The sequence below is a fragment of the Heterocephalus glaber genome, unplaced genomic scaffold, assembly GCF_053883595.1.
Source record: "Heterocephalus glaber isolate CG9 unplaced genomic scaffold, H.glaber_assembly_v1.0 deba00001457, whole genome shotgun sequence".
NCBI classification, from domain to species: Eukaryota; Metazoa; Chordata; class Mammalia; order Rodentia; family Bathyergidae; genus Heterocephalus; species Heterocephalus glaber.
The window spans coordinates 36,251,750-36,540,107 of NW_028258305.1; the positions used below are offsets into that span (position 1 = coordinate 36,251,750).

At 37.1% G+C, this 288,358-nt stretch overlaps 2 protein-coding genes, 1 non-coding gene and 3 pseudogenes across 10 annotated transcripts; 5 read left to right on the forward strand and 1 right to left on the reverse strand.

The window, feature by feature from the left end:
* The first annotated feature begins 314 nt into the window (after positions 1–314).
* On the forward strand, positions 315–12,597 carry Dpy30 (dpy-30 histone methyltransferase complex regulatory subunit). Of its 4 annotated transcripts, none has more exons than XM_021253700.2 (6): positions 315–654; positions 854–923; positions 1,015–1,062; positions 8,907–9,049; positions 10,436–10,566; positions 12,249–12,597. In XM_021253700.2, the coding sequence occupies exons 2-5, from the start codon at positions 888–890 to the stop codon at positions 10,515–10,517; spliced, it is 309 nt and encodes a 102-aa protein (XP_021109359.1). In that variant the 5' UTR covers positions 315–654; positions 854–887; the 3' UTR covers positions 10,518–10,566; positions 12,249–12,597. The 4 variants fall into 4 exon arrangements, with proteins under 4 accessions (XP_021109359.1, XP_012925613.1, XP_087072624.1 ...); XM_013070159.3 differs by having other exon boundaries at positions 327–615; XM_087216498.1 differs by lacking the exon at positions 10,436–10,566 and having other exon boundaries at positions 366–654.
* Positions 12,598–12,647: 50 nt separating this feature from the next.
* On the forward strand, positions 12,648–141,212 carry Memo1 (mediator of cell motility 1). Of its 5 annotated transcripts, XM_087216495.1 has the most exons (12): positions 12,670–12,872; positions 12,974–13,043; positions 15,421–19,945; positions 20,552–20,629; positions 67,092–67,173; positions 73,236–73,304; positions 82,704–82,816; positions 85,597–85,708; positions 104,442–104,584; positions 113,497–113,573; positions 128,728–128,832; positions 130,438–130,628. In XM_087216495.1, exons 3-12 carry the CDS (start codon positions 19,624–19,626, stop codon positions 130,600–130,602), a joined length of 1,266 nt encoding a protein of 421 aa, XP_087072621.1. In that variant the 5' UTR covers positions 12,670–12,872; positions 12,974–13,043; positions 15,421–19,623; the 3' UTR covers positions 130,603–130,628. The 5 variants fall into 5 exon arrangements, 4 of the variants coding, with proteins under 4 accessions (XP_021109357.2, XP_087072621.1, XP_087072622.1 ...); XR_015453203.1 differs by lacking the exon at positions 130,438–130,628 and adding an exon at positions 110,178–110,477 and having other exon boundaries at positions 12,648–13,043; positions 128,728–128,831; XM_021253698.2 differs by having other exon boundaries at positions 12,648–13,043.
* Positions 48,462–48,568, reverse strand: LOC147827032 (U6 spliceosomal RNA). The gene has a single exon (XR_015453306.1). It is a non-coding gene; the product is annotated as a U6 spliceosomal RNA (small nuclear RNA).
* A 79,605-nt stretch (positions 141,213–220,817) lies between the features above and the next one.
* Positions 220,818–221,729, forward strand: LOC101702962 (arginine-fifty homeobox pseudogene; annotated as a pseudogene).
* A 42,765-nt stretch (positions 221,730–264,494) lies between these two features.
* LOC101702598 (pre-mRNA-processing factor 17-like) lies at positions 264,495–268,359 on the forward strand (annotated as a pseudogene).
* A 3,685-nt stretch (positions 268,360–272,044) lies between these two features.
* On the forward strand, positions 272,045–278,917 carry LOC110348014 (sialomucin core protein 24 pseudogene; annotated as a pseudogene).
* The last annotated feature ends 9,441 nt before the right edge of the window (positions 278,918–288,358 follow it).

Sequence of the window (288,358 nt, forward strand, 5' to 3'; positions counted from 1 at the left end):
TTGAAGAAAAACTGTCTAGGAAAGCCCCAAACACAGCTTCTTCCCCCGCCTTTGAGTTTACTTATTTATTTAATATTTTTTGAGATAGGGTCTCGCTATGCAGTACAGGCTGGTCTTGAACATCTATCTTTCTGCCTCAGCCTTCCGAGTGCTGGGATTACAGGCGCCCGCGCCGCCTTTGACTTTAAATGAAACAAAAACACTGACATTCTGTAATAGATCTTTCAGCTTGGACCCAGCCTGGATCTGGATTCAGCTGGTAAGAATCGTCCAGCGAGTTAGGCGGCGTCAATTCCTCCGGGACCGTGGCTCTCAGGCCCCTCAAGGCGGGGCCGAACCCTCGAGAGCTGGGCCAGTCACTGCCTCTCCAGCCGTGGGGAGGCGCTCGCCCTGGGTCGCAGCCTCCGGGTCCAGACCTTGGCCCGGACACGCCGAAAACAGCTCAGACCCTCACAGACTTGGATTCTGGTGACCGAATCTACCGATCCGAGCCCGCTGGGAAGCTCTGCGCAGGCGCGACAATCGAGCGACATCCGTCACTTACGGCCGGAGTGGTTCGTGCCGGGAGTCGGTGGCGCGGTGCTGGGCTCTTGAGAACAGACAGCTTGGGCTCGGGTAAAGAGCAATCTTCCCTCCTTTTCCCAGTTATTCTAGGTACTTGGGACCCCCGCAGAGCTCCTTGACCCGATGCAGGCGCCCAGTCATTTACTGTCCCATCATGCTCCTCTGCTGCTCCGGGTGCTCCCGCGCCCAGGCGGGGGTGAGGGGCGGGGTCGAGGCTGGGCTGGACTGTGTCCTGGCGTCTTCCTGTTGGAATCTCCCGTGTAACTCGTGGTTCTTTTTGTTTTCCAAGACTAGTATCCGGGGACTGATTTTCCGGGTCCACCATGGAGCCAGAGCAGATGCTGGAGGGACAGGCGCAGGTACCAGGAGGCCCTGGATTTAGGGTGGCGGTGTACGGGGAGGCTGCGAGAAACAGTTTGAAATCTCTGTGACTCGTGTTTTGTTTTCTAGGTTGCAGAGAATCCTCATTCTGAGTACGGTTTGACAGACAACGTTGAGGTAACTTGCTTGATTTCTTTTTGTTTTGTTTTGTTTTGAGACAGGGCCTCACGTGTAGTCCAGGCTGGCCTTGAACTCGTGGTGATCTTTCTGCCTCAGCCAGCTGAGTGCTGGGATTGCTGGCGTGCGCCACCATGCCCCGCTATTCGCCGTATTTCTATGCCATATCTGTCCATCTCTTGAGGGCTAGAGAAAATTTGGAATTCTTTTTCACGAGATTACTTTGCTCCAGAGAAAGCTTTGCTATCATGAGCCCAATAGTATCAAATTAAAGGTAGCTTTTTTTTTTTTTTTTTTTTTAAGGTAGCTCGTTTTACTAGCGGTACTAATACTTGTTTAGAAATTAGAGGTACTTTGTAATTGAATGAATAACTACTGGAACAAGTGAATTAACCACAACTATATGTGACTGGTTAAGTGAATTAACCACAACTAAGTGGGATTGGTTAAGAAAATACTATATAGGCTTTGTGAAGATTTATATTTTTTATTTAAGAAAAGATACATGAATGATTAAATTTGGACAAATGAAGACAAGAGTATTTCCAAACAGATTTATAATAGTAACATGCAATATCTCTTCATCTCTTTTGCTGTGTGTCTTGACACACTAGCAATCTGCATGCATTTTCAATCCCATAAGGCTCGAAGAAGTTAAGTAACTTGTCCAAGGTCACTGGGAAGTAAGTGGAGAACGTTTTCAACTTAGGCAGGTTGACTTTTTTTGCAAAAGGTTCAAGCCATATTGCTAATCTTTGTGTATGAGTGTGTGGTGCTGGGTATCAAGCCCTGGGCCTCATGCATACTAGTGGAAAAGCACTTTGCCATTGAGGTACATCCCTAGCCTTATACCGCTGATCTTAATGAATTCCTAGAGTTCACTGGTGTGACTATTTTTTGCCTATAGAATTGCTAGCAGTGTTTATTGGTTTTATACCAGTATTAAAGAGAAAAATCCTTTTTTTCCATAGTGTTCTTGTAATAGAATTGCTAATCTGAATCAGGCGAATATACTCTACTTGTGTTGTAGTTCCTTAGACTTATTTTTAGGCATCAGCACAGTGTTCATGGTGCCTGTGTATACAAAGCCATGATACTTTAGTGATATCCAAATGCTGTATACCAAATCACTGGATCTTCCTTTGTATTTGGAGAAAAAAATGAAAGTAAAGTTGTTTAATATGTCCTTTGGTGATTGGTTTTGCTTCTTGATTTTTTTTTTTTTTGTAGTATTGGGGATTGAACTCAGGGCCTTTGCACTGATCTAAATCCCCAGCCCCTTTTTTTTTTCGGTACGGGGATCAAACTCAGGACCTTGTGCTTGCAAAGTGCAATTGCCACTGAGCTAAATCCCCGGCCCTCCAGCCCTCTTTTGATTTTATTTTTGAGTCAGGATCTTGCTAAGTTTCTCAGTTGTCCAGATTGGGCTCAAACTTGTGATCCTGCCTCAGACTCTCAACCCCCCTTAATGAATTAAGAGTGATAGTAAAATAGTAACTGTGGTTTTTGTTTGAAAGTTTTTGATCTTAGCCAAAAGGCCGAGAACTGATGTTTGAAAGTTTTTGGTTGGCCAAAAATAGTTAACAACTCCATGTTAGTCTTCTCATTCATCTTACTATTGCCCCCACCCCCCAATATTGGGGATCGAGCTTAAGACCATGCACTTGGGAGGCAGGTGTGGCACCACTGAGCAGTATTTCTAATTTCCTTGACCCTATTTCTAATTTTGTGTGATTTTTTTGTTTGTTTGTTTTTTGGTACCGGGGATCGAACTCAGGACCTTGTGCTTGCCAGGCAGGTGCAGTGGCACTGAGGAACTTCCCCAGCCCTGTGTGTGATATTTGAAAGACTGGAAACCACTCTTCTACAGTTGCTACTGCTGCCACTTTCTCCTCTTTTGATTACATTTATTTTCTTTATAAGCTTATTATAAATTTATTTTTCAAGTGTTTGCTTTAGTGTTTATAGTATTCAAATTTAACTTATCATAATTTACCTTCAAGTAATATTATATCTTTTATCTATAATATATGATTTTTAAAAAAAATGGTGCTGGAATTTGAAATAAGAGCCTGCATACAACGCGAGCACTGTATTGCTGAACTACATCTTAGCCTAGTATATGAATTTGTATCTTATAGCAATATTCTAGCTAGATAGCAATATTCCATTTTTATCCTCTCTTGGACTTTTCTATTTAGTATATATTTTACTTTTGCATTTATTATGTTATAATTATTTTTTCCTTAAAAAGTCAGTTGTCTTAGCTAGGTGTCCTGGTGCACACCTGTAGTCCTAGCACTTACTTTTGAGGCTGAGGCAGAAGGATCAAACAATAAAAAAGAGGAGAATTTTACTTTTATATCATTTCTGGGGCTCTTTATTCTTTTGTGTAGATCTAGATTCCTAGATTCTTTTGTGTAGATCTAGACTTCCTGTAGTTATTTGCTTAAAGGAATTCAAGATTTCTTGTGGTGCTGGATGTGGTGGCACATGCCTATAATCTCAGCATTCTGGAGTATGACATGGGGGAATCTTTTCTCTTGGTGCCTTATTTTCTTTTTATCACAGGTCCCTCCCCTCCCCTCCCCTCTCTCCTCCCCCTCCTCTCTCCCCCTTTCCCCCTTTTCCCTTCTCTTCTTCCGGGATGATACTAGGGATTGAACCCAGGACCTTGTGCATGTTAAGCAAGTGCTTTATCATCATTGAGGTACATCCTCAGACCCATTCATTCATATATATATATATATATATATATATATGTGTGTGTGTGTGTGTGTGTATATATGTACATATACATACATATGGAGAGAGAGGGAGAGAGAGAGACATAGACAGATAGGCAGACAGACAAGGTCTCCTACTGCGACAGACTCCTGAATAGTTGGGATTACAGACATACGCCACTGTGCTACCACTGCCTAGTTTTATCATAGTTTTTAAGTAATTTTGATTATTTTTTAGGGGGGAGTTGTTGGGAATTGAATCCAGGGCCTGATGCACGCTAAGCACATGCTCTACCACTGAGCTATACACCTGTTGGACACTTCTGTATTTTTTTACACATTCTTAAATTTTGTTCTAGGACAGCTCCGTAAAAACAGTTTGATCCTTTTTTGTTTGTTGGCTTTTGGTACTGGGGATCGAACTGGGGACCTTGTGCTTCCCAGGCAGGCACTGGAACCACTGAGCTAAATCCCCAGACCCCAGTTTGATCCTTTTAATGGTTGCTTTAACTGTTGTTAGTGGTGCCTGAGCATCCTTTAGGCCTAGTTTCTTTTAAGTGTTTACCCAGTGTTCCATGTATTTGAGGTTTTCCCACTCTGGCTTATAGTCAAGAAAACTCTCCAGCTTGTTTAAGCTCCATGATTGTTCCTCCTGCTGCTTCCGAGTGGTTCTTTTCCTAGTCTCAGGGGAGGTTATATTTACCTGAAGTCGGGAAGGCAGTCTCTTTAGTCTCTCTCTGTGTGATTCTCCTCTCCATGCAGTGTTCTCCTTTCTGGTGCTCTGCACTGCAAATTCTAGTTGTCTTGATTGCCCAGAATTTTCTTTTTTCTTTCTTTCTTTTTTTTTTTTTTTGGTGCTGGGGATCGAACTCGGGACCTTGCGCTTTCGAGGCAGGTGCCAGAACCACTGAGCTCAATCCCTGGCCCTGCCCAGAATTTTTAATTCTGTCTTCTCAACTCAGTCTAATTAGGCTAAGCTCAAGTTTTCTCTCAGAGTCTGCATTCTATAAATTCTTTAGAACACAGTAAACTGGAGCAGTCATAGAACTCATGTCAGTCCCCTCCCTCTTTTGTGGTTATTGTATAATACAGGTTTTAATTATAGATCTCACTATGTAGTCCAGGGTGGCCTTAAACTTACGATGTAACCCAGCTGGCATCAAACTTGTGGCAGTTCTCCTGCCTCAGCCTCCCAAGTGCTGGGATTACAGGTGTGCACCACCATGGCTGGCCTTTTTAAAAGACACGTCTATCTTCAGATAAATTAATTCTAATACTGCAACCATGCTCAGCAATATTAGGTAATGTTTGGGCTGGGGATTTAGCTCAGTGGTTTTGCTGCCTGCCTTGCAAGCACAAGGTCCTGAGTTCAATCCCCAGTACGAAAAAAAATTAGGTAATGTTTGAATGAAATAAATGAGAAGATTTAGTTAAAGAATTTATTATAGGATATTATTCTTATTGGAGGCATTATAATTCATGAAACTAGTTTTCCTTCTGCACAAATTCTGTGACAGAAAGATAGAACTGTTTTTAGAAAATACACTAAGGGTTTGGTAGTCGCCTCATTTTATTTATTTATTATGATTAAGCTGAAGTTTTTTGAACATTGTAGATTCTGGTTTAAAATGGAAGAAAACTCATTCAAACCAATAATGTCAGTTTTCAGAAAGACCAAATTATATAATATTTTCTCTAATGGAAAGATAAATTTTACAGAGCTCAATTAGAATTTCAGAAATGATGGAGGGGCCGGGGATTTAGCTCAGTGGTTTCGCCGCCTGCTCCGCAAGTGCAAGGACCCGAGTTCGATCCCCGGCACCAAAAAAAAAAAAGAAATGATGGAATGCTATGGGTGTTATCTGTTGAGGTTTATTGATGAACAATAAATTTCTCAATCCATGGTTAAATAGCTATTTTACAGATTAATTGAAAAAACAGGTTCCAGAATTAGGTTAAAAGAAGCATAAGAGAAATTGTGTGATATAATTATGAGATGTTGTCTTTCTTTCTTTTTTGTGTGTGTTTTTTTGTTTGTTTGTTTGTTTGTTTGGGTTCTTTGAGACAGGGTCTTGCTGTGAGTTTAGGCTGCCTTTGAATTCACTATATACCTCAGGCTGGCCTTGAAGTTGGAACTTGGCAGCTAAACAAGTACGAATCACCACACCAGGCTGGGATGTTGTCTTTGGAAACCTTGGTATATTTGTTATGGATAACAAAACTTTTTTCTTCTACTTTTACAAGATAAAGTTAGATCTAGAAAAATATTTTTTTCTTTGTTGACTCTTTTATATCCACTTTAAGTATGATTGAATGGAGGTATTCTTAAAAATATTGTTTTGAAGCTGGGCCTGGTGGCACATCCCTGTATTCCTGACACTCAGGAGGCTATTGCATAGTGAGATTCTGTCTAACCCCCTCCCCCCTTAAAAAACCCAGTCATCAAACAAATGAGAAAGGAATACTGTTTTGAGCTCCACAAGGTGGCACATGCCTGTAATGCCAGCTACTTGGGAGGCTGAGGCAGGAGGATTGCAAGTTGAAGTCCAGTCTGGGCAGCTTAGTGAGATCTCGTCTCAAAAAACAGAAAAAGGCCCGGGATTTAGCTCAGTGGTTCTGGTGCCTACTGTGCAAGTGCAAAGTCCCGAGTTTGATCCCCGGTACCAAAAACAAACAAACAAACAGAAAAAGGCACATACAGTTTTGTTTTTTTTTTTTTTTTTTTTGGTACCAGGGATCGAACTCAGGCCCTTAGGCTTTCGAGGCAGGTGCCGGAACCACTGAGCTAAATCCTGGGCCCAGTTTTGTCTTTTAAGAGGTGTTTATTTCTTTATTGTTTTTTTTTTTTTTTTGAGACAGGGTCTCTCTTTGTAGTTTAGGCTGGCCTTGAACTCGCTGTGTGGCCCATGCTGGACTCAATTACAGGTGTGAGCCACCATGCCTGGCCCAAGAGATATCTATTTCAAAAATGGTAGCTTTCCTTTTTTTTAATTTTTAAAATAAATTTTATTTTATCCCATTCCCGCCTCAACCTCCCTCCCCTCCCTATGTACAGAAGGTTTGTTTTCATTTTTTCCTATTTTCACTTTTTTTCTTGTCCTTTCCTTCCTTTCTCCCTCCCACCTCCCTTGTTCCCCTTCCCATTTGAACACTTTATTCCCATTTCCCAACATCCGTTATACATCTCAGTCCTTATTTCCACTTCTGATTTCTCACACCAGAGAAACAGTATGGTATTTAAGCATGTGTGTCTGGTTTAAAAAATGGTAGATTTTTTGGTTTGTTTTTTGTTTTTTGGTACCGGGGATCAAACTTGGGACCTTGTGCTTGCGAGGCAGGTGACGGAACCACTGAGCTAAATCCCTGGCCTGGTAGATTTCTAAAAGGGCAAAATTTTTAGTAGTTTTTGATATTCTAGATGTCAGCGAAAATGTATGAAGGCCTCTAGCTTTGGAAGTTGTTAAATAGTATACAGTGGTACCTCGGTTCATGAATGCTTTTATTTGCAAACAGACTAAATGGTTTGCAAACAGAGACATTACATTTTGTCTTTGTTTGTAAACTGCATCAGGTGACAAACACAGCCGTGGGCATATTTCCCACATAAACATAAACGTGGCCATCTTTTCCCAGTAGGACAAATTAAGTTCATCAAATGAGACACTGCTGTAATTTGTCGGTCCCCAAATTTTATTCATTTAAATTACATTCACTTCTTTTTTCTTTTTTTTTTTTTTTGGCACCGGTGATCGAACTCAGGACCTTGTGCTTGTGAGGTAGGCGCAGGCACTACTGAGCCAAATCCCTGGCCCACATTCACTTTTTTTGTTGTGTTTGTTTTTTGTGGTACTGGGGATTGAACCTAGAGCCTTTGTACTGAGCTACATCCCCAGTCCTTTTCCTTACTTTTCATTTTGAGACAGGGTCTCACCAAGTCCCTAAATTGCTCAGGCTGGGCTCAGACCTGTGCTTCTCTTGCCTCAGTCTCCCAGTCTCCCAGAGTGCTGTGATTACTGGCTGCCTACCAGCCTAGCCTATTCTCTTTTGAAAATCATGGATGTATTTCTTTAAAAAAGAAGCAAATGGAAAAGCATTCTCATTGTTCTACAGAGTAACCATAAAAATAGAAACAATGATAATGCGTATTAGCTAGATTTTGACAGTATGAGCCTGTGAGACCACAGCCTGTCTTCTCTGTTAATAAGGGAGTTTAAACCAACTGGTGGGGAACACCTGCAATCCCAGCCCTATGGGAAACTGAGGCAGCAGGGTCACAAAGTTCAGCCTAGCCTGGGCAATTTAGTGAGACCCTGTTTGAAAATAAAAAAATAAAAAAGGGTTGGCGATGTGGCTCAGTGCAAGGGCCCAAGGCTCAATCCCTAGAGCTGTTTAAAAAAAAAAAAAAAGTTCAGCCCATCCAGGTGGCACAAACCTATAATCCCAACATTTGGGAGGTTAAGGTAGGAGAGTCAAGAGTTCCAGGCCTGCCTGGGCCACGCAGTGAATTCAAGGTCAGCCTCCACTACATAGTGAGACCCTGTCTGAAAAATTAAAATAAAAAACAAGAAAATGCTGGGGGTGTAGCTCAGTGGTAGAGTGCCTGTGAGTTTCATCTCCAGTGCTGAAAAAAATAAAAAAGGGAGTTTAGCAAGTGCTACAGAAGTATGAAAGACATACTAACATCAAACAGACTTTGTCCTTGATATTATCTATAATAAAAGAATTAGAAAAGAACTAGCTTTCTTGTTGATTTTTAGTGCTATTTAATGTCATGTCCATCGTTTTGGAAAACACTGTAAGACAGTATTCTCATAAAAAAAAGGAAAAAGAAGAAGGGCTGTATTTACTCCTAAAAGGGAGAAGAAATGGGAGACAGTAGCATTTAGAGATGCGACATTTAAAGGTAATATGATGTCTTTGGAGAGAAGAGTCTTAAATGAAATTTAGAGATAGGTCTGAATTTCTTTTGGCAGAGATGTTTGCAGTTTCTACTCATTGATTTGTAGTCATTGATTTGGAGATTCTAGTCATTGTTCTGTTAGTATCATTCATTTTATTTAACACTCAAAATAATCTAGTTATTTGGAATATTCATGCACTGTGTTTTGAATTCACTAGAGGATAGTAGAAAATGAGAAGATTAATGCAGAAAAGTCATCAAAACAGAAGGTGGATCTACAGTCTTTGCCAACTCGTGCCTACCTGGATCAGACAGTTGTGCCTATCTTGTTACAGGGACTTGCTGTGCTCGCAAAGGAAAGGTAAGGTCATAGAGTCTGCAAAGGGTAGCAGCAGAGGAAGAAAAGACTTCCTCAAGGGAAATACCCTTAGTTTTTTATTATAGTTTCATAATTTATGGCTATTAAATTTCTTAAAAAGAAGTCAGGCATGATCTCAATTCATATATTTTCATTTCTTCTAGCAGTCTTGGATCATATGCATACTTGTATGGTGTGCATGTGATTTTGTATCTTCTTTTTACTTTTTTTTTTGGTACTGGGGATCCAACTTGGGACCTTGCGCTTGCGAGGCAGGCGGTGGAACCACTGAGCTCAATCCCTGGCCCCTGTATCTTCTTTTTTACTTAATGACGTAAAATTTTTCTGTATGGATCGATTTCCTTCATGATCATAATTTAAATTGCAATAGTACCATAATTAACCTAGCTATGTTCTCTGTTACTGAAGATCTAGGTTCAATTTCCTTTGTTACTGTAGATCAGTAGACTTTCATGTCTCTTTTGGCTTTGTTTACTGTTTTTAAACATTTTTTTATTTTTCATTTTTTCTTGTACTGAGAATTGAACTCAGGACCTTGCGCTTGCCAGGCAAGAGTGGCACCCCTGAGCTACATGCCTGGCCCTTTGTTTACTTTTTTTTTCTTCCAGTATTGGGAATTGAACTCAGAACCTTGTGTTTGCCAGGCAGGCCCCGAGCCGCTGAGCTAAATACCCAGCCCCTTTCTGTTTACTTTTTTTTTTGGTACCGGGGATCGTTCGGAACTTGGGACCTTGTGCTTATGATGCAGGCAGCAGAACCAGTGAGCTAAATCCCTGGCTGTTTACTTTTTTAAAAAAAATTCTAAAGAGTTGTTTTACTAGTTCAAAGGATATTATTTTTATAGTATTGAACATATATCGTATTTCTAGCCTAATGCTTGTTAAAATTCTTCTAGTCACTGTAGTCTCAACAATGTTGTAAACTTTTTTGCCAAGTTTTAATTTATATTTCTTCATTAGTACAGTTATTAACTAATTTTGAGCAGTAATTCTCATCGAGATTTTTTTGTGTAAGCAAATACAATGAGGAAATTTGTTTGGTAAATTAGTTAACATTTGTTACATGCATATTTTTTATTTGAAGGACAGTAATAACTCGTAGCAAATGACATAACTGGGTAAAAAACTTGAACATTACATCACATAGTAAGAGGAAGTCATGAAGAAACTTCATAGACTTAAAATAGCTGTATTAATTTATGTAAAAACTATGTATGAAGTCTGGGAGTGTAAGTCAGTATTAGAGTATGTGGTAAGCATGCACAAGGCCTAGGTTCAGTCCTTTGCAACACCCATCCCAATTGATTAACAAAGAGGAAGCAATAAATATTTGTTGTTTTTTTTTTCTGGTACTGGGCATCGAACTCAGGACCTTGTGCTTGCGAGTTAGGCGCGGTGCCACTGAGCTACATCCCCGGCCCTTGGTTTTGATTGTTATATTTGTACAGTAAGATTTGTGACTGTGAAATACATCTTGATTCTACCACTGAGAATTAAAATGTGAGTGTCCTTTTTTTTTTCTGTTCTTATATAGGAGTCTAGCCAGGCATGGTGCCACACAAGTGTAATCCCAGCACTCTGGGGGCTGAGGCAGGGGATTGCCATGAGTTTGAGGCTGGCCTGGGTTACATAGTGAGTTCAAGGCCAGCCTGAATTACATGATGAGACCCTGCCTCAAAAAAAAAAAAAAAAAAAGAAAAGAAAAAGCCAGTATGTTATAAATTCTAAATACTACTTTTAACTGTTAGAAGAAAAAATTCAAAAAAATTTTAAGTAACAAGCTATTTGTAAATAAAACTTTTTAATAAAGTGTCCTCGCAAAATAATTCATTAAATTAATCGTAAACGTTATGTAAAAAATGTTGACTGTATGTAGGCAGCCCAAAAGGTTGTTTAAAGTGCAAAGGAAATGTTTTGAGATCACTGTAAATTAATGTCCAATATGTCCTTTCATAGTAGAATTTAAAACAGGTATTTCCCCTAATTTCATCTTTGGACTTGTTTTCTCAGCAAGAATAACTTCTATAAAAATGATAAATATGAAATAATACCTCAATATTATAAATATGCTCAACTCCTCAGGTATGCTGTGTAGTTGCAGTATTAGAATGAATTTGAATTTTTTTCTCGAACTCAGGACCTTGTACTTGACAGGCAGGCACGGCGCCACTGAGCTAAATCCTCGTCCCTTAAATTTTTTTTTTGAGACAGGGTCTCACTATCCAGTTCAGGCTGGCCTTGAAGTTATTATGCTCATTATGTGGCCTAAAACTCACAGAGATCCTCTGCCTCAGCCTCTGGAGTGTTGGGATTACAGGTGTGTACCACCATGCCCGGCAGGATTAATTTAAGTTATTTGAAGATAGAAGTGTCTTTCAAAAAAGAAATGTAAGCCGGATAATCCCAGCACTGGCTGAGGCCAGAGGAGTGCTGTGAGCTAGAGGCCAGTTTGAGCTAAATACAGTTGAAGGCCAGCCTGAAATACATAGTGAGACCTTGTCTCAAAAAACAAAAGAAAGCTGGGCATAGTGGCCCATGCTTGTAATCTCAGCACTTGGGAGGCTGAGGCAGGAGGATCTCTGCCAGTTTGAGGCCAGGCCTGGGCTACATAGTGAGTTCAAGGCCAGCCTGTACTACAAAGTGAGACCTTGCCTCAAAAAACCAAGTAGAAGACAAAAATAATAGAACTTGTTTAAATCAGTGTTGATTCTTTTGATTATTCACGTGAGTTTTTCAGCTGTATGTTGTGGTAATGCTGCAGCCATTGTCTTAAATGGTTTTTGTTGTGTATAATACCTATACAGAGAGTTACATTCATAGGTAGGAACTTCATAAGCAACATATTTATGTACTGTATATTCAGATCAAGAAGCCAAATACAATCCTGTAGCATCCCATTAGTCTCTCTTGTGACCCCTCTACCATTATTTTCCCTGGAGCAGTCCATTGTTAGTGTTCTTGTTCTTCAGAATCATGTTCATAACTAGTTTCAAGGCATAAAAAATTTGTCTTTTTAAAACTATATTGGTTGGTTGTCTGTCTCATTTACCATCTATACTACAAATGACCTTTGACTGTAAAATCAAAATTAAAAAGATGTGCTTTCTCTGTGAAATAATACACTTAAATTAACACATTTAAAAATACATGTTTCTAAACTTTGGATTTCTTTTCCCTTACAGACCACCAAATCCCATTGAATTTCTAGCATCTTATCTTTTAAAAAACAAGGCACAATTTGAAGATCGAAACTGACTTACTGGAAGAACAGAAAAGTTTGGTTGCTACTGTAGATTTATATGATTAACAGGCAACTTTAATTGCCATAATTTTTTCTCCTTTTTGGAATTATAAGAACCTTCAGGACAAAAAAAATTATTTCTGGAATTGCTGAAGAGAACATATTTCCCCCTATTTTGATTTAATTGCCATACTTATTTAATGAGCAATTTCTGTGTAGTTTTTTTTCTCAGATTGTCTTTAACTTTGTTTTTAAAATGACCTTCAAAATAAATTGTCAAAATGCCAGTATTTCAGAGTAGTTTTTGTTTGGTATGAAAAATACTTTGTTTGCTTAAATTGTTATTATGAATTGCTTCTTGTTCTGAATGCTACAGAGTTTTACAGCAGAGTGAAAATATAACAGAATCAAGTATAATATAAAAAACTTAGCCAATTTTTCCCAGCATGTCATGGACCTTTCTGAGGGTGGCTTGTGGGCATCTTCAGTGTCTAACAAGTCTCACTGGTGTTTCTAATGTACAGTAATGTTGGGGTTTGGAAAAAAGTACTGCCTAGAGAATACAGTATCCTTCAATGCCTTGGGGTAATGATGTACAAATAGCCATCGTTTATTGCAGTCCTACTTGTCAGCCATTACACTGTTTTCTTTAACACAGCAAAATAGTTATTCCCATTTTGCAGATGAGGAAACATACTTGGAGAGGTTAAGTGACTTGTTCAAGAAAACATTACTGGTAAGTGCTTAAGTGGGAATTCATCCCAGTTGTTTTTCTTTTTTGCTTGAGACAGGGTCTTGCTATATAGTTCAGGCTGTCCTTGGCTGGCCTCAAACTCGAGGCAATCCTCCTGCTTCAGGCTGCCTGGCATTTCATCCCAGGCCTATGAATGTGTTGCTGATAGCTAGCGAGAAGTACTTGTGTCACTTAATGTAATTAAGTCTCTTTGCAATAAAGATTAGTAGCTGAGGGCTGGGGATCTAGCTCAGTGGTTCCACTGCCTGCCTTGCAAGCGCAAGGACTGGTGTTCGATCCCCGGGACCAAAAAAAAAAAAGATTAGTAGCTGGTGGGTGTTTTTGTATTCCTGTTGTCCCCTGTGAAGAAATTAAGATAGCTTACTGAGTCTGAAAATAGAGAAAATTGTCTGAAGAGAGTGAGGAAAAACATTCACCAGATAAGTGGTTCTCAAATTGGAGTGATGTATTTAGCCCCTCCCCACTATCCCCTGGGATATTCGGTGATCTGGACACATTTTCGTTTTCACAACTGGAGTGAGGTGGGATTCTACTGGCATATAGTGGGTAGAGGCCAGGGATGTGCTAAATATCTTAAAAGACACAAGATAACCAGTGTGCCCATCCACTTCCCCCCTAATCTTCCAGTTCAGGGTATCATTAGTATCAAAATTGGGAAACTCTGCATTGCAAATATATTTAATTCATGTGCCTCAAAGAAAAAATGTGAAGACCTTTGCAGAGTTAGAAATTTAATGTTGATGATGCATGTGTTACAGTTCTCTTTAATATAGGGAACACTTAGTAGAAATACTATTTTGATTCACATATGCAGATCTTTGTAGTTATGTAGTAAAATCCTGTTTAAGTAGGAAATATTGATATAGTCCACTTACACATAGTTATCACAAATACTAATTTTATCAAATTTATTTTGGCTACTTGGCTGATTCATTAGTTAATCCACTGAAGGGTTTTTAGCGGTATTTTAACATTTGAGTTAATTGTATAATTTCTAGTTACAGCATCCAATAATGTACACGCTAGGGAAGTGCTCTGCCACTGAGCTACATCCTCAGAGGCCAGAGTGCTATCTTTTTTTGCCAGCTATTCACATAAGAGCTACTTGATGGAACTTTTCAAATATTAGTATGAACAATAGTGTATAAATATCAAAATAAATATTGATATCTTGCTTAAAGCGTGGAGACCATGAGTCAGTTGGGATGGGGCCTGGATTTATGACTTTGTGATTTTGATTGAAAACTCTAGTCTGATGCATATGGTTTTGGAAATGTAAGTATGTAGTGCTCTGCCTAATGCTTCATTACTGTTAGTGTTATATTGAATTATCTTCAAGATAGGGCTTAAAATTCTCAATTTTGAATTTGCTACTTTTTCCAGTAAGAGCTGAGCGTAGGTACATCTTCTGCCAACAGTTGACACGCTCCTTAGTATTTACTATGCCAGGGACCCTGGGAAATACTTTGTCATTTCATCTTCAACCCTGTGTGGTAGACTTCATTAAAAAGTTTTATACCCACTTTATTTATTAAAATATTATTGGTATGTTAAAATATTATGTATGATTTACATGTAAAAAGCTGTATATAGTATTTACAAGCTGGTGAGTTTCAGAATAGGTATATACTAGTGAAACTATAACCACTATCAAGGCCATAAATAAATGTATTTGTATTCATCACCTCTCAAAGTTGGAAGTAGATTTCTTTTATTTTTGTGGTAATGGGGATTAAACCCAAGGCATCATACATGCTAAGTACACTCACTATCAGTGAACTACACCTGAAAGCCAGAGGTAGGTTTAATTTCGATATATCATTTTTAGATAAGGAAACATTTAGATTTGCTTAACTTGCTCAAGGTTACAGAGGACTGAGTTTGGGCCAGTGAGTCAAACCTAGTTTAATACTATTACTTCTCAGGTATGCCTATGATTTTTCTTTGGAGGAAAAGCAACCTGGACTACATAGTGAGCTCAAGGCCAGCCTCAACTGCATAGTAAGACCCTGTCTCAAAAGAAAAAAAAAAGAAAGAAAATCTAGTAATATCTTGATTTCTGTTTTTTCTTTGGAAGTGGGTTCTTTGATTAGAAGTCTGTATTATCTTCCATAAACCATATCAATAATGTATGATCTCTGACTTTGTTTCAAAGATTTTGGAAGATTTTACACATGTAGTTTGTAGAATGTTATATTTATTTTTTCTCCAGTCTTCATCTTGTCTGTATCTAATTTGTTTTTACTGAGTCCACAGCTTTCAGACTAACCTGTACAAACACCTTGTCTTAATCCTTTTGGGCTGCTATAACAAAGAAACGTAGACTGAGTGGCTTATAAAAAACAATTATTTCTTACAGTTCTGGAGGCTGGGAAACCCAAGATCAAGATAGTCTGGTGAAGACTTGATCTGCAGTGGTGTACAGATGGCACACAGAGCTGTGTTCTCATGTGGTAAAAAGGACAAGCTTGCTATCTGGGGTCTCTTATAAGGGCATTAATCCCATTTGTGAAATGACCTAATCACCTCTGAAAGTCCCCATATTTCTAATGTCATCATTAGATCTGGTGATCAGGAGTTCAGCATGAAATGTTTTGGGACCACAACATTCAGAGCATAGCAATCCTTTTGGATTATGTTTATATTTCATTCATTTATGTGGTAGTTAATCATGTGATGGCAGTATCTAGTACAGTTGGTAGAAATAAGTTGCAGAACATGATTGATCCTCATTAGGCATGCATACCACTTGGAAGGACAGTGCAAATGTATAAGTTTCTTAAAATTGAGTGTAGTCTACCAGCTTCAAGGGTTTAGTTTATGGTTGGCAATACTCAATGTATTATACTGAGGGAAGGGAGAATATCACTTCTTCCAGTAGGTTGGTTACATAGAAGTTGGTTTAAAAGCTTCTATAATTTGGTAGGGAGTATTTTATGTGTACCCAGCAACGGTAGTATATAAACAATTCCTATCTGTTGACCACTTAATGGAGAAAATATTGTTTAGTAAACAAATGCAAAAATAGAATAAAATTGCCTCTATTCTCTAAGGGTGAGTTGTTTCTTTTGTGTGTGAGTTCTTGAATTCTGTTGACGGTTAGGTTAGTGAGAGGACCAGTAGGGTAAATCAGGAATAAATTCCTAGAGGAAATAGACACCATGAATAGAAAAAAAGAAAAAAAGTTTGGTTAGAAAGAGATCATCTGTAATTCTGATGAGGTTATAGAGGAAGAATACTGAACCTTGTGTAAATCTCATTTATGAGGTACAGTGAGATTTTAAGATTAATAGCTTCTCTTAGAAACATGACTAAATACTTGTAGGAACAGAATAAAACATTTTACCCAGATATTTTCCTGGACTAGATTCAAAAAAGACATTACCAAGTTGAAAGACTGACACATACTATCAAACAGTAGAAATAAAACAAAAACTTTTAAGTGTAACAATTTACTTGTTAAAAACTCTCTAAATGTAAATTAACAAAGAAGAAAAGTAATATGATAATGAAAAATAGGCCACTGGAGATTAAAAAGGGCAGTTGGTAATGAATGATTGTCTCTTTAAAAAACTTGTCAGCTTTTAAAAAAGATATCTTTTATCTTGTTTATTTCACTTCTGGGAAACCTAAATAAATATGAAAAAAGTTTTATGTACAACATTTCATTTCAGTACATTGGAAATGCATACATTTTCATCATAAAGAAATCACTTAATAGCCAGGGATTTAGCTCAGTGGTTTTGTCGCCTGCTGTGCAAGCGCAAGGACCCGAGTTCTATCCCCGGTACCAAAAAAAAAAAAAGAAATCACTTAATATATGAAGTACTTAGTCAAGTGTCAGCTATACAGTATTTAATAAATGTCACTTAAGTTTTGTTCCTACAGTAGAAAGGAGCAAAGTTGACTGATTTTAGGTTAGCACTAGTTTTTTTTTGGTACTGGGGATCAAACTTGGGACCTTGCACTTTCGAGGCATGTGGCAGGTGGCGGCACCACTGAGCTAAATTCCCACCCCTTAGAGCACTAGTTTTAATTGAAATCAAAATAGCGTCTCTATGCTGAACTCTTAAATCTCGATTTGTTCAAAACATTGTGGTTTCATTGTAGAATGTTTTTCTTATCCATAGGGCTTTCAGTGGTATAGGGCTCCTAAGGCTGTCAACTGTGGATAAGTAAAATCTAAATAGTCAATTTAATATTGCTGTGTAGGTTCAAAAACAAGCCTGAAGATGTAAATAAATTAGGTATGTTTTGGTATAGGTGGTAGTATACTTTACACATTCTACATTTTGAAGCTTTTTGTATACCAGTACAGTATATTATATCACCTTATTCTTTTTTTTGTTTGTTTGTTTGTTTTGAGGCAGGGTCTCGCTTTGTAGTTCTGGCTGGTCCTGAACTCACTGTGTAGCCCAGGCTGGCCTCGAATTCACCATGTGTATCACCTTATTCTTTTAACAGGGGCATACGTATATCCTCCTAATTGAATGAATCTTATATTGATGGGTGTTGTGATTATTTTTTTTTTTCAGTTTTTTGCTAGTGTAGGCTGCTGTGGTGAATATCAGACATATTGTTTTTTTATTTTTAAAATTCTTTTGTTGGTACATTTTAGGTATACAATACCTTTACATTTATTATTGGGTGCTTGTACCCGTACATGATGTATCTTGGTTCTTATTTTTTTCCCCATTACCTGTGTGCCCTTCACCCCCTCCACCCTCAGACATACTGTTTTAGAAGACATGTGGATTAATGTTGGGTTCTGGGCCTTGTAATTCCTTATTTCTTGAGGGATTTCATAAGGACTCTATGAATGAAGATTTCATCCTTCTACTACAATGTTTATAAAATGTCATACTCAAATCACAGCTGGATACAATAAAAATTGTTGATAATAACATGAGAATTGTACAAGACAGCCAAATAAGCTTCTCCTGGAATACAGAGTATTTTGCATTATATAAATCTTTCTTAATTTAGGGGAGGTGGGTAAGTGAATGGTTTCAATTTATTTCTTTCAAGAATCTATGCTTGAATAAGACAGGAAGTAATGGGTAGAATATGTTAAGCGCATTCTGCAGATTAACAGAAGATCCTCTAACCTTTCATTTCCTTTGGCATTGTGGCCTTTGCAGAAGATTATTAAGAAAGAGTTTGGCTGAGCATGTAACAGGGAAGGAAAATAATTTTGAGTACAATTAGTAGTTTGGAATGAAATCTAGGATTGTTGCTAAGGAGCAGGGGATAATAAATATACAGTATATAAAGAACAGCTTGTAAACTGTTTTCATATACTTTAATGATTCTCACAGCAAGGATGTGTGATATTACTGCTATTTGTATTTGCCAGATGAGAAAATGAAGGCTTGAAATGTGAAGTTTTTTTTGTCCATTCTATATCCCCCTATAGAAACAAAATAAAAAATAATTAACCACAAGAGTCGTCACCATATCAGTGCTTGCAATTTACAATGAAAAGTTTACCTTTTCATTAGTTAGCCTGAATTTTGGAAAGAGTACCATGGCATTAGAGCTGCAGTCCTTTTCTGTTCCAGAAGTGGCTTTGGCTATTAGGTACTGTAACTCCATTTTTTTCCTCCTGCTTATTATTTTGTCAGGTTAGTGGTGGAGAGGGTAAAATTCGAGTTATGAAACATATACAATCAGTGGACATTTTAGTCTTAATAACTGAAGAAAAAGGTGTGAAAGTCAGAAGTGTTACAGTTATACTTGGCTTTAGTGTATCACTTAAGGGCCCACTAAAGGGTTTAACTCAGTTGTTGGAAAATCTGGGCTCTAAAGCTAGAAAAGGTGGGAGAAGGAACGGAATTATGCCTTAAAAAGTCTTAGAGAAGTACAGTGCATTAGAATGGCATTAGGGAAACCTAATCTTGGAATCTTAGCCAGTCATGTACTTTGGACTCTTACCAGGGAAGTTTAGTATGAAACTAGGATAAAAATAGTTTATGGTTTTTACAGCCCTAAATGTTTTATTTATTTTTGAAGATATGCAACTTTCTCTCTCATCTGTTTTGGACAATGATGCACTTCACAACAGTAACACTTCTTGGAGGTCCAAGGTTCTCTGGGGCGATTCTACCACATTTATAGGCCCCCCCCCCCATTTACCACTAAGCTGCACCCCCAGCCTTTTTGTTTAAATTTTGAGACATGGTCTCACTAAGTTGCCCAGTCTGGTCTCTTGCTTTCATCCTCCAGAGTAGCTAGGATTCCCGGCCTAAGCTACCACGCCCAGCTAAAGGAATTCTTTGTTACTGACACGGGGAGTACTGGCATATCTAAGACATAAGTGAAGGGTGACACACTTGTATGCCCACCTTGCAGGCCTTTTACATTAACTCTTACAGTCCTAGGTACAGTGCTTGAGTGTTATCCCCATTTTACAGTTGGGAATTACTGAGGCTAGCTCTATTGCGCTTTAGTTAGGAAGACAAGGCATGCACCTACATAAATGTAACATGAAACAAACGTTTACAGTGGTAAAGGTGACGCTGAGAAGCAAAAACTTCACTTGCATGGTCGCGGCCACACTACCATGTGCCCGCTTGTACAAGCGAACTTCCCGGCGGCGCGGCCGCAGACGCGCACACCTAGGGGAAGCCGTGAGGGTGCGAGCCCAGCGAGGACGCGCAACGACCGGGAAAGGCCGGACTTGGGCAGAGGCGCGGCTGCGTGCTCCGGGAAGGGAGCAGGCTGGGCGAAGGGGCTGCCTCGCGGCTGCGTCCTGCCGCCCGCGCCCAGCCCCCAGCTTCTGCTGGCGCTAAAGCCTGGAGAGCGGAGCGCGCACGTTCGGCTCCTCGGCGGGCCCCGCAGCGGTGCTGGGCATGCTCAGTGGGCCGGACCCGTGAGAGTGGCGAGTAAGGCGGCGTCCGCGGCTCTGGGGTTGCCTTCCCCGGTTCAGGCCCCGGCCCTGGGCTTTGTGCGCGCGGAGCTGAGGCTGCCGTGCCTCCTCGCGGGGAGGCCCGACCCCGGAAGCTGTGCGGCCTGTCCGTGTCCGCTGATAGCCTCGCCGCGCGGCGGGAGGTGCCGCGGGGCGGGGCCAGCGGGCGGCAGAGGCCCCGCCGGGGTGGGGGCGGGGCGGGGTGGGTGCGGGGAGCCCCGCGGGGCGGGGGCGGGGCGGGCGCGGAGTCACGGGGTGGGGTCACCAGCGGAGGCTGGGAGGCTCGGGCGGCCGGCCGGGCGGGGAGGGGTCCGTGGGGGCGGCTCGGCGGATCCAGCCCCGGCTGGGAGCAGCGGCGACTCCGGGCCGGGCCAGGCTTTCGGCTCGGGTGAGGCCGCCGCGGGCCCCGTCTTCCGGCGGCCACCGGAGTTTATGGTGATTGTTGCTGCCACCGCCCCGGCTGCCATCTCCTTCTCCTGGGCCGCCTCCTCCTCTTCTTCCTCCTCCTCCTGGGCCGGGCCGCTCCCGCCGCTGCCGCCGCCTCCTCCTCCGCCTCCTCCTCATTCATCCTCGTGCACCATAGGCGGCACAGGCACCAAGATGTCCAACCGAGTGGTCTGCCGGGAAGCCAGTCACGCCGGGAGCTGGTATACAGCCTCAGGTAGGGCCCCAGGCCGCCCCGCCGGCCGAGGTCTGCAGCCCGGCCCGCGGGCGGGACCGGGGCGTGGACCGCGTGGGGAGGGAGCTGGCCGGCTGCTGTGCCGCCCCCACCCGGGCGCAGGACGGGCTCCGGCCGAGTCCACTTGTGGCCTGCCCGGCTCGCGGGCCCGGCCGGCCACTGTCCTGGAAAGGTTGGAGCCTCCGCGCCGCCCGGAGCCCGAGAGGAAGTCTCTCGAGTCCCCGGCACTTGGGGGACTGGCCGCGTCTCCCCTCTCCGCCGCGGTGCTCTGCGTCCCGCGAGGACCGGAGGGCAGTACTTTCTCACGTTAGCCAGTAGACTGGAGGTCTCCGCCCGCGAGAACTGTCAGGGAATTTGTCGCTTTGTATGGAAGAAGTACTGCCAGGCAGGGACTTGGGTGTCCTCCCAGTTCTTTTGTCAGTGTTTGCATTGTTACTGTCATTCAGGGGCAGCTGGAGACGGCATCAGCACTTTTCCTGAGTGGCCTCTCCAGTCTCTCTTGTCGCTCAGCACCAAGCAGGTACTGGAGCTACCTAGTGAATTAGTTCAGGTTTTGAACGAATTTTGTCATGTCTACTACCTAAAGACCTTTTAGAGTTTGTTTGTTTTTTTAAATATAAGAAAGTGTGGGCGCTTATCTTTTAATAAAACTTTGTTATAATGACTTTTCTGGGATCACATTTTTGGTATGTTAACAATGAAGGTTCCTCTGTGATTCCTGATCGTCTTCATTGATTTGGTGTGGGGTTATTAATATCTAGAGCTAATTTCTTAATATGAGTCGGATTATGTTTCTCTTAGCAAAAGGTTGGATTGGACAATGGCATGGTTTTTGAGAAAACAAAGATTAGAAGAAAAATTCTTTTCTCGGAAGTTGTTAAACCAGCTTACTAGTAATACATGAACCTTCCTAACATTTGCTGTAGGATACAAAAGAATTGTGATGTCTGGATTTGCAACTACTGCTAACAGGTAGCTGTCGTTTTGGATTAAGCAAATATGGCATTTTATGGTTACAGTGGCTTTCCTTCATGGTCCTAAAGTGTACTCCATAAACAATCAGGTCTTACAGCCTGAGAATGTCAATTCAGCTCTTCTTGTTCAATGTATGGAGAAACATGTAGAGAATCCAAGAACTAAGCCGGCGGTGGTAGAACAGGAATTGAAAACTGGGAGTCCTTGGCTCCTGGGTTTGTCTTCTAATCAGTTATTAATATCAATGAATAATAATGCCCTTTCTAGATTGTAAACAAGCTTTTTCTCCAGTGTGTTGAAAATTAGAGTAAAAAAGTCTGTTTTCAGCTTATTTTTTAATTTTTTTGTGGTACTGGAGATTGAACTCAGGGCCTGGCTAATGTAGGCAAATGTTCTGTCACTGAGCTCTATTTACAGCTGAAGTGTTTTAAAGTTTTGTTATAGTTTGTCTTGGAATGTGGGCAAGTATTCTGAGGAATTTTTATAGATTCTTGAACATTCTTTGGGTAGTAAAATTGGTAATAGCTCACACTTTGGACTTAAATTTCAGTATATGTTCGTAAATATAAGATTAGCTTTAGCTCAGAAAATCCTGTGATTATAGTTATTTATCAACAGTGAACTAAGATGGATTATTGCCTTAAAACTTTTATGTAATATTAAGAATTCTAAAAAAAAAAAGGAATTCTTGTATTGTTAAGTAATGAATGCACTCAGTAATGCCATTTTGGCACTGTGAACTGTCTTACAGAAGAACCTTATTACTAAAATTCAGACTGTGACTTTTTGGGGGTGTACACTTGAAAGAGTTTTTGTTTTATTTTGTTTATTTATTTATTTATTTTTTGAGACGAGGTCTCATTATGTAGTTCAGGTTGGGCTTAAACTCACTATGTAGACCAGGCTGGTCTCAAAGTCACTGTAGTCTCCCTGCCTCAGCCTCCCAAGTGCTGGGACTACATGTGCACCACCATGCCTGGCTTGTAAGAGCTTTTAAACTTGAGTAATAGTTGAAGAATTTAAGGGGAAATTTAAAGCAATGTCACTGTAAAAGCTTCTTTGTATTTCAAAAATATATGAAGTAAAAAAAAAAAAAAGTAAGCCAGGTGCTGTGGCTCATGCCTGTAATGCCAGCACAGGGTCGGTGTGTGTGTGTGTGTGTGTGTGTGTGTGTAAGGCAGGAGGATGGAAAGTTTGAGCCCAGCATGGGCAATTTAATAAGACCCTGTCTCAAAACAAAACAAAAAACCAAACCTATAATTAAGTGAACTTTGGATTGGTCTAGTAACTAATCCTAAAAATGTGAAGAATAGGAAAGACGTGTTTGTGGACTGTCATTCTTTGTTTCTTGCAGTGTTCAAGTTGTGTCCATAGAATTAAAGTGTTCAACTATTGAGAGAAATAAGATTGAAACCCTATTTACTTTTAGATATCTAGCTATTTGAGAAAAAAGTGTGTACATATATGCACACATACTATTTTATTTACTGCCCCTTGTATGCTACATTCATCAATAGACAGTAGTATAAATTGTTGCCTCCCCATAAGGAATATAGATAAATTGAATTAGATAAATTGAGATAGTGCTCTTTAGGAGTTTTGAGAAAGGTGAAATCAGTTTAAAGTAGGATTTGAATTGTGCTTTGAAGGAAGGGTGTTTTGGTAAGTTTGGACCTGGGGAAGGAACTGGTTTGAGAAATTTCACAAAGACATATAGGGAAATATAAGTAATTCAATTTAGTAAGAGTGGAAGGTTCTGATGTATATGGTTCATGAGCCTAGACTAGTAGGTTGGAACTAGAGTATAGATACCATGGATGCTAGGCGTCATAGGGATTGGATTTACTCATTGGGCAGAGAGGAACAATGGAGATTTTAGAGTAGGGAACTAATAACTGTGCAAGTAGCATTTTAGGAAAATTAATCTCATAAGAAGGTTAATCTTCACTTTACCTGTGCCTAGCAGGGATCAGCAAACTGTGGCTCACATACCAAATCCAGCTTATGGCATTTTATTTTGTCATTTTAAATGGTTCCCTAGCTAAGTATAGGTTTAATTTTTAAAGGATTGTTTAAAGAACAAAGAAAAACAGATGTAATAGAGACCATATGTAGAACATAAAGCCTGAACTATTTATTATTTGGCTCTTTATAGAAAAAGTTTTCTGACCTCTAGTGTAGATTAGTAATTCTAAGATTGTGACGAGTAGTAGACTGTACCTGTAGTCTGTTTTCTTAAGATTTGGTGTAGCTTCCATTATTTCAGGTCCTTTATTGTTTTTTGTCAGAACATTTACAACTGTCTCCTAACCAGACTACTACCCCCCCCCCCCCCCCCCCCCCCCCGCAGTGCTGGGAATTGAACCTAGGCCTCTGAGCATGTTAGGCAAGCCCTTTACACTAGTCCTGCCTCTTTCTTTCTTTTTTCTTTTTTTCGGTACTGGGGATTGAACTTGGGACCTTGGCTTGTGAAGCTGGTGGCAGAACCACTGAGCTAAATCCCCAGCCCTTCCTTTTTTTATTTTAAGGCAGAGTCTTGCTGTGTTGTCCAGGCTGGACTTGACATCCTCCATCCTCAGCCTTCTGAGTAGCTGGGATTACAGGCATGGGCTGCTGAGCCTGGCTTATAACCAGACTTCTTTCTGCCAGCTTTATCTTCTGTGCATTGCTGTCTGAATAATCTATTGATTGAATATTCTTTTGATCATTTCTGCCCTGTTCCATCTTGCCTTTTGTATAAACTCTGTCCTTTCATAACTTGATATCTTCCTGTCTCTGAATGGCTTCCCCCACCCCATTCCAGTTCTTGATTTCACTAACCTTAAGCAACATCTGGCAGGTGTTCGTTTTTTCTTTAAATGTATCATTCTGTTTCTTACTGCCTTCTGTTTGCTCAGGCTGTTCCCTCTGTTGACAAGCTCTTTGCCAAGGTAATTCCTGTTCATCTTTTTTTTTTTTGGTACTGGTGATCAAACTCAGGACCTTGTGCTTGCAAGGCAGGCGCCGAAACCACTGAGCTAAATCCCTGGCCCGTCCTGTTCATCTTTTAAAGACTTACGTGTTACAGGGAGTCTAAGAAACTGAACCCTGATGACTTGCCTCCCCCACACTGTTTGATATTCCTTTATGAGCCTGTAATACCCTGTGTATATCTCTATACATTTCCCTTACTATCTGTATATGTGAATTCCTAGAAGCTGGGGACTGTGTTATACTCATTTTTTATACCCTAAATACTCAGCATAGTTTTGAACATAACAGTATTTAAATAAATAAATGTTAAAAGTGCTTGGTATGTATAGTAGTAGATAATTAATGAGGATCAGTGTTGGTAGCATATGCACAAAGATATTGATGTTTAACTCCTGAGGAGCAGTGGGGATGTAGGGCAAGGATGGCGAACCTTTTAAAGGTTTCAGTAATAAACAGCCCTCTGGGGCATGCATATGTGCCATAGGCTCACCACCACAGAGGTAGCTAGATCTACTGTCAGTCAAGTCTCAGCGTAGTATGGGTGGTAGGAAAGGACTAGAACACCTAATACACCCATTTGGGGCCCATTTGTTTATTTATTTGACACTTTTTTTTCTTTTTGGTACCAGGCATTGAACTCAGGACCTTGTGCTTGCCAGGCAGGCACAGTGCCACTGAGCTACATCCCTGGCCCAGGGGCCCATTTAATGTAAAATCTTAAAAATGTACGATATGCAGATAGAAACGTGTATAGCTAGGTGAATTTTTACAAAATAAACACATTCATGTGATCAGCACTCAGCCCAAGACATTTATTAGCACCAGAACTCCACCTCTCTCTCAAGTTTCTTATAGAAAACTTTTGTCTGTTTTTGAATTCTGTGTAAGTGAAATCATTTACATATTCTTTGAGTTTCCTTTGTGTACTCATTTGTGAGATTAATCCATGTTATGCTGTTAATCCAGGTTGTTCATTCTCATGCTATATTCTGTTGTGTGAATATACCACAGTTTAATTCTATTCCTGCTTTTTTTCTTGTTTTAAATTTTGAGACAGGGTCTTGCTTTGTAGTTCAGGCTGGCTGGGAATTTGCTACGTAGCTCAATCTGGCCTTGAACTCATGGTAATCCTCCTGCTTCAGCCTCCCCAGTGCTGGAATTATAGGTGTTAGCCACCACACCCAGCTTGCCCTTTTTTCGGTTGGGCTGTTTGCTTTTTTCATATTGAGTTGTAATGTTTTTATATGTGCTAATGTTTTTTTATATAACCTATAAGGTTATTCGTTTTAGAGAAGTTGAGTTTATCAAATGGCTAGTGTTTTTTTTTTGAGACAGGGTCTCTTGTTGTAATACAGGCTGGCCTTGAACTTCTTGAGTAGCCCAGGCTGGCCTCAAACTCAGGCTGTCCATGGCCTGGGGATTTAGCTCAGTGGTTCCAGCACCTGCCTCGCAAGTGCAAGGTCCTGAGTTCGAGAGTTCGATTCCCAGCACAGAAAAAAAACAAAACAAAACAAAACAAAAAAAACCTCAGGCTGTCCTCCTGTCTCAGCCTCTGAGAGTGCTGGGATTACAGGCATGCACCACCATGCCTGGCTGTAGTTTTTTTTTGTAATGACATCTCTACTTAGCTCAATGAATGAAGTTACTTTCCTTTTTTTTTCCGTAAGAGCTCTGTCTTTCTACCTTTCATATTTAGATATCTGATTAATCTCAGCAGCATTACATTACATTTTAAAAAGTAAACATAGGTGTAGAAAATATATGCAAATCCAGAGCTTTTATACATAGGGGAGGGGGTTGGGGGGATGGGATAAAATAAAATAAACTTTATTAAAAAAATTAAAAAAGAAAATATATGCAAATCAGGTGTACACTATGGTGAATATTCACACTTAATATACCTTACGTAACCAGTTCTGAGATTAAGAAATAGAACATTTTCCGAATCCCAGAAGGACGCATTACATTTCAGTGTTTTCTGAAATAATGTGTAATTGTCTGTTTTACAAGTGAATACTTAATATGGAGGATTGCTTTTTTCTCTCGGAAAATCGGTAATGCATCTCATAATTGATAGTGTCATGGAATTGAGGATTTATCAAAGTCTAAAGATTTCAAAGAACATTTTTGAAGTGTTTATATGCTATATATCTTTTTTGGGGGGGTTGTGTTTTGCGACAGGGTCTCACTATGTACTTCAGGAGGGCCTTCCAACTCACTGTGTATAGCCGAGGCTCGCCTTGAACTTATGGTGATCCTCCTGCCTCAGCCTCCCAAGTGCTGGGATTACAACTGTGCACCACCATGCCTGGCTGATAGATATCTTAAATGCAGGTTTTCTCTTTATGTGGTTTATGTTGTTTTCCTTCAGTCTGCTGAATTTTTTTTGAGGTACAAGGGATTGAACTTAGGGCAGGTTAACCACTGAGCCATATCCCTGGCCCTTTTTATTTTTAATTTTGAGACAGGGTCTTAGGCTAGCTGAGAACTTGAAATCCTCCTGGCTCAGCCTCCTGAGTAGCTGAGGTTACAGTTGTTTGCCACTGCTGTTTCTTAACATATTTAATAAAATTATATCAGGGTTCTGTACTTGGGTAACCACTACTTAATTTTTTTTGGCATGTACTTTGAGTTTTAGAGTGTAAAAGTAAAATATATTGATGTGTGAGATATTTTGATTAATAAAATGTTCTTTGAACTGATTATATAATTTTATTTATTATTTATATATATTTAATTAAATTAAATTTTTTTTTTTGGTACCGGGATCGAACTCAGAACCTTGCACTTGTGAGGCAAGTGGTGGCACATTGAGCTAAATCCCTGGCCCAATATATATTTAATTTTAAAGTGAATTCTTTCAGGTTATTAAATATGGTTTTCCTTTTTTTTTTTTGTGGTACCAGGGATTGAACTCAGGACCTTGCTCTTGTGAGGCAGGCAAGGAACCACTGAACTAAATCCCCAGCCCTAAATACGGTTTTCTATATGCTGATTTTTCTTTGCATTTTATCCTGTTATTTTACCTTGGAGAAAGGCAAGAAGGAAAAGACAGATTCAGTAGACTAACTGTTGATGCTACTTGTTTACTGCTAGTTCTCATTTTCCTTCTTGTCCTTCACATACAATCTGTAGGTCAAAATCAGGTCCTTCTTGCCTCCATCATGTGTGTGTGGTCTACTTTTTGAGTTTTGTCCATTTGAAGAAGATGAAAATGGCAAAAAATAAAAATGTTTTTCATTAAATGTATTCTGTAGGTACATTTTATACAAATGTATATAACAGTGATGGTGAACATTTTGGAGTTTTCGGTGATACAGACAGCTGCGGCATACATGCCATAGGTTTGCCACCACTGCTATGTAATGGCTGATCTTCAAAAGAATGCTACAGTGTGGCTATTATCACCATTTATGTATGTGGAAATAATGACTCAAGAGGTTGAGTAACTTCTTTAAGGTATGACAAGTAAGTGGAAGAGCCAGTCTGACTCTAAAACTAGAGTTTAGTATTATGGGCAGGGAAGTATGGTGAGATGCTGCCCAAATGCAGAAATTTTTCTGTCTTATTTCAGATTTTTCCCTAAACTACCGTGTGAACATTTAACTTGTACATATCATTTATTGCTTATAAAGCATTTTATTGAATAGTTTTGATTTTTGTAATAATCCTATGATTAGGTATAGAGTAAGACAAGCAGGACTTTGATCCAGCCCTATCCTGTCATTTTATAGATGAGAAACTAAGACTTGGAGGAGGGTTCATTGCCTGAGGCATAGTACTAGTAAATGGTATAGCTAAGATTTTAAAGTTTGGACTTCTTGTAACTGAAGCAAGAATAAAGAGAATAAGAAGGTTTGTTCTTTTCTTTTTTTCTTACGGCACTGGGGATTGGATCGAGTTTTCACACTGAGCTACATGCCCAGTCCTTTTAAATTATTTATTTATTTTTTTGGGGTACCGGGGCTCAAACTCAGGACCTTGCGCTTACAAGGCAGGTGGCGGAACCACTGAGCTGAATCCCTGGCCCTAGCCCTTTTTTATTTTGACACAGGGTCTTGATAAGTCACCCAGGCTAGTCTCAAACTTGCAATCCTCCTGCCTCAGCCTCCCAGAATGATGGGATTATAGGTATGTGCCACCCTGTGCAGCAAAAGGGAGAAGTTCAAGCTATGTGGAATCAATAAGCATCTTTATAATTGTCATGTGAATGTCTTGGATTATAAAATAAAAAAGCATAACGAAAACACAAGTATTGAATGGTATTAATATAATAAGAGTGTTATTCTTTTTATTTAAAAGTAAACTGGTATATTTTAATTAGACTAGTCTTAGAGGTTGAATTGGGCCTAATAAGCTTGGCACTTTTGAGGAGGCTTTATTTAACATTAAGTGATTCAATAATGAACAAATTGACTTTTACTTTATGAAATGTACTGCTTTAGGGATTAGAGGTGTATGACAGACATTCCCAGGGTTTACATTCTAACTGGGGGAGACAGACAATAAATGAAGTAAATAGGTAAAATATAGTGTAATATGCTAGATGGAGGAAAGTGCTGTGGAGAATAACTAAGCAGGGCTGGCATACAGGGAATACTACGGGCTGGGGTGGTAATGTGGTAGAGGTTGCAATATTAAATATCATGGAAAGGGAAGACTTCACTAAGATTATATTTGAGTGAAGAATTGAATTAGATGAAAGAATAAAAAGTCTTGCAGATTATCTGGGAATGGATAGTTTTAGGTAAGGGAGTATAGCGGGTTCATAGATTCTCAGGGTGGAAGGGACATAGAGTGTTTGAGGAACAGCAAGGAGATGAAACTTGTATCTGGATGGAGTAGTGTGATGAGTCAGGTGGCTAGAGCGTCGGCACACATGGCTGTGGTCAGATGATATTAAGTCTTAGGCACTGAGTGACCTTTGACCTGAGGGAGATAGTCATTGGAAGGTTTTATAGATTTTATAGTCACTTGGCTGTTGTGTGAAGAGTAGACTAAGGTTGAGAAGAGGTAAAGGCAGTGCCAAATGTAGAACCAGGGAGACCAGGTAGGAGGAAAGCAATCCAAGTGACAGATGATAGTGATACTAGTGGAGATGGGAGAAATGGTTGGTTTCTGGATATATTTTGAAGGTAGAGCTGAGGGAATCTGTTGATATACTTGAAATGGAATAAGAGAGAAAGAGAGGAGTCACAGATACCTCTTAAGTTTGTTCCTTGAGGAGTTGTAGGGATGGAGTTACTGTTATCTGAAATAGGAAAGACTTTAAGAGGCACAAATTTGGAGGGGGAAAGTTAGGAACTAAATTTTGGTTTGTTTACTACATAATTCAGTGGATATGTGAGTCTGGAGTTTAGGGGAAAGGTCTAAAATGGAGAGATAAAATTAGGAATTATGATGTAGATGATAAAGCCATGTGTTTGGGTGAAGTCACCATGGGAGTAAGATTAGTTAGATAAAAAGATGACTTCAGTGATGAGGCTTAGCACATTTCTCACATGAAGAGATTGGGGAATTATTCTTTTTTTTTTTTTTTTTTTTGGTACTGGGGATTGAACTCGGGACCTTGTGCTTGCGAGGCAGCCTCAGAACCACTGAGCTAAATCCCCGGCCCGAGTTTGGGGAATTAGAGATACTATAAAGAGAAAGATTAAGTATCTCATTTCAACACAGTTCATATAGATTTTGGGCATTTTTCTTTGACAAAACATATGTAAGTTTTGCCACCCTGGTCTTATCCCTGCACTGCCCTCCCCTCCCTTCCCTTCTTTCCTTATTTTCTCCTTTCTTTCTTCCTTTCTCCCTTCCCTCTCTTTCCCTCCCCTCCTCTCTCCTCCTCTTCTTTCTCTCTCTCTGTCTCTGTCTCTGTCTCTTTTTGAGACAGAATCTTTTCACGATCGATAACTGCATTCTTGTCTTCTATGTCTGATATTCTGTCCTCTTATTGGGTTATTCTGCTGCTTATACTTTCAATGGAATTTTTAATCTCCTGAATATCTGTTTGAATCTCTTTCATGAATTCCATTTCTTTCCTATGTTGGGTGTTCATGGTTTCCATTATTTTTCTAAGCTGCTCTATTTTTTCACAGCTCTAGAGTCACTCACCATGTCTTTCATTATGGTCACGATCTCTGTAGTTATCTGAGAAACTATTTCTTTTCTTTTTTTTTTTGGTACTGGGGATCCAACTCGTGACCTTGCGCTTTTGAGGCAGGCGTCAGAACCACTGAGCTAAATCCCTGACCCTAAGGAACTATTTCTGATTTGATTTTTTTCTAGAGCCTCATTCATCCGCTTTGTTACTTCCACTGTTACCATTTCAGAGAGCCTAGGTGGGTTTTGAATTGCTCCACCTCATTGCCCCCTGGGTTTGCCTTTGGTGAGCTGGAAGTTTGGGGTTGCATCTTGCTTAAATATTTTTTCATTTTCTTTCTTTCTTTTTTTTTTTTTTAGTTTAATTCCTGGGTTGATGCTTGTAAATTGTTTATGGAAAATGGCTTTATTGCTAGTATTTAGAACCCTTAGGAAATGACTCTTCTCATAGATGTCTTCCAGGTATAAGCTGGCTTTTGGGTTTTGAGTCTTTTGCAAGATCCTACCTTTTCAATTCATTGGGAATGAGAAGTTGCTGCCTACTTAGCCTAGCACTTGGTTCTTTGGCACTGGCCTATAGTATTGTTTATGACCCTTAGGCAATCAAAGTCTTGGCATACCAGAAAGGACAACTGATTAGAACAATATTGTCACCTTGGCTAAAATAGTACAGTCAGCAATAACAGTAGCATCAAACACAGTCAAAACATGTCAAACTGTGATAACTATTAGTTTGCCACCTTTAACTGTATGAACTAGATTCATGGTTTATAACAAAACTGTACAGAAAATCTATACAGAAAACTGTATATAGTACATATACCCTCAGTATGATGATTTTACCCTCGGGAGAAAATTTTTAAAATGTTGGGGAAAAAGTACAGAAAAAGAAGGGGAAGAGATAAAAAAGCAAAGTTGGAGAAAAAAGGAAGATTACATAAACTTTGGGAAACTGGTAAAGAAGATGTATGTAGGAAAGAGAAGCAATAAAAACAAGAACAACAGAACAACAAAACTAGAAACAACAAAACAACAATTAACAAAAAAAACAAAAATGAGAGAAAAGGAAAAAAAATAAGAAAAAATAAAGTTCACTTCAAAGCATGTCTCAGCTGTCACTGGTAGACAAAGGAGGCAGACAGAGTTCATATCTGTGTTGAGTAATCCCAACAAGCCAGCCTTAGATTTACGGCAGGGTAGTGGGTAATCCAGCAGGCCTGTACCTTTACTTCTGAAGCTCAGGCTGTTTTTTGACTGTGAGGCTGGAACCCATTTTGTTCAGCTTGCAATACTCTGCCTCCTGCTGGCCCAAACTTGACTCCTTGCCCTCTTGCAGACTTAAACTCTGTTCTGCCTCACCCTGACACTGGGAGCTGCTAGGTGGAGGCAGCCCGAAGCTGCTGTGAGATCTGAGCTCAGTTGGCCTCTCTCCAAGATGGCTACTGGCCAGTTGCCCTCTACTGGGGGACGTCTGAACCTAAATGACACCAGCCACTGCAGACTGCTGCATCTACTGCTCTGTTCCACTGGTGTGTTTCTCTATGGAGGCCTCTTGAGTTGCCACTAGTTGCCATGTGTCTGCAGGTTTGAGCCACCCCTCTTAGGCTGAAAGCAGGGGCTCAGGGAGAAAGCACCACTTGCCAACCTCCTTTGTTGACATCTCTCTCTTCACGCTCCCAGTGGGCTTCAATTTGCATTTCAGATCCTTACTGGGTTCGCGGGGAATCCACTTCGTTCTCTTCCTCATGTTGCTATATTCCAGCGTCTGGACAGCAAATCTTGGAGAGACTGTTTCTCTGCTGTTCACCACTCCACCATCTTCCCAGAAATCTGCCCTTGAGACAAGATATTACGGTGTAGTCCAGGATAGCCTTGAACTTGCTAGGTATATGTATGCTGGGTTTGAATTTGTGATTTCCCCTGCCTCATCCTCCAGAGAATTGGGATTATAGTTCTGTGCCGTAGCATCTGGCTTTGGCCATTTCTTCTGTCACTGCCAGAACTTGTTACTTGTTGCCAGTTTCCTGTATTTTTCACAGAGGCAAAGATCTTTTGAAAGTACAGGTCAGATTAATACTCTTCTCAGAGTGCCCCGTCATAGTCAGAATCATGTTCAAGCTTCTTATTAAGATACAAAATCTCATGTGCTATGATTTCTGCTTAACTTTTTTTTTTTTGGTACCAGGGATTGAACTCAGTACCTTACACTTGTGAGGCAGGCGTGGTGCCACTGAACTAAATCCCGGGCCCTCTCTGCTTAACTTTTTGATTTAATCTCCTCCCACTTTTCCTTTCAGTTTTGCTATTCCACTAAACTGGGTCCTTGCTTTTCTCCAAATATGTTAAGCTTATTCTTGCTTTAGGACATTTTCCATCTACTATATAAAATTGACAAATCCTAGCTGGTGGACAGAAAAGAAAATTTTTATAGGTTCTCATATTCTGATAGACACGCTTAGGAGGTAGGGAGAAATATTAAAGATGTGCAAGTAGCTTTTTCCAAAGTGTTCTGAGAAACAATAGCACTTTTGCATGAAGGATTTATGGTCAAATAAGTTTAGGAAATGTTACATCTGTTTTTCTTCCTGGCCCTTAGCAACTCAAAATAGACTTGTGTTAAGGCTCATTCCATGGTCTATTTTGGTGAATATTTCCCATGTTCATTTGGAAATAGTGTGTGCTTTCTTTAATTGTATGCTGGAATGCTCTGTAAATGTTTAAGTTGGATTATTGTATTTAAATCTATGTTCTTGTTGATTTGCATTTTATTATTTCTATTAGTTCCTAAGAGCAGCGTTGAAATTTCTAACTGTAATTGTGGGTTTGTCTGGTTTTCTTTTAGTTTTATTGATTCATTGCTTCATGTATTTTTTTGGGTTCTTTTGTTTGTTTGTTTGTTTTGGTACCCGGGATCAAACTTGGGTCCTTGTGCTTGCGAGGCAAACGGTGGAACCACTGAGCTAAATCCCCAGCTCTGGTTTTGTTTTTTGAGACTGGGCTACATGGCGAGACTCTGTCTGGTTTTGTTTTTTGGAAGCCCAGCTGGCTTCCAACTCACAGTGACCCTCCTGCCTCAGCTTCCTGAGTGTGCTGGGATTGCAGGTGTGCACCACCACACCCTGCCGTCTTCATACTGTCTCCCTGTGTTCCGTGTCCCCTGTCCCTCCTAGAGGCCGTTTTTGCTAACTTGAGTGTCTGTGCAGTGTTTATGCACATCCAAGAGAGTGTGAGCACACGCACCATTGCTTCTTTCCCAGCGCTCAGTAGCATTTGTGTCATTTCGCCTGTTGGAACTTAGCAAGTATATTGATTGAAGACCTTGTCACATTATAACATAGAGAGTAATTCTGCCTATGACCCTTTTTTCCTTCCTTATTGTTCTTCAAGTGAGGTGATCCAGAGGTGCATAGCTAAATAAAATGTAATTTGATTTCTAGCAGTTATTTTCAAAACTTTTCAGGCTCCGAATCTCTTTATACCTTTCAAAATTACTGACAACTCTAAAGAGGTTTTGTTTTTGTCAGCTATATCTATCAGTAGCTGTCCAGTTTAGAAATAAACTGAGAAAGTTAAAAGAACTTTTTTTTTTCTGAGAGGATCTCACTATTTAGTCTTGGCTGGCTTTGAACTGGTGATACTTTTGCGTCAGCCTCCGAGATGACAGGATAGTGCTGAGGTTACAGTCTACCATTCTGGGCAAAATGTTTACTTTTAATTCATATAAAAGTAACACTAGAGCCAGGTGTGGTGGTGCATGTCTGTAATCCCTGTGGTCTGAGAGGCTAAGGCAGGAAGAATAAAAGTTTGAGCTTAACCTGGGCAATTTATTTTTACTTTTAATTCATTTCAAATTAACAGTAGAAGCTGGACATGGTGGCATATGCCTAAAGCCCAGCACTTGGGATGCTGAGGTAAGAGGATCACCATGAGTTCCAGGCCATCCTGAACTATATAGTAAGACCCTGTCTCAAAAAACAAACAAAATAAAACAAAACAAATTAACAGTAGAAGTAGGTCTGGGAGGCTATGGTGGGAACAATGTAAATTTAAGCCTAACCTGGGTAATGTAGTGATTTAGTGAAACTTTGTTTCAGGGGGGAAAAAAACAAAAGGGCTGGGGATGTAGCTCAGTGTGAAGGCCCTGGGTTCAGTCCCTGTACTGGGGGGGGGGCGATAGACTGGGGTTATAGGTGATAAAATGAATGCTTAGCATACAGGAGGCCTGTGGATTGGTTCCTCAGCAGCAGAAAGCCAGCCAGCCAACCAGCCAACCAACAAAAAAATAAATTAATTGTCTATTAAAATAAGTGACATTTTTAATGAAAATAATTGTCTTCCCAGATAAGGATTACGAGAACGGTGGCATTTATTACATTTTGCAAATATCTTTAAATGTTCTAGCTTAATAGAAAACAGCTGAATTCTTATGTCTGGTACTGCATTCACTGCTTTGTGACATTGTTTCGCTTGAAGCATTTTAAGACAATCTGGCCTATACAGATACAAATTTGAAAAAGGGCAGAATGTTTTAATAGACTTTTCAGATATTGTAGATATCTTTTGCCCCACTGAAACGAAACAGGTGATGGTTTCCTATTTCTAATTGTTTTTATTAGGATATAGCTAACATGTATTAAGTTGCACAGGGTTTAGTACACCTGTGAATCTGTCAACACAATCTAGATGGTATATACCTAAACATAGTTTCTTAAAGATTGATTACAGTGTAGAATTTGAAACCATAGCAGGGAATTTTTTTTTTTTTTTTGGTACCGGAGATTGAACTCAGGATCTTGCGCTTGCGAGGCAGGTGGTGGAACCACTGAGCTAAATCCCCGGCCCTAATGAAGTTTTAATTCTCTTTTTTTCCTACAAGTTGGTCTGTCCTTTACTTTGGATCTTTTATCTATGCAAGATTTTTTAAATACCATGCATTAGTCATTTGGGAAATATTTGTTCCTTGGGTTATGCAGATATACCAAATGTTTACACATTACATTATGCATTATCAAAGAATCACACCATTTTCCTCAAAAAAGTCTTTTTGGTTTGGGAAGCTGTTAAACCCATAGTGGTAAAAACAGGGTGCACAAAATTCTAATTTTTTCAAAGTTTGAATTTTATAATTAGTAAGAAATATTGTTGGTTGTTGTCCCTTCTCTCCTGCTGGCTTTTGTTTTGTTTTGTTTTGTTTTTGAGACAGGCTCATTATGTAGATCGGGCTGGTCTTGAGCTTGGTGTGAACCTTTTGCCTCAGGCCTCTGAATGTTGGGATTACACGTATGGGCCATTACACCTGATTTAGTTGTTTTTCTTGATGTGACAGGCTCACTGTTCATTTTCGAGGAAATAGTTGCCAAATACCCAAGATTGAGTAACCGGTATTTGTCAGTTATTTTGTTCTTTGAGGAAAAATTACATTCCATAAAAAGGTGGTCAGTTCATTTTGCATCTCAGTCTTATGAATCCTTTTCCTTGAGGTATCCATTTCAGTGTGGAGAACATGAAAAAGTTGGATTTTAAGAATTAAAAGGATTGAGATTTATTGTGTAATATTTATAGTTATATCAAGGGCATTCTTAAGTGAAATTGGCTTTGTTTTAATTTTGGTAAGTGTGTAGTGGTGAAGAATGTAGTGACTACTGCTGTAGTTTGTTAACTCTGCTAATAAGTCACTGATTGTGCCCAAAGTAATTTTTCCCCCTTTTAGAGACAGGATCTTGCTATGTAGTTCAGGTTGGCTTTGAATTCACTGTGTTGCCCAGGCTGGTTCTCCTGCCTCAGCCTCCTGAGTACTATAGGCATATGCTATCAAGCCTGGCAATAAATACTTTTGACACTCTAATTCAAACAATAACAACTTAAATTTAAGAAACCTTCAAAGAAGCACTAGCACTTTTTTTTTTTTTTGGTACCGGGAATCGAACTCGGGACCTTGGCGCTAATGAGGCAGGTGGTGGAACCACTGAGCTAAATCCCCGGCCCTAGCACATTTTTATTTCAGGTTATTTCAACATGCTTCACTCCTTGCCTGACAGCCATTTTACTCCCTGTTCTTCCTCCCTAGACATGTTTAGTTTATTTATTGAGTATCTCTTTCTCTAATGTATATATGCACCGTGAGAACGTAGGCTGATAACCATTATATCCTCTAAGCCAGAAACAGCCCTGGTACTAAATACCATAGGCATTTTGCCAATTTTGTTAAATAAATTTATTATAAGTTGATGAATGAGTGAAAAGAATGTATGGAAGAAAATGATTTTGGTTATTCAAGGTAATGAGTAGAGCCTTGAAGTGCTGGGCCTGTGAGAGGAAGGTGGGAAATGGGAGTCCTGGGGCCCAGCGCAGGGAGGGAAGCCTTCTGTGGCTGGGCCAAGCACCCCCATTGGCTCCAGGGCCAGAGGAAGAAGAGTACAAGGTGGGAGAGTGGTGGAGTCTGCCACCTACAGTGCACAAGAGGAAAGCAGGCAAGAAGGCCCCTGGTGCTGATCCCTCTGCGGAGAGGTGATGGACGGCGTGAGCAGAGCCAGCCCCCTGCCCAAGGGCACCACAGATGGCAGCTGAATAGGGAGGAGGGGACCTAAAGTCCACCTTGCTGGAGTGCACACCGTGCCACCTTACCTGGCCCTCTCTGCCATTCACGACAAAAGCATGGTCAGGAAGACACCACAGTTAGAAAAGATGATGTTCAGGAAAACCAAGCCGACTCCTTTACAGCCCTGCAGAGAAAGCACCTAGATTTGCCAGAAGTGATGGAGATGGTGGTGTCCTGGACATTGTTAGGGTGGCTGGAGGAGAAGGCTGAAGAGCCTGTTTCCTTCTGTGCAGGGAGCAGGAGTGGCTGTAGCAGAAGGCGCATGAGCTGAGGCTCAAGATGCTCCTCGGTCAGAGGAGCCAGGAGCTGGCAGAGGGCCTGGACGCCCAGATGGAGGCACCACGTCCCTTCGAGGTGGTGGCCAGGCTCTTCCAGGAGGGGTATGGGATGCTGGCCATGGTCCTGGACACCACCCAGCGAGAGCTGCCCTTGAGGGCTATCCACCAGCTCCTCGTTGCCCTGCTGGCCAAGCCGACGACCACCCACCGTCTGCTGGCAGAGCTGGGCACCAGTGTTGCCTAGGAGGATGGGCAGGTGCCGGCTCTGCTGGGTGAGCTCAGGGATGCAACCCTGCGCAAGGATCACGCACTGAGGAGGTGTAGGGCGCCAGGACCACCCTCCACTGGTACTTCAGTCTCAGTGGAGGTGCAGCGGGGCACTCAGGGACAGCTGAGGTGCAGTCTCCTTGGAGACACCCAGCCACATGTGGTGAGGCCCTCCTTCACACTGTGGTGCTTCTCAGCTAGGGAGGGCTTTGTGCTGACTTGAGTATGACGTGGGGGCACTGGAGCACTTTACCGCTGCTTAGCAGTGTGGCTGTTTTTGTCTCTTATTTAAAAAAAGAAAAAAAAAGAATGAATAAAGGTAATAATTATATTTATGAATAAATACTTTATATAAATATTTTGTTCTATTAATAGGGATTTTGGCATATAAAATCACCTATGGAATATGAAGTTTTCGTTAACAAATGAATAATGATTCTAAACAGTTGTTAGGACCAGTGTAGTAGAAAACAGCACTAATTTCTTTTTAAAAATTTTTTTGCAGTACTCAGTGACCTGTAGGTTTAGTGAGGAGGTTGGTGATATTGGCCCTTATTCTAAAAACTGTGATTTCTGTGCTAGTTATGTTTCTGTTAGTAGCCTTTTTATTTTGGAATAATTTTAGATTTAGTGAAAAGTTGCAAGGAGTTTATATTTATCTCTTACTCTGTTTCCCTTAATGTTTACATCTTTTTTTTGTTTTGTTTTTTGGTACCAGGGATCGAACTAGGGACCTTGCTTACATTACTGCCAGGGCCCGTGTGGTTGAAGGGTCCACAGAGTGAGAAATCTGGGTGGAAGATTAAGAAAAAACAAAGACCAAGAGATGCAAAAGAAAAAAGTTGGGGCCAGGTGGAGCCTTCTTCCTGATGGGAGAAAAGGTCTGGCTGGCAACTGCAGCGTGTTTCTGTATAGTGTAGACCTAAGGGAAGTGCAGGGGGAGGTCAAAGGGGAAGCCTGTGATTGGAACAGGGACAGCAGCTAGGGTCTGCAGGACATCATGCTTGATGGTTCTCTGGTGAATGCACGGAAAGAAAGATAGTCCTCTTCTTGGCCAGGCCTTGCTTCACCATGCCCTCTTGTTGCCTCTTTTCCTCCTGAGGGGCCCTGCCTCATCCGAAGGAGGAAGCGAACAAGATGCATGTTCCTCGTTCCATGCCGGGCCCTGGTCATCTGTGGGAGGAGGCGAGAGGGCCTGGCCATAGTGATCTACAGCGCAGCACCATGACAAATTTGTTAAAAACTAAAAATAATTGGTCAATACTGGCAATTCCAGACTGTTTGATTTCACCACTATTTATACTGATATCTTTTTTTCTATTATAGAATCCAATCCAGGGTACCACATTACATTTCTTTCTTTCTTTTTTTTTTTTTTTTGGTACCGGGGGTCGAACCACATTACATTTCATAATCCTGTCTTTAGTCTACTCTGATCTGGTTTTGTTTTTTTGTCTCCCAGAGAGTTGTGAGGTATTTTATAGACTGTTCTTCAGTTTGAGTTTTTTTTTCTCTCTCTCTCATGATTATACTGGGATTATGGGTTTAGGAGATGAATACCACAGATGTGAAATGTTTTCATCAAATGTTGGGGGTACATGATATAAACAATGAGGTTAAACCTGATCATTTGTTTAAGGTTGGTAGTGTTTGTCAGGTTTCTCTGTAGTAAAATTACTATGTTTTCATTTCCATATTCTGTTCTTTGTATATGAGTCATTGAAGTTCAGCCCACACTTTTGTGGGAGGAAATACCTACATATATTATTTGAGTTCTTCACTAGGGAAGATTTGTTCCTACTTCTCACTTATTTATTCAATCATTTATTCATTTGGATATATAGGAACAAAAATCTGTATAGGAACAAATATCTATATATAAACATAAACTATATATAAACATCTACATATAAACAAATATGTATAAATATAAAATATAAAAATATAAATGTCTATATAAACAAATATCTATATAGGAATAAAAATATGTAGGAGCAAATGTATGTAGGAATATATATATACATATATATATGTAGTGTTTGTGTACTGTATATTTTCTGCTTCACAAAGTAATCCAATCCCACACTATTTTGTTGCGCAAATTTTTCTACCTTTAGCCATTAGGAACATTTTCATTTTGATTTTTGCATCCTCTTTACTTGCCTCTTTTGATTTTTAATACTTCTTGATGTGTACAAGATGCTCCAGTCTTGTCTTGTGTTTCACTGCTCTGTCTGTAGAATGTACCATTTTTCCTAGGAGTCTTGCTTTCTTTATAGGGAAATGTTATTTAGAAACTAAGATCTTAGCACTGGCTGTTTATAGCTACTTGGTGTCACTGCTTCTAAGCCCTGACAGTGAAAAGTTACTTATTTATACTAACTCATTTCTTTGTTCATTTATATATTAGAAACGAGTTTCTACTCATTTCTCCAATTCTGATCCCCTTATGTATTTGTGACTTCCTTCTACACTAAGAAACCTTGTTCTCATCTACCATGCACTGTTCCTTTATACATGTAAAGCAGGCTTAGAATTGTTGACCCATACCATTGTGTGAAACAGATTTACCAACTAGAATATAGGTTTATGTATAGTTTCTTGTGTCTTTAGCCTTACAATTTTGTTTTTTCACAGTTAAGTAACTTTGGAAAGATACTGACCTTTATAGCTGACTCCCCCCCTTAGAATTTTTTATTTGTAGTACAGTTAGACTTGATATGTCATCATCTGTATTCATTCTGGAATATCCTGACATTATAAAATTTTTGTTTGTTTAGCTTGTACTTATTTAAGTTCAGTTTTTAAAATGATTTTCGCTCTTTGGGTACAAACTTTTATTTAAATAGAAGGTCTGTTTATTTTAAAAAATTACATGTGATATCTTTGAGATGTCTCAGTATCTATTTGTAACCATCTGTCTCTTTCCACCTTCTGATTTGTTGTGTTCATCTATTTGGTTTTTGGACAACATATTTATTACAGTCAAGTTAAGTCTCATATTGAATTCTCTGGAACTTTATTTGGAATAAAATGTGTGAGTTTCGCATGTAGGTATAGGCATTAATTTTGTTAATGTAGATGCTGTTGCTTTTTGGTTCTTGTTTGTGGCTTTATCGGGCCAAAAATTTGAAGTTTCAGTACAAAATTGATAGATATCACAATATTTTATAAAATTATGCCAAATGTGGCAAGAAAGAACATCTGTTTGGTGATTTTTTTTTTTTTTTTTTGGTACCGGGGATCAAAGTCGGGACCTTGCGCTTGCGAGGCGGGCGCCAGAACCACTGAGCTAAATTCCTGGCCCTGGTGATTATTTTTAACATCTGGAAAAGTGGCTTTTACCACTAATAAGTTGGTATATTATACAATTATAAGACAAAGAGACAGGTTTAGGTTACTTTAGGTAATGAAGATTTATTATGGGAATGTAAGGGACACAGATCTCAACTGCTGCATACCAGTGAGTTAGGAAGAGAGTATGGTTGAAATGGGCAGTCATTTAGGAAATCAGGGAGTTCAAGGTACCTTTTACTGCGATGGTTCTCAGCTGTGTTAAGTAGTCTGTGGAGCCCTATATCAGATCTGTCAAATCATTAAACTTCTCTAGAAATAGTGATTCAGGGCTTGTGTATTTTTTCTGAAGCTCTATTTAGATGAGTCTCATGAATGCTTTTACTCTAGTGCCTTGGCATTAGTTGATAGGAGGTATGCTGCTTCATAGGGCTATTGACTTAATTTAAAAATGTGTGAGGGAGATAAATGGGATGGAAAGTCAGACACTGAAGATTAGTTTATCTTGTCACCATGTCTGTTTTGTGAAGAACTTTTTGGTTATTGAGGTTACTTACTGCCTGCTGGCCAGCCTGTGAATTGGCTCTCCTGGTGTTCAGTCTTTCCTGATCTACTCAGCATTTATTATGGTTTATATTATTATTTTTTTGATACCAGGGATTAAACTCAGGTCCTCGCGCCTGTGGGGCAGGTGGCGGAACCACTGAGCTAAATCGCCGGCCCACTATGGTTTATATTATTGTAGTAGTTGCTTCTGCTTCTCTCTATCCTCCTCCCTCTCTTCCTCTCTCTTTTCACTCTTCTCCCTCTATCCCTCCTCCTCTCCCTTACCCACCCACCTGGTTCTCCCTCTTCCTCTCCCCCCCTTCTCTCCCTCCCTCTCTCTCTCCCTCTCTCTCCCTCTCCCTCTCTTTCCCTCCCTTCCTGTCCCACCCTTTAGGGAATTGAAACGGCCTCACACAAGCCACGGAAGCGCTTTACCATTGAGCCACACCCCCAGCCTTTGCCCCTGCATTTGGTTATGTGTAAGAAATAGATTTTCATTTAATTTTGGATGGAAATTACTGACTGATCCATAGACAGTTAAGGCAGTTATTTCGAGCAAGAGAGCCTAGCCACAAAGAATGACCTATCCCAGAGCAAGGTGTTAGAAGTAGAGAATTGATAAGCAACATTCCACAATCAAAAGAATGCACAAAGAGGGGTGGGTTTACTGAATAACCAAGGAGAATTTATTTTGGCAGTTGAGCAGATTGTACCCCTCTGATCTCAGACAGTGAGAAAAAGGGGAAAGGACCTTGTAAGGTAGGGAAATAAAAGCCATAGCTTGTTTGAATCAGGTGTACCTGCCTCTAGACAGACAGCTGTTTTTGCAGAATCACCATTAGTTTCGCTACTGCTGTACTTCATGTCTCTGAGTCTATAATTTTGGTGTCTGGACAGTGGGCTTTTACTATGGTTCACAGGTAATGCAGAAAGGACTAAGGAAATAATTACAGTAGATAGGTATCAGAAGTGGCCCCTTTGTGGCAATAGAAGTGGCACAGAGAATAAAAAAAAAGAATAGAACTTAATTCATATATTAAAAATGCTTATAATGAAACAAATGTTGAGTGAAGAGCCTTGATTTAAAAATCAAAAAAAGTTCTCAAGGGCCAGGAATTTGGCTCAGTGGTTTCACTGCCTACTGTGCAAGCGCAAGGACCCAAGTTCGATCCCTGATACCAAAAAAAAAAAAAAATCAAAAAAAGTTCTTAAAGTATTAAAAATATTACATTGTTAATGACTTGACGTTAATATCTTTTATCCATCAGTTTCCCCTTTGTTTTTGGAGACAGGGTCCCACTATATAGTTTAGACTGGCTTTGAACTCTCTGTGAGGCCATGGTTTGGCCACAAACTCATGGAGATCCTCCTGACTCAGCCTTCCAAGTGCTGGGATTACAAGCATGTGCCACCATGCCTGGCTCTCTCATTCTTTTAATATTTAAAAGTATTGTTTTGGGGCTGGGGATATAGCTTAGTGGTAAGAGTGCATATTAATTTGGAGACCCTGGGCACTACAAAAACAAAAAACCCCTGTGTTTAGACAATTTTTCTTTTTCTTTTTTTTTTCAGTGCTGGTGATTGAGGCCAGGGGCTCATTCATTCTGGGAAGTGCTCTACCACTGAGCTACATGCCCAGCCTTTTTTGTTTGTATGTATGTATGTATGTATGTATGTATGTATGTATGTATGTATGTATGTATTTGTGAAACAAGGTCTCCCTAAGGTCCCTGGAACTGGCCTTGAACTACCTTAGCCTGCAGAGTAGCTGGGATTTCAGGTATGTCCCATTGTACCCAGTTAAGACGGTATCTGTTTTGGACATAAGATACAATCCATCCACTAGTTTTGTCCATCATGTAGTGTATCAATAAATGATTGTTTCCTCATATCAGTTAATCAAGAAGTATTTACTAAGTACATGGTAGTATTTCACTAAGAATTTGGAAAAGTAGGAAATAAGTACCATGAGCCCTCATGAAGTTAGGATGAGCTAAGAGTTGGAGGTTTATTCCATATTCGTCTTTCAGTTGTGACTTGGCTGGCAATCATCAGCTACAGCAGTGGCCTGGCGTTCTAATACCACAGTGTCTTAGCTTGCTCTTTGTTTTTGAAATTCAGGTGGTTTTTTTTAATGGTTTACTACTAAAGTTGACGTTTAACATCAATTTCAAGGTTCATCAAGGTTGTAATATGTTACTTCATTCCTTTTTATAGCTGAATTGATACTGTGTTGTATGCATAAACCAAGTATTGTTTATCCATTCACCTGCTGATAGATGTTTCAGAGGATTCTTTTCACTTTTTGACATTTGTAAATAGTGCTGCTATGAATGTTTATTTGTAAGTATCTGTTTTCAAGTCTTTAGGATGCATACCTAGGATTAGGTAATGAATCATTGGTGATTCTGTTAATCATTGAGGTTTTGAATCATTGGTGATTCTGTTAACTTCTTTAGGAAACACCAGACTGTTTCCTGTAGTGTCACAGTCACTGTCCTTACCTCTGGGGCAAATACCTGATACTTGCACCTTAAGGCAGGAGAGGTTTATTTGGCTCATGTTGTACAAGTTTCAGTCCATGTTTGGCACACTAGAATATAGAAACTGGGCCTGGGGAAAGGAAAGCTGTTCACCTCATGGTGGCCAGGAAGCAGAGAGAAAAGGAGGAGCCAGGGAAGGAGATGTACCCTTCTGGGTTGTGCCCTGGTGACTTACCGCTTCTAAACCAGGCCCCACCTGCTAAAATCACATTTACCCATAGAGCTTCTATGATTCAGTCACCTATGGGCACATGAAACTCTTGGGGGACATTTAGATGTAGACTGTAAAATACAGTGGCTACATCATTTTATGGTCTCACGAACAACATATAAGGGTTCTAGTCTCTATATGCTAGCTATCATTTGTTGTTATTTTTTAGTAGTCATTCTAGAATGTGTGAAATGGTAACTCATTCTGTTTTGATTTGCATTTCCCTGTTCACTAAAGACATTGAGCCATAGTTTCATGTGCTTATTGGCCATTTGTATCTCTTTGGGAAAAATGTCTATTTAAGTCATATGGCTATTTTTAAATTGGATTGTCTTTTTGTTGAGTTGTAAGAGTTTTGTATATAATTTGGGTACTGATTTCCTGTGAGATTATATGAATTGCAAATATTTCTCCCATTCCACAGGTTGTTGTCTTTTTTTGGTTAATATCCTTTGAGGCACAAAGGTTGTTAATTTGTTTTTATTTGTTTTTTTGAGACAGGGTCTTGCTGTGTAGTTCATGCTGACCTTGAACTCATAGTGATCCTCTTGCCTCAGCCAAGTGCTGAGATTACTGACACGTGCTACTACACCTGATTAATTTTAATGAAGTACAGTTTTATCTGTTTTTGTTGTTTCTGCTGCATGTGCTTTTATTGTTATATCTAGAAACTATTGCCAGATCCAAGATTAAAAAGGTTTGCTCTTTGTTTTCTTCTGAGAATTTTATACTTTTAGCTCTTATATTTAGGTTGTTTATCTGTTTTGAATTTTTCTTAATATGGTATAGACTGAAACTTCATTTTTTGCCTGTGGATATTGACCTGTTTCAGCACCATTTGTTAGAGACTTATTCTTTGCTCACTGAGTGTTTAAATCAACTGAATAAATTTAGATTTATCTTGAATTCTCAGTTGTATTTCATTAATCTGTCTCTGTCCTATACAAATGCTACACTGTTTCAATTATTGCTTTGTAATGTTTTAAAATTAGGAAGTATGAATTCTCTACTGTTGTTCTTTTTCAAGATTTATTTAGGGGCCCTTGCAATTTCATAGGAATTTGAAGACTGAATTTGAGCACTGGCTCATTCATATCTGCAGAATAGGCTGTTGGGCTTTTATTTTATTTTTTATATTTTAACCAGACTGGTATTAGAACCTAGGGCATTGCACACTGAGCTACATTCTTAGCCCATTTGTTTGGATTTTTAGCAGGGATTGCATTGGATCTGTATCATTTTGAGAAGTATTACCATTTTATCAATAGTAAGTCTTTCAATTGATAATCTTATTTGTTTAGGTCTTTATTTCAACACTGTCTTGTGGTTGTTAGTGTGCAAGTCTTTCATTATCTTGGTTAAATTTATTGTGAAACATAATATTTTGATTTTAGCACATTTGGAGTTTTTTCTTCAATTTCTTTTGGATTGTTTTTTCTAATAAATAGAGATAAAACTGATTTCTCTTGTATCTTGTGTCCTACACCATTGCTGAATTCCTTTCTTAGCTTTATTTTATTTTACTTTTTGAGACAGGGTCTCACTATGTAATTCAGGCTGACCTTGACCTCACGGCAGTCATCCTGCCTCAGCCTCCTGAGTGCTGGCCTTACAGGCGTGTGCCACCATGCTTGGTTGATCTTAAGATTTAGCTAACATGAATTGTGCTGCTATAAGCAGTGTGCATGTATCACTGTAATATGATATTTTTAACTGTTTTGGTAAGATACCTAGAAGCGCTATAACTGGGTCAAATAGAATTTGTAGTTTTAGTATTTTGAGGAATCTCCATACTGGTTTCCATAGTGGTTGTACTAGTTTACATTTCCACCAACAATAAAGAAGGGTACCTTTTTTCCTGCAGCCTCACCAGCCTTTGCTATTATTTGATTTCATTTCTTCTCTTTCTCTTTTTTTTTTTCTATTATTTGATTTTTGAATGATTGCCATTCCTTCTGGGGAAAAATGAAATCTGTGTTATTTTAATTTGTATTTCTCTAAAGGCCAGTGATACTGATCATTTCTTCATGTATTTATTGGTCATTTGTACTTCTTCTGTGAAATATGTATTCATTTCTCTTGCCCATGCTAGATACTAGTTCTCTGAAGAATAGCTGGTGAAAAGTTTTTCCCATTGTGTAGTTTTCTTTTCACTCTGTTGGTTGTTTCTTTTGCTGTGCAGAAGCCTTTTTTTTTTTTTTTTTTGGTATCAGGGATTGAACTTGGGACCTTGAGCTTGCAAGGCAGGCAGTGGAACCACTGAGCTAAATCCCTGGCCCCTAGAAGCTTTTTTTTTTTTTTTTTTTTTTAAAGGGGAAGGGGTTTATTTGGCTTACAGTTTGTAGAGGCTTCAGTCCATAATCAGCCAACTCCAAGGGAGGGATGACAACAGGCATGGCAGAACAGAAACAACACGCCACACACAAGGTAGCAAAGGTAACAAGAGTTAACTGCATCTCCCTCCCTGCCCCTTTTATTTTATTCAGACTACTTAGGGTAGGTAGCACTCACACCCATAATCCTAGTGTCCTTGAGCCTAGCATTGCATCATGAATCAATTCCAGCTTCACAAACTCTAGATCAGTCCTATGACCACATGAGGCTTTGGGGGGACATCTAGACCCAAGCCATAACATTCTGCCCCTGGCCCCCCAAAGACACCTGTACATTCCTTTACACAAAAAGCATTTAGTCCGTCTCTAAGAGTTGCCAAAGTCTTAACAGTTTCAGCATTGCTGAAAAGTTCAAATCCCAGGATTTAAGGCAAACTCTTTAACTGCAGGCCCCTATACAAATGAAAAGAAAGTTAAACATTTCCAACAATGGCTCAAGATAGACATTACCATTCCAAAAGGTACAAACTGGAGGATACAAAGGCATGGGACCAAAGTAAGCCCAAAATCTCGTAGGGGAAACACTAAATCCCACAGTTCCATTTCCAGCATCTGAGGCAATCTGTGGCAAGATGTGAACTCCAAAGGGCTTGGGTGGCTCCGCCCCTGTGGTACTTCTGGTGGTTGTAGCTCCCATGGCTTTTCTCTTGGGCTGGCTCTGCTCCCTCCTTGGCAGCTTTCCTCAGAAGATCCGTGCTCCTGGCTTCCCCAAATTTCTGGGGTCTCCAGTGCACCTTCGGCTTCATACTCACAGCTTCACACACTGCCCTCTCGGGGGCATCCTGCCTGGCCTCCCAGGCCTTCTTCTGAGATCTGAGTGGAAGCCTTCGTGACCCCACAACTCTTGCATTCTGGATGTGCCTAAAACCAGCACCACGTGGATGATGCCAGCTGGAGCACACCTTCCCTCTGTCTTGGCTGTAGGGGTCGAGTGCCTGGATTGCTGAGCGCTCTGAACCCAGTCCTGAGGAACAAATCCTCTAGGCTGCCACCATTTTGGAACAGCTTCCCTAGGCTGCCATTTTGCAAGAATTTCCCTAGGCCACCACCATTCTGGAACATGGTGTGGCTGTCACCATTTTGGAACCTGGTGCTCTGGGGCTTTTTTCTCAAAGGAAATTCCTTCACCTTTATAACTCTCAGGCTGCAAAGTGTGGAGTCCTGCTGCTTCTGTGATGCTGTCAAACCATCTTTTCTATTTTCCTGTTCCTTTTTAGTAATCAAGATCTGTTCTGCTCTATCTTTGCAGTCCACAGCTTTACTGGAGCTTCCTTTCTGGTCCAACTCAAAATGTTTTAAATCATTCTGCTGGGCTTTTTGCTCCTGATTCTCAACACAGATCTGGCTAAAAGTCCCCAACAGTAGCCATGCCACTGCCTCAATATTTGACTGCCTTGAAATTTATTCTGCAAGATTAATTAGTCCACCACCCTTAATCTCAGGCAAAGTCTCTAGACATGAACAAAATGCAGACAAACTTTCTGCCAAGCCATAACACACATCATCTGGAGTCCAACAGCCATTACAGGCCTACTTCCTAGCAGAAACCTTCCCACCCTGATATTTATAAGCTTTCTGGTCTTCTGATCTCTGACCAGAATCTCCCATACAGGATAGCCTAAGGCATGCCAGCCCTACTTGAAAATATGGAACACTTCACAAATTTGCATGTCATCCTTGGCCGGGGGCCATGCTAATCTTCTCTGTATCTTTCTAATTTTAATATATGTGCTGCCGAAGCGAGCACCCCTAGAAGCTTTTTAATTTGAATCCTATTGATCTCACTTATTGGTTCTTGGTATTTCCTGTGGAACTGGGGTTCTGTTCAGAAAGTCCTTGTGTACACCTGTGACTTCAAGAGTTTCATGTGTTTGATCTTCCAGCAGTTGAAGTGTTTTTTTTAATATTTAGTTCTTTGATTCAGTTTGATTTTAGTTTAGTACATGGTGAGAAATATGGACTGTTGAGACACAGTGGTGGCAGACCAATGGCTTGTGAGAATCATCAGGCTATGTCATTGAAAGCTCTAAAAGGTTTGCCATCACTACTCTAGAGTCAGTCTTCTGAATGTGGACAACCAGTTTTCTCAACACCATTTATTAAAGAGGTTATCTTTCCTCCAGTGTATGTTTTTGGCCCATTTGTCAAAAAATGGAATAGTTCAATGTGCTTGGGGTTGTTTCTGGATCCTCTATTCTATTTCATTGAACCTCATGTCTTTTTGTGTCAGTACCAGGCTATTTTTATCCCACCAACTTTGTCATATAACTTCAAATCCAAGATTGTGAGGCCTCTTGGTTTGTTCTTGTTGCCCAGGATTGCTTTTGCTATTCTGGGTCTCTTCTGGTTTCATATGAAATTTAGGATTGTTTTTTCTAGTTATATGAAGAATGCTCTTGGTATTTTATTGGAATTGTATTAAATCTGTGTATCAGTTTGCAACATAAACATCCAAAAAGGAATTAATATCCACTATATATCAGGAATTCTCAAAGGTCTGTATGTCAATTTGGAAAGTATGGTCGTATTGTCTGTATTGGTTTTCCCTATCCAGGAACAGGAGCTATCTTTCCATTTTCTCATAATCCTCTTCAGTTTCCTTTCTCAAAGTGCGTTACTTTTCATTGTAGAGGTCTTTCACTTCCTTGGTTATGTTAAATCCTAAGTATATATTTAATTTTTCATGGTGCTATTGTGAATGGTATTTTTTCCCTTGATTTATTTCTCTGTGGGTTCCTTATTAGTATACAGGAATGTTACTGATTTCTGTGTGTTGTTCTGTGTGTATCTGTGTGTTGTATTGTTCTGTGTGTATCTTGCTACACTACTGAATTAGGCTATTATTTCTAAGAGTCTTGCAGTAGATTCTTTTGGGGGAGGGTCTTCTATGTAGAGGATTGTGTCATCTGCAAATAATGACAATTTGACTTCTTCCTTTCCTTTCCTATATATATTCCTTTTATTTCTCTTTCTAGCCTAATTGTTGCTAGTATTTTTTTTTTTTTTTTTTTGGTACCGGGGATCGAACTCAGGTCCTTCCGCTTGCAAGGCAGGCGGCGGAACCACTGAGCTAAATCCCCGGCCCTGTTGCTAGTGTTTCAAGTACTATGTTGAACAGAAGTGGTGATAGTAGACATTCTTGTTATGTTCTCATTTTAGAGGGAAAACTTTTAGTTTTCTTTTTTGGTACCGGGGATCAAACTTGAGACCTTGTGCTTGCGAGGCAGGCGGTGGAACCACTGAGCTAAATCCCCGGCCCAGCTTTCAGTTTTTCTTCATTTAATATGTTGTTGGCAGTAGGTTTGTTATAAATGATTTTTACCTAATTGAGATAAAGTCCTTCTCTACCTAATTTCTTCAGTGTTTTTATTGTGAAAAGAAGTTGGATTCTGTCATAGACTTTTTCTACAGCCATTGAGATGATCACATGATTTTTGTCTGCTTCTCTTTATGTGATGTAGTACATTTATTGCTTTGTGCATTTTGAATTATCCTTGCATCCCTGGGATGATGCCTGCTTGGTCATGATGTATGATCTTTTTTTTTTTTTTTTTGGTACTGGGGATCAAACTCGGGACCCTGTGCTTGCGAGGCAGGCGCCGGAACCACTGAGCTAAATCCCCAGCCCGATGTGTGATCTTTTTGATGATCCGTTGGATTGAGGATTTTTGCATCAGTAGTCATTAAAGATATTGGTGTGTAATTCTCTTTTTTTGGTTGCATCTTTGTGTTATTTTGGAATTAGGGTAATGATACTTTCCAGGAATGATTTTTAAGTCTCCTTTGCGTTCAGACTCATTAAAAAGCTTCAGCACTATTGATGTTAGAACTTCCCTGAGGTTTTTTGTAGAATTCATTACTAAATCCACCTAGACTTGGGCTTTTCTTAGTTGATAGGTTTTTTTAAAAAAAATTATTGCTTAAGTTTCATTGTTTGTTACTGTATAATTCAGGGCTTAAAAAAAACCTGTTGGTTCAGTTTTACTAATTCTTATGTATCCAGGGATATATCCATTTCTTTTGAATTGTCCAGTTTATTGGTGTACTGTTTATGAAGTAGATGTTAATAATAATATATATATACATATATATATATTTTTTGGTACCAGGAATCAAACTCAGGACCTTGCGCTTGTCAGACAGCACGGCGCCACTGAGCTAAATCCCTGGCCCTGTTAAATAATAATTTTGATATTGGCAGGGTCTGTTGTGATTTTACCTTTTTAATTTCTAGTTGATTTGGGTTTTTCTCTCCCTTTTTGATTATATTGGCTAAAGGTTTGTCTATTTTGTATGTTCTTTCAATAAACCAACTTCCTGCCAGGGATGTAGCTCAGTGGCACAGGGCCTGCCTGGCAAGCACGAGGTCCTGAGTTCAATCACTGGTACCAAAAAAAAAAAAATCAACTAAAATTTACTAGAAATGTTTGCTTGCCTTGTAGAACACTTGCAGAACAAGTTACTTGCAATACAAGGTTTTACTGTATTTTTTTTCTTTTTTTTTTTTTTAATACCGGGGATCAAACTCGGGTCCTTGCGTTTGCGCAGCAGGCGTTGAAACCACTAAGCTAAATCTCTGGCCCTTACTGTATTTTTTTCAAGTGGCATTGTGAGGTCAGGATTTAAAAGATACTCAGATGGTTCCATGTTTAGCCAGTTAGGAGTCCCTTTAAAGTTGGTTCTGAATTCTTTTGAGAATAATCCTATTAATCTGATAACTTTCTTTCATCCTGGTATATTATTATGCGTTCTTTAGAGAAACAGAATCAAAAGGGTGTGCATGTATGTGTGTGAAAACACAGAGAAACACACACGTGCGCGCACGCACACACACACACACACACACACACACACACACACGGGCCAGGGACAAAATATATCCTTTGAATGTTTGCCCCCAATGACTCGTTTACAAAATTTCTACCACTTCTCAATAGCCCATTCAGCTATGACTCCATTATTAGATTAATGGATTCATGAGGTAATAGGAGCTAGTCATCTTCCAAAGGGCCACCTTTGCATTGGGTGTGGTCCCCTGCTGCACTGGGGAGCAAGAGTTCAACACATTAGCCTTGAGCGGGTTGGGAAGGGTTCATATCCCAGCCGTAACACCTAGGAAGGGACACTTTCCAGTTTGAATGTGAAGGCAGGAAAAATTTGATGTTCTACCTAAAATAGGCAATTGGGCAGGAGGGGGTCAACCTTTATTCTCTGTTCCTGCCTTCAACAATTGTGGATGAGGTCCACCCACATTAGAGAGGCAAAGTGCTTGACTCATTCAACTCATTCAGATGTTAATCTCTTCCAGAAATACCCTCACGGTAATGCTTGACCAAATGTCTGAGGACCCTGTGACCCAGTCAAAATTGATACATAAAATTAACTGGTACCTCTGGTATAAGATGTTCTGAGCTTGTTTTGTACAGTTCCTGTACCACATATGGGACTCACCATTTTTCATTGATTTTTTTTTTTTTTTCTTTTTGGTACCAGGGATTGAACTCAGGTCCTTGTGTTTACGAGGCAGGTGGCAGTGGAACCACTGAGTCAAGTCCCTGGCCCGGAATTTTGATCTTAAATAAATACGTAAATAAATTCTTAGAAATATTTTTGTCAGTTAATGCCTTCTGATGGTTATTTTGATGATCAAAACATTGAGATTAGTAATTTTTAAAGCTATTCTTCAGAGTGATTGATTTTGGATTTTCATTAGGAAAAGTAATTTAAGAGTCATGAAATTGGCTTATGTTTTATATAGTTACATCTTTTTTCACTTTGGGAAAGATTCTTAATGGCCTATGTTTACATGTTGATATTTCTTTGTTTCTTTTTTTTTGTGGGTTTTTTTTTTTTTTTTTGTACCGGGGATCAACTCAGGACTTTGCTCTTGCAAGGCAGGCGTGGTGCCACTGAGCTCCCCAGCCCTTTTTTGTGTTTTTGAGACAAGGTCTCACTATGTAGTTGAGGCTGGCCTTGAACTCATTATGTAGTCCAGGCTGGCCTTGAACTTGTTGTAGCAATCTTCCTGCCTCAGCCTTGACCTTGCAGCAGTCTTCCTGAGTGCTGGGATTATAGGCACCTGCCACCACGCCTGGCTTAGTTTCTGATAAAATTTGAGAGAAATACAAAATGAAAGGTGACAGTACAGACCTACCTGGTAAAATGCTTATATATGTTTATAATTCTTTTTTTAAAAGCATAAATACAAATAATTCTACCTCTTAGCATATTTCAATAACTTAGACTTACTGATATGATTGAGTTTACCATATTGAATTTCACAAAATAAATTGAGGCTCGGATCTGGTTAATAGGAAAGCTAGACTGGACCCTGAGTCACTTGCCTTTTAGATTAGTGTGATTTAGCGGGAGAATCCCAGTTCCAAATAAGACCAACATGGCCCAGACTTTTGGCATTGCCATTCATTAGCTTTATTCCTTTGAGGAAAGTTCATATTTTTATTTATTTGTAAGCTAGAGATGATATCATAAGGTTATTATGAGTTATCCATGATAATATGTGTGTGTGTGTGTGTGTGTGATGCATGCAATGCATGCTAAACACATGTTCTACCATTGAGCTAGAACCCCAGCCCCTATAAAACTATTTGAAAAAACCCAGTGATGTACCTGAGTCATTCTACGTAAACTATAAAGTTTGAGTTTTCTTGTCTTCCCACTCTCAGTCTTTTCTGGCATATTGTTGCCACCTTCTTGAATCAAACATTAGGTATACATAAATTAGCTGAAAATGGTATATGCTTTTGTTGTATTGGTTATCTTGTACATAGTATTTGCTTAGCACACTTTTTCCTTAGTAGAATAAAAAGTTGATACTTTTGAGATTTTCTGCATGACACTTACTGAACTTTAAATTGAAATTTTGCTTTGCTTTTCATCCTGAAATTCTTTTTTGGTACCCGGGATCAAACTCAGGACCTTGCGCATGCGAGGCAGGCAGTAGAACCACTGAGCTAAATCCCCGGCCCCTGAAGTTCTTTATGTAAAGTAAATTTGCTATTCCAATTTACTGTAATTATTGAATATTGAACATGTATGTATGTGTGTATGCATGCATGTATTTATGCTGTGGCTGATTTTGTTGATGTTCAGGGCATTGTACATGCCTCTGAACTATATCCCTAGCCCCACAAATATTTTAAATTATATTTTGTGTGTCATAATGATCCAGTGTACTTGTGTTCATACTTGTGTCCTGCTGCAGTAAACAGGTTTAGAAAGGCCAAAATTAATAGATGTTTAGAAGTTGCTTTTGATGTTCTTAGATGAAAGCTGTGCTACCATACCAAATGCTAGTATTTTTAATTACATGCTCCTGTTTCTTTCTATGTGTCTGTCTCTCTCTGTCTCTGTCTCTCTAGTGTTAGGGATTGAACCCAGTGGCTTGCTCATGCTTGGCAAGTGCTCGACCACTGGGCTACACCCCCAACCCCTACACTCTCCTTTAAAACATGAAATACTGGTTTGAGTTTTGTAGAGTGAGCTGTAGGATTATTAGCCTTTATGTTTTAATGTGAATATGTACAAAAAAATCTTAGAAACTGTTTATCTTTCAAAAAATGCACTTTCAAATATAGGTTATTTGTTACCTATTTGGCTACAGTTTCAGAAACATGTTACTGAATATTGACTTTCATATGAAATTAATAAATGGCTTTTTTTTGTTGTGAGGTATAAAACATGATTACTAATGTCTAAGGTTGTATTTTATAAGGTTAATGAATTGTATTTGAGGTGTTGTGGACTTCAAATTGGGAGACTCAGATATGAAAAAGGCAGGGTTTTTTGTTTGTTTGCTTTGTTTTTTGGTACCGGGGATTGAACTTGGGTCCTTGCGCTTGCACAGCAGACGGTGAAACCACAGAGCTAAATCCCTGGCCCGAAAAAGGCAGTTTTAATTGGCTTCATTTTCTTCCTGAAGTAGTTTCATTTTCTTTCTCGGTTTTCTTATAACTCAGTTTGTCTGTAGCTACTTGTAAATTCAGCTTTTTAAAAAAAAAAATTTATTTATTTTTTCTTTGTAAATTCAGCTTTTACCTGCAGCCACCAAAAAGCGAAATCTGTTCACTGCCATTTTCTCTCTTCTCATTGTGCTCATTTGATACCAAACATAAATTCTGTTAACATTCTTAAAGATCTCATCTCTTTACCTCCTTTGTACTGTACTTTCCCTTTATCTCCTGAGTGGCAGCTCTTTTTCTCCCTCATTGGCTCATGTTCTACATTGTCTCTGTATCAAGACTGTTTTAACATTTGTGCTGTCATCAACAGTCCATTCACCTTCAGAAGGGTCTTTATTTATTTTCCTCACTTTACAACTCAGATTACTCTGATATCTATGTTTGAGTCTTTGATCTAAACTTAAGGCTCTCACCCCCCCCCCCATTAAGTTTATTGGTACATTTTAGGTATAAAATACATTTACACACATCATTGGGCTCTTGTACCATTACATGAGTATCTTGGTTCTCATTTTCTTTCCCCTTCCCCTGCCCTCCCTTCACCCCCTCCACCCTTCCCTATTTGCAAAGATTTTGTTTCCATTTTTTTCCTTTTCTCATATTTTTTCTTTTCACTTCTTTCCTTTCCCCTACCCTTCCCACTTCCCCTGCTCCTTTAGACCCTTACTTCCTATTACATAATATCAATTATACATTTTTAAAATTAAAATATCAAGACCTAGGAGACATTACCACAGATTTTACAGAATTTAAAAGGATATAGAAAGCATATTTCAAAAATGTTTTGAAATAAATTTGACAACTTCTAAGAAGTACCTTGGAAGACAAATTAATGAAACTAACTCTGGAGGATATATAAAATTTGAATAGCACCTATTAAAGAAAGTATATTCCTAGCTTGAAAACCTACCTATATGACAACAATAGGCTCGTATACATTTGAACTGATAAATTATATCAAACATTTAAAGCAGAAAAAAAAAAAGGAACACTTCTCCCCTCATTTTAGGAAATCAACATTGTGCTAATCCTAAAACTGGATAAAGATAATAGAAGAAAAAAGTATGAACATAGATAAAATTTGTTTCACAAAACAAACTATTAGAAGTCAGATCTGGCAGTATGTAGAAAGTGGTTTTATTATAGGGATGGCAGTGTTGGTTCAGCATTGGAAGATCCACCCCCCAAAAGTCATCATTTTAACAGAGGAAAGGAAAAAGCCATATGATCCTGTCACTAGTTGGAGAAAAAATATTGGACTAAATTCCACGGCTGTTCATGGTAAAAGCTATCAGGAGAGTAGAAGTAGAACAGAACCTTCTCAACAGATAAGACATGTACTCCATACTTCCAGCGAGAACGCCTTACGTCAATGGAGAAGATACAATGCTTTCTCCTTAAAGTGGGAAACAAGGGCAGATAATCCCTACTCTTCATCTGTCCATTAAACTTTGAAACCTAGGCCCAAAACAAAATAGTCTGGCAATAAAATGACACAATTAGGATAGGATTGGCAAGGTAGAAGCAAAATCTTTATATGTAGATGAAATGATCATCTACAGAGAAAATACTGAGAAATCTCTAGGAGCCCCTAGAACTTGTATTTGAATTTAGCAGGATTAGAAAACACAAGGTATATATAAAAATTCAGGTCTGTATATACTTGCTATAAATGAAGAATTGGATATTGAAATTTAAAAGTCATGTAGGAATGCAAAGGACCTAGGAAAGTAAAAAGAAAAAGAAAAAAAAAGGGTTGGAAGACATTTAGTACGTAATTTTAAGACTTCTTCTAAAGCTGCAGTAATCAAGGCAGTGTTGGTGTAAGGAAAGACATACAGATCATTGGAATAAAACAGAATGTAGAAATAGAAACACACATATATGGTCCACTGAGTTTTGAAAGATTATTTAACATGAACATTTTATAGAATATAAACTCAATTCAGGAGCCGAGGAAAAGATAGTGTTTTCAGCAAATGGCAGTAGAACACCTGGTATCTGTATATAAAAAATTAGCCTCAACCCTTTATTTCCATACATGAAAATAACTTGAAGGGATCTATGAACCTAAATATGAAAGCCTAAAAGTATAAAACTTTAAAAGAAATTAGAAGGGAAAAATGTTTATGAATTTAGGATAGGCAAGAACTACGTAGGATACAAAAACCATGATGTATAAAAGAAAAAAATTGATAAATGAAATTCCATTAAAATTTAGAACTTTAAATGACATTGCTAAAATGAAAAGTAGTCCTTAAATTGACCGTATTTACATATGTGCATATAACCGATGACCAGAATATATAAAGAACTCTTACAGCTTATTCATAGACAACCGAATTAAAAAGTAGACACAGGAAGATGATAGCCAGTACAGCACAAGGAAAGGTGTGCAATTCTAGAATCAGAAAAATACTAATCAGTACAATAACAAGATTGAATTATACACTCATTAGGGAGATGAAGTTAAAAGCCTTGTCATGACTTTTTCTTTTTGTTGGATTCTCCCCCTTTGCGTTTAATTTGTCACGCCCAATAGATTCATTCTGCTGGGCTTCCTGGGGTCCTGGGGTTGTGATCCTCATTGTCTTTTCTTAGGATAGTGTCTAAAATTTTTTGGAGTGCTGGTTTGGTATTCATGAAGTTCCTAAGGTGCTCTTTATCATGAAAGTATCTTACTTCTCCATCAATTTTGAAAGATAGTTTTGCAGGGTGCCTCAGTCTGGGTTGGAGGCTGTTTTTCTTTAGGGCTTGAAATCCATCACTCCAAGCTCTTCTTGCCTTGAGGGTTTGCGTTGAGAAGTCTGCTGTGATTCTGATGGGCTTTCCTTTCTATGTGATTTGTTTCTTTTCTCTCACTGCTTGTAGAATTTTGTTCTTCTGTTGCATTTCTGGAATCCTAACTATTATATGCCAATGTGTAGATTTTTTTGGATCAAGGCTAGTTGGAGACCTATATGCCTCACTTATCTGTATGTCAAGTGCTTTTCCTCTCCTTGGGAGGTTTTCTGCCATCACTTCTGTGAACAGTTTTTTTTTATGTCATCTGCACTCTCTCCTCTTTCTTCATTGACTCCAATCAGTCTTATGTTATTCTTCTTTGCATCGTCTAGTAGCTGCTGGATTGATTTCTCATGGTCCCTTACAATTTTAAAGCAGTTTTTCTTTTCCTGGTCACTAATAACAATCTTATCTTCTGTATCTGAAATTCTGTCCTCATATTGGTTCATTCTGCTGTGTAGACTTTCGATGGAGTTTTTTAATCTCCTAGAAATCTTTTTGTATCTGTTTTATGGATTCTATTTGTTTCCTATGTTGGGATTCCATCATGTTCCTCGGATCCTCTATTTTTTTATATGTGTCCTCGCTAGATTTATTAATCATGTCTTGCACTGTGAGCACAATCTTTGCTGTTATCTGAGAAATTATTTCTGATTTCCTTTTTCCCAGATCCTCTTTTGTTGCCAGTTCAGAGTCCAGGTGGTTGAGTATCAGAGTGTTCCATCTCATTTCCCTTTGGGGTTGCTGTAGGTGATCTGGAAGTCTGTTTTTGAGGCTTGTTTACATGTCTTCTCAATTCCCTGGGGGTCGTGGTGGTGGTGGTGGTGGTGGTGATGCTTCTGGAGCTGCGAAGCTCACCTTCTCTGGCCTACGACTGTGGAATGGCGGTGGGGCAAGGTTGTCACCTTTTATTAGCTGGACATCTTTATTTGATAGTGTTGTTATTTCTTGTAACTTTCAGTTTGTCTAAATTAAAAGTTTTTATCTTAGAAATTTTATGGTTTTCCTTAATATTGTTTTTGGTGCTGATACTATCATTCATCTAGCCCCCTATTGTATTTTTATGAATGAATGTGTTTCTAGAGACAGGGCCTATTATGTTGTCCACATTTACCTTGAATTCTTGGGCCTCAAGTGATCCTCCTGCCTCAACTTCCCAAGTAGCTGAGTACAGGTATCTAGCTATTAGCCTTCAATTTTTGTTAACACTGACTTTTTTTGTGTGTGTAGTGCTAGGGATTGAATTCATACAGTGCTGTATCACCAAGCTATATTCCAAGCTGTTTCTTTTCTTTTCTTTTCTTTTTTTGGTACCAGGGATTGAACTTGGTCCTTGCACTTGCAGGGCAGGCGGGGAACCACTGAGCTAAATCCCAGGCCCTAAGCAACTTGTGTTTTAGCAAGTGCATGAGAAATACTACTTTGTGTTGCAAGTTATTTATCATAGTCCTGCTTCTTTCCAATAAGGCAGACTTGTTTTATTTTCTCAACAATTATGTTTTAGGATTTTGTATGAAATTATCTAGATTAACTAGTTCCAACTGGTTGATTTTAACCCAAAGAAAGAGAAAAAAGAAGCATGCTAGCTAAAATTGAAAGAAAATGTTGAATCTTTTTTAGATCTGCATTAAAGAAGTATTATGAATCCAACTTTAAGCATTTGTATTACTTGTATTATCCAGATTCATCTCTCTCCCCCAGATCATTTGGCCTTGTGTCTGAAAGTGAACATGTTGTATTTTCTTGAAGCCTCTATTTAAATTGTAAAGAGGAACATGGAGGACTGTGGAGGGGTTTTGAAATAAACATGAATATTTTCCCTGTACAACATTCTTATTAATTTTTAGACTAAAACAAGATTTAAAAATAATTTTCAACTTGAGCATCACTTATTTTCTAAGAATCTGGGTTTATTTTCGTTTGTTGTCAAGGTTGAGAGACAATGATAGAAGTGAGAGGCCAAAACACTGTTGAAAATAAACTTATGTAAATTTTAAGAAACTGGAGGTCCTTCATGGGTTAAAAATAGTTTGAAGGTTAAACTCATGATTATTTATTCCTAATTTTAACTTACGTGGTTTATATTAATTACAGTGAAAAATCCTCGTCACACATCTTCAAGAGTCTGTTAGTTATATTTATTGTATATAGTGAAAACAAACTCCTTTTAGGTAGTCAGCCTCATATTTTAGTGTTACATAAAGTCACATGGAGAGCTTATTAATTCCTGATGCCATCCCCACAGATCACGATGATACAGCAGTGGTGTCATACCTGGGGTATCTTGAATAAACTCATCCAGGTGATTCTGGTCTATGGACCACCTCGTGACTATTAAGAGGAGTAAGAATTATGATTTCTAAAGGGATAAATCATATACCATAAGATAAAAACCTCAATGGCAAGTGTATATAAAAATCTTCAGCAGTCCTGCGCACAGTGGTGTGTGCTTGTAATCCTACTTGGGAGGCTGAGGCAGGAGGATTGCCAGTTTGAAGCCAGCTTGGCCAACTTAGTGAGACCCTGCCTCACAAAGAGCAGGGGATGTAGCTCTGTGGTAGAGTGCTTGCCTATGATGAGCAAGCCCTTGAGTTCAATCTGTAGCAAAACATAACACAACACAACACAGCACAACAAAATAGCCTGAAACAAGCAGCACCATAACACAACATAGTAGGCTTGGTTTTGAACTTGACTTGCCTTCTATAAGACTAATTAATAGTAGTAGTCCTTCCTTTCCTATTAGTAAGGCATAACTTCTTGTTGGCAAGAGGATTCAACAATGTTGATATTGCATGGTCCAAGTAGAAAATAAATATCTTAGAAGTCAAAATTCCTTTTTCTTTTTTTGTGTGGGGGATTGAACTCAGGACCTTGTGCTTATGAGGCAGGCACAGCACCACTGAGCTAAATCCCCGGCCCTAAAATTTCCCTTTTTAAAAAATTCCTTTTTATTAGAAATTAAAATTGCCTTGATGCGAAAGTCAGAATATTTATCTTAAAAGTCAAATATTATTGAGGAGTAATACATTAGATTTTAATTTTCATCAAGTGAGGACAAGGGCTGAAATGGGTTAATCCTTTAAAATATTTTGAAGAGAGTGGTAAAATTATGGTAAAGCAGGCATTGTTATTCATGGTGCGTGAGTATAAGTGGATGCGATTTTAGATGACATTTTAAATATATAAAATTCCGATCACTATGTCCAATAAAGACATAGTGATTTACATAGTAATTCTGTTTCTGAGAAACTCACAAGGAAATAATTGTAAATATGGAAAAAGCTTTATATTGTTAGTAATATTTAAAGAAGCAGTGATCCATTCATACAGTGAAATATTCAGCAGTAAAATATCATTGAAGAGTTTAATGTAGGAAGACGTTTATGGCATGTTTTAAGTATGAAAGTAGACCCAAAAAATTATGTATAATTTTAAAGATGGGGTAAAAATTTAGAAAATGTTAAATTTGGTGATTTGTAATTACAGGATTGTGGTTTCTGCCTTTCCCAACTCCTTACCCTCCATAGTTTCTATACTGAAAGTGTAGGGTTTTTTTGTTTTTGTTTGTTTGTTTGTTTTGAGACAGCATCCTGCTGTGTAGTCCAGGGTAGCCCTGAACTCACTATGTAGCTGAGTTGAACTCATAGAGATCTTGCTGCCTCAGCCTTCCAAGTGTTGGGATTACAGTTGCTCTCCACTACACCTGGCTCTGAATGTGTTTTTCTATTGAAATGAAAGTAAATGATGGGCTGGGGATTTACCTCAGTGGTTCCGCCGCCTGCTTTGCAAGCACAAGGTCCTGAGTTCAATCCCTGGCACCAAAAAAAAAAAGTAAATGAAAATTATTACTTTAATTTTTAAAATACTTTAGATAAGGTACTGTAACTAGAAATTATTGAGGGATTTAATGACATAATTTGACAGGAGTAAGAAATTGTTTAACAGTAAAATGAGGTGGATATAAAAGACCCAAATTAATGGACTATACATGGATCATTGCTAAACCTATTTTCAGATGACAGTTTTGTAAATGATCTGGAGAAAGAAGTACACTGTGATCCTCCAAATCTGTAGCTCTTTTAGGTGTGAAATTCCAGTAGAATTGGTACTCACTATATGAAAAATTTGAGATACTGAAAGCAGGAAGAAAGATGGAAATGACTTCCAGTTGGCCAAATCAGAGAGCTTGTTGTTGCACATTAACGTTAAATACTCTTCCTTGGGTGGTTAATTGTTCCATGTGGTAATATTCTGAACTATAAAGTTTAGTCAAAAATGTAAATGAATTACTAAAATATTTAAGTGAATGGAAAACAAAGAATCCAAGATAGGGGCCAGGGATTTGGCTCAGTGGTTTTGTTGCCTGCTGGTCAAGTGCAAGGACCCAAGTTCGATCCCCGTACCAAAAAAAAAAGAATCCAAGATAATTGAATTTGGTGTGATCTTTGAGGTTTACATTAAGATTAGGAGTGTTTTTTTACAGCAAATTAAAAAAAATTTTTATTTGCTAAGGTATTGCTGTGAATGAATTGTGGGTCAGACTTAGTATGACAGGTCTTACATTCTTGTGTTCCCTAGGATGTTACACCAAGTGCTTGTTGTTACATGAAGAGTCCTGTCATGGATAATAAAAACCAAACAAGCATCCCTTGAGATGTTCCTAAAAACAAGATAATAGTTTTGTAAATAGTATGGCAATAAATTCTAAGTATATAATCATAGTCAGACATCAGTAATGAAAGGATTTGGGGGAGAACTGCTGAAGTGTTGTTTGGAGGGTGCTGGAGATCCAACCCAGAAGCCTGGTACATGCTAAGCATACATGTGCTCTACCACTAAGCTCATCCCTAGCCTCATTTCCTTCATTCATTTATTGGTGCTGGGAATTGAACTTGGCTACATCCTTAGATCCTATTTATTTCTAAGATTAGGTATTTGTAATTGGTAAGGCTTCTCAGAAAACCTTTTTTTTTTTTGCAGTACTGGGGATCGAACTCAGGACCTTGGGCTTGCAAGGCAGGCGTGGTGTCATTGAGCTAAAGCCCAGGCCCCAGGAATACTTTTTGTTGTAAGTGAGAAACAGTGGTTCCCAAATACTGGTCTTTGCGTTTTTACTGTTCTGCATTGAGTGATGGAATGTTTTTTTTTTGGTACCGGGGATCAAACTCAGGTCCTTGCGCTTGCAAGGCAGGAAGCGGAACCACTGAGCTAAATCTCTGGCCCCTGTTCTGCATTGAAATAAAAAATAGCAAAACATTGTAGTGAGTGAGGTTTTCATAGTGCTACTATATTTCATAACTTTTTCTTGAGTTAATGAGATTAGATAAGATTTCTTGGTAAGTGTTCTTAAATTTAAAATTTTAAGATAAACTCCAATCATTTAATCACTGAATCAGTCTTTTTTTCTTTTTTAAGTCTTTAAAAACTTTGGACACTTTCAGATAATGCTATCCATTTTAAACTTGATTTTTTTTGAGTGTAATTAAGTGTGTACAGAAAGAGTTCCAGTTCAGTAGAGACTCAATCTCAGTGGATATTAGTGAAATACAAATTTAAAAAATACTCTTTTTACCCATCACGTGGGCAGAAATTAAAAATTCTGATCGTTTCAAATGTTGGTAACTCATTTTAGAGAAATAGAATTAACCAAGATCTACTCTTCCTAGAAAGTATCTCTTCAAAAGGATAAGAGAAAGTAAACAGTTTATTATTTGAATAAGCATTAAATCAGAATGAGATGTGCATCACAAGCAATCTGCTAAAAGAGGCAAAGACCAAAAGAGAGTTCACTCTTATGTATAGTGAAGCAGACACAACTCCTTATATTACATGTTCTCAAGAGAAAGAATAAATAGTACAGTACTCAAGCAGATTGGATAGCAACATTTGTCACACATAGCTCATCTCATAGTCACTTGATAATTGAGATGACCTTTTGTGTTAGCTAATTGGAAGGGAAGAATAAACTAATCCTTATGACAGGAAATTTTGCAACTTGAAGCTGGATGGCCTGCTGTTTAGGTTGCTGGTTAGGTCTTCCCACAGAAACTGGGATATAGGAGGTGCCATCTCCTGTGATGTTTTAGAGAGAGAACTGACTAGGTCCTGGGTTGCTGGCTAGAGGCTTATTTAGCTTTTAAAAAGTTCAAAAGACCTCTAACGGCCCAAGAAAGAATTTACAGCTGTTCAAAAGAAAATCCTCTAAGAAAAGAGATGGAAAGTATACAAGTAGAATTAAATCTGTTTTGGCTGGGGATTTAGCTCAGTGGTGCCGCACCTGCCTCCCACGTGCAAGGTCCTGAGTTTGATTCCCAGTATGGGGGCGGGTGGTGGTGGAGGGCAGAATTAAATCTGTTTTTAGTTTTTATTTGCCTGTACACTGAAGGATAAATTGATCCAGCTGCTCTCAAGGGCAAATTAGCAATGCTGTAGAGTTAAAGATGTGCACATTCTATAATTTAGTACTTATATTTCTAGCAGGATCCTAGAGAAATTCTTAACATATGTTTATATGATACTTGAAGCATTGTCTGTTAACAGTGAAATATTGGAAACAACCAAAATGTCTGTGAACAGGCATTTGAATTTTGGTATATTCATACAGTATCATACTATGCAGCATTGAAAATGAATGACCTAGTATTACTATATCAGTTTTAATAATTTTCAGAAACACTGTTGAATTCTAAAGCAAGCTGCAGACATGTGTATTTACAGTATATTTATTTTGTAACATGTTTGTATTTTAACATTTAAAAACATACAGAATAATACCACATATTATTTTTGGATACATACGTGGTATAAGAATAATGAAATGATAAAGACCAAAGTCAGAAAGTGATAACCTCTGAGGAGAGAGGTGTATAAATGGGGTCACTAAGGGTCTTACTCTGTAGTTCAGGCTGACCTGAGATTCACTGCATAGTCCAGGCTGGCCTAGAATTTGTGATCTTGTCTCTTCTTAAATGCTGGGATTATAGGTCTGTGCCACCATACCAGACTTATTTCTTAAAAAGTAAGGTATTACATAAATAAGGTAGAATAGGTACTTATTATATAATTATCTAGATTCTTATGTAATGTTTCATATTTAGTGATTAAACATTTAAAATGAAAGCCAGACATATGCAGTGACTTGGTGTAGTCCTAGCTACTTGGGATCCTGGGGGAAGAAGATTGATAATATTTCCTGTGCTATTGGAGTCCTATTCGGGAAGCCTTTGCTTGTGCCTATGACTGCAAGTGATTTATATATCTCAGTTTCAAAGTTTCAAGTCTTGTATCTAGTTCTTGGATCCATGTTTGAATTGCTTTTTGTACAGAATGAGAGATAGGGTTCTAGTTTCAGTCTTCCCAGCACCATTTGGTGAAGAGGCTGTCTGCCTTCCTTCCTTTTCTTTTTTTTTTTTGGTACTGGGGATCGAACTTGGGACCATGTGCTTGTGAGGCAGGCGGTGGAACCACTGAGCTAAATCCCCGGCCCAAGTGTTTTGAAATCTTCATTGTAGAGATGTTTTACCTCTTTGGTTGGGTGATTCCTAGGTATTTTATTTTATTGGGTTTTTTTTTTGATGCTGCTGTGAGTGGAATAGATTTCCTTCTCAGCTAGTTCATTATCAGTGTATAGAAAAGCTTTTAATTTTTTTTGGTACCGGGGATCGAACTCGGGTCCTTGTGCTTGTGCAGCAGGCAGCAAAACCACTGAGCTAAATCCCCAGCTAATTTTTTTAAAATGTTGATATTTATCCTGTTATTTTGCTGAACGTATTTATCACCTCTAAAACTTCTTATGGAGTGTTCAGGGTCATCTAAGTATAGGATATATTGTCTGTAAAGAGGAATTTGACCTCTCCCTTTCCTGTTTGTATCCCTTTTATTTCTTTCTCTTCCCTAACTGCTATAGCTAAAATTTCAAGTACTGTGTTGAACAAGAGTTGTGAGAGTGAACACATGTTGTCTTGTTTCTGACTAAAAGCACAGTGCTTTCAGTTTTCCCCACTGTGTTTAGTATGATGTTGGTGTTTGGTTTGTGATAGGAGCAAGGACAATTTGCTGGTACAGAAGGTAAAGCAGAACAAGTAAGAGGTGAGAAGATGAAGTATTTCTCGTTTGAATTGAGGATGGCTAGCACCCAGGTTTGCTTAGGATGAAGTTTTCCAGGATGCAGATTTTCAGTGCTAATATTGGAGAAGTCCTTGGCATACAAGAAAAGTTGGCTATACTGCATCTTATTCTTTTTCCTTTATAAGATGAAAAAATGATTATTTCTCAGAAGTGAAAAAGAGGTGATGGTGGTATTTAAAGTGTAAGGTGAGTAGCTTACATGCATGGTGGTTGGTGCATGTCTATAGTCCCGACATTTGGGAGGCTAAGGCAGGAGGATCGCAGCCTGAGTTACATAGTGAGACCCTGTCAAAACAAAAAAACAAAACCCCACAAAACAAAACAAAGAATAAACCCAAAATGATGAAAGGACTAGCTGTAATTCTGTACCTTAAAGAGGAGTAAGCAAATTCATTAAGTTAATATGATTTCTGAGTATAACTGGTGTTCTGCTAAAATTTTTGGTTATAATTTGAAAGGTTATATGGTTGATGTTTTTCATTTTCAGGTGTTCAGGTAGGGATACTATGTTAATTAGAAAGTTGATTTTAAACTGTGTTTCGATTTGATGGAGGGAGAGAGGAGCAGAGGAGTGAAGCCCCAGACAAGGGAGTAGTTACGGTGATGGATTAACATTTCTAAAGCTTTTTGAGATTTTAAGAGAGTACAGTAGAAAATGTAGTATCTGAGAGTGAACTGTGAAGATGGGTGAAGACAGTAAGATACTTGAAATTGAGATTTTTGAGATGATGTAGTTATTGATTATTTGATCATGGGAGCAGGAATTGGAGAGGGATGGAAATGATAGAATGTGGGAGTTGTTTCTATGAATGTCATTTCAGTGGTCAAGTTGAGGCAAGTTTTGGTGCTTTTATACATACTTATTTCCTCTTTTGTACTTAAAGTGTTCTGCTTTCTGTTCTGTTTTGTTTACATACAGAACAGAATCACAGTGTGAATCACATTGTTTTTGGTCTGGAAGGAAGACAATTGTAAACAGTAAATGGATACAAAGGAATTTTGCTTAATCAGTGCTCAGCCTTATTCTATGGCTTGGTAGAGACCCTGTAGTTGGTAAGCTCAAACATTAGTATCCAGTGCTGTGGTGGCACATGCCAGTAATCCCAGCACTCAGGAGGCTGAGGCAGGAGGATTGCTCTGAGTTCGAGGCCAGCCTGGGCTACATAGTGAGTTCAAGGCCAGCCTGAACTAATAGCCGAGACCAACAACAAAAACTTAAAAAAACCCAAACAAACATTAGCATCCAAATTGATGATCTCACTACACTGAGCTATTTTAGTATTGCAGAGGTTCAGTGAGGGCTTTGTATCATGTGCAGTTATCTGCAGTACATTGGTTTACTGGCTCCAATTTTGTTCTTTGTTTTTTTTATAGGGCCGCAGCTGAATGCACAGCTAGAAGGTTGGCTTTCACAAGTACAATCTACAAAAAGACCTGCTAGAGCCATTATTGCACCGTAAGTTTTAAGTGTCTTCACCAAAAAATCGTTTTTTATTAGTAAATTATTAATTGTTCACCAGTAAATTATTTATCATAACAAAAAGATGAGTATAAGTTGAACTTAAAAAACTAAATGCTATATTGAGCTGAAGAACTTAATTTTCGCAGTTCATGTGCTTTTCACTTAAAGCAGTAGGCTTCATGATTTCCTCAAATGTAGTAATTTGAAGTTAATTTTGGTAGTATTTTGATCAGCTTTCTTCTTTTTTTCTGGTACAGGGGATTGAACCGTGGGTCCTTCTGCTTGCAAGGCAGGTGGCAGAACCACTGAGCTAAATCCTGGGCCTTTTGATCAGCTTTCTCATTACCAGTACAAAATTTCAGTACCTGAACTTAAAGAAGGAGAGGTGTATTTTAGCTCAGCTTTAGAGGTTTTGGATCCCTTCAGGGAAGGAATGTTATGGTTGGAAAGGCATGGTAGAGTAAAGCTTCTCACTTCTTGGTAGCTGGAAATAGAGTACATACAGGGGAAGAAGGTCAGTGTGATATTGATATACACCCTCCAAAGATATGCCCTCACTGACCTACCTCCTGCATCTGGCCCCCACCTCCAATAGCATATTCAGCTGTGAATGACAGTGGATTGGTTGGCTGATGAGTATAATGTCCCCATGATCCAATCCCATCTGCATGAGTCTCTTAATCCAGTTAAATTGACAGTTAAAATTAAGCAGCACAGGTAACAACACTGACTTTTAAGCAAGGGGTTGTTTATATTAGGTAAACTTCATGAATTTATTTAAAAAGATTGACTTTAAACCCCCACCCCCACCCCGTTTTTTTTTTTTTTTTTGCAGTGCTAGGGATGGAACCCATGGTCTTGTGCATGCTAAACAAGTGCTTTACCACTGGGATATATCCCTAGCCCCAGATAATTTTTAACTTACAGTTAATATGGTACAGCATTAAGTAGCACCCAGCTTTTTGGAGAGGGGTAGATTTTAATTCAGAAAACCAGATTATTTCTGCAGTAAATATGGGGATGAAGACTTTTATTTTTTGGTACCAGGGATCAAACTTAGGACCTAGGGCTGGCAAGGCAGGCGCTGGAACCACTAAGCTAAATCCCCGGCCCCTAAGACATTTCTTATGACATTGATTTCAGATCTTTTGGATAAATACCCAGAAGTGAGAGTGCTGAGTCTGTTCCATTCTTGTATTGTTTCAATCATAGCTTGATTGTAGTTCAACTAAAATTGTCACAGAGTGATAATGAATTGGCTATGTTGAATTTACAACAGAGTATTGCATTCATGTATATATGTATGTGCATACTATTTTTTTTCCCTGCAGAATCAGTTTCAAATATTTGCCAACATACTGTCAGCCACATACTAATAAGTAAGCACTAAGAGAAGTGGTTCCTAGACGCATGTACCTAAAATGAATCAAGAAAGAAAAATGAGGTCAGGAAACAAAGTAATTTACAGGTGATAGGAGAACTGACTATTGAAACCAGAGTATAAACAGAAAGAGCAGTATTGAAAGAAAATAAGAGGCATAGTACATTGAAGACCAAGAAGACAGAGAAAGAAGTGAGGTAGTTGTAGGGTATTTGGTCTGTGTCAGTGGTGGTGAACCTAGGGCATGTGTCCTACAGCGAGCTGTTTGTATCATTGAAAGCTCTAAAGAGTTTGCCTTCACTAGTCTATTTCAACTAATTTAACTTCTTCTTGGGTCTTAGAATTCTACTGTAATAGTCTGCTGATTACTGCTAGTTACTAGAAAGGATTACCGAAAACTCATTGTTATTAGTGCTAAGTCCACAACTTCAAGTAAACCTGAAATGTGTCCAAGTTTGTCTTTCAGACCAAAAAAAATTTTTTTTCCCTTATAACTGCAGTTTGTTGGGTTTTTTTCAGTTTTTTTTTGTTAGTATATGTTTGTCTAACATAATGATTATACTCCTTATAGGCAGTTGGTGCAGGTACATAATACATTTCAGCTCCTTTTTTCATCCCCTTTCCCTCCTTTCCCTTCCTCCTACCTCCATCTCTTGATTCCCTTTCCATTTGAAAAAAATCTTATCTCCCTGCTTCCTCTTATCTCTTTTGTTTTTATTTTTTAATTAAAACATTTTTTTTGTTACCGGGGATCGAACTCAGGACCTTCCACTTGCGAGGCAGGCGGTGGCACCACTGAGCTAAATCCCCGGCCTTCTTTTGTTTTTATTTATATTTTGGATTTCTCATATAAGAGAAACCATGCAGTGTTTAAGCTTGTGTGTCTAACATATATTTCATTTAACATTATGGTCTCAAGGTGCATTCATTTTCCTATAAATGACTTGGGTTTATCCTTTATTGCAGAGTAGTACTCCATTGTATATAAATACCACATTTTCTTTATCCGTTCATCTGTTGAACATACAGGCAGCTTGCAAGATTTAACTATTATGAATTGTGTCCCTGTAAACTTGGGTATGCATGTATCCCTGTAATACAATGTCTTTAACTCTTTTGGGAAGCTACCTAGAAGGAGAATAGCTGGGTCAAATGGAATTTCTAAGTTTAGTTTTTTTGGTACTGGGGATGAAACTTGGCACTCTGCACTTGCAAGGCAGGCGCCAGAACCACTGAGCTAAATCCCCATCCCCCTAGTTTTAGTTTTTTTGGGAATCTCTGTACTTATTTCCATAGTAGTTGTACTAGTTTACATTCCCACTCACATCGTAGTAGGGTTTCTTTTTCCTTGCAGCCTATAGCATTTGTTATTATTTGATTTCTTTTTTTTTTTTTTTTGGTACCAGGGATCGAACTCGGATCCTTGTGCTTGCAATATTATTTGATTTCTTGATAGCCATTCTTTCTAGAGTAAGGTGGAATCTTAGTGTTCTTTTAATTTGCATCTCTAATGGCCAGTGATGTTGAACATTTTTTCATGTGTTTAGTGACCATTTGTACTACTTCTGAGTTATTGTGTCTTAGAGAATTCCATCTTAGTTAAATATGACTGGAGACCTCTTTCTGTTTCTAGTTGTTGGCGTATCTTCTTAGATTAGGAAAGTGTTCAGCCATAAATTTTTTTTCAGCCATAAATATTAAAAAGTGACTGGATCTTAAAAATTTCTATTATTCATAAATTGTGTCTCTCTTTTTTTTTTTGGTACCTGGGATTGAACTCGCGACCTTGTGCTTTTGAGGCCGGAACCACTGAACTTAATCCCCGGCCCCGGATTGTGTCTCTTGATAGCAAGATTTATTTTTGTTCATTCTCTTCTTTTTGCTCCCCTGATTGAATAATATCAAATATTCTGTGTTTCTGCTCATTAATCCTATCTTTAGACTGATGAGCCTGATTTATTTATTTTTCTGATTTATTTACATTTGTAGTACTTAGGCCTCTTACTTTCTCCGCCAATGAGCTACATTTCCAGCCCATTTTAAATTTGTATTATATTCTGTCTTAGCTCCTTTCTCATCACTGAAACTCAATCCCCAACACCCTTTTCAACTCTGAGGAGGAAAGGTTTATTTTGGTTCATTTTTTAGTCAAGTGGCTCCAAGGAAGGGTTGCATAGCACTGGGGCATGCCAGAGGAGAAACAGCTCATGGCATGGCTGGCAGGATGCAGAGAGAGAGAGACAGGTCAAAGAAGATACTCCGTTAGTCCATTGTTGAGTTTCACGTCCTCGTGACCTAATCACCTCACCAAAGCCCCACCTATAAGTGTAAGAAACTTTGGATGGGGCCGGAGATTTAGCTCAGTGGGTCCGGCACCTGCCTTGCAAGCGCAAGGTCCCGAGTTCAATCCCTGGTACCAAAAAAAAAAAAAAAGAAACTTTGGGTGGGGGACATTTAGATGTACACCATAACATTCTGCCCTGACCCCCAAAAGGCTCATGTGCATCTCTTTATGCAAAATACATTTAGTCCATATCTTAAGAGTTGCCAAAATTCTAATACTTTTCAGCATCGCTGAAAAATCCAAGTCAGATGTTTCCCCTGAGATTTAAGGCAAGCTCTTTTCTGTGAACTCCTGTAAAAATCAAAAAGAAAGTTAAACAGTTTCAATATACAAAGGCACAGTGTAAATATTCTCATTCTAAAAAGGAGAATTGGGGAATAGAAAGGAATAAGATCAAAGCAAGACTGAAACCCAGCAGGAGTAAATATTAAAGCCTATAGTTCCAGGTTCAGCACCCTGAGTAAATTATGGTGAGATGTGAACTCCAAGGGGCTTGGGTGGCCCTTCTGTGCTGCTGCTGGTTGTTGTAGTCCTCTTGGCCTACCTCTTGGTCTGGCTTTGCTCACTGCTTGTGACTTTCCTCAGACATTTCACATACCTGGCTTCTCCAGCTTTCTGGAGTCTCCACTGCACTTTAGACTTCATACTCAGAGCTTCATCCACTGCTCTTTCAGGACATACTGCCTGGCCTAGTCCTTCTGAAATTTGCTTGGAAGCCTTCCTTACCCACAAATCTTGTATTCTGCAGCACCACAAAGATGATGCAAAGGTCTGCTGCCAGCCTACTGGAGCAGCAGCCTAAGCCTTTTTGCATCTTACTGGTGATTACAGAGGCAGAGTATCTGGCTGGCTGAGGACTCTAAAAAGAATCCCCTGGGAATCAATTCCCTAGGTAGCCCTTTCCAACAGCATGCCCTGGGGCTTTTTTCTTAAAGCACTATCTTTTCTCTTTGCAATTTTAAGCCTGTAAATGATGAGGCTTTGTTGGTTCCTCACCTTTCCAAAGGCATTTTTTCCTGTTGCCCATTCCAAAAGACTTGGCTTTTTAAAATGCTAATCATTTTAGCAACACAGCTCTCCTCTGCTCTATCTTTGCAGGCCCCAACTTTACCAGAGGTTCCTTTCTGGCCAGACTCAAATTTTTTAAAATCATTAAGCTGTGGCTTTTGCTCTTGATTCTCAGGAGACAGTTGGCTAAAAGCCCCCAGCAGTACTCATGCCACAACCACAACATTAGAATGCCTTGAAATTTCCTCTGCCAGATTACTTAGTTCACTACTCCTAATCTCAGTCTCCCTAGAAATCTCAAGAGAGGAGCAGTATGTATACAAATTTTCTGCTGGAGCATAATAGATGATCTGGAGTCCAACTGCCAATGAAGTCTTTGTTCCCAGCTGAAAACCCCTGAGCCTAGCCTTTTTGGACTGGTTTTTCTTTTTTTTTTTTTTAAATCAACATTTTGGTTTTCTGAGTTCCTGCCAGAATCTCCCATCAAGCTTGGTTTAGAGCATTCTAGGGCTGCTTCTGCAGCTGGCATCTTCAAACTTTTCAGGTAGTCACAGCAACAGCCTCACTTCTCTGGTATCAAAATCTGTCTTAGTTGCTTTGTCTTGCTGAGACTCAATACTTGGACACCCATAAGTTAAAGGAAGAAAGGTTTAATTTGGCTTATATGGTTTGTAGTGGTTTCGATCCATAGTCAGTTGTCTTCAAGGCAGGGCTTCATGGCAGTGGAGCAAGGCAGAAGAGAGACAGCTCCTGACATGATTGCAAGATACAGAGAACAGCCAGGTGTCATAGCACACATCTACAATCCTAGCACACAGGAGGCAGAGGCAGGGGGATTGCCACAAGTTTGAGGCTATCCTGGGTTACATAGTACATTCAAGGCCAGCCTGAATTATGTAGTGAGACCCTGTCTCAAAAAAGAAAGATGCAGTGCCAGGGATTTGGCTCAGTGGCACTGTGCCTGGCTCATGCTCAAGGTCCTGAGTTTGATCTGTGGTGGTGGGCGGGGCGCAGAAAAAAGAAAGATGCGGAGAATAATACTTTTAAAGTTTAAAATTGGAACATAGTATAGAACAATTGTGTGTTCTTTATATTGATGTTAATATATGTACCAATTTTGATATGTTTATTATAGTTACTTTATTTCTTTCTAAAAGTTTTTTTTTCTTTTGGTACTGGGGATTGTTGAACTCAGGACCTTGCACTTGTGAGGCAAGTGCAGCACCACTGAGCTACATCCCCGGCCCCTCTTAAAAATTTTTTATCAGAATATCTTGATTTTGAAAGTGATGATTAAATGAAAAAATTATTCTTGTTTTGTAGCCATGCAGGATATACATACTGTGGGTCTTGTGCTGCCCATGCTTACAAACAAGTAGATCCATCTATTACGTAAGTAATGTATTAAGTTTTAAGTTGGAGAAATGTGGGAATTATATAATAATTGCTTTATTATAGCAGTAATTTGTCATTCTTATTGTTATTATGTATTGAATTATAAGTTTAACCTTATTAATTTTAGTACGCTTTACACAGTAGGAACAAGATTAATTTTCTTTGAATATTTAGCTTTTGCTTTCACTTCAGTAAATTGTTTCATTCTGAATCACTTAGAAGGTTAAATATTTCAGTTTTTTATTTTTCTTTGAAAATCTGGAGATCAGTATTTTAAGAAAAATGCAAAGCCCTAATTATTACAAGTAAATTATATTTAAAAATTGTGATTTCTGAAAGGATAATTTTTCATTACGGTACTTGAAATATTTTAGAGTTAGACAGTGACTTTAATAGTGTTTTAAGTATATTAGCTTGTAATATTTCAGGGATAGCTTTGAAATTAGCTCTTTGTGTGTGGAGGGGTTAATGGGGAGGCAGCCCCCCTCCCCGACCCCATCCTTTGTTTGTTTTGAGACAGGGTCTTGCTAAGTCACTAAATTGCCCAGGCTAGGCTTGAACTTGCAATCTTCTGAAATTAGCTTTTAAAAAATATTTTCTGGGCCGGAGATTTAGCTCAGTGGTTCCGTTGCCTGCCCCGAAAGCTTAAGGTCCTAAGTTCGATCCCCGGTACCGGAAAAAAGAAAAAATTTTCTGAGAAATTAAGATGGACTAAGTATTACATTACTTGAAAATAAGCTTGTGAATTTTCAAATGCTCCTGCTCTAGATAGCCTCCCCAATTTTTTTTGGAATAAAATTTGTCTAAATAGTTAATTTACTTTATATGAACCAGCATTAGGCTCCCATTTGTAATGTCAGATATACATACTGTGAATAGATAAAATGATCATCTTCTATCAGATGTACATTGTTAGGTAAACCTGTACTGGTAGAGAACTAACATAGTCAATGAAAATAAGTCACTCACAGCAGCTGTAAGTTTGAAAAAAATCACCCATAACCCACTCGTTTGCCTTTGAATAAGTTGTTCAAATTAAAGGAAAGAATCCTTGCTTTTAAATTTTATGTTAATATTCTCTTCATATTATGCCATACTTCTGTTGAAAACTAATAAATAAAATAGCATTGTCAAGTGTTGAAGTTTTGATTAGTGCTGCCTCATGCATGATATTTTTGGGAAGTGTCATCTTATTACCTGTTTAATATACAACCTAAAGTATTTTATGAGTAAGAGGATATAGAAATTAAATTGAAAAAAATTTTAGAAGATTCTTTGATTTGAACTGAAGTAATAAGCCAGCTGTAATCAAGATTGGTTTAAATAACAGCTTTTCCATATCTTTCTCTGTGGAAGAATTTTGATAATGTCATTTACTAGAGGTATTCCCACAGAATTAGATTTGGATTAGTAATACATAAAGTAGCATGGAGTCCATCTTGTTAGAAGTGTAAAATATGAGGTAAGTAAATTGATGCAAAGGAAAAAAGAATGGGGGAGGAAAAAGGAAATAGTAAAGACTAATGAAGAATTAAGTAGAAGACAAGTGATATAAATGGAAACTGATAAGGGGTGATATGTGATCAAATAATTTATGTAATTAGTACATAACAACTGAACCCTAGATAAATAAATTTGAAGGTCTGAGTGTAAAAACAATAACTGACAATCTAATGGAGTCTTTTGAAAGTGGCCCTCTGTGGACTGCAGTGTCCTAATAGTCTTTTGGGAAGTTTGAAAACTATAGAGAAAAAATGAGGGTTGATCCAAGACAGAAGTTTCAGTTCTGTGCGACTGGTTTGCATGCTTACTTTGTACAGTAATCTATTTTCTCCATGTTAGTCAGCACCCTCTTTTAATAACGTAAGTGATATCTTGTTAGTTTTCAGAATTTAAAAGTAGTGGGCCACAGGACAGGCATGATGGTGCATGTCTGTAATCTGAGCACCCAGGAGGCTAAGCAGGTGGATTACTGGGAATTCAAGGCCAGGCTGGGATACATAGTAAGTTCAAGGCCAGCCTGGACTATATAGTGAGAAGTTTTCTCAAAACAAAACAAAACAACAGTGGGGCACAGATATGATTTTAAAAAGATTATAAAAGATTAAAGTTTTCCAGAATTTGTTAGAATATTGGCTAACAATTTTCTCTGTACTTAAACATCATACATCAAAACACCATACATCAAAATACCAGGTAGATGAATGTACTGGGAAAGAATTTAAATCATAGGTAATTTGGAACTCTTTATATCTTGACTGCTTATGAGATATTGTTGGAGAAATTATAAAAAGTGATAACTTTTAATTAAAAGACAGATTAAATTACATCCAGATTACTCATGTGTCATAATATAATCAATTAAGAGAACTGGAAAAATGTTTGCCAAAAACTGACAAATAATTAATATTGATAGGAATGCTGGTGCACACTTGTAATCCAAACACCCTGGGAAGCTGAGGCAGGGCAAGCTAGGGAGACCCTGTCTCAAAATAAAAAATAAAAAAGGGCTGGGGATGTAGCTCATTAGGAAGGCCCTGAGTTCAATACCTGATACTGGAAAAAAAACCCAAAAGGTTCTGAGCCTCTATTCTATTAAGCTCCCAAATAGAAAAAGTTAAATGCATTAATTATGCATAATGCAGATTGTGTTTTAATTGCCCAAATTTCTAATAGTGAATTGATTAATGGGTTTACTCAGTAGAATATTATATAGTTATTAAAATGATTGTTACAAGACTTTATGGTAACGTAGAAAATACAGCAAGTAGTGAGAGCAGTACATAAAATTGTGCAAAATCGAAAAGTGTGTACTATATGAGGTGAAATTTATTATAACAAGACTGAAAAGAAATTGTGGAATGATGACAGTAGTTATGTGTGGGTGGTAGTTTATGTATTTTTATATGAAAAATGGTTTATTTTTATGGTGAAAATTTATAAAATATAAAAGTGTATGTACAGAATTGATTACAAGTTGAAGGGACCAGTCTTAAACTGACAGAATGGGTTTTTGATTTTTAATATGATTGGTCAGGGGCTAACAAGGTTTTTGTTTTCATAGTAACCATTAGGGTCTATAATTTAATGTAGAGGGTAAGGGGGTTGTAAGGTGATAACCAAGCTTGTTTGCAAACCAGCTTGTTTATTAAACCTGCAAAGAGTTGGTAACAGAGGATTTCAAGTCCTGATTTCTGAGAGAACTAGATGATAAATTAAAGCATATTTATTTTGTTTCTCTTGTTTTTGGTACCAGGGATTGAACTCGGGTCCTTGTGCTTGCGCAGCAGGCAGTGAAACCCCTGAGCTAAATCCCTGGCCCAAAGCATATTTATTTTAAAATGTTTATTAAATGACTACTACGAGCCGGGTTCTGTGGTAGTGCTGGAGATGTGGTGATAGTAACACAGGCAGGATTCCAGTGCTGTGATGTTTATAAACTGGTGGCTTAGATTGACCTTAAGTGCATATAATAACAAAACAATATCTAATTGAAATTAATTGGATTAAAGAACTGAGTATAAAATATCGTTGTTCTTGAACATCTTGGTTTCAGGAACCCTTTCAACTTTAAATCATCAAAAATACCAGATGTAGATTATATCTGTTGTTTAATGGATTAGAAATTAAAATCATTTTGTTAATTTAATAATAATTTAATAATAAAATCAGGGGTTAACTAATAACTGTCTTGAAAATGAGAAATGAGTACATTTTCAAATACAATAATAAGAGTGGGAAAACTGGCATTATTTTATTTTTTATTTATTTATTTTGGTACCAGGGATCGAACTCGGGTCCTTGCGCTTGCGCAGCAGGCGGCAAAACCACTGAGCTAAATCCCCGGCCCATATTTTATATTTGTTACAAAATGTAAAAGTGCTTTTCACTTCTATAAAAATAATTAAATCTACTTTTAATGTTTGGCATAATAGAAGACAGCTGTGTTCTCATATCTGCTTCTGTGAGTCAGTTGATTTTGTTGAGGTATAGGAAGAAAAACCAAAATCATTTAGATAATGTATTTTGAAAAGGGAGTGGACTAGTTTAATCACCTTTTCTGATAACTGTGGATGTTTTTCTTTGGTACTATACCAAAACTCACTGAGTGATAATTTCTTAAAGACTGGTTACAATGTGAAAGCTGAAGTTATAGCAATGAAGTTTTGTACTTTTTAATCAGTATTTACTTTACAGTATAAACAGATCTTTTACTCCTATGTGATTTTATAACATCATATGTGGATCATTTAGAAAATATTTATACATTTGAGTTATGTAGATCTTTCAAATAAATGATGACATTCCATTACACAATATCAAATCATATTTGTTGGTATCAGCACAAATTTTTAAGAGATATATATTTAATTATCAATTAGCTGTCAAGCTTACAATGACAGAAATTTTTTAAAACTATTTTCACCTGACAGCTACAATTTTATCATTGGCAACAAATATGTCAGTTTTTCTTTGAAGTGACAGGTTCACTTTGTTCAGTTTTGATAAAATTTCTATCAAATATCCCAATTTGAATAGTCATAATTTGTCTAGTTATTTTTTGAAAAATTATGTCCCACGAAAAGTGTCTAGTTCAGTTCACGAGTCATAATCACACATGATTTTTTTGTGAGATACACCTGCATATGCAGAAGGACTTTATGCATTTATCACCACAGATTGAATGCATTTTTGTCATTTAGAGTACCAAGATGCATTTTCAAGGCTCAAGACTTTTTTTGTTGTTTTTGGGTACTGGGGATCGAACTCAGGACCTTGCGCTTGAGAGACAGGCGGCAGCACCACTAAGCTAAATCCCCAGCCCTCAAGACTTTTTAATAAAATTAAAGTTGACCTTAAAAAAAGCTGTAAATAAAGGGAAACAAAACTAATACATGTTGGTTTTATTACCTTGGTCATTTTTCTAATATACCAAAAATTTTACATACCCTCATTTTTTCACCTGAAGTGCAAACACTAATACAAGTGTAAAAAACAGGTAACTTATTTGCATTATTCTGAAAGTAGTTTTAATTTTGTGTACGGCTTTAAATGAATCTTAAGGAATACCAGGAGTTACAGTTTATACTTTGACAACTGCTATGGTAGACCTTAAGAGGGTGATTTGATTTAAATTATGAGGAACATTGGAGAAGGCATCTCTGAGAAACTGATTTTTTAAGCCAGGCTAGCTAAGTACAGGGAACCGTACCATGTGCAAAGTAGATTGTTAATATCATCAAGGAACTGTAGAAAACCAGTATAAATATAGAGGCTAATAATAGGGGGTGGAGGGAAGAGTAACACAAAGAAGGTACCAATTCATGTGAGACTTTAAAACCTATTTTATGCATTTTAGATTTTATCCCATGACCGTGAAATACCACGAAAGGCTTTAATAAAAAAAGGAAGGTGAAATGAGGTGATTTATGTCCAAAAAGTTCACTTGACTGTTTAGGGAATTTAAAAATGGAACATTTAATTAAGTTCTTTTCTATATTGATGATTGTAAAATCTTTTCCTGACCACTACTAAAAATCTTATGAAAAACCAAAAATTCAGGATTTATATTTATTTAGAATTCAGTACTTATTTAGAAACTTGACTTTAATTCATAGTTTTCTTTTTTTTTTTTTTAATTCATAGTTTTCAAAGAGCTTTGCAGGACAGAAAAAGAAAGCAAAGGAAGAATCTTTTCTTGGATCCATATGACATTTTACTGGAACATACGTGTTTATTGGAACATATATGTTCGAATAGTTGAATAAGTAGTTGAAGAAAGTTTTTGTTGTTTTTGTAAATTTAATTTTATTGGTACATTTTAGGTATACAATATAATGCCATTCATCATTGGAAATTTGCACCTTTACATAATCTCTCTTGGTTCTTATTTTTTCCCCATTCTCCTGCCCTCTCTTGAACCCCTCCATCCCTCTGAAGAAACGTTTTTAAGTATATGATATTCAGCAGTTATATATTAGGTATATTAGATTCTACTGGTGACAAATGTGAATTCTCAAGCTATTATATGTAAACTACATTTATTTCTAGGACAATGCTTATAATCCCTCTCCTATTATTTCATGTAAAGGTTTCTTTTACTTATGTATATAGCAACAGTCATGCTAATAGTGAAAAGTGTTCCTTTAAAGATAAAGCACATTGTAGTTAGAGAGAGGGAAAATGACATTGTATCTATTGCACATATTGCTCATATTCCTGTGGCCTTGGCGTTTATGGATCTAGCAATCTAGTAAAAATACAAAATATATGAACTTTAATGTATCCCGAATTTTTATTTTGTTAGCATTTATCTAAAAGGGATGTATTTTGAGATTATCAATGGCTTAACATTCCCTCCCTTTTCCTTTTTAGAGGTCTCTGGCTGTTTTTGTTTTGTTTTTGGGTATTCAGGTATCACTTTTTAAATTTAATTTAACTTTATTTTTTAACAGTACTGGGGATTGAGCCTAGGGGCACTCTGCTACTGAGCTATATCCCAGCCCTTTTTAATTTCACTTTTTAAATTTTGAGACAGCATGTAGCTAGGTTGCCAGGGTGGATTCACTCTGGCAATGCTGCCTCAGCCTCCAAGGAACTGGGATTACAGGCATACCATATAGTGCCTGGCTGGGTACATCACTTTTAAAGATTTTATATAGATGGGACTTAAACTTGTTTTTTTCTCATTATCTCTTTAAATGCAATGTGTAACCTCACTATGTTGGCCATGGGTCAGTTTCCACTAAATTGGAAAGAATCTCTTGGGAAAGCAGATTGGTAGGGACCCTTCCCATCATTGTAGCTTGGGTTTTACAAAAATAGAAGCCAGGAAAGTAATCAGGTATCAGAGGAATTATTTAGGCTTCCAGCAGACCACCATTGTTTAATTTGGGAGCAGTACTCATCTTTCAACCACTGTTATATCCTTATTACTTAAGAAATTTATCTGTGCCATGGGAGTCTAGATTGACATTTAAAAATATCATTTCATATTTAATCTACTATATTTCTTAGATTTTTTGGGTAGTGTTCTGGTTTTAAATATTAGGCCCTTTTGTCTATGCATAGAAGTTCATTTTTGTATCAGAAAAATACTGCCCTGGGCTGGGCTGAAGCTATCATCCCTACCTTAGCCTCCTGAGTAGTAGGGCCTCCAGACTTATGCCACTGTATTCTGCCCTACTTACTTAGTTCTTAGTTCATATCTTGCTTGGCATTTAGTCAAGAGTCCTAAACATTTCTCAGTTACCATTATGTATGTATTAGACTTTAATTTCTTGATGGGGGGCTTTCTGAGACAGGGTCTCCCTATGCAGTTCAGCCTGGTTTTAACTTACCACGTAGCCCAGGCTGACCTCAACATTGCAATCCTTTTGCCTCCTGAGTGCTGGGGTTACCCTTGTGGGCCACACTCCTGGCTAGATTTTGTCAATTTCATATATATATATATATATATATATGCTGTTAAGATGAGAACAGAATAGTGTCTCTTGGTTCTGTTCATTTAAGAATCTATAGATTTGTTCTTTTTTCTGAAATGGTTTTTCAATTGGTGATAGAGGTGGTGACAAGAAGTGATGATTACAGTGCTAATGACATGGGAAGGAAAGGAGTAGAAGAAACCAGACCAAAAAAGACCTGAGAATGAAATCTAACATTGTTTGTTATGTGTGATCTCTTGAGATTTTACAACTCTAAACTGTGAATCACTGATCCACACTTTTTAATCTTCTCTTTTCCTCCGCAGCATAGGATTAACATGTAACAAACAGTATATTAATTTTCTTGTCATAGTAATAGAATTTTTTTTTTGGGTACTGGGGATCGAACTCGGGTCCTTGCGCTTGCGCAGCAGGCAGCAAAACCACTGAGCTAAATCCCCAGCCCCATAGTAATAGAATTTTATCAAAATAAATACAATTTGATCCCGGTAGCAAAAAAACCCAAAAAAGCCCAAAACAAAAAACAAAATAAATACATTGCTAGAGCATACATTCCTTGGCTTGCAAATTTTTGATGTCAAAGACTGGCTTATTTCTTAATCTTTATTCATTAATTGAGCAATGAGTAGTACTTAATTTTTAGATACATAGCCTATCATACATTCTCTTCTTACAGTTATACTTTTTGAGTCTAAGTTTTTTTGTTTGTGTGTAGTGGGGGAAGATTGGGTTGTATGAATCTTAGAGAGCAAAGAAAATGGATAGCTTTGGAATTTAGATTATAAGCCTGGTTTGCATGTTTCAGATAAAATGAAAGGAAGTTAATTTTCCTCTTAATGTCAGGATAAAGGAATTAGAAAGATTTAAGCTACAGTGTAGCCCAGTTCTTAAGATAGACTACAGGGCAAATCACACATAATCAAGTGTCTTTGTTTCTGAGAATGACATCTGCTCGAGTGAGAATAGAACAAGCTTATTAGCAGAATTCTTATCAACATGCTGCTTTCTTTCTCTGTCATGGGAGAAATGTGGAAATAATTTTATCAGGATATTTAAAAATAGTATTTGTATGGATTTTTAGAATTTTATACCACTATTCTAGTATTAAAATTGTGGTGGACCTTAGGAGGTATTAGGATTTTGAGACTTTTAATAGCTGAAATGTTCAAAATTCAGTTACTGAAACAGCTATTGAAAATCTGTCTTAGCTATTATGAATACAGAAATGATTTTATGCACAATAGATTGGTTTACTGTAAAAATCAGTAGCTGATGTTTCAAAGTATTGAGCATGATTCTTTAAAAAGCCTTTTTTTTTTGGTACTGGGGATTGAACTTTCAAGGCAGACGGTGGAACCACTGAGCTAAATCCCCAGCCCCAAAAGCCTTCTAACAAAGACATGAATAAGGAATTGAACTTAAAATAACTGAGGAGTAAATCATTAGAATAGTAGTTTGTTAGGGCTGCCATAACAAAATACCATGGGCTGGGTGACTCAAAGGACAGAAATTTATTTTCTCAGTGTTTAGAAGCTGAGTTCAGTATTAAGGTGCTGGTGGGGTTGGTTTCTCTGAGGCTTTCCTTTGGCTTGTAGATGGTTGCCTCTTGCTGCCTTTTCAGATGATTGTCAAGCTGTTCTGGAGCACCCCTGGTGTTTTACATAAGAACATCAGTCATATTGATTAGGACCCTATCTTGGTGACCTCATTGAAACTTAAGCTTTTAAAGACCTTGTCTATATGTCAGGTTATGTAGTCAAGAATTGGGAGTTGGGACTGTAACACATGAATTTTGGGAGAACACAGTTCAGCCCTTATGTTAACAGTAGGTAATGAAAGCAGTCAAGAAAGAAAACATTTTTAAAATTACTTATTTTTTCCCTTTTATTTAATAAGGGTTACATAGAAGTGCAATCGTTCTCTGTTTTTTTTGTTGTTGTATGTCTCCTAGCCGGAGAATTTTTATCCTTGGTCCTTCGCATCACGTGCCCCTCTCTCGATGTGCACTCTCCAGTGTGGATATATACAGGACACCTCTGTATGACCTGCGTATTGATCAGAAGAGTAAGTATGCTGCAACCTTACAGCTTGCACATTGCTATGTTCTTTCAGTAGGAATTATAATTTAATTTAAGACAAATAAAAGTGTCTTAAGTTATATCTCAATTTTTAAAATAAATTTTGTTGTAACTAATCTGCATTAAATGAAAACAATGAAAAGAATCTTCCATATCCCTAAAAGATAACTAGTGTTTTCCTGCTAGCTATAAAAATCTGTCATTTCCACTTGTCTCCAGACTGTAGTGGTTAAATTTGTGTGTACTAATGGTACCTTAAGAGGAGAAATGAATATCCACACCAGTTTGATGAAAGATCCTGGCTATGTTAATTTACTTCTGTGTATATCACTTTTCTCACTGTAAATGGCTAATGATGATAATACCTTTATTTCCTCTGTATGACTTTTATGGAAAAAAAATGAGCCTGTAGTCGTGCTATAGACTAGGTGCTATAGAAGTCTCTCTCTGTTGCCTCTCCCTCCCCTCCTTTCCCCTCCCTTCCCTTCCTTTTCCTTTTCTCCCCTCTACTCCTTCCTTCATTTTTCTTTCTTACCTTTATTTATTTATTTATTTTTGCCCTTCTCTTTCTTGAGTTAAACCTGGAGCTTTGAACTGAGCTACCCCTACAGCTCTTTTTTATTTTGAGTCAGGTCTAAGTTGCTAAGTTGCCCAGGCTGGGCTTGAATTTGTAATCCTCCTGCCTCAGCCTCCCAGAGTGCTGGGATTACAGACATGGATCACCATGCCCTGCTTATGTTTTGTGTATGGCTATTATTTTCATTTTTTTTTCATCATAGGGTTGTAGAAGTCCAATTTTTGTTTTGTTTTTCTTACACAATAGTTGTAAAACCTTTTGATCTTATTAAAGTATTGTTGGGGGTAGAGAGGGAATAAACTTAAAAATACAGAACAGTATAGAGCAGTGGTGGTGAACCTATGGCACACGTGCTGCATCGGGTTGTTTGTGTCATTGAAAGCTCTAAAAGGTTTGTCATCACTGGTATAGAGAATGGTCTGTCAAATACTGATGTACTTATCATCCACAGTTTACCCAGAGCTTTCCCTCATCTTGAACTCAGTTTACCTCACCAAACTAACTACTTTCCTGAACTTGGTGATGTATCCTTCAGTTCATTTTATTATGTGTTAAGTATGTTAGAGATGCTATTATTGTTTGAATTAATTCTGCAGCAGTATCTTCTATAGAATGAAAGATTCAATTACAAAAAAATCACTAGCTTTTTTTTGGAGGGGTGGGTACCAGGGATAGAACTCAGGACCTTGTGCTTGCCAGGCAGGCGTGGTGCCTCTGAGCTACATCCCTGGCTCTCTTTTTTTATTTTAAGACTCAATTTCCATAATTTGAATATTTGAGTATCATAGCGTATTAACAATTTGTTGTTAGAATGTATTTTATTAATGAAGTTGGAGTTTTACTAACTTTACACCTTGAGATGGTTTTAGGGAATATACTCTCCTTTTAAAAGCTTGTTGGACCATTCAGAAAATTGTAGTTTTGGATAGCCTGAAAGTGAAGAAATGGATATTTTTAACCAAGGATAATTTTATTAAAAAGAGGTTATATCACCATTTCTTTCTTTCTTTGATAAGCCTATTTAATTAAAATAATCTTATGTTTTTTATGTGCCAAATTTCATCTTTTCTTGCTCTACAATACTCATTTAAAAAAGTTTATCAGAAAGATCTGAACTACTAGGTCATTTTGAATTGACATGGTACCGAGGGGAATTTATGATCTGTTAAAAGTTAAACATTTTTTAAAAATTTCTTTTTATTTTTTGAGACAGGATCTCACTATGTAGTCCAGGTTGGCCTTGAACTTTTCTCTGTAACCCAGGCTAACCTTGAACTACTAGTGATCCTCTTGCCTCAGTCTCCCAAGTACTAGGATTACAGGTGTGTGCTGCTGCGCCCAACTGCATTTATGTTTGATCCATGCCACAAGGTTAATTTCAAGGAAAATGTCATTCTAAGTAGGACTTTTCTGTTTTTCATATGGTAGAAACCTGAAGTCTGGAATAATATCACAAATATTATTAAAAAACAAAGCAAAACCAAAGACTACTATTAACCTCCTTTGTAAATTGGCCAGTGGCTTTTCCATATTTTGGTAGGCATTCTAATTAGCTGTGCTCTTGCTAGTGTGTACTGATTAAAGTAAAAGAAAAACCTAGGGGCTGGGGATTTAGCCCAGTGGTTTCGCCGCCTGCTGCACAAGCGCAAGGACCCAAGTTCAATCCCCGGTACCAAAAGAAAAAAAAAAAACAATGATGATGGTACATCCTTTGGGCCGGGGATTTAGCTCAGTGGTTCTGGCACCTGCCTCGTAAGTGCAAGGACCTGAGTTCGATCCCTGGTACCAAAAAAAAACAAAAAAAACCCACCTAGATCTGGATGTGACTATAAAATCATGAAAGGAACTGATTAAAATTATAAATTATCCTTTTATAATTATGTAACATATATAAATGGTGAATAAGTCTTTACATGTATTTATTGTTTTACCTGATAAATAAAAATTAGCCTCCCTCCTTCATTAAAAATGAGAAGAGTTGGGTCGGGGATTTAGCTCAGTGGTTCCGCTGCCTGCCTCGCAAGCGAAGGACCCGAGTTCGATCCCCGGTACCAAAAAAAAAAAAAAGAGGAGTAATATTGCTTATATCTCTCGCCAGAGCATTGTAATTTTGTGTTACTGGATGGCATCTCACAGGAAAAAGACATACATTGATATATTTGTTTTAATATGTTTTGAAAACTCTCTAGTTTATGGAGAGCTATGGAAGACAGGAATGTTTGAACGTATGTCTCTGCAGACAGATGAAGATGAACACAGTATTGAAATGCATTTGCCTTATACAGCTAAAGCCATGGAAAGGTATGTTGATTTGATGTAAGAAATCTCAGAGAAGTCATAGATATTGATTTCTGTGGAATTATTTTACGTAGGGTAAGATGATGATTAGGGTAAGGAGATTAAAATTGTTTTATTTTGAAATGAAATTAAAATTTGAGAATTTTAATTTTAAAATTAAAAATTTTAATTGCTTAAATATATATTCAAGTTGATTTTAAATACTTAGCCTATAAAGATTGAACAGAGGAATTAATTTTTTTAGGTGGAAATATGAAAAAACCCTATGTGTGTGTGCTTGTGTTTGTGTGTATCTTGGTTTGCTTAGCATTTTATTCTTTAGACATTTCTGTATCACAGAGTAATTGCTACATTCTTTTGTGTTGCAGTGCTACAATTAATCATAAAATTTAATACTTGGAAATAATTTTGGAGGCTGTTTATTTCAACCTTATACAACATACATAGATCTCTTATTGTGCTTGACAGATACTTGACGGCTCATTTTGTAACTAACTAGTAAAGATCTCCCTATGGGAGGGTGTTCAATAGACTTAGACGAGAGTAGGGATGGGGACAGTGTCTGCTTTGCTTTCCATTATATACCCTAGGGCCTAGCACTTTGCCCAGCATATAATCATTTATTTTGGTAAAATGAAAAAGATTTTTTAAAGTATTTTCTTATTTTAGTATAGCATTTGAACTAGAAAGTATTCTCCAAGTCACATTTCTTTAAGGTTTTTTTTGTCATTTCCTTAATATGTACTTAGTATTTCATATAGTTTGATGCGTTCTGAATATGGTGAGATTATCCCTTCAGTGGATCTCTTCTTTATATTCTCTTAATGTGGGCATCGCAGGTTCTCATATATTAATGAACTCTAAAATCACATTGACATTTTTTATGCAGATATGGCTTACTTACTATTGGCTCGTATATTTATGATCAGCTAAAAATTAGGGTCTTTTTTAGTATTAAGATGGACTATTTTCTCCTCTTGGAATTTTGTGTGGTGGATATCTTTTTAACCCTAAACGTGTATGACTTCTTATTTCTGTTTAATTATTTTCTTGTCAGTATAGTCCATTGTTCTAGTCTTTTTGGATGTTTACATTCAAAGTATTATTTATTTTTCTTAGCTTTTTGTTATTAACATTTGTTCAAAATGACCATGAGGAGTTACATAAATTTTAAGAAATTTCCAACAATCAGTGTAATATTAAAATACAATTTTAGGTTATCTTTTAATAATTCTGTTTCTGCACAAATTGTGAATCCATATGTATTTCTTGTGGTATCATAAAAACTGCATTCTTTTTTGTTTGTTTGTTTGTTTTGAGACAGAATCTTGCTATGTAGTTCAGACTGGCCTTGAACACACTGTAGCCCAGGCTGGCCTTGAATTGCCGGTGAGCCACCTGCCTCAGCCTCCTGAGTGCTGGGATTACTGGTGTGCGCCATCATGCCTGGCCTGAACTTCTCATTCTCTTCATCCACTAAAGGTTATAGAAAATTTTTATTTGCTGAAATGTTTGCCTATTTTATCATAAAAAAATAAAATTTAGACTTAATAAATTGTAGTACAATAGAGCCAATAAACTGACAACAATATACTAAGAAGATTCTAACAAAATAACATTTTTATTGTTACTTCAAAAGTAAAATATGTGAACTATTAGGAAAATAAAAACTTGGAACACCCAAACATAAGTCATCTTCATAATTCTCCCACTTTTATTTTTTGTGCATTACTGGCAGTTAAACCCAGGGCCTTGTGTATGCTAGACAAGTGTTCTACCGTTAAGCTATTTCTTGTGCCCCTTTCCTTTCCTTTTTAAAAATTTGAGATAGGTCTCACTAAGTTGCTTAGGATGACCTCTAACTTGTGATCCTCTTGCCTTTAGCTTTCCAAATAACTGGGATTGCAGTTGTGTGCCACCACACTTGGTCCTCTACTTTTAAATAGTGTTAAACTGCTCCTATAGTACATTGGGATCTTTAATACTACTACTCTTAGATAACACCTAGTAAATATTTGTTGTATTTACCACCTGTATCAGTTATATATTACAAATTACTCCAAAATTTAGTGTCTTAAAATCACAACTGTTTTATTGTTTACAATTTTTGGGTCAGGAATTGGGGCAGTGAGTACCATGCTCAGGTCTCCAAGATTTTGAGAAACATGGTTCAGATGGGGTGAAGGGTCCAAAATGACCTCACTTGTCTGCCTAAAGCCTTAGGACTGGCATTTAGTTGATAACTCCCTGTTTCCTGTCCAGGTGACATACTTGTTTATCAATGATCTTGTCTTTCTTCCTGGGCACCTCTAGGAAGGTAGCCTTTACCTGGTGAGAGCAAAACAAGAAGTAAGAGCAAAAGCAGAAGTTTCTAGGCCTTGTATAGATCTGAAACTGTATAGCACCATTTCCACCAAATTCTTTCATTTTTGTTGTTTTTGTTTCTTTTATTTTTGTTTTTGTTCTTTTTTGTACTGGGGGGATCAAACCCAGAAACTTGCCCTTGCCAGGCAGGCGTGGTGCCACTGAGCTAAATCCCCGGCCCTTCTGTTTCATTTTTTAAGACAAGGTCTTGCCATGTAGTTCAGGCTGATCTTGAACTCACTATGTAGCTCAGGCTGTTCTTGAGCTCATGGCAATCCTCCCAGCCTTCCGAGTGCTGGGATTACAGGTGTGTGCCACCATGCCTAGCCAAATTCTGTTTTTAAAAGCAAGTAAAATTGCTGTGTCAGCCATGATTTTAGGGAGGGAGAAATAGATTACTCCTCTGGAGGGTAGAAGTAGTACGTGTGTACAGGAATAGGAGGAAATGTTGGCAGCTGTCTTTGTAAATGTTTTGACAGTTTTATCTCTGTTGGACAATTCATGTCTTTCTGAAACACTACTCTTACTTTGGACCCCAAGTTAGGGCTCTGTAAGTTTCTTTAGAAAACCTTTTGCCTACCTACGAGGGCTGCATAAGTACTGCATTAAATCTTTCTGAGGTCTTAACAAAGATTAAAGATCCATTCTTTATTTGATAATTATGAGTCTGTTTTACTGGCAGTGTTCTGGCTTCGACCTTTGTCCTCATGCTGTCCTCTTTAATAGTCTTTTGCTGTCTGGAGAGGCTAGTGATAATAAACATTTATTTTATTTTATTTTATCTTTTGGTACCGGGGATCAAACTCAGGACCTTGTGCTTATGAGGCAGGTGGCAAATAAACATTTATTTTTTAATAAATGTTCTTGGTTAGAAGTATTTCCTTTACTCTTCGCTTGCAAGTTAGACAGCTTTTTCTTTAGCTTATGTTTTTCACTTTGTACCTTTTCATACTTAGTTGTGAAGAAGCTACTGATACTTCAAGTATTATGCTTGGAAATGTTGGCAAGAGCCACAGGTTCATTAGGTATATATTTAATCTTCTAAGTTATTTCATGTGACAGTTTTGCTCATTTTTCTGCCATAATATAATGTGGTCCCCCTCCCTCCCGCCTCCTCCAGCACTGTAGTTTCCATAGTCTCCTTCGTGCCCTTTCAGACTTCACTTTCCTGAGTCCCAAAAGCCAGTGTTGACATGTTTTAAGTTTCTCTTACAGAAGCACCCCATTTCCAGGTAGTAGGGTCTTTTGTTGTTGTTGTTTTTGATTTTTGAGAGAGGGTCTTGCTGTGTAGTTTAGGCTGGCCTTGGACTCACTACATATAGCCCAGGCTGGCCTCAAACTCGCACCGATCCTCCTACCTCAGCCTACAGAGTACTTGGATTACAGGTGTGCACCACCATACTTGGCATACAGATACAGGTTTTTAATCTATCTGTTATAGCATAACAAGTCTCTTCAATGTACTTTTTTTTTTCTTCATGATTTTGTGGGTTAGTAGTGGCCACCTGTCCTTATTTTATATGCCATCAGTTGAGGTAGGGTGATGCTGCCCTCACTTCCTGTCTGGGATTATGGTGCTCGTTGTCTTTTGAAGCACTTCAGTTTTCATCTTGATTCTCCTCTCTCTCTGCTTGTCACTCACCCTTCAGGGCCTGTCTCTCCACATGGCCTCTCTTCAACAGGATAGCCTTGGACTGCCTTACATAGCAGTTGAGGGTAGCAATTGGACAAAAGAAGAAATTTCCAGCTCTTTAATATCTATGTCCAGAACTGGCATAGTATCACTTATGACATATTCTACTGGTCAAAGCAATCAGCAAGACCAAATTCCAGGTCAGGGAGAAATGAACTCTTACCTTTGATGAGAGGAATGATGTTTGAGTGCTTTGAGGTAAGAATTTTGGTTGATTGTATTTGCAGATGCTGAAGTTAAATAGCTCATTGAATGCTGTATAAGTCTGTCTCCTTTCCATGGTAGCTCCCTAGTTTGTTCTCTGCCTGCAGCAGCTAGTCTATACTTAATTCTCTGTGCCCAGAATGCTTCTTGGGCAGAAGCACTTTAGTCATTCATTGTTGAATGCAGTAGTGACTATCTTCCCATTTTTAATACTTTTTCCCCTAATTTAGGGTCAGCTTTTTTAAACACTGCTTTTCATATCATGAAATATTTATGTATAATTTTTATTCATTTTACTGGCTGTACATAAGTGTTACTAGTATATATTTATATACTACTTTTTAAAATCAGTTTTTAACAAAGGCTGGGGATTTAGCTCAGTGGTTCCGCCACCTGCCTCACAAGCACAAGGTCCCAAGTTCGATCCCCAGTAGCCCCCCCCAAAAAAGAAATTCAGTTTTTAACGTGTAACTTCAAAACATTCCTGTGGCTTTTTACTGTAGTATTTATGATTTTTATAAAGTAAGTATGTAAGCTGTTATGTATAATTCTGCTATTTTAAGTAGATTTTTTAAAAATTATATTTATTAGAGCTTTCTAAAACATAGTATAAAAGAAGAAACATAAAATGACTCATCCTGTTTCTCAGTTACCTCATTTGACATTTAAAAAATATGTGCACATTGAAAATGTGAATATAATCAAGAAGTACAAAGTGAATAGTGAATGTCTTACTGTTTGCACTAAACCAGTACTGTCACTGAAAATTGTTAAAATACATTAACATGTTTATTCATGTATAAATTTGTATATACATGTAGCATTTATACATGTTTATTTGAATTAAAACATTGTGAGGTCATGTCTTACATATTTTCTGTTCGTTTTTTTCCATACACTGTCTTTTTTTTGGCGGGGGGGGGGGGATCGAACTGGGGACCTCGCGCTTTCGAGACAGGCGGTGGAACCACTGAGCTAAATCCCTGGCCTTGTATTTTTTTGATTTTGTTTTGTTTTGAGTCAGGGTCTTGCCATGTAATTCAGGCTGGTCTTAAACTCATGGCAGTCCTCCTGCCTCAACCGAGTGTTTGGATTACAGGTATGTGACACCATACCTGGCTTCCATATGCTATATTATCTTTCATATTGAAATTTATAATTTTTATTATTACATATAATTGCATTTGAGGAAGGTTAAGTTAGAATACGTAGAAAGTATATCTTGAAAAAGTTTAACACTTAAAATTAACAGCATCAGATGACAGCTTTTCTGCGCAGTTTATTTTGATCATTTATCTTTTCCCCCTTTTCTGTTATTCTAATTCAGTATTTTACAGCTTAAAAGTTTTTTTCTGGGTACACCGTGTTTATATGTTTTAAAATTAAAAAAAATTTTTTGAGTACATGTTTGCAATACATAATAATTAGATTCATTGTAGAGAATTGGTATATATACATAGCACATCTTTTTTCTTTTTTGCCAGCATCAGATTTATTTTTAAGTCTTTATTAGTTAATTTATCATAAACACAAATTAACAGCCAGAGTAACAGACCAAAAAACATAAAACACATAAAACAATTATACTAAATCAAGGTATACTTTTAGATCATTGGGCATGTTGCAGTTTTAAGTTTTACAAGTGTGCACAGTGAAATTTACTCTTTTCATACAACAGTTATTTTGCCTGTTTCACCACTTTTTTACCAGAAAAGTGTGCAGAAGTAATAGGATGCTTTTAGTAACTTCGAAAATATTTTGTTGAAAAATATGGCACTTTAAAACTGTTCATATGCACTGTAAAATGTTAATATAATTTTGTTACTGCCAGTATTTTGGAACATGGGCAACTTGAGAGCATAGTACAGTATACAGTGTTTAGTTTTGTTCTATTCCTTGCTTGCATTGGTTGTATTCAGTTTTAAAAATGTGTCATGGAAAGCCAGATAGTTGCCCAGGCCTGTAATCCCAGTTACTTGGGAGGCTGAGATAAGAGGATGGCAAGTTTGAGGTGAGACCTTGTCTCAAAATTAAAAATTAAGCCAGGAGTGGTAGCACACACGCCTGTAATCCTAGCACTTGGAAGGCCGAGGCAGGCCGATTGCCACAAGTTCAAGATCAGCCTGGAATACATAGTGACCTTAAGATGAGCCTGAAAACAAAAAAACAAAAACAAATAAGCTCCCCCAATTTAAAAAGTGCTGAGGATACAGTTCAGTGCCCCTAGGTTTGATTCCCAGTATTGAAAGGGGAAACAAACAACAAATCATGGAGCTAGCATCTTGGTGCACACCTATAATTGCAACAGTTTGGGAGACTGAGTTAGGAGTATCAAAAGCTTGAACCCAGCCTGGGCACTTTCTCAAGACCCTGTCTCAAAATAAAAACTTAAAAGGGATGAGGAGAGCCTGGATAGATAGCACAGTGTGAAGTGCTTAGTTATCAAAGAAATGTTGTTACATAATTATTCAGATAATGAATCTTAAGTCTTCTTTTATGTTTATACATATTGTTCCCCCAGTTCATAGCTGCATTGAGATGCTTTAGTATGGTATTAAATATTACCTTTGTTTGGTTTTTTTTTTCAGTACTAGGGGACTGAATCCAGTGCCATGTGCATGCCAGACAAAAAGCTCTGCAACTGAGCTCTATCACCAGCCCTTTAAATACTAGTCTTTAATAAATGGTTTTTCCTATTAGTGTCTTGTATTACTATGGTGCTATGTTGCAATGGGTGAGCCAGTTGGTGAGTGGTGTTGTTACATTTTTATTAACTGAAGTCCATAGTTTAGAGTAACTAAATTATGAGAGTATCCAACTCTGTGTTGGATAGTTGTTTTGTTTTTGCCAAATGACTGCCATGTATCTGTGGTAATGTACCATACAGAATAGTTTCACTGACCTATAAATTTTCTATACTTCACCTCTTTATCCCTCTCCTTATCTCTGCACCTCTAGTGTCCATGGATCTTTATACTATGTCTATAATTTTGCCTTTTTTGAGTATATCCTTTTTTTGAGAGGGGAGGTATAGCAGATTGAGCCTGGGGCAAGACACATGCTAAGCAAATTTTTACCTTTTTTTGAATGCTGGAATCATTTCATGTAGCCTTTCCAAATTTGCTCTTTCCCTTTCCTCTCCTCTCATTTTTCAGCTTTACTGGGGATTGAACTGGCCTTCTCACTGAGCTACATATCCATTCCTTGTTTGTTTGTTTAACTTTATTTTGAGATAGTGTTTCACTAAGTTGCCCAGGCTGGGCTTGAACTTGTGATCATCTTGCCTCAGACTCCCACTGTGCATTTTTTTTCTTCAAAGTTTCAGGGATCAAACCCAGGCCTTAGTGCTTGCTAGGCAAGTACGTTACCACTAAACTACATACCAAGCCCATTTCCAGATTGGCCACTTTCTCTTTACAATATGCTTTCAATATTTCCTCATGTCTTTTTATGGCTTGATTGCTTATTTCTTTGTCATTGAATAGTATTTCGTTTTATGGATGTCATAGTTTGCTTATCCATTCACCTTTTGAAGGATCATTGCTATGTTGAATTCTACTATATGTTACCTTTTTCTATTGCCCTTCTGTTTTTTTTTTTTAATCTTCCACTTTTTATTCCTTCTCTGGTTTTAATTGTGCATTGTTTTTGACGACAATTTTTTTTGTCTTACATGTTAATTACCTATATGTTTCAAACTTTTTCAGTCATTGCCCTGGAGTTTGCAGCATATATTTTCAACTGATTTACAACTTTGAAATAATACTACCTATACTGCTTCAGGAGTATTTTCTAATTCTCTTACCTGTCTCTTATAAGTTTACTATCTTTTATTTCACTTATCTACAAGTTATAATCATTAAATACATTGTCACTACTATTACTCTGAGCAAGTCACTATTAGATCAGTTAAGGCAAAGTGGGCTGGGGCTTTAGCTCAGTGATTCCACTGCCTGCCAAGGACCCGAGTTCGATCCCCAGTACCAAAAAAAAAAAAAGAAAAAAAAAAGGCAAATTAAATGAAATAAATAAGACTTATTTTGCCTTTATTACTTGTCTAACATACTTGCCTTCTGTATGTACATCTAGTTTTCTGACCTTTATGCTCTATGAAGGACTGCAAGGCAGATTTAATACCTAAATTGACAAATTCAGTTCTTGTTAGAAGCAGAAAGGCTTTACATCTCCTTCACGTGTGTGTGTGTATGTGTGTGTGTGTATGTGTATGTGTGTGAGAGAGAATCTGGAGCTTGGACCCAGGGCTTTGCACATGCTAGCTACATCATCCTGTGTTGAAAACACTAGTTCTGAGTTATATCCCCGACCCTTTTTTATTTTGAGACAGGGCCTCACTAAGTTGCCCAGGCTGGCCTCAAATTTAGAATCCTCCTACCTTAGCCTCCTGAGTAATTAGTATTATGAGTGTGTACCACTGTGCTCGACTTTGAGCTAAATCCCTGGCCTTCTTTTTCCTTCACTTTCAAAGGATAATTTTATTGGGTACAGAATTCCATGTTGTTAATTTTTTTATTTCAACATTTTTTATCACTTGTTGTTTGCATGATTTCTGAAGAAAAGTCTGATGTAGTCCTTAGCCATGATTCTCTAAAGATAAGACATTTTTTCCTTTGAATTTTGTGTGTGTGTGTGTGTGTGTGTGTGTGTGTGCATTGCTTGTTTTGTGGTACATAATAGGGATTAACCCCAGGGTCCTACCAAGTGCTAGTCAAGTGCTCTAGCACTGATCTGCATCTCCAGCCCTTATTTTCTATTATTTTGTGATAGGGTCTTGCAAAATTGCCCAAGCTTGTCTCAGACTTGTTCCTCCTTGCCTCATGCCCTTCCACCTTGTCACCCCTATAGCTGGGATTATAGGTGTGTGCCACCATACTGGCAGCTCCTGTGGCTTCTTTTATTTGTCTTTAATCTTCTACAGTTTGCATATAATATGCTCAGGTGTAGGTTTTAGTATTTATTTTTCTTGATGTTTTCTGAGCTTCCTAGATTTGTGATTTTGTGTCTGTCATAACAAGAACTTCTCAACAATTACTACTTGAAATATTTATGTTCTTTTCTCTCCTTTTGATACTACCAGAAGGTTTATGATTGCCCCATAGTTCTTGGATATTTTGATACATATTTTCTCATTTTTCCTCTCTTTCTAGTTTAGAAAATTCCTGTTAATAGTTTTTCAACTCACTAATTCTTTGACCATATCCACTCTACTGATGAGCTCATCAAAGACATTCTTTGTTTATATTACAATGTTTCTGATCCATGTTTTTTTTTTCTGATTCTTCCTTAAAGTTTCCATCTTTCTGCTTGTATTACTTGTTTTTGTATGTTGTCCGCTTTTCTCATTAGAGTACCTAGGATATTAATAATAGTTATTTTAAATTCCTGATCTATCATTTCTAAAATCTTTCATGTATTTGGGTCTAGTTCTGAAGTTTTCTTTGTCTCTTCAGACTGTGTATTTTGTTTTTGGCATGACTTGTAACTTTTTTTTTTGGTACCGGGTATCAAACTCAGGACCTTGCGTTTGTGAGGCATGTGTGGTGCCACTGAGCTAAATCCCCAGCCCATAACTTTTTGTTGAAAGTGAAACATGTAACAATAATATGATTCAGAATGTAATACCTAACAGTTGAAGAATTTAAGGGAATGTGAGAGGAAAGAATGTAGTCGAGGTAGGAAAACACAAAGAAGGCTTCAAAGGGGAGATGGTGTCTGTATGGTTTTTGAAGATAGTACAGTTTTCACAGAATGAGACATAAGGAGAGAGTAGTATAAATATGAAGTACAGCAGTAGGAAAAACCACTGGCTTATTTTAAGAGGAGAACACTGGTATAGCTTGTGGGAATTGGAAAAGCTTGGTTAATATTTGAAGTCTGTGAATGTTATGTTTGGTTTGCGTAGTTAAAATTTTTTTCATATATATGCTTATAGTTGGATATTGCTCCTACCACTTTTTGTTATTTTATACCATAACCACTTTTTCACACAAGTGATAGCAGCTTGAGAGTGGAGGCATTTGAGTAGGTAACAAAGAATAAGAGAAGTAGCATTAGAAAGTTGGAAAGTAGATTGTAATTAGATCATGGAAGCTGTTGAATGCCATTTTAAGATACTTGTATTTATTCTATTGTTGGTAAATTACTCTTAGATGGTATGGTGGCAGTATGAGAGCTGGATTAGAGTTAAAAGAGATTGCCAGTAATAATTCAGTGACAAAGTCATGGGGGCTTTGAACTATAGGAGTGGAGGATTGGAAAGCAATCTGAGTACACATGAGAGACAGTTTAGAATCAGCAGGATTCTACATAGAATAATATGAATGTAGAAACAAAAACGTTTCTCTCTTGGATAGTAAGATGAAGTAAAGTGAATGCAAGGATTAAGGTCTTATAGTATAGCCATTATCAGAGATGATAAAAGCCAGAAATAGGGGCTGGGGATTTAGCTCAGTGGTTCCACCACCTGCCTCGTAGGTGCAAGGTCCCAAGTTCAATCCCCGGTACCAAAAACAAAAAACAAAAACAAAAACAAAAAAAGCCAGAAATAGATATGAGCTTAAGAAAGCAGGGAATTGGAAATACCGACTTGTTTGTAAAAAAAAAAAACTAGAATTCCTTTATGATTCTGCCAACAAACTTTGTCAGCTTGATTGAATTGTTTGCTTTATAATAGCTTCAGATAGTTGAGTTTCTAAAATAGTATGTGTAGTATCTCTTGTACCTGAAGTATGCCCTTCTGTTGAAAACTTTTTTTGGCAATATTCCTACTTGGATTAAAATTTAGAAAGGTAATAATTTGTAAGATTAATTTTGAGAATCTTATTAGATTCACTTTACTGATCAAACAGTAAAAATTTGTATTGACTTAAATGTTAATGTTAGTTAATTCATTGATAGCTAGCTCAAGATTCTCCTTTCCCCTTGTGCCTACATAGTTCTTTTGCTCTACCTGATGTTTAATTTATTTTTTTTTCTAGTACTGGGGATCAAACTCAGGACCTTGCACTTGCGAGGCAGCTGCTGTGCTACTGAACTAAATCCCCCGCCCCAGAGCATTCTGTTTTTGTTTTATTGAGACAGGGTCCTATTTTGTACTTAAGGCTGACCTTGAACTGTGTAACCCAGGCTGGACTTGAAGTCTTGCCACCATATGTGGCTTAGAGTATTCTGTATAAACTCTTTATGCATATCCTTTTGGTTAAAGGTTAATTTGATTGAGAGGAAAAAATGAGAGAAATTCTTCTTTGTATGGTTCCCTAAAACTTTACAGTTATGATTCTTTATATCACTTTGCTTTTAACACCGTTTTGAAGGTTCCATGACCACCCTTACGTTTGGTAACTCTCCATAAGGACTCACAGGTCACTGAAATGTGGTCTCATGGCTATGGTTTATTAGAATGGTCTGATACACAGCAGGGCCAGCAAGGGAAAAAGAGATCAGACAGAACATGGAGGAATTCAGCTTCAGCTTTCTAGTGTTCTGTCCCCCATAGAGTGAGTTGCATAGAAAGGACACAGAGGGCTGGGGATTTAGCTCAGAGGCACCGTGGGTGCGCCTGCCTCACAAGCGCAAGGTAGTGAGTTCGATCACTGGTACCAAAAAAAAAAAAGGGACACAGAGTTCTGCCAGGGAATCTGAGGTCACATGCAGAAGCCAAATGTGTTATTGGGAGCAGTCGTGTAGCACTTCACCTAGGTAGCTAGCCACAGCGACCGTAACTCCAGATTCTCAAAGGGAGTATGTTTGCCATGAAACAGTCACATTGTTTATAAACAATTTTGGCAGGCTGGCATAACAGAATTAAGGTACTCATGTGGGCGAAACAGCCTCACCAAATAAATATTCTAAAAGCAATGCTTCCAGATGCTATCCAAGAACTAGTTTACAGACAACTTCTTCTCAAGATTACAGCATCAGACCTGCAATATTAACTCTTCTGTAAAACTCCCATTCATCTTCTCCATTCCCAGGTTATCATAGTGCCATTCCCAATCTCTAGGTTTTTGGCTCTCTTCAGTATCCTTATCCTTATTGTAGCTTAGATTTGTATTAGATCTTTTTTGTTTGTTTGTTGTGTTTTTGAGGGCAGGGTCTTCCTTTGTAGTTCAGGCTGACCCTAATTTCACTATGTAGCCCAGGCTGGCCTCAAACTCAAAGCGATCCTCCTGCCTCAGGAGTGCTGGGATTACAGGTGTGTACCACCATGCCTGCCTCTGTATTATATCTTAAGATTTTACTTTACTCTGATTATGGCCTCAGCGAAGGTCCTGAATATTTGAAGTGGTGAGAGAAAAGTAAGATCTGCTGTTGTAAAGTCTTTAAGAAAATGGAATAGCTTAACTTCAGTACTAAGAGAGATTGTCTGCATCTGCCCAGTTTAATGATAGGCACAAGAGCAGTGCCATTTTCAAATATGTTCTTGTTCTATGACTTTTATATTCATGGTTATTTGTGTGTTTCTGCATAGGTTTTACTGTTAATTTTTTCTTTTGTTGCACACAGGGGGTCTCACTGTGTAGTTCAGGTTGGCCTTGAACTCATTATGTCACCCAGGCTGGCCTCCAACTCAGTGATTCTCCTGCCTCAGCCTTCTGAGTGCTGGAATTACAGGCATGTACTGCCACACCTGATGAGTTAAATCTTATTTGTTGTCATTTATTGAGAATTTAGAGAAAATGTAGTATTTATGTTTTTAAGTTTCTCTTTTTCCTATATGGTATCGTATCTCTTTTTGAATGTTCCCTATCCATCAGTGGGAGAACATTTTTCAGCAGTATAACGTGAAGGAACTCGAATAATAGGTAAAAATTCTTTGTTGGTGGTAATGGAACAGTTTAAGTTTTTATGAGTATGAAGGATACACAGTAGGTATCAGGATATTTCAGAAGATTAGAATGTATTTTTATGAAATATTTTTTATATTTACATGTATATGTTTTGTCCCCTTCATCTTTCTACAAATGTTTTTAACTAAAAGGGGAGAAGAAAATAAGTCTTGGCAATGTTACTTGGCAGTAACCTTGGCACCTTAGCGGTGATGATAATGTCTCTCCTGACTGGCTAACTGTAGCTGTCTTTGTTATACTTTTGGGCTTTTTTGGTACTGGGGATCAAACTTGGGACCTTGCACTTGCAAGGCAGGCGCCAGAACCATTGAGCTAAATCCCCGGCCCTGTCTTTGTTATAATTTAATTCTGCCAATATTGACAAGCTCAGAGCTTCCTCTAGACTCTTTGGGAAGTTGGAAGAATTCTCATATTCATCAATGTTGTTCAGTGTAGAGATACTCGAATTAGTGGTGGAGGAAGACTAAGCATGTAATATTTCCTCTAATCTAAAATACCATTTATTTTTCTCATTTTAAATTGAGCATTAAGGAAATGAAATGCAGTATTGTAACTTTGCCAATACTTCTATCTATAGGCCTGTTGACATTTTTATCTTAAGCAAAAATTTTTTCTCCAAGAAAGGCAGAATTATAATTTTTTTTTCTAATAGATTGAGTTGGTGTAGTATATTCTTGCTTATCAAAAATACTGTTGTAGCTTTGGGATTTTGAATTGATGAATATTCATGATGTTGGAAAAGCATGACACGCTGTACAAATTCAGTCACACAAAATGGCATGTTGTGTATGTACACATGGGACCTAGAAGGACACATCCAACTAAGTTGCTTATGACTGCAAATGACTTTGATCTTTGCTTCTTGTGTTTTTGTTTTCTGTAATGCACATATTAACTTTTAAAAAGTAAAGCTTATATTTAAAACTAAAAAATACCATTAATTTTAAGGTTTCAATTATTTTTATACCCCTAATTAAAAACAACTATCAGCTAAATTATGTTTTCTTATCAATTGGAATATAGTTTGAGCACATTTTTACCCTAGAATTAGAAGTTTTATGTTGAGTATTTTCATACTGTATACTGGTGAAAGCATTGGTGATACAGTGTTTTCGTTTTTAAAAAGAGTGCTCCATTATTGGTTCTGAGATTTCAACTCTTTAGTCAATAACATATCTTGGATATGCACAATTTCTGCAACCCGGTTTAAGCTATAGGATAGAAAAAGAAGAGATAAAATGTTCCTCTTCATTACTAAAATGCTCACAAGAGCCCTTGTGGTAAGTGTTATTAATTTGACTTACACATGACAAAATTGAGGCTTAGGTAGTAATCCGGTGCAGTTGACATAGTTTGTAAGTGGCAAAGATGAATTTTCCTTTCCTCTTTTTCTTTCTTAATAGTGTTATTGAGGTATGATTTACACGCTGTAAAATTCACTAGTGTAAGTGTCTTTCTTACGCACTGCGACACAATACTCAGCACCCACAAATTAAAGGAGGACAGGTTTATTTTGGCTCACAGTTTGTCAGTTCATAGTTGGCTGGCTCCAAGACAGGGTGGCATGGCAGAGGGGCCTGGCAGAAAATAGCTTATGACATGTCATGCAGGAAGCAGAGAGAGATCAGGGGAGGAGGGAAGGAGCCCCCTTTCAGGCCACGTCCCCAGTGACCTACCTTCTCCAACCAGGCTTCTCCTCCCAGCATCACAGTCCTGTCTATATACTTCAGTGGATCATGTCCCCGTGAGCCAAAAACTTTCCAGAAGTACCACCTGTGAGTGTGTGCTGCTTTGGGGGGACATCCAAATATAGACCATAACAGTAAGTGTTCAACTCAGTGATTTTTAAAGTAAATTTATAGAGTTGGGCAGCTGTTTTCACAGTCTAGTTTTAGAACATTTTCATTACCCCCCCAAAAAAATTGGTATCTATTTAATGTTAATCCCTGTTCCCTACTCTCGACTTCCGGTTGGGGTATGATCTGCTTTCTGTCTTTAGGTTTGCATTTTCAGGAAGTTTCATATAAATTTAGTCATATAATACTTTCTAACAGTATTTGTCAAACTAACAGTTTGACAAAATGACTGCATAATGGTTCTGTTTTGTCTGCATCCCAGCTGATAGCTGTTTCTGTCAGTGTTTTTGACTATAACCATTCTCATAGCTATGTAGTGTAATTCTTTGGCCTTGTATGATACATCTTTTTATTTTCCTATTGAAGAGCAAAAAATTTTTAATTTGGATTAATTCAGTTATTTTTTTAATGTGTGAGTTCTGCTTTTGGTCTCATGTTTAGAAGTTTTACTTTTCCACTTCTCAAATTTCCACTTAAAAGTTTGCAGTTTTTAAATTAATAGTCCATATTTACTTCTTAAACATAACTTCCTTCAGTTCTTTGAAAATATTTGAATATTTGGAAGTTTTTGTCTGCTAAATCCAAGATCAAGTTTTATTCAGATACAACTTTTATTCAGATACTACTTCTTTTTCTCTGTCAGTATTGGTCACAGTTTGCTGTTTGTTTGTTTGGCTTATAAAGTTTTTGTTGTTGTTGTTGAACTGAACATTTTACATAGTATACTGTATTTCATAGTATCTCTGCATTCTGAATTTATTCATTTTTTTCCCCTGGAGAGTCTTGCTATGTAGTCCAGGTTGGCATTGGATGGCTATCCTTCTGCCTCAGTCTCCTGAGTGTTGGGATTATGGTCATGTGCCACACCCCGGCACTCCTCAGCTTCTTTGAAATTTGTATTTTTATTTTTACTCTGCCTTTTTGAGTTTGTACCAATGATTGCAGAGTTGAGTGCCTAATGAATGATTGGTTGGTTGTAGGTTGTATACACTTTCAGCCAGTAGATGTATACCTTCTGTTGTGGATTATATGTGCTTCGGGAATCACATTCAAAGTTCTCTACATTTTTGTTTGCCTCTTTTCCTTTCTATTGGGCTGTATTATATCTCCTTACGTGTGCATGTAGGTGGTGTTTTGCTTTTGTTTTTGTTTTTCGATGATGCTGGTGAATGCTCGGCAGGTGCTGTACTACTGAACTACACCCCTATGCCTTCAGGCAGATTTTCTTATCAACCCAGGGATGTGTCACAAGCTTGCTCTTCTCTCAGGTTTGCAGATTCCCCTTACCATTTTCTCAGCTTTCCAGTTAGCTGGCATTTTATAGTTCTCTTGGGGCTGTTGGAGTCTTGTACATATGTGCATCCTTCTCGTCAACTAGAGTTGTGTGGATGGCACAGGCTGTTTTCTCAGGATTTGTAGAGAAATTGTAAGTCTTTCTATGGCTGTCCCTTTTCCAGCATCTCCTTACTCAGTTTCTACCTAGTCCTACGATTTATGTTTCGCTCCAATGGCTTCAGGCTTAAAAGAATTGCATATTTTTCTTTTTTAAATTTGCTGCGAGTTTCCTCCTCTGGCCTCCAAGTCAAAGCCATCCCCCTTTTGGCAGTGAAGCTGCTGGTTTTCAATCACTTTGATGGAATTTCCACAATTGTGGAGCCTAGGGTAGGTGATGAAGCCTGGTAAGATGCAAGATTTCTACCATTCTTAGCAAGAAGTTCTGTTGTTTGACATGACTAAACTCTTGTTTTCTTCCTTTGATTGAGTTAAAAGCACAAAAATGGTTGTTTTTGGTGGTTTTATCCAGCTTTATATTTGTTTTCTCAAGGTAAATTTTGTATTTCCCTGGGAAGCCCAACTTCAGAACTTGGATTTCAAAACCTAGGAATATTAGATTTTGGTTCCAAATATGTTTTTTTTTTTTTTTCCTAATTCGTGCTTTGTGGGGATAGAGAATGAGTGAGTTGTTTTGTTTTAAGAAAAGATGACAAAAAGGGTTGATTTAAGCCTTAGGTTTCTACAGAGATAAGACTTTTACCTCTATATAAGCACATATTGAAGTCACTTGGAGATTTGGTGGCTCTTGTGGAGAGTGGATTTGCTGTTTCTTTAGTTCAAGTCAGCTATTGTTGATAAAACACCCTTCCTCTAGTATTCTTCACATAATAGCAGTTTTATGAAATAGGTTTTGTACGTGTGATCATTTTACAGATAAGGAAATACTTTCTCAGAGTCACGTTAGACCCATATTTTTAAGCTGTGTCTGGTAGGGATGATACTTGAACCCATTTCTTCTGGCTTCTATTTGTTCTTTATACTCTAGGTTACTGTTTTCCTACCATATCATAATTAGTGGCAGATTTTTCCATGATCTTAGTTTATTTATTTATGTAAGTAGTTCTTGAGGTTAGAATAATTCATGACAATCCTCCTGAATTTTTTAGTTCAGCTGAAATTCTTTTCTTTCAATTGATAATGACCCTTAACTAAACGAAGAGTTCTTATTTGTTGTAGGCAGTTATTTAGCAAATTAGCAAGAGTTAGCGAATGAGATATCCCATGGCAGCTTCCTCTGCCAGCTTCCTTTTTTTTTCTTACTCCATAGATGCAGATTCTGCCCAAGAAGCCCCTGCATTGCAGAGGGACTGGAGATCTGTATGTTCTGTTTATTTCGCAGTTGACAAGGGTAAGGGGGTCTTTTTATGGGGGAGGTGCTTGGGTGCCCTGAATTTAGCTTTATGTAGTTTAGCCAAACTTTGTTTTGGGATTACTTAAATTTAGTGTTAAAACAACTTCTTTTATGAGTTGTTTGTCTGATATCAATTGTCAGATTATCATATTAAATAGCATTTATTATACTTTTTTAAAAGTCCTGTTCTGAACAAATCAGACAAATAAGATTCATGCTTCTAAAATTCTAAATGTAGGATCATTTAGAATATTAATACTGTTGAATTTATGTAAGTAAATTTTCACAATAAGAAATTTTAAAGGTTTTGAATAAGCATAGCATATCATATTCTTTATTAATCTGCTTTTTTCCTTTTCCATAAATCTATCAATCTATAGAGTTTATAAAAAAGGGACTTGTGTGGGTATATCATAAATATTGTGGATGAGGATGGTCTCTTTTTCTTGCTACTAGAAATCAATATTTCTTGAATTCTTTGTTTACCCTGGATGCCAATGAAATTTGAGTTTTATCTTCAGCCTGACTTATATCTCATCAGTAGATAAGTGTAAAAGTGCAGTTGATGAATCTTATGGGAGCCAAGATTAAGTTTTGTAGCTCTTACCTGACAGGTTATAGAACAAGTACCAGAAATGGCAGTATTTATAGTAAGATATAATTAAAATAGGTGAGGAAGAGTTTAATGCTCTTTTAAAGTCACAGAAGGATTGGGCTGGTGATTGTACCCTGGTGGGTAGGTGAGAAGACTCGAGTTCATGATGGATTTAGGTTTTCATTTTTGAAGCTATTATTATAACTGTAAATAACTTTGTTTACCTAAAGTAACATATATTTCTGTAATTTGAATAGATACTTTCAGTATTCTGTCCTTCTCATATCTTTAAATCATCTTCTTTCAACATTTAATTTCTAGATTTAAAGAATTCAGCAATAATATTTTGTATATTATCATTACCACTGTTAATAAATATTCCACTTTCCAGTGTCAGTACATTTGGAAAACTACTTTTATTCTTAAACATCTTAAATGACCTTTTTTTTTCTTTTTCCTGTTTTCTTTAAGCCATAAGGATGAGTTTACCATTATTCCTGTACTGGTTGGAGCTCTGAGTGAGTCAAAAGAACAGGAATTCGGAAAACTCTTCAGTAAATATCTAGCGGATCCTAGTAATCTCTTTGTGGTTTCTTCTGATTTCTGCCATTGGGGTAAGTTCTAGATTTTAACATATCATGGTAGATATTATATATGTGTGTCATTCTAAGCTCTAATTTTCAGTTCTTTATCACTCTCTTGGAAAGTTTCACTTTTAAAGGCTGCAGTGTTTAACAGTGAATAAAAAAGATTTTTGGTCATTTTAAAAGGGTCAGATGATAGTAGTGGAATATGGGCACATTTCCAAAGGCGACTGGTATAATTGGATTCACATTGTGAGGGCATCCTTGCTTTACTTATGTTAGTAGGAGTTGAGACCTTTGAATCCCATTTCCACCTATGTGTGTATGGTAGATTCTCTGAAGTTTTAGTGAGTAGAACAAATACTCTTCTTTAGAATGTAGAAGAGTTCTGTGTGCTATGATGGTCTTTTCCAGATTTCTTTTTTTTGTAATTAGTCTTTCTTTTGGTGCTTAATTTTTGCCCACAATTGCCTTCATCTTAAAGCTACCCGCCAAAGATTGTAATATGTTGGTTATTAGCACTGTGGTCTTCCTTGGCAATGCTTTATAGTGGTAAAGACTCTTATGTGATTTTTATGATTATTGTGAATTATAAAAGTAAGGCTACTTCACCATGAATGGATTATGAAGGAAGTGAGACATTTGTGGATTCTTCTTTTAGTAAACTTTATTTTCATGTTCTTTGGATGCTGTTTGCTCTCATTTATCCATTACTGTTCCAGAATATATCTAGATTTCTTTCATCTTAGGACATTTCTTGGACTCATTTATTTACTGGTTTAAGGATGCCAATATCTATTCACTCATCAGATACTACTTTAATTATATGAAAATATAAAACATAAGACCATAATTTTTAAGGAAGAATGCTAGAAGCCCAGAGAAACATCCTCTATAAGATATAAGGAACCCTGACTTTTTACATGTCTTGCCTTTTGATGGCCAGAATTGATTCAACATATTTATGGCTTGGTTAGGTCTTCTCTTGCATCCTTCTCTGAATGGCCTTCTTAAAGTTCAGATCTCAGTTCAAGAGAACTATCTTTCTTGATGGTACAGGTGTTTGTGTGTGTGTGTGTGTGTGTGTGTGTGTGTGTGTGTGTGTGTGTGGCAGTGTTTCTCAACTAGTGATGATTTTCCTGTTAGAAGATATTTGAAAATGCCTGGAAACATTTTTATCATCACAACTAGCATGGGTTTGAGGGGTGGTGATGCTACTGGTATCAAATGAGTAGAGTCCAGGGAAGCTGCTAAATAAACATTGTATAATGCACAGGACAAAATGCACCCCTTTTCCCCTAGTCAGGGAAATGCCTAGCCTGAGATGTCAATTGTGCTAAGTTTGGGAGACCCAGATTTAGGGTGTGCAGGTTCCTAAACTTCCTTGTGAAACTCCTATAGAAGCTCTCAGGATTTTTAAATAACTGGTTCCAGTGGCTAGTTGATAGTTCTGCATTTAGCAGAAGTGATTTTTTTTTATTGATATAAATATTAGATCTGAGGGCCTAGATAAAAAATTTCTTTCTTGGGAATTGAAAAATGTAATGATAGTCTTAAGAACAAATTATCAAATACCATTACTGAAAAAGGGCCACTTTTCTTGGTATTGTAAATTTGTGTTGGTAACAAGGCATATTCATATGTTTGGGATTTTTTTTTTTTTTTGTGACATGGTCTCCCTATGTAGTTCAGTCTGGCTTTGAACTCACTGTGTTGCTGTGACTGGTGTCAAACTCATTGTAATCCTTCTGCCTCAGCCTCCCAACTACCAAGTGATAAATAAGATTGCAGGTGTGCACCACCACACTCATCTGGAAATCAAAATTTTTGAAGCAAGTGCCCTGTTACTTTTCATTTTGAAGGCTCTTATGAATGACTTGATTTAAATAATTAGTTTTTCTGATACTGTTTTTCAGAATCTGGGCTCTTTTTCTAAGTGGGCAACATGTACAAGTGCAACATAAATCTATATAAAACATGGAAACATTCCTTTTACTTCATTAATTAGAATTCTAAAGCAAACAAACCTTAGTCCACTCTTCTGGATAACTATGATTTTTGAGAGAGAAAAATAATTTTTTTTACATTCTACCTAGATTTGTTTTTTTTTTTTGGTACCGGGGATCGAACTCTGGTCCTTGTGTTTTTGCAGCAGGCGGCAAAACTACCGAGCTAAATCCCCGGCCTCATTCTACCTAGATTTTCAGAAATTCATTTAAGCCATTTTATCTCTTGATTTCTTGAAATTTTTGGTCTTTAAACTGTAAGATAGGGTTTCCAGGTGATAACTTCAAGAAAAGAACTCGAAATTATCAAAGCTTGATAAACATTAATTACAAGAATTCTCTAGAAACTAAAGTGTTTATATTTACATTTGGTGGTTAAGTAATAGAGCTTTTCCAAATGTTTAGTTGGAGGCACTATCCCTAACAGTACTCATTGTTTTACTTTATACATATGCAAACAATTATGCTAATTATTATTTCTCAGATATTTGACAGTGTCTGGGGGTTTGTGCGAGGTGTAACATGAATAATATTCCAAAATTGCTAGTGTCCTTGCCTCACTGATACCATAGTATATATTCTTGTAAAGTAAGGTAATTTTGTGTTTTGCATGCTTATTGAAGTTAATATGAACCCTTGGCCAGCTATGGGTTAAGCTCTCTTAGGAATTAAGTTTCATGTTTCTCAAATGTATACTATAGTAGTGTTTGTTATCCTAAATTAGTGAGTGTGGTGTATTACTGCCTCAAAAATTTAGTTGCTTCTCATGAAGAGCATACTTAGTGATTGTTTTCCTATTTTAAACCTACTGTACAAGTTGATTTTTATCATGTGAAAGCAGGCATAACTCTGAATTCTAAAGAATTTCTCAGGAACGATTCATTTCCTCAAGTATACAGATATATTCAAGGTTCATTGAGTTAGGCTTTTAACACACTGCAATGCCAAATAGCTGATTTTTGAAGAAAAAAACCACTTATTTGACACATTATTCTGATGTATACAGTGAAAGTTTCTTTTTGTTGAGCAGTATTATTTTAGGCTAGTTGACAGTGATTTCAGTTTTCATTTTTAGTTATTCTCTCTCTCTTTTTTTTTTTTTTGGTTACTGGAGATCGAACTCGGGTCCTTGCGCTTGCACAGCAGACGACGAAACCTCTGAGCTAAATCCCCGGCCCTTTTAGTAATTCTCTTTATAGTTAGTTGGTCCAGCTTTGCTAAAAAAATGAAAACTTAGTGATGGAGACCATTGGGATCTAATGTGTAAACTGGAAATATTTTTCCTTGTTGATCTTACTTGGCAGACAGTGTCCATTGTAAAGAGGACTTTTTATATATGTTTTACTTTATAGATGTTTGCTTTTCGAACCCTATTTAGATTTTATTTAGATTTGAAAAAGAGACATTGGAGGATAAAAATAGAAAGATGAAAATACTGTTTACTTTTTGAGTTAGACCAAGGCAAGGGAGAGATAGGAACCTGGATTCTGTTATTACCCCTTCTTTCTGTCCTGTCGTTTATGCTCCCCAAAATGAAATCTTGCATTTTATTTCCTGCCTTTTATCTCATGGTCAGTCTTCTTCTTCTTTTTTTTTTTTTTTTTTGGTACTGGGGATCGAACTTGGGACCTTGCGCTTGCGAGGCAGGCAGAGGAACCACTGAGCTAGATCCCCGGCCCAAATGATCAGTCTTATACATATGAAAATGCATTATTTAGTACCATAGGATGATATATCTCATTCTAACGGTCCTACCTCATTTCTCCTTTATTGCTAGTAGGAGGAACTGGAGTAAGTACAAGACATTCGCTGTACTTAACCAAGTTCTTTGTTTGTTTTGTTTTGTTTTTTGAGACAGGGTCTTGTATGTAGTCCGAGGTGGCCTTGAACTCACTATATAGCCTAGGTTGGCCTTGAATTCCTTGTGATCCTCCTGCCTCAGCTTCCTGAGTACTGGGATTACAGGTGTTCACTACGATGCCTGGCATTTTAGCAAGTTCTTTATTCTATAGAATATTTTGAAGCTATTTTAATTTTTCTAATTAGTAAAATTTTCATTCTTTTTTTTGGGAAGTGGAGTGATGGTACTGGAGATTGAACTCGGCCTTTGTGCTGCGTATATCCTCAGCCTTTTAATATTTTATTTTGAGACAATATGTCAGTTGCCCAGTCTGGGCTTGAATTTGCTATCTTCTGCCTCAGCTTGCCAGAGTGTGGGCTTATAGACAATGAACCATTATGCCCTGCTTCTATATGTATTGCTAATATTTATGTTTTCATTTTCTGAAATACTAATTTCCAAATTTAGATTATTGAGTTTTTTATTGACATGAACTTTTAATGAGTCTTGGAGTGAAATTGGATCTAACAGAATTGATTCTTTAAAACTGGAGTCATGCTTTTATTTGATTGGCCTTTTATGAAGATTTTGCAAATCAGTTCAAATAAACTTGGTAAATATTTGTGATATCTTATTTTGTTAAAATACATAGTTTGCTGAGATTCCCCACAATTTTTAATTTATTTAGGTTTTTATAATTTGTTTTATAAATATATGCCACTTTATCCTCTAAATATTTATATATTTATTCAGATTTTTCATATATTAATGATTATTAATACTTTTAGTTTTGAGGTACACGTGTTACTATTTTCAAATATTTAAATTGATATGAATATAAGTTAGCTAATTCATAAAATATATCTTATCCAAGCCTTCATATTTGTTTTCTCAAATATTTGTACATACTGGTTTCACAAATTCAGGGTTTTTTTATCTTTTGCAGAATTAAAATAGGGCTAGTACTTTTACATTTGGTTTTTCTCTTTTTTTTTGGTACCAGGGATTGAACTAAGGTCCTTGCGCTTGTGAGGCAGGTGGGGGAACCACTGAGCTAAATCCCCAGCCCCTAATACTTTTACATTATAACTAGGACTTCAGAATGAAAGAACCATAGCATTTAGTTTTCAAAAGTGATTACCTTTAGCAGGGTGTGGTGATGCATGCCTGTAATCCCAGCACTCAGGAGGCTAGGGCAGGAGGATTTCCTCTAGTTCGAGGCCAGCCTGGGCTACGTAACAAGACCCTGCCCCCCCCCCCCAGTTACCTTATTTGATACTACTTAGATATTTCCTTTATGAAATACAGTTTTCTTTTGTTGTCATTTCATTTATAAATGTCCTCAGTCCTTATTATAGAATTGCCTAATCTCAAAAGATTTTTGTGAGGCTGACCTCAAAATACTTGAAAATGGCTTTAACAAGTAAACAAAGTGAATAAATGTACAATACAATTTTTATTGGACTTAACATCTGAAAGTCTGTGTCATCTTTTGGGGGCTTTATAAATAGATCAACTTTCCAACATCATCATTTATTTCTGCAGTCCAGGGCATAGCTTAATATTGAGGTGTTTTATAATTTTTACTTTTTGTTTCAAGGTAGTTAAAAAGTAGTGTTGGTTCTTGTACCATTCATTGTTGTTTGTCCTCATTAGTTGAGTGTTGTGTGTTAAACAGACATCCCTGGAGCTTACTCCACACTCTGTGAATCCACTCATTAATCACCAGTCACCTTTGGAGATGGGAAAATTACTTACCTGTATTTCTTTTTCTCAGAAAGCGTGCTCTGGAATGGATTCACAAATGAGCTACCCTCCTTCCCTCAAAGAGTAAGGTTTCTGCTTTACAGGATTTTTTTCTTGGGTTATTTTTCCTCTCATCTTTTGAATTTGAAAAGAACTGAGGGAAGGCACCTGAAGAAACTACTGACATACTCACTAGGGGAGTTCCAAAGCTTGTGCTGCCCCTAGGGGCAGTGTCAATGGCTCTTAAAGCTAGAAAGCTCATACTTGGAGTTGAAACAGGGGCTCAAAGAATCCATTTTCCCAGTGTACCTTCTGAAAGGATAAGTTTCAGGTAAGTAATTTTCTCTTACTATGTGATATGTTTTATTCATACTTATAAAAGTACACAAGTCCGGTTCTCCAGGTACAGAGGCAACTGTATTTGCTCACAGTTTAGATTCATAATTTCCCTGAAGGTCAGAAATATAAAATCTTGTAGAATAAAATATATTTGCTTATGAGATACATGAAGTCATAATTTATTTTAAATGAACAATAATTAAAGTTGCATTATGATCAGTGCTGGCATTTCCTTCATTAATGAATACAGTATTGAGAAATTTAATTTTTTAAATATGAAACAAAAATATCTTTTGAACTCAATTTCTAGGCAGTGATCAAGGGGGCCTGTGCACATGCGTGTGCACTTACAGAATAAGCACATACATGTGTATATAACATACATACAGGCTAAGATGATGGCAGGTATTTATGTACGTAAAATTAGTTTCTGGCCTTATGTATATACGCGGGTATACCTATTTTATATATATCAGAATATCTTAAGTATCTGGATAACTTTTAAAAAATTACAAGACAGGGCTGGGGATTTAGCTCAGTGGTTCTGTCACTTGCCTTGCAAGCGCAAGGACCCGAGTTCGATCTCTGGTACCCCAAAAAAAAAAAATTACAAGACAGTATGAGATATTATAAGTAAAATATTCAGTGTAGTAGCTGTATGTAGTATGGTTTTGATTTCTTAGTGGATATAGTCTTTAAAGCTGTTCAAATATTTATGCTCAGTTTGTCAGCTACTAAATGTGAAGTGATTATAAAAAGTAAAAAGTAGGACAGCAAAATAGTAAACATTTGATCAAATTGATTTCCTGTGTATTTTGACATTCTCATTAAATCATGTTGAATCAGTATTTTCAGATACTTCAAACATTCCATGTATATTTCCTTCAGAAGTAATTTTTAAGTGATTGAAAATTGCTCATATAAACAGTAGCACTTGAAAATTTTGTTAAACTGTTCACTTACTATCCAGGCAGTGTTGCCATTTGACACAACAGGTCTGAACTAGGAAGTAAGGAGAAAACATTTTGAGTACCAAATGGCTTTCGCAAAGTATATGCATTTTTCTTTGTATCTGGAAATAGCAGTTTTCAGTTAGGACAGTTATGTTCCGGTCATAAAGCTTATTGACAGTAGCTAAAACGAGCAGCTATTTCCAAAAGCTAGGAAAAAGAGAATCTATTAGTATAAACCTGAGTTATGAAATATATTTCTTGGTTTCCTCCAAGGATATGGTTCTTTCTATAGTGACAGTAGAGCAGTATGTTCTTCCCTAAGATAATCATTTGTTAATTTGTTTCATAAAACATATTGGGCATTTTATCAAAAAGACACTTTGAAACAGAAGTAAAAGTTTAGCACCAATGAATGAATCTACTAGTAAGTTATTGTGACTAAACTTTAGATTTGGCCTTGAGTGGCCTTCTGACAACCATCCAGTAAGCAGGAAAAGTGGGATCAATTTTATAGTTCTTGATATCAGGTAATTCCTACTAGTATATATAGTACATACATCCTTCAAAGAAAAACAAAGCTATACCTGACTTTAAAATATGAAAGAAATATCTGGTGGATTATTTAATATAGCAGCTGTTGAGTGACAAATGATCAGTTATTTTTAAGAATATCTAGTTTGTAGATTGTAGTAGATCTCACAACTATAACAACATGCAGTAGTCTTTATTGGTACATTCAGAAAACATATTCTTTCACAGGGTGTTACTCCATTGTAGGATATCATCAGTTAAAAGAGATAATACTGATTTTAATAATGGCTTTTGGGAAATTAATAACTGCTACATTGAATAATAGTATATAAATAGTATATATTAATGTATGTGAAAATTAAGGAAATACATGTTTTAGTAAGGTAAATATTTATCAGAGATGATTAACATCAACCAGTGAATGAAATGTTACATTCTATGATTGTGTTTTTGAAAAAAGACATCAAAGTGGGTTTTATAATTTTGCACTACCTGTTATTTATGATAGTATTTTTAGTAAGATGAACAGAAAACTTAAAAATTTCAATTATCCAGTCAGAGAGACTCAGTTTTTCAGAAGTGAGGCTATTTGGATATACTAATAGTGCTTTTAAACATGAATCATAAGATCATGTGTGTACACAATTGATATATCTAATACCATTACAAAATTCATTTTGGTGAATCTTTAAAGATAGAAGAAATGAAAGGAATTGCTGAAAGGTAGATTTAGGTGAATCTGAAATACATCATAGCCAATTAAACTGTTATATTATTAACTTGATTGTCAGACATATAGTAGGAAACAATTTATTTTCTGAACCTTTGTTTTCTGTCTCTTTTTAAAGTTTCTTCCATTTTACCCTCTCTGTTCTTTGGAGAACAGCTAAACATTGAATGTTCTGTGCTTGTATTCTTACTGAGATTTTTATGTCAGGGTAGGACTATTTATTATATTCATCCTTTTGTGTATCTTGTTTAAGGCACTTGTATTGATCCTTTTCCGTATAGTGCAAAATTGATATACTTTTTTTTTTCATTGAGGCCATAAAACTCCTCACATAAGCCGCAGGTATTGCTGACCTAGATGTTTTTTTCTGCAGTAGAGATCATATCTTTGAATTTGCACAATACGAACTAAACTTTCATTGATTTGTTACACTGAGATAGTTTTCTTAAACTATATTTTTTGGGTTTATTTTCCATGATAGATTGATACAGTGTTTAACAATGCTTCTAACTTTTAAGCTGTTTGTTTCCTTAATCTTGTATTATTGGTGACTTTAAGGTTCCTACAATTTGAAAAAGTTTTTAACATTGTGAATCATCGATGATAATATTATTCTTTATTACTTTCCCAAATACGCCTTTTATTTTTATATATGAGGGCTTTTGGGAATGATTCTCTCGGAGGCTTTAAGCTGTGCTTTGCCTTTCATGAGAACTGAAATTATTTGGTAAGCGCCTGCTTTCTTTTTAGCTTCTAATTTTTCCCTATTTTATTTTGTACATGATATTTGTTTCAAGGTCAAAGGTTCCGTTACAGTTACTATGATGAATCCCAGGGGGAGATTTATAGATCCATTGAACATCTAGATAAAATGGTAAGTCTTTCAGGTGTGGGGTTTTAATGCTGTAAGACTTTTTTTAAATTTCAGATTAGTGATTCAAGATTTTATGTGCTAAAATATATATAGACTAACAGTTCTTGCCCTCTTTAATTAAAAGTACAAAATGCCTTGTGTCCTCACATGAATATTGACTGTAAGAATAATCCCTGTTTTAGTAGAAATTTCCTTCATCATTTTATTTAATGAGAATACCAGAAATAATTAGATACAGATTTTAATTCCCTTTTGGAGAAGTGTCTTAGCTTTAGATATAGATTTTAATCCCCTTTTGGAGAAGTGTCTTAGCTAATGCCATTATTTGTTGTTAACGTGTATTAACCATAGCATATGATGGGATACCTAGACTGTAATTTCTGTTTGATGGATACCCAAAGTAACTTGTTTTGACTCTTTCTGAACTATTTTGTTGTTTCTTACAATTCATTAAATAACTTAGTGTATTTTTAGGTTTGGTTTGGCAGTAGGCCACATACTTTTTGAAACAATCTTGAAGATTTTATGAACTAGTGGTAGAAAATATATGGAGACATGAAGTGTAAATAAGTTGTAAATATTTAAACATTTGATTGAAAGCCTTTCTTTTTTCAGTTACCACTTTTTTCCTTCTGAAAATAGTGAATATAGTTTTAGGATGATAAAATATGGAAATTCCAGTATACGTAAAATTTAGTAACTTAAATTTTGTTTGCCACACTAAAGGAATTTATATAAATACTTTATAAAATTCCGAGTGTGTTTAGAAGTATATTTGACTTTTTTCCTCAGATAATTTTAAATATAAATAAATTAGAATCAGTGGTGTATTTCTATAAAATCTACAAGTCAAATTGATACATATAAAATTATATTTTTGTTTTGATTCTCATTTCTCATTGATTCTAGGCGTGTTAAGACTTGAGCTTTAAGTTTCAATGGCCTGTAAACCAGAAAAGGTGAAGAAAGCAAAATTTATAAATCCAAATAATTTTTCTCTTCTTTTGTCCTTTTTTCCTATAAATTCTTTCTGAATTATTTTATTTTTTAACCATTTGGATTTTACCTAAATGGGATTTTAATTTATTACTTTTAAATATGTAATTAAAAAAAAATTGTATTTTTATCTAACGTAGGAGCACAGTAGTTATTGAACCTACTTTTACTTTTTCTTAAAGTACTATGGCCATTGTTTTTAATTGTTTAAATCAACTCATAAACAGAATATTAAGTATAGTAGGACTGGGCTGGGCATGGTAGCGCATGCCTGTAATCCCAACATGTGGGAAGCTGAGGCAGGAGGATCGCTGAGAGTTCAAGTCTAGCCAGGGCTGCAAAGTGAGACCCTGTCTTACCCACAGTCCAAATATAGTAGGACTATCACTAATTTGGTATATGACCTTTAACAGATCATTTTAGTTCTCTGGTTCTCAGCTTCTCATCTGTAAGAACAGATGAGCTACTTGGGCTAGTCTCAGAATTATTTTTACAGTCCATCTGCCTATAAATCTGTGGTCTGTTCAAATCAACTTTATGCATATATTTTAGCACAAGATTATTTAGTCTAACATAGCTAAAATATTTTAGTAAAGAATTTAGATCTGAATTTACAGAAAGTATATGTAGTATGTATTTTTATTTTATTTTTTAAATTTATTTATTTTTTTTGGTACCAGGGATTGAACTCGGGTCCTTGCCCCTGCATGGCAGGCGGCGAAACCACTGAGCTAAATCCCCGGCTGTAGTATATTTTATTGAAGATAAATATAATACAGATTTTGCTATCTAGGACATTTTATTATATTTAAAGCTATCTTCATTGTTTATTTATTTTTGGTACTGGGAATTGAACTCAGGGACTTGTGCTTGCCAGGCAGATGCTGCACAGCTGAGCTGCATTCCCAGCCCTTCATTGTTATTTTAAATGTTGCCTAATTTGTTGTTTGATTCCCCGCCCCACCCCGCCCCAGGTACTGGGGATCGAACTCAAGACCTTGCACTTGGGAAGCAGGTGGTGGAACCAATGAGCTAAATCCCTGTCCCTAAATGTTGCCTAGTTTGTAGGAGACCAGCTTGACATTCCTGGCCCTTCATTGTTACTTTAAGTCTAGTTGTTGCCTAATATGTAGGAGACCAGCTTGAAATCCTGCTAAGCAAACTATACAATATTGAATTGGCTTTTGATTAAAATTATGTATCTGTCCTAGGCCTATGTGACTTGCTAGAAGAGCCTTCGGCTGGCATACGGAAAAAGAATTCCCTGTGCCAGCTGTCACAATTGAGATTTCAGCAATCAGTGAGATTGAAGGTCTCTGATGACAAATGACAAATAACACTGCAGCTGGTGATTTATGACTCTTGTGCACCCATTCTCCCACATCAAATGTTAGCTAAAGATAACACAGCTGTCTCATTAATTATGACCTGTCCTTCGCAGGAATGCATCGTTCTCCCCTTTTTTTTTTTGGTACTGGGGATCGAACTCGGAACCTTGCACTTGGGAGGCAGCCAGTGGAACCACTGAGTTAAATCCCCGGCCCTCATTCTCCCTTTTGACAAGCCTGGCTCTCATCAGTTCCTTGGTCTGCTGTTCCCTGCATCTGCCTTTACCCCCCCTGCTATGTTGTACGATCAATAACTACTGACAGAACCAGAGCTCAGGGTCTTAGCTAAGAAGAGCTAAGATCAGGTCCCATCCCCTCATTTATGCAAACCTTTGTCTTGTATTATTATTCTTTCACTCTCCACTGTACCCTCAGTTAGGTGGTTGGGCAGCCCCCAATACAAATACCTTTAGAATTTTGTTTGGATTTTACTATATTTGTGTTGGGTTCATTGCAGTTGATTAGGTTCTTTTTGACTTTGTGTTCGAGTCCAGTTGTTTTCAGGCTTAGTTTTCAGTTGCGTTAGAAAACTTTTCTGATTCTGTCATTGATTTTCTTCATAAAGTAAATGCTTAATGATTGTCTACCAAATGTCTGGTACTGTCTGAAGTGTTGAAATACTAAAAAGAGAAAACATGATCTCTTAATGAAACTTAAGTTCATTGGTCTGAAAGACTTATAAAGAAGCCTGTATAATGGGCTGGAGATTTATCCCAGTGGTTCTGCCGCCTGCCTCGCAAGCACAAGGTCCCGAGTTTGATCCTGGTACCAGGAAAAAAAAAAAAGACCTTATAAGATAGAGATATAAGAACTATTTGGGAGATAGAATGCAAAAGATTTTCAGTAATTGATTAGCTACCTTATGTCAAGAAACGGCAATAATCTGATTTTTGAGTTCCGTGCTTACATACATGCTGCTGTTCACTCATAAAGTGAATGGGAGGGTACAGGTCTAAGGAGAAAGATGAGTTCAATTTTAGACATGGTTTTTGTCTTACATTTAGAACTGTGCTTGCTAGTCACATACATTTACTGAACACTTGAAGTGTGGATAAAGTGACTTGAGATGTGCTATAACTGTTAGAAAAAGTGGAAAGAAAGGATATTAATGCCATTGTCAAAAAGAGTAATGTAAGTATCCAGAGAGAATATAGAGTAGGAAAAAAGGGGAGTTAGGTCACAGGAACATACCTGGCATCAAGTAGGTGAGGAGATAAAGAAGCACCAGTAAAGAATACTGCTTAAGGAGGACCAAGAAGTAGTGATAATACAGAAAAAGGAGAGATTTTAACAAAGACAAGAAGATTGTCAAATGCTGTGATGAATTAAGAACCTTCTTAGAGCAATTTCAGGAGAATAATTTACAGTTACAATGAAGAGGTAAAGACCAAATGCCAAAAATTGTTCTCTACTATTTAGATTTGTAAGAGAAGAGCAATATTTGAGTGTTTGTACTGGTTTGGTGGATGAGATATAGGAAAGCATAGTGAAAGGAAGCCTTTTTTATAGATGGTAACAGTTCATTTCAAAATTCTGAATAATGTTAATCTCTGCTTTAGACCTCTCAGAGAAATTTGAGTTTCAAAATGATGTCATCTATATGATTCCTATTTCTACCTGGCCTACTTCTTTGAATTTTATTCAGGTAGGACGGAATATCTAGGGACTGGGGTGTAACTCACGGGTAGTGCACTAGTTTACATGCACAAGGCAGTGGATCCAATCCCCAGCACTACAAAATGGAGAAGAAGAAGAAGAAGAAAGAAACATGCAAAAAAATAAAGAAGGAGGAAGACTATGTAGAAGGAGGATGGCTATATACATGTGAAATATAAAATATCTGCCAGTTGTGGTGCCGCACACAAGTAATCCCAGCACTGGGACACAGAGACAGGAGGATCACTGTGAGTTCGAGGCCAGCTTGGACTACAAAGTGAGACCCTGTCTGAGAAAAACAAACAAAAAACCCCCCCGAAATATTTATGGAGCCAGTCATGGTGGTGCACTCCTGTAATCTCAGCACTCTGGGAAGTGGAAGCAGGAAAACTGCAAGTTGAAGCCCAGGCTGGGCTGCTCAGTGACTTAGCAAAACATTGTCTCAAAATAAAAAGTAAAAAGGGCTGGGGATATAGCTCAGTGCAAAGGCCTTGGGTTCAATTCCCAGAAAAACATACATACATGTGTGCACACGCACACACATGCACACACACTGGAATGCATGTAAAGTTTTTAATCTTAAGAATAATTCCACCCAGGACTATCCTCTCAAACTCCATACTACTGGCTGCTTGCTTGCTGTTTTCATTGGGATGTCTTATAAACAGCTCAAACTAAACATACTGAGAGTTGAATTGATTTTCTTCTGACAAAAACCTGTTCTACTTACACTTTTCCAATTCAGTTGATGGTGGCTTGCAGTTTCTTAACTGGTCTTTTTGGACCTGCTCTTACTGTCTTTTGTATTAAGGAGCTGAAAAGTAGGAAAGCAAAAGTGATCCTTACAAAAGCTAAATAAAATTATGTCATTCTTCAGCCCCAAACTCCGTATAATATTGCTTCATTTCCATCAGAGCAAAACTAGAGTCTTTGTAATGTGTGACCTGTGAGGATCAACATGATTTGCATCCCCACTTTCTCTTACCCTTACCTTTTATTCACTTTGCCGAGGAGACCAATCTCCCTGCTGTTTTTTGATAATGCAGTGCATGTCTGGCTTGGGGCTTCTTTGCCTTTTGTGCACTTGACTGTCTCAGTCACCTCAAGTCTTTGCTTAACTCTTTATTTTCCCAGTAGGGCCTCTTAGCACACTGCTTTTCTTTTTGGGGGGGGTAATGGGATTGAACTCAGGACCTTGCGATTGTGAGGTAGGTAGTGGGACCACTGAGCTAAATCCCTGGCTCTGCACTGTTTACTTTTGCATCCTATGACGTACCCTTCAAGTATTCTCAGTCCACTTTTCCTGTTCCACATTTTCTTAAGTACTAAATAATTTATTTACAGTTTTGTCAGTCAGGGTTTTTTTTTTGGTACCGGGGATCAAACTCAGGACCTTGCTCTTGTGAGGCAGGAGCAGCTCCACAGAGCTAAAACCCTGGCCCTAGTCAGGGTTTTTGTTTTGTTCACTAATGTATCCAAAGGGCCTGAGTACACTGCTGGAGAATTATATTTTAGATGAATGGATTAATGAAAATAATCTTCCTAGACATAGTTAAGAAATGAACAGCTGGCCGGAGATGTATCTCAGTGTCACTGCACCTGCCTTGCAAGTGCAAGGTCCTGAGTTTGATCCCCAGTATTGAAAAAAACAAAAGATGAACAGTCTACTATAATATAGAAAGTGAAATAAAAGGAAAGCAACTTAAGCCAGGGATGGTGGTGCATGCCTGTAACCCCAGTACTCTGGAGGCTGAATCCCTGTGAGTTTGAGGCCAGCCTGAACTAGATACTGAGACCCTGTCACAAACAGTGGGGTAAAAAAAAAAAGAAAGTAGTTTACAATAAATCAATATGTATTTTACAATGCAGTTACCCAAACACAACCATATTAGAAGCCACGGTAAAATTGTTAAATGCTTATGGATTGTATCATTAGTACAGCAGCAATAAACACAGACTTACACAGGTATATTTGTTACATTACTATGCGGCATTGCTGGTGACTTGATTTTCCAAAATGGTGAATAATCTCATGTAAATGAAATGAGTACTGTAGTCTTTACTAACTTTACATAATGATTCCATTCCTGAGAAATCCACTGTATAATAAAACCATACAGAAATTTTTTTCAATTGGTATATAAATGGAAGTGAGGTGCAAGTAATTAGAAACAGGTATTTTACCTAACAGACAGCTCAGTCTTATAGATAACAATTCTTTCTGTATGTAACTGTCCTGTGTCAGCATCCCTAGAATCCCACTGAATCCAAATAGTATCTCTTAACTATTGGCACAAAATAAGTGTGGAATTTTTCAGCCTAGTCCTTAGATGAAGGGTTGTGCTTTCACTTTACCTAACTTTTTCTTCTCAGTACCTACTACTGTGTGACTTTTTTATTTGTTGTTTTATTTGGTGGCTACCTCTTCCCTCTTAGATTATAAGCTTCATAAGAACATTAACTATTTTATTTTATATCCCCACAGCCACCCCTTCTCCCTCCCCCTCCCTGCTAGGTGATCCAGGTGAGAAATGATAATTTAGTGAGTGACTAAGTGATAGTGGAAGAGAGGAACCGAAGTGGTTATATCCTGTATATTTACGAGAAAAAATGTTGGTAGTACTTGAAGATAGAATGGATTGTTGTATTGAAGGATATATGGAAGATGATTCCTAGATTCCTCCTGGTTATGCTGCTGGTTGGGTGGTTCTATTCGTTTAGGTCAGAAGCACAAGAAGAGAGGACCAGATTTTTTGAGGGGCAGGGAGATCATAAATTCTCTTAGGGACACATTATGTTTGCTGTTGCCATTATGACATCCAAGTGGAGAAATAATCAAATAGGCATTTGGATTTTCCATTTTGCTGTTTTTGAGTTTTTATAGCCCCAGGCACTGGTAGGGATATGGCATTGAATAAGCAGACCGTAATGTCATAGAACTTTTATTTTGATGGGAGGAAATATGTTGTCTTTTAAAAGGATAACAAAATATATATAATAGTCTTCTGTGAGCAATGTGAGATCTGTTTCAGAAACTCTAGTAGTTACCTGAAATCTCAGTATCACTATATTAATATATATGAACATACAAGTCTATATTCATATATATTAATAATGATTTTTTCTATTTGTACATGCCTGTGATAAAGTTTAATTTATAAATTAAGCAGAGTAAGAAGTAAAAGTTGTGTGTATATATATATATTTTGGGGAGGGGGTACCGGGGATCAAACTCAGGAACCTTGTGCTTGCCAGGCAGGCTCTGTGCTGCTGAGCTAAATCCCCAGCCCTATTTATATAATTTTTAATTTAATATATTTTGACTGTCATTGACTTGTGCCTAACTGGAAAGCAAACCTGCAAATAAAGGAAATGGCAGTAAATTTCATTTAATAATGTTATAAGAAAATGTTAAAAGATTTTGAAATAGTAAATGATTTGAGGCATCTTTAGAATGAGTGGTTGAAAGACCTCTGTGGAGGAACATTAAAGTGAGATCTAAATGCTAAGAAGAAGCAAACTTAGTAAAGATCTTAAGGAACAACATTCTAGACAGAAGGAACTAAGATAGGATAGATATTCCTGTATTAGAAGAAAAAAAAAGCCAGGGTTATATGAGTTTAGAGGAAGGGTGGGGACAAATAGTAAAAGAGGAATCGGGTAGTGTGGGGCTTTATAATTCAGAGTAGGAAATTTAAGTACAAGTATGGAGATATAACATGATAATAAAAGTCACTCTGGTAATTATATGGAAAATGAATTCCACAGGAAGATCAGGAGTAGCAACACTGGGCCATTGGTAATACTTTAGAAAACAGATAATAATTTGTACTGGAGTGGAGTAGAGTTGATCATTTCAGAAATAAGAATCAGTGGCTAAGCTAATAGTCATCTATATTGGTTTGGAGCTCAGAGAGTCAGGAAGTTCTCAATATGTTGATGGTAGTTAAAGCCAGGCCAGAGATGCAGTTGCATAAGTAGTGATCCTCAACTCTGCCATCATAGCTGAAATTACCTAGAGAGCTTTTTCAAAATAGAATTTGTCCATACCATTCCTGAAGATCCCTTTTCAGTCCTGTAGAGACAGAGTCCCAGTGTCTTTTTCTATAATTTAGTTTTATAGGTAAGTTTAAACTGGCCTACTATGGCCCTTGATCTGTTGAAGTAGAACAGTATTTCCTAATCATCTTTACTTTCCTTGTTTCCCATTCAGCCCTTGAAAACATTTTTGTGTACTTTTAATTAGGCAAACCAGGCAACACTTAATTTTCCAAATGTAAGAATTTGTAAGTCATTGAAATTGATGCTTGTAGCCCAACAGAGATTTTTTTTTTTGTATTAAATTCTTTTATTGGTACATTGTAGGTATCCAACACGATTACATTTCTCATTGGGAATTGTACCTTTATATAATGCATCTTGGTTCTTATTTTTTCCCCATTCCTAGCCCTCCCTTCACGCCCTCCACCCTTCCCTATTTACAAAGACTTTATTTCCATTTTTTCCATTTCTCATCATTTTTTCCTTTCCCTTCTTTCCTTTCCCCTGCCCCTCCCACTACCCCTACCCCTTTAGACCTTTTCTTCCTATTTTACATTATCGATTATTCATTCTAATCATTGGTACATTTTAGGTATACAATATAATGACATTCATCATTGGAAATTTGCACCTTTACATGGTCTCTCTTGGTTCTTAGTTTTCACCCTTGCCCAGCCCTCCCTTCAACCCCTCCAGTCCTCCCTATTTACAAAGATTTTGTTCCTATTTTTCCATTTTCTCATATTAATCCCATTCCCTTCTATCCTTTCCCCTAGCCCTCCCACTTCCTTCCCCTTTGCCCCTTTTCTTCCTATTTCACATGACCTATTATACATTTAGTCCTTATTTACACTTTCAGTTTCTCACACCAGAGAAACTATTTGGTATTTATACATGTGTGTCCTATTTATTTCACTTAAGAGTATTGCCTCAGTGTGCATCCGCTTAGCTATAAATGTCTCTAATTTCTCATTTTTTATGGCTGAGTAGTACTCCATTTTATAAAAAAACCACATTTTCTTTATCCAGTCTCCAGTTGATGGCCATTTGGGCTGTTTCAGAGATTTTTTTTCTTATAAATTAATTGCTCGTGCTCTGAAGTCACTGAATATATCACCCTTTGGAATTTTGAAATTGTGGTTACATTTACGTACTTTAATGATCTTTGTTAGTCTGTTATACAAACATCCATATTTACCAGTTCTTTTTGAACTCTTATTTCTGTCTTGACTGGTAGTTTACATTAAGGGGACTGTCTGTGTTTGTCTTCAGTACATGGTGAACAAGATAGTGGGACCTTGGTTTCCTTCCTTGAAGCAGAACAAAAAGAGTAGCATGTACTCATTGGCATGATTCTTACAATTTCTTTTGAAATTGTTGCCTTTTCTGCCTAGCTTAGAAATTTTTGTTAATTAAGAGAATAAGCTGTGTATTATTAAGAATCAGCTCAGGTTGACCTTTTAAGTCTGTATCTGAATTATTTTTCTTTAGATGTTCAAAATTACCAGTCTTATTTTTACATGTTTTTATTTAAATAGCCTTGGATATAATTTCAGAGTAAATACTGGGTATTTGTTTCATATTAATGTGTTGAATTTAACCATTGACATCTGAGTATTATTTTTTTGTGGTCCATCTGTTGAAATATTTTATATATAGAATTTATTAATATTTGCATACAGGATTTGTTTAGAGAGAATTTTTAAATGGCTCATAAGTGTGTTCTGTTCTTACATTAGCATACTGTTAATTCAGCTTATAAGTCAGTTCTGGGAATTACAGTTTATCTATCAAAATAATAATGGTTAGCTAGAGACATAAACTTACATGTATATATACATATATACATACATCTAAACTTATATCTGTGTGCTGACTGATAAGTGTTGTCTTAACCACTTAACAGTTTACTCTCACTGGAGCAGCACATTTGTTTAGGAGCCATTTCAACCAGTCGATTCTTGTATTAAATACTCGATAAAATTGTTTTTATATTTCCTTTATATTATAAAAATTAACAAAAAATATGCAATTTTTGGCCATCCTGTATTTAAATAATTGAACTGATAGTTAACTGATTTCTATAACAAGATAGTATACATTTACATATTCTTTTTCTAAGAGGATATTTTATGTTATAAATAAAAATATAGTTAACTTACAAAGCAATATCTTAGTTCTGCCCATGCAAGTACTAACCAGGAGGCCCAACCTTGCTTAGCTTCCGAGACCAGATGAGATCGGACACGTTCAGGATGGTATGGTTGTAGACCAATATCTTAGTTCCTACATAATTTTCCAGTGGAAATAAAGTTGGATCGTTCCTGGTATAAGTATTAAACAAAATATTAGCAATTCTGTATTGCAGTACCAGTTGAACATTCTTAATCTGAAAATATAAAACATGAAATGTTCCAAAATGTAAACAGTTTTGATCACTGGCATGATGCCACAAGTGAAAAATTCTGCACCTGATCTTATGTGATGGGTTACAGTAAAAATGCAGCACATTAAAAGAAGTGTATAAAATTATCTTCTGGCTCTAGGTGTAAGGTGTATATGAGACATAAATGAATTTCATGTTTAAATTTGTCCATGTTTAGATCTCATCCCCAAGATAGCTTAATATATATTTTAAAATCTGAAAACTCCAAAATTAGAAATAGTTGTGATGCCAAGCATTTTAAAAGTTTAATAGAGTAAAAAAATTATTTTGAACTATGAAGTTTAGATTATATCTGTTCAACATTAGTGTAGGTTCTGGTACTTTTTTCATTAGAAAAATCTGAATGTAGTTATTAAAATGCTAAGAAAAAAAACCATGTCTAAGCTCCAAGAGCTAAAGAAAAATAGCATCTTATTGAAAAATGTGTATATTGCTCTAACATTTGGATATCTTGGAAGTTAATTATGCCAAAAAACACAAAAAAATAGCTATAGGAAAACAGTGTATCTTCTAAATATAGTTGAGAAAAAATAAGCAACTGTTATACAAGAGATGTAGATTCAGAAAATCATGTAATGTATTATTTCTGAACCTTTTTATTAATTAGTACTTTTGCAGTTTCAGTAATTACAGTGACAAAAGCAGAATGTGTATTTTAAGATATTGATTTTGTGAATTCCAGATTCCTTGAAATAATAGCCATACTCTACATATTTTTTAACATATGAGCATATGTTATTTTGACTATCACTGTTTTGGTGTACACCCATACTGTATTACAGACCTTAGCAAATTATAATTTGATAGGGAGAATCTGAAAATGTCATTATAGTCATACAACATTTCCTTTCCACATTTATTAGTCACCTTCATTTAATTTGAATGTCAGCTAGTTTTCTTCCTTCTTATTGTTCAGAAAGGAAAATTATATTTGCCAAATCATACTTCATTCTCTTAAATTTATGCCAGTACCGTTGGTAGGTTTTATAGCATTACCTGTGAGCTAGCTATTTATTAGTACATTGCCTATTAGTACTACTATCTTTATAATAGTTTTTTTCCATTAATTTTTTTCTTCCATTTTATCTTGATGCCTCTTTAAGAAACTAGAATATTTCCTCTTCCCTAAATTTGCCTGTTCAGTTTAGCATTGACACTTGGGATTTGACATTGCAAGCTTTTACCCATTACTTTTAAGAGAGTTAGGAAAATGATAAATTATTCTTCCTCACCACCAAATTTAGGGAATTAGCTTTCATTCTGCAGATTTCTTGCTCAGACTGCTAAATTCTACACTCTTGATGGGTAGGCTGTTGGTGTTTTATGTCTGCTTTGTGAATTAGAGCTGAATGGGTACTAACCCATTTCACTGCTCTTTCTGTATTAGATTTGTGTGAACAATTAAGCTTTCAGTATATTAGACTCCAGGATGCTTTCAGATGCTGGGTCTTAAACTCACTGATCATACTTTTAAGTATATCTAAGAATACAAAAGTTAAGAGGACATATTAAGGGACAGACTTTCCTTTTTATCTTAGAAGTTTGGTAATAGCATTCAACTAGCTTTCCTCTCCTCTTGATATTTTGGTAGTAGTAACTTCATAGTTTTTTTTGCATCAAACAAATTTATATAAAAACTTATTTGCCAGTATTCTGTATTACTTAATGGATGTCACATTTTTCACTTTTGTCATCTTTGCTTTTTTGTGTACTTTGTGAATTTTCCAATCGTAGGGGACCTCCCATGAGAAAACTCTTAATCCCACTATGCCTTCTTTATAAAAAGGCATACATAGTGAATCATCATCACATTTGTCAGAGATTTGAGTATAATGGAATTGCTTCTTGCCACAATAGATCCAGAATTAAAATTTTTAACACATTTAATCCCTCAACTACCATCATCTTGATTTTGTATTTTTCTTGTAATTTAACCAGTTGATTTCATTTTGAACTCTTTTTAGTTAGTACCTTCTCTACATTTATAACTTGTCATTATCTTTCTATAGAAGAGTTTCTTGGCTAGTAACCTGGGATTCATTGTCTTTTCCCAGTGTAGTCATTAGTTTTCTTTTTCTTCTCTTTAAATTCCTATCAGTATATAAATGTGTTAAGTTTATTCCACTTGTGATTGATGATTTTAATATTAAAATGTGTGTTGGAAATTCAGTGTCATATAATTTATTAAAGAATGAATTCTATTTAAGGTAAGCTGTCCTAGATTTCATTCAAGCACTGAAAGTTTTCTTAAATATGTATCCCTGTTGTAGCTACATGAGTGTTCAAAGAATCGTTACTATGACTCTTGTTACACTATTATAATGTATAAGAGTAGTGTATAAGAAAGATCTTACGATTAGGATCTTTTCATGCCCTGGTTTTTCATCTTTAGGGTAGTTATAACTTAATTATCCATGTTTGTAAAGGATTTATAATTCATCTCTGTATTACTACTTCTTGATTTAGAAGTATATTATGTACTTTTCTTTTTACCAGAATTATAATAATTGTTTATCTTTGATTTGACTTTGTTAGTTGTATTTTTCTAACGTTGGGAAATTGTTTTCCATCCCTGATTGTTGGGAAAACTAACAGCATTAAAATCTGATTGTAGGGCCTGGGATTTAGCTCAGTGGTTTTGTCGCCTGCTGTGCAAGAGCAAGGACCCGAGTTCGATCTCCGGCACCAAAAACAAAACAAAATCTGATTGTAGACAGATCTGAAATGGGGCACAAAATTCAGTTGATAAATGATTCGGATATATTTTGTGGGAAAATTGATAGTTTATGAAGGGTATGAATATTCTGAATTAAAGTGTCTTTATAAAAATTAAAATTTGAAGCTCTCACTGCAAAATTTGCATGTTAGCTACTGATTACTGTCATTTTTCAGATGACTTTATTTATGGCTGTCCCGATTACTTTTTGTGCTTTTATGCTGTTTATTTTGTTAAAACATGTACAGTAACATTTGAAAATCATGCAGAATGTACCAAATAAGTCTCATATGAGTTAGACCACCATTTACATGTCTCCCAGAGGATCTTAACCCAATTTATTGAACACACATTTGTCTGACCTGAATAAAAAAATAATGTAGGACAATTGATAAACAAGATAGTTGAAATCCGTGATTTATTTGTCTGAGTGAGTGAAAGTTTAATTGTATGTATCATTGAATTATATTAATGAATAGTGATGAATTATAAATACATTATCTGAATGTATTTGGAGAGTATAGAATGTATGCGGTGTGAAAAAAAATACAGTGAATGTTTTAAATTCAAAAAAACTTATTGCAGGGCCTGGGATTTAGCTCAGTGGTTCCGCTGCCTGCCTTACAAGTGCAAGGTCCCAAGTTTGATCCCCGGTACCAAAAAAAAAACAACAAAAAAATCAAGCAACAACACCAAAAACAAAAACCCAAAAAAACTTATTGCAGTAAAAGCCACATTGCCATTATTCCCAAAATACTCCCTCTTGCTTTGAACTCTCTTATCCACAGAAAGCTCTTGGCACTTTCTGAAGCAGTTCTGGAAGTCTTCTTTTGTAAGTGCCTTTAGTTATGCTGTTGTGGCTGCCTCAATGTCCTGAATCAGTTCAAAATGTTTACGTTTCATGGTCATTCTGACTTTGGGAAGAGCTAGAAGTGACACAGTGCCAGAGCTGGTTGAATAAGGTGGATGAGGATACACTGGAATGTTTCGGACAGAAATTGGCATAAACAGTAAATGAAATAAGATTTTAAAATATGGTTAATGTTAAAAACTTTATTACAGTAAATGACACATTGCTGTTTATTTCCCTTGGTAGACCCAAAATACTCCCTCTGAACATACTTAGTCCATTGTTCTTGGCAATGTGTCTTCCGCTGTCATTTTTTTAAAAATTTAAATATTTGCTGTATTTTTTCAGTCACCCTGTAGTGTAGACAGATTTTCAAGTTATATTATTTTTTAAAATTTTGAATTAAAATCTTATAAATGAAGCATTCTGGCTTAAAAAATAAAGAGATAAAAAGCTTTCCTTTTCAAAACTGATTCATGAAAGACCTGTGGTACTTAAAATCCTCATCATTGTTTTGTGAATTTTAAATCAATCAAAATATGTTAAATAGTTTTTAGTTTGTGGTATTTTCTTTTTATCAGATATGTAGATAACTGCTGATAATTGAAAATACACTGATATTTAAGTATATGTTATGGAAATAGTTAAATTACTTTAACTTTTGGTTTCTCATTATCAGTAACAGGAAGAACATGATTTGGGTAAAACAGTTATGAATCAAATTTAGTGTTAGATTTTATGTGAAATTTCATAGGAGGTTTGCTTTTGTAAATATTCTTTATATTAAAATACAAAATTATAAAGAATATAAAATTATAAAATGTGACGATTATAAGCTAAATGATAGCTGATGATGGTGATGTAGAAAGATATCTGGAGGTTCTAATAAGAAAATAAACTAGAATTAAAAGTTTGCTGTCAGGGATTTGACTATAATGAGATTACTTTTCATGAATGAGTTTGATATTTCATAAGTAATATATTTTCTTTGTGAGCTGTAAGAATTTTTTAAAACATAATTAGGAAAAAATAAATTTTGTCATTTCTCTTTTTTTTTTTAGGGTATGAGTATTATAGAACAATTAGATCCTGTATCCTTTAGCAATTACTTGAAGAAATACCATAATACTATATGTGGAAGACATCCCATTGGGGTGCTATTAAATGTGAGTATTCTTAGGAAGCTTTGACTTTTAACATTTGATCCTGTCGTATTTCAACAAATTTTATCATTGTGATATGTTACTATTATTGGTTTATGTCCAAAATGTTGTTTCTTCTTGGGACCTTTAACATAATTACAGATTTCTGTTGTTTTGGTGATTTTCAGTAAATTTATCACTAGGATACAGGCTAGTACTTTTTGTTAAATATAGAAAATTATTTAGGATAGAGAATCATATTTTCTCTTTACTCTCAGTCGATATTCTGGTATAGTCCTTCTGAATATAAGTCAAAGTGACCTCTCAAGAAATTCATTTTAGGCCGGGGATTTAGCTCAGTGCTGCCCAAGTGCAAAGACCCGAGTTCGATCTCCGGTACCAAAAAAAAAAAAGAAATTCATTTAAAAAAATGAACATTCACCCAGTGTGAGTTTCACAAAAAACTGCTTCTAAGAAATATTAATAGAGATCCTAGTGGAAACTTCTAGAGTTAAGCATATTCTGTCTCTCCAAAAATTACTGTTGCGGGGTGTGGTGGTATACACCTGTAATCCCAGCACTCAGAGGCTTAGACGGGAGGGTTGCTGTGAGTTGGAGGCAGCCTGGGCCACATAGCAAGACTACAATATTAAAGGAAAAGCTCTGGTATGTTTTTAAATCAATAGACTTTGTATATATATGTATGTATATATGTCTATATATGTGTATATATATGTACGTGTGTATTTCTTGTTTTGGGGTATGTGTTTATCTTTGTTTTTGTGTATGTGTATGTTTAATACCCATTGGAACTAAGTCTCTATGTTAAAAACAGTTTGGAAAACATTATACCACAGGCTTTTGCATTGTTAAAACAATTAAATTTTTTAGTGTTCTAGACTCTACAAACAAAAAAGAAAGCTCCTGCTCTTGAACTTTAGATGTTCATAATTTAACAAGACAGTTGATATGTATATTTTCTCTTTAGAACAAAAATGGTAATATTCATTTAAAGAATGGGAAGAGGCAGATGTTTTGATTAGCTAGATTTTAGAAAGACATAATAATATTAATTTTCCCCAATACATAAAACATTATAGATTTTTCTGAAGAAAAATGGAATACTCTTTAAGAATGAAAAGAAAAAAATGTACTCAGGATGTTACAGTGGACTCATTTATTTGGAAAGGCAGAGAAATAAATGGAAAAGGTAATTGAGTCCAGAATAGTCGAGGGTAGGATGTTGAAGACCAGTTTTCTCATTATGTCATTTGAAAGATAGTATATTGTAGATTTTTAGGAAGGTTTTTTTCTTTTAACCAGAATGGATTGGCTGAAAGAAAAGCTTGATGGGCTTTAAACTAATTCCTGAAACAAGTTAGCATAAATGGGTGCAATTTCCTAAAGTCTGAATTGAATGAAATAAAAGTTTTATGAAATAAATGATTAGCTAGTTTACAATTAGAGTAAAAATCCTGGCATACCTTTTAGATGTGGAACTCAAATTATATACATTTTAAATTTAGTCACAGATCAGAGATTCAAATATACTAAGAAGTGGCCATGATTTGGTTGAAAAAATTGAGAGAAATTATTATGGACAAAACAAAGCAGTTTTGTTAATTACAGGGAGTGAGTTCTTTGAAAGAACGAAGTAAGGATCTCCCTGACTCCCCACGTATTACAAGACAAAAGAGAAATTCAAGAGACAAAGAGAAAGAATTCTTCACCTTTGCTGTGAAATGGGCAAAGTCAAACTGCCAGCATGGTCACAGTGCTCACTTGTTTCTGTGATGTCTGTCATAACCAAGTTTTTCTTTTTCTAGGCTATCACAGAGCTCCAGAAGAATGGAATGAATATGAGCTTTTCCTTTTTGAATTATGCCCAGTCAAGCCAGTGTAGAAACTGGCAAGACAGCTCAGTGAGTTATGCAGCTGGAGCACTCACGGTCCACTGAAGCTCCGGATCCTCAGGGATGCCACCTGCACATACTCATACTCTGTCCAGGGTCCCAGCCTAGCCTTTACCAAGACACTGGTTCTGGCTTTGGGGGGATTCTGAAACCTCAAACTAATAGAACTTTCTTCTCTTCTTTTCTAGTAGGTGTAGTCCTCCTTAATTTCAACTCATTATAAAATGCTTTATAGTTTTGGGTGGTGGAAGGAAGGTTGGGATCAAAAATATTTTGATTAAAAAAGACAACGTTGTAAAGGCCCAGTTGTGGCAGTTTTTTGAAAGTAACTTGTAAAGCATTTACCATATCCTAAATTTGCACTCTTTGCAGACTTGTGCACATATATTCCGCTTTCAGAATAGTTTTGCAAATTGTACACAAACAAAAAAAGGGTGGAAGCTTTTTAATAAAGAAATTGCATTTATAAATGATCTGTATTAGAATATAATAAATCTGAAGTTATAGACAATTACTACCCGTGTTGTACAACAGATACCTTCTATTTTAGTTGCTAATAAAGGGCTACACAACTCAAAATAGTCTGATTTAAACTTATTGCTCTGTGGTATATTTGAAAATTGTTTTTTATTAATTCCATCTCAGAATTTTTATTAAAAATGGTAAGCTTCAGCTCTTATGTAAAAATATATTAGGATGTATTTTATATTTTACATATTTATCTGATATTTTTTAGTTACAGAAATTACAATAATAATTTTAACGTTAACTTTTTAAATTACATTTATTTGCCTTTTTGTGTGTGACATCCCTTCATGTCATTACTATATTTTAATAGAATATGAATTCAAGATTTGTAAAAGAACATAGATGTTTTCTTCAAAGATGTTTGATAGTCTGCAAATGAGGAAATACTGAAGAGTATTCTTAGTGTTTTTCAAATCATTGCAGACCATGTACTCTGTGCTTTTTTGGTGCTCTAAGCAATTTGACTCTTCTAATTGAATTTTTAGGAAGAAATCATTAGTAACAACAACAACAACAACAACAACAAAAACTCCTGGGTTTCTTCCAGTTCTACAGTTTTTCTGTCAGGATATTTGGTGCGGCTCTTCCAACTAAAATAATGGTATGGTGTTGTATTATTTCTTTCTTTAACATTGCCCAATTCTGGTCACTTTGGCCAAAAAAAAAAAAAAAAAAAAAAAATTCAATCCATTAATTATTTAGCCAACACACATTTTCTCTGTTATACTGATTTTACCATAACACTGGGAGGGGAATCTATCTGACATTGGAAAATGTTTATATCTTCAGTGTTAAGCCAGAATAGCACAATTTTTAGATGCCTTGCACCAATTTTATTTAAAGATTTGCATTTCTTTTTTTATTAAATACTGTATCAACTTTCTATACTCAAGAATGTGGTAAATTAATATTACCATTTGGATTCACAATTGCTTCCGTGTGTGTGTGTGTGTGTGCGTGCATGTGTGTGTGTGTGTCTGTGTGTGAATTATACTTTTTTACAATAGTGGCTTATTTCTCATTATTTAATGTACTTTTGAGTAGTATTCCTTTATTAAGACAGGCTAAAAATATAGATTGGCTAGAATTAATTTTTAAAATAGTCTTTTCTGATTAAAAACCCATCACATGAGTATTATGGAAAATTTGGAAAATACTGAAAATTATAAAGATCAAAAATCTCACTGCAAAGAAATAACATTGTTAATATTTTCTGTATTTCTTTTTGGTCTTTGTTATATATACCTGTATGTATGTGTGTATATGTGTGTAATAACAAAATTAATATATCAACCATATAGTTGTATACCCTGTTTTTTTTTAATAACCTAATATCATAAGCTCCTACCCATGACATTGAAAATGTGACTTGATTCCTAATATTGTTGTATGGTATGAAAATATTGTAATTTAACTAGTTGTCTCTTTGGACATTTCTGATATTGCACAGTTTTATAATGAAATGGACTTCCTTAAATGTATGTAAAATTTGAACTCTGTGTTAGACTTGTTCTCTAGGATATGGTCATGGAAATGGAATAAGTGGTTTGCATGGTGAGAATTTCTTAAACTCTTCCCAAATGACCCTTATGAATAATTGTACCAAATGAGGAATGTTAAGTACCTGTCATACTGCCTCTTTATGTGCATCCTGTCTTTAATCTTTGACAATTTGTTAAGCAGCTAATTGGGTTTTTTTTTATCTTTTAAAATAAGAGTTGCTTTCTAATTGATCATTTATTGTCCTTCTGTAATTTCATAATTGACTTATTTTTAAAAAAGACAAGGCTTTCCTAGGTTGATTGGACTGTAGTCCTAGGAATATGTTGTACTACACTATTAAAACTAGAATATTTCAAGATCACCCTTTCATACTATATGGACATGTCTTTTGGTAGAAAGAATTTCACACTGAGACTTGAGCTTAAATGTTTCAAGTCAGATTGAAAGTATCATCTGAACATGGAGGTGGTGTCTGAAATACTTTCTAGTTTCAAAGTGAGTTTTTAAAAAATAGTTTAAGTGGTGAGTTTTTAAAAAATAGATTCTGGTGTTGCTTATAATTATCTACATGATTAAATTAGACTAGAGGTATTTTATTTCTACTCTGTGCATGCAAATCAAAATCTTGCTATTTAACAGAAAAAGGAAGTTATTAATTCGCTTTATTTAATGGAGTTGATATTATGTGAATTGTTCAAGTTAAGCTTTCCTATTTTAAATGCCTTTAAGTTTTATATTTGAAATCTAAAATAGGAAAATTTATGTAGTCTATAAAGTTGCTTCTTTATTATGTTCTTTTGAGCTATTTGCTGCAACTTTTTTTTTTACTTTAATTTACACAAGCAGAATATTACTGGATTCTTCACTGTTCCTTTAGTGAGTTCTTGAGAAATGTATAATAAAGATTAGCTCAGTGAGCAGGTAAGTGAGCAGGTAAGTGTGTGCTCTGTTGTAGGTGAGCAACAAGTCTTTATACAGAATAGACTAAAGAACTAGTCAGATAGGCTAGTGTTTATATTTGCATATTCCAATAAGAATGATTGGTTTCCTAATCTTCTTATTGGTTATTGGTAAAGATCTCAAATTTTGCTTTGGTAGCAAATAGTTTTTCCCCTAGATTAGGGGTTGGGGAATGTTTTCTGTGAAGGCCCAAATAGTATACATTTTGGACTTCATAGTCCATATGATTTCTAGTCTAAACTCTTCTTTGCCATTGTAGCCCAAAGACAGGCATAGACAATGTGTAATCAATGTGAATATGTTTTTATAAAACTTTTTTACACAAGGATGGTACACTGGATTTGATCTGCAGGCTGTAATTTGCTGCCTCTTGTCCTAGATGGTGTAGTTTACTTGTAGTTCAACATTTGCTAAACTTAATCTAAACTACAAGTAGTTGTAAGTTTCTCCCATTCCAACCCACTCTTAGTTTCATGTAATATAATTGGTTGGTTTGAGTACTATTTATGATCATAAATTTAAGTAGGAAGCAAGGAAAAGTAGGAACTCTTAGGAATTAGTGTTAAAATATCATAGTCCTTTTATTTGCTGAAGCATGTTGAGTTTACATTGCTTCCATAAATGAATCAAAAGGAGTGATCAATGGAGGTTGATTGGTTGCTGTAAATTCTATTTATTACTACTACTACTACTACTACCTTTTGGCGCTGGTGATTGAACCTAGGACCTTGTGCATACTAAGTCCATGTAGTGCCACTGAGCTGGATCCCAGCTTGTTACAAATTCTTTAAATTATTCTCAGTGCTTGGCTACCTAGATGATAACAAGCTTTACTTGAGTATTTTATAATAGACCAATATTTTTAAAAATATGAAACATGAGGCTTTATTTTGGTATACAGAGACTTTTGGAAAAATAACCACCATCTTCTGTCACCATCATTTAATTTCAAAAATGATCCCCCAGATATTAAGGAAGTATTTAAACTTAGTTATTGATGGTGGAACCTCAGAATACTTGGTTTTAGTCAGAACATTTAAAAATAAAGTTCTTTTTCCTAATATAAAATTTAAGTTGATCTTTGAATAAGTAGCTAGTTTCTGGACAGAGGTACTTCAGTCAAAAGATAACCGTATTAGTAGCTGAAAAAGTTACTGTGTTGAGAGAGCTTGCTGTTTTTGTACCTATTGGTATCAAAATATTAGTAGGGGAACAAGTTGCACCTGACAGGTAAGAATTTTTCCTGTCACTTTTTAAATTATTCCAACACATGTCTGCAAAACAACTGAGTAGCATGCCATGCTGTCATCAGTGACCATGCCGTACATTTTATAAAGGCTCCCTCAGGCAATGCTGATAAGAGACCATTCCTTCCTTCATGTTGCTGTTGTGGATGGATATTTTTTTTGCCCATGCTGCCTTCATGAGTTCATTAATACTATGTGAAGAACTGGAGTGTTTTAGATTTGCCCTTTATTCCATGGTTCTCTTGGTAACTTCAGAGTTGTTTGTACCTATGATGTATTATATTACTCTGTGTGTGTGTGTGTGTGTGTGTGTGTGTGTGTTTGTGTGTGTGTATGGGGGTGGGCACACCTGTTTAATTCTGTACATGCACATTTGTTTAATTCTAACATAAGGCTTTTGCCATTAGCCTATAAAAATGGGGAGGGGAGCCAGTTCTTCTGATTTGAAAGCTATAATATAATACAGTTAGTTTTTCTTATAAGTTGTAAATTACGTTTAGATGCACATTTCATATTACAAAGTAAGGTTTGACTTTATTTGATACAGTTATATTTTTCCTTATCCTAATAATTGAAACCAAAGAATATAAATGCAATTATTTAAAAGCTATTGGAGACCAAGTGTATTCAGCTATAATAAGGACCTGAGTTCTGATCTTTAAATTTGACAATGTAAACTTCTGGAAAATACATAAATTTTTCTGAAGATGATACCCTGAATTATTTACTGAATGTGATGTTATATAATTTAAGTAAATAGTACTAAAACAAATTGAAAGCTAAAGAATATGAAGTCATATTGTGACTGAGTTTTGTGGTTACTAAAAATTAAGTACTTAAACTGTAAAATCAGACTGAATAAAAGTATTTTTACTAATTCATAAATGTAATTTTTCTGAGATTTTTTCTATTTCAAATTTATTCATTTGAATCTAGTACACAATAGACTTCAATAGTGTTTGCTCAATTTTAGTGAATTGAATTTTGAGATGAGGACAAAAGATAATTTTCATTAAAGTATTTTCAGAAATGCCAGAAAAACATAAACCTTTTCATTAGAAGCACCTTTTAATTGGCTTTTTTTCCATTTTCAGTTAATTGTGAAAATCAACCTCACAAATTTAAAAGAAGGTCAAAGTTTAATGTAATGCCAAATGAAATGGATGGTAATCTAAAGTGACTTGGAATATTTAAAATCATTGTCTTGTGCTTTTGAGCCAATATTTTAGCAGTGTCCTATAGTATTTACCATTACCTAATGGTGTTGCAGAAACTTTGAAAGTTAATTAAAATGTGCTTTAGTGGGGCTGGGAATTTAGCTCAGTGGTTCTGCCGCCTGCCTCACAAATGCAAAGACCCGAGTTCGGTCCCTGCTACCAAAAAAAAAAATGTGCTTTAGTTGCATGCCCAATAACATTTCCAGTCAGTTCTTATATAGAAAGACACTGTCAGGTGCTAGAAGCACTGGAATGGAATCCATTTTCAGCATTGCAGGTGAGTTATGGCTTCTTTGCTGGGGGACAAAAATCACTTTCCTTTTCTGTTTCTTTATTAATGTGAATTAGAATTCCAAATAATAAGATTTTTATGACCCTTTCCACCTTTGACTTTTTATGACAACATAAAATCAACTTATTTAACATTGTAGTTTAAAAATATTTTACGTCTTTTTTTTATTAATCTCAGCAATAACAGTCCAGACTTTATTATTATCTTAATTTTACTGTCAGAGTATCTGAGACAGATACAAATTACATTCTTAACTTTGTATAGCTAGGTACTATCAGAGCTTGAACAAGAATTCAGTTATTCTGATTTTTATTTCTGAAGATTTCAGTGCTGAACCATACTCTACATTTTGTTTTTGGTGCTGGCTGTTTATGATAACCTATTGAATTAAAAAGGTAGTGGGTTTTTTTTCCAAGTTCAGTTAAAATGGAAATTATGAAAATGTATTTTGATTAATTCAAGTAAATACATTTTTGTGTGTATCAGTTTTGGTAACTTTGCAGACTTCTGTTTTCTCTGTTAGGGTTACTTGAGATCTTGAAATTCTATTTTGTTACATCATTAAAAACAATCTGTAATGGGACAATCAATGACAAAGATGAAATTTAAGTTATTTGGTATGTGAGTCTGATGGTGAGACTTTGTGGCAGATACTTGACTCTCACTGTTCCAGTCCAAGCATAGAGTTTCCTGCAAGCATCTATAATTCTGCCTTGGATTTTTCAGCTGTACACAGAGTAGGTTGGAAACACTGGAAAGCTAATGCCCTGGGAGCAGCCTTCAGCCAGTGATGGATGGGAGTTGGAGGATAATTATTCCAGCCTTTTCATCTTTCTGATGATAGTCTAAAGCTCGTTTCACTCTGTCTCCTAAAGTTACCAGAAGTACTATCCTCATTCTTTGTAGCAGGAAACTATTAAGCACATGATCTTTATTTTCTTCATCCTCTTGCCTGTTACTTCCCATGCCTTTATCAGTGTTACCTGGGATTACCTCCCAAATAAGCCTCTTGTTTTTGAATTCTTGTCTCAAGAGACTGTTTCTGGGACAGAACTAATACTTGATTAGAGAAATAACTTATTAATAATGTTCATATTTTATAAGAAAATTTTAAAAATTAAAATTTGAAACAAGTATTTGAATATTCTAATTTGTTATATTTTCACGTTTATGTTCAGTTTAATTTTCTTCACTTCATTTTTCAATAAGAAAGATTCAAGGTTAGAACTCAAATAGAAATTTAGAGTAAAAGATCTTAGATGGAAATTATTCTACTTAATCTTTTTTAAAAAAGCCATAGGGTAGTTTTGTGAATAACTTATGGACCAAAAAAGTGGGTTATTTATTTTTGTAGAAATTTAATGAAAATAGAGAATTTTGTTTAATCACAATTAGAGATTATTTGATAAGAACTTTCTAATTTCTTACCAAGACCAGCTTATTAATAATCAGGGGCTAGTATTAACTTTGCCAATCATTGATTGTAATGAAAAAATTTAGTGCCTGGATAATTTTCCTAAACGTTATACTCTAGTCTTCGTTAAAGCAAAACTTTTTGTGATCTTGTTAAAGATTATGAAATATGAAATTTATAAATAGAACAAGATCTACATTAAATTTAAAGTACACTGAATCAAAAAAGGAGAGGGGGCTATTCCAGTCAATTCTTGGCTGGATTTGTTGTATAGATTATTCTGTTTGGATGTTTTGTTGCTTCTGTTGCCTGTGTTTCTTTCATCTTTTACAGGTCTTTGATAGCATCTTCCCTTTAAAAATAAATATAAGTACTAGATTTTATAATTATTTCAAAATTATGTGAGAAAGTTTAATTCATTTTAGGCACATGGCCACTTATCAGTCATCTTTATTTTCCTATGTAAAAACAGTGTGTCTCCAATAAATGTTCTGTTGATTTTGTTTATGAGATAGGACATAGATGAAATCTAAACAAGTGTTAGAGCTATGCTAAGATTATCCTTCATGAAGCTTTATTCAAAGAATAACAAACATTTAAAGAATATAGTTTAGTTATTCTGATTATTAACTAACACCTTTAGGCCTTTTCCTTATATGTATCTATCTACATTTTTAGCAAAAATACCAGAGAGTGTGGAGTCTGTTTAGTTGTCTTATGGTAACTTCAGACTCTGGCATTTACTTTTGAATATATGGTGGGATATTTCTTGACTTTGAGTTATGTGTTAGAAATGGCCAAAGATCAGCTTGGTAATTAGATTGGATAAAACAGTTTAGAGGAAAGACATTAGTCTGTTCCAAAATGACCTCCTCACTTCCGGGCTGTATAGTGGCATAAACTTGTAGTCTGGTAATTATTTGTAAATATACTTTTGTGAGCAGAAAAAAAATTGTGTTGCTTTTTAGAAATACATCCATATAGTTACCTAATTTATTACCAAATTCATAGTAAAGGCTTTTGACATTTCAGATGTTCCAATATGTATGGTAAGTTGAAAATCTGTATAAAACCTAGATAGCTTGTAAACCTGTCCAAAAACCTACCCCATTTTCTGAACATTACTGTAAGGAATATTAAAATAGCATTTAAAACAAGTGTTCTTTTAGAATCTTATCTAGAAGCTGAATCCATATGTTAAATATGAACAGTCATAACAATTTGTGAAACATGCCTGAAGAAAATAATGTTTTTGGAAGTGTACATATGTTCTATAAACAATAAGCCTCTTATGCACTACCTCTGTACTAAATATTAAGGTGCAGCCAAGTCTTTATTAGGTTTAAAAAGTATTCCTTTCCTTCTGTTAATGTATTTGACAATATTGTGTCTATGGATGTTGGTTTCGTTAATGAATGTTACAGAGTGTTACTCTATTCCTACCTATATAATTGTCAGGAAAAATTAACGTGGGTAAAACAGTGGTGCCTGTTTTAACAGTTACATTATTTTATAAATTTATATTTTAAAAAGCAGATCTCCCTAGTTGCCATATTTGTTTCCTTTCATTGTTCTTGTTTTAGGAAAGTACGATTACCTTTCAGTAATCTAGTCTTTGAGATGTTTGTTTTGCTTTTTGCCATTAAAAAAAATTTATCTTTATTATCTCATAAAAAAACAATCTTAACTAAATTTCACTTTATTGAATACTGAAAGTTCAACCAGTTGTTAGTACTGAAATAGCCTAGGTTGAAATTTAGGTCTGGTATTTCATGAATGTTAAGTAACATGGTGTTTGCTACTTATTATCTAAAAGATATCACTTCACTCAGGTATTTACAGTAGAGTTAATATTAGATTCAAAATTGCTTGATCATAATTTATACTTTACATGTAATTTAGAGATTTTTGCATTATAAATTTTTATAATTTATGCATATTTTCAAAGAGTTTAAAATATTTTATGTAATAGAAATATAGGCAAATACATAGTATTTAAGTCATTATTACTTAAAACCACTTTGGATCACTGTGTAATATTAGCTTTTATATGTTACAGCTTATATGTTCTTTGGTGTTTTCCGTGAATTGTTACCGTTTGAACTGGAGAGCTGTCCATAGTTTGGTTTCTATGCCCTATTCATCTGACAGAAGTTATTCCTATAAATGGTTTACAAAAAATGTTTTTAGTAGAAATTTTATAGTAATTTAAATATTGCATAACGGAAAGCTTGATTGATGAGTAGTACTGACGTGATAGACTTTCCTTATAATGCTAAGTATTTTTTAAAAAATGAACCTTTACCAAGTTTTGTACTCATATACAGATCAGTCTAAGAACACCCTCAAGAGAGTAACAGATGGGTTTTGTATAATAGAGACATTGAGCTTTTTAAGCATGAAAATTTTGTCATGTTTGATGAAGATATTTTGTCAAATGAAGATAATGAGGTTCCCAAATGGAAAAAAAAGAACAAAAATTAACATGAATACAAAATGTTTTTAAAAACTATCAAAGATTAACTAAATTGGTTGGCTGTCCCTGGATAAAGCTACTATATATTTTAGTGATCTATATATTTAGGGTGCAAAGCAGAAAATATGAAGATGTGTCTGTCTGCCTCCCACCTTTAAATTGACACAGGTAATTCAATATATTATTACTGATTACAATTCTATAATGCGAGTGGCTGGGGATTTAGCTGAATGGTTTCGCCGCGTGCTGCGCAAGCGGAAGGGTCTGAGTTTGATCCCGGCACCAAAAAAAAAAAAAAAAAATTCTATAGTGCGATTGCCTGTGAACATTTAAAAAGAAATTTCCTCTAGCCAAAGTGTGGTGTTGCATGCCTGTGTTCCCACTATTCAGGAGGCTGAGGTAGGATGATTGCTCAGTTCGAGATCAGACTGTCTCAAACCCCCCCCCCCCCGCATTTTCTCTAATATAAAAGATACTGTTATAACAAAGAAACTGATCTATTTCCTTTTCTTCTGGGTTGCACTTTCCCATTGGATATTAAACACAGCAGCAACAGAGCCTGCTTTTGTAATCTTTAAGAGAATGCTGTTACATGGAAGGAATTTGGGTTTTTACTTTTCAAGCCAGTTCTAAGCCTGTTTCTTATGATAGTTGATAATCTGTTTATTTTCTGGTATCCTTAGCCATTACTTTATAAAATGAAGACTGGAGCTCAAGAGATTTAAAACCCTTTAACAAATGGCCCTGAGTCCAAGAATGGCACATTGTCCTTTTGTAATGCACAATGTCTTTTTGTAATTGCCCTTTATGCCCCCCCCTCCAAAATAAACACCAAACTCTCCCTTTTTCCTTCCTATTCTCTCTGTTTGTTTTTTAAGACAGGGTCTAGCTATGTAGTTCAGGCTGGCCTCAAATTCACTATGTAGCCCAGGCTGACCTTGAACTCACAGCGACCCTCCTGCCTCACCCTCCTAAGTGCTGGGATTATAGGCATGTGCCACCACACCCAGCTTCATTCTCTCTTTTGTATACTCTTTCCTTGAAAACAGATCAGGGAGAAAAAATATGTATAAATATGCAATTATTGTGCTTAGTACCAATACCCTTAGCATTGCTTCCTAACATAGCATCTCTACCATTAACTGTATGCTATAAGTTCCTGACTTTCTAGATGTCAGTCATTTTAGCCTCTAAAAAGTACTTAGTTTAGCATAGTGGTACATATCTATAGTGCCATCTATTTGGGATACTAAAGCAGGAGGATCACACATCTGAGCTTAGTCTGGACAACTTAGCAAGGCCCTGTCTCTTAAGAAGGGGTGGGAAGTAGCTCTTTGTATGGTAGAAAACCCCAGGGTGCAGTCTTTAGTCCCATTTAACAAAAACAAAATGGGAAAAGGGTAAAGGTACCAAGTTTTATTACTTATGGTAAATAATGTTTTGATCCTTTGTCAAATGAAAATAATCTTTTAAAAATTCTATACAAATGTTTGTAAACATGTATGTAAATATGTTTTCTTCACCTTTTAAATGATTAATAAAAATGTTTTTAAAAAATTTCTTGAATGAATTTGTTTTGTGCAAGTCTAAAACAGTATTTCAATCTAAGTTTCTTTTATCATATGACATTAGAAGGGATTCAACTTTATACCAAATTTGTTATTTTTTAATCAAAGACCAAGAATTACATTTTTTAAAATGTTCTTTTTGGATGACTTAGGTCTCTAGACTGGCTGACCTAGGTAATTTGCTACACCACTGAAAAAGTAATGATTGATTGGTCATCTCTTCCTATAATGTATTTCCTTTCATTTATATACTGTATTGTCAAATTAAATTCTCAAACAGAAGTGAAAACTCTTGGAAGTAGGAACTCTACTTACTGCTCCCTGCTCGGTGAGCTAATAATATAGCATCATATGTGCATTAGGGAAATGATCAATCTAACATTGTCTTGCTGCAGGATCTTTGTTGACTTTGGTCAACATCATCTTTACAAAGTTTTATGCTTTATTTAGGATCCTGCACATAGAAGAGACAAAAATATAGAGGTAAATGATACATTAATAATGATGTGAGGAAATAAAGATTTGGAGAAAAAATTGAGAAAAAGTATTTGAATTAAAGTGGAGAGATCAGGGTTGATCGTATGTTTAGGTATAAGAACATGTTCTGTGTAATGGTGAACTTTTTAGTTGTAGTCAATAATTAAGTCTTAAACAGGCACAAATAAAACTGGATGATGGGGAAAAAACTTAATTCATACAATTTCTGGAATATAGCACATCACACAGTCATGGGACATTTTGGTGAACAGTTTGGAGACAACTTTTTATTAGAAGAGATTCTGCCCAGAGAAAGTTTCATAGATTATGTGACCTTTAGAAATGGCTTTTAGTTCAGATGGGATTGTAGAATTCACTATTAGGGGTAATGCAACAACCATTCTTTGACTTGTATATTGCAGGTATGGGATTAGGCAGGAACAAAGTGTCAACAAAAAAGTTTTAGATTCATTGCTTTACCTTAAATTCAAATCTGTAAGCAGGGTGGTCAACATCATGAGTGACATTTAGACCATGTAATAATAGTACAAAATAAAGATTATGTAAAGCTCCTAGATGTTTCTGTGCCAATTGATAAATTATATAAGGTACAGCTTTTGGGGCTAGGGATTTAGCTCAGCAGTTCGGCTGCCTGCCTCAAATGCAATGTCCCAAGTTCAATCCCCGGAACCAAAAAAAAGTACAGGTTCTGAAAACACTTTAAATATTTCTTGGTAACAACTAGAATTTCTTAGGATCACTATGAAAGTAGGGAATTGATATAGAAAATTTTCAGTTTTATTAAAATTTAATGATTGAAGTCTTTCAGTTTTATTTTTTATAATAAACTGATGTTCCTTAACCTGCCAGAGAAATCAAAGTATTTGCATTTCTAATTCTTAGGGAGGTAATGTCATTTTATAAGTGTTAGCTATGCTTTTTAAATAGCAGTGCACTTAAACTTTCTGTTTTGGCAAAGCACTTAAAATTTCCTTTAAAATGTCATTTTAAAAATGTTTAATGTTTAGCATTTTTGATGTATATTTTTTCAATTAATACTCAGCTTCTCTAAGGATGTACTACAGATGAGCTACCATAGGAATTTTTTTTTTTTGGTACTAGGGTTCGAACTCAGGACCTTCTTGCGAGGCAGGCACAATGCCACTAAGGTAAGTCCCCGGCAGGAAGAAGTATAAATAAAGTCTGTGTAACAATAAAATTCAAATAAAGTCTACATAACACAACTTAATATACAAATAGGCTTACATTAAAGGAATTTAGTGTGCTCTGTGCTAAGCCACTTGAATAAGACATATCAAGTAATGAGACCTATTGTCTTTTCCCAGTTACTTTTGTTTTTGGTTTTGTTTTTTTCCGGTACTGGGGATTGAACTCAGGACCTTGGGCACCACTGAGCTAAATCCTCTACCCACTCTCCCAGTTACTTTTTAGGCAGTAACTTTAAGTACCTCGCCACCTATTCAGAGGGTAGTGGCAGAGTGCTTTGGCACTTTAGTTGCCTTCCCAGCTTACGAAATACTCTTTTCATTGTTCTCTGTGATCCTGAGTTAGAGTGCAGGAAATGGGACACGTAGGAAATTTAGACTTGTGTCAGTTCACCTGTACCTGTGAAAAGCTAATTTTAATTTAAAAAAAAAACACTTTTCTTGGAACTTCTGGGAAAATGGCAGAGTGGTAAGCACAACAAGTAAGCCTGTCCAAGATTTGGAATGCAGATACTAGAAAAGAACTTGGAAAAGAAAAGGAGAGAGGTAGATCTTCAGGACCTTCCTAAGAAGGATCTGACAGGAAAATTTGAGCCCATAGAGAAATTGAAGAGGCAGAATGAAACAGAAAAAGGAAGGGACAATCTGCATTTTCTTTTTGACTCCTGGCTTGTGGCACACGAGAAAGGAAGACAATCCACAGAGACAAAGTGGAAGTAGGGAACTCCAGGGGCCTTCACGGAGAAATGCAGCACTGGAACAGACCAGCAGATGCTATATACTGCGAGAGCCAATGAGTGACTAGTCGAAGTGCCCACCATATCCCCTGGAGAGAATTATTTGACAGCATTCCAGGAAAGGGTTGACTGAACACAGGACTCAGCAGCTGCAAGTTGACTTCCTTTCAGAGCTCCCAGTACTGTGCTTTCACAGTGACTGGGTTAGGGACAGCCATGGAAGACAGCTGTGGTCAAAGAGTTGCAGTCAGGCTGGCAAGAGCTACAAGAACTTAGGCCCCAGCTCAATGGCCAGAGGTCAGCTCAGCCTCAGTCCCTCTGGATTTGAAAGTCACAAAATTGTCACCCTCACCTTGATCCTGTGGCATACTTGTGACTGCAGCCAGCATGGATCTGGGATCTGACTGCCTACTTTTATCTACCAGCATGAGCAGGGACACACTCTTGAACACTTGCCCTAAACTAGATCCCAGAAGAAAACTACATGTTCAAAATCATGGAGAAATTTCCTTTTTTGTTTGTTTTTCATTTGTGTGTGTGTGTGTGTGTGTGTGTGTGTGTGTGTGGTTTTTAGTTTGTTTTTTTCACCTGTGTCCTAGAGCTTGGGAAATCTTCCTTTGTCTTTCTGCCTTGCTTATCTCTTTTTTTCCCCCTTATGTTTTCCTTTTCTACCTTTAATTTCTCTGTGTTTTAAAATTTTACTCTTTATATAGTTTCTTTTCCCCATCTTTTCTTTTATCCTATTTCTTGATAGTTTTTTCTTTTACCTTTACCTAATTTTATAAACATTCTTGTTCTCCCCAATAAGATCTTTATACCACTTCTATCTCCTCATATTATAGAGTTTAAGGTTTAAAAGCGTTCCCTTTGTGTTCCCCTGTCCCCAAATCCTACATCCTTAATTGTATAATTGTAAAGTTGTTAATCTTTCAATTGGTAACTCTGTAAAATTACTCTTGAATTCTTTTATTCAGGGAGGTATAACTAACATTTGGTACATATTAGCTGTAAGTCAATACCTAGGTCATCTTAATGTTTACACCATAATTGTGGATTTCTTCTCTAGGATTAAGGGTGATATATAATTGGATTTTTTGAAAATAAATTTTGTCCCATCTCTCCTCCCCTATACACCCTTCCCCTCCCTATGTACAAAAGCTTTGTTTCTATTTTTTCCTTCTATTTTCACTTTTTTCCCTGTCCCTTCCTTTCTTCCTTGCACCTCACTTGTTCTCCTTCCCATTTTATAATTGGTGGTTGGTGTTTTTTTTGGTACCAGGGACTGAACTCGGGACCTTGCACTTGCGAGGCATGCACTGGAACCACCGAGCTAAAGCTCCGGCTATAATTGGTTCTTATGGTATATTAGTATGTCATTTCTCTTGAATGATACCTGTAGCTGATTGGCTTGTTATTAACAGTTACATAATATGTCTGTAAGCCTATGCTCAGATTACCTTTGTACATTAATACTTGAGTACATTCCCAGAGAACATGGTTGCTGGGCTAACTACATTGCATTACCCCTTCTCAAACTAACCAAGGTAGTCAGATCTAAGGGTTGTGGCAAAAAATTAGAGTTAGGCATGCCCAAGTATATCACTGAAAAGCTTTAGAGTATAAGCATTCATAAACCTCAGCATAAAACAATAGAATTATGATCTGTCAAGGCCAGAAGATGTCTTACAAAACTCCCAACTCCCCCAAAGCCAATCCAGTGGTCACCAAGGTACAGAATAGCATAAGCCACACACCTGAATTAGTCCAGAAAATAACAGAGGAGCCTCTGTTAGAGAACAGATTAAAGAGATACTCAGGATTAAAGAAGTTATAACTAAAGATAATGGAAAAATAACAAAAAAGATGGCAAGGGCTTTCAAAAGACACTAATAAAAGGCTAGATGAGCTAACCAAAGTGATATAAAATATGGATTACCAGTTTACTAAAGAATGAGAGTCCATGAAAAGGTTTCAATCAGAAATCCCTGAGTTTAAAAATTGAAAGTATGGGGAACAGAATTGACCAGTGAGGATAGAATTTCAGAACTAGAAAACAATGATTCTTTCAAAGACTGGCTACTCAAAGACACTTTAGAAACAATAAGAGAACATGAAAAATGGACCCACAAACTGTCAGATCATGCAAAGAAGGCTAGTCTAAGAATAATTGGAATAAGTGAGAAATCCAGAGACAACACATGGCATAAAAAACTTGTTCACAGAAATAATGTCAGAAAGCTTCCCAAATTACAGGGAAAGTTATAAACACAGCTGGGGGTATATAGAACTCCAAATAGCCATAACTAAAAGAGAACCTCTGTGCCACATTATACTGAAAAGTATCAGAAGCCCATCATAGGGACAAAATCCTAAGATGTTAGAGGAAGGCAGTGAATCACAGATAAAGGTAAACCCATTAGAAATACAGCAGACTTCTGTGCACAAACCTTAAAGGACAGGAGGCTTGGAGCGATGTACTCCAAACTCAAAAAGGTAACAGCTTCCAGCCTTGACTTTGTATCCTGCAAAACTTTCCTTTAAAACTGATGGATGAATAAGGTATTTACATGAAAAGGAGCACCTCAAGAAATAACATAACCACCAAACCCAATATTGCAAAAAATTCTTAAGGGTACTCTAGAAAGGGACAATGAAGGAAATAATGCCAGTAAGTCAAAAAGAATGAATACACCTGGTGGAATGAGCAGCTAAACAACAGGAAAGAAATTGTTACAGGAAAATGCAGTGACAGGATTAAGTCAGTACCTCTCAGTGATAACTCAATGTGAATGGTCTTAATTCCACAATCAAATGACACAGATTGGCAGAATGGATTAAGAAACAAAACCTAACAACATGCAGTAAACAAGAAAGAAACTTACAGATTCAAAAATCATGGGATGAAAAACTTCCATTTAACAGGAACCTGGAAAAAAGCATGAGTTTCTGTCCTAATTTCAGACAAAATGGATTTCAAGTCAAAGTTGATCAGAAGCTAGAATGTCACTACATATTGGGTAGGAGAACAATTGAATAGATAGAATTAACAATTATAAACATACACAACAAATGCTTGGACACAACTTTATATAACCCTAATGGACATGAAAAATCACATGAACACTAACACAATTGTAATGGAGGACCTCAATACCCAGTGTCACAAATGGGTAGATCAACTAGGTATAAAAATCAACAAAGAAATATCAGAATTGAACTAGATCTTTGAGTAAATGGACTTAGTAAATATCTACAGAATGTTCTTTCCAACATCAACAGAATACACATTCTTCTCAGCTGCACGTGGGACTTTCTCCAAAATAGATCACATACCGGCCCATAAAATCATACATAAGTAATGCAAATAATATCCTCTAGAATAATCAGTAGTTTACAGGTGAAATTAAAGAACAGATTCATTTCTTCAATCAATGCCAGTATGGCATATTGAGACTTACAGGACACAATGAAAGCAGTCCTAAGAGGCAGATTTATAGTGGTGAGTTCCTATATTAGAAAAACAGTAACCTAATGATGTGTCTCAAGGTCCTAGATAAATAAGCCCAAAGCTGGTATAAGGAAGGAAATCATACAGATCAGAGTAGAAATTAATGAAATTGAGACTAAAAATACAGAGTCAATAAATCAGAATTGGTTCTTTGAGGGCCAGGGATTTAGCTATACTACAAAGCTACTGTGATAAAACCAGCATGGCACTGGCAAAGAAACAGACCTGAGGACCAGTGGAACAGATTAGAAGATGCAGAAACACCTCCAGACACACTCAGCCATCTCATCTTTGACAAAGGAACCAAACACCCTCGCAGGAGGAAAGATAGCCTCTTTAATAAATGGTGCTGGAGAAATTGGGTTTCAACTTCCCAAAGACTAAAACTAGACCTATATCTCTCACCATGCACTAAACTAAAATCAAAATGCATTAAAGATCTAAATATTAAAACAGAAATGCTGAACTGGCTGGAACAGAAGTTAGGTCAAACTCTTGAAGACATTGGGGTAGGAAAAGACTTTATAAAAAAAACCTCAGTTGCCTGTGAACTAGCACAATCAACAAGTGGGATCTCTTCTTACTAAAAAGCTTCTGCACAGCAAGAGAAACCACCAACAGTGTGAAGAGACAACCCACAATGTGGGAAAAAATTTTCACCAGCAGTCCCTCAGACAAAGGTCTACTGTCTCGAATCTATAAAGAACTTAAAAAAATCAGACCCCCCAGATTTAAAGACCCAATCCAAAAATGGGCATCTGAAATGAACAGACATTTCTCACACAAAGAATTAGACATGGCAAATAAATGTATGAAAAAATGTTCAACATCGCTGGTCATTCGAGAGATGCAAATGAAAACAACACTGAGATTCCACCTCACCCCAGAAAGAATGGCTGCTATCTTGAAATCAACCAATAACAAATGCTGGCAGGGCTGTGGGGAGAGAGGAACACTGCTCCATTTCTGGTGGGAGTGTAGACTGGTGCAAGCACTGTGGAAATCAGTATGGAGATACCTCCAAGAACTAGGACTGGAAGTCCCATATGACCTAGCTATTCCCCTGCTGGGTATCTTCCCCAAAGAAATAAAAGAATCATACCACAGTGATATATGCGCATCCATGTTCATAGTAGCACAGCTTGTAATAGCTAAAACTTGGAAGCAGCCCAATTGCCCATCAACTGCAGACTGGATAAAGAAAATGTGTTTAAAAAAAAAATGGAGTACTACTCAGCCATAAAAAATGAGAAATTAGAGACATTGATAGCTAAATCAATGCACATTGAGGTGATGCTTTTAAGTGAAATAAATAGGATGCATATGTGTAAATACTGAATAGTTTCTCTAGTGTGAGAAACTGAAAGTGTAAATAAGCACTAAATGGGATAATAGATAATGTGAAATAGGATGAAAAGGGGCAAAGTGGAAGGGGAAGTGGGAAGGGTAGGGGAAAGGAAAGAAGGGAAAGGAATTACTATGAGAAAATGAAAAAAAGGAAACAAAGTCTTTGTAAATAGGGAGGGATGGAGGGGTTGAAGGGAGGGCAGGGGAAGGGGGAAAAATAAAAACCAAGAGAGTATGTAAAGGTGCATATCTCCAATGATGAATATCATTATATTGTACACCTAAAATGTACCAATAAAAGGATATACAAACAAAAAAATTGCTATCCCTGCTTTTTTCTGGGTTCCTGTGGCATGGAGAACTGTTTTCCATCCTTTCACTTACAGTCTATTTATTTCTTTTTGAGTTAGGTGTGTTTCTTGTATACAGCATATTGTTGGATTTTGCTTCTTAATCCATTCATCAGTCTATTTCTTTTGATTGGTGAATTGAGACCATTAACATTGATAGTTATAATTGATAGATACTGACTAATCCTTGTCATGATGTTTTACTATTGTTGGCTCTTTTATTTCTTTTTTTTTTTGGTACCAGGGATTGAACTCGGGTCCTTGTGCTTGCGCTGCAGGCGGTGAAACCACTAAGCTAAATCCCCGGCCCTCTTTTATTTCTTATTTTTTCCCCCTTTCCCTTTAGTTTCTTACCTTGCCTAGTGGCTTCCCTCTGTTGGGGCTCATGGAGTTGTGATCTTCATTGTCTTTTTCTAGGATATTGCTTAGAATTGTTTGGAGTGGTGGTTTGGTGTTCATGAAGTTTCTCAGGTGTTCTTTGTCGTGGAAGTATCTAATTTCCCCATTGATTTTGAAAGATAATTTTGCAGGATACAACAGTCTAGGTTGGAAGTTATTTTCTTTTAGGGCTTGAAATACTTCACTCCAGGGTCTCCTTGATTTGAGGGTTTGTGTTGAGAAGTCTGCTGTGATTCTGATGGGTTTTCCTTTGTAGGTGATTTGTTTCTTTTCTCTGACTGCCTGTAGGATTTTGTTCTTCTGTTGGTTTTCTGGGATCTTGATTATTATATGTGTAGGTGTAGATTTTTTTTGATCATAGCTAGTTGGAGTTCTATATGCCTCACTTATCTGTATGTCCAATTCTCTACCTCTGTCTGGGAAGTTTTCTACTATTACTTCTGTGAACAGTTTTTTATGTCAATTGTACTTTCTCCTGTTTTTTTGTGGACTCTTATCAGTCTTATGTTGTCCTTCTTTGCATCATCCAACAGTTGCTGGATTTTCTCGTAGTCCCTTACTATTTTTAAGAAATCTTTGTTTTCATGGTCCTTTAACCACAATCCTGTTTTCTATATCTGATATTCAATCTTCAGATTCCCTTAATCTGCTGTGCATGCTTTCAATGGAATTTTTAATCTCCTGAATATCTGTTTGAATCTGTTTCATGTATTCCATTTCTTTTTTATGTTGAGCGATCATGGTTTCCATTTCTTTCTTATGCTGGGCATTCATGGTTTCCAGCATGTTTCTGAGCTCATCTATTTTTTAATCTATTCTGTTCTATTCTCTATTCTAGAGCCTCTAATCATATCTTTCACTGTGATCACCATCTCTGTAGTTATCTGGGAGATTATTTCTGCTTTGAATTTTTCTATAGCCTCATTCATGTGTTTTGTTACTTCCTGTGGTATCAGTTCAGGGTGTCCAGGTGGTTGATTATCAGACTTTTCCACCTTGTTTCACTCAGAATTTGCCTTTTGTGGGGTGGAAGTCTGAGTTTGTGACTTGCTTAAATGTCTTCTCATTTTTGTTTTTGGTACTGTCCTGGGTTGATACTTTGAAGTTGTTTATTATAAGTATCTTTGTTGTTGTATTTAGAACCCATATGGAATGATTGCTTCTCAGAGATGTCTTTAGATTTTGAGTCTCTAGTAGCTCTGAGGCTATCTCATTTTCATTATAACTGGAAGGACAACTGACTAGATCAATCACAACACCTTACTTAGCCCAAGTGATACAATCAACAATACAATAGCATCAAGTAGCTTTTAGAAAATGATAATTTGTGGTGGTTATTAACCTATCACCTTTAACTGTGTGAATTAAATCAAGATCAAGGACCAATCCAACATATGTTTATAGTGAATAAACTCTTCATTATAGCAACTTTACCCTTTGGGATAGGGAATTAGAAGGATTTGGGGAGGGAGGAATAGGTAGATAGAGGGATAGGGGAAGGTTAGCAGTGAGGCTAGAGGGTACAGGCAAGAGAAGGAGAGAGAAGAATAGAAAAATAAAGAAGCAATACAAATTAGGACCAGAACAGGAACAAGAAGGGAGATGAAGAACAATGTGGGACAGCAAGGGAAAAAGGGAGAGAGAAAGAGAGAAAGAAAAGAAAAAGAAAAAAGGAAAAATAAAAAATTTAAAAGAATAGAAAAAGACGGAAAAAAATCAAAAATAAGAGTAAAAAAAAATAGTGGTAATTTTGAAAATAAAACAAAGATAAAAATGAAGGGCCTCCTTCAGGTTATATCTCTGCTGTCACAATAGACAATTGTGCACAGCAGTGTGCAGTTGTAAGTCAATGAATTTCATTAAACCAGTCGCTGACCGGTGAGATTCAGGCAGATTTCTGGCTGCAAGTCCCAAGTTGAGCTCCCTGTCCTCCTGCAGCGTTAAACCCTGCAAGGTTCTGTTACAGGTTCCAGCTGCCTTTCCCCTGAAGATAGTCCAGATTCTGATGAGAGGTGATGATCCCTCCAACTTACCAAGTATGGTGGTCTGGTGTGCCTTTATTGCAGAGATTCTCTTCACTTTTCCACTGGGCTTCAGTTTTCATCAGGGAGCCCAAGAGAGGCCCTCTCTGTGTTGTTCGCGTCTTTTTGGGGGGGGGGTAGCAGGGATGGAACTCAGGACCTTGCGCTTTCAAGGCAGACGACGGAACCACTGGGCTAAATCCCTGGCCCTCTGTTGTTCACTTCTGCAGCTCAGGACAATGGCCTTTGTGTCCCCCTGTGCCTGTGTAGTGTGGAACCAGGTAGCTGCACAGCCAAGAGGGCCGGGGCGGGGCGCGGTGCCTGTTGTTGCAGGCACCCACGTGGCTAAGTTGGCAGCTAGTTGGTGTCCCTGGGGGAGTCCTCACAGTCTCCTGGATGCAAGTGGGCAGGGTGAGCCGGATGGAGCAGGGCACAGCCACCTGTGACCGTTCTGACTGCAAGGCCAAGCTGGCGGCTGGTGTGTGTGTGTGTGTGTGTGTGTGCGTGTGTGTTGAGGTTGTACCCTGCTTTGCTACTGACTGTCGTTCTCACTTTTAGGAGTCTTTTGTTGGAATTTCTGGGTTTTCCTGATTGTTCTGGTTAATGTTTCAAGCAATATTGCACAGAATTGGTGATATTGGATATCCTTGTCTTGTTCCTGATTTAGTATGTTGGCCACTGGTTTGTCACAAATGGGTCTTACCAGATCAAGAAAAGGTCCTTCTATACCTGTTGTTATTGGTTTTCTTTCTTTCTTTTTTCCTTTTTTTTTTTTTTAGATTTTTAAAAAATCATATATTGGTTTGGATTTTGTCAAAGGCTTTTTCTGTGTCAAATAGGATGATCATGTGATTTTTGTTCTTGTGTTTATGTGATATATTACATTTATTGATTTGTGTATGTTGAGCCATCTGTATAATCTTCATTTGAATCATACTTGGTCATCATGTATGATCTTTGTGATGATTTGTTGCATTCTCTTTATTAATACCTTGTTGAAGACTTTTGTGTCTATGTTCACTAAAGAGATTGGTCTGTAATTGTCTTTTTTGGTTGGGCTTTTTTCTGGTTTTAGAATCAGGTTAAGACTAGCACCTAGAAATGACTTTGGTAGTACTCCTTCATTTTCAGTTTTATTAAAGTGTTTGAGGAGTATTTGTGTTAAGTCTTCCCAGAAGTTCTTGGTTAATTTGGTGGTGACTCCATCAGGAGGCTTTTCTTAGTTGGTAAGTTATTTTTTTTTAATTAGTGCTTCAATTTTATTGCCTGTTTTAGATTGTTCAGGATTTTTATATCTTCTTGATTCACTTTTAGTAATTCACATATGTCTAGGAATCTAACCATTTCTTTTGAATTCTCAGAGAACAGTTTTTCAGCCTAGTTACTAATAATCTGTATTTTAGGTTTTGTCTGTTGTGATCTCATCTTTTCTATTTTAAATTGTGTTGATTTGGGTCTTTTCATTATATTTTTTGGTGAGATTGGCTAAGGGTTTGTCTTTTTTAAAATTCTTTGAAATAATCAGTACCAGAAGTTGGGTGCTCTGGTGTTTGTTGCATATATATTTATAATTGTTATCTCTTCATATTGAGTTGTTCCCTCAATAAGTATGTTGCCTCTTCTGATCAGTTTTGGCTTGAAGTCCACTTTTTCTGAATTTAGGATAGCTCCTCCTGCTTATTTTTCAGGTTCTCATTGCACAAAATATCTTTTTTCATTCTTTCATTTTTAATGTACTGATTTATCTTTTTGGATTACATGTGTTTCTGTTTTTTTTCTTAGTAAATGACAAAGTTTAGTTGTGAAATACATAGAGTGTGCAGGATTGTACATTTTTGTAGGGCTTTCACAATCCTTAGACAACAACCAGAATCAGACATACAAACAATAGGACACAACTGTTAACTTTTCTATAAGTGAAAACTGCATCAAGTATTCTAAATAATATAGAAACATAGAAGATTGTTTAACTGATTTTAATGACATGACATAAAGCCCCTAGAATTGACATAATCATTATGCAAAATACATAGATGAATACTGTCTTCTTTTAAAAATATAAAATAAAGCTGGGGATTTAGCTCAGTGGTACTGCACCTGCCTCGCAAGCTCAAGGTCCTGAGTTCAATCCTTAGTGCCAAAAAACAAAACAAAACAAAAATGTAAAATAAATAAGCACTACATGTGAAAATAGGCAAGTTTCCCCTAAATAAATGAAAACTTTTAAAAAAGAAAGTTTTCCTTTCCATGTCATTTGAAGAATGGAAATTATCATTTTAAACAATATTCAAGTTTATTAAACAAACTAAAAAAAGGTATTATAAAATGTTTAACTTTCATCAGCTTCAAGGTTTGTGTTGCTGCCGAATTTTGCATGTAACTGAACTTTCAAATCTGCTAACATTCGCTGAATTGATTTTATTCTGGATTCTAAGGCATTGATTTCTTCTTACAAATTTTTCTTTGCTTCTTCTAACATTTCTTGTGTTTCTTCTTGAGAATGGCTAATGAAAACTTTACCAATTTGTTAAGGTATCACTAAGCTATCATTATCTGTGAGCATATCATCACAACCATCTTCTAAATTCTGGAGTTGTTTCTTTTTTACTTTTATTTCTTCCTTTAGCTCTGATTCTACTCATATTACATGCAAATTTGTTTATCTTTTGTTGGTCTTTGAAAGTAACATTGACATCTTCTGCAGCAATTTAATGTATCACCTAAAAATACGTATTAAAAAGATGCACTCTGAGTTTGATCCCCAGCTGAGTTTATTAGCTGAGTCACTACAGCACTGCTAATCTCTCTGTGTCCAAGTTTCTCCATCACCTTTTTTTTTTTTTTTTTCCAGAACCAGGGCTCGAACTCAGGACCTTGGACTTTTGAGGCAGGCACAACACCAATGAGCTAAATCTCTGGTCCTCCAACACCTTCTTCATGGTGGCCAACATCTTGGACATGTGTTTCTTGTATATAGCACATTGTTGGCTTTTCTTTTTTGGTCCATTATCTTAATATGTGCCTTTTGAATCACATTTGAGACTATTCACCTTAAGAGTTATTACTAGAAGAAAGATATTCTTGTCATTTCATTATTTTCCTCTTGCTGATTCCCCCACTCCCCTTTTTTCCTCCCTTTTGCCTAACTGCTTAATTTACCTGGATTGTTCATTCTGTTGGACTTTTTGACATTGTTGGCTGAATTGTTTCGTCCTAGAATATCCTTGAGAATTTTTTTTTTTTTAGTGTGGTGGTCATGAATGTCTTACCTTGGTGGTCATGAACATCTTACCATGCTCTTCATCATGGAAATGCCTTATTTCTCCATCAACTTTGAAAGGTACTTTTATAATATATGTCAATATGGATTGGAAGTTGTTTTCCTTTAGTGTTTAAAACACATTACTCCAAGCTCCCTGGCCTTAAAGTTTTTGTTGAGAAGTCTTCTGTCATTTTAATGGATTTACTTTTATAAGTGATTTATTGCTTTTCTCTAGCAGCTTTTAAGATTATTTTGTCCCTGTGTTGGACTTCTGGGATTTTGACTATAATGTCTTGTGGAGAGGTTCTTTTTTGACTGTGACTATTTTAGGTTCTATGCCTCACTTATCTGTATGTTTAATTCTTTCCCTTTATTTCTGCTATTATTTCTGTAATTAAGCTTTTTAATGCCATTTCTGCTGTCATCTGATTTTTCAGTAATTTCAGTTAATCTTAGTCTTCATGTCAACCAGCAGTTTCTGGATTCATTTTTCATCTTCTCTTCTTGTTTTCAATATATCTGAATAATATATCTGAATAATAATTGGTCTCTGACAGCCATCCTGTCTTTTAGTTCTGACAGTCTGTCCTTACACTGGTCATTTTTGCTACCTATACTTTCTGTAGAATCTTAGGTCTCCTGGATTTCTGTTTGGAACAGTTTGATTCTCTTCCATTGTCATGTCTTTTTTTTTTTTTTTGTACCGAGGATCGAACTCGGGTCCTTGTGCTTGCGCAGCAGACAGCGAAACCACTGAGCTAAATCCCCGGCCCCATTGTCATGTCTTTTGACATTAAGGAGAGTTTTTAATGTTATGAAGTCTATACTGTCAGTTCTGTTCTTTGTGGATCACTTTCTCTGCTTGCTTGGCAGAAGCTGGTCTCACTTCCTTGTTTGTTTGTTTTTATTTTTTGTACTGGGGCTCGAACTCAGGACCCTGTACTTGCAAGGCAGGCGCAGGAACCACTGAGCCAAGCCCTTGGCCCTGGTCTCACTTCCTTGGCATGTAGGCTTCTCCATCATGACAATGTGTTTCATCAAAACCAGCAAAGGAGAGAGTGTGCTAGCAAGATAGAAGTTGTATTCTTTTGTAGTTTCCTTATGGAAGTGATATATCCTCAGTAATGGTTAGAAGGAAGTTTCTCAATGGGAAGGGTTTGTATAAAACCATAAACAACAAGAGGTAAGAATCCTTTCATAACCCTAAACAAACTAAGATTTATTTGAGTGGGCTGAAGGAACCTAGAACTCCCCATGTTTTGACTCTTAAGTGTCTCCAAATGTGTAGAGATTATTTTTGATAGGGATAATTCCTATGGTAGTTCTCACATTTCTGGATATCTGCCCTTTTGTACTTTTGAAAAGTTGAAGATTATTAACAATCTCTGGTCATTATCAACTTTTATGAAAATAGTAACTCTCAGATCACATGCTTCTGTAGGTAATTTATTTAACATGTTCATGACAGGGACATAATTCATACTTCTTGCTGCTGGACAGCTCTGATTTGAATTCCATTGTCCGATGTTAAATAGCTAAGGGACAGTCATGCATGTACCACTGGTGATTCAAGATGGCAGGAATGTGTTAATACTTTATTGTTTCATGTATGTTCTGATTTGGTCATCTCTCTGTAATTTAGGTAAAGTAGCACTAGCCCTAGACTATCTAAAAGGAAAATCTCATTCTGCTTTTCTACTATTGAACATTCATTAATGCCTTCATTATCAGTGGAATAAAATCTAAGTTTCTTTGCAAGGATCTTTAAAAATGTTCCTGTGTAGCCTCATCTCTGACCTATTTTTCCTGCTCTTTAACCATCTCATATTATATTTGAGTACTTCTGGGATGTTATATTACTTTTGGTGATGGCTGGAAAACTCCCAGTGCTTGTCCACATGTTGCATGTCTTGTCAATCTCAGCTTAGACACATTCTAGAGGATGAATGGTGGTGTAGGGCCAGGGTTTGATAATATGTCATTTATCTTTTTTTTTTTCTTTTTTTGGAACCAGGGATCAAACTTGGGACTTTGCACTTGCAAGGCAGGTGGTGGAACCACTGAACTAAATCCCTGGCCCCATTTGTCTTTTTACTAAAACTAATTCCACACTTTTAGCAGGATTAACAAGATGTTTTCTTGTGATCACTAAAATTGTTTGTCAATGTCTTTTCTATATTTACTGTAAAAATTTTTTGTCAATGTCTTTTTTACAATGTTCAGTATACTTTTTTTTGAGACATCTCACTATTTATTTCAGCTGGCCTCAAACTCTCAGGGATCTTCTTATCCCAGCCTTCCAGGTACTGGAGTTAGAGGGATGCGCCACCACACATGGCAAGTTGTGAATAACATTATTTTTGAGGAAGACTTTGTCCTTGGAAAGCATTATCTATATTTGCATAAATATATTTTATGCATATATCTATATGAATGTATATAGTATAAATTATATGAAAATGTATATTTAGATGAATACAATATATAGATATGTATGTTCTCTTTAAATGTCATACACAGATGCATGTATATAATTTCTAATTATATATGAATATATATAAGTCATTTCTTTGAAACTAAATGTGTGAACAGTTTTTGTTTTTTTTCTTCATGTGCTCATAGTTATAAAACTCTACTTTGTCAATTTTAGTATTTTTTGTTTCACCTCAGAATGGTTTTCACCTTCCTGAATATCTTCCAATTAGTTTGTGTTACATACTTGTTATGAATCTTAATACTAGCTACCATCTAATAACCTACTGTTGTAGCAAGGGTCAATAACAAGCTACTTGGGTGCACAACTTAGTTAAATTGAGGCTCGATCCATAACAAATGTCACACCACGCCACAAGAAAGCAAAAGTAAATATAGTTTTATTCCAAAGTTAAGCAATAAGAATAGTAAAAAGAAAGTATGACACAAGAAGTAATACATTACCAGCCGGGGTGGCACCTCAACACCCGAAGACAACTGGAGGAGTCCCGAGGGAGCAGTTAGTTGGGGTCCTGCTGAGCAGAGAAGTCCTGCATGCAGTTTTAGTACATCACCAGTCGAGGTAGCACCTTGGCTCAACATGCATAGACAACCGGGGAATTCCCAAGACAGTGGCTGGTCTGGGTCCGGCTGGGCAGAATCCCTGTATGCAGTTCTAAGAGTCTCCCAAAGTCCACTTTTTTCCTGCTAGCTTGTTACACAAAGGTGGCCTCATGCCAATAAAGCATATGTCTCTTAGAAGGAGTCTGCTATCAGATCTGGCTAGGAGCTGAGGCAGAGTCCTTGTACCAAATATTCCAGATCAAAGTGTTTATTCCCTCAAGGGCAGACTCTTGGAGGGCAGCCAGTCCTCCTTTAGCCTGGCACATGCAGAGGTCACACTTGGGTCACATGAATCTGAGTAACTCTTTCTATGCTCCCTTCACCTATTCAGTACCAGAATGTTTTTATCTTGAAAACAATTATAAAATACAATTATAAAAGTTATAATTATATAAATTTTTAATTTTTTACACCTTTTGGAAGGTTAGGTAACTTTTTTCTTTTTTTTGGTACCGGGGATCGAACTTGGGACCTTGTGCTTGTGAGGCAGGTGACAGAACCACTGAGCTAAATCCCCAGCCCCACAGGTAACTTTTTTGATGCCACTCCACTAAGTGCTTGAAGCCAGAACATGAATTAAACTTTCAAGATCTCTAAAGAAAACACAGTGCCCCCTGCTATGGTTTTCTTTTGAAATGAAGTTTATTTTCCTCAAGGAATAAAGCATTATAGCTTAACAAATTTATTGAGTACCTATCACATGACAAAGTGTAGATCTTTATAAATCATGTGTAACTGCTGGTATCAGCCACTGTTTACTTATACAAATTGCAATTTAATGTATTTAACCCTTTAGTTAATTCTCATAATAATTCCATTTCATTTATTTATTTACTTATTTAGTCAATATTTTTTGACAGGGTCTTGCTGTATATTCTAGGCTGGCCTTGAACTTATTGTGTAGCCCAGGCTTCACAAACTTGCAGCTGTCTTTCTTAGCCTCCCCTGTGCTGGTATCACAGATGTGTGCCTCTGCAATTAGGTATTCCATTTTAAATTACATGTTTTCTTTCACAAGTTAGAAGAGGGTTTCAGGGGAAGCACACACATTCAAGATAACCATCCTGTTCGTGATGTCAAAGATTTTGCTCTAAAGGCAGCGATAATTTAGATTATGCTAGTTTTACATACCCTCAGCTTCTTGAATGTGATTTGGAAGATACTGAATATCATGTGAAGTAGAGTATTTTTGCTGTCTTCTGCCATTATAATTCTGGTTTATTTCTATGAGTAAAGTTGACTATAATGTCAAGTGGAAATTACAAATATAATAAAAATTGATATTTACAAAGAAAACATATAAGACAAACATGCATTTACACATATTAAATATAAAACATCATAGCGTAGCATAACCTACCTTACATATGTTCAAAATACTTACATGACCTTACAGTTGGGCATTATTAGAGATTATCAGACTACATCACTATCCTGGGATAAGGTCAAAATTCAAAGTACTGTTTCAACTGAATGCATATTACTTTTGTACCATTGTAAAGTTGAAAATTTAAGTCAAAATATCTTAAGTTTGGGACCATCTGTCCTCAGAAAAAGGAAAAGAAAGGTGTAAACTTAAATTTTTGGTCTAAGTAAACATTTAATTGTAAGTTGAAGTAAATAATTTTTTAGACAAGCAAAAACTTAGATATTCCATTGTTGGTAGACCAGTAATGCAAGAAAAATGAAAGACTGGGCTGGGGATTTAGCTCAGTGGTGCCACCGCCTGCCTTGCAAGCGCAAGGTCCTGAGTTCGATTCCAGTACCAAAACAAAACAAAACAAAAACCAAGAAAAAAGAAAAATAAAAGCTTTTCCTACAGAAATAATGTCAGATGGAAAATTGAATCTACATAAAGAAGAAAAAAATGACGGAAATCTTAACTATATGGGTAGGTAGGATTTTTTCTTTTCATATTCCTTAAAAATAACATTTTAAAAGCCAAAAGTATCAACATTATGTTTGGGGGTTATAGCATATGTAAATATTCTTACAAAGTATAGGAATGGGGAATGGGAAGTATACATTTGTAATGTTTTTATCATTTATGTGAAGTATAATGTTTGAAGAGTGGCTATGTATTGTGCATTCTAACAGTTACTAAGTCTTTTTAACTAAACAAAGTATGACTAGTCAATACTGGAAAAAAATGAAATTATTAGAAAAGTATCTCAATGATCTCATGGAAAAGAAAGGGAAAAAAGTGCTCAGGAAACAAATAGAAGGAACTATGAAAGTGAGATTTAAATCTAACTGTAGGCAGGGCCTGGTAGTGCATGTCTGTAATCCCAGCACTTGAGGGGCTGAGGCAGGAGAATTGCTGTGAGTTCAAGACCAGGCTGAACTACATGCCAAGACCTTGTCTCCCCCTCCCCCCAAAAATCCAGTTGTCATTAGTTATATTAAATGAAAATGGTTTGAACATAATTATGAAGTAAATATTGTCAGCTTGACTAATAAGGCAGTACTCAATTTTATGTAAATGCTAATTCAATTTTAGTATATGTGCTGCTGAAGCAGGCACTGTAAACACTAATTCAAATAAAGCTAGAAGGGCTGTGTTAGTCCATTAAAGTATAGTTGAAGTTCATTAATTATTACCAATAATAATGAGGAACATTTTATATTACTAATCCTTCATGAGGAAATAGTAATCTTAACTGATAACAGACCTTCAGAATACCCAAAAGTTAGTAGAATGGTAAAGAGAACAAATTTATAGTCTTAGTTGGAATTTCAGAAGTCCTTATAGTTGATAAAATGAATTGAGAGAAAATCAGAAAAGTTATAAAGAGATGAACACTTTGAACGGTTTGACCTGATTGACACTGATAAATATCTCACCAAACAGTACAATAGATATTTGTTTCGGGATCAAGTGGAACATTCACCAAGAGAGAACATATCTCTGCTCACAACCAAATTAAACTTAAATAAAATTATCTGAATAAATTTCAAATATTTGTAAATTAACATACTTTTAAATAACCCTGGGGGGCAATGGAAAATATGGCTGAATGAAAAATAAAACATAATTGATGGGGTTTAGCCAAAGCAGTGTCTAGAGAAAGATTTAAGTGCTCATTTTAGGAAATAAATATTTCTAATTAATCATCTAAGTTCCCATTTTCTGAAACTAGGAAAGGAAGAACAAATTAGTTTAAAAAATCCAAATGGAAAGCAAAGATCGAGCAGAAACCAATGATAATTAATAAATTGAATCAAAACTGATTTTGTGAATGAATACAACGTATAAACATCTAGCCATTTAGGTCAAACAAAAAGTGAAGATGCAAGTAATATCTGGAATGAAGGGAACATTACTACAGATTCAGTAGCTACCCAAATAATAAAGAAGCGGTGCATTTAGTTTATACCATTTAATCTGACACTTTAGATAAAATGGACAGTTCCTTGAAAGACAGCTACCGGAGCCCACTCAAGAATAAAGATACTGAGCCAAATGTGGTGGCACAGGCTTGTAATCCCAGCACTCAGGAGACTGAGGCAGGAAGAGTGCCCCAACTTCAAGGCCAAGCTGAACTACATAGTGAGTGCCGGTCTCAAAAGAACCAAAAAAAAAAAAAAAAAAAGATGTTACAGTGGTACCTCGGTTTACAAATTTAATTTGTTTTATGATTTTGGCAAAGATGTCTGTGTTTATGTTTGTGTGGGGAAGGTAACAGTGGTCATGTTTATAGAATTTGCAAATGGAAGCGAAATTTTACCCAACACTTTTGCAAACAGAATTGTTTGCAAACAGAAGCATTTGTGGACCAAGGTATCACTGTAACTGGAACATAGCCTTGCATCTTTTAAGATAATTGATATTAAATACCTTCCCATAATGAAAATTCTTAGCCTAGGTGAGTTGAATGGCACATTCTACCAAGCATTTAATACCAAGTTTACAGAGATGTTTTGTTTGTTTGTTTTTTGAGACAGGGTCTTGTTATGCAATGCAGCCTGGCGTTGAACTCACTATGTAGTCCAGGCTGGCCTTGAACTTCATCTGGCAATCTGCCTGCCTCAGCCTCCTGAGTGCTAGGATTACAAGAGTGAACCACTACACCTGACACACAAACTTTAAAAAAAATCTTTGTGTATTATTGTACTTATTTAAAGTTCTCTCAGAAAAAAGTCTGTATTTATCTTATATGTATTATAAAATTGGTTAGGTAAAATTAATCAAATGTTTGAAAGCATATTAGAAGCTCCTTGGGTTTGGAGAGGGTTGTGGGTATTGGCTTATGAATTCAATATAAATGGTGATTAGGGAACTCCTGTTAGAGAAATTTTCTGCATTCTCTCTTAGATGGTGAATAAACAGATGAATACATTTGTCAAAATTTTTTCCAGACTAGTAAAATTATAAGATGCCCTAGAATAATGAGCAAAATTTACATGTTGGTTCACATTCATCCTACAATACAAAAAATTCCTTATTTCTGGTAGATAAATTTAGGTCACATTCTACTCTGTAAGTCTTGCTCCTTAAAACTAATAGATTTGAGCCCTGCATTAAAAAAATTTTACTAGTACATGTTTGCAATACATAATGAGCACTCTTCTTAGGAATTAGCTACATGTAACATGTAAACTAATTATTATCCTTCCCTTGAGCCATACTCTGTTTAAAATCATCATGTTTGTATACAGAGTAGTGATGTCTTTTTTGAGGAATTGTTACATGAATATACCATGTCTTTATCATTTTTACTCCCCTTCTTTTCCTCTCTCTGAGTCCCTTTCCCATCCCCAAGAGTCTGCCTTCTAGTTTCCTGTCATCTCTCCTTTATTTTATTTATTCATTTTTTCATATTTAGGTTTCTCATGTAAGAGGAAACGTGCAATATTTAGCTTTCTGAATCTGACTTATTTTTCTTAGCATAATGCTCTTGATTTCCAGACATTTTCCTGCAAGCGACATGTAAAATAAAATGAGGCAGAACATTTCTCAACTTTGTGAGTCCAACATTTCTCTGATGAAAAAACAAAAGCATGAGATAGAACATTTCCTGATTTTGAGTCCGACATTAATAATAAAACAAAAGCCCAGAAAAACTCATTATAAGAAATTAAAACTATAGATCATTATCTTTCATGAACATTGATTTAGGCAATATTAAGAAAACTTCAGTAAATTGAATTCAACAACATATCAAAAGGATAATAATGTGCAGAATGTAAACTTTGTTTAAAATTTGAGAATCTCTCAATATTATTCACTGTGTTAACAAAAAAGAAAAATCATAATGATCTCATTAGATGTGGAAAACTATTTGATACACATTTAAGAAAACAAGCTTAAATAAACTAGAAACAGAAGAGAATTTTTTCAGTGTAATGAAGGATGTCTATGATAAACCTACAGTTACTGTCATACTTTCTGGTGAAAGGCTAAATGCTTTACCTAAGACTGGGGTTTAGCCAAAGCAGTGTCTACAGAAAGATTTAGGTGCAAGGATCTTGCCTCTTAATTATGTTTGTTTTTCATTCCATTGAATGTTTTTGACAATGAAGTAAGGAATAAAAATAAGCATAATTCATACAGTTTGCAAAGGAAGGAGTGAAATTGTATCTATGCAAATGCATCATTTTCTAAAACATCCTAAGAAATCTTGGGAAAAAATGGTTGCAGGAACAATAGTTTACCAAATTTTCAGGATACCAAGACAATATACAATGTTTTAAAATATAATTTAAGGTAGTATAAAATATAAAATACTTAGGGTAAAGTTAACAGAATACTTCAGTAGCTGTACACTGAAAACTCAAATATTATTGAGTGACTTGAGATAGAAATAAATGACTATCATATTTTTGGTTTGGAAGACAATATTACTAAGATGTTAATTTACCCAAATTTATACATAGATTTGGCTCATTTTCAATGTTCTAGCAGTATTGTATTTTTAAATTTTATTTTGTGGTGCTTCAGATCGAATTAAAGCCTTTGCAAATGTTAGCAAGCACTGTATCATCTAGCTACACCCCCAACATTTCTAGCAGACTTTTAAAAATGGAAATTGAGAATGTGATACCAAAACTTATATTGAAGTGGGCCGGGGATTTAGCTCAGTGGCTCCACTGCCTGCCTCGCAAGCGCAAGGTCCAGAGTTCAATCCCCGGTACCAAACAAAACAAAACAAAACAAACAAAAAACAAACTTATATTGAAGTGAAAAGGATAGAAACAGCCAAAACCATTTGGATTTAAAGATTTTTTTTTTTGAACCATAACATTTGTGGATGACCTGTTTTCATAAAATGAAAAAATGTATTCAATGAAAAATTTTTAGAACATATACATTTAGTAAATTTGCGGATATAAAACATAGAAAAAATCTAGTAATTTTATACACCAATGAACTTGCTAAAAAATAAATTCAGAGGGCAATCCCATTCACAATAGCTAAAAAAATAAAATATTTAGTTAAAATGGGAGAGGGGCTCCAAAGCACAAGCAGCAAAAGTAAAAATAGATGTATGATATTACATCAAAGAAAAATGCTTCACCACAGCAAGGAAAACACAGAATTAAAAGATAACCTACAGAAGTCAAGAAAATATTTGCAAGTATTACATTCAACAAGGGATTGGCACATTGAACATATAAGGAACTAAAAGAGGTAATAGCAAAACAAAAATCTAGTTAAAATATGAGCCTAAAGCTCGGCACAGTAATTACAGTAATCCCAGCATCTGGGAGAATGAGGCAGGATCATAAGTTTGAGGCCAGCCTGCCCAATAGTTCAAGCTACAAAGTGACACCTTACCTCATAAAACAAAAACAAAAAAACTAAACACAAACTTCTCAGAAGACATACAAATGGCCAGGAAATAAATGAAAAAATTCTTAGTTTCACTAATCATCAGACAAACACAAATCAAAACTATAACGGGAAATCCTCTCACCTCAGTTTGGATATCTATCAGTAAACAGAAAAAGAATTGCTGGCAGAGATGTGGATAAAAGTGAACTTATACATTGCTGCTCAGAATGTAAATTAGCGAAGCCTTTTTGGAAAACAGTGGAGATCTTCCTCCCAAAAGCCAAAAATAGAACTCTCATATGACCCAGCACTCCCATGTTTATTACAACAGTATTCAAAATAGCAAAAACATGGTATCCATCCAGATGCCACTCAGTGGATGAATGGATAAAGAAAATGTGACATATCTATACAATGGAATAGTATTCAACCATTAGAAAACATGAAATTCTGTAATTTGAAGCAGCATGAATGGAACTGGAAATAATTATGATTAAGTTGAACAAACTTGACACATAAAGACAAATACTAGGGCTGGGGATTTAGCTCAGTGGCACCATGCCTGCCTGGCAAGTGCAAGGTCCTGAGTTCAATACCTGGTACTGAGAAAAAAAAAAAAGACAAATACCACATGTTCTCATTCATTTGTAGAAAGCAGTAAGTCAACTCATAGAAGAATAAAATGAAATAGTCTTAGAGACTGGGAAGAGTAGGGAGGGACAGAAGTTAAATAAGGGGAATGAAAATCAGAAATAGACTGGAAGAATCACTCCTAGTTCTCCTTTAGCTCAGTAGGGTAACTATTGAGCAAAATGTCCATAATATATTTCAGAGTGTCTAGAGAAGAAGAGTATAAAATTCTCAACACAAAAATCCCTGAAAGTTGAATGGGTGGAAATCCTTATTAGCCTGATTTGATAATTACTTATTGTATATGTGTACTGATATACATAATTTATCCCATAAAGATATATGAATTTTTTAAGAATTTAAAAATATGATCATAGACCTAACAAAGTAAAAACTACAAAAACTTTTTTTTTCAGTACTGGAAAGTGATCTCAGGACCTTACGGTTGCCAGGCAGACAAGGTGCCATTGAGTTACATTCCCAGCCCTAAAACTACAGAAACTTAAGAGAAAACTTGGTGTTCTTGTAAAGATTTTGTAGGTCACAGAAAACACTCATTATAAAAAACAAATTGGGCTTCATTAAAATTACAACTCCTTGTCTTTAAGAGATATTATTTTGGATATGAAAAAATAAGTCACAGAACAGGATAAAATATTTACAAAAGATCAGGCGTTTGTGTCCAGACTTTGTGGAAAACTTGAGAAGTTTAGTAGGTTAACAGTGTAAAAATTTAAGACATTTAAAGGACGTTTCAAGAAGATATGAACAGTAATACCAAGTGGTGGTAAGAAAGTGAAGCAACTGGAACTCTTATAGGTTGCTGATGTGGATGTAAAATATTAGAGACATTTTGTTAACACTTTCTTTTTCTTTTTTTGTACCGGGAATTGAACTCAGGACCTTGCAAGGCAGGCACCGGAACCACTGAGCTAAATCCCCGGCCAACACTTTCTTAAAAAGTTGAAGTTGCACTTCACATACAACCTAGCATTTTCACTTACAAATACTTAGGAGAGATGAGAAATTATAATGACAACTACATATTCACAGTTAAAGTTGTGATGGTATAAAATGTTTACAGCATATTTACTTATAGTAGGCACAGACAGAAAGAAAAAGAAATCATAACAAGTTTTGCAATATCTATACAATGGAATCATAATCATTCAGAGGAATAAGCTATTAAAAAGTGTATGGAGTCACAAGGAATGTTTTTAAAAATTTGAGTAAGAAGCTATTCATTAATTGGAGACCACGAGACTGAAAGTGTTTTTTAGTGTTTCTATGTCAAAGGATCAGAAGCAAATATATATGGGGTAAATGCGGAAGAAAGTAAAGAAATTATTTGATCAATTGAAGTTAACAATTGTTCCTTTTGGAGAGAGTCCCTACTCACATAATTATGTTTGTTGGCTACTTCTGATTGGCTGATTTTAACTGTCTTTATTTAATATAGGCATTTACAAGAAACAGCCAAAGTCAAGTTTCATTTATATTTACCACAAAGCATGGGTAAGCTCACTTATGAGGCCTGGTTTTTCTTTTCAGGGATTCTTCAGGTCTGGTTTCCATTTTAATATACTTTAAGAAAATTACACACGCACGCACACACACACACACACACACACGCACACACACCCCAGCATGAATAAATCTCAAAACAATTTTGCTAAGTAAAAAGTCAATCTTTTGATTCTTCTTACTGCATTATTGAATTTATGAATAAACAAAGTATAGGGATAGCAGACTAGTGGTTACTAGGTGCTAGGAGTGGAGGAAAAGTATTGTTTGCAAGGATCACAGGAAGAATTTTTTTTTGGGTGATAGAAATACATTATCTCATAATTTTAACGTTTTCATTAGTACATGTTTGCAGTAGTGATGTTTGCATTCAACTCATGTAGTAGGTACATGTACTTAATATGTCTTGATTCTTTTTATTCTCCTTCCCCTCCCCACCCCCTTCCTCCCTCTGTCACTAGATCCCCTTCCCTTATTATTATTATTATTATTATTATAGTTCATGTTTCATTCAAAGACCTACATATACATCCTGAAACTTTTAAATCAGTAGAAAAAAAATATAGAGGAGGCATTTGAAGTCATAGGAAATAACTTCCTAAATAGGACTCCAATAGCACAAGAAATAATAGCAAGACTCAACAAATGGAACTATCAAAATTAAAAAGCTTATGTACATCAGTGTGGAGAGACAGCCTACAGAATGGGAGAAAACTTTGCCAGCTAATTTTCTGACAAGATTAATACCTGCAATATGTAAAAAACTGAAAAAAGAAGCCCAGTCATGAAAGGGGTGAAAGAATTGAATAGACACTTCTCAAAAGATGTAGAAATGGCCAATAAGCATATGAAAAATATTCAACATTCTTACCCATTAGGAAAATGGGAATCCTAACTACATTATTTTATTTCACCCCTGTTAGCTGTCATCAAGAATATAAAATGCAATAAACACTGTGAGGTTGCTGGTGGTAATATAAATTACTATAGTCATTACAGAAATCAATATGGTGGTTCCTAAAATAGCTAAAATTGAACTACCATATGATCCTGCTATATCACTCTTTGGTATATATTACAAAGGAATTAAAGTCAGTATAATATAAAGATACTTATATATATATACCCATAATTCACAATAACCAAGATATGGAACCAGCCTAGGGGACCATCAATAGATGAATGAATAAAGAATATTTTTCAGCTAAAGTATGTAATGATGTTATTTTCAGGAAAATAATAGGAAATGGAGGTCATCAAATTGAACAGAATAAACCAGAATCAGAAAAGTTTCACATGTTTTCCCTTATATGTAGAATCTACAAACAAAAAGTTTATATGAAAATAGAAGGGAGATTATTATTTTTTTTTTCCTGAGACAGGGTCTTGCTATGGAGTTCAGGCTGGCCTTGAACTCACTATGTAGCCCAGGCTGACCTCAAACTCACAGCAATCTTTTCTCATCATGGCTATTTCAGGTCTTATATGCCTCACTTATCTGTATGTTAAATTATTTTTTCTTATTTGGAAAATTTTCTGCTATTATTTTAGTAAGCTTTTTTTTAATGCCATTTGCGCTGTCTTCTAATTTTTCACTAATTTCATCTAATCTTAGATTAGTCTTTCTTGTATCACTTATGAGCTGTTTGATCCATTTTTCATGTTCTCTTGTTTTTTAGTTTCCCTCATTAATCACTGAAAACTTCCCTGTCTTCTGGTTGGTTTTTTTTTTTTCCATTAAGTTTATTGTTACATTTTAGGTATAAAATACAGTTACATTCATCATTGGGATCTTGTACCGTTACATGATGTATCTTGGTTCTTATTTTTTTCTCCTTCCCCTGCCCTCCCTTCACCCCCTCCACCCTTCCCTATTTGCAAAATTTTTGTTTCCATTTTTTTCTTTTCTCATATTTTTTCTTTTCCCTTCTTTCCTTTCCCCTACCCCTCCCACTTCCCCTACTCATTTACACAATATCAATATTACACAATATCAATTATACATTTTTAAAATTACAATATCAAAATTTAGAGGACATTACCACAGGTTTTACAGGGTTTAAAAGGACACAGAAAGCGTATTACAAAAATCTTTCTTGAAATAAATTTGACAACTTCTAAGAAGTACCTTGGAAGACAAATTAATGAAACTAACTCTGGAGGAAATATAAAATTTGAATAGCACCTATTAAAGAAAGTATATTCCTAGCTTGAAAACCTACCTATATTACAAAAACAGGCTCATATACATTTTAACTGATAAATTATATCAAACATTTAAAGCAAAAGAAAGAAGGAACACTTCTCCCCTCATTTTAGGAAATGAGCATTGTGCTAATATTAAAACTGGATAAAGATAATAGAAGAAAAAAGTATGAGCATAGATAAAAATTTGTTTAACAAAACTATTAGAAGTCAGATCTGGCAGTATGTAGAAAGTGGTTTTATTATAGGGATGGCAGTGTTGGTTCAGCATTGGAAGATCCACCCCTATAAGTAACATTTTAACAGAGGAAAGGGAAAAGCTATATGATCCTGTCAGTAGTTGCAGAAAAAGTATTGGACTAAATTCTACAGCTGTTCATGGTAAAAGCTATCAGGAGACTAGAAGCAGAACAGAACCTTCTCAACAGATAAGCCATGTATTACATACTCCAGCAAAAATGCCTTATATGAGTGGAGAAGATCCAATGCTTTCTCCCTAAGGTGGGGAACAAGGGCAGATATGCCTACTCTTCATCTGTTCATTAAACTTTGAAACATAGGCCCAAACCAAAATAGTCTGACAATAAAAAGACACAATTAGCATAGGATTGGCAAGGTAGAAGTAAAATCTTTATATGTAGATGAAATGATCACCTAAAGAGAAATACTAAGAAATCTCTAGGAGCCCCTAGAACTTGTATTTGAATTTAGCAGGATCAGAAAACACAAGGTGTATATATAAAAATTCAGGTATATGTATACTTGCTATAAATGAAGAATTGGATATTGAAATTTTAAAGGTATGTAGGAGTACAAAGGACTTAGAAAAATAAAAATTAAAAAAAAACAGTGACGAAAGACATTTAGTACCTAATTTTAAGACTTTCTCTAAAGCTTCAGTAATCAAGGCAGTGTTGGCATAAGGAAAGACGTAGAGATCAGTGGAATAAAACAGAGAATCTAGAAATAGAACCACACATATATGGTCCACTGAGTTTTGAAAGATTATTTAAAATTAACATTTTATAGAACTTAAACTCAACTCAAGAGTAGAGGAAAAGATTGTGTTTTCAGCAAATGGTACTAGAACATCTGGTATCCATATGTAAAAAATTAACCTCAGCCCTTTATTTCCATACATAAAAATAACTTGAAAGGATCTATGAACCTAAATATGAAAGACAAAAACTATAAAACATTAAGAAGAAATTATAAGGGAAAATGTTCATGAATTTAGGGTAGGCAAGAATTTCCTAGGATACAAAAAACATGATGTATAAAAGAAAAAAAATTGATGAATGAGATTCCATCAAAATTTAGAACTTTAAATGATATCGTTAAGAAAATGAAAAGTAGTTCTTAAACAGAGCATATTTATAATTCACATAACCTAAGGCCAGAATATATAAAGAACTCTTATAGCTCATTAATAGACAGCCCAATTAAAAAGTAGACATAAGAAGATGATAAATAGCCAGTACAGACATGTTTTGACTTATCATTGTCATGACTTTTTCTTTTTGTTGGATTCTCCCCCATTGTGTTTAATTTCTTATTGTGCCCAATGAATTCGTTCTGCTGGACTTCCTGGGGTTGTGATCCTTGTTGTCTTTTCCTAGGATTTTGTCTAAAATTTTTGGGAGTGCTGGTTTGGTATTCATGAAGTTCCTAAGGTGCTCTTTGTCACAAAAGTATCTTATTTCTCCATCAATTTTGAAAGATAGTTTTGCAGGGTACATCAATCTGGGTTGGAGGCTGTTTTCCTTTAGGGCTTGAAATTCATCACTCCAAGCTCTTCTAGCTTTGAGGCTTTGGGTTGAGAGTGTGCTGTGATTCTGATGGGCTTTCCTTTGCATGTGATTTTTTTTCTTTTCTCTCACTGCTTGTAGAATTTTGTTCTTCTGTTGGGTTTCTGGAATCTTAACTATTATATACCTATGTATAGATTTTTTTTTTTGATCAAGGCTAGTTGGAGTCCTATATGCCTCCCTTATCTGAATGTCAAGTTCTTTTTCCCTGCTTGGGAAGTTTTCTGCCATCACTTCTGTGAATAGCTTTTTAATGTCATCTGCACGCTCTCCTATTTCTTCATTGACTCTGATGAGTCTTATGTTATTCTTCTTTGCATCATCTAGTAGCTGCTGGACTGATTTCTCATGGTCCCTTACTATTTTAAAGCAATTTTTCTTTTCCTGGTCACTAATAGCAATCTTATCTTCCATGTCTGAAATTCTGTCCTCACATTGGCTTATTCTGCTGCACAAGCTTTCAATGGAGTTTTTAATCTCCTGAAAATCTGTTTGTATCTGTTTTACAGATTCCATTTGTTTCCCAAATTGGGATTCCATCATCTTCCTCAGTTCCTCTATTTTTTTTTTATCCGTGTCTTCTCTAGATTTATTAATCATGTCTTGCACTATGAGTACAATCTCTGCTGTTATCTGAGAAATTATTTCTGATTTTATTTTTTCCAGATCCTCTTTCGTTGCCAATTGAGGGAGTCCAAATAGTTGAGTATCAGAGTGTTCCATCTCCTTTCCCTTTGGGGTTGATGTAGGTGACCTGAAAGTCTGGTTTTCAGACTTGTTTAGGTATCTTCTCATTTTGACGGGGGTGGTGGTGGTGCTGGTGGTGGTGTGCGGCTCACCTCCTTTGTGCTGGGGCAGGGGGTGGTACTTCGTCCAGGAAGCCTCCTCCTCCTCTGGTTTTGACATTCTGTTCTCACATTGCTCACTGTTCCTGCTCTTACTTTTGATAGAATTTTTAATCTCTTGCATTTCTATTTAGAGCCTGTTTATGCACTCTTAAGTCTTTCTTTGCTGGTTGTTCATGTCTTGCATCATTTTATTTATTTATTTATTTTTAGCTCTGCTAGCTTTTAGTGTCTTTTATAGGCTCCCTGGTTGTTTTGTTTATTTGGCCCAATATCTGTTTACTTGTATCTTCTGTGAGCTTGCCAAATGCCTTATTGCTCTATTTTGTTATCTCCCCTGATATCATTTCAAGTAATTTGGCTGTGTGGTTTTTGATTTTTTCCTCTTTGATACCCCATGAATCAGCTTGGACAGAGTTGGGAGTTTTGGGAAACATTTTGATGGTTTGCCTTCATGTTTATACTTTTTTGTTTTGAGTTGAGACTTGCAGGTTGATTGTGGTGGAATGCTTTTTTTTTTTTTTTTTATGGGGACATCTTTAGTTAGTGCCTACTTTTCAATGTTATCCCCAGGGCATGACTAACTCTTGGACTTTGCTTCTGTCCCAAGATTCAACCATGTCCATTTACTTGGGATGGGAGGTTTTAGGCTATTGGCCCAGTACCCATTTATGCAGGATTGGGCCACAGTATTGTTAATAACCTGAAGGCAATCTAGATGTTAGCATTTGAAGAAAACCAATTAATAGCAACATTTATGTCACCTTGGGCAAGTAATAAAATTAGCATCAATTATAACATTAATGCAAACTGAGTATTGACATACCTTAAGGACCAACAATTTACCACTGTTAGCCGTAGAAAAAAGATCTATAATTATAGTATCAACACTAAGACAAACCAAATATTGACCTACTATTGACATATGATAAATATCTACTAAATGGAACAATTTTATCTCTACTAACAACAGAACAGTATTCAACATCAATGATGTAAAGTTAACTAGCTATCTAGAGTTTAATAGAGCTTAGTAGTTATACTAGTAAATGCAGAGGGGGTGGGGAACTGGAGAATGAGAAAAATAAAGTTTGAGAAATTAATCAGTGGGATATGAGAGAGGAGAGAAAAGATAGAATCCTATTGAGGAGTAAAAAGAAATTAGAGAACAATTGCAGGAAAAAACAAGAAAAATTAAAAAGAAAGATACCCAGTGCAAAACCAGGAAATAACGATTAGAAGGAAGAGAAAAAAGTTGAAAGGGGAAAAGAGAAAAGAAAGTAAAAGATGGAAAAAAGGGAGGAAAACCCCCAGCATCCCCAAATCCTGATGAAGAAAATATAAAAATAATAAAAAATAGTAAAATCAAAAAGAGATTCAGTAAATTGCTGTGCTTTTGAATGAGTGGTTTCTTTCTAGGATCTGCAGTTTCATGATCCATCCAGTCACAGTTTTCTCTGCTTAGCTTTAGGGCAAATGAGTTTTTGAGGTGCTCTCTCTGCACTGGAGGCCCACCTGTCCATTTACCTCAGACTGTGATTGCTGTCCAAGCCAAGGTATGTCTTTGTTCACATTGCTAAACAGAAAATACAACCAGTTCTTTGGTCTCTGCTAGATGTAGGCTGTGGGGCAGGAGGTTCAAGTGGACTTTTGGACTTGATATCCACAGTCACAGGGTCTGGTTGCTCTGTTCTCTTCCCAGGTGTTGTTCTTTTCCAAGATCAAGTGGATTGGTTAGTGCTTGCCTGTGATGCTCTGTGCCAAAGGAAAAAAATATAGAGCAGGCTTGAAGTTGGTGGATGGTCTTGCCCTTGTGGGGTGTGTGTGTGTGTGTGTGTGTGTGTGTGTGTGTGTGTGTGTGTGTGTCCGTCCTATGTGGGCCTGCTTGCTAACATGGTAAGAGGTGACACAAGTCCAGTGCAAATCTATTTGCTTGTTTTGGGGAAGTATAGGATATATTTCTGAATGTGAATATTGTGGTTTGGATAAAAATGTTCCCCCCAATCCTCATATGTTTAGACATGAGATTTTTGGAAGGTGATGAAATCGTGGTGTACTAACCTCATCAATGGATTAATTCACTGATGAGTTTATAGCTGCATGTGTTTTTTGTGGGGCCTAGTTGAAGGAAATAGGTCACTGGGGGCATAAGCTAGGGCCCTTATACCTGGCCCATTTCATCTCTCTCTGTTTCCTGGCTGCCATTAAGTGAGCAGATTTGTCCACCACACCACGAACCATGATGTTACTGTCTTGCAGCCAGCCAACCGTGGACTGAATCTTTTGAAATCATGAGCCAAAATAAACCTTTTCTTCTTTAAGTTGTGGGTGTCAGACATTTTGTCCCAGCAACAAAAAGCTGACCAATGCAATAGACTTGCACAACTTTTATATAAAATAATATTAAACCATTTTTAAATGTCTTTCTACTTCAGGTAAAAAATCCATAAACAAAGCAAACAGAACAGTCCCAAATTTATTTATTTATTGGGCTTGGTTTTTTTTTTTGGTACCAGGGATTGAACTCAGGTCCTTGCGCTTGCGCAGCAGCCGCTGAAACCACTGAGCTAAATCCCTGGCCCAAAAATTTATTTTGAGTTAATTTATTACAGAGTTCCACAAAGGATTGCAGGATTCTGTACATCCAGCACAAAAGAGGGAAATTTCTGACTAGAGTCTAAAATGGTAGCACTGTGTAAGTCTGGTTCCAAGTGGATGTTAAGAGAACAGTTTCAAACTGTAGTCTATCCCTGATATTCACATGGACTTGCTTCTTTCAACCAAGAGAGATAAAAGAACTTAGTTTTGCCCTTGGGATTCATTGTTGTGATGACTGTTGATTTCAGAGTAAGATATGATTGTGGAACTTGACTTTAGATGAAATAATTTCTCAAAGTCTTTCTTAACATGTAAAGTTGAAAACATTAATAATTTTCATTTTGTGTTTTGAAAAAAAGTTAATGTGTGTACTGTGCTAAGCTAGGAACCTGTACATGCTAAGTATTTGGTTAATGTCAGATTTTATTTTTCTCTCTAATACTAAACTTAACATTCATTGAGAATCTATTATATATATTATGTTAGGTAGAAAGGTATTAGACACGTGGCTGAGGAGGCTACTTGAAAAGCAAGACATGAGTTTTCCCCTTCATTTCTTCTTTTTTTTTTTTTTAAATTCTTTTATTGGTACATTGTAGGTATACAACACAATTACATTTCTCATTGGGAATTGTACCTTTACATAATGCATCTTGGTTCTTATTTTTTTCCCCATTCCTAGCCCTCCCTTCATGCCCTCCACCCTTCCCTATTTACAAAGACTTTATTTTCATTTTTTCCATTTCTCATCATTTGTCCTTTCCCTTCTTTCCTTTCCCCTGCCCCTCCCACTACCCCTACCCATTTGGACCTTTTCTTCCTATTTTACATTATTGATTATTCATTCTAATCATTGGTACATTTTAGGTATACAATATAATGACATTCATCATTGGAAACTTGCACCTTTACATAGTCTTTCTTGAGTCTTATTTTTCACCCTTGCCCAGCCCTCCCTTCAACCCCTCCAGTCCTCCCTATTTACAAAGATTTTGTTCCTATTTTTCCATTTTCTCATATTAATCCCATTCCCTTCTATCCTTTCCCCTAGCCCTCCCACTTCCTTCCCCTTTGCCCCTTTTCTTCCTTTTTCACATTACCTGTTATACATTTTAGTTCTTATTTACACTTTCAGTTTCTCACACCAGAGAAACTATTTGGTATTTATACATGTGTGTCCTATTTATTTCACTTAAGAGTATCACCTCAATGTGCATCCACTTAGCTATAAATGGCTCTAATTTCTCATTTTTTATGGCTGAGTAGTACTCCATTTTATTAAAAAACCACATTTTCTTTATCCAGTCTCCAGCTGATGGACATTTGGGCTGTTTCCAAGTTTTAGCTATTACAAAGTGTGCTGCTATGAACATGGGTGCACATATATCACTGTGGTATGATTCTTTTAATTCTTTGGGGAAGATCCCCAGCAGTGGAATAGCGGGGTCAAATGGAATTTCCAGTCCTAGCTCTTTGAGGTATCTCCATACTGATTTCCACAGTGGTTGCACCAGTCTACACTCCTACCAGCAGTGGAGCAGGGTTCCTCTTTCTCCACAGCCCCGCCAGCATTTGTTATTGGTTGATTTCATGATAGCAGCCATTCTTTCTGGAGTGAAGTGGAATCTCAGTGTTGTTTTCATTTGCATCTCTCGAATGACCAGTGATGTTGAACATTTTTTCATGTATTTATTTGCTATTTCTACTTCTTTGTCTGAGAAATGTCTGTTCATTTCAGATGCCCATTTTCAGATTGGGTCTTTAAATTTGGGAGGTCTGATCTTTTTAAGTTCTTTATAGATTCGAGATAGTAGACCTTTGAGGAAGAGCAGGTGAAGATTTTTTCTCACATTGTGGGTTGTCTCTTCACACTGCTGGTTGTTTCTCTTGCTGTGCAGAAGCCTTTTAATAAGAAGAGATCCCACTTATTGATTGTGCTAATTCACAGGCAACTGAGGTTTTGTTCAGAAAATCTTTTCCTACACCGATGTCTTCAAGGGTTCTACCTAACCTCTGTTCCAACTGGTTCAGAGTTTCTATTTTAATAATTAGATCTTTAATCCATTTCGATTTTAGTTTAGTGCATGGTGAGAGATACAGGTCTAGTTTTAATCTTTGGCAAGCTGAAGCCCAATTTTTCCAGCACCATTTATTAAAGAGGCTATCTTTCCTCCAGTGAGGGTGTTTGGCTCCTTTATCAAAGATGAGATTTCTGAGTGTGTCTGGTGTTGTTTCTGCATCTTCTAATCTGTTCCACTGGTCCTCAAGTCTGTTTCTTTGCCAATACCATGCTGTTTTTATCACAGTAGCTTTGTAGTATAGTGGCAGGTTGGGGATTGTGATACCCCCTGCCATGTCTCTATTACCTAGAATTGCTTTTGCTATTCTGGGTCTCTTCTTGTTCCAAATGAATTTTTGGATTGTTTTCTCAAGGTCCATGAAGTATGCTGCTGGGATCTCAATTGGAATTGCATTAAATCTATATAGCAGTTTTGGAAGTATGGCCATTTTCACTATATTAATCCTTCCTACCCAGAAGCAGGGGATGTCTGTCCATTTTCTGATATCATCTTCAATCTCTCTTTTCAGAGTGCCATAGTTTTCAGAGAAGAGGTCTTTGATTTCTTTTGTTAGGATGATTCCCAGGTATTTCAGTTTTTTGGATGCTCTTGTGAAAGGAATTATTTGCCCTATTTCTCTCTCAGTGAGTCTGTCATTGGTGTAGAGGAAAGCTATTGATTTTTGTGTGTTGACCTTGTAACCAGCTACTTGACTGAATTTGGCTATTAAGTCTAGAAGACTTTTGGTGGAGTTCTTGGGGTCTTCTATATAGAGTGTCATGTCATGTGCAAATAATGACAATTTGACTTCTTCATTTCTTATTTTTATTCCCTTTATTTCCTTCTCTTGTCTAATTGCTGTGGCTAATGTTTCCAGAACTATATTGAGCAAGAGTGGTGATAGTGGACATCCTTGTCTTGTTCCTGATTTTAATGTGAAGGATTTCAGTTTTTGACCATTTAGTATGATATTGGCTGTTGGTTTTTCATAGATGGCTTCTATCAGTTTAAGGTAGAGACCATCTATTCCAATTTTTTGTAGGGTTTTTATCATAAACGCATGTTGGATTTTGTCAAATGCTTTTTCTGCATCTATTGAGATAATCATATGGTTTTTGTCCTTGGGTCTATTGATATAGTGTATTACATTGATTGATTTGCATATATTGAACCATCGCTGCATCCCTGGGATGAATCCCACTTGATCAGGGTGTATGATCTTTTTGATGATCTTCTGCATTCTGTTTGCCATTATCTTATTAAGGATTTTTGCATCTATGTTCATTAGTGAGATTGGCCTATAGTTCTGTTTTTCAGTTGGGTCTTTCTCTGCTTTGGAGATCAAGGTGATGCTTGCTTCCAGGAATGAATTTGGGAGTATTGCTTCCCTTTCAATTTCATTGAAGCGTTTAAACAGTAGTGGCAGCAGTTCCTCTCTAAATGTCTTGTAGAATTTGGCAGTGAAGCCATCAGGGCCTGGGCTTTTCTTAGTTGATAAGTTTTTCATTACATTTTCAATTTCATTGGTTGATATTGGGTTGTTCAGAATTTTCAGTCTTCTGTGTTCAACTTTGGTAATTCATATGTATCTAGGAATCTGTCCATTTCTTCTGTGTTGTCCATCTTATTGGCATATAGGTTCTGGAAGTAGGTATTGATGATCCTCTGGATTTCTGCTGGGTCTGTTGTCATTTCACCCTTTTCATTCCTAATTGCATGGATTTGGGCCTTTTATTTCCTTTTTCTGACAAGGTTGGCTAAGGGTTTGTCAATTTTGTTGATTCTTTCGAAGAACGAACTCTTGGCTTCATTGATTTTTTGTATCGTTCTCTTAGTCTCCATTGAATTGATTTCTCCTCTGATCTGTATAATTTCCTCCCTTGGATGAGCTTTGGGATTTTCCTGCTCTTCTTTTTCTAGAAGCTCGAGGTTCAGAATCAGGTTGTTTAATTGGGCTCGTTCTGTTTTCCTAATATGCATATTCACTGCTATGAATTGCCCTCGTAGGACTGCTTTCATTGTGTCCCATAGATTCCCATATGTTGTATTGTCATTGTCATTTAATTGAAGGAACTGTCTGATTTCTTCTTTAATTTCCTCTGTGACCCATTGGTTATTCAGAAGTGTGTTGTTCAATTTCCACGTGTTTATGAAATTTTTTGAGTTTCTTTTGCTATGGATCTCCAATTTCATCGCCCTATGGTCTGATAATATACAGGGGATAACTTCAATTCCTTTGCACTTACTTAAACACTTTCAACGAGTGAGTATGTGGTCTATTTTGGAGAATGACCATGTGCAGCTGAAAAGAATGTGTATTCTGATTTTGTGGGTTGGAAGACTCTGTAAACATCTGTTAAGTTCATTTGTTCAAGAGTTCAATTGAGTTCTTGTATTTCATTACTTATTTTTAGTCTAGTTGATCTATCTATTTGTGACAGTGGGGTGTTGAGGTCCCCCACTACAATTGTATTAGTGCATATATGACTTTTCATGTCCATTAGTATTTGTTTTATATAATTGGGTGCACTAGTGTTTGGTGCATAGATATTTATGATTGTCATCTCTTCCTCTTGGATTCTTCCCTTTACAGGGATGTAGTGTCCTTCTTTGTCTCTCTTAATCAGTGTTTGTTTGAAATCTACTTGATCTACCAAGAGGATAGCTACTCCTGCTTTTTTTTGGGTTCCTGTCACATGGAGTATTGTTTTCCACCCTTTAACTTTCAGTCTATGAGTTTCCTTTTGAATTAAGTGTGTTTCTTGTATGCAGCATATTGTTGGATTTTGCTTCTTGACCCATTCTGCCAGTCTATTTCTTTTGATTGGTGAATTGAGACCATTAACATTGATGGTTATAACTGAAACGTATTGACTTGTCATTGCCATAACTTTTTCTTTTTGTTGGGTTCTCCCCCTTTACATTTAATTTCTTGTCATGCCAGATGGGTTCATTCTGCTTTGCTTCCTGGGGTTGTGATCCTCATTGTCTGTTCCTAGGCTATTGTTTAAAATTCTTTGGAGTGCTGGTTTGGTATTCACGAAGTTCCTAAGGTGCTCTTTGTCATGCAAGTATCTTATTTCTCCATCCATTTTGAAAGACAGTTTTGCAGGGTACATCAATCTGGGTTGGAGGCTGTTTTCTTTTAGGGCTTGGAATATGTCACTCCAAGCTCTTCTTGCCTTGATGGTTTGTGTTGAGAAGTCTGCTATGATTCTGATGGGCTTTCCTTTGTATGTGATTTGTTTCTTTTCTCTGACTGCTTGTATAACTTTGTTCTTCTGTTGTGTTTCTGGAATCTTAACAATTGTATGCCTATGTGTAGATTTTTTTTGATCAAGGCTATTTGGAGTCCTATATGCCTCACTTATCTGTATGTCAAGCTCTTTTCCCCTGCTTGGGAAGTTTTCTGCCATTATTTCTGTGAAGAGATTTTTTATGTCATCTGCACTCTCTCCTGTTTCTTCATTGAGCCCAGTCAGTCTTATGCTATTCTTCTTTGCATCATCTAGCAGCTGCTGGATTGATTTCTCATGTTCCCTTACAATTTTGAAGCAATTTTTCTTTTCCTGGTCACTAATTGCAATCTTATCTTCTGTATCTGAAATTCTGTCCTCACTTTGGGTCATTCTGCTGTGTAGATTTTCAATGGAGTTTTTCATGTCCTGGAAATCTATTTGCATCTGTTTTATGGATTCCATTTCTTTCTCATATTGGGATTCCAATCATGTTCCTGAGCTCCTCTCTAGATTTATTAATCATGTCTTGCACTAGGGGCACAATTTCTCCTGTTATCTGAGAAATTATTTCTGATTTGATTTTTTCCAGATCCCCTTTTGTTGCCAGTTCAGTGGGTCCAGGTGGTTGAGTATCAGAGTGTTCCATCTCATTTCTCTTTGTGGTTGCTGTAGGTGATCTGGAAGTCTGGTTTTGAGACTTGTTTACGTGTTTTCTCATTTTGACTGGGGGCTGTTAGTGCCTGCACGGATTACCTCCTCTAAGCTGAGAGAGGTGGGACAGGGGCTGGGAGAAGCAGTAGGGATGGTGACCCAAAAGCCCTTTCCTGTGGGCTGGGAGCAGCCGGAGGGATGGTGGCCGGGAAGCCCCTTCCTCTGGACCAGGAGCAGTGGGATGGCAGCTAAGAAGCCTCTACCTCTGGGCCAGGGGCGGTGGGAGGGATGGTGGCCTGGATGCCCCTTCCTCTGGGCCAGGAGCAGTGGGACAGAAGGTGGCCCAAAAACTCTTTCCTCTGGGCTGGGAGCAGCAGGAGGGATGGTGGCCGGGCAGCCTCTTCCTCTGGACCAGGAGCAGTGGGACAGTGGCTCAGAAGCCCCTACCTCTGGGCCGGGAGCAGCGGGACTCAGTACCGTGGTCTGGTGGTCTGGTGTCCTCTGTGTCTTTGTAGTGTGGAACCAGGTGGCTGTACAGAGGAGCGGGGGGCGGTGTCCAGTGGATTGTTGCCGGGGCGCGGGCTGATTTGGCGTGTTTCACGCAACTTGGGACCTTGGTAGGGCGTGCACAGACCTGCCTGTCTGCAGCAGGGTGATCTCCCCTTCATTTCTTAATCATTAGCTATAGATAAGATCCACTGAAGCATGATTTCTAACTTCAGCTCAAAAGATGTAACACACTTTAAGTGTGATAAATAAGGTCCAGGGCCTGTACAAAGTCCAGATGATGGGTGAGAGGTTAGAGATATCTCAAGGTCTCAAAACAAACCAATGGAGTCATGCACCTAATTAGTGAACCGAGACCTGCTTCTTTCTGAAGTAGGTGAACACAGCCCATTTATTTGTACAAGAAAAAAAGACCTCAGAGGAAGGAATGTACACTCCTTGAAAAAACTGGTTAATCATATAAATGTAACCTGAGATCTCATTCAGTGCATCTGTTACTTTGGTGCTTGTCTACCTTCATGCTTGAAGATGTATTCTGCACCCTTCTCAGATTTTTTGCAATAAACTCTACCAATACCCTATACAATGACCTATGTGTCTTGTCTGATCTCTTTCATCAAAGACACAGAATTGAGATGTGTTGCCAGTTCCTTGAAATTTTATGACCTGGAAGTGTTAAGACCTGGCTTTTCAGTAACACATTATCCACTAGAAATGGAGAATAAAAAGTAGTCTAAAAGAATTTTGACAAAATTTTAGAAGTTTTATGACAAAGGTTTAGTTATAGGCTGACCCCAGCATACTAAAATGAGTGCCTACACTGCAAAAAATTTTAGACAATACCCTAGGAAAAGACAATGAGGATCACATCCCCGGGAAACCCAGCAGAATGAATCCATTGGCGTGACAAATTAAACGCAAAGGGGGAGAATCCAACAAAAAGAAAAAGTCATGACAAGCCTTTTAAAACTTTTGACTTCATCTCCCTAATGAGTGTATAATTCAATCTTATTACTGTACTGATTAGTATTTTTCTGATTCTAGAATTGCACACCATTCCTTGTGCTATACTGGCTATTTATCATCTTCTTATGTCTACATTTTAATCGGGTTGTCTATTAATGAGCTCTAAGAATTCTTTATATATTCTGCTCCTAGGTTATATGCATTGTAAATATGGTCTGTTTAAGGACTACTTTTCATTTTAATGATGTCATTTAAAGTTCTAAATTTGGATGGAATCTCATCAATTTTTTTTCTTTTATACATCATGTTTTTTGTATCCTAGGTAGTTCTTGCCTACCCTGAATTCATAAATATTTTCCCTTATAATTTCTTCTTAAAGTTTTATACTTTTAGGCTTTCTTATTTAGGTTCATAGATCCCTTCAAGTTATTTTCATGTATGGCAAAAAAGGGTTGAGGTTAATTTTTTATATACGGATACCAGGTGTTCTAGTGCCGTTTGCTGAAGACATTATCTCTTCCTTGGTTCTTGAATCGAGTTTATATTCTATAAAATGCTAATGTTAAATAATCTTCCAAAACTCAGTGTACCATATATGTGTGGTTCTATTCCTAGATTCTCTGTTTTATTCAAATGATCTAAATGTCTTTCCTTACACCAACACTGCCTTGATTACTGTAGCTTTAGAAGAAGTCTTAAAATTGGGTGCTAAACGTCTTCCAACACTGTTTTTGTTTTTGTTTTTCGCTTTTCTGCGTCCTTTGTACTCCTACATAACTTCTAAATTTCAATATCCAATTCTTCATTTATAGCAAGTACACACAGACCTGAATTTTTATATATACCTTGTATTTTCTAATCCTGCTAAATTCAAGTACAAGTTCTAGGGGCTCCTAGAGATTTCTTAGTATTTTCTCTGTAGATGATCATTTCATCTACATATAAAGATTTTGCTTCTGCCATGCCAATCTTATCCTAGTTATGTCATTTTATTGCCAGACTATTTTGGTTTAGACCTATGTTTCAAAGTCTAATGGACAGATGAAGAGTAGGCATATATGCCCTTGTTCCCCACTTTAGGGAGAAAGCATTGTATCGTCCCCATTCATAGAAGGAGTTTCTGTTGGAAATATGGAGTACATGTCTTTGATCTGTTGAGAAGGTTCTGTTCTTCTTCTAGTCTCCTGATAGCTTTTACTATGAACAGCTGTAGAATTTAGTCCAATACTCTTTCTCCAACTAGTGACAGGATCATATGGCTTTCTCCTTTCCTCTGTTAAAATGATTACTTTTGGAGGTGGATCTTCCAATGCTGAACCAACACTGCCATCCCTATAACAAAACCACTTTCTACATCCTGCCAGATCTGACTTCTAATAGTTTGTTTTGTTAAACAAATTTCTATCTATGTTCATACTTTTTTCTATTATCTTTATCCAGTTTTAGGATTAGCACAAGGTTGATTTCCTAAAATGAGGGGAGAAGTGTTCCTTCTTTTTTTCTGCTTTAATTGTTTGATATAATTTATCAGTTAAAATGTTTATGAGCCTGCTGCTGTCATATAGGTAGGTTTTCAAGCTAGGAATATACTTTCTTTAATAGGTGCTATTCAAATTTTATATTTCTTCCAGAGTTAGTTTCATTAATTTGTCTTCTTAGTTACTTCTTAGAACTTGTCAAATTTATTTCAAAACAGATTTTTGTAATATGCTTTCTATATCCTTTTAAATTCTGTAAAATCTGTGGTAATGTCTCCTAGATCTTAATATTGTAATTTAAAAAATGTATAACTGATATTGTGTAACAGGAAGAAAAGGTCTAAAAGAGCAGGGGAATTGGGAGGGGTAGAGGAAGGGAAAAAAGGGAAAGGAAAAACATATGAGAAGAGGAAAAAAATGGAAACAAGGTCTTTGCAAATAGGGAAGGGTGGAGGGGGTGAAGGGAGGGCCAGGGAAGGGAAAAAAAAATAAGAACCAAGATCTTGTAACGGTACAAGATCCCAATGATGAATGTAACTGTATTTTATACCTAAAATGTACCAATAAAGTTCATGGGGGAAAAAAAATAAAATGGGTGCCTACAAAGTAGCTGAATCATACTTCGTCAGATTAAGTAAGAAGTATGAAATCTAGCTTGCTACTTCTTTTTATATTACTTATATCTTGCTATTTAATTACTATTGTATTATAACACTTGATACTTCTTAACACTATATTATGAAACAGTGGGACTGAGAGGGAAGGAAGTGTGCTACAGGAGAAAAGAAAGGAAAACAAAAATGTCTCTTGAAAAATTCCTTGGATGAGACAGTGGAGTAGTAGGGAGATTATCAGGCCCTGTAGACCATGTTTTCTCACACGGAGAATCTAAGCAACCCACTTGGGCATTGAACTCACAGCCATACATTTTTAGGGTTAGGCTCTAAACAGCAGAACTCAGACATCTGCATATCTTAAAAGATGCAAAGAAAATAACATAAGAAAACAAATTCGGATTCTCATTAATGTATTTAATACATTATTGAGTATCCACTAAATAGGTCTTTTTGGTTCCATAAGAATTTTAGGGTTATTTTTTGTAGTTCTGTGAGGTATGTTACTGGTATTTTGACTAGGACTGAATTAAATCTGTATAACAGTTTTGGAATGATGGCTGTTTTTACTATGTTGATTTTGCCTATTCAAGAACAGGGAATATCTTTCCATTTTCTATATCCTGTTTGATCTCCTTTTTCAGAGTACTGTAGTTTTCAATGTAAAGGTCTTTCACTTCCTTCATTAGATTGATTCCTAAGTGTTTCATTTTTCTTGATGCTATTGTGAAGGTGTTTTTCCCTGATTTCTCTCTCAGTAAGTTTGTTATTGGTGTACAGAAATGTTACTGATTTTTAAATGTTGACTTTGTATCCTCCTATGCTGATGAATTTGGTTATTAATTCTAGGGGTCTTTTGGTGGATTTTTTGGGATCTTCTATGTAGAGTATCATGTAATCAGCAAATAATGATAATTTTCTTTCCTATCCATATTCCTTCCCCCACCCCTTGTGTAATTGCTCTGACTAATGTTTCCAGAACTATATTGAATAGGAGTGGTGATAGTGGGCATCCTTGTCTCCTTCCTGATTTTAGAATGAAATCTGTTTTTGACCATTTAGAATGATGTTGGCTGTTGGTTTATCATAGATAGTTTTTATCACATTGAGATAAAGACCTTCTATTCTAATTTTCTGTAGGGTTTTTTAAAATCATGAATGAGTGTTGGACTTTGTCAAATGCTTTTTATGCAACTATTGAGATGATCATGTGGTGGTTGTCCTTGGTTCTGTTAATGTAGTGTAGTACACTTATTGATTTGTGTATGTTGAACCATCCCTGCATTCCTAGGATGACTCCTACTTGGTATGTTGTATAATCTTTTTAATAATTTGCTGCATTTTGTTTGCCAGTATCTTATTGAAGATTTTTGCATCTATGTTCATTAAAGAGATTGGCTTGTAGTTCTCTTTTTTGGTTGAGTCCTTTCCTCTTTTTGATATGAGGGTAATGCTTGCTTCCAGGAATGAGTTTGGGAGTATTGCTTCCCTTTCAATTTCATTAAAGAGTTTGAGGAATAGGTGGATTAGATTTTCTTTAAAGGTCTTGTAGAATTCAGCAGTGAATTTGTCAGGACGTTGGCTTTTCTAGTTTTTTTTTTTTTTTTTTTTTTTGTTGTTTTGGTTTTTTTCCAGTACCAGGGATCGAACTCAGGACCTTGCACTTACAAGGCAGGTGGCGGCACCACTCAGCTAAATCCCCAGCCCTTGGCTTTTCTTGTTAGTAGTTTTTTTTTTTTTTTTAATGACTTCTTCAATTGCATTGACTGATATTGGGTTGTTTAGAATTTTTATATCTTCTTGATTCAGCTTTAGTAATTCATATATATCTAAGAATCTGTCCATTTCTTTTGATTTTTCCATTTTATTAGAGTACAGGTTCTCATAGTAGGTACTTATGATCTTCTGGATTTCTGCAAGATCCATTGTGACTTCACCCTTTCATTCTAATTGCATGGATTTGGGTCTTTTCTTTCCTTTTTTTGATAAGATTGGCTAAGGATTTGTCTGTTTTATTTAATATTTGAAAGAAACAATTCTTTGAATTATTAATTCTTTATATTGTGTTCTTAGCCTCAATTGCATTAATTTGTGCTGCGATCTTTGTAATTTCCTTCCTAGTATGCACTTTGGGTGTAACTGGCTCTTGTTTTTTTCTTTTTCCTAGAAACTTGAGGTTCAACATTACTTGACTTTACTGTTTATTTGACCTTACTGTTTTTCTGATGTGGGAATTCACCATTATATAAATTTCTCCTATAGGACTCCTTTTATTCTGTCCTGTAAGTTCTAGCTTGTCATAAAAGCATTATTATTTAATTGTAGAAACTGTCTAATTTCTTCTTTAATTTCATCTGTGATCCATTTTTTTTCTGCTCCTGGTTATTTGGAGTTCTCTATACCTCACTTATCTGTATGTGAAATTCTTCTTCCATGCTTGGAAAGTTTTCTGCTATTCTGTGAACAATTTTTTTGTGTCCTTTGTGCTGTCTTCTGATTTTTTTACTGATTCTAATTAATGTTATATTATTCTTTGCATCATCTAGCAGCTGTTTTATTGATTTTTTTGTGATCCCTTGCTATTTTTAAGAAGTTTTTCATTTGATGATCACTAACCACAGTCTTGTCTTTTAGACCTGGTATTCTATCACCCCGTTGGTAGATTCTGCTGCATATACTTTTTTTTTTTGCGGTTCTGGGGACTGAACTGAGGACCTTGCACTTGCAAGGCAGGTGTGGTTGCCACTGAGCTAAATCCCCGGCACTGCTGCATATATTTTCAACAGAATTTTTTAATCTTTTGGATTTCCATTTGAGTGTCTTTTGTGAATCCCAATTCTTTTCTATGTTGGGCATTCATTGTTTCCATGTTTTTCCTATGCTCCTTTTTTTTTTTTGGTACTGGGGATAGAACTTGGGACTTTGAGCTTGAGAGGCAGGCATCTATGCTCCTTTTTTTTTTTTTTTTTTTTTTAAATATCTGTATATACTCTAGATTCACTAACCATTTCCTTCATTGTGATCATCATCTCCTTAATTAATCTCTGTAATTATTTCTGTTTTGGTCTTGTTAAGAGACATACTTATCTGTTTTGTTACTTCTGCTACTATTATTTTAGAATGATCAGCGAGGTCGCTTCTGGTTTCTTCCTTAATCCCCCTGGATTTGCATTGGGCATGTTGAGGTTATTGGGTTGCATCTTGCTTCAGTGTCTTCTCATTTTCTATTTTGTAATTTGTTTTCTGTGTTGAGGCTTGCCAATAGCTTGGTTGGTAGCTTTATTACTAGTATCAAGACCTCTTAAGGAAATGACTTTTCAGAGATGATTTCTCAGCATAGATGGCTTTTGGCCTTTGACTCTGTCCCAGTATCCTGCCTCTTCTGTTTATTAGGGATGAGAGATTGCAGCATACTTGGCCTACCACCCAGTTCTTTGGTATTGGATTGTAATATTGTTTATGTTCATCAGACAACCTGGTATTTGCATACAAGGAAGATCAATTGATCACAACTATGTCACCTTAGCTAACATAGTACAGTCAGTAATAACAATAGCATCAAGCACCTACTGGAAAATTACAAATTGTGGTAACTAATAATTTGCCATCTTTAACATTAGGTACAAGATTTATAATTATATAACAAAATCTAAGACAAATCAGAAATTTATATACAGTAAATATTCAATCAATAGAGCAATTTACTGTAAGGGGAGAAAATTTATAAGAGAAAAGAGGAAAAGACAGAGAAATTAAAGAAGAAAAAGAGATTGGAAACACAGCTGAAGGCCAAAGAAATATTACCCAAGTCTCAGGAAACTGATGAAGATGACTGGAGGGAAAGAAAGAGAAAACAAAAACAAGGACAAAACAAAACAAAAACTAAAAATAATGTTTACATTCAAAAAACATAAAAAGAAGCAATTAAAACAAAAAATGGGGCCAGGTATTTAGCTCAGCGGTTCCCCACCAGCCTCGCAAAAGCAAGGTCCTGAGTTTGATCCCCGGTACCAAAACAAAACAAAACAAAAACAAAACCCCCCAAAACGAACAACAACCAAAAAAGACCAAAAGCAAAGAAAAAACAATTCTCTGTGATTTCAATCCTGTTTTTATCTTCTTGGGTCTACAGTTTTTAAGGCGCTGGTAGACAAGGGAGGCAATCGGAACCCAGAGCCACGGTGGATATTTCCAGCAAGCTGGTTGTAGGATTGTGGCATGGTACTGATTCTGGGACTTTCAAATCTACAGAAATTCAACTTGAACCTGGCCTTTGGTCATGCGGATGGCCTGAGTCATTTAGGTTATCACACTCTGGGTGTCTCTTGCCAACCTGACCATGGCTCCCTGACCATGGATGTCTCCCATGGTTGTTCCTCACCCAGTCACTGTGGGAGTTTAATACTGAGAGTCCTGAGACGAAGCCAACCTGCAGCTGCTCTGAATCCCATGTCCATTGGCACTTGCCTAAAATGACCTCTGACCAAGCACTCTCTCACTCTCTCCAGTGGGTACGGCAGTCATTTGTACTGGAGTCAATCACCAGCTGTTGTAGTGCACAGGATCCACTACTCTGTTTCTCATGAAGGCCTCCCGCATCCTCTGCTTTCACTGTGTCTCTGTAGGTTTTTTTTTGGTACCGGGGATCGAACTTGGGTCCTTGCACTTGTGCAGCAGGCGGTGAAACCACTGAGCTAAATCCCTGGCCCTGTATCTCTGTAGGTTTGATCTTCCTTTTTCTCTAGCAGAAAGTGCAGATTGCCCCTTTCTTTGCTGCACTGTGGTCTGTCTCTTCAATTTCTCTGTAGCCTCCAATTTTCCCTTTAGATTCTTCCTGTTTACCAAGGATCCACCTTCCTCCTTTTCTTCTCCAAGTTGTTGTTTTCCAATGTCTGGATTCTGAATCTTGTAGAGGCTGATTTATTGCTGCTTACTGTTCTTCCATTTTCCCAGAATTCAGGACCTGGATAACTCTGGGGCTGACATTCTACTGTAGAAAGGGACAACAAGAGGGCTGGTTTAAAGCTGCAGCCTCAGATCTGTTATATTTTCTACCCAAACTCTAACAAGTGTTCTTTGCAAACATTTCCTCCAAGTGAATATGTACATACTAACTTAATTTAATATAACTTAATTATATAATCCTTGTTGATTCCTTTAAAACTAGTGTTGAGTCTTAGGTCCAGAATCAGGCTCTGGTTTTGAATCCTAGCCTTTTCAAATAAAGTTTGAAAATCGTCCTTATTTGTGAAATAGGGATAAAGAGCTTTTCATAAATGAAGATGATACATTTAAAGTGCTTAGAATAATACTTATAATGTAAGTTAACACAATGTTTATTATTATTAAACCACATCTTAACAGTCATTCAAGGAAGGATAAGGTGAAGGAAAGAAGGAAGGAAATCAGTCAATACACTAGGGGTCAGTCTTGTGCTTCAAATAAAGCGCACAATATGCCTACTCTGATTTAATTTAGGGGGTATACAAGATGATCTGGTTTGGAGTAGAAAGATACTTAAACAGCACCGGGATAGTCAGAAACCTAAAACTGCAAAAGAAGGACATAATAATGTGCTAGCTTAAGGCACTACACACCAGTGGTCTTTCAAACTAGCAATCTATTGAAAATAAAAGAGCTGCCAACTCTATTTAATTCCTGCTAGCTTCATAAACTCAGCATATCAGAGATTAAGACCAATCTCAGAAAACAATGAAAAAGGAATTTAATATTAAAAAAAGACCAATCTCAGGTTTGTTTAGGATGCCAGCATTTTTCTTGTTTTTAGGTTTGAAGCCTTGATTGAAGTCATTTTCCAGCAAGCATGGTGCTTGAATAGTGTCTTTGCTATCTATTAGCCATGCAGATGATAATACCAGTCTTATGTATTCCACAAGGCCATAAATCAGAATGTCAGTTGAAAAATACATATTTTAGAAAGAGACTACTGAAAAGTAAGACATTATTATTATTATTCTATACATTTGGCAAACATTGAGAGAGAAACAAAAGTAAAGAATGGAAGAGTTAATCCACAATTCTTTAGCTGCTCTGAAGCCTCAGCTTTATAGAAAAACATTTGCCCTTGAATAAAACTTAAAGTCAAATGATTGTATTTATTTAAATACCATTTATGACCCTATCTCAAGAGAGGATTATAGGATTAATCCACAGTGTAGTAAACAATACAATAATCCATTGAATTTCATAGTATACATTGATCCTCTTAGTGTGGATCTGAAAAAAAAAAAAGCCTTCAAACTCCCTTAACCAGACTCCAGTCATTTAATATAAATCTGAATATTTGGTCTAATTGCAATAATATGTAATGTAGCATTCTTTTAATGCAGACTTTTGAATTTTTCATGTATCTTCTCATTACTTTGCAGGTGAACAAAGCTGACTTTTTTAGTCTAGAAGAACTAGTCTAGAATAATTTTAATGGGTTCTTTTAATTAAAAAGCTTTTATTATAGGTTGACCCAAGAAGTAAAAAAGAGAATTTAAACTTTTTTAGTTTTATTTCAGTGACAATAATATTTGTTCTCTAGATGCCTCCTGAGAGTGTCAGAAAGGTATTATTAATTTGCATGATCTCTTGGAATCAATAAATAGTTGAAATAAAGCAAGAGGCAAAGTTTAAAGCTGTTAACTCACCTAACAGAAATTATGCTGTCCAGAATTTTCAATGCTTCTATAAACCTTTTAAAGAGTAGTAGTGATGGGCCGGGGATGTAGCTCAGCTGTACAGCATCTGGCAAGGACAAGGCCCTGAGTTTGATTCTTGGCACACCCCCATCCCCCGCAAAAAAAAGTAGAAGTAATGGAAACTATATAACAATTTAAGAAGTGGATTGGCATGAATTCTGGCTCTTCAAATTTTATAATCACTTACTTAATTTTGTTCTTATATTATAACTAATTTAAGATGCTATTTTAATTTGTATTTACTCTGGAATAGGGGAAAAAAGATTTTGAAACATTAACTTTTTGATATGATAAAATTTTAAAGTTCTCAAAATCTTCAATTATGTAGAGTTATGTGATTGACATTTCATTTCCTAATCAATCAGTGCTTCTATACTAGGGGTTAAGGGCTGGGGATTTAGCTCAGTGGTTCTGCTGCCTGTCTTGCAGGCATAAGGACCGGAGTTCAATCCCCAGTACCAAAAAAACAAAGCAAAACAAAACAAGGATCTGTATACTAGGGGTTAAATATATGAGATATGGTGTATTTCTTCTTGATCTTTTGAGTTGGGATTTTTATTTGGCTTTGTGAAAATAATCCACAGTGACATAAATATTATTTAAAAACAGGAAGACTATATGGCATTTATGTAGCACTCTACAAAGTGGTATAAATAATTTCATTTTTATAATTCTATGAACTATATAGGAAGGTATGATATTTCATTAATTCAATATATATTATTCAACAAATACTTACTGAGGTCTTATTCTGATCCAGCACTGGGAATACAAAATAAACTAACCAAAAACTCTATTCTCATGGTGCTTAAGTTATTAGTAGGGAGAATAGACAATAAAACATATAAATACATGTCAATTCGATGCAGAAAAGTTAAGCAGGGTAGAAGGGACAAGGAATATGGGAAATGTGAATGAATGCTGTTTTATAGAGAATGATTAGTAAAATGTCCTCTGATGAGATGACGTTTGGGCACAGGATTTCAAAGGAAAAGTATTATAGGCAAAGGATACAGAAGAAACAAAAGCCTGGAGAAAGAAGGCTTCTTGGTGTCTTCAACAACTTTACTAAAGAAAACATCTGTAGCCATTAGAGAAATGTAAATGAAAATCACATTGAGATTTCATCTCAATCCTGTAAGAATGGATTTCATCAAGAATACAGAAAACAATAAATACTAGCAAGGATGTGGATTGGGAGGGGACCATTCTACACTGCTGGTATCAATGTAAATTGTTGCAGCTACTATGAAAATTAGTATAAAGCTTTCTAACCCCCCCCCCCCCGAAAAATAGAGCTACTGTTTGGTATATCACTTTGTATGTAATTGAAGCTATTAAATCAGTATACTATACAGATACCTGCATACCCATGTTTATTGTGGCACAATTCATGATGGCTAGATATGGAACCAGCATAAGGTGACCATAAGCAGATGAATGGATAAAGAAAATGTGGTAGATATACACAATGGAATATTATTCAGCCATAAAGAAAGAATGAAGTTCTGTCATTTTCAGGAAAATGGATGGAATTGGAGAACATCAAATCGAGTGAAATAAGCCAGATTCAGAAAGCAAGTATTGTATGTTCTTCCTGATAGATGGATTCTAAAAAAGATGACATGAAAGTAGAAAGGATACTATTATTAGATAAGAGAAAGGTAGTAAGTGGGAGTGAGGTACGAGGGAGGGTAATGGGGGCATGGATATTATTCATGCATTGAAATCCAATGTTTTATAAAATTAATAGGCTTCACTAATAAAAGGACAAAAAAGGACAATGTGATTAGAGTGAAGTAAGAGGATGAATGATAAAAGAAAAAGGTCAGAAGAAATAAGCAAATGGTATCAATATGATTTACTGGGTTCTCATTATCATTAAGTGACAGAATTGAATTCATATGCAGCTCTCTGACTCCAAATAGTATGCTTGTAAACTATTTTACTTCAGTGACATAACTAAGAATAGTGGCTGCTCTATAAATGCCTAGTAGGTGAACTCAGTGCATCTTGGTAACTTGAAAAAAATATAAGAGAGATAATGTTAATTTGATCTCTTTGGGCTTTCATAATTCATTTAACATTTACGAAAATCTCTTGGGCATGGACAAGTCTAGACTACTTCCCATTCCTCTCTTAGTTTAAAATTCTCCCCTTGAATATTTCATTCAGCTGACCTTAACCTTTAATGTTGAGAAAACGAGTTCTGGAAGCAGAGCAAAAAGGGTAATAAAGATTAAAAACTTGACAGGAATTCTGTGAGATTTCTGGCCTGATGAATACATACACACCATGTGTGCACGAACACATACATATGCATATGTATACGCATACATGCTTTTAAGCAGGGGAAACTTTTATTGGTAATGTTAGTAGTAGGGGTAAATATAAATGATGATGTAGACACCACAGCACCCAAAGGTATCTATTCCAACAGAATTTACTCAATCAAGTTCATATTGGGATTGTGGGCTAAATCTGACTGACACGAATTATAAACTAAAATTTCAATAATAGTATTACACTGTAATATCTAAACATTAAAGAAAAAAGTATTTTTAATAACAATGGAATTAGCTTTTCCTGTTGATGAATGAATACTTGACTTGGACTGAGCATGGACCTAGCTTCCTCTCAGCATACTTCTTGAAGACCTAGCATTACTTATTCAACTACTATAGAAGTTTATCGATTACTTGGCTTTGGAGATTTCCATGTAGAACCTGGAACCATGGCTTAAAAGCTGAATGGGAAATAGTATAGAGTGATAATTAAGAAAACCGTCCACAAAAGCTCCCAATTCTCCCAAAGCAAATCCAGGAAGCACCAAGGAGGGAGAAATCAAAAGCCTCACAGCTGAAATATCTGACATGGTAGCAGTGGAAGAAACAAAGCAGATCAATAAACTGTTCAGTGAATTCAGAGCTGTTGTTATTTTTCCAGTGTCTTGTTTCCAAATCCTGGAGAGGTTGATTTGTTGCTTTTTTTTTGTTTTTTTTTGTTACAGTTCTGCCGTCATTCTGGAAGTTTCTAAAACAACTTTTAAAACAAAAAACAAAATTGCTACCTGATTTAAACAATTGATGCTAATCTATTTACTCAAACAATGTTACTGATGGGGAAGGTAGATAATTACATTAAAGGAACAGAATAGAGAATTCTGAAATAGACCTGCACATATATGAACAATTGATTTTTAACAATGGTGTAAAGCCAATGCAGTGGAGAAAAGATAGCCTTTTCAACCAATAAGTGAGTAGATGAACAAATTATAGTATACAATGCATGGTACATAAAGCATATCACTAAGGATGAATCTAATATGTTGAGTTAAAGCAACCAATCTAAAAAGACTACATACTGTATGATTCCATTTATATGAAACTCTAGAAAACACAAATCTACAGAGAGAAGAAGCACACCAATTTGTTTGCAGCGGGGAGAGGCAGGTGGAGGGGAAAGAAGAGTAGGAGAAGCAGATATTACAAAAGGACATGAAGAAATTTTTGTCAGGGATTCACATATTTACTAAGTTGAATTTACTATTTTTAATGATTTCATGAGTTTATACATATGTTAAAAATCATCAAGCTGGACACTGTAGGACATGCCTGTCATTCCAGCACTCTGGAAGGCAGGAGGATCACAAGTTCAAGCCCAGCATTGGCAATTTAATGAGATCTTGTCTCAAAGAGAAAAAAGAATAAATAAATAAAGGCCTGGGTTGTGGCTCAGTGCAAAGGCCCTGGATTCATTCCCTACTACCACAGAAACAAGACAAAAAAAAAGAAAGAAAGAATGGGCTGGGGATGTAGCTCAGTGGTGCCGTACTTGACTGGCAAGTGCAGGGTCCTGAGTTCAATCCCCGTACCGAAAAAAAAAATTAATCAAACAAAACCCCAAAACATTGAATTTGGGCTGAGGGTGTAGCTTAATGGTAGACTACTTGTCTAGTGTGTGTGACACCCTGAGTTTAATCCCCATCACTACGCACATACCTATAAAAATCAAATTGGACATTTAAAATATGTAGGGTTTATTTCATATCAATTACATCTCAAACTTAAGAAGATGTAGTTGCAAAATGTGTTTGAATATTTCAGGAGTGGGTGCATTATCCAAGTGAGCATGTCTAGCTTAGGGTTACAAAAGGGGATCTGGAACTTGGGGGAGATGTTAGGGGAAAAGTTTTAGGAATAAATTGTTCATCTTTCTTTCCCACCCTTGTTCTCTTCTTGCATTTCCTTCCTCAATATACCCACCATAAAGATTTGAGATGGTAATACTATTTTTATAAAATTGATAGTTGAAGATGTGTGAAAGGCTGATTGTGTTGAACATAGATAAATGTTATTGAGGAAAGAAGCATGAAAAACATTTAATTGTTGAAGAATAAGAAATCAGTAATAAGCAGACAGATGATCATGACATAGGAAAAGAATTAGTAGAAGGAAATGTCATAGAATTCAAGAAGAAAATTTAAAAAAGAGTAGGTGGCAAGTAATGTCAAATGTTAATAGAGTTTAACATCTTTAATAAAATTAACTGTACAATTCAATTATTTAGAGCACTCCATTCCTGCCCATCATTCTAACTAACTGAGATGTTATAACACATCATCATGTATTATTTTTTAATAATACAAATAATATTCTCTGCAAGTAGGCTTCTGCTTTTGAAGAGCTATCAAAATACAAAGAAAAATAATTTTGGGTTTTAAAATGAGCTTTAATTAAAAAAACAGAGACTAAGGTGTTTATATTTTCATATACAGAAAACAAATGACATACAGCTTTCAAAATAGATAGCAGACTCCTACAATGGATTCAAATCCATAAGCCTAGTTTAGCTTTCTTCTCTTAAAACCAAATTAATCTGAGCAAAACTTTTATGTTGGACACTGAGTTGCCCATGTCTGGCTTATGTTATCAGACTAAGCATACCTGTTGGGAACATTATTAGCATACCTACCGAGTTCTAGGGTTTTCTGAGTTCTTGGGATCCATCTATCTATCTATCTATCTATCTATCTATCTATCTATCTATCTATCTATCTTTCTCTATATTTATATAACTGAAAATGACTTCCTCTCTTTCAACAATAGATACATTTGCTTGGGGGGAATAGAAAACATTGGACAACTTAATTTAGCAAAAATATATAGCCAGTCTCCAGGAAATTGGAAATGAATGGCTACCAATGAAAATAAAGTTGGTTATCAGGACCAGGAGCAATGCAATAAACAACAGGAAAAATGTCCAGGCAGTGAATTTCAAACTGGAAGCAGGTTAATCAACATGTTTATCTATCTAACTCACAGTATTTTGAAAAAATTTTTGACTAATGAAAGATGAGAAGGGATGGACTACAATATGTTTTTGCTTAGCACTGTCTTTTCCTGTAAATATTGGTCTATCTTTCCAGGGCTCAAGAACAGCTCCAATGAGATAAAGAACAAACCCACCAGCCACAGGGACTATGGCAGTATCCTGTTTTTCCTAGTGGTGCAGTATGTTGTTTAAAAACAAAAAGCACAAAACTAAAGCTCAAACTGATATCCTTAGCAGGTGGAGGCCATTTCACATGAAACCTTTCAGTTTGCTCAACAAAGCTGCATCTTTGTTTCATGATTTAGACTACGTGGAAATTTGAAAACCTTTAAAGAAGTGTGGTCAGTGGTGGACGCCTATAATTCCAGTACTTGGGAAGTTGAGACAGGAAAACTGTGAATTTGAGGTTAGCCCACCCAGCAAGACCCTAAAACAAACAAACAAAAACAAACAAACAATGACACCCTGTTGTGGGTGAAAAAATTTTAGTTTCATAAAACAAGGGTAAGAAGAAAAGTAAAGCATACAGAAACATATCTCCTCTTTAACTGAATGTCCTGGCTACAGATACTTTGCACCTTTTCCTGCTCTCTAGCCTGAAATGGTTAGATGATAATTTCTAGACTTCTCAGTTCTTAGATTCATAATACGTATTTTCACCATGGGAAATTAGTCAATTGTTTCAGAGAGTTACCAGACATTTCTGGAAAAGAACCCAACAGTGTTAGAACTTCTATTTCCTTGAATTTAAAAAATTTCTTAAAAAAATAAAGAACTAATTACATGAACACTTTCTAGGAAAGATTTAATCTTAAGGTCAAATAAAGTATGTTATTGAAAGTCTTTAGAAAGAAGTAAATTATATTTAATACCTATGATTTATGTTAGCAATGTTTAGGGGAGAACAAGAACCAAAGAAAACTCACCTAACCAAACAGAAACACAAATTCACAAAAAATAAAAACACTGTGTATATCAAAACACAGCATTCTATGCTTACCAGTTTGTAAGATATCAGGCAGACTTGTGTTCCAGTTTCTGTTTTGACTCTGATTAGCAGTGGGACTTTGAATTGACTGTTAGTCTCTCTGAGCTTTGGATCCTCTTTACCAGAAGGACTCTAGTGCTCATCTTTCCAGTAGAAACGAGGTGAGGGTTGGGAGAACTGATCTGTGGAGAGTTCCTGACCCACACGATGCACAAATGATCATGAAGTCTCTCCGCTTTCCTTCGGGCCACATTTTCTGGTGCTGTGGTCACGCCAAGCTCTAGTATCCTTGGTTCAGGCCAGTATCCTCTCCACAACAGTCTCCTGATGTCCTGCACTCTATTAGGAGGATTCTTCTGTGGCTTCAGGACTCCCAGAGAGGAGAAGTCTGATTCCAAGAGACAGTGCTTTGGTTTTATTTTGTCTCTAAATTTTAGGTTTCCTTTTTCAGGAGCCATTTAAATTGGCTCATAAAATAATAACCAAGTTTGTAGTATGTGTCACAAGCCTGCTACATGTCACATGATTTAAATCTGTTAACTTACTTAACTCTCATAACAGCCTGCGAGATCCCATTTTACAGATGGAAAAATTGAAGCTTAATTAGGCCTTAGGACTTGTGAAAAGCAACGTAGTTAAAGACAGTAATGTTGGAGCCAAATATGTTTTACCTAAGACCCGTTAAAACATTTTGTCTCTCAATCCTATTTACCTACTTCTCCCATCAATCCTTCCCCTCTTACTCCAAAGGAATTCTAGCCCAGGGCAAATACCAATTTAAAGGATTTATTTCCCCTGTAAATCTTGAGATATGATCTCTCTAAGTGTCACATCCCTAAGATGTCAGTATAGAAACTTTGCCAGTTGGGAAAAAATGCAAAAGACCCCATACCATCAATTATTACAGTGTGTGCTCATAAAACGGGTGCTTTTAAAAATAGCTACATTTTACAGAGGGGATTAAATAACCAAAAATCAAGGACAATTTTTGCAATTAAACTAATGGAGCTGCATTAATTATCTATGAGCCTTATTCTGAAGTGGTCTTCCCGTTCTAAAATTCCAAAGGAGGCAATAAGAGAACAGTATGCAATGTTCTCCGAGGCAGACGATCCAGTCTTCTCAAGTTAGGAGGTCTCATTGGGAGCAGTTATGATGCTGAGTTATTTTATGGTTTTACTCTTAAAAAGCTCTTTTAAGCCCACAGAATAGAACAAGCTGTGTTATCTAAGAGTATCAGGGCTAGATCAAAAGTGCATCACTTTTTTTTTTTTTTAGCAAAACACAGCAAACATAAGAAATATTGTCTCTAAAAATGAAAAATAAAAGTTAATGGGGGAAATAGTGTGATACATAGGGTGAAAAGAAGAATAAACAGATTTTATAAGAATTGAACTTTCCATGCTTACAATCCCAGAACTCTGGGAGGCTGAGGGTTGAGGATTCCAAGCAAGTTAGTGACTTAGTGAGGTCTTATCTCGAAATAAAAAATACAAAAAGGGCTGGAGGTGTGGCTCAGTGTGAAGGCCCTGGGTTCACACACACACACACACACACACACACACACACACACACACACGGAATTTTCATTCAGAAATTGAACTCAAATCTGTTTTAACTTTCTTTTTTTTTTTTTTTTGAGTATCACATCTAAGATACATTTGCTTAACTCAAGATCACAGATTTTATCTTACTTTTTTCTAGAAATTTTACAAAACCCAAAGTGATTTTATAAAAGACTTTTACAGACTAAATGAAGCTAATGTTCTCTGGAGTTCCTTCCTCGTCTCAGACTAATGGGACCATGGGTTAAATCTGCATTGCTGACTCCTACCTCTTCGGGGTTGCTTTCAGAACTCGGGTGTATTGTCTGTGAAATCAGTGGGAGTGGTCTTTTAAAATAGTATATTAGAATTGTCTATTAGAACCATACACCTTTTTTTTTTTTTTTGGTACTGGGGATCGAACTTGGGTGCTTGTGGTTGTGCAGCAGGCGGTGCAACCACTGAGCTAAATCCCCAGCCCTGTTTTAACTCTCACTTGCATTAAAAGACCTAAACCCAGGTCTCAGTGAGTTGCCATGAAACCACGTAAAATCCTATGAAACAAATTTCCATTGTTATCCTTATTTAATTTTGGTATTTGATACCATAAGATTCTCTGTCCAACCTGAGTGCGTGTAGAGTCTTGGATACACATGCATTGTGTACAGAGCTGCCAGTACCACTCAAAAGTAAGCTTTGCTTTCATTGGAACAAATATAAATCTTATATAACAAGATTTTGGAATTATGGTGGCTTTTAAATTTCAAACTGTTAACATGACAAAGTTACATTGTTTTAGAATTTATTTGTTGTTCTAGATGGTCAAAGCAGCTTATTTATTCTGAGAGACAGTCAATTTTTGTGATGGTAATCAACTTTTCAACTTATAGGAAAATTGAGGTCCATGTTGTGACATGAATTTCTCTACCGAGCTAAAGGTATGAGTTTAATCTGTGACTTTCAAGTGTCCTGAATCTCTAGCAGTTACAAAGCAAGCACCCCAGGTTTTGGTACCAGCTTCTGCTATTTATGTTTGTGGCCTCTGGAAATTCACTAGTGATTTTTAAATTTTAATGCACATGCAAATCACCTGGGAACCTTGTTAAACACAGCTTCGGATTTGGTAAGATCTGGGTTGGGGCTGGGAGTCTGCATTTTTAACAAGCTCCTTGATGATGCTTATGTAAACTTCGAGTGACAGAAAAACAAAAACAAAAACAAACAAAAATCCTGAGTCTTAATTTTCTCTTCTGTAGAAGATGTGAGAAAACAGGTGATCATTATTGGGAAGATTGGTAGGAACATTAAATGTGTCAATGAGGTGAAGTACCTGACAGATGGGAGGATTACCACAAATGTAATCCTCCCCCTGTTTTGTTCCTACTTAGCTCAATGGCATGTTCAATTCTTTATGTAAATTTCTTCAGCTCCAGTTTTCACTAGGATCAGTTCCATTTTTCTGTGGCATAAAATAGTTCACAAAAGGAAGTCATGTGTAAATCAGTAAAAGCCCATCTCTATTTTCTTTCTTTTTGGTACCGGGGATCGAACTCGGGTCCTTGAGCTTGCGTAGTAGGCGGCGAAACCACTGAGCTAAATCCCTGGCCCCCCTATTTTCTTTCTTTAAATCAGTGTTTTGTGTGACTGCTAGAGTTCAGGTAAGTGTTTCTGAAGATGGCTGTGTGCTAAAGGTTTGGTCCCCAGCTTGAGGGACTATTAGGAAGGGGGTAGAACACTTGGGAGGTGGGACTGAGTGGGAAGAATTTAGGTTGTTGGAGTGTACCCTTAAATGAGACATTGGAGCCTCACCACCCTCCCCCCTTTGCCTCTTGGCTGACACAGATGAGCAATTTCCTCAGTCAAATGCTCCCACCATGATGCTCTGCCTTGCCACAGGACCCAAAAGAAGAGTCAGCTGACCATGGACTGCAATCTTCTGAAACTAGGAGCCAAAATAGACCTTTCCTCTTTTAAAGTTAATTATCTCAGGTATTTGACACAGTAATGGAAAACCAATTAACACAGTGACATCCAATGTTATGTGGAAAATCTGTGCCACACATTCAGTGTTCAAAATTGAGTTGAATAAGTCAACTTATTCATAATAGTTTTAAGCATTTTATCACTAATAAAAAGTTGTTATTTAGGATCACAAAACAAAGTCTAATTATATTCTTAATAAGAGATACTTTATAATAAATTATTTAAAAATAAAATACAAGAAATAAAAGAATAAGCCAAAAGAACCAGGCAATTAAAACATAAATAAAATGAAAGGCCTAACTTTAATATTAGACAAGTTAGAATTCCATTCACAAAGTGTTCAAGAAATAGAAGAGCAGGGAACATTTTCCAGACTGTCCTCTGGGGCCAGTATTATCCAGATAACAAGTTCAAAGATATCACAAGAAAAGAAAACTATAGGTCTTAGTCACTTTCTGGTTCCTGGGACTCAGTACTTGACACCAACAAATTAGAGGAAGAGAGTTTTATTTTGGCTCATGTCTTTTAGAGGTTTCAGTCCATAGTCAGCTGGCTCCAGGGGAGAAGCAGCTGCTGTGGCAGAAAGCTGCTGAAGTCATGGTGGCTGAGAAGCAGAGGGGAAAGGAAGAGCAGGGTGGGAGATATACCTTTCTAGGTCACACTTGGAAATCTCGTAATGTCACATTTAACTGTAGCGCCCCCATGACCCAATCACCTGTCATAAGCTCTGCCTACGAGTGCATGGGTCTTTGAAGGGCCATCTAGCTGTAAGCCATAGCAAGGTCAATAACTCTTGTGAATGTAGACACAAAAATCATCCTCAAAAATACTAGCAAGCCAAATCTCACCATACAAAGACAATTATACATCATAACCAAGCAGGACTTATCTCAGGAATGAAAAACTGTGTTTAACATTTGAAAATCAATTAGCGTAATACAACACATGAAAGAAAATGTGGTATTCTGTCATAGGAACAATAAACTTTTGGCATTTGTAGGTAAATGGATGGACCTTGAGACCATATTAACTGAAATAGATCAGACACACAAGCTGAAATATAGCATAGTTTCTCTTACACAAGAAACCCAAAATATAAATAAAGAATAAAATAAAAGCTAATAAGAAGTAGGGAGATCTTTTTCAAATGAGAAGGGCAACGAGAGATGGAGGGTGGAACAGGGAGGTGAGGGCAAGGATTTTGGAAAAAAAAGAATTGGAGGGGGAATGGAAATAGAGCTTTTACAAATGCGGAAGGGACCAAGAGTGGGAACCCTGGGAAGGAGCAGGGAGTGGTGGCAGGGGTAGGGGATGAAGAGCCAAAAAGAATTACCATGTGTTCTGTACATGTACCAACTTCCCATGATGAATGTAATCATTATGCACTGCAAAGATGTATTAATAAGAACAATTAAAAAAAAGGAAAAAAGGACAAATATCACATGGTCATTTCAGAAGGTACAGAAAAAATATCCTTGACAAAATTTAGTGCCTCAGGATAAAAATACTTAAACTATGAGTAGAATGAAAGTATTCAAATGAAAGACCTATAGGTAACGCCACACTTAATGGTGAAAGTGCATATGTTTGCCTCACACCAGCACCAGCAAGATGTCCAACCTCACGAGCTCTATTCAACACTGTACTGGAGGTTCTATTCAGGGAATTGAGGTAAGAAAAGAAATGTATGATATCCACACTGAGAAGAAAAGTACATTTTTTCTTGTTTGGAGATATCATGATTTTATATATAGAAAATCCCAAGGAACCAACTATTAGACCTATTAAAGCCAATAAACAATTTTGACAAGGTTGCAGGATATGAGTAATATGAGAAATTAATTGAATTTCAACACATTAGCAATAAACAATCTAGAAATGAAATTATAAAACAATTTATTTTATGATAGCATCAAAAAGGATAAAATATTTAGGAATAATTTTGAAAGGAAGTATAATACTTGTATATCAACAACAACAAAATATTGTTGAAAGATCCAAATAAATGAAAAACATCCTATGTTCATGGATTGGAAGACAACATGTTAAACTGACAGTACATCCTAAGTTGATCTATGAATTCAAAGAGATATCTCTCATGATCTCAGAAATTTACAAGCTGATTAAAACATTTATTTAGAATCTGGGTGTAGTGGTACAAACTTGTAATCCCAGATACTTTGGAAGTTGGAGCAAGAGGACTACGAGTTTGAGGCCACCCTGGGCAACTTAGCAAGACTGTCAATAAAATAAAATAAAGTAAAATAAAATAAAATAAAATAAAATAAAATAAAATAAGCTGGGGATGTAGGTCAGTGGTAGAATGCATGAGACCTTGTCTAGACTGCATGAGACCTTCAGTTCAATACCCAGTACTGCATAAAGAAAATTTTAACAGGGTCAGAATGGCCAAACATTCTTCAGAAGAACAATACAAACTGAAGTACTCATACTTGTAACTTCAAAACTTATTATAAATCTATAGTAAAAGAAACAATACGGTACTTCTATAAAGATAAATGTAAACATCAGTCTTAAGAAATTTAGAGTCAGGAAGTAAATAATTTCTTTTCAAGTTCAATTTACCTTTAAAAAAGAGTAAAGATAATTCAAATGATAAGAGATGAAGATAAAAAGGAAATATGAAAAGATAAAGATAAATGATAATTCGATAGGAGAAATAACAGTTTTTCAATAAATGGTGTTAGAGAAACCGATTTTGGTCCCATGCTCATTACCGTCTATAAGAAAGAAGTCAAAACTGGGTCACAGACCTAATATAAGAGCTACAACTAAAAGTTTTAGAATACAACAGATGCTCAGTAATTCCTCTAGATTTTTAACCCAAGAGAATGAAAACATTATGTCCACAAAAAACCTGTATATCAATGCTCACAGCAGCACTATTCATAATACCCCAAAGGGGGAAAAATCCACATATTTATCAACAGTAAATGAATAAACAAAATATCATAATCCATAAAATCAAACATTAATTGGCAGTACAAAAAAGTGAAGTACTGATAATGCTATCACTTGGATGAACCACACATCATCCTGCACGCAAGAAGCCATTGACAATAGATCACATATTGTATGATAAAATTTATATGAAATATATGGAATAAGCAATTTTATACAAACAGAATATATTAGCAGTTATGCAAGGCTGAAAAGTGGGGGAAATAGTAACTGCTAGTTGACACAAGATTTATTTTGGGGAGACATGTCTCAGAGTTAGAGATAATAGGAGAGAGCCTCCCCACTCATGGGCACCACAGGAACCATGAACCAGAATGAATGAAACTTTGTTGGTTGTGATGGGCCAGAAGGGGTGACTGACCAAGGCAGAGTGGGTTGATGTCCACACTCAGTCTTTCATCTCCCTTGCATCAGGCCCTCAGGGAACTACAGGATGTAGAGTCTCAGGGGACTGAGCTGGCTTAGAGGCAGTGTGCAATGGACCAGGCAATCTTGGCTTGGGCTTCAGCCACAGTAGGAAGCAAGGGCCAGAGAAAAAAACTCAGAAGTCTGCAGCATCCGGGACCTGTGGGCACTGAGGGCAGGGAGAAACAGCCTGCATTAGCTGAGACAACCTCCTTCCTAACCAAGGACGCTACTGAAACCTCAGGGATCTGGCCATTTTGAGATATGGGAGCTGTGAGATCCAGAGACCGAGAAGAATGTGTGGAGCTTCCTGTGACGTTGTGGCTGGGAATCTTGGGCTGCAATCCACTGGAGGGATCAGAGTAAATCTCCCATTATTGACTCTGAGAACACTACAGGCTCCTGAGCACAGTAAGCAATGACGGTGGCAGTGAAAAACTGTGCAGGAATATTCATGCCAATCAAAAGAATAGACGCTCTCTCCTCTCCTCTCCTCCCCTCCCCTCTCCTTCCCTCTCCTCCTCTCATCTCCCTTTCCCTCTCCTCCCTTGATAATTTCTTTTGTATGACAAGGGTTGGTCTTTTTATATATGTATATGTGGTTATAGCTGTATTAGTTTTCTGCTATCACCCTGTAATATCTTGCTTGTTTTATGATGTATGCACACACCAGTTGTTCCTTAGGAATACTTACACTAACTGGACTGTTTGATTAACAACTGAATATAATCTTTTTCCCTTTCTCTCACCTCCCATTTATATTCCCTTTCTTTCTCTGCTCTGCTTACTTCGCTCCACATATCTGCCTCAATTTCTCTACTGTCTCCTCTTTCTTTTTTCCTTTTAATTGCATTATTTAAAAATTATTCTCTATTTTCATTTTTCTTTTATCTCTTTCTCTCTTTTATCTACATACTATTTGAAAACTCTGAATATCATTAATGCTTAATTTGTGTAGCCTACAATACTATATTATGATCTATATTTTTTCCTGGGTTAGTGAAATAGTACATATCTTTTCCATGAAGTTCTTAAGTATCAGAAAAATCTATGCTTAGCTTCTTAAGTATTGATGTTACCCTCCTCTCTCAAAGCAGTACTAGGGACTAAACCTAGTACCCAGAGCAGATTGAATAAAAATTCTCGCAAAGAAACACCCATAACTCAGGACATAGCACAAAGAGAAAGCCACCTATGGAAAAAAAACCCCTACAAAGCAGTGGAAGAGGCATTCTATCCAATTGTTTTACAAACCTCAACAAAGAAACACAAGTAAAATAAGAAAACAAAGGAACAAGATGCCTCCAATAATAAATAATTCCCCCAAAGCTGATCTCATAGACACTGAAGTGGATGATATTTCAGACAATTAAAAAACTGATAGTTAAAATGATTAATGAGCTCAAAGAGACAAACAAGTAGCTGAAAAGTCAACAACTAAATTGCTCAATGAGCTCAAACAAGGTATAAATAGGGAGCTGTTTGAATCAAAGAAGACAATGTAGGATATGAAAGGCTATTTGAAAAGAGACGTTCTGAGAAAGAACCAACCAGAGGGCTTAGAATGAAGTTTTTTGAGCACTGAAAGAAAATAACTCCCAACCAAGATTATGATATCCTACAAAATTATTCTTCAGAATCAAGAAAGAAATGAAGGCCTTCTATAAAAGTATAAACTAGGGAAATTAATGACCACTGAGCCAGAATTGCAAAACATGCTTAAGAGAATCCTAAGCACAGACCAGCAATGGAAAGAATAAATAAAGCTCACTGGGAAAGAAGATAATGAATACACAACAGAAAGGAATCAAACATCAGAAAAACAATGAAATGACAGGAATTAATATGCCCCTTTCAATAACAACATTTAATGTAAATGTCTTAACTCTCCAATTAAAAGGTACAGATTTCCAGACTGGATCAAGAAACAAAACCCATCCACATATTATATTCAAGAAACACACCTCATCTGAGAAGACCTAGGCAGAGTTAAAAAGAGCATGAAAGCAAGCAGGAGCAGCCATACTTTTATCTGACAAGGCAGACTTCAAACCAAATCTGATCAGAAGAGACAAAAATAACTACATACTGGTAAAGGGAAGAGTTCACCAAGAAAATATAGCAATCTGAAATATATGTGCACCAAACACTGGCATATCCATTTTATAAAACAGAAAGTACTGGCTATGAAAGGACAGATAGACTCCAATATAGTCATAGTGGGGAACTTTAACACTCCACTATCACAGATAGCTCAATTAGATAAATAAACAAGCAAAACAAAAATATAAACATCATAAAGAATCATCAGAATTAAACTATGCTATAGATCAAATGAGCTTAATTGATGTCTACAGAGTATTTCATCCAATATCACCAGAATACACTTTCTTTTCAGCACTTGATGGAAATTTCTCCAAAATAGATCAAACTTTAGACTAAAAGCAATTGTTTTTTTAAAAGACCTTTTAATGTTTTTATTCTTTCTTTGTTTTTTTTTTGGTACCAGGGATCGAACTCAGGATCTGGCACTTGCGAGGCAGGCAGCGGTACCCCTGAGCTAAATCCCTGGCCCAGCAATTCTTTTTTTTTTTTCCCATTAATTGTATTGGTACATTTTAGGTATAAAATACCGTTACATTCATCATTGGGATCTTGTACCATTACATGAGTATCTTGGTTCTTATTTTTTTTCCCCTTCCCTTGCCCTCCCTTCATCCCCTCCACCCTTCCCTATTTGCAAAGACTTTGTTTCCATTTTTTTCCTCTTCTCATATTTTTTCCTTTCCCTTTTTTCCCTTCCCCTACCCCTCCCAATTCCCCTGCTCTTTTAGACCTTTTCTTCCTGTTACACAATATCAGTTATACATTTTTTAAATTACAATATTAAGATCTAGGAGACATTACCACAGATTTTACAGAATTTAAAAGGATATAGAAAGCATATTTCAAAAATCTGTTTTGGAATAAATTTGACAACTTCTAAGAAGTAACTTGGAAGACAAGTTAATGAAACTAACTCTGGAGGATATATAAAATTTGAATAGCACCTATTAAAGAAAGTATATTCCTAGCTTGGAAACCTACCTATATGACAACAGCAGGCTCAAAAACATTTTAACTGATAAATTATATCAAACAATTAAAGCAGAAAAAAGAAGGAACACTTCTCCCCTCATTTTAGGGAATCAACCTTGTGCTAATCCTAAAATTGGATTAAGATCATAGAAGAAAAAAGTATGAACATAGATAGAAATTTGTTTAACAAAACAAACTATTGGAAGTCAGATCTGGCAGGATGTAGAAAGTGGTTTTGTTATAGGGATGGCAGTGTTGGCTCAGCATTGGAAGATCCACCTCCAAAAGTCATCATTTAAACAGAGGAAAGGAAAAAGCCATATGATCCTGTCACTAGTTGGAGAAAAAGTATTGGAACAAATTCTACAGCTCTTCATGGTAAAAGCTATCAGGAGAGTAGAAGTAGAACAGAACCTTCCCAACAGATCAAAGACATGTACTCCATACTTCCAACAAAAACTCCTTCTATGGATGGGGACAATACAATGCTTTCTCCTTAAGGTGGGGAACAAGGGCAGATATGCTTACTCTTTATCTGTCCATTAAACTTTGAAACCTAGTCCCCACCAAAATAGTCTGGCAATAAAATGACATAACTAGGATAGGATTGGCACGGCAGAAGCAAAATCTTTATATGTAGATGAAATGATCATCTACAGAGAAAATACTAAGAAATCTCTAGGAGCCCCTAGAACTTGTACTTGAATTTAGCAGGATTAGAAAACACAAGGTATATATAAAAATTCAGGTCTGTGTGTACTTGCTATAAATGAAGAATTGGATATTGAAATTTAGAAGTTATGTAGGAGTACAAAGGACTCAGAAAAGCCAAAAACAAAAACAAAAACAAAAACAATGTTGGAAGACGTTTAGCACCCAATTTTAAGACTTCTTCTAAAGCTACAGTAATCAAGGCAGTGTTGGTGTAAGGAAAGACATATAGATCATTTGAATAAAACAGAGAATCTAGAAATAGAGCCACACATATATGGTCCACTGAGTTTTGAAAGATTATTTAACATTAGCATTTTATAGAATATAAACTCGATTCAAGAGCCGAGGAAGAGATAGTGTCTTCAGCAAATGGCACTAGAACACCTGGTATCTGTATATAAAAAAATTAACCTCAACCCTTTATTTCCATACATGAAAATAACTTGAAGGGATCTATGAACCTAAATAAGAAAGCCTAAAAGTATGAAACTTTAAGAAGAAATTATAAGGGAAAATATTTATGAATTCAAGGTAGGCAAGAACTACCTAGGATACAAAAAACATGATGTATAAAAGAAAAAAATTGATGAATGAGATTCCATCCAAATTTAGAACTTTAAATGACATCATTAAAATGAAAAGTAGTCCTTAAACAGACCATATTCACAATGCATATAACCTAGGAGCAGAATATATAAAGAATTCTTAGAGCTCATTAATAGACAACCCAATTAAAATGTAGACATAAGAAGATGATAAATAGCCAGTATAGCACAAGGAATGGTGTGCAACTCTAGAATCAGAAAAATACTAATCAGTACAGTAATAAGATTGAATTATACACTCATTAGGGAGATGAAGTCAAAAGTTTTAAAAGTCTTGTCATGACTTTTTCCTTTTGTTGGAGTCTCCCCCTTTGCATTTAATTTGTCACACCCAATGGATTCATTCTGCTGGGTTTCCTGGGGTTGTGATCCTCATTGTCTATTCCTAGGGTATTGTCTAAAATTTTTTGGAGTGCCGGTTTGGTATTCATGAAGTTCCTGAGGTGCTCTTTATCATCAAAGTATCTTATTTCTGCATCAATTTTGAAAGATAGTTTTTCAGGGTACATCCATCTGGGTTGGAGGCTGTTTTCCTTTAGGGCTTGAAATCCATCACTCCAAGCTCTTCTTGCCTTGAGGGTTTGCATTGAGAAGTCTGCTGTAATTCTGATGGGCTTTCCTTTGTATGTGATTTGTTTCTTTTCTCTCACTGCTTGTAGATTTTTGTTCTTCTGTTGCATTTCTGGAATCCTAACTATTATATGCCTATGTGTAGATTTTTTTTTGATTAAGGCTTCCTGGAGTCCGAAATGCCTCACTTATCTGTATTTCAAGTTCTTTTCCCCTCCTTGGGAAGTTTTCTGCCATCACTTCTGTAAAGAGTTTTTTTATGTCATCTGCACTCTCTCTTCTTTCTTCATTGACTCCAATCCGTCTTATGTTATTCTTCTTTGCATCGTCTAGCAGCTGCTGGATTGATTTCTCATATTCCCTTACAATTTTAAAGCAATTTTTCTTTTCCTGGTCACTAATTGCAATCTTATCTTCTATATCTGCAATTCTATCCTCACACTGGTTCATCCTGCTGTGCAGACTTTCAATGGAGTTTTTAATCTCCTGGAAATCTGTTTGTATCTGTTTTATGGATTCCATTTGTTTCCTACGTTGGGATTCCATTATATTCCTCAGATCCTCTATTTTTTTTATCTGTGACCTCTCTAGATTTATTAATCATGTCTTGCATCATGAGCAAAATCTTTGCTGTTATCTGAGTAATTATTTCTGATTTCATTTTTCCCAGATCCTCTTTTGTTGCCAGTTCAGAGAGTCCAAGTGGTTGAGTATCAGAGTGTTCCATCTAGTTTCCCTTTGGGGTTGCTGTAGGTGATCCAGAAGTCTGTTTTTGAGGCTTGTTTATGTGTGTGTCTTCTCATTTCCACGGCGGGGGGGGGGTGCTTCTGGCGCCCACGCAGCTCACCTTCTCTGCCCTAGGAGCTTGGGATGGCTGTGGGGGAGCTTCCTTCCAGGTGCTGGGACCGGCTCAGCTTCTCTGCCCTAGGAGCCTGGGATGGAGGCAGGGAGCTTCCTTTCAGGTGCTGGGACTGACTGAGCTTCACTCCCAGCAATTCTTAATAAAAAGTTGAAATTTTATGCATCCTATCAGATCACAATGGAATAAAAGTAGAAATCAATAACAAATGAAAACTACACAAACATATGAGGATTGAATAATACTCAAATTGAATAATAGTCAAATAATATTCAAATGGTTCACTTAAAAATAAGAGAAGAAATTAAAACACTTATAGAATGATATGAAAATGGAAACAGCACACACCAGAATTGTAGTATGAGTGAAAGCAGTTCTAAGAGGGAAATTTGTAGCTATGAATGCCTACATTAGAAAAACAGAGTGATCCCAAATAAATAACCCAATAACGTATCTTGAGGTCCTAGAAAAATAAGAATAAACTAAACCCCAAATCAGTAGGAGGAAAGAAATAAATATAAGGGAGGAAATTAAATTAAAACTAACAAATACCAAAGAATGAATCAGAGTTGGTTCTTTTAAAAGACAAACAAGGTTAATAAATCCTTAGCCAAACTTCCCAAAAGTAAGATAATCTAAATCTAAACAGACCAATAGTAAGCAATGATATTGAAACCAGGATTAAAACTTCCGACTAGCAAAAGCTCCAATCAAATGGGTTTATACTTGAATTCTGCCAAGAATTAAAACTGATGCTCCCCCAAATTTTCCATGTACTAAAAAAGGGAAGGTATCCTCCCAAATTCATTCTATGAAATCACCACTACCCTGAAGCCAAAATCAGAGAGGGACTCATAAAAGAACTACAGTCCAATATCCTTGATAAACATAGACCTTCATATACAGAATTCAACAAAACGTTAAGATGTCTCAACATAAATAAATAAATGTAATATACTACATAAATAGAATCAAGGATAAAAATTACATAATTATCTCATAATTATCTCTGAGAAAACCTTTCACAAAATTCAACACCCCATTTATAATAAAAAACCTGTTGAAAATAGGTTGACCTTATTTCAAAATGATAAAACCATGTATGACAAACCAATAGCTAAAAAGTGGGGAAAAAAGAAAAAATATTCCCTCTGAAATGAGGAATGAAACAAAGGTGCTCATTTTTATCATTCCTGTTCAGTATAGTACTTGAAACTTTAGCTAGAGTGATCAGACAAGAGAAAGACATAAAAGAGATATGAATAGGAAAAGAAGCCAAATTATTCCTGTTTGCTGATGACATGATTCTTTATGTAGAAGACCCCCACCCCAAACCTTCACCAGAAGTCTTTTAGATCTGACAAATTCAGAAAATGTCAGGATACCAAATTAACACATAAAATTATTCATGTCTCTGTACACCAATGATGTGCTCACTGAGAAAGAAATCAGGAAAACAATTCCATTCATAATAGCTTCAAAAATTAAATATCTAGGAATCACCCTAACCAAGGAGGCAAAATTTCTTTACAATGAAAATTACAAAACTCTGAAGAAAGAAATTGGGGACATTAAAAAATAGAAAGGCATTCTATGTTCTTGGATCAGGAAAATTAATATTGTTAATATTACCAAACGAGCTATGCAGTCAATGCAATCTCTTAAAATACCAAAAATGTTCTTCACAGAACTAGAAAAAAAGCAATCATGAATTTCATCTGGAATCAGAAAAGATCCAGTATAGTCAAAGCAACCCCGAAGAATGAGTGCAATCCTGGAGCCAGCACTGTTCTGGAATTCAAGCTATAGTTTGAAGTCATAGAAACAAAAACAACATGGTACTGGCAGAACAGAAATGTAGATCAATGGAATGGAAGAGAAGACACAGAAACAAAACCAAGCACCTACATCCATCTGAGTTTTGACAGAAGGGTAAAAAATATTTACTATACTGGAGAAAAGACAGTCACTTTAACAGATGATGTTGGGAAAACTTGCAAAACATTGAAACTAGATCCCTGTCTCTCACTCTGTGCTAAAATCAAATAAAATGGGTTAAAGACCTAGATATAAAACCAGAATTTTCTGCATAAATACAGAAATTAGTATGGAGATTCTTCAAAAGACTAAACATAGAAATATCATTTGACCCAGCTATACCACTCCTGGGTGTATGACTGAAGCTATTGAGGACTGCCATTATAGTGATACATGTATACCTATGCTTATAGCATTGTAATTCACTATTGCTAAGGTATGGAAACAGCCTAGATGGCAATCAACAGATGAACGGATAAAGAAAATGCGGTATATAGAAGCCAAAAAGAAGAATGAAATCATGTCATTTGCAGGAAAGTGGATGGAATTAGAAACTATCATGTGAATTAAAATTAACCAGATTCAAAAAGCTAAATATCAAAAGTTTTTTCTTATGTGGGAAAATAAACAAAATAAAATAGATGGCAGGAAAATAGGAAATACATTTCTGGAGATGGCAAAGCAGAGTATCAGCAGGAGAGGTCAGAAAAAGGAGAGAGAGGTATTGGATTGAAATTGATTAAGGTATGTTAACTGCATGTACCAACCTTCCAAAACAAACCCTACCACTATGTAGTATTAGCATGCACTAATAAAATATATACAATATATAAAAATTTAAATTTTATTAGTATATGCTTTCAGTATGTAATGATTACATTGATCATGGGGAGTCGATATGTACATAACACATCTTAATTCTTTTTATATCCCCTTCCCATTTCCCTCCCCCCTCTGATTCTCGATCCCTTTTCCATTTGCAAAAGATCTATCTTAATATCCAATTTATTTTACACTTGATTTTAGCCAAAAGGCCGAGAAATGATAATATCCAATTTATTTTATTGTGTTATTGTATCTAAGTAACAAATAGCTGCTGTAAATTAAAATAATTGTAATAAAAAGAAAACTAACAAAAAAACTTTCTTGGTGGTGTTGTGCTAATAGAAATCTTGTTTTTATGCTATTCTCTTTCCATCTAGTGTAGATAAAGAATTCTAAGAAAAAAAATCACTCTGGCGTACTGAAGAAATCCAGGGTAAATTCTTTCTCCCATGATTCATTTCTAGCTTCAGAGATAAACTCTGTCCTCGGAACTCTAAAAGCTGACAGGAATGACTGGGGGTATCATAGCTAAGTCCATACAGTGAACTGCCGCCGAACAACCCACTTTAGCCCGGTGGCTCTGTATTTGGTTTTCTCCAGTTCTAATTTTTTCTTGCTTCAGTAGGGGTTCTTTCCTTTGTTTCCAGGGAACATAGGGCATGTTTTATATTGATCCTTAAAACATCATTAAAAAGTAAGAAATTCTTTTCTGAAATATTTTCTGCAGAGAGCAAAGTTTTTTTTTTTTTTTTTGGTACCACGGATCGAACTCGGGTCCTTGAGCTTGCGCAGCAGGTGGCGAAACCACTGAGCTAAATCCCCGGCCCAAGCAAAGTATTTTTTAACAAAAACAAAAAATTTTCTTCTTTTTTACTTTTGAAGGAAAATAAAGTTAAAAAATACATTTTGGGAGAAGGGAAAGAAGGGACAAGAAAAAAGAGAATAGAAAGAAAAAAATGGAAACAAAGTTTTTGTAAAGAAGGAGGGAAAGAGGGGTAAAGGAAGGGGAGGGGAATGGAAAAAAGAAGAAGCAAGCAAGATATGTACAGGTACACATTCCCTATGATGAATGTTATCATTATGTATATCTAAAATTAAAAAAGAATGCACAAAATACATTTTAAATTGCTCATATTTACAAAAACTGACTATTATTTTGGGCACAAAGAAAATCTGGCTCAAATGTTCTTCCAATGCCTCTTAAACTGTTCTAGAAAGAAAGGAAAAATTAAAGTTTGTTTATGAAGAAACATAACAATTAACCAACTTGACCAAGAAAGTATACATTAAAACAGAATAATTCAGACTAATGTTACTTATGATGATCAATGAAAATTGATAAATAAAATATTAATAGCAGAATCCAGGGGCACTTTGAAAGAAAAATACTTCATGACCAAGTGGGATCTAGTCCAAGAATACAGGAAAAGTTTGGTATTAGAAAATCATCAATTGCCGGGGATTTAGCTCAGTGGTCTGCTGCCTGCCTCGCAAGCGCAAGGTCCTGAGTTCAATCCCCGGTACCAAAAAAAAAAAAAAAAAAAAAAAAAAGAGAAAAGAAAAGAAAGAAAATCACCAATCATTTTCATAAGCAAGAGGAATAAAATAGTAATGATGGAAACATGATTGATATAACAAATTAATCTCAGCACAAATATCTGTATCATGCATCATCAGGAACAAGTAAAGTGCTTGTAGCAATCACTATTATTTTACAATGTGCTGGAAACACTAGACAATGCAATGAGAAAAAGCAAATAAATTGAGATGTATAAATGATAAAGGAGATAAAACTATCATATTTAGAAATGATATGATTGTAGTACTGGAAAATGTCAGAGAACCAACTGAAAAGCTATATAACTAGTAGGAAAATTAAGAAAATAGTACAAAATCAATTCAGGGGAATTAATGATATATTTGTGTCTATATCTATATTGACCAGTTATAAGATCTCACTTAAAGTAACAAAATCAAAACACCTAAGAATATAACAAGATCCATATGGAAAAAACAAAAACTATGAGATGCAGACATTTTTCGTGGTCCTAGAAAATAATTCATAAAGTTAAAAAATTATACATTTTATACTCTCCCAACAAAATATCAATACTTTTTCCCTGAAATGGCAAAACTTATTCTAAAGTTAAAATAAAAAATTAAAAAAATAAGAGTAGTCTGGAAATTCTGGAAGAGAAAAGCACCAGAGTTTGACTAACCTACAAGATATTAAAGCACAAATCATGAATAATTTAAAAAAGTATGATTATGGTACTTGAAAAGGGAAAACAGGATAATGGAATACGATAGAATGTTGAAATGAGCCCAAGTAGATATAGGAATAGATATAATAGATGATCAACAATATCAGAGGTGTGATAGATAGGCTATTCAACACTGGGGCAAATAGAGAGCCATCTTTAAAAAAAGATAGATTATACCTGTAGTTACAGTAGGATAAGTGAATCAAAGAGTTAAATATAAAAACTGAAGCCAATAATGCTTTAATGAAACTGGAGGAAATTCCTTCATAATTTTGGAGTGGAAAATGTCTTTTTATTATGCCTGGAAATTTAGAGGCTATAAGATTGATAAATTTAACCATTTTAAAAAATGCAAGCAAAACCAACCAAAATAAAGTTCAAAACAAGTTATAAACTGGGCAAATGCTTGCAACTCATATTGCAACGGACTAATTTTCCTAATATATAAGAGCTTCTAGAAATTCCACTTCTAATATATACTTATATAGGTTTACTTGTACCCTTGTGAAATGGCATATGAACAAAGGATTAGAAATAAATTATCCAGTGGAATACTTTTTGGCAGCTGTAAGAGAATACCAAAGCTCTCTCTACACTGATATGGAAATGTCACCAAGATACATTATTAAATAAGAAAAGAAATAGTATATGAACAGTGTTTGTCTATTTGTATAATTGGAGGAAGAATAAGACTGCAGTACATTTTAATTTGCTCTCCTGTGTAGGAAGATTCACAGGAAATTAATAACAATGGCTTATAAGCAATGATGAGGGCTGGAAGATACTAGTTGACAGATAAGAAATGGATTAGAAGGATGATAATTTTTTTATTATTACTTTTTGAGCACTTGAATGTATTATCTATTTAAAAATACATTGAATTTTGAAAAAGGGCCCAAAACTACTTTGCATTCTATTTTGATTTTTTCCAGACTTAATAAAAAGGATTTTTCTCCCCTTCAAAAATAAATAATGTTTTTTAAGGAAAGCTGCAGTGCTCATGGGGTGCATTTGCATCTTCACTCCCTGGCTACATCTCAGCCTGCTTCTTTGGTATCCTTCTTTCTTCTTCTTCTTTCTATTCTTCTTTCTTCTTCTTCTTTCTATTCTATTCTTCTTTCTACTGCTCCCTGCTCTGCAAAAGCGTAGCCTGAAGCCCCAACTGTACTAATTACATGGCACAAACAAACAAACAAACAAACACTAACAGCTTTACTTTTCATTCCTTCTCGCCATGCCAACCCCTTTCACACCTCTGAGTCCTTAGTGCATGCAGAAAAGAAAAGAAGGGCAGAAGGTGTCCAGAATTAGGAGACCAGAAGTTTGAAATCAAGGTGTTCAGAGGATCGGTTCCTTCTGGAGGCTCTGGAAGCAAAGCTGTTCCAGGCCTGAGGTGTGAGCTAAAAATGCTCACCTATATGCACCCTTGCTCTTGCTGATGGCCATCTGCCCAGTTCTGGCAACTAAAAATAGATACAGGAATTTTCCGATCACAAAATCTAAGAAATCTGTTGTTTTCTTAATAGAAAAGAGTAATCTCAGCTTGTAGGTAACTTCCCCCGTTTCTCTCCCACTCCATCTTACTTGAACTGTGCATGTGATATATGGAAATATAGCAGTTATCTTATGGGCATGAGGCAGAACACTACACATGAGGGGAAGCTGAACCCAGAGGCATAGAGAGTTTGGATCCTTGATGGAGCTGCCATGCTAAACTTCCACTAATGTGGAAAAGAGCAAAATAATGCTAAACCCTTATTTACTTCCACTACCACCTTTATGTTTCTATGACATACAATAGCAAAAAAAAATCACAAGTGATCAAAAAGTTTCATTTATTTATTTCTTTTGGCTTCTTGTGCGGTCATTAGAGGCTACTGCAGTTCTATGATTCAATGCAAAAATGGAAATACTGTATATAGTAGAAATAAAGTGACTATCATTTCTCTGCATTTCCTTAATTTTTTTTTTTTGGCCTTTTATACTGAACTACATCCCCAGCTGTTTTTATAAAATTTTGAGACAGGGTCTTAATAAAGAGCCAGACTTGCTGTCTTTCTGCCTCAGTATCCCCGAGTGCTGAATGACAGGCGTGTGCCACCATACTTCCTTTTAATCAGTAATAAAATCATTCCCAGAAGCCACAAGTAACATATTTGTCTTCATGTCTCTTTGTCCAAGGTCAGTCATTGCCAAGAGGAGTTAACTCACTTGTCTACCTCTTTGCATATTTGAGTATCTACTATGTGTCACTAAGGGCTGGGGAAACTAAGCTGTACAACAGACAAAATTCTTAGAGCTCATATTCTAGTGGGAATAAATGAATGAGTGAAATGTACAGACGGTGATAAATACTACTGGAATAAAAACATAATGGGAAAGTTGGATGAGCCATGTACTGTGGGGAGCCTTAGGAAAAGGACCAGATAACTGGTTTTGACCTGTGACAAACCACCCTATAGGGCTGGAACTGAAGCTGGTGATCACTACCTTGGTGTACATGGTCCTTTGAAAGGAAAAGTGAATGAAAATGAGGTTCTGTAAGGAAGAAGGGCATGATAAACAGTTGATGGGCAGAAAATTACCAGTCAGGGCCAACTATGTAACCTGTGAGATGCAGTGTAAAATAAAAATACAGAGTCCTTGTTCAAAATATAAGTAAAAAGCATAAAGCTTTTTCTTTTCTTCCAAAGTCTCTTTCTCAACCTGAGAAACCTGGAGTTTACTTTGCTACTTAATGTTTTGTAAGTAAAGAAAAATTAAAAATTTAAATTGCTACCATTAATTTTATCATTCATTTTTATGTTGTGCAATAACTGTGTTAAAAGAAAACATAAAAACATTTAACATATGTGGAATCATCAAAATCACAGTTCCTATTTTGTTGCTCTTTCAAGCATATACATTTAATTTTTTTATAAAATGGAGTACTACTCAGCCATAAAAAATGAGAAATTAGAGACATTTATAGTTAAATGGATGCACATTGAGGCGATACTCTTAAGTGAAATAAATAAGACACATGTGTAAATACCAAATAATTTCTCTAGTGTGAGAAACTGAAAGTGTAAATAAGGACTAAAAGGTATAACAGATAATATGAAATAGGAAGAAAAGGGGCAAGGGGGAAGGGGAAGTGGGAGGAGGAGGGGAAAGGAAAGAAGGGAATGGAATTAATATGAAAAAGAATATACATTTAATTTTTACCAGGACAGTGAAAAATGATGCACAAACCTAACTCAGTTGCCTGATTTTACTTCTTAATATGTGCACATTCCAGTGATAGTTTCTACCTGTGACTTACTGATAAGGAAGAAATGTCAGAAAGGGAAGTTATAAAGGGAGGAATTATGGGTTGTCTTATCTTTCATTTTTCTTCTATGCCATTCACTTTTCAGCACAAGTAGTTGGCTAATATAGAAGAGTAACATGACTAAGACAGCCTATGGTAGGGTCCCTTGGTTGTCGGTGTTTCTTAGAAGCTGACTTCCATCTTTCTGCATGAAAGCAAGTTTTGCACTGAACAGTGTGTTCTTTTAAGTCTTTGATGTTACACACTTACCTTTTACTTACCAGGAGTCTCTCTGAACTCTTGCATACCGTGGGTCCATTAGGCTCTGTAGTTTTGTGGCATTGCTCTCTCTAAGTTTCAGATTTATAAGCAAAATAATTGTTGCACATTTTAACCACTAAATTTTGGGGTGGTTTTTTATGCAGTGATAGTAACTGAAATATGTTTCAAAATAGGTCCGTACTTTGAAAAAGTCAAGGTTTTCAAGAAGGAAGGGGTTGTTATATTAGAATTGTGTGGGTCACATTTTTCAAAATATTGTAAAACTCTTTGACAGCATATAATGTGGATAACACAAATTTGGATATAACATGATTGTTTTCTGTCATCTCTCCTTCTTGTTCTCAAAACTCCCATCATATTTAAACTGGAGAAGATAATTACTATCTGCAAACTACAGCTGCTAAACTGCAGCTGGGATCTGACAGATTTGAATCATGCTTTGAAGGCCTGGAATATCTGGTTGGCTGGCAGGACAGATTCATTTTGTTCATTTATTTAACCTGGGAATAAGGCATTCCTAAATTTTATGTTAATGAATATTTGGTACCCAACTTATACTAAGATTTTATTCATGGTAGAGACTGGATAAAAGTTCTCCTAAATTTATTTCCTTTTTCTAGATTCACCAGTAAATTACATCTTTAGGGCCCTTCACTCAGCATGGGACAATATGATTAGTTCTTGCCAGTGAAGTATGAGCAGAGATGGCATGTCATTTTCATACCAAGACAATTAAGAATGAGTATGTCTTTTCATGTTGCACTCCACTGTTGTCACATGGGTACTACATGTCAAAAATGGTGGATCATAGCATGAAAGAAGCCTGAGGAGAGCTGCATGAATGCCCCTGGACTATGACACCAATCAACAAACAAAAAGGTTTTATATTCTAACACACTGAGATTTGGGGGTTTAATTTTACAGCAGTAGAGCTTAGCCTATGACATGGTTAAAGGGCAGTTATTGCTATAACAAAACCCTAAAATATGTATAATAATAGTTGAGTGTTGAACAGTGAGGAAACTATTATTTAAAGTTGAGAAAGACATTATATGTAGCAAACTATCTATATTTCTCTCTCTCTCTCTCTCTCTCTCTCTCTCTATATATATATATATATATATTTGAGACAGGGTCTCGCTATTCATTTCAGGCTGGGCTTGAACTCACTATGTAGCTCAGGTTGGCCTCGAACTCACGGTGATCCTCCTATAGTAGCAAACTATAAAGTAGTAGCAAAATGTAAAATTGCTCCTGTAGTAATTTTGGAGGCTGGCCATGGGTCTGCTAAGACAGTAACAGTACAGAAAGTGATTAGGAGGGAGGAAGGAGGAAAAGGAAAGGGGATGAAAAGGGAATTAAGATGTATTATATACATGTACTAACTCTACACAAGAAATGTCAACATTATGTACTACACACATGTATTAATAAACTAAAATAAAAAGAAGGAATCGATATGTTACTAGATGTTGTAATTTGGATCTGCATTTTTCCTCCCAAAATCTCATATGCTCAGAGGTGGGGGCTTTTGGAGGGTGTTTGGATCATGAGGGTGCTGTACTCATTGTTGGATTCATCCACTGGTGAGTTCAGTGGCTGAATGTGCTTTTGGGAGGTGGGTCTTTGTTGGAAGAGGAAGAAAGTGAAATACAGAAAAAGTAGAAGAAATACATACACAAAAGTAATATAGAATTAATTTCAAATATGTTAATATTCACAATAACTATACATAAAGATAACTGTTAAAATATTAACGGATGTTCAGAAAGTCCCCCAAAGAGGGCATGTCTAGCTACGATCTCACATAATGGCTGACCTCACATAATAGCTGGGATATGTGAAAGACAGAACCAGCTATACCTAGTTTGGAATACTGGAAATGGGATTCCTCACCTGGAAAAAGGAAACTCCCAAGATCTTGTTGAGGACCACAGCGTTAAGTATATAAGCTATAGGGAGAAAGAAGTGAGGGGATATGGAACTGATTAGGAAACATACAGACTGCACATCCTTGTGACAAACATTTATTAGTAAGGCCAGATGGAAAGGAGAGATTCTTTTATTTGAATAGCTGCGTATCTTTGTTGTTCAGGGAGAAATAAAAACTAAAGGAACTCGATCAAAACAACACAGGAACCAGTTCGAAGGTTTGGTTTAAGTCTCTCACCATGAAGACACACTTGGAAGACTGCATTGCTAGAGAGAGACTCACCATTCTTTGCTTGAGAGACACTCACCAAGTTGGACTGAAAATGGGCACTGCAAGGTAATTCACTACAGGCCTTTCATCCCAGATTTCAAAAACCCTGAACAGAATGACCCCAGAAAATCCTCAGCTAGACTGTTTCCTCAACCAGAATTATGTTGGCAGGAATTTGATAGCACAGGTCCCAAGTGGCCCCATACCCCCGATAAACAGAATGCCTCCTGTGACTCTCCAGCCACACGCTTTAATCAGCCCAGATGATCCCAGTATGTACTGGACGCCACAGGTCCAACACAATCCCACCATTTGGAAGAAACATCAAGGATGCACCTCATTCACTCACAAGTAGCATAAAGAGCTGGAGGCTCTGTTTAGCCAGACTGCGTTCCCAGATAAGAACCTCCAGAAAGACCTGGCTGTGAGACTCAACCTACAGGAGAAAACAATAAAGGTCTGGTTCAGGAACAGGTGGTTCAAACAGAGGAAGCAGCAGAAGCAGCAAGAGCAGTCACTACAGCAGTCCAGCCAGATCCTTCCAGCCAAGAAGAATATGCCCTCCTCACTCAGAATGTCCACCAACCCTTACTCTTTTTTCCCTATGGTTTTAAATCTCCATATCTCCCTTCCATATCAGCCCATGAGCCCTTCTGACTGTTCAGAAGACTTTGTCTTCACAGAGAGCCCCGAGATTGATTTCCAAGTGCAAGATCCTCAGCTGGAGGGGCTGATGGCCTCTGTCCCTGCTCTATTTCCTAACACATAGGACATAACCCAAATCATAGAACTGTACAGTTTTCCTGATGAGTGTGAGGTCTCTAGCTGTTCCTTCAGCTGCCTGTATCAGTATCTTTCACCTGCAAGGTCCCAGCTAGAAGGGCAGACTGTCTCTCTCAGCACCTTTCATGGTCCAGCTGCAGGTCCACCTCCTGGGCAAACCTGCACACCCAGTATGATGAGCCAAGGCTCTGCTCCCTGCAGTCTCAGAGATAGCCCAACATTCCAGAGCCTCCCCACTAGGTAGACTTTGCATTTCTCTGACCAAAGTGTTTTAAAATTAATTTTATTGGTATATTTTAGTTATACATGATGATCACATTCATCAGCGGGAATTTGTAGCTGTACAAAATGTATCTTGATTCTTTTTTCCCCATCACCTCCCCTCCCTTCAATCCCTCTTCCCCTCCTTATTTACAAAAACTTTGTTTCCATTTTGGTTTTTTTTCTTGTCTTTTCCTTCCTTTTCCCCTCTCCTCTCTCTTGTTCCCTTTTCTATTTGAGCATTATTTTTTTCCTGTTTCCCAGTATCTGTTATACATTTTGGTCCTTATTTCCCCTTTCAGTTTCTTGCACCAGAGAAACAATGAGATATTTAAACACGTGTGTCCAATTTATTTCACTTAAGAGTATGGACTCTGAGCAAAGTATTAACAAATGTCAGATCATTTGGAAAAGAGATCTTCTTGCCTCTTCTATATGACTTTTCTTTCCTTTGTCTGATTTTTAACCCAACTATGTAGGTCAGTGTTACTTGTTTTATTTTGTTGTTATTGTTGGGTATTATTTTGTGTGTGTGTGCTTTTGTTTTTCTGGCATTGGGGATTGAATTCAGGAACTTGCATTTGCCAGGCAAGCGCAGTGCTGCTGAACCTCATCCCCAGCCTAGTGTTACTTTGATTTCAGTACAAATATAAAATAAAATTAGAGGTTTTTTCCAAGTACTATTCAGTATTATATAACCAGTCCTGTAGTTCTTCATGGGGAAGGTCCTCCAAGCCTTGAGAAGGTCATCGAGACTCTAAAACTCTCTCTTTTTTTTTTTTTTTTGGTTGTTGTTTTGAGACAGAGTCTGGATATGTAGTTCAGACTGGCCTTGAACTCACTATGTAGCTTAGGCCTTGAACTCACTGCCATCCTCCTGGCTCAACCTCCCAAGGGGTGGGACCAAGTGCTGGGATTACAGACATGTGCCACCAGGCCTGGGTTCTAAAACTCTCTCTTCTCAAAATTATTTTAACTTTTTTTTCAGAGATAGACCATGGCTTTAAGAGTAATCTACTTTTTTTTTTTTGGGTCCTGGAGATTGAACCCAGGTACGTTACACCACTGAGCTCTTTATGTTTTTATTTTCTAATTACTCAGAGCTTGTAATTATTCTATTATGGTTTAATTATAAAATCTCTCCCCCAAATCTTGTGTTTTTAAAATTTTCTTTTGCTATTATTTTCTAATTTCATTCCACTGTATTTGGAAAACATACTTTGCAACATTTCAGTTCTTTTAAACTTCTTATTTTATGACCCCTAATGCCTTTTATTCTATTTTGTGGCACTGGGGATTGAACCTAAAGCCTTCAAACTGAACTACATCCCCAGTCCTTTTTTTATTTTTTATTTTGGGACAGTTTCACTAAGTTGCTAGACTGCCTGGACTGGTCTTGAACTTGCAGTCCTCCTACCTCAGCCTCACAGAATGCTGGGAGTACAAGTATATGGCACCACACTTGGATCAAATACCTTTATTTTTATTTTTTACTTTTTGAAGCAAAACATTTATTGGTATACTTTAGATATACATAATGACATCATTCATCATATGCAATTTGTGTCTGTACATGATATATCTTGCTGCTTTTTTTCACACCCCCGCCCCCTGCTTCCCCTCCTTATTTAAAAAATCTTTGAAGTTTTCTCCAAAGGTCTTCATTTTCTTAGTTAATTCCTAGATACATTATTAGAAACAATTATTGAGAGGTTCTTATCTTATTGTATGTCTATTACCAGTGTTGAGGAATTCTATTGATTTTGTAAGTTGATCATGTAATTGGAAAATGTGCTGAAATATTGTTCTACAATTGTGACTATTGATTTTGTTATTTTTCCAGAATTATCAGTCTTTCTTTTTTTTGGTACCAGGGATCTAACTTGGGTCTTTGCGCTTGCATAGCAGGCAGTGAAACCGCTGAGCTAAATCCCCAGCCCATATCAGTCTTTCTTTAATGAAACCGTTTTATCTCTTCCTATGATATTTCCTAAAACTCTCATTAGGCCTGGTCTCTTGTACTGTCTTAAAATGAATGGTGATGGTGATCTCTCCTCAGATTTTGACAGGTAATTGACTCTAAACGCCCTAAAACTAAAGATCAGATCAGAAATGATAGATGTTATGACTTGTATCTAGATGTCCCTCCAAAGCCTCATGCACTCATAGGTGGGGCTTTCCAGGGGTGACTGGATTTAGGGTATGTGAATATGGATTAAGGGTGTGTGATAACTAAATTAGTCTACTGATTGGTTTAGCATAGTTCTGGTTGTGGATATAGGAAGCCCATCCTTGGTGTGGGTGGCACCAACAGGTTTGTACCCTGGATGGAATATAAGGGGAAAAGAAAGCAAGCTCACTGCTCACTGCCTCACTGCCTTGCTGCCTCCTGCCTGACCTGCTATGGACTGTTTCTCCTCTGCCATGCCCCTCTGCCATACCACCTTGCCTTGGAGAGAACTAACTATGGACTGAAACCTCTACAAACTGAGCTAAAATAAAACTTTCCTCCTTTAAAAACAAACAAACAAACAAACAAAAAACTAAAGGAACTCGCATACCCACACCCAGAGTGCCCCCCATACAAATACATACACAATTATGTATATTGGGTTAGAAAAAGCTATATTAGGATTCAGGCTAAATATTGTATCTGTTAACTCAGAATAGCTTGGAACCTTTTCAAGTAAAACTTACCATAAGTTGCTAATCTAGGAAGAACTCATGTTATTCAAAATGAATAATCATAAAATGAACAGCACATAACATGTACTATAAAGAAAAAATGAGGAAAGAATAAGAAAAATAGATGAAAGATGAAGAATCCTATCCAAAAACAATGTTGACACTTAAAGTTAAAAATCCTGACCAAACATATCACAAGATTTCAAAGAACTCACTTAACTGTTTACAATGCTCAAAGAAAATACAAGCATTTATGATTATGTAGAACTTGTGAAATGATAGAAGAGATACAACTAACAAAAGATGAGGAAGAGAAGGTAGGAGATACTTTAAACATGATTTCTTAATCTTTTATAGCTTAGTATCAAAAGCTATGCCTAAGTCCAGTAAAAGCAGTCTAAGAAAAAGGCATATATACCTGGTGCTATTGCTGTATAACAGGGGCCCCCAAGCCCTAGGCAACAGACTTGTTCTGTATATTTATGTTTCATATGTATTTACAGTCACTCCCTGTCACTTGCTTTACTGCCTGAGCTCTGACTCCTGTAAGATCAAGGGAAGCACTAGATTCTCATAGGAGTGTGACCCTACTATCAGCCGCACAAGTAAAGGATCTAGGTGATATGGTTCTTATGAGAATCTAGGGCTCGATGATCTCAGGTGGAGTTGAGGCTGTGAGGCTAGTGCTGGGGCGTGGCTGCAAATACAGATTAACATTAGCAGAGAGGTTTGACTGAACAGAGACCATAATATAGCAATTGCCTGCAGACTTATATAAAAGCCTTATCTGTGAGTGGCATGTGACAATTAAGCTGTGTTTTGTGGCAGGCTAAAGTCAATGAACATTGGGATTTTTGACATGTTTCACACATTAACAGATATTTGAAATAGACTGAGCTAGGGCTTCCTTTTTCCCAGCTGGTGCATGATCACCTATGTCACCTTTCAAAAAAGAGTTTGAGCATTATTTCCCAACCACAGAAGACCCCTGAACTGGGAAGGACCCACTTGTGAATAAGCAAGGTGAATTGACTTTGTTTGTGCTAGAAAAGTATGAACTTTTTGAGATTGTAAATGATGGTATCCTTAAAAGAATGTTTAAGGCAACTTCAAATTTCCATACATTCTGGATTAAATTCAAAGTGGAGCATCCTGAGATTGTCACAAAAGCATTGAAAAGACTGTTTCTATTCACAACATCTTATCTTTGTAAAGCAGGGTTTTCTGCTATGACATCAACCAAAATGAGATTATGGAGCAGACTGGACATAAGCAATTTATTTCTAGTATCACTGTCTCCCATCACCTCTAGATTACTTGCAGGAAAACAATCAGAATTTCCACTGATTTTGTACTATGAGGAGGTATATAATTATTTCATTATATATTACAATGTAATAATAATAGAAATAAAGTGCTCAATAAATGTAATGCAATTGAATCACCTGGAAACTATCCCTACCCCTTCCCTCGTCTATGGCAAAATTGTTTTCCATGAAACCAGTTTTTGCTGTCAAAAAGGTTGGAGACCACTGCTGTATACCATAAACCTATGAAGCAAGACTTAAATAAAAACAAGTCCTTCCCAGCCTCGGTCAGTCCTCTCCCTGTAACCCTCTTCCCCTGTAGCTGTAACTCCTTATTATGGTGCAGATAAAATTAACAACTATGCCCTGTAAACAAAGTTTATGACACTCTGTTTTCATATGATTCATAAGGCACTGTCTTCTTTCAAAGGAAAGTTACAAAACTGTCTGCCCTTGTGCTGTTCCAGTAAACTCACTTGATAGTAGAAAAACCACCCCCTTCAACAAAATGCATAAAAGCTGAAACTTCTCTTTGTTCAATGCTCAGCCATTTTGAACACAGAGTCCGCTGAGCTGGTGTATACATCTTAATAAATCCTCCTGACTCCCGTTTGGTCTCTCCTGTCCCTTGGTTTTCTGGCAACCATGAAGGGACTGGAGATGATAGAGTTGTTGTCTCCTTTGCCTGCAGGCCTAAGAGGGGCCCAAGCTGCAAGAATCCTGAGACTTCTCGAGCCACTGGGTGAGACTTCAGCTTGGAAAAGGTATTAGAGCTCCCACAGTTTAGGACACCCCGCCCCCGCTCCCGTCAATCCCAGTCAGTGCAACAGAACCTTTTGGGATTCAGGACAGTTCTGTAACAGCAAGATGCTACAGGACCTTGATAAGGTTCAGGGGCCCAGGCGGAACCCATTCCATTAGGATGGGAGGAGAGACTGATCACCTCCTGGAGTTTACCAAATACTCTGACTCACTGGGAGTTGGACAAAACAAAAAATGGAATGTGGAGGTGGCATGCAGTGAAAATTGCTCTCTTAACTTGAGGGACGGGCCTGCAATGGGAGTGACTCCCAAAGGGAATGTGCCAAGTAGTCAGACTCAGGGGGAGTTGGATGAAACTCACACCCAGGTGTACTGAGTAGCCAGACTCAGACGGATTTGGGTGAAACCTACACCCAGGCTAAAAAAAATTAGATAGGAGAGGTATATGACTGTGTGTGAATGAACAAAATAAAGTGTGTGAGTCCAGAGAATGTGAGAAAAGTATATAGTTGTGAATAAAGTGTGTGAGTCCAAGATCGCCTGAGGTCAGCTGGGGACTGGGGGAGGAAGGTGATCTAATCAGTTTGTTCTTTTTTTTTTTTTTTGTATGGGGGATGGAACTCAGGACCTTGCACTTGTGAGGCAGGCGGTGGAACCACTGAGCTAAATCTCAGCCTGATCTAATCAGTTTGAAAACAAAAGTAATTGAGAGAGTGCTTTGTGCTGTAAAGGGTGAAGACGTGGAGAGCTGCTTAGCTTTAGTGTGCTGGATAGGCAGGAGGGGTGCTACAGACAAGGTGATAGAAAAAGCATCCTGTGAAAAGGGGTGATGATGGCGACCATCCTGGATGGGGCCCACAACTGAAAGAATGCCTGAGCTGCCAGCTGGTCCGGTGGCTGGGCTGGGGCGTGGGTGCAAGGTGGAGACCCAGCTGTGCCTGCTGAAGTTGAAAGAACAAAACAAGGGTCATCCTTTTATTTCAAAGAGCCAGAAAGCATGGAGCGAGACAATGCAAGGGATGTTCCTGGCTTTGGGAGCCAATGCTTGCTCAGCATCACCGGCCTGGCACACCCTGCAGATGCCTAAAAGGCAGAGCAGCCTCAGCTTGGGGCTGACTGGTCAGAGTTAAGAAGCTGTTCATAAAGAGGTTTTATGGGAAGAATCAAATTACAAAGTTTAACTAATTGTTAAATGTGGTTTTGGATTCCTATTTGAGTTGATGTTTTTGTTTAATTGGTGTGCTTAAAGCATTTCTTACAATTGCAAATTTTTGAATTGTAATTATAGGGTTAACTTGCTCTCCTCTCTGCTCTGTGTTGATAAGAACACTAATTCAAGGTTACTTTGAGGTCTGTTAACAGCCAGTCAAATTTAAAATGTAACAATCTGAGAACAGAGTAAAAAAAAGAATGAAAAAAGGGATATTTTTAAATCCAAGTGGCTGCAGCCAAGTTTGTTATAGGTTTATAGTAAGTGAGATGGAAGAAAACATTAAAGAAGATATTATTACAAGAAATATACTTTTGATAGGAGAAAATTTTGTATGATAGTTTTGTCCTGTTAGAAAGATAAAAAGAGATAATTACAAGACTGAAAAGCTTACAAATGTTGAGAGAAAGCATGTGGAAGTAATTTATCAAAGGAAATATGTATGGTTGCTTGTTAATTTGTTAGAACTCAAGTTATTCCCAAAGCAAAAGTACTTGAGAAAATAATTTGTATTTCAACGGAGTAGGTATGGGGGAAAAAGCATCAAAACCTACCCCATTAGGATATATATTAAAGAATGTTTTAAAAGGCTATTCAGTGGGCTATGGAGTAAAGCTTCCCCCCCAGAGGTTAAAAACTCTTTATGACATAAACTGGCCTTCCTTTGATATAGGGTGGCTGGTCGGGGGGAAAAATTGGGCATGTACATAGGATAACCCTAGGGTGATAACAGGGTGCTGACCAGGACACCCACTCCCTTTAACCCAAGAGGCAACTGAAAATCAGCACATAGTAAATGTGGCTTTCATGGGACAGGCTCAGGTCAACATTAGGTGGAAATTACAAAAACTAGAGGGTTTCACTGGCATAAATACTACTCAGCTCATAGAAGTGGCCACTAAAGTGTATGTTAATCATGATCAAGAGGCAAAATGGGAGGTTGACTAGAGACTTAAGAAAAAGACAAACCCGATGGGAGCAGTATTCTCTGAGAAAAGGGCAGAGGACATAAGGGACGTGAGAAAAAAAGGCAAAGCTCAGGCTGAATAAAAACGTGCGAACCATAAGAAACCAGCTTGCAATCAATGTGCATGATATAGAAAATTTGGCCACTGGAAAGATGAATGTCCAAAAAAAAAAAAAAAAAAAGATGAGGGAGAGTACAAGACAGGGGACCCTTCCACAAAAGGCCACTACCACAGGGAGCAAGGTGCTGATCTAATTGTGCCTAAAGGTGCCAAAGGTTACAAGGAGTAGATCAGACTAGGCTCCATCTCTTCGAGCCACCAAGAGCCTGTGGTCACAATGACTGTGTGTTGGGGGGAATTGATGGACTTTATGGTAGACAGTGGAGCTGAATGTTCTGAGGTGATACAGCTCATTGGACTCTTGTCCAAAAACCAGGAGACTGTTGTTGGGGCTACTGGAGTTCCAGAGAAGAGGCCATTTTTCTGGCCCAAGAGGTGTGTTACTGGGGCAAGGGAGATCCAAAATGAGCTCCTATACCTTCCAAACTGCCCAGTTCCCTTGCTGAGAAGAGATTTGCTTCATAAGTTACAAGCTCAAATTGTCGCTGGGTCACAACAAAAAATGACTTTAAATCTGACCCACCCAGAGGTTATGGTGTTAACCCTCACTGTCCCACAGGCCGAGGAATAGAGCCTATACTTTGATAAGCCACCCAAGCTGGGAATGAATGAACTGTGTGGGTTGACACAGACAGTTCTGGGAGTATGGGCTGAAGACAACCCACCTGGACTAGCTGTAAATCAAGCTCCTGTGGTAATGGTACTAAGACTGTGGTGAACTCCTGTATGAGTTCACCAATACTCTCTCCCCTGGAAAGCTATACAAGGCATCCAGGGACACTTAAATAGGCTTATAGAAAATGGAATCCAGTCAAATGCCAGTCTTCTTGGAACACCCTACTTTTGCCAGTACATAAACTAGGGACTAATAAGTATAGGCCAGTACAAGATTTGCATGCTATAAATCAGGTTACTGAAACCATACACCCAATGGTGCCAAGCTCATATACCCTAATGGGACTCATCCCAGCAAATGCTGCTTGGACTTAACAGGCACCTTTTTCTATCTCCACTTGGCACCGATCAGTCAAACAATTTTTTTTTTGGTACCAGGGATTGAACTCGGGTCCTTGCATCTGCGGGACAGACGGTGGAACCACTGAGCTAAATCCCTGACCCTATCAACCCATTTTTATATTTCAATGGGAGGACCCAGCTACTGGCATTAAAAAAAAAAAAAATCTCACTTGGGCAAGGCTTTCCCAGGGGGTTAAAAACTCCCCTACAATCTTCAGGGAAACACTGGCCACCAATCTCAAGGCCTTTCTCATGCCAGGAAGTGACAGTGTTTTATTACAATAGGCAGATGATCTTTTTGCAGCTCCCTCTCCTGAGGACTCTCTCCAAGGGAACAGAGATCTCCTTCACCTACTCTGGGAAGGCCGGATATAAGGTGTTTAAGAAGAAGGCCCAAATTTGCCAGCAAAACCTCAGTTCTGGGTTTTATAGTAACAAAAGGGAAACGTCAACTGGGCACTGAATGAAAATAAGCTGTCTGTGTCTTCCCAACCCTGACTACCAGACACCAGAAGAGAGTTTCTGGGGGCAGCTGATTTCTGCTGCATCTGGATCCCTAACTTCTTACTCATGGCTAAGCCCTTATATAAAACTACCAAAGGAGGGGGACAGGACAGGAGCCCCTCCTCTGGGAAGCAGAACAGGACAGGACATTCAAACAAATAAAAAAGCCTTAATCCCATCTCCAGCCCTGGGGCTGCCAGACATAATCAAGCCTTTCCTCCTATACATCTGGAAACAAAAAGGAATGGCCATAACGGTCCTGATGCAGGTTGTAGGATCCTGGACCATGTACTTGTCAAAACAAATAGACTCTGTGGCTCTGGCCTGGCCTCCATGCTTTAAAGTGCTTGCTGTCACTGCCCTGCTGATGCAGGAAGCTTACAAGCTGACTCTGGGACAGCAACTGACTATCTGAATGCCACATTAAGTCATAAACTTGATGGACCAGAGAGGATACCATTGGTTATCAAACCCCAAAATGACTTAGTGTTAAGGGCTTGAATGTAAAAATCACTGCATAACCTTAGAGACTATGAACATTCTTAATCCTGCTACTTTGCTCCCAGTTGAGCCAGGAGACCCCCTTGATGACTATGTAAAAATCAGGGACAAAGTATTCTCAAGCCAGGGAGATCTCACAGATTGCCCTCTCAGAGACCCAAATGTTGCTAGAAGTGGCCTAATGGACAAAATAAAATATGATGATGACATTGGACTTTGAGGTAGAGGCCTGATCTCTGCCACCAAAACCTCAGTCCGGAGTACAAAAAACACAAGACAAAAAAGCTAACATCTATACAGATTCCAGATATGCCTTTACAACATTACATGTATGCTAGGCCATATACGGCAATGTGGGCCCCAAAGCATGTGGCTGTTATACATTACAGAGAACATCAATGGGTTGGGACCTCAAAAGCCAGAAAAACCCAAAAAGCAGAGAAGCAAAATGGGCTGCTATGCCAGGCCCCAACACAAAGGACGGGCCCTAGCCATGCCCCCCATCTCAGACCCTTCTCTCCTAGAGACCCTGAGCTACTCCTCGAATAGAAGAGCCTGACTTGCCCAGTAAACTACAAACTATATAAACAAATGATAAGTTTGCTGATAATGCTAGCTATTCCCAAAGTGCTGGGCCCCAAGTTCATAAAAAAATTCCATCAAGGGGCCAGGGATTTAGCTCAGTGGTTTCGCCACCTGCTGCACAAGCTCAAGGACCCAAGTTCGATCCCCGGTATCAAAAAAAAAAAAATTCCATCAGGTGTCTCATATGGAAAAGACAACATTAGAAACATCACTAGACCAAACATTGCTATGTGTCACAGCTCACTGCCATCACTTGAGATGTTTGTGAATGATGCTCACAAACCTGTACACAAAACAACCCTAGATAGGGGCCATCCAGTACACCCATTCAAACCTGGGGACTTTGTTTGGGTCAAAAAAAAAATAATCCAACAACCATAGGGCCCATATGAGATGGGCCTCATACTGTAATCCTGTCTACCTCCACTGCTGCTAAAATTACAGGACCTGTGTCTTAGATCTACCACAGCTGGCTAAAGTCAACTACTTGAGACAGGTGCATCAGCCAATAAGATCCAGACCACCTGAACCAACTGGTCCTGTGACAATATCAGGCTGCCACTAGAGAAGAAAGCCCTACTCTGGTCACTCTGTAAACTGACCAGTCCAGGAATGGCTGAAGCTTGAGGATCAACGTAGAGTCACCAGGATAACATAAGTTTCTTATCTTCTTTATTATAATTCTCCTTTGCCTCGTACCCCTACTTGTCAAAAACATTCAGTTGGCCATAGAGACTCTGATGGACAGGCATACCACCACTGGACTAATGTCCTTAACCAAGTAACAACCTTTGCTTAGTAGGTTGTACTGAGCACCCTCTTATGACAAAAAATGATAATAATAATGATGATGCTGTCAAGTAAACCTTGTTATAAGGAGCATCAAAGGTGGGGAGATGAAGCAGGACTTAAAGAAAAACAAGTCCTTCTCAGTCTTGGGCAGTCCCCACCATCACCCCTTTCCCCCTGTAGCTGTAACTCCTTATTATGATGCAGATAAAATTAACAACTCTGCCTTGTAAACAAAGTTTATGACTCTGTTCTCATATGATTCATAAGAACTATCTTCTTTCAAGGCAAAGTTACAAAACTGTCTGCCTTTGTCCTGTTCCAGTAAACTCACTTGGTAGTAGAAAAACCACCCCCTTTAAGAAAATGTATGAAAGCTGAAACTTCTCTTTGTTCAATGCTCAGCCATTTTGAATACAGAGTCTGCTGAGCTGGTGTATACATCTTAATAAATCCTCCTGACTCCCATTTGGTCTCTCTTGTCTCTTGGGATTCTCTAACACCTACACAAATTAGAAATTTAAAATACCATTTATTATTTCTTATGAATCCATATGTTTGTTAGGTTATTATGTGGACCTTTCTCACATGCCTTGTTTTCAGGTGGTGGGAGGATGGAGGATTTAGGATGGTCTTGGATGGGATTATTCAATGTACCTGTGGACAGCATATTTCTTCAGCCAACTAACCTGATTACGTTTCTTGTAGCAGATAAGTAAAAACAAGAGAGAGTGTAGAAACACACACATACTTTTTCCGCTTGTGTGAAGTCTGCTAACATTCTGTTGGCCAAAATAAGTCACATGGCCAACCCCAGATTTAAGAGGAAGAAAAAATAGGTTTGTTATGGGAAGGAATTGCAGAGTGAGGGGAGTGCCTGCAAAAGGAGGTGAAGAATTGGTGCCATGAACTCAACCAGTCTGCCATGGTATAAGAACCAAGCAAAATAATATGATTTAAAAATTGGTAGTGGAGGGCTGGGGATTTAGCTCAGTGGTTCTGGCACCTGCTCCGCAAGCGCAAGGTCCCGAGTTCGATCCCTGGTACCAAAAAAAAAAAAAAAAATTGGTAGTGGAAAAAGGGAAGGATGAATAGAAAATAGAATAAGGTGATGTTAAAAACGTTATTTATTTGGGGTAGGGGAAAGAAAGAGAGAAAGAGAAAGAATATCTCATTTAGAAAGTAGTAAACAAAATTCCATAAACTCAATCAGATGAAGAAAAATGTAGAAAGAAAATGTGACTTAACTGATGTGAAATTTTTAGTTTTCAAAGAGTAAAGGGAAAGAAAAGCCTTATGAGAGCATCTCAAGGCAATTAAAGCATCTGTCTATCTCAGGCACACGACATGCCTGTGTGGTGACGATTAGCCCTCAGCATGAGAAACCACAGCCATTTTGAGATTTTTAGTCATCAGATGTTCAGAGAAGCAGAGAAGCAGACATATGAAAAAGGATTTTCTAGGATCAGAAGTGGTTTCGTTTGACAAGCATTACAATTTCCTAATTGCATTTGTTTGCTAGTGTAATTTAAGCCCCCACCTGCCAGCAATCAGGACTGTGTAGAAAATTTTAAACGTTTGCTTTTAGGTGAGCTGGAAACAGAATAACATAAAATAAAAAAAAATTTAACCACTAACTCCACGATCTCTAGTTATGGTCTTTACAATCATCTGTTTTTCTGTCTCTCTATCGCTTCCCCTCTCTTCTCTCCCCTCCATCTACACATTTATTGTTATCGGGTGCACTAGCTTTTAACGTGGATCAATGTAGATTAACTGTGATGGGATTTACTGCATTTCTGTCCATGTTTAGCATTCAAACATTTCTACTTAGTAACAAGGAAGATGATAATAATTGTAGTTAACATTTGGCTTCTTAACATTTGCTAGATGTTATCCTGCACAGTTTACTTGCTTAAGTGCTTTAAAGCCCAAGAACATTATGAGTTGGATATTATCTAGCAAATAGTAATAATCAGACATTCTTGGGGTAGGATCCTTGAGGTCATATGCTTTTGTTGTGGGGAAAGGTTTAAGGGTCTCAGAAGAATATGAGGGTAATTTGAGTGGTAGGGAGGGCTCTTTGGAGCTGTAAAAAAGTGTATCAGTATTTGAGCCACCATTATAGCTATAGCAGTGACAAACAGATTATATAAATGGACAATGCCTATATATAAAAGATAAAACCCTGATACAGTCTTCAGCAAACCGCCCAAGAAAGTGACCCATTATCTACAGGAACCAGCCTGGGAGCCCAAACAATAAACCCTGTGACAATCTGCACTAAAAGGACCAAGGCTTGATTAATTACTGACAGCCTCCCTTAAAGCTGAAGAAAGCCAAATATGCAGCCCTAGCCTATCCCATAGGTTGCCCCATTGCTAGTAGCTCACTTGCAGACTCCCTACAACAACAGCCTCTACCTGGGACAGCTTTTGAGTTTCTGCTAGAAGGCAAGTGTAGGTGGTCGACCCCCTTGCCATGACATGCTCTGAGTAGACTATGCCTGTTCTCATTTGGTTGATTTTCATTTATTTCCACAGCACTGTATATATCTGAATACCACTCCTGAATGGAAGCGTACTAATGCTATTATTCCTCAGTATGAGGAAGTACAGGTCTTGTGTAAAGAGACAGCAGTTAAAGTCAGATAAAAGATAATGTATATTTACTACAATTTAGTTATTTTATCAGATATCCTCAGGTACAAGTCACAGGGGGGAAAAACTCACTCTAATTTCATAAAACACATTTATTTTTTCTTCCCATGTGCTTTGTTTTAAGTCATTGAGGAAAACTTCTTCCTGATCTATTCTTCTCATGTCTCAGTTGGTCAAATGGGTATAAATTGGGAAGAGAAATGGAACCATCTTGCTTGTTTTAAACTGATTATGAGTTATACTTCCAAGGATGGAAGGAAAAAATCTGATTTCCAGCAGCAGAAATATAATAAAATACTCAGAAATAAACCTAGCAAGAACTGTAGAAGCCTCATAAAAAGAAAAATTTTAAATGCTATTGAGGTACTTGAATAAATGGAAAAGTCTATTTTGTTCTTGGACATAAAGACTCAACTTCACAAAGATATAAACTTTGTAAATTAATCTATAAATTTAGTGTAACTTCAGTGGACATGCCAAATGGACTTTAAAAAAACCAGACAAAATAATTCTAATGTTTAGATAGAAAGGGAGACATGGAAGAACAGCAAGAAAAAAATTCTGAAATTTGAAAACTAATTTTTTTTCTACAAGATGGGCAGTGTCCTGTGCTGGGAAGCAATCATCCCTCCACTAGATAGAATTTGTATGAATGTGGAAAAGCATTATTTGCATTTCTCTCTGATAGTTATTTATAATTTACAGAGTAAGATAGCACAAAGATATGAAAAGGCTGAGATAATCCAGGTGACCAAGGCTAAACACCCACTATCTTTTTTGTTCATTTCTAAACCTTCATAATTTCTTCTGAAAGTCTCCTCACATCCCCACCTTGTGATCATGATGATGATAATAATTAATAATAATATTAATAATAATAGAGAGAGGAGAGAGATTATTTTGATCCCCAAAAAGGTTTGACTCATTCGATTTGGCTTGATTATTTTTTATAGGTAAGGCAAGAATATTAATTTAGTATACAGGTCTCCTTAAATTTATTTTGCCAAATCAAGAACCACATAGCATTAAAAAATTACAAAACTAATTTCCATTTGTAGGTTTCTAAAATGAATCTTAAGTTGGACTTTTTTTTTTTTGGTACCAGGGATTGAACTCGGGTCCTTGCAGTTGTTCAACAGGCAGTGAAACCACTGAGGTAAATCCCCGGCCTGTCAAGTTGGACTTTTAAAAGCCTCTTTTGTCATCTAGAAGCTAGCCTAAGTCTCCTTGCCAGTCAGAAAGAATACTTCATAGTACTTATAAGGTTGGGACCAGCCAGTATTCTTGAGAAGGCTTTGTGGGTAATACCTCCATAAGTGAAGTTCTTTAAAAATAGCTTGGATTATCTGGTTAAATAAGCTTGATTTCCAAAACATGACATTTCAGGACAGGCTTGATTTCATTATTGACTTGTCCATTATATATTGGTAAAAAGGAAAAAATTCTTATATTTATGCAAATAACTACTTTGTTGTAGAAAGTAAGGAACTAGTAAGAGTTTACTAATTCTAGAGCAGGGAGGTATTTAAATATGTTTTCTATTGTTATAACAAAATACCTGAGGTTAGGTACTTTATAAAGAAAGGAAGCTCCCTTGATGCTTCTGTTACCTTCTGGCCACCATGAACTGTTTCTCCTCTGCAAGCCCTGTCTGCCACACTACTCTGCCTTGGAGCCAATGATGGACTGAAACCACTACAAACTAGAACATGAACTCGCATTTTTGGATATCTCACATCAGTATCATGATTATCCTTGCCTTATGAGATAAATTGGAAGAATCATCAATCAGAGAGAGGTACTGGGTGGCTGAGAGTCCTGCCCCATCCAGCCCACGCCAAGCACACTGGTGGGGACCAGTCAGAAGGTGAGGACCCCTCACCATTGGTCATGCCCACGGTAGCAATCCACTTAGCTGCATGGGTGCCTGCGGGACCCCCACCCCTGCCCCAGACTCTTGGCTGTACTGCTACCTGGTTCCACACTACAAAGACACAGGGGACACCAGACCACTGTACTGGGTAAGTTGGAGGGATCATCACCTACCATTGGAACCTGGACAACCTTCAGGGGAAGGGCAGCTGGAACCTGCAGTACAACCTTGCAGAGTTCAACCCTACAGGAGGACAGGGAGATCAACTTGGGACTTGCCACCAGAAATCTGCCTGAATCCCATGGGTTGTTGACTGCCTTGCTGAGACTCACTAATTTATATCTGCACACTGCTGCCCACATTGTCTATTGTGACAGCAGAGGCATACCCTGAAGGAGGCCCTTCATTATCATTTTTTTATTTCCAAAATTATTATTATTTGTTTTATTTTGCTCTTATTTTTAATTTTTTCCTATCTTTTCAAATTTTTATTTTTCTCTTTTTTAAAATTTCTTTTCTCTTTCCTTTGTCTCTCACACTCATTCTCTTGCTGTCCCACATTGTCCTTCATTTCCCTTTTTGTTCCTGTTCTGGCCCTAATTTGTATTTCTTCTTTATTTTCCTTTTATTCTCTTTTTTCCTTCTCCCACCTGTGTTCTCTGGCCTCACTGTTAACCTTCCTCTATCCTTCTACCTATCTATCACTCCCTCCCCAACTCCTTCTAACTCCCCATCCTGAAGGGAAAAATTGTTATATTGAAGAGTTTATTCACTATAAACATATGTTGGGTTGGTCCTCAATTTTGATTTAATTCACAAAGTTAAAGGTGATAGATTAATAACTTTCACAAATTGTCATTTTCTAAGATGTACTTGATGCTATGGTGTTGCTGATTGTATCACTTGGTCTAAGGTGTTATGATTGATCTAGTCAGTGGTCCCTCCTGGTATAATGAAAATGAGACAGCTTCAGAGTCATTAGAGATTCAAAACCTAAGGACCAGATATATCTGGAAGACACCTCTGAGAAGCTATCATTCCATAAGTGTTCTAATTACAAGCAACGAAGATACTTAACAATAAGCAATTTCTAAGTGTCAACCCAGGAATTAAACAAAGGACAGTACCAATAACAAAAATGAGAAGACATTTAGGCAAGGCACAAACTCAGACTTCCACTGCACCAGGGATAAATTGTGGGGGAAACGAGGTGGAAAAGTCTGATAATCAACCACCTGGACACCCTGAACTGATAGCACAGGAAGTAACAAAACAGATGAATGAGGCTTTAGAAAAATTCAAAGCAGAAATAATCTCCCAGATAACTATAGAGATGGTGAGCAGAGTGAAAGACATTATTAGAGGCTCTAGAACAGAAACAGATAAAAAAAATAGATGAGCTCAGGAACATGCTAGAAGCCATGAATTCCCAACATAAGAAATAAATGGAATCCACGAAACAGATTCAAACAGATATTCAGGAGATTAAAAACTCCACTGAAAGTATGCACAGCAGATTAATGGAATCTGAAGATATAATATCAGATATACAAGACAGGATTACAGTTAAGGACCATGAAAACAGAGATTTCTTAAAAATAGTAAGGGACATGAGAAATCAATCCAGCAGCTGCTAGATAAAGCAAAGAAGAAGAACACAAGACTGACAGGAGTCTACCAAAAAACAGGAGAAAGTACAATTGATATTAAAAAACTGTTCACTGAAGTAATAGTTGAAAACTTCCTAGACAGAGGTAGAGAATTGGACATACAGATAAGTGAGGCATGTAGAATGCCAACTAGCCACAATAAAAAAATCTACACCTAGACATATAATAATCAAGATCCCAGAAATGCAACAGAAAAACAAAATCCTACAAGCAGTTAGAGAAAAGAAACAAATCACCTACAAAGGAAAGCCCATCAGAATCACGGCAGATTTCTCAACACAAACCCTCAAGTTAAGGAGAGCCTGGAGTGAAGTATTTCAAGCCCTAAAAGAAAATAACTTCCAGGCTAGACTGTTGTATCTGGCAAAATTATCTTACAAAATTGATGGGGAAATTAGATACGTCCATGACAAAGAACACCTGAGAAATTTCATGAACACCAAACCAGCACTCCAAACAATTTTAAGCAATATCCTAGAAAAAGACAATGAAGACCACAACTCCATGAGGCCAAACAGAGGGAAGCCACCAGGGAAGGTAAGAAACTAAAGGGGGGCGGGGGAAGAAACTAAAGAGAAAGGGGGAAAAATAAGAAATAGAAGAGCCAACAAAGGTAAAACATCATGACAAGGATGAGTCAATATCTATCAATTATAACCATCATCTTAATGGCCCCAATTCACCAATCAAAAGAAATAGACTGACAGAATGGATTAAGAAGCAAAATCCAACAATACTTTATATACAAGAAACACACTTAACTCAAAAAGAAATTCATAGACTGAAAGTAAAAGGATGGAAAACAGTTCTCCATGCCACAGGAGCCCAGAAAAAAGCAGGGGTAGTAATCTTATTTGCAGACAAAGTGGATTTGAAACCAAAACTAATTAAGAGAGACAAAGATGGTCACTACATCCTTGTGAAGGGAACAATCCAAGAGGAAGAGATGACATTCCTAAATATATATGCACCAAGTATGAATGCCCCCAACTATACAAAACAAATATTAATGGACATGAAAAACCAAATAAGCACTAACACAATTGTAGTGGAGGACCACAATACCCCACTATCACAAATAGACAGATTATCTAGACAAAAAATTAACAACAAAATTCTAGAACTGAACCAAGCTATTGAACAAATGGACTTAATAGATGTTTACAGAGTGTTCCACCCTACAAAATCAGAATACACATTTTTTTCAGCTGTCACTTGGGTCATTCTCCAAAATAGACCACATGCTAGCTCATAGGACATGTCTAAGCAAATGTAAAAGAATTGAAGTTACTCCCTGTATATTATCAGACCATAGTGCAATACAATTGGAGATCAATAACATAAGAAACCACAAAACTTCCACAAACACATGGAAATTGAACAACACCCTCCTGAACAACCAATGGGTCACAGAGGAAATTAAAGAAGAAATTAGACAGCTTCTACAAGTAAATGATAATGCCAGTACAACATATAGGAATCTATGGGACACAATGAAAGCAGTTCTGCATGGGAAATTCATAAGAGTGAATGCCCATATTAGGAAAACAGAGAGAAGTCAAATTAATAACCTAATGCAGAACCTCAAACTCCTAGAAAAAGAAGAGAATAGCAAATTCAAAGCTCATACAAGAGAGGAAATTATAAAGATCTGAGCAGAAATCAATGCAATGGAGACTAAGAGCACGATACAAAAAAAATCAATGAATCAAAGAGTTGGTTTTTTTGAAAGAATAAATAAAATTAATAAACCTTTAGCCAACCTTATCAAAAAAAGGAAAGAAAAGGCTCAACTCCATGCATTTAAGAATGAAAAAGGTGAAGTCACAACAGATCCAGCAGAAATCCAGAGGATCATCAATATCTACTTCAAGAACCTGCACTCTAATAAAATGGAAAACACAGAAGAAATGGACAGATTCCTAGATACATATGAATTGCCAAAATTAAATGAAGACGATATAGAAATTCTAAACACCCCAATAACAATGAGTGAAATTGAAAATGTAATAAAAAACAAACTTTCTTTACCAACAAAGAAAAGCCCAGGTCCTGATGGCTTTGCTGCTGAATTGTACAAGACATTTAAAGAAGAACTGTCACCATTACTCTTTAAACTCATCAAGGAAATTGAAAGGGAAGCAAGGTTTCCAAATTCTTTCCTGGAAACAAGTGTTACTTTGATCCCAAGACCAGGGAAAGACCAAACCCAAAAAGAGAACTACAGGCCAATCTCCCTAATGAACATAGATTCAAAAATCCTCAACAAGATATTGGCACACAGAATACAGAGGGTCATGAAAATCATAAACCCTGACCAAGTCAGATTTATCTCAGGGATGCAAGGATGGTTCAACATAGGTAAAGCAATAAATGTAATACACCATATTAACAGAACCAAGGACAAAAACCACATGATCATCTCAATAGATGCAGAAAAAGCATTTGACAAAATCCAACACCCATTCATGATAAAAACGCTACAGAAAATTGGAATAGAAGGTCTTTATCTCAACCTGATTAAGGCTATCTATGAAAAACCAACAGCCAACATCATACTAAATGGTCAAAAACTGAAAACTTTCACGCTAAAATCAGGAACATGACAAGGATGCCCACTATCACCACTCCTGTTCAATATTGTTCTGGAAACATTAGCCATAGCAATTAGAAAAGAGAAAGAAATAAAAAGAATAAAGATAGGAAAGGAAGAAGTTACTGTCATTATTTGCTGATGATATGATACTTTACATAGAAGACCCAAAAAACTCTGCCAAAAGACTTCTACACTTAATTGATAGATTCAGTAGAGTAGCTGGATACAAGGTCAACACTCAAAAAACAATAGCCTTCTTATACACAAATAACAGACTCACTGAGAGAGAAATTAGGGAAACAATTCCTTCTACAATAGCATCCAAAAAAAAAATATGTAGGAATCAATCTAACAAAGGAAGGAAAAGACCTCTACACTGAAAATTACAGCACTGAAAAAAGAGATTGAAGAGGATATAAGAAAATGGAAAGACATCCCTTGTTCCTGGTAGGAAGAACCAATGTAGTGAAAATAGCCATAATTCCAAAACTACTATATAGATTTAATGCAATGCTGATTGAAATTCCAACAATATACTTCACAGAACTAGAGAAAACAATCCAAAATTCATTTGGAACCAGAAGAGACCTAGAATAGCAAAAGCAATTCTAAGCAACAGAGACATGGCAGGAGGTATCACAATCCCCAACTTGAAACTACACTACAAAGCTACTGTGATAAAAATAGCATGGTACTGGCATGGTCTGTTGTAATTTCACCCTTTTCATTCCTAATTGCATGGATTTGGGCCTTTTCTTTCCTTTTTCTGACAAGGTTGGCTAAAGGTTTGTCAATTTTGTTGATTCTTTCGAAGAACCAACTCTTGGCTTCAATGATTTTTTTGTATCATTCTCTTAGTCTCCATTGCATTGATTTCTCCTCTGATCTTTATAATTTCCTCCCTTATATGAGCTCTGGGGTTGTCCTGTTCTTCTTTTTCTAGAAGCTTAAGGTGCAGCATCAGGTTGTTTAATTGGGCTCGTTCTGTTTTCCTAATATGCATATTCACTGCTATGAATTTCCCTCATAAGACTGCTTTCATTGTGTCCCATAGATTCTGATATGTTGTATTGTCATTGTCATTTATTTGAAGGAACTGTCTGATTTCTTCTTTAATTTCCTCTGTGACCCATTGGTTATTCAGAAGTGTGTTGTTCAATTTCCACGTGTTTATGAAATTTTTTGAGTTTCTTTTGCTATGAATCTCCAGTTTCATCACACTATGGTCTGATAATATACAGGGGATAACTTCAATTCTTTTGCACTTACTTAAACATGTTCTATGTGTGAGTATGTGGTCTATTTTTGAGAATGACCCATGTGCAGCTGAGAAGAATGTGTATTCTGATTTTGTGGGGTGGAAGACTCTGTAAACATCTGTTAAGTTCACTTGTTCAAGAGTTCGATTGAGTTCTAGTATTTCATTACTTATTTTTAGTCTAGTTGATCTATCTATTTGTGACAGTGGGGTGTTGAGGTCCCCCACTACAATTGTATTAGTGGATATATGACTTTTCATATCCATTAGTATTGGTTTTATATAGTTGGGTGCACTAGTGTTTGGTGTATAGATATTTATGATTGTCATCTCTTGCTCTTGGATTCTTCCCTTTACAAGGATGTAGTGTCCTTCTTCGTCTCTCTTAATCAGTGTTGGTTTGAAATCTACTTGATCTGCCAAGAGGATAGCTACTCCTGCTTTTTTTCGGGTTCCTGTTGCATGCAGCATTTTTTTTCCACCCTTTAAGTTTCAGTCTATGAGTTTCCTTTTGAATTAAGTGTGTTTCTTGTATGCAGCATATTGTTGGATTTTGCTTCTTGACCCATTCTGCCAATCTCTTTTGATTGGTGAATTGAGACCATTAATGTTGATGGTTATAACTGAAATGTATTGACTTGTCATTGCCATGACTTTTTCTTTTTGTTGGGTTCTCCCCTTTTTAGATTTAATTTCTTGTCATGCCAGGTGGGTTCATTCTGCTTTGCTTCCTGGGGTTGTGATCCTCATTGTCTGTTCCTAGGCTATTGTGTAAAATTCTTTGGAGTGCTGGTTTGGTATTCACCAAGTTCCTAAGGTGCTCTTTGTCATGAAAGTATCTTATTTCTCCATCCATTTTGAAAGATAGTTTTGCAGGGTACATCAATCTGGGTTGGAGGCTGTTTTCTTTTAGGGCTTGGAATATGTCACTCCAAGCTCTTCTTGCCTTGATGGTTTGTGTTGAGAAGTCTGCTATGATTCTGATGGGCTTTCCTTTGTATGTGATTTGTTTCTTTTCTCTGACTGCTTGTATAACTTTGTTCTTCTGTTGTGTTTCTGGAATCTTAACAATTGTATGCCTATGTGTAGATTTTTTTTGATCAAGGCTATTTGGAGTCCTATATGCCTCACTTATCTGTATGTCAAGCTCTTTTCCCCTGCTTGGGAAGTTTTCTGCCATTATTTCTGTGAAGAGATTTTTTATGTCATCTGCACTCTCTCCTGTTTCTTCATTGAGCCCAATCAGTCTTATGCTATTCTTCTTTGCATCATCTAGCAGCTGCTGGATTGATTTCTCATGTTCCCTTATAATTTTGAAGCAATTTTTCTTTTCCTGGTCACTAATTGCAATCTTATCTTCTATATCTGAAATTCTGTCCTCACATTTGCTCCTTCTGCTGTGTAGACTTTCAATGGAATTTTCCATGTCCTGGAAATCTATTTGCATCTGTTTTATGGATTACATTTGTTTCTTATGTTGGGATTCCATCATGTTCCTGAGCTCCTCTTTAGATTTATTAATCATGTCTTGCACTAGGGGCACAATTTCTCCTGTTATCTGAGAAATTATTTCTGATTTGATTTTTTCCAGATCCCCTTTTGTTGCCAGTTCAGTGGGTCTAGGTGGTTGAGTATCAGAGTGTTCCATCTCATTTCCCTTTGTGGTTGCTGTAGGTGATCTGGAAGTCTGGTTTTGAGACTTATTTATGTGTTTTCTCATTTCCACTGGGGCGGGGGGCTGTTAGCGGCTGCACAGATTACCTCCTCTGAGCTGGGTGAGGTGGGACAGGGGCCGGGAGCAGCAGTAGGGATGGTGACCCAAAAGCCCTTTCCTGTGGGCTGGGAGCAGCCGAAGGGATGCTGGCCGGGAAACCCCTTCCTCTGGACCAGGAGCAGTGGGATGGTGGCTCAGAAGCCCCTACCTCTGAGCTGGGAACAGTGGGAGGGATGGTGACCCAGAAGCCCCTTCCTCTGGGCCAGGAGTAGCAGGACAGAAGGTGGCCCAAAAGCCCTTTCCTCTCGGCTGGGAGCAGCAGGAGGGATGGTAACCAGGAAGCCCCTTCTTCTGGACCAGGAACAGTGGGATGATGGCTCAGAAGCCCCTACCTCTGGGCTGGGAACAGTGGGACTCAGTACCTTGGTCTGGTGGTCTGGTGTCCTCTGCATCTTTGTAGTGTGGAATCAGGTGGCTGCCTGTCTGCAGCGGGGTAATTAGGTGTCTTCCGCAAGACTCAGGACCTCGGTAGGGCGTGCACAGACCTGCCTGTCTGCAGCAGGCTGATTCGGTGTGTGTTCCGCGTGACTGGGGACCTCAGTAGGGTATGGGCAGACCTGCCGGTCTGCAGTGAGGTGATTCGGCGTCTTCCTGTTTATGATTTATATAGAAATGAATTGGAACAAACATAATATGGCTCTTACCTAGGTTCCTATATGCTTCTCTGTAAGTGAGAGGGAAAGAAGTGGAGCTACAGATGGCCAGCTCTGCAGTGTACCAGGTATGCATTCACTATGAGGGGAGTGGGGTGGAAACAAGGTAAGAGCCACTGGTCTGAGTATGTGAAATACAACAAGGGCAACAAGTCAAAGCTATCTCCCATTAAGCCAGGTGACCCTGGGCAAATTACTTACCTTTCTCCAGCCTTAGTTCCCCTGTCTGTAAAGTGGGAATACAGTATGTGATATACTTATTTCTCAGGCTTATTGTGAAAAACAACTAAGATTGTGAGTGTAGCTGTGATTACTGTTTTGTGAGATTTGGCAAGATTTCTAGTCTTAATGGGCTAAAGGCACTGGAAAACAGCATCCTAACAGTGTGTTGAACGAACTTGATGCCCACGTCCCCCCACCCTCATCCGTCTTGCACAGGGATGCATACACTTTTAGTAACTCCTCATGCACTCCGCTGCCTGAGCCTTCCCAAGCACTTGAACATGCCATTCTCCATGCAAAACCTATTAGAGAAATATTCAGAGCAGTTGAGACCCCTAACAGGCTGAGGCTCCATTTTTGCTTACATATTGTTTGGATGTTGAGAATTAGTTCTGAAAATCATTATGTACTTTTCCCTTAAGTGGATTTTTTTTTCTTGGAAGGCCATAAAAATCAAAGAGATTAAAATTTTTACTAGGTTGATCAGGTTACTCACATCCCCTGGCCTTATACATCACAAAGAAGAAAATTTTTAAAAAGACATTTATACAGTCTTTTTGCCAGGAGTCTTCTCAACACATCATAAAACATTAGGACAAGTAAGAGATTGGAATCAGCCATGCCTATAAACTTATACTTACTCACAGCCTGTATATTTGGGAGAAAATTTGAGGAGCACTGAGGAATTGAATAAATAGGCCTCAAAAGCCAGTGAGGACTTTCTCTGGGCCTGGCCTTTCCCCTCAGACTGTTCCAGGGTCCTTCTACCATGGAAAATTTTAGTTTGTTGATGGCTGCTCTGACAAACAGCTTTGGGCCCCTTCTAGGAGGCACTCAAGATGCTAGATAGGACATTTTACCCAATGCTCAAAGCCCTTTAAATTTAAACTTTGAGACGAAGAGGCTAGAAGGATAATGTTATGAGTAAAATGATGACTGCCCTTAGAAAGATTGAAAAGTTGTTGCACTATTTCTGGTGTCACTTAGTTTAAGTTTGTTGACCACTTGTTCACAGTCCATCCCTTATGATTGGATAGAGAGCTAGGGCAGAGAGGCATTTTGCTTCTGCACCCACCATACACTCTACTTGGCCCTACGTAATCAGAATGTTTGCCTTTGATTTACCTCCTCTATCTAGACTGTAAATTTATTGAGTATATTCAGGTTCAACAAATTTTTGTCTTTAAATACTCTACCTGCCTAGGCTCATTAGTTCTCCTAGATTAAAAATTGTCCTTTCATTAATATATCTTCTCAAATTATATGATCTCTCCTTGGTAATTGTCTGTTTGATATATTTAGGATATCTCATAGATCTCAAGGGCAAAATTCCAAAAATGTCAACAAAAGTCCACCTTTGCTAACCTGCCTTTTCTCATGAGACAGATGAGAAGTGCCTGAGTCTCATTTTTCCATGCAGGTTGGCAGGGGATGTGGTTTGGCTAGTGGGCAACAAGCCCTTCCTCTTTGTTTCCCTTTTTCACCCCCACAATGGACAAGAACAGCTTGCTTCAGTGTTATCCCTGGCTATCAAACTGCCATTCTTCACTTCAACATAAGTGCAGCCAGACAGTCAGCATGGTGCTCCTGCCTCACAATACTGTTGCTTTTTCTGAAGAAGGGAGGGGGGCACCCTGGAGTGGCTAAGATCAGGAAGGGGAGATCTAGGCCCTTTATTTGCATACCCAATATTCACAGTAAGCTTTCAGCCTGCCCCTCACTGACACAGATTTGACGCTATATATAAGCAGCAGTCCTCAGCCACTTGGATTTAGTCTAGGGGGTTCTCTTCTGTGTACTGAACCCCTGTACTGCCTCACAGGCCCTGTTGAAATAAAGACTCATTGTGGTATTCCTGGAAACCTGCTTGTGATTTATTTCTTGGGTAATGTGGGCTCCAAAATCCCACAAATCTATTTAGGATTTTAATCCTGAGTAGTGTGGAGAGCGGTATTGTTTCAAAAGAAAGAGCAATAAATACTTAGAGCTGTTAGCACTAAGAGCTCCAGAGACCAACAGCAAACAAGACCAGTGGCAGAGATTACCACCCTGCAGAGTCAACCTATGGTGTCCAGCACAAGTTGGCACTGGACGGTAGTAGCTGCACTTTGCCAATTCATGATTTCCATCTCAATCAAGCCAAAGAACCCTAGACTGATTGGCAATACTGATATCCATTGTTATGGGTTGTATCTAGGCATCTCTCTCAAAGCCTCTAAGCAGTCATGGTTGGGGCTTTTTGGAGGTGGCTGGATCTAGGGTATGTGGTGCTGGGATTGATTCATGGTGCAATGCTAGGATTAAGGGTGTGAGTGCTACCTACCCTGGGCGTGTAGCTTGAATAAAATATGAGACAGAAAGAAGGTCCCTTGCCATTGCTTGTAGCCTGCTGCTTGCTAATTGCTGTCTTCTGCCTGCCTTACTTTGTTTGAACTGTTTCTCCTCTATGATGCCCCTCTGCCATGCTGCCCTGCCTTAGAGCCAGGCAACTATGAACTGAAACTCTACAAACTGTGAGCTAAATAAACCTTTCCTCCTTTAACTTTGAGTGTCAGGTATTTTGTCTCAGAAATGAGAAAAGTAACTAAAACTCCCATTATTATGTTTTTCTCTATCTCCATAAGTGACACATCTACTCAGCTATTCAAGTGGGAAACCTCTAAGTAGTCTTTTGTTCTTCATTTTCCCTGATCTAGACATTCAATTCACTATTACACCCATATTCAAAATGTCTCAAATTCATTTACTTTTCTTTTTTTATTTTTATTTTTAAAAAATTAATTTTATTGGTACATTTTAGGTATATAATACAGTTATATTCATCATTGGAAATTTGCACCTTTACATACTCTCTTGGTTCTTATTTTCCACCCTTCCCCTGCCCTCCCTTCAACCCCTCCATCCCTCCCTATTTGCAAAGACTTTGTTTCCATTTTTTCATTTTCTCATATTAATTCCATTCCCTTCTTTCCTTTCCCTAATTCCTCTACTTCCCCTTCCCCTTTGGACCTTTTCTTCTGATTTCACAATATTTATTATGCCTTTCGATCCTTATTTACACTTTCAGTTTCTCATACCAGAGAAACTATTTGGTATTTACACGTCTGTCCTATTTATTTCACTTCAGAGTATGGCCTCAATGTGCATCCATTTAGCTATAAATGTCTCTAATTTCTCATTTTTAATGGCTGAGTAGCACTCCATTTTATAAAAAAATCCCACATTTTCTTAAATGCTTTTATTGGTACATTTTAGGTATAAAATACATTTACATTTATCTTTGGGAACTTAAAACCACATTTTCTTTACCCAGTTTCCAGTTGATGGGCAATTGGGCTGCTCCCAAACTGTGCCCCTATGAGCATAGGTGCACATGTATTGCTGTGGTACGATTCTTTTAATTCTTTTGGGAAGATACCCAGTAGGGAAATAGGTGGGTCAAATGGGACCACTAATCCTAGTTCTTTGAGGAATCTCCATACTGATTTCCACAGCCTATACTTCTACCAAAAGTACAGCAGGGTTCCTCTTTCCCCACAGCCCCACCAGCATTTGTTAGTGGGGTTTCTTGATAGCAGCCATTCTTTCTGGGGTGAGGTGGAATCTCAGCATTGTTTTCATTTATATCTCTCAAATGACCAGTGATGTTGAACATTTTTTCATATGTTTATTTGCTATTTCTACTTCTTTGTCTGAGAAATGTCTATTTTGGATGCCCATTTTTGGATTGGGTCCTTTAAATTTGGGAGGTCTGATTTTTGTAAATTCTTCTTATATTCTAGATATTAGTCCTTTATGTGAAGAACAGGTGGTAAAAATTTTTTCCCACAAGGTGAGTGGGTTCTCTTTTCATGCTGTTGGTGGTTTCTCTTGCTGTGCAGAAGCTTTTTAAGTATCAGGTTGTTCCATCTCCTTGCCCTTTAGGGTTGCCTTAGGTGATCTGGAAGTCTGTTTGTGAGACTTCTTTACGTGTCTTCTCATTTCAACAGATTAGCCTGCTGAACCTTTGTTGAGGTGATGTTTTGCTCACCCAGTGGTCTTCAATTCTCAGCAAGCCACTGAGAGGCCTTTTCTCTGCTGCTCACCCCTGCACCACTTCCTGGGTTCAGAATGGTGGCCTTCTGAATCGCTGTGGTGCCCTGTTGTCCTGGCTGGGTTCTGGCTGGGCCTGTGCACAGTTGGGATGGTATCTGGGCATGGCTCTGGCTGGGGCCTGCCCCCCTACATAACTGTTGTCTGGGAGGGCCTTTGGCTGGGGGCTGGGTACGCTAGTTGCTGGTGTCTGAGTGGACTTCTGGCTGGGTCCTGCAAGCACTTACCAGTGGTATCTGGGCAGGCCTCTGGCTGTTGCTTTCCTGTCTCTGTAGCTCTTTTCCAGGTAGGAGTTTGGCTAAGCCCAAAAGTGCACTGCTCTGACAATTTAACTTCTTCGTCTCCTATCTTTGTTCCTTTTATTTCTTTCTCTTGTCTAATTGCTGTGGCTAATGTTTCCAAAACTATATTGAACAGGAGTGGTGATAGTAGACATCTTTGTCTCATTCCTGATTTTAGTGTTGTAGGGAACAGGGAAAGGGGACATTACTAGAACCTCTGCAGTAAGTCCTAGTTTCCTGTGAACCATGGCAGCACAAGGCGAGTTACAGGAAAGGTAGAAAAATGAGACTGAGAAGAAGCTGAGCTTTGGTTCTGATCAGTGCTACTCTGGGCAGCAAAGACAAAAGTCCCCAGCTTACTGCACCTTTTATTCAGTACATCGGGAGAAACAAATGTAACAAATGACTTGCAGAGAGTTCAGTACATCCTGTGTAAATGAGATGTTAACAGTCCAAGAACAATGAGGAACTGAGTAGATGAAGATTTTGTTCCTCCCAGGATGCCTTCAGCTGGTGTAATCTTGTCCTGGAGAATCACAGCATCACTGGATCATTGAGGTCTCAGATGTGACCAGAGGCCAAAATGGAATTATGTCTCAGAATTCCATAGCTGGACTGTAGGCAGGAGAATTAGGCTAACCAAATGATTTTACCCTAAAATTATGTAGCATTGCTCCTGACATAGTGTGAAGGATTTCAGTTTTTGACCATTTAGTATGATATTGGCTATTGGTTTTTCATAGATGGGTTTTATCAGGTTGAGATAGAGAGTGTCTATTCCAATTTTCTGTAGGGTTTTTATCATGAATATGTGATGGATTTTGTCGAACACTTTTTCTGTATCTATTGAGGTGATCATATGGTTTTTGTCCTTGGCTCTATATTAATAGAGTATTACATTTATTCATTTGCATATGTGGAACCATCCCTGCATCCCTGGGATGAATCCCAGTTGGTCAGGGTGTATGATTGTTTTGATGATCTTCTGCATTCTGTTTGCCATTATCTTATTGAGGATTTTTGCACCTATGTTCATTAGTGAGATTGGTCTATATTTCCCTTTTTCAGTTGGGTCTTTCTCTGCTTTTGGGATCAAGGTTGCTTCCAGGAATGAATTTGGGAGTATTGGTTCTCTTTCAATTTCATTGAAGAGTTTAAACAGTAGTGGGAATAGTTCTTTTCTAAATATCTTCTAGAATTCAGCAGTGAAACCATCAGGACTCAGGCTTTTCTTTGTTGGTAAGTTTTTTTTTTTTGGTACTGGGGATTGAACTCATGACCTTGTGCTTGTGAGGCAGGCACAGTGACACTGAGCTAAATCCTCGGACTTCAGTAAGTTTTTAATTATGTTTTCAATTTCATTGGTTGATATTGGGTTGTTTAGAATTTTGAGGTCTTCTTTGTTCAACTTTGGTAATTCATACGCATCTAGAAATCTGTCGATTTCTTCTGTGTTGTCCATCTTATTGGCGTATAGGTTGTGGAAGTAGGTATTGATGATCCTCTGGATTTCTGCTGAATCTGTTGTAATTTCACTCTTTTTATTCATAATTGCATAGATTTGGGCCTTTTATTTCCTTGTTCTGATAAGGTTGGCTAAGGGTTTGTTAATTTTGTTTATTCTTTCAAGAACCAACTCTTTGATTCATTGATTTTTTTTGCATCATTCTCTTAGTCTCCATTGCATTGATTTCTGCTCTGATCTTTATCATTTCCTCCTTTGTATGAACTTTGGGTTTGCCCTGCTTGTCTTTTTCTAGAAGCTTGAGGTTCAGCATCAGGTTGTTTATTTGAGCTCATTCTGTTTTCCTAATATAAGTATTCACTGCTATGAGTTTCTCTCATAAGATTGCTTTCATTGTGTCCCACAGATTCAGATATGTTGTATTGGCATTGTCATTTAATTGTAGGAACTGTCTGATTTCTTCCTTAATTTCCTCTGTGACCCATTGGTTCTTCAGAAGTGTGTTGTTTCATGTGTTTAAGAAATTCTTGTGGTTTCTTTTCCTGTTGATCTCCACTTTCATCACACTGTGGTCTGATAATATACAGGGATAACTTCAATTCCTTTGCACTTACTTAAACATGCTCTATGAGCAAGTATGTGGTCTATTTTGGAGAACAACCAGTGTCCATCAAAAAGAATGTGTATTCTCCTGAATTACACAGAACGCGCCGAATCAGCCCGCTGCAGACAGGCAGGTCTGTGCATGTCCTACCGAGGTCCTGAGTCGTGCGGAAGACACCGAATCACCCCGCTGCAGACAGGCAGCCACCTGATTCCACACTACAAAGATGCAGAGGACAACAGACCACCAGACCAAGGTACTGAGTCCCACTGTTCCCGGACCAGAGGTAGGGGCTTCTGAGCCATTGTCCCACTGTTCCTGGTCCAGAGGAAGGGACTTCCTGGTCACCATCCCTCCCACTGCTTCCAGCTCAGAGGAAAGGGCTTTTGGGCCACCTTCTGTCCCACTGCTCCTGGCCTAGAGGAAGTGGCTTCCAGGCCACCATCCCTTCGGCTGCTCCCAGCCCACAGGAAAGGGCTTTTGGGTCACCATCCCTATTGCTGCTCCCGGCCTCTGTCCCACCTCTCCCAGCTCAGAGGAGGTAATCTGTGCAGCCGCTAACAGCCCCCCGCCCCAGTGGAAATGAGAAAACACATAAATAAGTCTCAAAACCAGACTTCCAGATCACCTACAGCAACCACAAAGGGAAATGAGATGGAACACTCTGATACTCAACCACCTGGACCCACTGAACTGGCAACAAAAGGGGATCTGGAAAAAATCAAATCAGAAATAATTTCTCAGATAACAGGAGAAATTGTGCCCCTAGTGCAAGACATGATTAATAAATCTAGAGAGGAGCTCAGGAACATGATGGAATCCCAACATAAGAAACAAATGGAATCCATAAAACAGATGCAAATAGATTTCCAGGACATGAAAAACTACATTGAAAGTCTACACAGCAGAATGAGCCAATGTGAGGACAGAATTTCAGATATAGAAGATAAGATTGCAATTAGTGACCAGGAAAAAAAAAATTGCTTCAAAATTATAAGGGAACATAAGAAATCAATCCAGCAGCTGCTAGATGATGCAAAAAAGAATAACATAAGACTGATTGGGCTCAATGAAGAAACAGGAGAGAGTGCAGATGACATAAAAAATCTCTTCACAGAAATAATGGCAGAAAACTTCCCAAGCAGGGGAAAAGAGCTTGACATACAGATAAGTGAGGCATATAGGACTCCAAATAGCCTTGATCAAAAAAAATCTACACATAGGCATATAATTGTTAAGATTCCAGAAACACAACAGAAGAACAAAGTTCTCCAAGCAGTCAGAGAAAAGAAACAAATCACATACAAAGGAAAGCTCATCAGAATCACAGCAGACTTCTCAACACAAACCATCAAGGCAAGAAGAGCTTGGAGTGACATATTCCAAGCCCTAAAAGAAAACAGCCTCCAACCCAGATTGATGTACACTGCAAAACTATCTTTCAAAATGGATGGAGAAATAAGATACTTGCATGACAAAGAGCACCTTAGGAACTTCGTGAATACCAAACCAGCACTCCAAAGAATTTTACACAATAGCCTAGGAACAGACATTGAGGATCACAATCCCTGGAAGCAAAGCAGAATGAACCCATCTGGCATGACAAGAAATTAAATGTAAAGGGGGAGAACCCAACAAAAAGAAAAAGTTATGGCAATGACAAGTCAATACGTTTCACTTATAACCATCAATGTTAATGGTCTCAATTCACCAATCAAAAGAAATAGACTGGCAGAATGGGTCAAGAAGCAAAATCCAACAATATGCTGCATACAAGAAACACACTTAATTCAAAAGGAAACTCATAGACTGAAAGTTAAAGGGTGGAAAAAAATACTGCATGCAACAGGAACCCCCAAAAAAGCAGGAGTAGCTATCCTCTTGGCAGATCAAGTAGATTTCAAACCAACACTGATTAAGAGAGACGAAGAAGGACACTACATCCTTGTAAAGGGAGAAATCCAAGAGGAAGAGATGACAATCATAAATATCTATTCACCAAACACTAGTGTGCCCAACTATATAAAACAAATACTAACGGACATGAAAAGTCATATATCCACTAATACAATTGTAGCTGGGGACCTCAACACCCCACTGTCACAAATAGATAGATCAACTAGACAAAACATAAGTAATGAAATACAAGAACTCAATCGAACTCTTGAACAAATGAACTTATGTAGGGAACAGGGGAAGGGGATGTTGCCAGAACCTCTGCAGTAAGTCCTAGTCTCCTGTGAGCCATGGCAGCACACGGCGAATTACAGGAAAGGTAGGCAAATGAGACTGAGAAGAAGCTGAGCTTTGGGTCTGATCAGTGCTGCTCTGGGCAGCAAAGACAAAAGCCCCCTAGCTTGCAGCACCTTTTATTCAGTACATGGGGAAATAGATGTAACAAGTGAAATATCAAGTTCAGTACTTCACATTGGGATAAACAAGGTGTAACAAAAGGCTGGGTGGGGGCAGCGGAAATCTAAGAACAATGAGGAACTATGCAGATGAAGATTTGGTTCCTCCCAGGGCATCTCCTGCAGGTGTGGTCTTGTTCTGGAGCATTACAGCATCACAGGATCATTGAGATCTCCCTTGTGACCTGAGGCCAAAATGGAATTATGTCTTGGAGTGTTATAGCTGGCCTGTAGGCCGGAGGACCAGGCCTACTCAAATGATTTTTCCCTAGAATTATGTAACATTGCTCCCAACAAACTTAACAGATGTTTACAGAGTCTTCCACCCCACAAAATCAGAATACACATTCTTCTCAGCTGCACATGGGTCATTCTCCAAAATAGACCACATACTCACACATAGAACATGTTTAAGTAAGTGCAAAGGAATTGAAGTTATCCCCTGTATATTATCAGACTATAGTGCGATGAAATTGGAGATCCATAGCAAAAGAAACTCAAAAAATGTCATAAACACGTGGAAATTGAACAACACACTTCTGAATAACCAATGGGTCACAGAGGAAATTAAAGAAGAAATCAGACAGTTCCTTCAATTAAATGACAATGACAATGCAACATATCGGAATCTATGGGACACAATGAAAGCATTCTTATGAGGGAAATTCATAGCAGTGAATATGCATATTAGCAAAACAGAGTGAGCTCAATTAAACAACCTGATGCTGAACCTCAAGCTTCTAGAAAAAGACAACCAGGACAAACCCAAAGCTCACACAAGGGAGGAAATTACAAAGATCAGAGGAGAAATCAATGCAATAGAGACTAAGAGAATGATACAAAAAAATCATTGAAGCCAAGAGTTGGTTCTTCGAAAGAATCAACAAAATTGACAAACCCTTAGCCAACCTTGTCAGAAAAAGGAAAGAAAAGGCCCAAATCCATGCAATTAGGAATGAAAAGGGTGAAATGACAACAGACCCAGCAGAAATCCAGAGGATCATCAATACCTACTTCCAGAACCTATACGCCAATAAGATGGACAACACAGAAGAAATGGACAGATTCCTAGATTCATATGAATAACCAAAGTTCAACGAAGAAAACCTAAAAGTTCTGAACAACCCAATATCAACCAATGAAATTGAAAATGTAATTAAAAATTTATCAACTAAGAAAAGCCCAGGCCCTGATGGCTTCACTGCTGAATTCTACAAGACATTTAGAGAGGAACTGCTGCTACTACTGTTTAAACGCTTCAATGAAATTGAAAGGGAAGCAATACTCCCAAATTCATTCCTGGAAGCAAGCATCACCTTGATCTCCAAAGCAGAGAAAGACCCAACTGAAAAAGAGAACTATAGGCCAATCTCACTAATGAACAGAGATGCAAAAATCCTTAATAAGATAATGGCAAATAGAATGCAGAAGATCATCAAGAAGATCATACAGCCTGATCAAGTGGGATTCATCCCAGGGATGCAGGGATGGTTCAAAATATGAAAATCAATCAATGTGATACACTATATCAATAGACCCAAGGACAAAAACCATATGATTATCTCCATAGATGCAGAAAAAGCATTTGACAAAATCCAACATGCACTTATGATAAAAACCCTACAAAAAATTGGAATAGATGGTCTCTACCTCAAACTGATAGAAGCCATCTATGAAAAACCAACAGCCAATATCATACTACATGGTCAAAAACTGAAATCCTTCACACTAAAATGAGGAACAAGACAAGGATGTCCACTATCACCACTCTTGTTCAATATAGTTCTGGAAACATTAGCCATGGCAATTAGACAAGAGAAAGAAATAAAAAGAATAAAGACAGGAAATGAAGAAGTCAAATTGTCATTATTTGCACATGACATGACACTCTATATAGAAGACCCCAAGAACTCCACCAAAAGTCTTCTAGACTTAATAACCAAATTCAGTCAAGTAGCTGGTTACAAGGTCAACACACAAAAATCAATAGCTTTCCTCTACACCAATGACAGACTCACTGAGAGAGAAATAGGGCAAATAATTCCTTTCACAAGAGCATCCAAAAAACTGAAATACCTAGGAATCATCCTAACGAAAGAAATAAAATTCCTCTTCTGTGAAAACTATGGCACTCTGAAAAGAGAGATTGAAGATGATATCAGAAAATGGACAGACATCCCCTGCTCCTGGGTAGGAAGGATTAATATAGTGAAAATGGCCATACTTCCAAAACTGCTATATAGATTTAATGCAATTCCAATTGAGATCCCAGCAGCATACTTCATAGACCTCAAGAAAACAATCCAAAACTTCATTTGGAACAAGAAGAGACCCAGAATAGCAAAAGCAATTCTAGGTAACAGAGACATGGCAGGGGGTATCACAATCCCCAACCTGCAACTCTACTACAAAGCTACTGTGAAAAAAACAGCATGCTACTGGCAAAGAAACAGACTTGAGGACCAGTGGAACAGATTAGAAGATGCAGAAACAATGCCAGACACACTCAGCCATCTCATCTTTGACAAAGGAGCCAAACACCCTCACTGGAGGAAAGATAGCCTCTTTAATAAATGGTGCTGGAAAAATTGGGCTTCAACTTGCCAAAGATTAAAACTAGACCTATATCTCTTACCATGCACTAAACTAAAATCAAAATGGATTAAAGATCTAAATATTAAAACAGAAACTCTGAACCAGTTGGAACAGAGGTTAGGTAGAACCCTTGAAGACATCGGTGTAGGAAAAGATTTTCTGAACAAAACCTCAGTTGCCCGGGAACTAGCACAAACAAGCAACAAATGGGATCTCTTCTTATTAAAAAGCTTCTGCATAGCAAGAGAAACCACCAGCAGTGTGAAGAGACAATCCACAATGTGGGAAAAAATCTTCACCTGCTCTTCCTCAGACAAAGGTCTACTATCTCGAATCTATAAAGAACTTAAAAAGATCAGACCTCCCAAATTTAAAGACCCAATTCAAAAATGGGCATCTGAAATGAACAGACATTTCTCAGACAAAGAAGTAGAAATAGCAAATAAATACATGAAAAAATGCTCAACATCATTGGTCATTCGAGAGGTGCAAATGAAAACAACACTGAGATTCCACTTCACTCCAGAAAGAATGGCTGCTATCATGAAATCAACCAATAACAAATGCTGGCGGGGCTGTGGGGAAAGAGGAACCCTGCTCCACTGCTGGTGGGAGTGTAGAGGGTGCAAGCACCGTGGAAATCAGTATGGAGATACCTCAAAGAACTAGGACTGGAAGTCCCATTTGACCTCGCTATTCCACGGCTGGGGATCTTCCCCAAAGAATTAAAAGAATCATACCACAGTGATATATGTGCACCCATGTTCATAGCAGCACACTTTGTAATAGCTAAAACTTGGAAACAGCCCAAATGCCCATGAACTGGAGACTGGATAAAGAAAATGTGGGTTTTTTTTAAAAATAAAATGGAGTACTACTCAGCCATAAAAAATGAGAAATTAGAGACATTTATAGCTAAGTGGATGCACATTGAGGCAATACTCTTAAGTGAAATAAATAGGACACACATGTGTAAATACTGAATAGTTTCTCTGGTGTGAGAAACTGAAAGTGTAAATAAGGACTAAATGTATAATGGGTCATGTGAAATAGGAAGAAAAGGGGCAAAGGGAAAGGAAGTGGGAGGGCTAGGGGAAAGGACAGAAGGGAATGGGATTAATATGAGAAAATGGAAAAATAGGAACAAAATCTTTGTAAATAGGGAGGACTGGAGGGGTTGAAGGGAGGGCTGGGCAAGAGTGAAAAATAAGAACCAAGAGAGACTATGTAAAGGTGCAAATTTCCAATGATGAATGTCATTATATTGTATACCTAAAATGTACCAATGATTAGAATGAATAATCGATAATGTAAAATAGGAAGAAAAGGTCCAAATGGGTAGGGGCAGTGGGAGGGGCAGGGGAAAGGAAAGAAGGGAAAGGAAAAATGCTGAGAAATGGAAAAAATGGAAATAAAATCTTTATAAATAGGGAAAGGTGGAGGGGGTGAAGGGAGGGCTAGGAATGGGGAAAAAATAAGAACCAAGATGCATTATATAAAGGTACAATTCCCAATGAGAAATGTAATTGTGTTGTATACCTACAATCTACCAATAAAAGAATTTAATACACACGAAAAAAGAATGTGTATTCTGATTTAGTGGGGTAGAACACTCTGTAAACATCTGTTAAGTCCATTTGTTCAAGAGTTTGATTGAGTTCTGGTATTTTGCTGTTGAGTTTTTGTCTAGTTGATCTATCTATTTGTGACAGTGGGGAATTGAGCTCCCCCAGTACTGTTGTTTTTGTGCTTATTTGATTTTTCATGTCTGTTAGTATTTGTTTTATATAGTTGGGTGCACTACTATTTGGTGCATATATATTTATGATTGTCATCTCTTCCTCTTGGATTGTTCCCTTTAAAAGGGTATAGTGTCCTTCTTTGTCTCTCTTAATCAAGGTTGGTTTGAAATCTACTTGATCTGCAAATAGGACAGCTCCTCCTGCTTTTTTTCAGATTCTTATCACATGGAGTATTGTTTTTCACCCTTTAACTTTCAGTATGAGTTTCGTTTTGAATTAAGTGTGTTTCTTGTATGCAGCATATTGTTGGATCTTGTTTCTTGACCCATTCTGCCAGTCTATTTCTTTTGATTGGTGAATTGAGACCATTAACATTGATTGTTATAACTGATATGTATTGACTTATCCTTGTCATGACTTTTTGTTTTTGTTGGATTCTCCCATTTTGCATTTAATTTCTTGTCATGCCCAATAGATTCATTCTGCTGGGCTTCCTGGGTTTGTGATCCTCATTGTCTTTTCCTAAGGAAGTGTTTAAAATTTTTTTGAGTGCTGGTTTGGTATTCATGAAGCTCCTAAGGTGCTCTTTGTCATGAAACTGTCTTATTTCTTCATCAATTTTGAAAGATAGTTTTGCAGGGTTCATCAATATGGGCTGGAGGTTGTTTTGCTTTAGGGCTTGAAATACTTAATTTTAGGTTCTTCTTGCCTTGAGGGTTTGTATTGAGAAGTCTGCTGTGATTCTGATGGGCTTTCCTTTTTATGTGATTTGTTTCTTTTCTCTAACTGCTTGTAGAATTTTATTTTTCTGTTTGGTTTCTGAAATCTTAAATATTATATGCCTAGGTCCAGATTTTTTTATCATGGCAAGTTGAAGTTCCATGTGCCTTATTTTTCCCTGCTTGGGCAGTTTTCTGCCATCACTTCTCTGAATAGTTTTTTTTAAATGTCATTTGCATTTTCTCCTGTTTTTTCATTGACTCTGATCAATCTTATGTTATTCTTCTTTGGATCATCTAGCAGCTGCTGGATTGATTTCTCATAGTCCCTTACTATTTTTAAGAAATTTTTCCTTTTCTGGTTACTAATTGCAATCTTATCCTCTATATCTGAAATTCTTTCCTCAAATTGACTCATTCTGCTATATAAACTTTCAGTGGAGTTTTTAATCTCCTGGAATCTGTTTTATGGATTTGATTTGTTTCCCATGCTGGGATTCCATCATGTTCCTCAGCTCTTCTATTTTTTTTTAATCTATGTGTGCTCTAGATTTATTTATCATGTCTTACACTATGGACACAATCTCTATTGTTATCTTAGCAATTATTTCTGATTTCATTTTTTTCTAGATCCTCTTTTGTTGACAGTTCAGGGAGTCCCGGTGGTTGAGTATCAGATTGTTCCATCTCTTTTCCCTTTGGGGTTGCCTTAGGTGATCTGGAAGTCTGGTTTTGAGACTTGTTTGTGTGTTTTCTCATTTCAACAGATGTAGTCTGCTGCACCTTTATTGAAGTGACATGTTTTGCTCACCCAGTGATCTTCAATTCTCAGCAAGGCACCGAGAGGCCTTTTCTCTGTTGCTCCCCACTGTGCCAATTCCTGGGTTCAGAATAGTGGCCTTCTGTATCCCTTTATTGCCCTGTTGTCCCAGCATGGTTCTGGCTGGGGCTTGTGGACACTTGGGATGGTATCTGGGCATGGCTCTGACTGGGGCCTTCCCCCCATGTAGCTATTTTCTGGGAAGGCCTTTGGCTGGGGGCTGTGTACCCCAGTTGCTGGTGTCTGAGTGGACTTCTGGCTGGGTCCTGCAAGCACTTACCTGTGGTATCTGGGCGGGACTCTGGCTGTTGCTTCCCACCTGTGTATCTCTTTTCCAGGTGTGCCTTTGGCTGAGGCATGTGGACCCAAGCTTCTGGGGTCTGGGTGGGGCCCTGACTGGGACCTGTGTGAACCTGCTCAGCTCTGGTCCACATGATCTTCTTGCTGGGATCTCCACATACTTACCAATGGAATCTGGTCTATTGGTAAATTTCTTGATGATAACTCTCTTTCTGGAATGAGATAGAATCTCTGTGTTGTTTTTAATTTGCCTTCCTTGAATGACCAGTGATGTAAACATTTTCTCATCTATTTATTGATTATTGGTACTTCTTCTGAGAAATGTCTATGTATTTCAGATGTCCATTTTTTGATCGGGTCTTTAAATTTGGAGAGTCTAATTTTTTTTTGTTCTTTATATATTCTAGATATTAGTCCTGAGGAGTAGCTGAAAAAATATTTTTCCACTCTGTAGTTTGTCTCTTCACTCTGTTGATGGCTTCATTTGCTGTGCAGAAGCTTTTAAATTTGATATGATCCCATTTGCTATTCTTGATATTATTTCTTATGCAACTGGGGTTCTGTTCAGAAAGTCTTTGCCTACACCTATTTCTTCACATGTTCTATATATTTTGTCTTCCAGTGGATTAAGTGTTTCTGTTCTAATGTTTAGATGTTTAATCTATTTGAATTTTAGTTGAAGACATGGGGAGAGACTTGGGTTGAGGTTCAATCTTTGACATGTGGATAGCCAGTTTCACAGATTTCATTTCCCAGATTAATAGTCATCTTATTCCATCTTCAGGCAATGCTGCCTGCATCTCTTTGCCAGTCTCCCCTGCCAGCCTCATGTCTGCCTTCTTGTCCCTCAGAAGCTGTAATGGATAATCTGTTTTTCCCAATAATGTAAAAATTTGCAATAAAAAAATATAATTAACCCAATATAGCAATACTAGATACTGTCTTGGTCTTCATTTATGCATTTAAACAAGCATGCTTGAGTAGAAAACAGATGTGGCTTGATGGTCTTCACTGCAGGGCTTGGGCTTCATTACGTGGGACTCTGGGCACCTGGACACAGCATGGCTCCCTTCAAAATATTTATTCTTAGTTTCTCAGTAGACATTTAGTGGGGTTTGGGAAAAATACATTTTTCTTTAATACAAATTGCATACCTCTTTTTAAACTTGGTAAGAATTTGCTTCTGCATTAAGCCATATTTTTACAAAAACAGATTCACCTATGGTTAGGGTTAGGGTTAGGGTTAGGGTTAGGGTTAGGGTCAGGTCAGTGTCATTAGGCTCTTCTATGCTCTGGAAAAATTTAAGATGGGTAAAGCTTATGCTACTAGGGAAAAGACTGGAGGGTCAATTCTCCCACTCACACAGGAAAATGGAAAATTTCCCACTAGCTCAGTTAAGTGACTTAGGTATTTTCTTAGAAAGTCAATCTAAATGATGGTTTACTAGTAGTTTAAATTTATAAAACTCATAAAAAAGAACTTGATAAGGATTAAACTTCATCTCTAAACTCTTCAAATTCACATATGATCCTTGTTAGTATAACACCCAGACATATTTGCCTGGTTGTCTAGTTTCATGCTCTGGACTTTAGGAATCACTCAGACACTGAGCTCTTTATTTTTCATCAGTTGTGTAAGTGCACTGCAAGAAATGAACTTTAAGTCTCAGGTTGTTTTTCAGCAACTGGAAGTTTGTGGCTTACCCATAAGCATTTAAAGTTAGTATTTTCTTTTTTCATAGATTTGATGCAATTATTCAGAGTTAGTCTTATTAAGCAACCAACTTTTCTATTTATTAAAATTCCCTCCACAATGCATTTAAGCAAAGAGAAATGTTTGTCAAAATCATTGCCAGATGCTCTGTGTAGAAAAGAACAAAGATATCTTAAGAGGCAGAGCAGTTATGCTATAGTTACATTTTAAGCAAAATGGAATATCACTGATAATGGGATCTTAGCAGTCTCATTGAAGTACCCAATGATATGCATTTCTAAGTACTAATATTACATTTTTATGGTACTAATATTAATAGGAGATTTTTTTTTTGGTACCGGGGATCGAACTCTGGTCCTTGTGCTTGCGAGGCAGGCAATGGAACCACTGGGCTAAATCCCTGGCCCAATTATGGTAGTAATATTACAAATATAGACAAAGAATTCCAAATATATAGGGATTGAGAGTATGAAGGATCTAAATTTTAATGACTTTATTTCTGAAATTCAATTTTTAAACAGTGACTATCATTTGCTTTGCAAAAGCAGGTCCTCAAATGCATCTTCTTATAGCTTCTACATTCTATTGCGGAGCAGTCTAAATGATGTGTCATCCTGTCATCGGCATTGCTCTTCATGCATTTTTCTTGTGCTCTCAAGCTCAGTTTATTAAACAGTGGCATAGTTACTGGCTGTTTTTCTTTTAAAAAATTAACACATAATAATTGCACATATTTATGGGGCACAGTGATAATTTGATATTTGTGTTATAATGTATCATAATCAAATCAGGGCAGTCAACACTTATCTGTCCTTAAATATTTCTTCTGCTGGGAAGCTTCAAACTCCTCTGTTCTATGGGCTGGGGATTTAGCTCGGTGGCACCGCACCTGCTGAACAAGTGCAAGGTCCTGAGTTCAATCCCTAGTACAGAAAAAAAAAAAAGGCCAAACTCCTCTGTTCTAGTTCTTTATAAAATGTATAGTAAATTTTTGTGAACCTTATTCCGCCTATTCTGCTGTCTATTACTCCTCCTAACTAAATTTCAGTATTGTTATTCAACCTCCCTCTCTTTCATAATGTTGTAGCTCCTCACTGTCCTAATTTACTAAAAGTAATGAAAAAAAGAAAAACCTAAAGAGATGATTAAGGTCTTCTGACCTTAATATTTTACTAACCTAGAAACCAGCAGCCAGTACTGTTACCTTTCATGAGAAGACTGGGAAGCTCAGGTAGGCAAATTTCCATTTCAAATATAATTTCTTGAAATGAAAGTGTGATAACTTTTACTTAATAAATTGTGTATAATTTGAATAAAATAATATTCTTTTTGGTCCCAGGGATCAAACTCAGAACCTTGAGATTGTGAGGCAGGTGTGGAGCCACTGAGCTAAAAAACATTCTTGAAAGTGGTCAGTACTTTAAATCCTGCCAGCACTATGAAAAGGCCAGAGAAATGATACAAATTTAAGATAATTTGACTTTCTGATTTATTCCTGTAAGAAGGGAAATCATTGCTTGTGTCTCTGAACTAAAGGAGAAAGATGTGCCCTTTCTACTCGTGAGACTTGTGATGGCTTCTGCTAGTTGCAGATCATGTGAACTGTCTGCTGAGCATCAAGGGTAGCCCCAAATTATTCCAGATGCATGGAATAGTGTGGAAATTGCATCAGCAGAGAAGATACATGGGATTCTTTTGGTCACTGAATTATTATTATTGCCACTATAACAAGTCATCACAAATCTTGGTGGCTTTGAGCAACATACATTTTTGAAGGCTAGAATTCTGAAATCAGATTCACTGGTCCAAATCAAAGTGTTGGCAGAGCTTCCTTCCCTCCAGATGCTCATGGAATCTGTTTCCTTGATTTTCCCAGCTTCTGAAGTGGGATTGCCTGAATTCTTTGGCTTGTGGCCTCCTCCTCCATCTTCAGTTCCTTCACTGTAGCATCTTGAAATCCCTCTCTGCAAAGTTTTCCCATCATCTCCTCCTTGGGTAGTAGATTCTCCTTCTAACTACCTCTTATAAGGATACATGTGATAACATTTAGGGTCTGCCTGGATAATCCAGAATAATCTCCCCATTTCCAGATCATTAATTTAATTATACTGGAGAAGCCCCTGTTATCATGTCAGTTGGCACTTATAGGCCCCAGGGATTAGGACCTGGATATCTTGGGTGCCATTATTCAGCCTGTCACAGTCATGATTTCTCTTTTTGTCTTGTTCACCTCTAATGCCTGTAATGTGTCCAATACTGTGACAGTCCCTAAAGATACATGGATGAGTGGGAGCTTGCCTTTACTTTCAGGAAATTCATTTTAGATGGAAAGACTTACATGCATATAAAAGATGTCAATACAAGGGTACCACTCAAGAGATTTACAATAGTGTTTCATAATATAGGGGGATCATTCGCTGAGAAACTGGGAAAGGTTTAGAAATCTGTTTTCCTATGTTAAGTGAACCATTCCTAGATTAGTGTTCCTGAGAGGGCTCTGTAGCCCATTAACTGTAACCCTTGGTCCCATCTTTGAAATTAACCTCACTGGTTAAAAAATAAAGTATTGGGAAAGGGACATGATAGCCTTCTTAGTCTACTCGCTCTCTATAGAGGTTTGCTGGTCTGAGGATGTTTTTAACAGTCAGAGATTCTTTTAATATAAGCCTGTGCTTCCCGTGGTAGTTCAGATATCTCAAAGCCTTATTCCTTTCTTCCGCGGATCCCTTGCCATCATATTGGCTGCAATTGCAGCTCTGGCCATTTCCTGTGGTTCAGGTTCAGGTTCAGGGTTTGAATCAGGCTCTGAGAGTGAGGGCAGTTGATACCCTATGTTTACTGCCCACTGTCAGTCACCACCTCCCTCATGCACCTGACTAAGTCACTTTTGCCAAGCCGTCTCTGGCAGTGGTGGTGGACTCAGCTCTGGAGGTTGCAGTTAAGGAAGACTTGGAGACTGGAGTTCATCTTGACCCTGCTGTTAAGGAAGTTCAGTATAATCCTACCTATGAGACCATGTTTGCTCCTGAGTTTGGACCAGAAAATCCCTTTACAACACAACAAATGGCTGCTCTTAGAAATATGCTTTCTGGATGTGCTGAACCAGTTCATATCAATGATTTCATGTTTGAACAGCAAAAGAGAACTTTTGTTATATGTGTTTATGCATTGAATCCTTTTAGACAATAGTCAAGTGTCTGTTAAATATATTGGTCTGTAGAAGAAGCTGAAAAAAACCGAGGTTTAATTGTACTTGAAACTGGTCAGAAGAACAGAAAAGAGGAAAAATTTCAAAGAAAATGATACATATAATATTGATGGTTTCTTGGGACCATGGACAAAATATGTGGATGAAAAAGATGTAGCCAAATCTTCAGAGGAAGAGCAAAGAGAATTGGATGAAATCACAGCAAAGAGGCAGGAAAAAGGAAAACCGGAAGAAGAGAAACCTGGGGAGGAGTAGACAATCTAACATGTTAAAGAAATGTATGACTATTGAGGCAGGTCCTGTCTTCACATTCCTCAGGGTGTTGGTGTTAATTTATTGCCCACTGTGCCACCTGAAAAGTGCTGTCTTCCAAAAAATAAAAAAATTCATAGTAGTCTGGACACACAAAGCGTGCAGTCAGGTTGTTCTCTCTCTCTGACCATTTATTGCTATCTTGTTCTATGGACTGTAAAATTAACCTATGGGAGGTTTATGAAGAACAGTGCTGTCTACAAACATTTATTGGTCACAGTAAAGCTATTAGGGACGTCTGCTTCAATATTGCAGGAACCCAGGTCCTCAGTGTGACCTATGACAGGTATCTTAAACTCTGGGACACTGAGGCAAGACAGTGTATATCAAGATTCACAAACCGAAAAGTACCCTATTATGTCCAATTCAATCCTGATGAAGATAAAATATCTTTGTGGTTGGGTTTTCTGATAAAAAGATGTGCAGTGACAGTTTGTAATAGCTAAAGCTTGGAAACAGCCCAAGTGCCCATCAACTGGAAACTGGATAAAGAAGGTGTGTGTGTTTTTTTTTTAATAAAATGGAGTACTACTCAGCCATAAAGAATGAGAAACTAGAGACATTTATAGCTAAATGGATGCATATTGAGGCCACCCTCTTTTTTTTTTTTTCCCCATGGGTATGATTTCTTTTGGCTGCTCCTGCTAGAGGGGCTGTGAAGTGACATGACCTTACTGGGACAGAAATGTTTTCATAAGCACAAAGAACCTTACAAGTTGGTTCAGAGCCTCCGAGCTGTCCTCTGGGTTGGGGAAGTCATGCTGAAGAAATCAGTGTTCACTCCGGGATGCTCACAGGGAGGGAGGCAGTGAAGAGGGTGGGACACTGGTAAATGACTTAACTTCTGTCTCTTGGTCTCCTCTTTTGTAAAATGGGGGTGATGACTGTCGCCCTCGTCATGTCTGTGAGTACATGGAAGTCCTTAAGGGAGCACCTGGCTTGTGGGTGTTTGGTCACTTGACTTATTATGGAGTTGGAAGAAGATTGACTGCAGCAATACGTATTTCAAAACTTGCAAACAATTTAAATGTCCAAATACAGAAGAGCAGGATCAATCAGGGATTGGGATCAATCAGGACACTCACAGATTGAATGTTACATAGTCAATTAAGAAAATCATAAAATACAGTGACACAGAGTCACACACTAGAGTGGTAGAAACAAGTGACAAGCTGGATACAGAAAGTGAGCAAGTACTATAACTGAAAATTTGATGAAAGAAAACACATGCACAGAAATGCGAAGAAAAGAGACTGTAAGGAAAGAACGCACAAGAACATGAGTCATAGTTTTGTGCCAGGTGATGAGACTTTTAGGTGATTATTTTTTTTCTCTGCTTGCTGTTTTTTCAATATACCTTCACTTACCAACTCGATCGGTTCTTGAGGGCTGGTTGTAACTCAGGGTGGTTGTAAATCAATACAGCTGAGATCTGGATGTTTACCAGGGCACACGCTGTAGATAACAAGAGGCAGATGAATCTTCCATTAACCTAGTGAACTCAAGTTTTTTGTATGTCAATCTGGTCATAACTCGAGGGTCCACTGTATTCTAAAAATCCTATCACAAAAGTATCCATTTTACAAACAGAAAATGGTAATTACATGGGATTTTTAAAATTATTGTTTTCATTTTGGGTATCTGTTCTGAGCTGTGAGCTGCCACCACGCATGTAGGGAGGACCGTGAGACATAAGGACATGCTGGAGGCCTGCTTCCAAGGGCTGCTGGCAGTACACTAGTGTTGTTCAGATAAACTGCTTTTTCTCTTTAAAGGCAGCTCAGAACCTCTGCGGACAGGACTCATCTTATTTAAGCAATAATCCTAGCAGTAGCTTTCACTCTTTGAACACTGTTCATGTGCAGGGTCTGTGCCAAGTAGCTCAAAATTGTAACTGATCTTCAAGTTTCCCGTGTGAGTCTTCCCATTTTACAGATGAGGCAACTGAGGCTGTACCCAGGGCCAAAGCTTCAGAAGAACAAGAGCATGCACTAAGCTCAGTTCACACTTGCCTTCTTACTAAGACAGCAATTCTCCTTTCCCGAACTGCCTCGGACTTCTTGTGAAACACCTCTTCCATGTTCTTTGCCAGCTTTTTCACCAGCTGGAGGCCATTGATTTCTTCTATGGCAACATCTTTCTCGTATTCCTTATATTTCTTTTGCAGAAGCTGTGAGCCTGAGTACTTAGCAGCAATGGATTTTATCTCCCCACCAAAAGCCGAGGCCCAGAGCTTCACCACAGAGAGCGGGATCTGCTGCTCTGCGAGCACCGCGGTTGAGGCCATACTCTTCAGTGAAATAAATAGGACACAAATGCATAAATATCAAATAGTTTCTCTAGTGTGAGAAACTGAAAGTGTAAATAAGGATTAAAGTGAATAATTGATAATTTGAAATAGGAAAAGGTCCAAAGGTGTAGGGGTGGTGGGAGGGGAAGGGGAAAGGGAAGAAGGGAAAGGAAAAATTATGAGAAAAGAAAAAAAAGAAAGGAAACGAAATCTATGTAAATAGGAAGGTTGGAGGGGGTGAAGTGCACACAGGTAATGGGGAAAAAATAAGAACTAAGATACATCATGTACAGGTTCAAACACCCAATGATAAATGTAAATGTACTGCATACCTGAAATGTGCCAATAAAAGAATTAAAAAGAAAAAAAAAAGATGTGCATTGAGACACTCAAAGTGGAGAAATTGTGCAGAAATATGATTGACATTTGGGAACTGTCAACACCATCACATTTTTGTTGATGAGAACGGATTTGTGAGTAGATCTGATGATAAGACCGTAAGAGTTTGGGAATGGGATAGCCCTGCAGATTTCAAGTATATAGCCAAGCCCAGTATGCACTCAATGGCTGCAGTGACTTTGTCTCCAAATGGGAAATGACTAGCATGCCAATTAATGGACAACCAAATCTTAATTTCTGGGGTACAGAACAGATGTAGATTGAATAAGAAAAAAAATTTAAGGGTCATGTGGTACCAGGCTGTGGTTGTCAAGTGGAATTTTTACCAGATGTGAGCTATGTGATTTCAGGAGATTCTAATGGAAAATTAAACAATTGCGACTGGAAAACCACAAAACTCCACAGTCAGTTTAAAGCTCATGATAAAGTGTGTATAGGTACAGTGTAGCACAATCTTGAAACACCATCACGTGTGGCTGGGATGGTCTCATTAAATTGTGGGATTAAAGAGATTAGTCCTTAAACTATGGAGGACCATTTTTAATCCAGTGTCATATTTAACTATATTTAATTATTAAATGTGTTGGATGACAACTTGATTCATAGATAATGTTTTCCTTACATGGCCTTAAGAAGCTGACTCATTGTTAAAAAAAAAACCAACAAATTTTGTAAATTTGCCTCATATAATACCACTGGCAACTTAATTTTGGTCTTTACGGATGGTATTTACACAGAAAATAACCATTGACTTTCTATTGATACATATTTGAAAGAAGGATAAAACCACCCACAGTTGCTATTCCCATTGCATTCAGTGGATCACGTTCTAGATTTTTGGCTTCATGAGTTCCACTACTTTTTATGATGTATGTTGTATATTTTAATTTGCAAATCAATAATCTTTGACTGAAACATTTCTCTAATTATTAAACAATGTAAAATAAAAATCAGTCCAGAGTTCTTTGCTTGACTTTCTTCCTGATCAGTGTAGACAGGACTTATATAATTAAGCAGAGAATTATATTATTTATGAATATTGAACTCAAGTGAATGAGCCAAGGCTTTGAATTTTCTTTATTCACTGTTAGTAAGGACCTGGCTACACTTCAAGAAATCAGGGCCTCCTGGGTCATTGCTTCACGAGTGTTACTTGTGAAATTCTCCTCAGAGAAGGTGGAGTATGAAGGCATAGCCCAAAATGCCAGTTTGCAATTTTTTGAAGTCTTTTTTTTTGAAGTCATGTTTTATCTTCAAAATTATTCTGATTTTGATTTTAAATACATACAAGAGAATTTTTAAGATTAGAAAAAAATTAAAAAATTTTCCAAATCTTTGAAAAAAATTGGCAGGACAAGAAGATGGCTAGAGTTCCCCAGTTTGAAAAGTAGTTACTCTGATTTAAAAACAAAGTTTAAAAGCTTCAAATTATGAAATCAAGATAGCCTCTAGATTATAATAGCCAACGCCACTTTAGTTTGACAAGCCATTTCTCCTGTTGGGTTATAAAGTCTGTGTTAGATGTTTGAATGTGGTTTGAGATAGTGTAGCACCCATGCTGAAGACCGGACGGTAACTGTTCAGAGAGCTGACTTGGGAAGCAAAGTTACGTCGAGTATTGATAACCTATGAGGATTAAGCTCCAAGTCTCGTGCTATCTCAGCAGTGCAAGGTCCTTGCCTTCAGAGAGCTTCCATCTTTTAAAATTAAAATTTAAAAAGGCCTGGTCAGCCAGGCATTGTAGTACACACCTTGTTACCCCACACTCTGGGACTCTGAGTCAGGAAGATCACAAGTTTGAGCCAGTCTGGGCAACTTAGCAACTTAGTGAGACCCTGTCTCAAAATTTAAAAAGGGCTGGGGATGTAGCTCACTTTGAAGGCCCTGAGTTCAATCCCAGGTACCACAAGAAGGGGATAGAGGAGCTGATAAATATGACCAGGCCCTATAGCCACATATAAATAAATTTCAAAGAAAACAAGAACAGGAAATAAAAACGAAGATTTTTTTTTTTTCTTTTTACATACAGGCATTCAAAGAAATAGAAGCACACTGCCTAGCTGCTGCCATTTCTTTGTATCTATAGCCAGGAATAGTGGCGGCTAAGAGGAAAGAATTAAGACCTTTCTTTAATCCCAACCACTGGTTTTAACAAATGTAAATTATCGAAATGAGATGGGACAAAGATAATCATACATCTAAACCATTGTTCAGCACTAGTATGTTACAAATCACAATTTCTAAATCTGGATTTATTTTATTGTTTTTTCACTGTTTCTAAACTAAGTAGCTGTATATAAAAACTTTCTCTTTTTTGACAATATCCAATTTTTAAATAAAGCATTTTTTGGTAGAAAAAAGCCTTATTAATCTGTTTATCAATTTGATTAAAATCAATTTCCTGTGTCAATGGGATATCCACAGTTCTTTTTAAAACACATCACTCAGATTTCCGGTATTTTATTTCTCATCCCAATTTCTTTCTTGGCATAACTTTAATATGCCCTGAGCTTATTGGAAATTGTGGAAGAATCATGCTTTAGCACATTTTCCCTGAGTTATTTTGTCTAATTGGAAGAATTTCTTGGGGGAACACTTACAAGAGGGTTTTATTTTATCGGAAATACTTCTGTCTATTCAAAGGTCCAGCTATCAGTATAGTGACTTTTGATTTCTTTCTTTCTTGAAGCAAGCTATATCTATATATCTATATCTCTCTCTCTATTTACTGTATATCTATATATTTACTGTTTGACTTGAGAAGCAATAGCCTTATCCTCTCTTCCAGACTGCATATTCTCTTTCATTTCAGATAGAAAAAAAGCCAATTTTTTTCCAGGTTCATTCTTTGTTTTTTTTTTTTTTTTTTTCCGTAATCCTTTGCCTCATGCAGCAACAAATGCACACAACTCCTTCTTTCCTGTTTTCCAAGCTCTGTATTCAAGTTTATTGAGTACATGATTGCCTTATTGCCATTCACAGTTTGCCAAATGATTTGCCCCTCATCATCTTTCCAGCTTTCAGTATCAGTTTTCTCACTTGCCATTGGGGGCTCTTACACACAAGACCACACATTTTAAATTTTGGTTTGACAACATCTCTTGCCCCTTCTGTCATCAATATCTGTACCAGTTAGAACAGACTGTGAGAGTAATACACAATTTCGGATATGATGTGTCTTTAATCAGTAAAGATTTATTTCTTGCTTAAGCAAAGTTTATGTGGGTCAGGGACTCTCCAGACATAAGTCTTCCTTGGGATGAGTCAGAATCCCACCTTTCAGTCAGCATTGGGTTCTGTTATTACTTCGACAGGGGAGTAGTGGGCGGAGCATTGAGCACCCTCAATAACCAGCTTCCACATGGGTTTGCAGGGGCCAAGGATTAGGATTTGTGACATCTGTTCCAATTTCTTTGACTAAATTAAGCTCCACTTAACCTCAAAGAACTCAAGGAAAAGAAATTCTCTAATAGACCTGGAAAACAAAAAAGAATTAGGCAACCCTGATATCTACTACAAATGTCAAGATTTTATTTTGTTAGGTAAAGATTTTAAACACACACACACACACACACACACACCACAACACTATTCTACTCTGTGAAGTCACCATCATTTCTTTAAAGAAATTGCTTTTCTATGTAATGCACAAAATTGTCCATTGAAAACTCAGTGTCTCCTTTTCTTTTGTACGTCTTCTCTGTATCTCAGAAAATGGAATATTTTGGGAATTTCTTCCAGCGAGATTCTGTATTATATTCTTTCAATGAATGGTATTCACATGTGATTTGGAAGGCAGAAGAGAAGCCAAAAGCATTATCACTCCAAATATTGTGGTGAGCAGAGGTTGGGCTTTGGTAAACAGAAAACATGTTCTCAGTGGCTCCTGAAAATTACCCACTTAGTACTCTAGGCAGTTAAGGTTGATGGTAACATCTTTCTGGAATTGCTGCACTTTTGGGTCCAGAACTACTTCTACATTTTGAAAGTTTCTATTTGATTTTTTCTTGTCTGTGTCTTTCCTGACTTATAAAGCATAAGGCACCAAGAAAGAAATCCTCAAGTATGAGGCTCTGACCTGGTTAGATTTTAAACAGTGATGACTTCATCCATTGGAGGAAAACAGATATTGGTAGGCCATGGCATGTAATGGCAAAATAGCCACTTAAATTATTGTGTGTAGATGTCTATAATGAAGTGCCTGTTGAAGGCAAAACTTCGGGGGACCTACGTAGAATATGATAATGGATGTGAGGACCACAAGGAGGATGAGAAAGGACAACTGCTTTTGACTGCATTGGAGAACATTTAAAAGGAATAGGAAGAACTCAAGACTTAAATTTCTTGGCTCAGAGCAGCCAGAAAATCAGAGCTCTTTTATGACTTCCTTATAAGAAATTTTTATCTCTAATTTTGCAATCAAATTTTAGATCTGATCTCTATCTACAAAATCAGACCCAAAATTTAATGCTGCAGATTGCAATGTTACAGCAAAGTTAGATTCATGGCTTATTTGATCTTTCTGTGAAAATCGAGCCATTGATAGGAAAGAGTGAGATTCCAGGAACTAGAATCTGAACTAGTGTCTAGTGACCTGGATTCTTGGAATAACCCCCTTATTCAAAGAGTCTAAATGATCTCAACTAATGTTACTTGAAAGCAATTGCAAAAGGAAATGTATTCACATCCAGACTCATCCCACCACTTTTTATTATTTCCAGACCCATAATCACAGATCCCCAAAGATTCTAAGAGACAGTAAAAAGTCTGACTTTGGAGGAGGATTATCAGGTTGTGCCAATTTATATTAGCCAAGAGTACAGCTCTACTGAAATCTTGATTTTAGCCCTATGGGGCCTTTTTTCAGATATCTGACCTCCAGAAATATGATATAATAAATATGTGTTGTTTCAAGCCACTAAGTATGTAGTAATTTGTTATTGCATTGATAGGAAACTAATATAATGTGACCTACTAAAGTTTTATTTAATAAGCATAGTAAAAAAATATTTAGATCTGGTGCACAGAGATATGCTTAGTAGTCATAACACACACCTTTATACCAACACACACCTTTACTGTTTTACCTACGTGTTGCGTCACCTATCAAAATGGAGTCTACAGAGAGCTCTAGAGAGATGTGTGATCATCTCACAGTCCCATAGATTTCATGTGATCCACTACACAGATAATATGGCATCGGCAGGCTCAGTCAATGAGAATTAATAAATATTATAGGAGCCTTTGCTAGATGTATGCATTTCAGAGACTAAGAGGTAAACTTATGACTTGCCAGTGAAGTTTCTAGAAAGTATAAAGTCTGTGATATATAAAGATTATCTCCTTCAAAGTGAAAGATTAATTGCTGTATATCAAGTTCTGTTACTAAAAAAAGGGCATAGCATCCGGTGGCATAGCATTCTATTCAGGTGGCAATGTGTCTCTTATATTATTTTGCTGCTCTAACTCATTTACCACATATTTATAAGCATAAGCTGCTTTGCCACTTGGGTCTTGTGACATAGCTGCCTCAGTGATGCTCCAATTATCTAGTAGGAATGTTCTGGAGCCATTAGTGAGACCCTGTGGGAGAAACATGTTGAAGGACATTGAGAATTTTGGGATCAGTCATGCTTTCTTCTTTGAGGAACAGCTGCTAGGTTGCTATCGTGCCCTGGTAGAAATACAGTTTTGATCATGGGATCATAAGTGATCATGTGACTTGAGTTGCCCAACACGAAGTACTATAGTGTTGGCATAAGCAGTGGCCTTCAGCCAGCAAGTTATATTGTGCCTGGTAGTTTTTATGTGTCACTCCAGATGCTCTTTCCCTCAGAAGACTGTGGACAATATCAATAGGCAGTATCAGTCTGATCCTTCGACCCCTAATTGAGTTCAGTCAGTTGGGAGCCTGGAAAAAGACTGGAAGGAAGAATGGGAATTTCTCTTCATGTAAGGTTACCTCAAGGTTGCCATGTCTTTAATCTTAAACTTCTCTCAAGGAAGCCCTGTCTACATAAGTCATCCCTTTTGGATGACAGTAACTGGCCCCCTTTTCTCATTACTTCAGCCTTAGGGAAGATGAAAGCCCCAGGGCATACATCATCCTTTTTGGTCTGCTCACACTCTGCACATATATTTGTTAATAATAGCTTTATTAACTTTCTCAAAATGATCTATTTTTTTTTTTTTTTGGTACTGGGGATCGAACTCGGGTCCTTGCGCTTGCACAGCAGGTGGTGAAACTACTGAGCTAAATCCCCAGCCCAAAACGATCTATTTCTGATGGCATCATCTATTTCTGGCCCCAAACCATAACAAGTAGTAGAAATAATCCTAGGAAACAGAGTCTGAAAAATAGAATTTCAGTTTGGGTTGTTTAACCATCTGAGAAGTGCTGAGGTAAACTCCTCTTCAGAAGAATATTGGATATTCATAATCCAGGGCATATGACTGCAGCATGGTCACTCAAATTATCACTGACAGTTGCATGGAATAAAGTGCAGATGAGGAGAAATGTGTTGGCAGATCAAGTCCTAAAGGTACAAATAAATTGTGCAAAGCAGGAGGCTCAACTTCCTGGGGAATTTCCTTTGACAAACTGATGAGGGAGAAAATTTTGACTTGGAACCAATACCAGTGGCAAACTTATGGCACATGTGTTACATGTGTTTTTCTTTTAAGACAAAAGATGTTAATGTATAAGGTTGTTTTTTTAAAAACTAAAACCTCAGTATTCACATTTAATCACAGTGTTGGCAGTTTGTGATAAATAAGTGGGTTTTGGGTTGCAATTTGGCATTTGGTCTCTAAAAACTTTGCCATCTCTGGCCTGTATCATAAGATACACCCCAGTGAATAGCCTTATAGCCTGTTCATGTGTGGTCCTAGTAGTAAGGAAAGAATCATCTATCATCTTCTCAGTTATGTGCCCACTGGAAGACAATATTTTGTAGGTTGGGGTGTTGTCCTACAAGATGTGGTATGTGCTCTGAGCCAGCAATTTATGTGTATATATGAGTCAGATTTCCCACCACTGGGACAAAATGCTTGACACCCACAATTTAAAGGAGGAGAGACTTAATTTAGCTCATGGTTTCAGGGGTTTCAGTCCAGGGTCAGCTGGTTACAAAGCAGAACCTCCAAGTGGAAGGGCATGCTGGAGCAAAGCTGCTGGCTTCATGGCAGTGGGGAAGCAGAGCAGGGGAACAGTGCCAGAGAGGAGGGGCCAGGGACCAAAGTCATACCTTCATGACTCCCCTGGGAGTGTGCTTTACTAAACCCCTATGTGGCTCTCAAGACAATGAAGTTGACAGTCCAGCTCTACTGTCACATTAAGATACTATTTCTTGGGCCGGGAATTTAGCTCAGTGGTTTCTCTGCCTGCTGCGCAAGAGCAAGGACCTCAGTTCGATCCCCGGTACAAAAAAAAAAGATACTATTTCTTTCATTTTTCTTTTCTGTCATTCAGTAGTCCACTACAGGTGGGGAGAAGTTACCTGTTTTCTCCCTCTGTTGTTCTTAATAGCCCACTCCCATACATTTTCCTTCCCATTTCTGCAACTTTGGGTTCTGTTCTGAAAGATCACTGAATCAGTCTCACTTTACAGATAAGGGGACCAAGGCAAACAGAAGCTAATAATTTGTCTAAATTATATAACTGCTATATGGCAGGACCCAGTTCAAACCAGTCTGTCAGATTTCAAAGTAGATTTTTCTTCTATTAAACTCCAAAGGATACAGAGCAGGAACATAAGCTAAAAGGTAGTAGATAAATAGAATAGAGCAGAGGCTCATGTAGAGTTTGAGTTGCTTGGGGGAAAACCTCCCACAACTTAGGATACCTTTGCCATAATTTTTCAATGAGGAGCACAGCCAAACTGCGTGGAAGGAGACCTTGCAGCTGAGGAGCCATCTAGTATGAAGGACAAGTGCACTCCCTTGCCATCCCACCCTCATTCTTCCCAGTAAACCATTTCTGAACATGCAGATGTTAAGGAGCTAGTATCAGCATGGAGTCCAGAACTGAACTCAAAGAGCAACCAAGCCATGTATTCTTTGTGCATTTAGAAATTTTTAAGTTTCATGCAGGTGCTAAGTGAGAGGGAGGCTAAGTGCTTGCTTAGGGCTTTGTAACAGGGAAAGACTTCAAGGGAATCTGTTGGTTACAAATTTGAATTCACTTCCATCTGGGATGCTGCTCAGAGGGATCCAAGATCACAAAGAGCATATTTGGGTTTCAGCCTGCTATTATTTGGAATATGGGGCTTCTCCTAGTGTTCCAGAGGAGCTGAAGGGCACATCTGGAGGGGTGCCTGGCTGCTCAGAAACCCCAGAAAGTTCTGCCATTTAACCTCCCTAATCTGCTGCAGAAGCATTTCCCAAATGCGCACATGAAGTGTCAATTCCAAACTTTGTTTCTTTGGAACAGCAGAAAGTATCGAACCTTTTTACAGAAGCAGAATATACATAGTAGAAGAACAGCAACATTTAAAAATGGTGCTGTGTGTATCCTTATGAGAAAGTTTCTTTTGGAATGAGAGACTTTCGTATTAATAATACTGAGGTATCCTTATCAAACCTTCCCGTTGCTCTGCACAGGTCTATGTCTTGGTGGGTCCCTTCATGGGACAGGACAGAAGTAAGTCAAGTACGACAAGGAATGTTCCAGGTGGAAATTAGAGCAGGTCCACTGCTATCTCCAACTGTCTCCTGCCTGGGCTTTGCTCTGACAAACTGCCCTTGGGGCTTTGCCTGTGCTGGGGAGTTGCCACCACTCATGCAACCCTCAGGACAGGGTTCCTTACAGGACACCCTGGATTACTTGCATCAGTGTCACCTGGAGTAGTACTGAAAGGCAGATTCTTCATATCTAATCTAAACTTCCCTAATATTGCTTAGATAAGATTCCCTGGTGATTCTTACACTTGAAGATTGTAAATCTGCAGGGACTTCTCTTTTTTTACCCAGTACTAACTATTAACATCTATGAATATTTATCACATATCAGCATTGTTCTGTTGTACTTTATTTCATTTTATCTTGACAATATTACCTAGGGTAAGAGTAATAATTATCTTCAGAACCTTTGGAGAATCGGAATCTAAGTCACAGGAAAATAAATAACTTTTTCTGGGCCACATTATAATGAATGGAGTCAGGATTTGAACCAAGACAGCTTAACTACAGAAAACATGATAGTCACCATGTTATACTCCATGAGTTCACCCTTTTTTTCCTTCCTTTGATCAAGACCAAACTGAATTTCTTACAGATGAACTTCCCTCAGAGATGAAAGTAAAAGGTATTCTCAGAGGAGAGTTTATCTTTCATCACAAGATAATTGTGGGCACGGTTGGACTGGTTGGCATGGCTTCTCTGGCTCAAAGTCCCCATCCACTTCCTGTTCTTCACTCCCAAGGAGACACTGTGGCCAAGTCCACTTCAGCCTCCCTTCCAGCCTCACCTCCTGGCTCAGGCTGGCCAGCCTGTGCCCTTTCTGAGAACTTTATCTTGGCCTTGTGTGGTTGCTGTGGCAGTCCCATCTACAACAGACAGACAGATCCTGATATTCAACCTTTAAAGACCAGGCAGCTCAAATCTTCCTTCCTCAGAGAATCCACAAAAAGTTTTACTCTCCTGTAGCCCCAGGCCTACTTAGCAGTCCTGGGTTAGATTTCTGGGCTTGTTTCTCTCCTAGATCAGGTGGCCACACTTAGCCACCTCTCCTCTGGGAGCTTCTGTAGCCCAAGGGGATGTGTTCTCTTCATGACAAATTGAGGGTAGAACCAAGTTTCCCATTGTCCTGAAGGCAAACATATGGTCCTTTTCCTTTGACGGGTCTATGTGTCATTCACTATGCAAGCATGACCATTTGTGCAGTTTAAGGGATCTTACTCTGTTTGTCATCATGTTTGGTGTACAGCTTAGTTTGCTTCCTGAAATGGCTACTGAGACAGGCTTTCCACTGCTCATCTTCCCCTGAGGATGAGGTTTCCTCAGCTTCTTTCCTCTTGCCAACACCTGCAAGTGGACACAAGGCAGATCCCTTGCTGGTCAGTGCTCCGTGTCCCACGCATGGGGCTTGCATTCCAACTCCGTTTCACCTATTGTGCAATCTGCTGAGGAAAGCCTACTTTGGGAGATTTTCTCTCAAAATCTGTCCTGTGTAGGAACTGGGGATATAGCCCAGTGGTGCTGCGCCTGCCTAGCAAGCACAAGGTCTTGAGTTCGATCCTTGGTACCGCTCCCACCCCCCATCTGTCCTGTGCATTCTTTTCCTGAGGTGAATCCCTCAGTTCTTAGGTTAAATATGAGAGGACAGCTCCACTTTATAATCACTGTTATTGTAAGAGTAAATGCTTTAAGGCCACGGTGGGGGGTGGGGGGTGGGGGGTGGAGGCACGGACGTAGCGTTGTGCTCTGCAGCTGTCCCCAGGACACCAGCGCTGAGGACGTGGTCCAGGATCTCCAGCGCGTTCCTTTGGGCCGCCACCTGCCTGGTTGTGCTCTGCCTGCAGAATGCGCTCTCTGGGCCCCAACGTCACCGTGGCCCCAACCGGGACAGCAAACACAACTTTAGTGCCCACCAAGATTGTCTCGACGACCGTGATCGCTGCCTCGCGGCCAGCCACCCCAACATCAGAAACCTGTGAAAGCCACAAAAGCTATTTGCTCTGTTTTAATTCAAGTATTGCTAATACTACTTGCTATTGGATAGAATGTAATGAAGCAAGTAAGAGCTACTCCTCCGATAATTCGACAGTTAGTAATTGTAGCATGGTGAACAACACTGCCTTGTGTTTCTGTGCCAACTACTGCTGCTCCAGTGCCAACCAGTACAACAGCTGAAACCACAACTCTGCCTCCCCCTGCTTCCACCACAGTTACCACAACAGGTGCAGCAAATACCACTTTGACTTCAACCTTAGAACCTGTATAGAAGTCTACCTTTGATGCAGCCAGTTTCATTGGAGGAATTGTCCTTGTCTTGGGTGTACAGGCTGTAATTTTCTTGCTTTATGAGTTCTGCAAATCTAAGGAATGAAATTACCATACTCTGTAAATGGACCTATTAAATTAATGAGGACTGGCAATTCATTTATGTAACTCACTGAAACCAAAATACTATCTTTCAAGAAGTCCCATGCGGAAGACACTATTCCAGGATCTTTAAATTTACAAAGTATGCATAGGATAATTTGGAGCATCGTCCCTGAAGAAAAATCAGTTAAATCATTTTGCTAAAAAGAATATTTAAATATTCTGCATGAATCCTTGTGGCTGTCTTCTTTTATTTTAAATGGCTGCTGCTGTGGGATTGTTTCTTTTCCTGACATGCCAAATATAACTTTCTGCAAGTGATGGAAAATGTTATCCTGGGCAGACAACCTAATGACTCTTAGCAGATTAAATTTAGTCATCTTAAAGCCTGAAAACTGCATTATTTTCATCCTAACTCAAGATATTAGTGATCAGAATTGAGAAGTGTGCCAAACAAGCATTCATCGGATGGATTTTTGGCTAGCATTTCAAAAGTGGAATTAATCTATTTAGTAGTACTAAACTATATCCTTATAAAATTTTGTGCTCAATAGGTTACTTTTTTCTACATTAGGAATATGTTGCCACATAGGGAATTACATTCCAGATTTAAAGAAATGAATGGAAAGGATACAAATCATTTATGTATAACAGGTTCTCATTCATACTTATAAAGCACATTATATCACTGAGAATATAAAGAACAGTGCTTTAAAAGACAGACTGAAAGGTAGGCTGTAACTTAAAATGTCTATGATTTGTTCTTTTACGATAAGGAAGGTAAAGGTTCTGAGGATATACTGTTGAAGCAAGCAATAGTAAACCTGATTCCAGATAGCATAAGGTTAATATTTAGTTAAAAACAATTTTGTTTTGTAGCTGAGAAAGTTCAGCTGAAGAATATTACACAAAGTTGAAAGCCTTCATATTTTGAACCTCCTAACATTTTTCTTAGGGCTATTGAAAAGAGGAGAGATAAACTTGATTAGGTAACTTTTTATTTGTACTCAAAAAAAGATGTCCTAATACTATTATACTTTGAAAAGACTTTCCCCAAGCTTTCCTGGAAAATAACTTTTTTGAGGCTGTAAGGAAGTAAGTTTTAGAATGATTTATTAGCTTTTAAAATGAGACAATCATCTTAAGTTTTCAGAGCAAATGTGAGCAGTGCAATTTCACAAAACCTATGAGTTTTAAGCCAGGCATAGTGGGGCACGCCTGGCTTTAGGAGGTGGGGCATGGGGGATCTCCTTGTGTTTGGGGCCAGCCTGCCCTAAAAAGTAAGACTCTTTCTCAAAACAAACAAACAAACAAACAATCCCTATTGGGTTTTTGATCAGGTTAGATTTTTAATGATTGCCTTGGATAGACTGTGCTGTCCTTTTTTAAACTTCCTCCTTGATTTCAATTCCCATAGAATGATAAGCATGAATACTTTTGTTTCTGTCGTTCTCATCAAGCACTAATTTTCTTAGTTTTAGGTGGGTTACTTCTCCCTTACCTTTGACACATTGGCTTACTTCAGAGGCCTTAATTAGTTTAAAATAGGATTTTGCTTTACTAGGTCATTTTTTTTTCTCTTTAGCCTATAGTAGCTGAGTTTAGCACTTGGTTTTCAGTAGTTTATCATAGGAAATGATTGCTTTGGTTCATTTCATAAACCAAAACTCCTTATATTTAGGTGATTATATTAAAGGTTCTCAAAATGAAGAGTTACTGTTTATTTGTCATCGCTGGTATAGCTAAACAGCTAAAGTTTGTTTTACTTGCACACCTTTAAATACACATAATGTTTTCAAGTGCCTTAATTGTTTAAATCTCTGGCTTTAAAGATTTTTGGAAAAGGCTAGGCTTACCTCACAATTTTGTGTTTCTATTAGTAATATTTTAGGTACTTCACAAAATTTATTATGGTGCCATGGCTGTTGGTGTTTGGTGAGTGCTGTAAGATTCATTTGAAAATATACAGAATTTCCATCCTTACAAGGTGACAAAAATGAGCTGCAATGGTGTAACTGTCACTTACCTGGATAGGAATTGGTTGAACACATTACTGTCAACACATGTAGGAAATTTTGTTGAAATAATTGGCAGCTTCCATAATTTTGAGCACTTCTCTGATGACAAAACCATATGAAGTTAGATTTTGCAAGTCTAATGAGCTCTTGCAACAGAATTCACAGCCTCTTCTTTCCCTCCCTTCCTTTTAGCAATGTAGTGTCTTGAGCCATTAATAATTTTTGGGTTTTCTTAATCCAGAAGGTATATTAGAAACCTTTGCAAATTCTTCATCTGATTTGTTCATGTCGACGTAGTTCTGTCAGATACCTTATTTTCCCTTATACTTAATGCACAGGCAGACACTGGTGTATTTAGAAGTTTCTATTTCACTTTGTTAAAAACTACAAAACCAATCTGTATTATGTACCAAACTGATTTAAAATAAATCTACACGTTTATTGAAAAAAGTGTAAATGTTTTAATATTGTGATACTATAATAATTAAAACTGTGCAGGCCTATTCCTCCTGAAATGAAAGCAAGAACAATATAGAAGAGAGTTAATAAGACCACATCAAGCCTCATGATCAGCCTGTCTCCTCTGCCCTGACCCAAAACAGACATTTACCAATGGAGGAGAAGGAAGGAACCTGCTCTTATTCTGTCTTTGGAAGAAGGTGGAGTGGACCTTGGGAGGCACTGGTGTAGGGGCCAAAGAGTAGGCTCTATGGTGCAGGGAGCTGGGTTTGAACCTGCTGTCCATCCCGCTTGCGAGCTATGAGAATTTCATGTATACACATTAATGAACTGCTGTGTCAAGGGGAGTGGAAAGTGGGAAGGGAAGGAGAGATGTATCTGGAGAAGAAGACAGAACTTCGGGCTTTCAGGAAGACCAGAGGAAGCACCTGCTCAGCTGATTGTGCAGAAAGTCTGGAAAGGTGCCTGGAGCAGGAAGGGAAACAGCCACTTCAAGGTAGCAGGATGACAGGAACTCTTCTGAAAGCAGTCCATGGACAGAGAAGGAGAGCGGTGCACTTCTGTAGTCCTGGAGGCCTCTGAGGAGTCCCAGAGAAGAGAGAAAGAGGGTGCTGAGGACCTCACCAGACCTTAGAGTGGTGCCAGGCCCCTCCTTGGGTATCCCAGAAGGTTGACCTAGGGTGCAACTGAGATATAAGTGATACTGTCTTTGGTACCCAAGATGTGCCAGTTAAGCCAAGTTTTAGCTAGATATCTACTACTTTAAGATGAAGAAAATGAAACAGAAGAGAAACCCCAAATGCTCTGCCAAGAGGTACTTTTTGTTTTTCTTATGTGGCTGCCCTCAAACACTTTGCAGCCAGCTTAGCCACATCTGGCACCCCACAGCTGCTCCGGGAGATACTTGTTTTGAGTGCAGCAGGCTCAGATGCAGACCTATCCCAGAAGACTCTGTCCTGTAGCCTTTCTGGATGATTCCAGTTCTCTTCAGCCCTCCTCAACTAGGTCTGCAACCCCCCCCCCCATACCCATCATCAGATAAGAAGCCTGAGTTCTTTATAAGGAATCTTCCTAATTTTTAGTAGGTCCAGTCCTTGTGCTATTTCTCCTTATACTACAGCCCAATAAAGTCTCCATTGGCATGTCTTGCCTATTTGTGATTTCTGTCTTGATTAAGGCATGCTGAGCTGGTACACTAAGGGGCGAGCAACTGGAGCTGGTGACTTTGAGAGTGGTTAGCAGCAGATGATGACATACTGCAACAGGAAACTGCCAGGAGCCACCATCTCTGACGGCTAGATTTCCTGGGGCTCACCGGTAGCTGTTGGCAAGAAGTGCAAGGAGGGCTACTAACGCTGAAAGAGCTGATAGCTACTGGCATTCAAAGCTCAGGAATGCTAACATGCACACAGCTGCATTTTGCTAATTTATTATTTCTATACAAATTGAGAAGGAACCCTCACCCAGTTGATAATGTCTTGGAAGGCTACATGTGGACCCTCCCTTTTAGAGGGCTCTGGAGAAGAAGGCAGGCAATGATTATGGCCATCAACAAGGTCAAGACTCTGTCCATATCTCATTTCCATCTCACATGAAGCTAAGAATCAACACTAATTAGTGACGAAACTATGTTCAATGACATCTTTTTTTTTTTTTTTTTTTTGTACCAGGGATTGAACTCAGGACCTTGTGCTTGTGAGGCAGGCACCGGAACCACTGAGCTAAACCCCCGGCAGATAGTTAAAATTTCCCTTTTTCCTTTTCAAGAAAAAGTAACTGCAGTCTGAGGGGAAGTGAGGGGAAGCCATTGGAGCAGTGTTTCTTAAATTTTGATATGCATAAAAATTATGAACTGAGTGGAGTCTGGCAGCTGCATTTTGAAGAAAGCTCCACATGATTTTGACATTTGCCAAAAAGTTTGGGAGACATTTGTTTGGGAGACATCTGAATACTTTTCAAACTTCAATATACACTAGTCACCTGGGGATTTTCTTATAGTAAATATTCTGCGGGCCCAAGTGGGGCTGAGATTTTGCATTTCTAACAGTCTCCAGTTGGTGCTGATGCTGTCTGTCTGAGGACCACATTTTGAATAACAAGACTGAGAGTACATAGGGAAGGGTGGAGGGATTGAAGGGAGCACAGGGGAAGGGGGAAAAAATAAGAACCAAGAGAAATTACTTAAAGGTGCAAATTTCCAATGATGAATGTCATTATATTGTATACCTAAAATGTACCAATAAAAAAAAAAAGACTGAGAGCAGGTACCAAAGTATGGGGGCAAATACAGAGAAATCCTGAAACAATTTTTTCTTTTTTTAAAAAATTAATTTTATTGGTACATTTTAGGTATACAATACAGTTATATTCATCATTGGAAATTTGTTCCTTTACATAATCCATTTTGGTTCTTATTTCCCCATTCCCCTGCCCTCCCTTCAACCCCTCCACCCCTACCTATTTGCAAAGATTTTGTTTCCATTTTTTCCTTTTCTCGTATTAATTCCATCCCCTTCTTTCCTTTCCCCTGCCCCTCCCACTTCACCTTTGCACCTTTTCTTCCTATGTCACTTTATCCATTATGCCTTTTGATCCTATTTACACTTTCAGTTTCTCACATCAGAGAAACTATTCAGTATTTACATGTGTGTCCTATTTATTTCACTTAAGAGTATCACCTCAATCTGCACCTATTTTGCCATAATGGTCTCTAATTTCTCATTTATTTGTGGCTGAGTAGTACTGAATTTTATTAAAAAACCACATTTTCTTTATCCAGTCTACAGTTGATGGGAAATTGTTTTAGCTCTTACAAACTGCGACTATGAACATGGGTGCACATATATCACTGTGGTATGATTCTTTTAATTCTTTTGGGAGATACCCAGCAGGGGAAGAGCTGGGTGAATTGGGACCTCTAATCATAGTTCTTTGAGGTCTCTCCATACTGATTTCCACAGTGGTTGCACCAGTCTACACTCCCACCAACAGTGGAGCAGGGTTCCTTTTTCCCCACAACCCCGCCAGCATTTGTCATTGGTTGATTTCATGATAGCAGCTATTTTTCTGGGGTGAGGTGGAATCTCAGTGTTGTTTTCATTTACATCTCTCACATGGCCAGCAATGTTGAGCACTTTTTTGTATGTTTCTTTGCTATTTCTACTTCTTTGTCTGCCCATTTTTGGACTGGAGGTCTCATTCTTGTTGTTTTTTATATATTCTAGATAGTAGACCTTTGTGCGAGGAACAGCTGGTAAATTTTGTTCTCACATTGCAGGCTGTCTCTTCATGCTGTTGGTGGTTTCTGTTGCTGTGCAGAAGCTTTTTAATAAGAAGAGATCCCACTTGTTGATTCTCTGTGCTAGTTCATGTGCAACTGAGGTTTGGTTCATGAAATCTTTTCCTATGCCAGTGTTTTCAAGGGTTCTACCTAACCTCTTTTCCAGCTAGTTTAGTGTTTCTGCTTTAATATCTAGACCTTTAATCCATTTTGATTTTAGTTTGTACATGGTGAGAGACACAGGTCTAGTTTTATTTTATTATTATTATTTTTAATTTTTATTAAATTCTTTTATTGGTACATTGTAGGTATACAACACAATTACATTTCTCATTGGGAACTTGTACCTTTACATAATGCATCTTGGTTCTTATATTTTCCCCATTCCTAGCCCTCCCTTCACGCCCTCCACCCTTCCCTATTTACAAAGACTTTATTTCCATTTTTTCATTTCTCAGCATTTTTCCTTTCCTTTCTTTCCTTACCCCTGCTTTTCCCACTACTCCTACCCCTTTGGACCTTTTCTTCCTATTTTACATTATCGATTATTCATTCTAATCATTGGTACATTTTAGGTACACAATATAATGACATTCATCATTGGAAATTTGCACCTTTACATAGTCTCTCTTGGTTCTTATTTTTCACCTTTGCCCAGCCCTCCCTCCAACCCCTCCAGTCCTCCCTATTTACAAAGATTTTGTTCCTTTTTGTCCATTTTCTCATATTAATCCCATTCCCTTCTATCCTTTCCCCTAGCCCTCCCACTTCCTTCCCCTTTGCCCCTTTTCTTCCTATTTCACATGACCTATTATACATTTAGTCCTTATTTACACTTTGAGTTTCTCATACCAGAGAAACTATTTGGTATTTACACATGTGTGTCCTATTTATTTCACTTAAGAGTCTCGCCTCAATGTGCATCCACTTAGCTATAAATGTCTCTAATTTCTCATTTTTTATGGCTGAGTAGTACTCCATTTTATGAAAAAAACACATTTTCTTTATCCAGTCTCCAGTTGATGGGCATTTGGGCTGCTTCCAAGTTTTAGCTATCACAAACTGTGTTGCTATGAACATGGGTGCACATATACTACTGTGGTATGATTCTTTTAAATTTTTGGAGAAGATAGCCAGCAGTGGACTAGCAGGGTCAAATGGTACTTTCAGTCTTAGTTCTTTGAGGTATCTCCATACTGATTTCCACAGTGCTTGCACCAGTCTACACTCCCACCAGCAGTGGAGCAGGGTTCCTCTTTCCCCACAGCCCTGCCAGCATTTGTTATTGGTTGATTTCATGATAGCAGCCATTCTTTCTGGAGTGAAGTGGAATCTCAGTGTTGTTTTCATTTGCATCTCTCGAATGACCAGTGATGTTGAACATTTTTCATGTATTTATTTGCTATTTCTACTTCTTTGTCTGAGAAATGTCTGTTCATTTCAGATGCCCATTTTTGGACTGGGTCTTTAAATTTGGGAGGTCTGATCTTTTTAAGTTCTTTATAGATTCGAGATAGTAGACCTTTGTCTGAGGAAGAGCAGGTGAAGATTTTTTCCCACATTGTGGGTTGTCTCTTCACACTGTTGGTGGTTTCTCTTGCTGTGCAGAAGCTTTTTAATAAGAAGAGATCCCACTTGTTGATTCTCTGTGCTAGTTCATGTGCAACTGAGGTTTGGTTCATGAAATCTTTTCCTACACCAGTGTCTTCAAGAGTTCTACCTAACCTCTGTTCCAACTAGTTCAGAGTTTCTATTTTAATATTTAGATCTTTAATCCATTTTGATTTTAGTTTAGTGCATGGTGAGAGATACAGGCCTAGTTTCAATCTTTGGCAAGTTGAAGCCCAATTTTTCCAGCACCATTTATTAAAGAGGCTATCTTTCCTCCAGTGAGGGTGTTTGGCTCCTTTATTGAAGATGAGATGGCTGAGTGTGTCTGGCGTTGTTTCTGCATCTTCTAATCTGTTCCACTGGTCCTCAAGTCTGTTTCTTTGCCAGTACCATGCTGTTTTTATCACAGTAGCTTTGTAGTAGAGTTGCAGGTTGGGGATTGTGATACCCCCTGCCATGTCTCTGTTATCTAGAATTGCTTTTGCTATTCTGGGTCTCTTCTTGTTCCAAATGAATTTTTGGATTGTTTTCTCAAGGTCCATGAAGTATGCTCCTGGGGTCTCAATTAGAATTGCATTAAATCTATATAGCAGTTTTGGAAGTATGGCCATTTTCACTATATTAATCCTTCCTACCCAGGAGCAGAGGATGTCTGTCCATTTTCTGACATCATCTTCAATCTCTGTTTTCAGAGTGCCATAGTTTTCACAGAAGAGGTCTTTGATTTCTTTCATTAGGTTGATTCCTAGGTATTTCAGTTTTTTGGATGCTATTGTGAAAGGAATTATTTGCCCTATTTCTCTCTCAGTGAGTCTGTCACTTGTGTAGAGGAAAGCTATTGAGTTTTGTTTGTTGACCTTGTAACCAGCTACTTGACTGAATTTGGTTATTAAGTCTAGAAGACTTTTGGTGGAGTTCTTGGGGTCTTCTATATAGAGTGTCATGTCATGTGCAAATAATGACAATTTGACTTCTTCATTTCCTATCTTTATTCCTTTTATTTCTTTCTCTTGTCTAATTGCCATGGCTAATGTTTCCAGAACTATATTGAACAAGAGTGGTGATAGTGGACATCCTTGTCTTGTTCCTGATTTTAGTGTGAAGGATTTCAGTTTTTGACCATGTAGTAGGATATTGGCTGTTGGTTTTTCATAGATGGCTTCTATCAGTTTAAGGTAGAGACCATCTATTCCAATTTTTTGTAGGGTTTTTATCATAAATGCATGTCGGGTTTTGTCAAATGCTTTTTCTGCATCTATGCAGATAATCATATGGTTTTTGTCCTTGGCTCTATTGATATAGTTTATTATATTGATTGATTTTCGTATATTGAACCATCCCTGCATCCCTGGGTTGAATCCCAGTTGGTCAGGGTGTATGATCGTTTTGATATTCTTATGCATTCTGTTTGCCAGTATCTTACTGAGGATTTTTTTTTTTTTTTTTTTTTTTTTGGTACCGGGGATTGAACTCAGGTCCTTGCACTTGTGCAGCAGGCCGCAAAACCACTGAGCTAAATCCCTGGCCCTCTTACTGTGGATTTTTGTATATATGTTCATTAGTGAGATCGGCCTATACTTCTATTTTTCAGTTGGGTCTTTCTCTGCTTTGGAGAGCAAGGTGATGATTAGTTCCAGGAATGAATTTGGGAGTATTGGTTCCCTTTCAATTTCACTGAAGAGTTTAAACAGTAGTGACAATAGTTCATCTCTAGAAGTCTTGCAGAATTTAGCAGTGAAGCCATCAGGACCCAGGATTTTCTTTGTTGGTAAGTTTTTAATTACATTTTCAATTTCATTGATTGATGTTGGGTTGTTTAGAATTTTTAGGTCTTCCTCATTCCACTTTGGTAATTCATATGTATATAGGAATCTGTCCTTTTGTCCTTGTTTCCATCTTATTGGCATATAGGTTCTCAAAGTGAGTATTGATGATCCTCTGAATTCCTGCTGGGTCTGTTGTAATTTCATCCTTTTCATTCCTAATTGCATGAATTTGGGTCTTTCTTTCCTTTTTTTTGATAAGGTTGGCTAAGCGTTTGTTAATTTTGTTCATTCTTTTGAAGAATCAACTCTTTGCTTCATTGATTTTTTTG

What these genes read in the sequence shown, in the direction of transcription:
- Dpy30 (XM_021253700.2), top strand. Translation starts at nt 888, where the DNA reads ATGGAGCCAGAGCAGATGCTGGAGGGACAGGCGCAG. An exon ending in TGCTGGAGGGACAGGCGCAG is followed by an intron (nt 924 to 1,014) that starts GTACCAGGAGGC and finishes TTTGTTTTCTAG; the next exon opens with GTTGCAGAGAATCCTCATTC. An exon ending in GCTGTGCTCGCAAAGGAAAG is followed by an intron (nt 9,050 to 10,435) that starts GTAAGGTCATAG and finishes CATCGAACTCAG; the next exon opens with GACCTTGTGCTTGCGAGTTA.
- Memo1 (XM_021253698.2), top strand. Translation starts at nt 19,624, where the DNA reads ATGTGCCCGCTTGTACAAGCGAACTTCCCGGCGGCGCGGCCGCAGACG. An exon ending in CAAGTAGATCCATCTATTAC is followed by an intron (nt 73,305 to 82,703) that starts GTAAGTAATGTA and finishes TATGTCTCCTAG; the next exon opens with CCGGAGAATTTTTATCCTTG. An exon ending in CCATTGGGGTGCTATTAAAT is followed by an intron (nt 128,833 to 130,437) that starts GTGAGTATTCTT and finishes TGTTAATTACAG; the next exon opens with GGAGTGAGTTCTTTGAAAGA.